This window comes from Mustela lutreola, chromosome 4 (assembly GCF_030435805.1).
Source record: "Mustela lutreola isolate mMusLut2 chromosome 4, mMusLut2.pri, whole genome shotgun sequence".
In the NCBI taxonomy this organism is placed as follows: domain Eukaryota; kingdom Metazoa; phylum Chordata; class Mammalia; order Carnivora; family Mustelidae; genus Mustela; species Mustela lutreola.
The window spans coordinates 110745230-110971866 of NC_081293.1; the positions used below are offsets into that span (position 1 = coordinate 110745230).

Genomic DNA, 226637 nt, shown 5'->3' on the forward strand with positions numbered 1-226637 from the left:
CTCCACTTTGCTGCATGTAAAGCACACAGAGAACCTCGACTCTGAGGGAGACACTTCATGGACACCAGGTATAAACAGAGACCCTCAGCTTCCTCATCATCAGACAGGAACCCATAACCTCGTCAAACGATGGGATGCTTTGGGGAAGCCATCAGGTCGGTAAAAACTTCGCTATCAGATAACACAGCATGTGCTGCGTTCATGGAGAATGTGTTTGTGTATTTCCCGGGACCAGCCACCCTGGGGTCAGATTCCTGGGGAAATGCTTACTCCCAGCGTGCAGAGCCCCGGAGCTGTCAGAGAGAGCTTTTCTGGTGACAGACGTCTGGGCAGCAACACGAGTGTCTGTCCCTGTCAGTGGATGAATGACTGCAGTGACTGCAGCCAGTGGCACCAGGAGCAGCACTGAGGACCAGTGAACTGGGGGACAGACAGATGGACAGACATGGATTGACAGGAATGCTGTGCCTTTATATAAACGTAAATATGCACACTCACAAGCAGATCCCTAGTTTTCAAAGGTACGTACGACACCAAGCATATCGGTCAATCCTCTCATTTGAGGCTGGGGAAATTGGATCCTTGCAAGGATGAGCCACTGACCTAAAACTAACAAGCACACTGAGTATACAACCGGAAAAAGTGGTTTCCTGTATAGTATTTCTGGGCTTCTCCACTCACTAAGCTGATCCTTGCTATAACAGACTTTGCTGGTCTGGACTCCAATACAGAGAACTATAAGGTATATGTCATACTTTCAATAGCCAGCAGGGGGAGGGAGAAGTCAGTGTAAAAAGCAAAATAACCAAAGTTTTTATGCAGGAAGCTTATTATTGAAAAGAACTGGAAAGTGGAACAAGTTCACAACGTGCATTCAAAGCAACAGCTCAGTGAGGACAGAAATTAATCCCTGAATCAGAAACATCTCCACAGGTTATATAGGCCACAGCCTGCTAGATAGAGTCTGGCCAACCTGAAGTTTTTCGTGTGATTTGTCTTAGCTGGGCAATCTCAAGTAAGTTACTCAACCTCCCTAAGCCTCAGTCTCATCTGCAGAATGGGATGAATAACACTTGCTTTATGCTTTCAGGGAAGGAATCCATACATATAATGTTTGACATTCGATAAAGTGTATTTGTGATTATTTAATGGATAATTTCTGTTATAACCTATACAAATTTAGTCTGTCACAAAAGGCAAGCAACTATAAATTCACTGGTGCTAGAAGAATCGCTACTACATTCTGAGGTCCAGCACTGTTCCCTAAATGACTGCTCTTCAAGAACAGCTTAACTCCTTGCTCCTTGGCATGTGAGAGAGATTCTTGAGTTCTGCAACCTTGCTGAAATTTTCCTTATGACCCCTTACTCTTAAAGCTTGAAAGAAATTCTTCCCTGCTCCTGTTTCTACACACACACACACACACACACACACACTCCCATTGAATTCTATATATATGGAATGGATAATGTCGCAGGTTTTGGACTTTGTTAGACTTGGGTTTGAACCCAGTCTCCATTACTTACCTGAGTCTGAGCAGGTGAAACATTTTAAGATTCCAATTAGTTGATCTGTGAAATGTGGTTGTTATAACTACCTTGATATGTTATTATAAGGAAAAAATTGTTATAAGAATCACATTGTACTTCACACTGACTGATGGTATTTATTTACAAAGCAACCAACTTGGCCCAATCACAGGCCCATGTTGGATGGTGTCTGCAGAGTGAGTATTATTATTCCCATTTACAGGGACTTTCCCAAGGGCATCCATCCTCCAAGTGACAGGGTTTGGGCTGGAGTTGTCATTATGTCCTTCTCAGTGCAGTAAATTCTTCCAGAGTTAGGAGGTATCATTCAGACTCCCCCAAGAGTCCCATTTCACAGCTCCAAACTGGGAAGGACGTCCCCACTCAGTGCACTATTGATCAGATGACATCGTTAACTGTGGAGAGAGCTTGACTCCCAGGCTAGGTCCCATGACTGGACCATTCCCAATCCAGCAGTTCTGGAAGGCTGGCAGGTACATGGAGTCAGCCTGAACCCAGTGCTCCTTGCAGACCGTGAGCACATGGCAGCCTCAGAGCCTGTGGGAAAAGCAGGCATTTGGGAAGCCAAAGGCTGAAGGTTCTGGGCTCCCCTGGACTCCTCTGGAAATTGTGCTGGCACAGCCCTGCCATAGCACTAGCAGAAGATGGGGCTGCTTTCTGGGAAGCTGGGGGGTGGCACCAAGGAACACAGGGCCCGGGAGCAGGAACTGGGCCCTGGTCTGGCTTCCTTTCTACTCCACTGTCAACCCCTATTTCAGTCCAGTGTGTTGAGTCATGATTTGCATAAAGTCACGTTTCCGTATCAGCCTAGACTGACTGCATGAAAATTCTGTTCACTGACAGTTCCTCATCTTCTATGCAAGAAACACACACTATTATTCAGTTTTATTGACATCCTTTAAAGAAGCTTCTAAAACATACACATGATGTAATATTTCGTGAATATATATTAAACATCTAGCATCTTCCAGGCTGTTCTTCTAGTGCTCACCATACAGAGGTATGTGCCCTCACAAAGGTCATTTAAAATATTATTGACCTGTCTCACAGTGTTCAGGAAAAAAACACAAAAAAAGACACATTTAGAGGTCATGAAATCATAGGACATTCTATTAATTTATGATAAATAGACTGTTTATCATTCCATTACTTAGTAGCACCTCATGGCCAGCTGAAATAAAAATATAAGGACTGGTGTTAATATGATGACTTTGTCCCCTAGGGCAGCAATGCTGGTGACAATTCTATCATTGCCATCGTCATTATGATGTCTTGGTGTGGCAGTTGCGATTGTCAGGAGAAGGTGAGGAAGGAATGTATATTTGTAGGCTTAGACCCATCCTGCCACCATAATGAGCACATACCCACAGGCCTAGTCCCACAGGCCCCAGGAGACCTCACAAGAGGACCTGAGAGAAGAAAAGGACTATGGATGGTAAAAGCTTATACGAAGAGAGCACTGAGAGCAGCAGTGGTCATCAGAAGACAGAGAAATTACACAGATGAAATGACATAGAATTTAAAGTAGCTACTGTGACCACAGACAGAGAGGTAGAGAGATAGAGACAGCCAATAGATGAAGGAACTAGGGAGTAGAGATGGCAGACAGATGCTGGGAGACAGATGAGAGACATATAGAGAGGCACAGAGAGAGAAAGAGAGAGATCAGGAGGGGACAGAGGAGAGAGAAAGAGAAAGAAAGCAGGAGAAGGAGACCCAGCTAGAATGGCAGACAGAGAGAGAATGGCACAGATGCACAGGTAGCAACAGGACAGGAGACAAAGAGCATGGACACAGCCATGGGGACAGAGGGAGGTGGCGTTGGGGGGAGGGACACAGAAGGGCAGTGGGAGCAACACCAGTGCCAGTGAGGGAGCTGGGGACCCCTGGGACACATGTCTGAATCCAGTGTCTCATTAGGGGATGCATGGGGGCGATTTCCTAATTCTAACTTCTCTCTGATTCCTCCTGCACTTCGCGGTGGTAATAATTCCATAGAGAAGAGCTGTCATGCATAAGCTCTGTGCAGCCTGAAACCTAGTCTGTATGGAAGCAGGCAGATAAGTGGTTGATTCTTTTGCTATTGTGTTATTTTTGTTTTCAGTCGTTTCTCAACTGGGCCCTGGTACTTGGAGTAAGAAATGGTATTTGATGCCACAACATAGACACTAGGAGTGCTCACTTCTGGATTGTTATTGCTTTCTCTTTTTTTCAGTAGATACCTGATAAAGGAGTAATTTCTAGAGAAAATGGATTCAAGTTCTAGATTATTGTATTTTACTAAACCTTAAAATTTGTATATTTGCATTCTGCCTTGCCCTGAAATCTCAGTGCCTGACACTATCAACATAAATTTATAAAAATACAAATATATACAACATTAAAGTCATCACAAACAACACTAGGCCCAGAGGAAATTTAAGATTTTTTCACTTTTTCTCTCTCTCCCCACATGGTCTCTTGGGTCCCCTGTGCTGCATGAATAATATCTGGTGCCAACAGTTGTCCTCCTTTTGGTGCTGGAGCTTTATGGTTTCTCTACCATTCTGGTGGAGATTTCTTTTGTTATTTGTTTGTTTTAAGAATTATCCTTCTGATCTAGTTTGATGACAGTTTCATACTTTTTAAACTTTGAAACCATGAGTCTTCTGTCCCAGCAAGGATTTCCAGGACTGTGGGACATTGAGCTTGCCTGGGAGAGTCTGCTCTCAGAGCTGTTCCTTGGGCAGCTTCCTGTCCCCAGCGCATGGGGTCCCTGAGCAAAGGACTATCACCCTGAATTCCTGCCCTTCCTCAGCTCCCAGCTTCTGTGATGACACTTGTTATTTGTACTTTTCCTACAGTCATTCTAACAGGTCTGATATGATTTCTCATCATGAATTTGATTTACATTTTCTCTGTATTTCAGATAAATAAGAAATAATTTCATAGTTTATGTCCAAATATTGCATTTTACTTTGCACTTTCTTTTTCCCATTAAATCTGTCAACGCTGTGTGAGGCTGCCTTTTTCCTTGAAGAGGAACAAACTGCCAAACTAATTTGCTATACTAATTTAAGAACTAGTGTTACCTCTCTCGAACTGATTTGCTATATGTGTATGCCCCCCCACACACAATCATGCATCCATTTACTTTAGAGGAGAAATGCAGACCAACATATGTAATCCTAATTTCTTCTAATAAAGCCCATTCAATCATTAACAGATTGCTAGGCTATTTGAAGGAGTCAATTGTGAGGAATGTCCAATGAGCCTGTCATCATCTGTTGATTGAGAGAGTACTAATGTGCCTCACAGAATTGCATTATTTTCAGGGGTTAAATAAATAAGGTTAGGTGGTGGGTGTTCTGCACATAGTGACTGAGTTTCAAAGGCAGGCCCACTCAAGGAGAGGTGCACACAGCAAAGAGGAGGGGGTAGGAGTTCTAATCCCGCTTCAGCTGCTCACTGTCCTGTCGTATTGAATGAGTCACCTGCAGTTTGGAGGATTAATGAGACTTCTGGAATGGGGACTTTCCTTTTCCTCTTAAGTGCCTAAGCTTCTTTGATACAGTGAAGTGTGAAAGTGTAGGATACTACCTATGACTTGGTTTTATTTTTTATTTATTTGTTTATTTCTTCCTAGTATGTACATCTATTAGTTTTTGCACTAACTTGGACTTCCTGTCCAATATATATAGAATATATATAGATATAAGATAGCACTATGTTCACTGCTTTCTTATAAAGCTAGTCAACTTCTTGAGAAGAAATTAAAAAAGAAAAGAAAATCTGTGCTACTGATTCTCTAGGCCCAGACAGAAAAATCCCTGGTGTTGTATGTAGGGAAGAAGAAAAAGCTCTCTGAGGAGGTCTAAGCTGAATTAAACCCATTTTCATTGAAATTTCAAGTTCTATACACAGCTTAGTCATATTAGTAAACATGACTAATGAAAGGTAAGTCTAAATGATCTGAAGGGAAGTGGTCCCTCAGGCTCTCTACCTCCTCCTCTATCTCCTTGAGTTTCTGTATTTGCAGTGAGAGATTTATAATTTAGACATGCCTTCTTTTGACAGAATTCAACTAACACTTCCAACTCTGTTGAATGCTGGGTCAAGGCTAAGACCTCCAGCATGTGCAGGAAGGGGTGGGGGATGAGGGGCAGAAACTTATCTTCCCTGTTTGGGGGATATTCCTTCATTTCTCTCCCCCACTGTCCTGATACGACTGAACACTCTTGTTGCACCCTCTCAGTCCCTGACTCCACAGAGGAGTGACTCCGAAGCCTGACTATTACAGTTTGGCTAGAGAGAAGTTACCTAATGTGAAGAAATTAGCTAGTATGAAGACACTGTAACAAGAAGTCAGCTCAAGTCAATGCAAATCTCTGTTTTCAACATGGTTATATTGTGCCTTGTGTTACAGACTGAGAGGACAGTGGCCTTGTGCATAGAGCAAACAACCCCTGTGTGGAGGGAACAACAAGTCCATATTTGGAGTCCCTTCCTCTACCTGCCCTTCTCGTTGTGGATTAGGTGAGGTTCACCAAGACACTTGGCCAAACATACCAAATGAAAACCACCCAGAGGCCAACAAGCTCTCCTGTCCTAAGTAAATGTTTGCTAAGTAAAAGGTTGTTTAAATGGCTAATTCATAGAAAAACTGAAAGCATCTTATTCGAATACAGTGATGACTCCATTAATGTCTGTTCATGTGAGACTGACATTTTGACTATCAGAGAGGGGCTCGTATTACCTCATGGGTGGGAGATTTTGCATAGATGGATGCTTGAAATATCCTGATGATTTGGGGTCAACTCATTTATTTCATTCCTAAGGTGGGTAAAACAAAATGACCTTGAATGATATCATCAACATTATATTATCAAATTAAGGCTGATTAAGTCTAAGAACTGCTTAAATATCACAACTTTCATAGATGTATTATCCATTACCAACTGCCCACACATACTAGTGTTTTGGAAAAATTGATGGCTGTTACCTCAGATTCCCCTTATAAAAATCACAGTTCTAAAAATGTGGGAAGATAACACTATACCAGTAGCAAATTTCCAAGGCATCATCCTCATTGCATATTTTGATCTTTTAGTTAAGTCCAGCTAAGGGGTCTTTATGTTGTTGATCTATGATACTTCCTGCTAAAGCAAGATCACAAAAGAGAAAAGATATTTGATTTCTTTTGTAGCCTTTTTCACTCCACCAGCAGGAAGGGTCCTGGGTAGACGTTACAGAAAGTGAACTCTTCCAGGTGTGTGTGCACTGTGATCATTTATCCACGGCTTCTTGAGTGACCAATCATTCTGTCCTGACCAGGCTCTCCTGGGCTAGGTGGCAGGTCTGGGACAACCCATATTAGCCCACAGATACCAGACTTGTAAAGTTATTTAAAGTGTAAATAATGTAAAGTTATTTAAATATCTATTTCCTTCTGTGACAGGAACAGTCAAACACACCTAACACTGATCTGATCTGTTGCCATCAAAGTTTGCAGGTCTCCACTTTGACCTTGGAGGCATATCCTGGAGAGACAAAGTGGCCAGTTATAAGCAACCATTTGTCATTTTCTCTAGGCTAATAAGTTCATTCTCCCTCTGTTTATATTATGTGAGAACATTAAGAAATTATTTAATGGTTTCTCTGATATTTCTGAGGAAAGCTCTGTTTCGTTCTCTCTCTCTTCCTTTCTCTCTCTTTCCATCTCTGTCTGTCTCTGTTTCTCTTTCTGGCTAGTAGCCAAAATGACACAACCAGAATTATCTACACCATAGTAGGAGAAAAGGATAAATTCACTTATGTATAGTACTCAACATTCCATCTGCTAACTTAGCCATATATCAGTACCAACAACAATGAAACAGGCTCTGGAGCATCTAGTAAATACTTGGTCTCTTATAAAATCTGCTCAGAGATAGTTAAAGGAAACCAATAAGTTGGCAGCACTGAGAGGTCTTGTATCCTCCATTATGATTCTTTTCATTAAGTCCATAGAACACAATAGTTGAAGCCACATACAAATGCGTACAAAGTATTAGAGGAACCAGACAGTCAGCCTCAAGAACCTCTCTTCAGTCCTGGACTCTCACCTTTTCCACAGGACAACCTCAGCCCTAGTCCCAGTCTCAACCTCAGCCCCCACCCTGTGCTCCCAGACAGGTATCTCAGTCCTAGAATCAAGAGGAAAAGAAGCAGAGAGTCACCAGCTGTGCCTTCAGGATGCCAGGCTTCCTGCTGCAACTTCCCATTGACCTGATTGCCTCCTGTGGAGAGCTTCTGTCTCGGGTTGTTGAGAATAGCCTGCCTAAGTCAGGTCCTTTGTCCTAAGATTTCTGGGGAATATTAATGGTTCCAGCTGCATAACAAGGGGCTAGAGATAATGGAGGGAGGGGATGTGATTACACATAAATGTGACTCCAGGTCCAGGTGCCATGTCAAATGAGGAAGATGAATGCTAGTACCACTGGAATAAAAGTGCCCCAAACTAGGTGTCTCTGCTGTCTGTGGCCTTGCCAGGGTCTGCACACACCTTGTCTCTAGGGCAGCCTCCATACATGATTGCTGAAGTGATGGGTGAATCAATGAATCTGAGGAAGCATTATTGAGGAAACAAATTTAGAGTATTCCCTTAATGAATCCTAAAACATGCATGCTAGAGCCTTGGGAGAAATATACACAGAGACATATATATATATATATATATATATATATATATATATATACAAACATACATATGTATATATACATATTATTACTATTATTATAATAGTAGTATATTATATATTATGTTATAATAAATACATATGGAAGAAATGAAGTGTCTGGTTTAAGAATATGGGATCCAGACCTGGAATAAATTACTGTTCTGCCACTTACTCACCTCAGACCTTTGATAAAATGCTTAGGATGTCAAAGCCTCCATTTTCTCATCAGAAGGATTGGGACAGGGCAGGAGCCAAGATGGCGGAGAAGTAGCAGGCTGAAACAACTTCAGCTAACAGGAGATCAGCTAGATAGCTTATCTAAAGATTGCAAACACCTGCAAATCCATCAGCAGATCGAAGAGAAGAAGAACAGCAATTCTGGAAACAGAAAAACAACCACTTTCTGAAAGGTAGGACTGGCAGAGACGTGAATCCAAAGAGACGGGAAGATAGACCCCGGGAGGGAGGGGCCAGCTCCCGGCAAGCAGCGGAGCAACGGAGCACAAAATCAGGTCTTTTAAAAGTCTGTTCCGCTGGGCGCCTGGGTGGCTCAGTTGGTTAGGCGACTGCCTTCAGCTCGGGTCATGATCCTGGAGTCCTGGGATCGAGTCCCACATCAGACTCCCTGCTCAGCAGGGAGTCTGCTTCTCCCGCTGATCTCTCTCCTCTCATGCTCGCTCTCTCTCTCCCTCAAATAAATAAAAAAAAAAAAAAAAAAAAAAAAGTCTGTTCCGCTGAGGGTCATCGCTCCAGAGGCTAAATCGGGATGAAGCCCATGCAGGGTCAGTGTGGCCTCAGGTCCCGCAGGGTCACAGAAGGATCGGGGGTGTCTGAGTGTCGCAGAGCTTGCAGGTATTGGAACGGGAAAGCCGGCTACAGAGACAGAGCCGACAGTAAGATCACAGCTTGGGGTTACCTTGAACTGGCCACAGGCTCGGTGAGCTTGGAGCGCGGCCAGAGGTCAGGCAGACGGGAGTAACTGGGAACTATTCTCTGAGGGCACACTGAGGAGTGGAGCCCCAGGCTCTCGGCTCCTCCGGGCCAGAGACCAGGAGGCCGCCATTTGTATTCCCGTCCTCTGGAACTCTACAGAAAGTGCTCAGGGAACAAAAGCTCCCGAAACCAAACCCCAGCGGATTACTCAGCCCGGACCCTGGTAAGGGCGGTGCAATTCCGCCTGGGGCAAAGACACTTGAGAATCACTACACCAGGCCCCTCCCTCAGAAGATCAACAAGAAATCCAGCCAAGACCAAGTTCACCGACCAGGGAGTGCGGTTTCAATACCAAGGAGAGCAGCAGAATTCCAGAGGAGGAGAAAGCAAAGCACAGAACTCATGGCTTTCTCCCTGTGATTTTTTTTAGTCTTGCAGTTAATTTAATTTTTTTCTTTTTCACTTTTGTTTTTTCCTCACCTTCTGGTAAAATTTTTTTATAACTTTTACCCTTTTCTTTTTTAACGTTTTTAAACTAGTTTATCTAATATATATATTTTTTCTTTTTTATATTTTTCTTTATTTGTTTTCTTTTTTTTAAATTCTTTTCCTTTCTTTTTTTTTTTCTTCTTCCTTTTTGAACCTCTTTTAATCCCCTTTCTACCCCCTCACAATTTGGGATCTCTTCTGATTTGGTTAAAGCATATTTTCCTGGGGTTGTTGCAACCCTTTAGTATTTTACTTGCTCCTTCATATACTCTTATCTGGACAAAATGACAAGACCGAAAAATTCAACACAAAAAAAAGAACAAGAGGCAGTACCAAAGGCTAGGGACCTAATCAGTACAGACATTAGTAATATGTCAGATCTACAGTTCAGAATGACAATTCTCAAGGTTCTAGCCGGGCTTGAAAAGGGCATGGAAGATATTAGAGAAACCCTCTCGAGAGATATAAAAGCCCTTTCTGGAGAAATAAAAGAACTAAAATCTAACCAAGTTGAAATAAAAAAAGCTATTAATGAGGTGCAATCAAAAATGGAGCCTCTCATTGCTAGGATAAATGAGGCAGAAGAAAGAATTAGTGATATAGAAGACCAAATGACAGAGAATAAAGAAGCTGAGCAAAAGAGGGACAAACAGCTACTGGACCACGAGGGGAGAATTCGAGAGATAAGTGATACCATAAGACGAAACAACATTAGAATAATTGGGATTCCAGAAGAAGAAGAAAGAGAGAGGGGAGCAGAAGGTATACTGGAGAGAATTATTGGGGAGAATTTCCCCAATATGGGAAAGGGAACAAGCAAAATCAATAAGAATAGGCCCACACCCCGTCACCTAATAGTAAAATTTACAAGTCTCAGTGACAAAGAGAAAATCCTGAAAGCAGCCTGGGAAAAGAAGTCTGTAACATACAATGGTAAAAATATTAGATTGACAGCTGACTTATCCACAGAGACCTGGCAGGCCAGAAAGAGCTGGCATGATATTTTCAGAGCACTAAACGAGAAAAACATGCAGCTAAGAATACTATATCCAGCTAGGCTATCATTGAAAATAGAAGGAGAGATTAAAAGCTTCCAAGACAAACAAAAACTGAAAGAATTTTCAAACACCAAACCAGCTCTACAGGAAATATTGAAAGGGGTCCTCTAAGCAAAGAGAGAGCCTACAAGTGGTAGATCAGAAAGGAACAGAGACCATATACAGTAACAGGCAATACAATGGCACTAAAATCATATCATGCAATAGTTACCCTGAATGTGAATGGGCTAAATGCCCCTGTCAAAAGACACAGGGTATCAGAATGGATAAAAAAACAAAACCCATCTATATGTTGCCTCCAAGAAACTCATTTTGAGCCCAAAGACACCTCCAGATTTAAAGTGAGGGGGTGGAAAAGAATTTACCATGACATCAGAAGAAAGCAGGAGTGGCAATCCTTATATCAGATCAATTAGATTTTAAGCCAAAGACTATAATAAGAGATGAGGAAGGACACTATATCATACTCAAAGGATCTGTCCAACAAGAAGATCTAACAATTTTAAATATCTATGCCCCCAACGTGGGAGCAGCCAACTATATAAACCAATTAATAACAAAATCAAAGAAACACATTAACAATAATACAATAATAGTAGGGGACTTTAACACTCCCCTCACTGAAATGGACAGGCCATCCAAGCAAAAGATCAGCAAGGAAATAAAGGCCTTAAACGACACACTGGACCAGATGGACATCACAGATATATTCAGAACATTTCATCCCAAAGCAACAGAATACACATTCTTCTCTAGTGCACATGGAACATTCTCCAGAATAGATCACATCCTCGGTCCTAAATCAAAACTCAACCGGTATCAAAAGATTCGCATCATTCCCTGCATATTTTCAGACCACAATGCTCTAAAGCTAGAACTCAACCACAAAAGGAAGTTTGAAAAGAACCCAAATACATGGAGACTAAACAGCATCCTTCTAAAGAATGAATGGGTCAACCGGGAAATTAAAGAAGAATTAAAAAAAAATCATGGAAACAAATGATAATGAAAATACAATGGTTCAAAATCTGTGGGACACAACAAAGGCAGTCCTGAGAGGAAAATATATAGCGGTACAAGCCTTTCTCAAGAAACAAGAAAGGTCTCAGGTACACAACCTAACCCTACACCTAAAGGAGCTGGAGAAAGAACAAGAAAGAAACCTTAAGCCCAGCAAGAGAAGAGAAAACATAAAGATCAGAGCAGAAATCAATTAAATAGAAACCAAAAAAACAATAGAACAAATCAACGAAAGTAGGAGCTGGTTCTTTGAAAGAATTAATAAAATTGATAAACCCCTGGCCCGACTTATCAAAAAGAAAAGAGAAAGGACCCAAATAAATAAAATCATGAATGAAAGAGGAGAGATCGCAACTAACACCAAAGAAATACAAACTATTATAAGAACATACTATGAGCAACTCTACGCCAACAAATTTGACAATCTGGAAGAAATGGACGCATTTCTAGAAACATATAAACTACCACAACTGAACCAGGAAGAAATAGAAAGCCAGAACAGACCCATAACCAGTAAGGAGATTGAAACAGTCATTAAAAATCTCCAAACAAACAAAAGCTTAGGACCAGATGGCTTCCTGGGGGAATTCTACCAAACATTTAAAGAAGAATTAATTCCTATTCTCCTGAAACTGTTCCAAAAAATAGAAATGGAAGGAAAACTTCCAAACTCATTTTATGAGGCCAGCATCTCCTTCATCCCAAAACCAGACAAGGATCCCATCAAAAAAGAGAATTACAGACCAGTATCCTTGATGAACACAGATGCGAAAATTCTCACCAAAATGCTAGCCAATAGGATTCAACAGTACATTAAAAGGATTATTCACCACGACAAAGTGGGATTTATTCCAGGGCTGCAAGGTTGGTTCAACATCCGCAAATCAGTCAATGTGATACAACACATCAATAAAGAAAGAACAAGAACCATATGATACTCTCAATAGATGCTGAAAAAGCATTTGACAAAGTACAGCATCCCTTCCTGATCAAAACTCGTCAAAGTGTAGGGATAGAGGGCACATACCTCAATATCATCAAAGCCATCTATGTAAAACCCACCGCAAATATCATACTCAATGGAGAAAAACTGAAAGCTTTTCCGCTAAGGTCAGGAACACGGCAGGGATGTCCATTATCACCACTGCTATTCAACATAGTACTAGAGGTCCTAGCCTCAGCAATCAGACAACAAAAGGAAATTAAAGGCATCCAAATCAGCAAAGAAGAAGTCAAATTATCACTCTTCACAGATGATATGATACTATATGTGGAAAACCCAAAAGACTCCACTCCAAAACTTCTAGAACTTGTACAGGAATTCAGTAAAGTGTCAGGATATAAAATCAATGCACAGAAATCAGTTTCATTTCTCTACACCAACAACAAGACAGAGGAAAGAGAAATTAAGGAGTCAATCCCATTTACAATTGCACCCAATACCCTAAGATACCTAGGAATAAACCTAACCAAAGAGGCACAGAATCTATACTCAGGAAAGTATAAAGTATTCATGAAAGAAATTGAGGAAGACACAAAGAAATGGAAAAGTGTTCCATGCTCCTGGATTGGAAGAATAAATATTGTGATATTGTGAAAATGTCTATGCTACCTAAAGCAATCTACACATTTAATGCAATTCCTATCAAAGTACCATCCATCTTTTTCAAAGAAATGGAATAAATAATTCTAAAATTTATATGGAACCAGAAAAGACCTCGAATAGCCAAAGGGATATTGAAAAAGAAAGCCAAAGTTGGTTGCATCACAATTCCGGACTTTAAGCTCTATTACAAAGCTGTCATCATCAAGACAGCATGGTACTGGCACAAAAACAGACACATAGATCAATGGAACAGAATAGAGAGCCCAGAAATAGACCCTCAACTCCATGGTCAACTCATCTTCGACAAAGCAGGAAAGAATGTCCAATGGAAAAAGACAGCCTCTTCAATAAATGGTGTTGGGAAAATTGGACAGCCACATGCAGAAAAATGAAATTGGACCATTTCCTTACACCACACATGAAAATAGACTCAAAATGGATGAAGAACCTCAATGTGCAAAAGGAATCCATCAAAATCCTTGAGGAGAACACAGGCAGCAACCTCTTCAACCTCAGCCACAGCAACATCTTCCTAGGAACATCGCCAAAGGCAAGGGAAGCAAGGGCAAAAATGAACTATTGGGATTTCATCAAGATCAAAAGCTTTTGCACAGCAAAGGAAACAGTTAACAAAATCAAAAGACAACTGACAGAATGGGAGAAGATATTTGCAAACGACATATCAGATAAAGGACTAGTGTCCAAAATCTATAAAGAACTTAGCAAACTCAATACCCAAAGAACAAATAATCCAATCAAGAAATGGGCAGAGGACATGAATATACATTTCTGCAAAGAAGACATCCAGATGGCCAACAGACACATGAAAAAGTGCTCCATATCACTCGGCATCAGGGAAATACAAATCAAATCCACAATGAGATATCACCTCACACCAGTCAGAATGGCTAAAATCAACAAGTCAGGAAATGACAGATGCTGGCGAGGATGCGGAGAAAGGGGAACCCTCCTCCACTGTTGGTGGGAATGCAAGCTGGTGCAGCCACTCTGGAAAACAGCCTGGAGGTTCCTCAAAATGTTGAAAATAGAACTGCCCTATGACCCAGCAATTGCACTATTGGGTATTTACCCTAAAGATACAAACGTATTGATCCAAAGGGGCACATGCACCCAAATGTTTATAGCAGCAATGTCCACCATAGCCAAACTATGGAAAGAACCTAGATGTCCATCAACAGATGAATGGATCAAGAAGATGTGGTATATATACACAATGGAATACTATGCAGCCATCAAAAGAAATGAAATCTTGCCATTTGCGACAACGTGGATGGAACTAGAGCGTATCATGCTTAGCAAAAGAAGTCAAGCAGAGAAAGACAACTATCATATGATCTCCCTGATATGAGGAAGTGGTGATGCAACATGTGGGCTTAAGTGGGTAGGAGAAGAATCAATGAAACAAGATGGAATTGGGAGGGAGACAAACCATAAGGGACTCTTAATATCACAAAACAAACTGAGGGTTGCTGGGGGGAGGGGGCTTGTGAGAAGGGGCTGGGATTATGGACATTGGAGAGGGTGTGTGCTTTGGTGAGTGCTGTGAAGTGTGTAAACCTGGTGATTCACAGACCTTTACCCCTGTGGATAAAAATATATGTTTATAAAAAATAAAAAAATAAAAAAAAATAAAAATGTAAGTACTATGTATCCAACTTAATAAATAATTTAGTATGCAAAAAAAAAAAAAAAAGAAGGATTGGGACAATAATAAAAGCACCCACTTAGTAGGCTTTGTGAAGACTAAATGAGATAATGGAACCAAACTGTTTATAGCACAGTGCCTGACCCATAAGAATGCCTTCAGTAGGGCCCCTGGGTAGCTCAGTCAGCTGAGCATCTGCCTTTGGCTCAGGTAATGATCCCAGGATCCTAGAATCGAGCCCTATGTCAGGCTCCGTGTTCAGTGCGTATCTGCTTCTCCATCTGCGACTCACCCTGCTGGTGCGCCCTCTCTCTTTTCCAAAAAAGAAAAAAAGAATTTTAAGACTTACTATGAAGCGTCAATGATTAAGACATTTGAGTACTCGTGAATACGTAATGCATAGATAAGAGGAGCAGAATCCAGAAACAGGACAACACATAAGTGGTTAACTAAATTCTAGCCTGATGACAAGGAAATCCAATGAACAAAGAATAGATAATTCAACAAATGATATTGGAACAATTGTTCATCTATGTGAAAAAAAAATCTCAATCAATGCCAACCACTGTGTATACAAACTAAATAAAAATGGATTCTAGGGGTAAAAGTAGAACCTAAAACACACACACACACACACACACACACTTCTAGATGAAGTATAAAATATAAAACTTCTAGATGAAATATAAGAAAAATCTTTGTAATTTTGAGTTAGGCAAAGATTGCTCATATATAACACCAAAAGCAAGGTCATAGAAGAAATATTCAATAAACCAAACTTGCTCTAAATTAGCATTTCTGCTCTTTGCAAAACTAAAAAAAAAGAAGGAAAATGGGAAATTTCAGGACAATGAAAGGAAAGGCCACAGATTAGGAGGAAATATTTTCAAAATATATATCAAAGAGGAGATTGGTTTCCATAACACAGAAATATTATAACACAATAATAGTATTTTAAAAATCCTATTAAAAATGAGAAAGAGAAATAGTAGAATTTGGGTAGAAGTCACCTAAAATTTACTTCTCTTCTGTTTTTGATAGAATTTTAATGTAAAGAAATTTTTAAATTTTTTTAAAAATGGAAAAGAGGGCCTACATGTTTTCAAACATATAGATAACATAAAATAGTAGTGCTGCTATCTTATAATAATATCCAAAAATTCAAGACAAATTGAAATTTAATGACCGGACTCATTAGAGAGCTGAGGTTACAGGGTCTTGACTTAATCAAACACTAAATACAGAGAAGTATTTGCAGGGAGAAATAGAATGTGAGCATTTGTTCACATTGGACAAATGTCAAATACATTCAGCTGGTCACAAAATTAAAGTTGATTCTATTAATTAAATAATAAATACTGAGTATAGGACCATAAATAGAGTATTTGCCAGCACCTTTCAAGCTTTTTCTCTAAGAACTCCACAAAATTATCCCAGAGAAGATCAAGGACAATCCAGAGAAAGCTTCCCTTGGTGCTGCAGGAGGGGAAATACAGCTAATACTAAATCCACCCAGACCTAATCTACCCCATCACCACTGTAGGAAACAAGTGACTTCATCTGCAGGGGAAGGCACTGGTGAAATCCCACTACAGTTAAGGAAAGGCAAAGGAGAGGACCACAAAAATATTCCCTAGAAACATCTTCTCTATGTCCAAAAGTAACATTTTTAAAAAGATTTTATTTATTTATTTGAAAGACAGAGAGATCACAAGTAGGCAGAAAGGCATGCAGAGAGAGAGGGGAAAGCAGCTCCATCCCAGTACCCTTGAGACCATGACCTCAGCTGAAGGCAGAGGCTTAACCCACTGAGCCACACAGGTGCCCCAGTAACAAGTTTTCATCTGCAGAAGGATGGGTATCAAATCACAGCCTGAAGTAGGTGGGTAACTCTTGCTGCTTGGGGAGGGAGACAAGGATTTAAAATGTTCTACTTCTGGAAAAGAGCAGAAAGACTTGTGAAGTCCATGTCCTTAACACCCCCTTTCACTGCATCTTCTTAAAATTGAGACTTAATAAAAATATCAGAGAATGTCTCCATTGCTGACCTTTCACCCCCATGCTAGCAAACCTTGAGTAAAAGAGTGGAATAGAGCTCAGAGAGCTGCAAGAGACAGACTCTCTCTGGGGAGCAGAACAAGGAGAGGACTCAAAGACAAGTGAAAAGAAAAGACAAAGTAGAACCAGAGGATTTTTAAGTGTCTAAACTTTGACAATATTTCAACCGTTAACTTAGCAACAACAAACTTCAAATCCAGTCTAACTCCTAAATAGTTAACCCAAAACTCTACACTAAAGTTCTACCAGTAAAGATGTGCTCATTTTCAAACACAAAATATATTTACATCATATCTACTATACCATAAACATGTCCAGCTTCTAGCCCAAAATTTAGATGCATGCAATAGGTCAACAAGGAACACAGTCTGAGGACACAAAACAATCCCCAGAACCAGACAAAGACATAACACAGGTACTGGAAATATCAGGAATTTAAAATAAATATGATTAATATGTTAAAGGCTCTAGTCATAGAAAAGATGGACAACATGCAAGATCAGACAGGAGAATTCAGCAAAAATTATAGAAAGTCCCAAATAATAGTTATGGGAGAGAACCAAAGAAAATTCAAGAACAACAACAACAACAACAAAAAAACACAGTAACAGAATAGAGAACCCTGAAAAGCTCACCAGTGGATTTAAGAGATATAAGGAAAGAATTACTTAACATAAAGATAAGCCACTAGAAGTTACCTAAACTTCAGTGGAAGGACATGAGAAAGAGAGAGAGAGTCAGAGAGAGGATGATACAGATAGGAAACGGATAATCTTAACTCATAGAAGAGAACTGTAAAATTCCTCTCCCATCTCTCACCCTCTCCTACTCTTTGATTTGAACCAGTGACTGTGATTAGTCCTTTAAGAAGAAAATAGATTCTTTACATTGTTATCACTGGATGGTAACAATCACAGAGTAATGAGAGGAATCTGCTGATATAGTTTGCAGCCCTATTTTGCAGGATGTTGTGGTATAAATACTGTGGCTCCCTTTCTCCACAGTCTATGTGTCTTAGCTGTGTGTTCAGAGGACCACTTCCTCTTAATAAATCAACCCACAGATTTGCTCTGTGATCAGCCCAGTATTCAACCACCTCTCCTGACAAGAGTTGGCAGGATGCTGCTTCAGCCACAGGTCATCCTGGTGGCCTCCCTGTGGAGCTGTAAGTGGCTCTACCCATGGGAGATTTCACTTGGTGAAGAAAGGTCATAGATTGCACAGACAATCAAGTCAATCTGGGTGGGAGACCATGACATGGTCAATCAAATAAGGCTGATAAATTCTACCATGGCCTTTCTACCTTCCACATGGACCTGGCTACTGTCTCACAGGACTTTCTCTGGCATCTGGCATGTGTCCTCAGCAAGTTCTGAGCTAGGAACCCAAGGACAAAATCCATGATGTTTCTTTTTTAGGTCACTTATCATCTATACTTGCCTCTTTGAGGCCTAAGCTGGCTTTCAGAAGTATAAATTTTTTCTGCTTCTCCATCAAAGAGAAGCTTTCTGGGAAGGAAATTATAACTAGTGTGTATAATTGTGATCTGACTTTCAATGAATGAATGAATGAATGATGGAAACTACAATGCCTTTGGAGTGCTGTAAACCTAGTTTTGGATTGAGTTAAGCCACTTAACAGGATGATCCAGGAATGTTAACACATCTTTCTCCTAGGGTTGCTGGGGACTGAAGAAGGTTGCAATACAGGACAGGTCTTGCACAAGGTCAGAACATCACAGTGTCCTTTCCCATTATAACTGAACTACTTCACTGAGCCATCTAGCTAACACAGGAATTCAGGGACTCTTTAAAAGCCACATTCCTTACTTGTCCTCCAAACAATAGTAAAATATTGTTTTAATTCTGAAAAACTAAGAATTCTGAATATGAAAAGAGTTGAGGGTAATAAACCAAAATGTCTATTTCTTCCAAGATTTTTCTTCATCCATAGCAGAGTATAGTAATGTCATAGCATGTAAAGAAATAACTATAGTCATTGTTAATATTTCCCAAGCTTTGTCAACTTTCTACAAATGACTTCAGTATAAAGTTGTGGGATTACTGTCTCATTTTATTATACAGAATATTACTATTCTTTCTATTCTCATGATAACAATATACCTTCCCACATTCTTGCAAAATATGTTGAAAAATCTATAGCTTAGAGTAAAAAAGAGCTCAAGGACAGATGTTACTGAAGGAAAACCTAAAGCAAAACTGTGAAGGTGTTGCCCTCAAAAGGAAGATAATAATGAATTACAATAACATGGGTGTTTTGGTGTGGTCTTTGGGCTATGATGGTTCTTTATACCAGAAACATAATAACATAATGGAGGCAGATCCTACTGAGAAGATCTTCCCTTGGTTCTAAAGCAAGCCTTCCTCCCCCATCCTTTCCTCTGAGGAAAAAGGGCTACCACTGCCTTCCCAATCCAGATTCATGAGCCTTCCTGGAGGGAAATAGTCACTGGCTATGCCAATCCCATGGATTTATATATGTTTTGGCTTGGGTTTGTAGGTCCACTTGACTTGTTCAAGTACCTCTGATTTCTCTCCTTTTCTTTTCAAATGAAGATAACAATATGAGAATCTCTCAGGATCAAGTTTCTTTTACCTGAACACCACAGAGAATAATCCACATATATTGCAAACAGACTTAGATTTCCCTCAAGAAGACCATTCTTCACTGGTACCAGCAAAAATAAGGGCACCCCGGAAAAGAATCCTGCTTGGCTCAGCCAATATTACCTGTGAGATTAGCCCAATTCCAGCTTGGACACAGATAAGAAAGACAATGGAACCTTACCTGATAATCAGTAATGTCATCAAGTCTATTTGAAACCATCTACTATTGTGCCTGCTGGGATCTCACAATGTCACAAAATCAAAAAACAAACAAAAACCCTGTAAGGAAACCTTCTCCATTACTAACCTACAACTCTTCTCTCAAGTGAGAAAAGAGAGCCTCTTTTCAGCAGACCTTTTCCTGCTCTTCAACACAGGTTCATAAACTGTTGGTACAGGAAGGACTCTTTGGACACACATAGCCCAAGACCCACACATCAAATGGGATGTGGGGAGCAGGGATGGCAAAATCTGTGTCCAAAACTAGTTATCCACAGAGGTAGGGCTATATTTGTATTTCCAAAGATCACAGAATAGCTTCTTTTTTTTTTTTTTATAAAGATTTTATTTATTTATTTGACAGAGAGAGATCACAAGAAGGCAGAGAGGCAGGCAGAGAGGGGAAGGGAAGCAGGCTTCCTGCTTAGCAGAGAGCCCAATGCGGGACTCGATCCCAGGACCCTGAGATCATGACCTGAGCCGAAGGCAGTGGCTTAATCCACTGAGCCACCCAGGCGCCCCACAGAATAGCTTCTAAGAGACTTCTTTTTTCAACATATCAGATAACTGGTTTTGTTTTCAAATTTTCATTTTAATAAGAAATCTATTTTGGGGGGAGGAGTCAAGATGGTGGGGAAGTAGCAGGTTGAGACAGCATCAGGTAGCAGGAGGTCAGCTAGATAGTTTATCAAACCATTGCAAACACCTACAAATCCAACAGGAGATAGAAGAGAAGAAGAGCAACAATTCTAGAAACAGAAAATCGACCACTTTGAAAGGGAGGACTGGCTGAGAAGTGAATCCAAAGCGATGGGAAGATAGACCGCAGGGGGAGGGGCTGGCTCCCGGCAAGCAGCAGAACAATGGAGCACAAAATCAGCACTTTAAAAGTTTGCTCCACTGAGGGATATTGCTCCAGAGGCTAAACTGGGGTGAAGCCCACGTGGGGACAATGTGGTCTCAGGTCCCATGGGGTCACAGAAGGATCAGGGCTGTCTGAGTGTTGCAGAGCTCACATGTATAACAGCAAGGAAGTGGGCTACAGAGACCGAGCTGAGAAGTAAGCTCTCAACTTGGGGTTACCTTAAATTGTGGTCCACGGCAAAGGCCACTGCTCTGTGAGCAGGGACCCTAAAAGATCCTGGAAGACTCCACTGAAAGAGCTCAGGGATCTGCGGGGTTTGGAGGCTCCAGGCAGGCCTTTGTGCTAGAGACAGAGATGCCTGATCACAGGCTGGGTGAACCAGCCGGAGGCCGGGGAGACAGGAATGATTGAGCGTTTTTCTCTGAGGGCACTGAGGAGCAGGGCCCAGAGCTCTCGGCTCCTTTGGGCCAGAGATTGGGAGGCCACCATTTTCATTCCCATCCTCTGGAACTCTATGGAAAGCGTTCAGGGAACAAAAGCTCCTGAAAGCGAACCTGGCTGGATTACTTAGCCTGGCCCCTGGTAAGGGTGATACATTTCTGCTTGGGCAAAGACACTTGAGAATCACTACAACAGGCCCCTCCCCAAGAAGATCAGCAAGAAATCCAGCCATGGCCAAGGTCACTTATCAAGGAGAACAGCAGAATTCCAGAGGAGAAGAAAGCAAATCATGAAATTCATGGCTTTCTCCCCATGATTCTTTAGTCTTGCAAAGTTAATTAATTTTTTTAAATTTTATTTTTCTCTACTGCTAAATTTTTCCCCTTTCAACATTTTTTAACTAGTTTATCTTAACAATACCATTCAAAAAAAATCTTTCTTGAACCTTCATTATTGTAGTGATATTTTATCCTTCATTGTATCTAACTTTATTTTTTGTATACACATAGGGTTTTTTCTTCTAAAAAAAATTTGGGATACAACTTCTTCTAACAGATCAAAATATACCCTAACTCTAGCACAGGGCTTTGTTCTAGTCTCCAGCCTGAGCAAATTCTCTCTTTCTCTTTCTTTAGTCTCCCAACCAACTTATCTTATCAACTCCTTTTTAGAATTTTTTTTTTCATCTTTATAGGCATATTTCAACCCTTCATCGTGTTTACTCTTATATATGTTTTTTATTCTTTAAAATTTTGGGAGGTAGTTTTAATGAGGGAGCAGGTGGCTGGCTGAAGACAAAGCAAAAGCTGGCACCTTGCAACTCCTCTCCATCCACTCCCCTCCCCTTGGTAATGTGTGTGACATTCCTCAGGCACCCTGACTGCCATAAATGATAAACAAATAATTAACTTGCAGAGACCACAATCCTGCAAGTTAGGAGTCTTCCTTGGTTTACAAATCAATAGCCAGAGGCAAATAGCTCAGTTCCTCAAGCCCTAATTGTCTCCCTCTCCACCATAAACAAAACTGAAGGAGGCTGAGGTAGAAGGGAATATAGCAAATATAGTTAAACCTCTTCTAAACCTAAATCTCACTAAAAAAGATGCTTGATAGCAGCAATGTGAATGGCTTGCCAAACGACAACATTGATCAAGCCTCAAGGCCTCCATATCCTGGCACCTTGTAGGCCCTCTTTAGCATATGAAAACTCCTTTGAAACTTCCCTTCCCCTCACCTTCCCCAACCAAGGGTACATAACCTGCCATCTCTCACAACCTGGGGCAGCAGCTCTTTCTGCCCATGGGTCTTGTCCCCGTGCTTTAATAAACCACCATTTTGCACCAAAGATGTCTCAAGAATTCTTTCTTGGTCATTGGCTCAGGACCTCAGCCCACCGAACCTCACCTAGGTTCTAGAACTTCATCAGTTTCTTCTAAGAGACCAAAATACTCCCAAAATTAGTGGGTGACCCTGTTTCTTTTTCTTTTTTTTTCTATATTTTTTAATTTTTTTTTCTTTTGAATTTCATTTTATTTCCCCCCCACCACCATTGGGGGTCTCTTCTGATTTGGTTAAAGCACATGTTGCTGGAATCTTTGCCACCCTTTTAGTATTTTATTTGGTCCTTCATATATTCTTATCTGGATAAAATGACAAGGCAAAAAAACCACCACAAAAAAAAGAACAAGAGGCAGTACCAAAGGCCAGGGACCTAATCAATATGGACATTAGTAATATGTCAGATCTAGAGTTCAGAATGATGATTCTCAAGGTGCTAGCAAGGCTCAAAAAAGGCATGGAGGATATTAGAGGAAACCCTCTCCAGAGAGATAAAAGCCCTTTCTGGAGAAGTAAAAAAATTAAATCTAACCGTCTTGAAATCAAAAAAGCTACTAATGAGGTGCAGTCAAAAATGGAGGCTCTTACTGCTAGGATAAATGAGGCAGAAGAGAGAGTTAGTGATATAGAAGACAAAATGACAGAGAATAAAGAAGCTGAGCAAAAGAGACAAACAACTACTGGACCATGAGGGGAGAATTTGAGAGATAAGTGATACCATAAGACGAAACAACATGAGAATAATTGGGATTCCAGAAGAACAAGAGAGAGGGGAGCAGACGGTATATTGGAGAGAATTATTGTAGAGAATTTCCCTAATATGGCAAAGCATCAAAATCCAGGAGGCACAGAGAACCTCCTCAAAAATCAATAAGAATAAGTTCATAATGCATCATATAATAGTAAAATTGCAAGTCTTAGCAACAAAGAGAAAATCCTGAAAGCAGCCTGGGACAAGAAGTCTGTAACATACAATGGTAAAAATATTAGATTGGCAGTGGACTTATCCATAGAGACCTGACAGGCCAGAAAGAGCTGGCATGATATATTCAGAGAACTAAAGGAGAAAAACATGCAGCCAAAAATATAATATTCAGTTAGCTATCATTGAAAATAGAAGGAGAGATAAAAGACTTCCAGGAAAAACAAAAGCAAAGAATTTACAAACACCAAACCAGCTCTACAGGAAATGTTGAAAGCCGTTCTCTAAGCAAAGATAGAGCCTAAAAGTAGTAATCAGACAGGAATAGAGACAATATATATACAATAACAGTCACCTTACAGGCAATAAAATGGCACTAAATTCATATCTCTCAATAGTTACCTTAATGTAAATGGGCTAAATGCCCCAATCAAAAGACACAGGATATCAGAATGGATTAAAAACAACAACAATAACAAAATCCGTCAATTTGCTGTCTATAAGAATCTCATTTTAGACACAAAGACACCTCCAGATTTAAAGTGAGGGGGTGGAAAACAATTCACCATGCTAATGGACATCAAAAGAAAGCTGGGGTGGCAATCCTTTTATCAGATCAATTACATTTTAAGCCAAAGACTATAATAAGAGATGAGGAAGAACACTATATCATACTCAAAGGGTCTGTCCAACAAGAAGACCTAACAATTTTGAATATTTATGCCCCTAACATGGGAGCAGCCAATTATACAAACCAATTAGTAACAGGATCAAAGAAACACATTGACAATAATACAATAATAGTAGGGGACTTTAACACTCCCCTCACTGAAATGGACAGATCATCCAAGCAAAAGATCAACAAGGAAATAAAGGTCTTAAATGACACACTGGACCAGATGGACATCACAGATATATTCAGAACATTCCATCCCAAAATAACAGAATACACATTCTTCGATAGTGCCCATGGAATATTCTCCAGAATAGATCACTTCCTGGGTCATAAATCAGGTCTCAAACTGTATCAAAAGATTGGGATCATTCCTTGCATATTTTCAGACCACAATGCTCTGAAGCTAGAACTCAATCACAAGAGGAAATTTGGAAAGAATCCAAGTACATGGAGACTAAAGAGCTTCCTTCTAAAGAATGAATGGGTCAACCAGGAAATCAAAAGAATTGAAAATATTAATGGAAACAAATGATAATGAAAACACAGCGGTTCAAAATCTGTGGGACACAGCAAAGTCAGTCCTGAGAGGAAAATATATAGCGGTACAAGCCTTTCTCAAGAAACAAGAAAGGTCTCAAATATACAACCTAACCCTACACTTAAAGGAGCTGGAGAAAAAACAACACAGAAAGCCTAAATGCAGCAGGAGAAGAGAAATAATAAAGACCAGAACAGAAGTCAATGAAATAGAAACAAACAAACAAACAAACAAAAAAACACAATAGAACAAATCTGCGAAAGTAGGAGCTGGTTCTTTGAAAGAATTAATAAGATTGATAAATCCCTGGCCAGACTTATTAAATAAAAAAGAGAAAGGACCCAAATTAATAAAATCATGAGTGCAAGAGGAGAGATCACAACCAACACCAAAGAAATACAAACTTGACAATCTGGAAGAAATGGATACATTCCTAAAGACATATAAACTACCACAACTGAACCAGAAAGAAATAGAAAACCTGAACAGACCCATAACCAGTAAGGAGATTGAAACAGTCATTAAAAATCTCGCAAAAAACAAGAGCCTGGGGCCAGAAAGCTTCCCAGGGGAATTTTACCAAACATTTAAAGAACAATTAATTCCTATTCTCCTGAAACTGTTCCAAACAATAGAAATGGAAGGAAAACTTCCAAACTCATTTTATGAGGCCAGCATCACCTTGATCCCAAAACCAGACAAGGATCCCACCAAAAAAGAGAATTACAGACCAGTAGCCTTGATGAACACAGATGCGAAAATTCTCACCAAAATGCTAGCCAATAGGATCCAACAGCTCATAAAATGATTATTCACCACCACCAAGTGGGATTTATTCCAGGGCTGCAACATTGGTTCAACAACTGCAAATCAATCAATGTGATACAACACATTAACAAAAGAAAGAACAAGAACCATATGATATTCCCAATAGATGCTGAAAAAGCATTTGACAAAGTACCACATCTTTTCCTGATCAAAACTCTGCAAAGTGTAGGGATAGAGGGCACATACCTCAATATCATCAAAGCCATCTATGTAAAATCCACCGCAAATATCATTCTCAATGGAGAAAAACTGAAAGCTTTTCCACTAAGGTCAAGAACATGGCAGGGTTGTCCATTATCACCACTGCTATTCAACATAGTACTAGAAGTCCTAGCCTCAGCAATCAGACAACAAAAAGAAATTAAAGGCACCCAAATCGGCAAAGAAGTCAAACTATCACTCTTTGCAGATGATATGATACTATATGTTGAATACCCAAAAGACTCCACTCCAAAACTGCTAGATCTTGTACAGGAATTCAGTAAAGTGTCAGGATATAAAGTCAATGCAGAGAAATCAGTTGCATTTCTTTACACCAACAACAAGACAGAAGAAAGACAAATTAAGGAGTCAATGCCATTTACAATTGCACCCAAAACCATAAGATACCTAGGAATAAACCTAACCAAAGAGGCAAAGAATCTAGACTCAGAAAACTGTAAAGTACTCATGAAAAAAATTGAGGAAGACGCAAAGAAATGGAAAAATTTTTCATGCTCCTGGATTGGAAGAATAAATATTGTGAAAATGTCTATGGTACCTAAAGCAATCTACACATTTAATGCAATCCCTATAAAAATCCCATCCATTTTCTTCAAAGAAATGGAACAAATAATCCTAAAATTTGTATGGAACCAGAAAAGACCTCGAATAGCCAAAGGAATATTGAAAAAGCAAGCCAAAGTTGGTGGCATCACAATCCCAGACTTCAAGCTCTATTACAAAGCTGTCATCATCAAGACAGCATGGTACTGGCACAAAAACAGACACATAGATCAATGGAACAGAATAGAGAGCCCAGAAATAGACCCTCAACTCTGTGGTCACCTAATCTTCGACACAGCAGGAAAGAATGTCCAATGGAAAAAAGACAGCCTCTTCAATAAATGGTGTTGGGAAAATTGGACAACCACATGCAGAAAAAGGAAACTGTACCATTTCCTTACACCACACATGAAAATAGACTCAAAATGGATGAAGGACCTCAATGTGAGAAAGGAATCCATCAAAATCCTTGAGGAGAACACAGGCAACAATCTCTTCGACCTCAGCCACAGCAACATCTACTAGGAACATCGCCAAAGGCAAGGGAAGCAAGGGCAAAAATGAACTGTCAGGATTTCATCAAGAGCAAAAGCTTTTGCACAGCAAAGGAAACAGTTAACAAAACCAAAAGTCAACCAACAGAATGGGAGAAGATATTTGCAAACAACATATCAGATAAAGGGCTAGTATCCAACATCTATAAAGAGCTTAGCAAACTCAACACCCAAAGAACAAATAATCCAATGAAGAAATGGGCAGAGGATATGAACAGACATTTCTGCAAAGAAGACATCCAGATGGCCAACAGACACATGAAAAAGTGCTCCACATCACTCGGCATCTGGGAAATACAAATCAAAGCTAAAATGAGATACTATCTCACACCAGTCAGAATGGCTAAAATCAACAAGTCAGGAAATGACAGATGCTGGCAGGATGTGGAGAAAGGGGAACCCTCCTACACTATTTGTGGGAATGTAAGCTGGTTCAGACACTCTGGAAAACAGCATGGAGGTTCCTCAAAAAGTTGAAAGGAAAGCTACCCTATAACAGCAACAGCACTACTGGTTATTTACCCCAAAGATACAAATGTAGTGATCTGAAGGGGCACTTGCACCCGAATGTTTATAGCAGCAATGTCCACAATAGCCAAACTATGGAAAGAACCTAGATGTCCATCAACAGATGAATGGATAAAGCAGAGGTGGTATATATATATATATATAGGAATACTATGCAGCCATCAAAAGAAATGAAATCTTGTCATTTGCAAGGATGTGTTTGGAATTAGAGGGTATTATGCTTAGCGAAATAATTCAATCAGAGAGAGACAACTGTTATATGATCTCCCTGATATGAGGAAGTGGAGATGCAATATGGGGAGTTTGGGGGGTAGGCAAAGAATAAGTGAAATAAGATGGGATGGGGAGGGAGACAAACCATAAGAGACTCTTAATCTCATAAAACAAACTGAGGATTGCCGCAGGGAGGAGGGAGGGAGGGAGAATGTTGTGGGATTATGGACATTGGGGAGGATATGTGCTATGGTGAGTGCTGTGAAGTGTGTAAACCTGGTGATTCAGAGACCTGTACCCCTGGGGCTAATAATACATTATATGTTAATTTTTTAAAAAAATCTATTTTTCAATGGGAGATAGAATTCTACAAATTTCTCCTTTTATTCCAGAAAAATATTGTCATCATGGAAATTATTTTCTCATTTTGCATTGCTTGGTATAGCTTTCATGTTGCAAAATGGTAAAAGTGGCTTACTAAAAAATAGAGAATATTCTTTGCATTTCTCAAGTATAATCTGTTGACATGTTTATGTTTTAAGTTACTGAAGCATATCCTTTTTCTGAAATACAACCCCAAATTGCTAATGGACTAGGCCTGGTGTTTGTGAGAACAGAGGGCTTTTCCTTTGATGCATCTGTGAGCAGTTTGACACACTTGAACACCTGGAAATCAAAAACTCTGAATTCTCTGAACACTGTTCCTTTTATTTCTTTTCATTTTTTCCCTTTCTTCATTCCTTCTTTCCTTCCTTCCTTCTTTTTCTTCCTTCTTTCCTTTTGTTTCCATATATTTTTTCTATCAGCACCTTTTTTTGATTACTGTCTTCATGGAAAACAGACATTTAAGTCAATTAATGGAGAGAAATTTATAAAATATCTCATACTGTGAAGCCCATTTTTGAGGATTTCCAAGGGAACACAGAGGATCAAATTGCTCGTACAAAGTTCCTACCTGTTAGTCATGCCATGAAGCTCAGGAGAAGGCTGACATTTTTGTGGAAATTCTCACCAGTGTGAAAACTCAGGCTGGACGAAGGTTATTTACAGGAGAAATAAATCTTATAGTAACTCCCCCTAGTAAGTAACTTTGTTCTTTTGATCTTGTGAATGAAAAATTAATAGATGCTTTTTAGAAAAAAAAATATAGGATAATCTCCGCATATGGGCAGCAATTTTACAGCTATTGTTCACTATATATAGAAACAAAACTACTTTGTAAATGGTTTATTTACTTCCTTTCTTACAAGCAGATTGAAAATCTCCTTTTAGAGAAAACACACACACACACACACACACACACACACACACAGATAGATTCAGGCTTCATATTAAAATACTTGTGGACCGTGTCCGTAAACCATAGGTGTAAATTATTGGCTTGTGATTTATTTCTTATTGACGGCCTTTTAAGTGCTAAACACTTCAAGTACCTATAGTATTAATAGTGATATTTTCTTAATGGATAGTATTTCTTCCTCTAACAACCTACAAAACTTATATGATTGCTTTTGATCTCATCTTTTTTTTTCTTTGTCTTTGATCTCATCTTTAACAGCAGTGCAAAAAATGTATCTCTTATAGTAAATGACTATAGAACATCAGTAAATCCCACTCATTTTTTTAGTTTCTTGACTAGCTGAACTAGTCAAAATTTGTGCTATTCTGAGTCTTGTGATATCACATAGAGGTGGTCCAGTTTAATGGGATTTGTAAGCTCAGCAAAGCTTCAGCTCCAGAGTCCACAAAAGGAGTCTGCATGTCTCAGAAAACAGCTACTGAAGTCAATTTCTATGCTGGGCATTAGAGGTAAAAGGATGCACAAGACACAGTCTCAACACTCAAAGCTTGTAGTCTAGTGGATAAGTATTCTGGTTTATGGCTTGACTGGGCCCCAAGTGTTTTGGTCTATGGCTGCCAGAGACAGAATGTCTTGGATTTGTGAGCTCCTTCTCTTTCTTATTCTATATAATGTTTATTGCTTATAAAATTCATATATTTTGTTTAGTGGACTATTTGATAAAAGGGCCCAAGCCCATCCCAAAGGATAATAATAATATTAACTAATTATAATAAATAATATTAACTAATAATTATTGAGGGCCAGGAAACATCTTGAATAGTTTCAATGCCTTATCTTAATCTTCAACAGCCCTAGACAGGAGATCTTCTTATTCTGGTTTCACAGGTCAAGAACCTGAGGCTTAGAGAAGTTCAGTTATTTGCCTAAAATCACATGGATAGTTACTATGGCAAAATTTGGACCCAGTAGAGATTTGTCCATTCCAAAGGGCATAGCTTAAACAATTTGCCCTATTAGAAACATTAAGCCATTTTTTAAGTTCTGAATGCTTATTCTTCTGTAGCCTGACCTTTCAGATTTGAATGGCTAAACTAGTAAGAATTTATAATGTATTACAATTCATGCTAAAAACAATGCTTCTGCTTCAAATCATGCATTGAAATTGTCTCTCTTTTCCACACAAGATCAAGTAAGTCATGTTGAATATGCATTTATTAAATGCTCACTATGTGATTCTTAGGGTATTTCTGTAAAATGACAAGTCTTTCTGACACCATTCCATTCGATCTTCCTGTTTTGGCATCAAATTTCCTGGGAATGTGGAAGCAGGCAGAACAGGAACAGTTGTCCTACATGCAGGACTCAGCTGTGGAACACAGAGCTACCTCTGCACTCCTGCTAAGACAGCTGAGAGAGACCAGGATCCTTTGATGAGAAACTCAGAATTATTTATAAATTGATACCCTAGAAAATATTAGGCATTTTCAAGTCCAAAGGATCCATCTTAATACGTTAAGAGATCATCATCAAAGGTTTAGAGTCTGTAGCAACTCTTTTGGTATGTTATCAGTGGGAATTTGATTCTGGAAAGATTCTAATCAAAGCAGGTATCTACCCCTCAATACATAGAAGAATAATACCTGTAAACATATTGAACATTTATGTATTAAATAAATACTCAAATATATTATTTATATTTTCCTCTTTGAAAATTATTGAAATAGTAATTCTAAATTACACTCTAGAAAAATAACTGTTATGATACATGAAAATCTTTTTTAAGAAAAGAGAATTAGAAGGTTCAAGAATATGCTGAGAAAAGGTATACTCTCCAACCTTGTGAGTGAGCTGGGAAACACAGAACCAAGCAGCCCGGGCAGAGAGGGGTCAAGTCATCAATACCTGACTAAAATCATAGCTAATGTGATTTTGCTGAAGCTTCATCTTTGCTTAATGTTAGCAGAGTCCATTTTTATATGCTTATATAAATATTGAAAAAATATGGGCACAATTTTAAAAAAGGCACAAAGGAGATTTTTATAGAAGTTTTTCAGACAGTTGACATGATACAGTCAGGGAGGCTGGACATACATCAAAGTATTTGGTCCTGGCACACGGTTCAGGGTTATAGGTAAATATATATATATATATATATATATATATATATATATATATATATATATTTTTTAATTCTCCTATATTAGATAGGGAGGGGAGGCAGGTAATGCAGAGGCTGCAGCTCAGGTGCTGGTGCTGGCTCAGAATTCTAGGATATTTCCCAATTTTGTCACAAGTAGCAACGGGATGCTTAGACCGGCAGTTGACTCTGTCCTAGTTCTTGGGGGTAGTTGTTGCCTGATCCAGCATGGAGATCAACCAGGAGCTAACTAGCTGGAGCAAATGGGGGGCCCTAAGGGGTGGAGATGTTAGGTCCACTTGGGATTTTTGTGTGGAAAGATTCATAAAGAAATTTGTGTATTTTATTTATTTGAATCCATATATAACCAATGATGGTTTTTATAATGATGTCACTGTATATTTTATTGGAAAAGACAATTATGCATTTACAAAGTAAAAGAAAACCTTTATTTTGTGTATTCAATCACTCTATATTTGTGCAATATAAGCATAAAGTATAGAGACTTTAATCCCAAGTAATATTTACCAAATCCATATTAAATATTTTTATTACTTCTTACCATTATGACCTCTAAACTGGCATTAACTGAATTTATTTTAGGTTGATATTTTGTCCAAGTAGTATTGTTTGATCAAATTAGAGCATTAAAAGAGCATTTTATACAATGAGAGTTTGCCAAAGGACTGAACATAAGGCAACCCATGTTTCATGAGAGATATTGTTGAGGACAAAAGCTTCACCTTAATGGTCTGGAATTTCATTGTGTTTGAATTCTACGTATTTTGCATCTAAGTCACAAATCAGGATTTGGAAGCATTCTCCCATTTTTCATGTCATATTCGAGGTAGACCTTACTAAACTCTCAAGTTCTGGTTCCGAAAAAGAAACAAGCCTTACTGCATAAGCTATTTCTCATCTATTTATGCTGCCTATTTCCAAAATCTATTTGGGAACCCCTAAAATAAAATATGCAAGTGCAATTAGGCCATGAACTAAAAATAGAAGATCAAAAGCACTAAGGAAAACAGAAGAACAATGGCCTGTGATTATCTAACAAGGAACACGAAGTAAAATTCTATGTTCAAAGGTAGGAGGAAAATGTGGTGGAGTACATACTTATTATTAATTCATAAATGAAGCACACCAAGTTTTCAAATATGTTGTTTTTCTTGCCATAAAATGAGAAAAGGACTTCAATGCATTAGGAGGAAAGTAAAATGAAAGAGTGAGCATTGCTTTCCACATCCATTTTAGAAAATGGAAGAAATGGTCTTTACCAAATGCATTCCATGCTCCCACTGCATCATTACTATGGCACCATGACATTTAATATCATTCCTAGATGATGATTTTCAGCAGACCTGGTCAGGCAGGTGATGGTCAAGTGATCTAATGGGGCAATAGGAGGCATGGAGGACTAGGAACCAGCCATTGCTCTAGTCATTCCACCATGAAGGCCCACTGTAGGAGTTTCAAGCCAAATATTTGGCATCAGCTGGAAGGAAGTGAGTGTGAGGTAGAAATTTCTGTTGAAAGCTTGGAATGCTCATAGATTGTGCTGTTGGTAGGAAAAGTGCCATTTGCTTGGACAACACAGATGAAGCATTTCCATGAATTGAGCACGTATTACTAGTCTTTATTAGTTCCCTTTGATTTTGTAAACACTGGAAATGCAGTGGATAAGATAAGTGATTGCCTTAATTGGTATGTGAAAGGCATATTTTCAGTGATTGTGGTTCAGAGAGTTCCAGACAGTAAAATGAGTAACATGGGGTGCAAATGAAGGAATGAGTCTCCATGCTTGATTGACATAGATCTAATTGTTACCCCCAAATATCCATTACTAAGGGAAGTTTTGGTCCCATGAGATTAAAATGGGCACGAAATCATTCCAAACAAATTGATAATAATAATGGTAATGATAATTATAACCTCTCATTTTCATAGCATGTTTAGATGTGGAAATCTCAGGAAATATTTTTATACCATATCTTCCAGTAAAGGTCAGCATAGACAACATGAGCAAACACTGTAATAGGATCTGCCCTGATGTCCGTTTGGACTTTCATGAAGTGTGCATGTACAACATGTGTAATTGTTCTAAAGGTGTCAGACCAAAGAACATAGCTGATCATGACAGGTTAATTTTGTGAGTTGACACATTTCCTTTTCTGATGGTGAAAGGATGTCTTCACAGAGTCTGGCCTTTGGACTCAGAAAGTATTTAGGAATATAGTTAGACATATAATTCATACTTTAAAAATACTCAGAAAAATCAAAAATTTGAAATTAATGTTGATATATGAAATAGCTATAATTATTTAATAAAAGAAACTGAGAAGAATAAAATAAATTTTGAATCAATATTAATATGCAGATTAGAAATATCACACTTAATTGAAAATATGGTTGCATTTGGTTAATTTATATAGAATTCATACTGTTTCAGGGGTGCCTGGGTGGCTTAGTCGGTAAAGCATCAGCTCTCAGCTCAAGTCATCATACCAAGGCCCTGGGATGGAACCCCATGCTGGGCTCCCTGCTCAGTGGAGTCTGCTTCTCCCTTTCCCTCTGCCCACCCCCTTCCACTCCTCCTCTCTCTTGTTTCCTCTGTCTCTTTAAAAAAACAAACAAACAAATAAAATCTTAAAAAAGATAATTCATACTGCTTCATCTTGATAAAATATATACAACTCAGGCAATTTACCTCATTTAATTATTATTATTATTATTATTATTATCATTATTATTATATAAATGTATTGGACAAACTTATTTTTAAACTGCTTTCTATTTTATGCATCAAGAGAATGATTTTGGACAAAAAAAAAACTCTGTTAGTAGGTTAGAAAAGAATGTTGAAAGAATAAAAAAAGTAATATAACTACCCAAAATATAGGCACTAACCATACATAATCAAGTACACGATTTAATGCTCAGTTAACTATCACATTGAGAAAGTTATGGAAGTTCAAGTTTCATTCTATTCTGAAAAGAATGAAACTTCAGGAATCTAGCTAAGGAAAAGACACAGGAGATAAGCATAGCATTTTACCATTCAGAAATTTTCCAAGTTCATGATTTGATTTTCAAATTATTTATAATGATGAGCCAGTAGTATTCCTATAAGAAAGCCAAACTTCTTGAAATGAAAATTAGACTTTTCACTGTATTGACTAGAGGAAAAAATTGTGTAAATATCATATACTTTGAAAAATAAGTCCTGCTTTATATAATGCATTTTTAAAATTAAAAACAAAGTATATGGTTTGAGAAATATACAGTGTCTTATTATAAAATCAATAAAACGCTACTTGCAGTACAATACAAAAAAGATGTACAGAGTTACAATACCACATTGTGATCTAATTCTATTTACAGCATGAATTAAAAAACTCATCATTGTTTGCTTACTAATTTAGAATAAAAATCAGGAGCTTTGAGGGGCACCTGGGTGGCTCAGTTGGTTAAGCAGCTGCCTTCCATTCAGGTCAAGATCATGGAGTCCCAGGATAGAGTCCCTCATGGGGCTCCCTCCTCAGCAGGAAGTCTGCTTCTCCCTCTGACCCTCTCCCCTTTCATGCTCTCTCTTTCCCTTCCTTATTCTCTCTCTCAAATAAATAAATAAAATCTTTAAAAAAAAAATCAGGATCTTTGCAGCACTTGAAGAAATTCTCAAATATGTTTTCCTTTTTCCTTTCAAAGGAGAAATCCGGTTCTTCTCTTAGGAAATTGCCCAAGAAATTATCATACTTACTCCAGACTAGCCCAACAGGAAATGAAAAAAACATTTATGTTTCAGTTGTAAACCAAATGGTAAAGAGCTCTAGTAGTTATAATTTCAATCATTAAATTAACATTAAATATAGGGTTAAGTACCATTGCAGCATTCAAGTGACATGCCCTTGAAAACCATGATATTTGTTATATATTTTTATCTTATGTCTGCAAGAAGCTCTGGAACCATTGCTTTAACATTATAACAGTGATATAGCAGTGATATGCCTGCGATTACAGGAGGTATAATCATAGAAAATTGTGGAGTGCTACAAAAATTCAGTTGTCTTGGTGGGCAGATTTGGATGGAGATGTTAAGAGTCAAAAACTGGTGTCCTCTTAGTCATGCTTCAAATTCAAATGAAATTCCAGTACAAAATGTGCCTCTAGTGAACATTTACTGAAGCAAAACAAAATTCTGACCAATGTGTCAGAGATTCTTTTTCCTTTAATAAACAAAGGTATGTTCATATAAACATGAATATAACCTCTGGGAGGCTCAGTTAAGCATCTGCCTTTGGCTCAGGTCATGATCCCAGACCTAATACTTAACCCAAGTGCAATTTCAACCCCCATGGAAGAGGAGTAACCTTGAGAATTTCCTGGTCAGCACCAGAAAGTTTCTTGATTGACCCCTCTGTCCCCCTTGGGAGGGTGATCTTGCTTAAAACAATGGACTTTTTTGTTAAGAACTTCCTTTTTTTCCACTCAGTTTCTATTTTAATGGTCTTTTCCATTCCTATAGTCCTTTGGACTTTCCCTCTACATGCTAGGTGAGATGCTGCCTAAGTCATAAATTGATCCATTAATAGAGCTATTAGATCATTAACATTTAACTGGTTGAATTTTTGTTCTTTAACAGTTTTAATGGCAGCACTGGAATTGAAAGTGGATGTTCAGGGGCATTCAAAGAAGGCAAAACATAAATAAGGTGGTAACTGTTAGCTCTTTGAGTTCACTATCTTTCTCACCTATTTCAAGGGATGTGGGTGAATTCTTCTTGACGCTAAGCTCCATACTTTTTATGTTTGAACTCCTAATCTAATTGGCTTTGCTTTACAGGGCAGGTCAGCTGGGCTGGCAGAGTCTTATGCCAGTGTTAAGTTCAACAAACATGTTTGTCTGGAACCCTGTTGAGTTGGTGTATTTGCCCAGAGTCCAGCTGAACTGGCAGAAGGGTCAGCCCAGAGCCAACCCCCTAAACTTCCAGACCAAGTTCCTCAGATGGAAATCTCAGCAAGTTTCCAGGAGAACTGTTGGTGGTACATAGAATCTTCCTGTGGCCAGAATCATCTCTTACTGTCTCTAACATCTCTTACTGTCCAAACACTAATGTGCACATAACTGTTAGTCTTCAGTGTACATAAAGCTACTGCTAACAGAGAGAGGTGGAAAAAGCCACAAAGATTGGTGGGCATGAGTCAAGTATTTAGAGGCTGTTAAAGCATTCACTACTTTAAGAATACTCCCTTGATGGTGTGAGTTGGTCAGAAAATGGGTTGCATCAGAACTAGGTTCTGTCTCAACCTCAATAAAACATCTGTGCAAGGAGCTATACTTTAAAACACACAATCCCCAATTCCAAACATCCCTTTTAGGTGAAAGTTTGGCTCTGAGAAGCCCAAGGCCTTAGCAAACAGGATCTTTAAATTCTAAACAGTCAAGTACACCCCTTTCTGATATACCTGTTTACTTTTCATCTAAGAGCTATTTGCCCAGATTACAGATATCTAGCAAAATTATAAATTCTTAAAACTTGTTATATGTCCTGAGGAACCAGCTTGGTATGACTATCAGGTTAGAAACCCTAAAATAATGCCAGAGAGAAATGTGGGGTCTAACTCACTTGCAGGCGGATATGGGTGGACTGGGGTGTGGGTTAACTCAATTTGAGGCTAATGTCCTATCAAACTGCTGCGAAACCTCAGGGCAATGACCACCTAGAAATACAATAGCCACAACAGGGAAATTCCCAGTTCAATAAGATCAGGAAGAAGTGCACGTAAATACAAGGGTTCTCCGGTTGAACAGAATCCTCCAAAAGATTAAACATTCCGGGCTGCCTGGGTGGCTCAGTGGGTTTAAACCTCTGCCTTTGGCTCAGGTCATGATCCCAGAGTCCTGGGATTGAGCCCCTCATCGGGCTTTCTGCTCAGAGGGAACCTGCTTCTTCCTCTCTCTCTGCCTGCCTCTCTGCCTACTTGTGATCTCTGTCAAATAAATAAATAAATAAAATTAAGCATTCCAAGATTGTTTCATTGAAAGCCTCCTTGTAAAAAACAAATAAAAAAGTTAAAGATGGAAGAGGTACTAAACAAAAGACTATAAAACTCTTTGCTCCTTTGAGCACTCATTGCATCCTGAATTGATTTTCCACTCTGCAAAGACGACAGCCATAAACAGAAGACTGCCAAATTCATGGCATTACTAACACCTTCATATCTACCTCCACAGGCTGGCTCCCAAATGACCCCTTCCCAGAGTTGATGAAACTGGCTGGTTTCTGGCAAACTGGCACATTATTCCCTTAAACAGCCAAGTGGAAATTCTGGTAAATTCCAGGACCCACAGAAGCAGTCCTGAAATAAACTGGCAGAATCCAGGAATGGGTGGAAACCCTTAGCAGAATCAGCACCTTCTGAATCTCTGTCCACAGTGCTTGGTCCAGAGAGGATGATAAAATTTAACATTGTCTCATCCTTTTCAAATCCAGACCCATTGCTATTGATCCTTTTTCTAACAGAGATAGCTTTTGCCTTCTTGCTGGTGGCATCCTGCATAACTGCTCTCAGCTTTTGCCTGCCTGGGTTGTGAGTCTGGTTGGTTCCTTCCTTTGGCTCTCCCTGTGAGTGACTCTGGATCTTGGGAGGCAGTATCAGTTGAATCTTCTTTAAGGACTCTGGGAGCACAGAAGAAGTATTATTCTATATGCCAGAAATCCTTAAAATTTAAACTATGCACGCAAAGAGAGGAAAGCAAATTGAGGCTCATGTGGTTGGATTAACCTATGATGTCCTTTCTTGTAAACACAAGTCTGAGAAACTGAGAGCAACTGTCCTGACAAATCTTAACAGAACTAGAAACGCAGGTCTTGAGGCAATTCAAAGTTCTCCTACTCCTTTACCCTTCTTCAAGCTTTTCCTATTTATGGAAAAGGGCTTATAAATCATTGGCTTTAGGAAAGCAAAGTCCTTCTTGGAAGAACTTGCTTTCTTTCTCTGTCCTCAAAGTTACACATCTTACCATGTCTTTGAAATATAAACACAGGCCACAAGTGCCTGAGACTGAGGGAAACAAGGGCAAAAAGGCCTTCTTAAAACACAAACTGCTAAAGGGCTCTTGTCCCTGAACTCTAGCACAGTGCCCTTAATAATTCCAGAGACAAATACAAATCTTAACATTTTCTCCATAACGGGGGTCTGGGGTGGCTCTGGGGTCTTTGCACCAGTCTGTGTGTCCATGAATATACATTGTCAATGTGTGATATTTTTCTCTCTGGATGGTTTTGCCAAAATTAATTTGTAAAGAGCTCTATTTCCTTGGTTTGAACATAAACACTTAGGAGGACTGGGCATTCTAAATCTCTCAGAAAGTTTGAAACTGACCCATATGTATTTCATCTTCACATGATCTGATCAAATATTTGGTTATGAGTTTAAGTAAAATAGGCATATCCTATTGCTTTATCATTTATTATTTACCTAAAATTAGAAATTTCAGGTGCCTGGGTTTACTAAAAAGTCAAGCAAATAGATGTTTCTCTGTTATAAAATGTTACAGGAAAGAGCTTGGGAGGATGATGGTCTTTGATGTGTCATAAGGTTCTTAAAAATTATTTTAATTCCAGTTAATTAACACACTGTATTATATTAGTTTCATGCACACAGTATAGTAATTCAATACTTCCATACATTACCTGTGCACATCAGGACAAGTACTGTCCTTAATCCCCATCACCTATTTCACTCAAGCTTCCCCATGTCTCATTAAGTTTTTTGGGCAATCTCAGCTAAATCATTAGGAACAAGTACATTGAAGCAACATAAAAAAATACAAAATTTTAGCTAAGTTTTAAATAGTTTCCCCAAATGTTCTCAGGAACTTAAAACCTTAAGGTTTTGCTGAGATAGATCACCTGCTGAAGTAAGCTGTATTCAATAAATATCTAGATCATTTTCAAGCAACATAAAATACTAAAGTATTAATGACTAAACATAGGTTTATCTACTTTTGGTTTCCTTATTGCAGAGAAACTGAAGATAAATATGGTCCTGGTCATAAATGTATTTTGTGCTTTACTGAAAGATTGTTTTAGGAAGAAGCACACATTTCCAGAAATTATGAAATGTATTCATAAGTTTTCCAATCTAATCAATGTTGACTAATAGTTCCAACTGCTTGCTTGCTAGCTTTCTTTAAAAATGAAGGTTTCTAAAAAAAAAAAAAAAAAAGAAGTGACGGTTTCTCAGCGTTAAGAATTATAGTATACATTAAGCAGACTTCTGGAAATAATATGAGAAACAACCCAGAATGTAAGGAAAGTAAGATGTGTGTTTTTTTTTTAAAGATTTTATTTATTTTATTTGACAGAGAGAGAGCACAAGTAAGCAGAGAGACAGACAGAGGGTGGGGGAAGCAAGCTTCCTGCTGAGCAGAGAGCCCGATGTGGGACTTGATCCCAGGACCCTGGGACCATGACCTGAGCTGAAGGCAGAGGCTTATCCCACTGAAACACCCAGGTGCCCAAGATGTGTGTTTTTAGTAAGAAAATATATGAAGAACGAAAGTATATTTTTGATGGGAAAAGTGGCATTTTGTCCTAAGGGAGACTGGTCATCCAAAGAGGGTAAACTCAGGTGTCAGGGTTGTTCAGTCATTAAGTGTCTGCCTTCAGCTCGGGTCCTGATCTCTGGATTTTGGGATCAAGCCCTGCATCATGCTCCCTGCTTGGTGGAAAGTCTGTTCTCTCTCTCTCTGTACGATCTGTCTCTGTACTATCTGTCTCAAATAAATAAATAAAATATTAAAAAACAAACAAAGAGGGCTAACTCAGGACAAAATCTGAGTGTAAAAAATAAAGTTGTAGGGGTGCCTGGGTGGCTCAGTGGGTTAAAGCCTCTGCCTTTGGCTCAGGGGCAAAGGCCATGTGGTCCGGCCTGGCCACGATCAGGTGGCCAATGAGATTGTAACACACACAGGAAACTCCAGAGCGATGCTAGGTGACCAATTGAGTTACAAAGGGTCCTGGGATGGAACCCCGCATTGGGCTCTCTGCTCAGAGGGAGCCTGCTTCCTCCTCTCTCTCTGCCTGCCTTTCCACCTACTTGTGGATCTCTGGCTGTCAAATAAATAAATAAAATCTTAAAAAATAATAAATAAAAATAAAGTTGTAGAGGTTTGTACAAAGGAGATCTTAAGAAAGTAATGTTATGTGTGATCAGTGTAAGGACCTATTTAGAAACTGTCCCTGCTCCCCTTCCCCCAGGGAAATTACTCCAAGTCAAGTCCCAGAAACAAGCTTCAGGTATCAAAGCCCAGATACAAAGGTGGGTCCGGCCAGGTGGAGACATCAGATCAGTAGGGGGATGCATAATGTCTTCCTGGTTACCAAGGAGTATGGGCCCCACCCTTTGGGAGCCTTTTAGGCACCAATCCCAATCAAGGTGTAATAGGCTGGTTCAAATGTCTACTAGGGTAAATTGTAACTCAATTGGTCACCTAGCATCGCTCTGGAGTTTCCTGTGTGTGTTACAATCTCATTGGCCACCTGATCGTGGCCAGGCCAGACCACATGGCCTTTGCCCTTAAAAGCTAGTCTGTGAAACAGAGAAGGGCCGCCCTCTCTTGTAAGAGGTGCATCCTTGAACGTTGGGTTAGATTCTTGATGCTTGGCACAAAATAAAGCTTTGCTTGACCTTCGCTTTATATCAGTTTCGCTCTTTTAATCACAGACCCATTATTAGGGCATAACAGTCAGGTCTGACTGAGATTGGAATAAAGAATTTTCATATCAAAAGTAACCTGGTACGGCATTAGATTTTGGTCTTCTCTCTGCTAAAAGGACAAATATTTTGTGGTTTTTGTTTGTTTGTTTGTTTGTATTCTGTAGGGTTTTGTCTGCTTAAGTCTCTAGAATTTTCTAAAGGTTTTGTTAAATTAGCTCGGCTTTTTTTGTACATCAAATTTCATGGGAAGCATTGTCAAAGAAAACTTCATACTAAGTTTTCTTGATATTGTGTTTATAAAATTGTGGCATATGTAGATAAAGTCTCTTCTGGTTCTACAAAGAATGGTCTCTCCTTGCCAGATTTAGGCTATCCTGATGTCCTTGTAACATGGCTCCAATCTGCTCTGAATCAGAGAAATTAAGGAAAGTAAACATGGCAGTGTATTAAACAAAGGGTCTTAACTATGGGAAAAACCAGGACAGGCACTTGATTCTTCCAGGCTCCCTGAGAAATCCCATTTCTCATGGTTTTTGTATTTTTCATTCCTTCACCCACCATAGGGCATTTGAGATGACTCAAATTATAAATTGACATCAGTGGGGTGACTTCTATAATAGTACAAAATGGTTTTCCATCAATGTCCATAATTCTGGAAAATTGTTATTTCTCCAAAGGCTTCCTGCTTCTTCCCTCTGGATCCTTTGAACACCTGCAGATGGATTTCATTCCACTGTCACTTAGTATGGACTGTGACTATGCCCTTGTCACTGTTCATATATTTTCTGGCTGGGTTAAAACCTTTCTCTGCTATGAGGCTCATGCCCTCACTGTGGCAAAGACACTATTAAAAATGGGTTTTCCCCTTGGGACATACCTTCTGTGATTTCCAGTGACCCAAGGCACCTACTTCACTGGACAAATCATAACAACATTTAAGAAATCATGCAAACTTCCTGGAATTGTCTCAATGTACTAATTTCTGATGATCTTTCGTGTGTGAGTCTCCAACGTCTGATGCTCAAGTGTTTCAACACCAGGCTACAGAAACCTTCTTAGATCACAATTAAAGGGTCCTCTCAGTCACAGGTTATAGGCTGCTGATTAGGTATTTTAGACACAACATCATAGGAAGATAGCCCTGGAACCTTGCAGTAGAAGACAGACATTACCTAGTGATCCTGCTGTAAAATTAAAGGTTGAAACTTGTACACATCACAAAGCTACAGAAGTCTCCACCTGATGCCTGGTCCTGAACAGACACTGAAGTTTCTGAATCAGATTGAGAGAAAGAGAAGTGATGAGAGGACAGAAGGCTGGCTGAGGACAAAGCAAAAGTCTGACACCTTGCAACCTCACCCCCACCCCCACTCCTGGGTGAGACATATGTGACATTCTTTAGGAATCTCCCACCCATCTTAATGTTAATACCTTGCTAGAGGGCAAAACAACCTTGGCAATGGCAAGGCCTCTGGTGTCCAGTATCTTGTAGGTCCTCTTTAGCATATGAAAGTTCTATTGAAACCTCCCTTTTCCTTATTTCCCCCACCCCCATGGTACATAACCTGCCATCCCTCACAACCCTGAGGCAGCAGCAGCTCCTTCTGCCCACAGGTCCTGTCCCTGTGCTTTAATAAACCACCATTTTGCACCGAAGGTATCTCAAGAATTCTTTCTTGGTCATCGGCTCCGGACCTCACCTTACCGAATCTCCCCTATATTCTAGAACTTCATCAGAAGTAGCTGATATCCAAATAGAGTGATTTCCCTTAAACAGGGGTTCAAAACTTAATTCTATGACAAAATATGAAATGATTTCTCCCTCTTTTCTTTTGATTTTCTCTGGTAATGCCCTGTATCTGTCAGGTCATTGACATGGGGGTAACCTCTGGAATTTAGAACAAACTTTTATTTCAAGGTAGCGGGAAATATAACACTAGTCCTAAATTTTCTTAGGGCAAATAATACATCTCATTGGTTGACTCCCCTAAATTTACATACAGAGTTAATAGAAATTACCAAGAAGCCACTAGGATTCACTCCTGTGGCTGGCCCTACTTCCCTGGTTAGGGATAAATCTAAATGAGGAATGATCAAGACCTTCTCTTTCATTCTTGAAATTGTTGCAGAATTCCTTCTAAAGCAATGGCTCCCCAACAAAAATCCTTAGACTCTGGCCAAAGCAGTTCTTGAAAGTAATTTAGCCCTTGATTATGACTTAGCTGAGCAAGACTGGATCTGTGCTGTAGGCAACACTATTACCCAGATAAACACTACTGGGGAAGTCAAAACCCAAAAACATCAGATCATTGTGTAAGCCATGTGGCTTACCAGAGTGACTCCTTCAGCAGGGTCTTTCTTATTTATCTGATTTTAATTGCTTTGAGTCTTGGGAACTATGGCATCAAATAGCTCTTCAAACATGGGGAATTATCATGTTTACAGGCACATTAACAATCTGGCTCTTGTATCATGTTCCCTGAAAAGCTTGACATGAAAATTTAAAGCCAGTAACCTCCAACCTAGTGATCTTTCTAAGTCTGGAACATCACAAAAGAATGAAGAGAATGACCAACTCAAAAATTGTAAATCTGAAGTGGTAACCTGTGACTATCACAGGGGTTAAGCAAAAAGGTCCGGAAGTGTAAATGCTGTACTGAGGAACATGAGAAACTGAGAACTTCAGAGCAGTTGCTGAAAGTGGGGTTAATGCCTTCAATTTTGATCCCAGCTCTCGGTTCAGCTGAGAGTCTGATGAAAAAAGGCAGGATTGTTGAAAAGGAAAACCAAGGCTCAAAATGTACTCACTTAGCTTAAGGCCACAAGTCATTAAGGTCTTCACACCTACCCAACTGCTGTTTCAACACCAGTACTGTAACCTTTAACCAACGGACATGGGAGTTTCCTGGTCAGCTCTAAGAAGTTTACTGACTGACTGACTAAAACAATGGCTTCCTTGTTCTACAGCTAACAGAGAGGAAAGCCAATGAGCAAAGCATAAATTTAATGTAACCCCTGGGCTGAAGTATACTGTTAGATTTTGATTTTTCTAGTGATCAGAGAAAAGTAAAAAGTACAGTAAGTTCCATGGTGATTATTATGGTATGAGAAAAATTCTTGTTTATAATGTGTTTTACTTGGGGTTTATTTCTGAAAGGAATGTCTCCCAAGGTCTTCTCATAGCAACAAATCTAGTGAGGGCATTTCTTTTTTTTTTTTTTTATAAACATATATTTTTATCCCCAGGGGTACAGGTCTGTGAATCACCAGGTTTACACACTTCACAGCACTCACCAAATCACATACCCTCCCCAATGTCCATAATCCCACCCCCTTCTCCCAAACCCCCTCCCCCCGGCAACCCTCAGTTTGTTTTGTGAGATTAAGAGTCACTTATGGTTTGTCTCCCTCCCAATCCCATCTTGTTTCATTGATTCTTCTCCTACCCACTTAAGCCCCCATGTTGCATCACCACTTCCTCATATCAGGGAGATCATATGATAGTTGTCTTTCTCTGCTTGACTTATTTCGCTAAGCATGATACGCTCTAGTTCCATCCATGTTGTCGCAAATGGCAAGATTTCATTTCTTTTGATGGCTGCATAGTATTCCATTGTGTATATATACCACATCTTCTTGATCCATTCATCTGTTGATGGACATCTAGGTTCTTTCCATAGTTTGGCTATTGTGGACATTGCTGCTATAAACATTCGGGTGCATGTGTCCCTTTGGATCACTACATTTGTATCTTTAGGGTAAATACCCAATAGTGCAATTGCTGGGTCATAGGGCAGATCTATTTTCAACATTTTGAGGAACCTCCATGCTGTTTTCCAGAGTGGCTGCACCAGCTTGCATTCCCACCAACAGTGTAGGAGGGTTCCCCTTTCTCCGCATCCTCGCCAGCATCTGTCATTTCCTGACTTGTTGATTTTAGCCATTCTGACTGGTGTGAGGTGATATCTCATTGTGGTTTTGATTTGTATTTCCCTGATGCCGAGTGATATGGAGCACTTTTTCATGTGTCTGTTGGCCATCTGGATGTCGTCTTTGCAGAAATGTCTGTTCATGTCCTCTGCCCATTTCTTGATTGGATTATTTGTTCTTTGGGTGTTGAGTTTGCTAAGTTCTTTATAGATTCTGGACACTAGTCCTTTATCTGATATGTCATTTGCAAATATCTTCTCCCATTCTGTCAATTGTCTTTTGATTTTGTTAACTGTTTCCTTTGCTGTGCAAAAGCTTTTGATCTTGATGAAATCCCAGTAGTTCTTTTTTTCCCTTGCTTCCCTTGCCTTTTGCGTTGTTCCTAGGAAGATGTTGCTGCGGCAGAGGTCGAAGAGGTTGCTGCCCGTGTTCTCCTCAAGGATTTTGATGGATTCCTTTCGCACATTGAGGTCCTTCATCCATTTTGAGTCTATTTTTGTGTGTGGTGTAAGGAAATGGTCCAATTTCATTTTTCTGCATGTGGCTGTCCAATTTTCCCAGCACCATTTATTGAAGAGGCTGTCTTTTTTCCATTGGACATTCTTTCCTGCTTTGTCGAAGATTAGTTGACCATAGATTTGAGGGTCTATTTCTGGGCTCTCTATTCTGTTCCATTGATCTATGTGTCTGTTTTTGTGCCAGTACCATGCTGTCTTGATGATGACAGCTTTGTAATAGAGCTTGAAGTCCGGAATTGTGATGCCACCAACGTTGGCTTTCTTTTTCAATATCCCTTTGGCTATTCGAGGTCTTTTCTGGTTCCATATAAATTTTAGCATTATTTGTTCCATTTCTTTGAAAAAGATGGATGGTACTTTGATAGGAATTGCATTAAATGTGTAGATTGCTTTAGGTAGCATAGACATTTTTACAATATTTATTCTTCCAATCCAGGAGCATGGAACATGATAGAACAAATCAACGAAACTAGGAGCTGGTTCTTTGAAAGAATTAATAAAATTGATAAACCCCTGGCCCGACTTATCAAAAAGAAAAGAGAAAGGACCCAAATAAATAAAATCATGAATGAAAGAGGAGAGATCACAACTAACACCAAAGAAATACAAACTATTATAAGAACATACTATGAGCAACTCTATGGCAATAAATTTGACAATCTGGAAGAAATGGATGCATTCCTAGAAACATATAAACTACCACAACTGAGCCAGGAAGAAATAGAAAGCCTGAACAGACCCATAACCAGTAAGGAGATTGAAACAGTCATTAAAAATCTCCAAACAAACAAAAGCCCAGGGCCAGACGGCTTCCCGGGGGAATTCTACCAAACATTTAAAGAAGAACTAATTCCTATTCTCCTGAAACTGTTCCAAAAAATAGAAATGGAAGGAAAACTTCCAAACTCATTTTATGAGGCCAGCATCACCTTGATCCCAAAACCAGACAAGGATCCCACCAAAAAAGAGAGCTATAGACCAATATCCTTGATGAACACAGATGCGAAAATACTCAACAAAATACTAGCCAATAGGATTCAACAGTACATTAAAAGGATTATTCACCACGACCAAGTGGGATTTATTCCAGGGCTGCAAGGTTGGTTCAACATCCGCAAATCAGTCAATGTGATACAACACATCAATAAAAGAAAGAACAAGAACCATATGATACTCTCAATAGATGCTGAAAAAGCATTTGACAAAGTACAACATCCCTTCCTGATCAAAACTCTTCAAAGTGTAGGGATAGAGGGCACATACCTCAATATCATCAAAGCCATCTATGAAAAACCCACTGCAAATATCATTCTCAATGGAGAAAAACTGAAAGCTTTTCCGCTAAGGTCAGGAACACGGCAGGGATGTCCATTATCACCACTGCTTTTCAACATCGTACTAGAGGTCCTAGCCTCAGCAATCAGACAACAAAAGGAAATTAAAGGCATCCAAATCGGCAAAGAAGAAGTCAAATTATCACTCTTCGCAGATGATATGATACTATATGTGGAAAACCCAAAAGACTCCACTCCAAAACTGCTAGAACTTATACAGGAATTCAGTAAAGTGTCAGGATATAAAATCAATGCACAGAAATCAGTTGCATTTCTCTACACCAACAGCAAGACAGAAGAAAGAGATATTAAGGAGTCAATCCCATTTACAATTGCATCCAAAACCATAAGATACCTAGGAATAAACCTAACCAAAGAGACACAGAATCTATACTCAGAAAACTATAAAGTACTCATGAAAGAAATTGAGGAAGACACAAAGAAATGGAAAAATGTTCCATGCTCCTGGATTGTGAGGGCATTTCTATTAGTGTAATTCTACAGCAGATCCCCAGTGCTGGTTCTTGAAAATTTGTGCTGTTTTTGTTTCTGATAAAAGCTTATGTGTGCATGTATACATGCACAGAACAATGAAGTAATTCTGAAAAGAGATAAAATTCATCTTGTCCCCATTCTTGATCAACCTTGATTGAAATATGGCAACTAGAACATTGTTACTGTACTGTCTTTAAGTGAATCAATGAATGATAATAAGGTATTTTTAAATCATTTTTGGGGATTTATATTTTAATTTTAGTTACTTAACCTATGGTGTTATATTAGTTCAGGTGTACAATATGATGAGTAAAATCACTGTATGAAAGAGAAACAGTCTTTTAAAGCACTTTAAAGTCAGCTCTTTAGGATAATTTAACATTTAACATAATTATATTAACATTTTCCTTCTTGGGATTTACTCCAAAGCTCATACCTCAAACCCATTTCTTCAAGAGAACACCAAAATAAGATTGTGTGGAACACATAAAATTGCACACCAGAACCATGTCTGCATCAGCAAGAACACATGGACCAGAAAAAGGATAAGCCAAATCAACCTTACCACTCTCTCTTCCTGTATCCAATGGCCAATGATCATTTTAAGGATTTTTGTCTTTGTTGGGTGGCTTTATTCTTTCCTGTTTCTACACTGTAGATAAAGACAACTCTCACCTCAGATTTTATGTATTCAGATGGCTATCAATGTCATTCTATCCCTGATTTCAAATGCTGAGCTTCTGTAATAAAAGGGTCATTTGCTAAGACTAATTAAGATATCTGGAAGAGATGGTGTCTGAGAGCCCACATGGGAAGTTATGTTGGATTTCTATGGTCTTGCTCTTCTAAACCCCCACAACCACCCTCTGAGTGCTGGCTCTAATAACCACCTGTACAATACTCAGTAAGGTACTTAGACTCTTAAATTTTACCTCCTTCCATGTACATGAAATCCTCTAAATTTAGCTCCTATCAGTGTAACAGGAAAATCAGTTGAGATTATGCCTGTGAACTTTCACATAGAGCATGGCACAGTAATAATCAATCAATAGGTACTGGTTTTCATTAGTATTGTTGTCATGACTGCAAATACCACTTGCTACTCCAGAAAATCATGTGCAGGAGTTGAGAATACTGAGGCATGCATGATTTGAAATGAAGTGCTGCTTCCTTTTGCTTAGATGAGAAATTTACCTAAACCAAACTTCTTCGAACATGTAAGATTCTGCTGTGGATTTTAGGGATGGACAAATTTATTTTGGTAGCAATCCATCGTGTCAGCAGTGGATGCTGGGGACTGCACAACACCACATTTTGTTATTTTCCATTCAGCCAGTATTTATAGAACACCTACTGTGCAGCAGGCTCTGTACTGGGAGCTATGACCACAGAAGGAAACAAGATAGTCTTAGACATTTATCCTCCAGTTGTGGAAAAAAAAAGTGCATCATTCATGAAATTCAATATCTTCATGTGCAGAAATAAATAAATGAGTTGATCTACTGAATTATACAGACTCAGAACAATCATTTCTGGAATTTAGGGGCATATAAGTAATGGCTCTGTTCTCTCTGTTTATAAATTCTACCTACAACAGAGACACACATTAAATAATGGGTTTGAACAATTGAATAATACTTGCTGTCATTTCTTTTAGAGCTCACTGCTATTAACTCTACAAAAGCTTCTCTTAATGATGAAAATGGTAAGTTTTTCTCTATGTTTGCCTTTATGTTCTGCTGTAGCATTTTTTCCTCCTGATCAACTTAACTTTTGAACTCCCCTGGTTTCAGGGAGAAACCTCAAAATGGATCTTGTAAAAGAGACTAAATGATATTTTAAATCAATCTCTCATTTATCAGGAGTCATCTTCACACAGTAAATGCTGGTTTGGGTGTGAGAGGACTATAAATTAGGGTGCAGTTATGTGCTCTGAATTCTTTCAACAGTGGACTCCACTTCTGTGGCCTTAGTTTCTACTGACTGAGGAAAGCAGGATATCAAGTTGCTTCTGAATATTTTTAAGTCTTTGTTCTTGCTGGTGGTTAATAACATGAAATGACACTGAGAGGTTCTTGTACAGAAGGCGGGCTGCACTGTGAGTGTATTTTGCTTAATTCTCTTAAAACTCACTTTTTACACAGGAGGACAATGACCTAAAATTAATTCAGTCCCATACACCATGCCACACAGTGATCTGGGGCTTCAACCCAGGCCTTCTGAACCAAAAGTTCATATACTTACTCAGTTTATATTCTTCCTCTAACTCCCAAAGCCAAGGCCCTGAGACAGGTGCACAGATGAGGAGGGCATGTGTGTGCAGGGTTTCAGGTGCCACAGAGTGGACTTAAACTCCACTCTTTTGTCAGTTGCATGAATATTTACATTTTCTGAACCCACCAAAAATGACACAAATCGCACCTAACAATAACATCTAACATATACTGTGACATATGTGGAAACTAGCCTGGGTATCTCATGAAACAGCTACATGGTAAGTACTAGCTCGTGGCTCTTTCTCCCCACATATGCAGAAAGGAAATGACTAGGAGCATTGGTTCTAGCCTTGCTGATCCATCCACTATGGCCAAATTCAAGGGACTTCTGGACTCTAACCATTATCATCATCATCTTCAATATCATAATCCAACTTTATATTGTTGTTTAATCGTTTTGATGTCTTGGGTATTTATTATTGTGGAGATCCAGAATTACAGAGCAGCTGAGAAAGTATTCTTTAATTGCGTGTTGCTAGGATTGAAATCTAGATTTTAGTACCTACTAGTTGCATTAAATCAGGCAAATAGCTTTTCTCTCTCTCTCCTCAGTTTATTTGTAAAATGGGAATGCAAATTATAATCTCATAGGTTACTGAAGAATTAAATAAGATTTTAGCTTTGCAAGCAAAGTTGTCAAAATAAGTAACATTTAATTTGTAGTTAATGGATATTCCCTTTTATTCTTACATAGAGAGATATGGTGGGGATGAAGAAATACTAAAAACTATTTAGCACCAATGCTTTTTTCCCCATTGGATTCATTCATTTTAAACACAATGTTACTTTTAGTACTTTGGAAGATTCTAGGTGAATTTCACAGGTGTTTGAGTGACTTGACCTGCAAACTGGGTTCTGAGTTTGAGTGACTTGACCTGCAAACTGGGTTTTGAGTTGTCTTGGAGATGGTGGTGGTAGTGATGGTGATATATGTGTTTACTCTCCAGTTATGCTGGTGTGAGTGTGTCATCCTAAGTCATCAGAAATGTATACAGTCACCCTTCGCCCATTAATGTCAATGGGAAGAGCTTCCAATACATGGTGGCACCATTGGCTATTGTCCCTGAAAATGTCTGCTGAAGATCTAATGGAGCTTTCTTTTGGAAATTGGGTTATTTCAGTTCACATGTGTCTTTTTGTACTGTGTCATTGTTGCAGAATGGCTTTATAAACCACTGGGCAAACAGAAGCTTTCACTCTGCAACTAGAACAAATTCTGCTATGAGTCAGGGGCAGGGCCATGGGGCATCCACAGGGGCTTTAGCACAGCTCTCTCCTTAATGCCCACCAGCTCCTCAGATACCCAGTCCCTGTGCCTCTGAGCACAGCCAGCATGCAGCTTCTAGTCGTGTCCCCCCAGGCTCTTTCCCCAGGTAGCTGTCAGGAAACCTTTTATTCTACACATCTGGAAGCTGTGATCTTTGCTATCTGAATTTTGTGCTGTTTTTCATAATAGACACAATAAAAACAAAAGTGACCTTTTGCCTCTATATTCTTTCATTTGGTGCAATCTGAGAGTCCAAGGTGAGACAACTGAGCTTTCCAATTCAGTGGTGATTGTTAATAATGGTCAACTCCACATTTCTAATTCTTGCCCTGAGATAGTCCTTACAATTGCCTTCTTTGGGGCACTGGGCTCGGGAGAGTCACAGCCAGTCAAGGTGCTCAGGTTGTTTCTCCTTCAAAGTTCAGCAGTTGAAGACTCAGCTGGTTGATGGTGCTCCGGTGATGACAGTATAACGTCGCATAACTGGTGGGTGTGCTCAGACCTGTCCCAGTGTGTCACAGGCACCATGTTCCTGATCTCACAAGAACCCAGGAGAGTTGCACTGCACCAGAAAAGTAATGTGGTGGAGGGGTTAAGGGTTTGAACTTGAGTTCTAAGTACTTAGTTTAAATCTTGGGTCTACAGCTATTTAGATTCTCTATATCATAATTTTCTCATTTGTAAATTGGAGTTACAGTGACTCGTCTCCTGGAATTGAGGGGCAAAATGAATTAATTATGCTGGGTACATGCAAGTCCTCAACAGCATTAGTATTTATGATTGTAACTTCACCTTAGAAATGATACATACCACAAACACAATAAGAAGTACAACACTCATTTATATGTTTGTGTGTTTCCCCAAACATGGATGTAAAATAAAATGTTCAGTGTGTGGTAGTGGGTGAAAATACAAGTGATTGTATATTTTCCTACTTTTGGTAATGAATGCAGTTAAATTAATAGCTTTTAGATATTAGAAATAACAACTTTTCATTTAATTTGGGGAAAGACTTTTTTCTTTATTTACAATCAGCTTCAGTTACCGTGAAACAGGTTTTGTTGGAAAACAAGTAGAGGTTCCCATGTGGTAACAATGTGAAAAAAACACCAGATATAAGAAGGAAGAGATTCAATTTTGAGCTATTCCTTGATTCTCAGGAGTTTGATCAGATGTCTTTAGGATAAATATGTGGGTCTCTACTTAGAGATCTAGAACTGTTTCTACATATGGAAAACACAGAGGCTCAGAGGGGAAACCAGCAAATGACGGAAAGCTGTGTGAAGCTGATGTTACTGCTGGGCCAGTATCTCCTGTGGCTTCCAACTCCTTAGCACCTTCCTTTCTCAGCTGGCCCTGGGCTGCCCTGGACTGGGAGGTGCAGAGAGGGGGAGGGGGAGGGTGCAGGAGATCCTATGGGTGGCAGGAGGGCACTGGTGTGGTGTTGATGCTTATTTCTAATCTTTTTTTTTTTTTCTTTATGTCCTGTCAAGTGTTGATGAATCTTGAAAAATGCTTGAAATCAAACTGGCTCCTGCTGGGTGGGGCCATGCAAGAAAGGTGTCTGGGTTGTTGAAAGATAAAATAAGGACAGTCAAACCACAGCCAACTTTACCCCCCTCCTAAAGGCCACAGCCAATGGAAAGAACATATCCAGCTGCACATGCATGCTCCTGCTCTCAAACATACTCTTAGGCTGTGGGTGAGGATCCCTCTATTTTATACCAAGTTCATTCCAGTAGCTGCTACATGAGTTGGGATCCAATGACCAGGACTGTTGAGACGATGTTCCCTCAGTCCACTCCGATGTCACTGTTCTGATGATTGCTTGTAGCACTAGGTGATCCCTGACATTCCACCAGGATCTGTGCTTTTCCATGGCAGGTGATTGACTGAGACTCAGAATTTTGGTCTCATTTTGTCAGTGTAGGCAGGGTGACACGAGATCCTTGCCCATGAACCTACTAGCACAGGTAGACTGTAGACATCACAACAACAGGTTCTTCTTCCCTCACAAGAACAGACATATAGAGGCCCTGAGTTCAACTGTTGCACTGAATGTCATAGACTGAGTCATCTCAGTCCCTTAAAGGGACAAGTGCCTGCAAAGTCAAGTTCAATTAGAACAATGTCTAATAAAAGACATGCACATCAGTTAAGTGTGATGGGGTCCAGGAGGAGGGTTGTTCAGCAATGTGATTATAGAACAAGTGTTCCCCACCCCACCCAAATAAAGTACAAAGAAGTACCCAGTCCCAAGACCCAATCATTCCAGTCCTTGAGAAAACAAAACTCTATTGCTGAGATCATCGTTAAGCCTTTCCCAGTTTGACTGCACAACACATTCACACCATAAACTTAATTGCTCTTGATCTGTTTGAGAGCCATCTTCTGGGTGAGCCTAGGCTTCCATGAGCATGGACGGCATGTTTTTGGTTCAATCCATCATTTGTGGGAAGGAGGTAAATTATACAGCGCCATCCTACTTAGGCATCATCCTTGGGTTTGGTGTATTTGCAACTTTATTCCTGAGACAAGATACTCTAATGTGACCTAACCACTGAGTTCTTGAGATTTGGGTCCAAAGGCCTGAATCTGCAGACCATCTCACCCCTTTCTCCACCCTAAGAAATTATTTCTTAAGGAAAGAATTTAAGCTTCAGCCTCCCACAAACTTCCAAATGACAGATGGAGCTGATCTGACCGACAGAATTGTACATTTGACCCTGTCATTACATTCTGTAGTTATCTCTTCAGGAAATATCTCTGACAAAATAATACTTGTTTTCCACTATATTCATTTTCCCTCTATAAATCAGAAAAAAACCTAAATGTTTGAGAGTAGATGAAAAGTTCAATAATTATTATAGTTCCATAAAATATTTTGCATTGATTTACAATTATATTTATATAGTTTACAACAGCACAGAAAATGCATATTTATAAAACAAAAGCAAACAAGTAACAGAAAAAAACTGTATATCCCATAATATCATATGTATAAAAATAAAAATATAAATACAAACGTGCCAATCAGAAAGACAAGAAGATACTAAACAGGTGATTTCAGTCATTTCTGGGTATTTCAAAATTTCTACAACAAATTGACTTTATAATTTTTAAAACACAGTATAAGTAATATTGACAATTATGGCTATAATAATGTGAAATTACAAACACAAAATGAGGAAGAAACACATTAAACTGTCAACAGTGATGTGGTCACAGATTTTGAAGGACAGGTTCACTGATTATTGTTCTATGCACATTTTTACAAAAAACATGTATTACTCTCAGAATCAGGAAAGAGAAATAAAAGAGCAGCTATGAGAAGACCAAGGAGCAGGTAAGGGACAGAGCCAACTCATACACAAAGGAAGCAGCCTGCCTCACAACTGCAGGCTGAATTGCCAATTCACATTCTGAAATGCCAATTGAATATTACCCCCACCTTAAAAGACCACCAGAGACGTGAGTCAAAGCCAATCAGCAAGGGTCGTTTATTGCAGGTTCGAACCTGGACCTCTGCAGCGCTCTGCTCCTTCAATTCTAGCCAAGAACAAATATGATACAGGAGAATGAATAATTGAGAGTTATAAGAAAAGACTGTGTCCCACATCTTAACCTCATAAGTGTCACATAGTTCAGGAGAAGTTTGTGGTAAAATAGATAGACAAAAGCATCACTGTTAGGAGCCTTCACTTTCCAGCCTGTTAAACTGCTGTAGAGACACTGGGGCAGATTACATGCCTTCTCACTTGGAAACGAGTCTGAGGAGATGGTCATACCACGTCTTTCTGTTTCTGGGCTCACTGTCCACCTGTCAAGCTAATGGCATTTGAGCAACAAGGAGCTGACATGCCTTGAAATTACTTGAAATCCTAAATAAAGCCAAAGATTTAGTTAAAACATAATGTGCCTTGCACAATTTACAAGTGAATGTCAGCAAGGTCTTCTGGCAATGGTCAATAAATCTTCTGGAAAACCACTTATAAAGCTGGACTACCAAAACAAGCAAACAAACAAACAAGACTAACCATTTCAGTGGTTGGGAAATGTCCAAATTCAGACAGTCATTTAGGAAGTGTTTCTGCTTGAAAAGCTGCAGTTCAGGGAACAGCAGTGGTGCTCTTGCCTACAGTAATCCTCATTCCCTCCACACCTCCCCACAGCCAGCTTCTTCCAAGATAAGTCAGGCCACAAGGTCTGACAGGAAAATTACACAATGTAAAGGAGCTCAGTTAATTTAGAGTACAGAGTGAAGTGAGGTTGATCTGACAAACTCAGTGCATGCTTTCAGGAAGGCCAGGCTTCTGCTAATTGAGGTTGTGGTCATGGCTGAAGCAAGCATATGCTTGGTTAAAGCTGTGCATATGCTTACACAGACTCAAAAGAATTCAGGCCAGCTGAAGAGTCCTGGTTGACCTGGAGGTGATCATCATATGCAGAGGGGTCATGAAAAGACTCAGAAAAATTATAAGCTGGGAAGACTTAATCTTTAACACATACAGTCTATGTGCTAATTGCTTAAAATATTAATGTGCTTCCCAACACATACAACAAAACCTTTTGGCAAAGGATTAAATTCTTAATCAAGGTGCTTGAACCCAATCTCTACCAATCTTAGGTACCATTAAACTGTGTAGACATAGGGTGATCCCAAGAAAGCTAGGCTGAAAAATAAAATAATTCATAAAGACAACAGGAGAGTCAGTAACATATTGCAGGGGATAGCATATCACACATTTAGGTCAAGCAATTTCCTCAGCATACAAACAACAGTGAATTGAAACTTGTGGTGAAAATTCACAATCCAGTGTTGCTACATATGTTTTCAACAAAATATTTTAAGAAAATGATATGACAGGTAAAGAATCAGAAAAGTGTGCCTATTTTTAGGGGGGAAAAGCTCCCACAACTCAATATATTATAACAGAATGTGTATTTAAAAAAATAAAATCCAGAATAGAAAAGTTTTAACCTGAAGTGAAATAGTCACAAGCAGGCTTCAAGAGAATATTCTAGTTGGCAGAAGAAACAATTTCAATACAAAGGATCTTCTTCAACCTGATAAAGGGCATCTGAAAATCCATAGCTGACATCATCCTTAAATTGAAAGACTGAATGCTTTTCCCCAAAGACCAGGAACAAGACAGGGATGTCTGCTCTTTATACTTCTTTTTTTTAAAATATAATTTATTTATTTTTTATTTATTTCTTTTCAGTGTAACAGAATTCATTGTTTATGCACCACACCCAGTGCTCCATGCAATCCGTGCCATCTGTAATACCCACCACCTGGCTCCCCCAACCTCCCACCCCTCGCCCCTTCAAAACCCTCAGATTGTTTTTCAGAGTAAATAGTCTCTCATGGTTCACTTCCCCTTCCAATTTCCCTCAACTCCCTTCTCCTCTCCATCTCCCCATGTCCTCCATGTTATTTGTTATGCTCCACAAATAGGTGAAACCATATGATAATTGACTCTCTCTGCTTGACTTATTTCACTCAGCATAATTTCTTCCAGTCCCATCCATGTTGATACAAAAGTTGGGTATTCATCCTTTCTGATGGAGGCATAATACTCCAAGTGTATATGGACCACATCTTCCTTATCTATTCGTCCATTGAAGGGCATCTTGGTTCTTTCCACAGTTTGGCGACCGTGGCCATTGCTGCTATAAACATTGGGGGGGAGATGGCCCTTCTTTTCACTACATCTGCATATTTGGGGTAAATACCCAGTAGTGCAATTGCAGGGTCATAGGGAAGCTCTATTTTTAATTTCTTAAGGACTCTCCACACTGTTTTCCAAAGTGGCTCCACCAACTTGTATTCCCACCAACAGTGTAAGAGGGTCCCCCTTTCTCCACATCCTCTCCAACACATCCTGTTTCCTGTCTTGTTAATTTTGGCCATTCTAACTGGTGTAAGGTGATATCTCAATATGGTTTTAATTGGAATCTCCCTGATGGCTAGTGATGATGAACATTTTTTCATGTGTCTGATAGCCATTGGTTTGTCTTCATTGAAGAAGTGTCTGTTCATGTATTCTGCCCATTTGTTGACATGATTATCTGTTTTGTGTGTGTTGAGTTTGAGAAGTTCTTTATAGATCCTGGATATCAACCTTTTGTCTGTACTGTCATTTGTGAATATCTTCTCCCATTCCGTGGGTTGCTTCTTTGTTTTGTTGACTGTTTACTTTGCTGTGCAGAAGTTTTTGATCTTGATGAAGTCCCAAAAGTTCATTTTCATTTTGTTTCCTTTGACTTTGGAGATATATCTTGAAAGAACTTGCTGTGGTTGATATCGAAGAGGTTACTGTCTATGTTCTCTAGAATTCTGATGGATTCCTGTCTCATGATTAGGTCTTTTATCCATTTCGATATTATCTTTGTGTACAGTGTAAGAGAATAGTCAAGCTTTATTCTTCCAAATGTAGCTGTCCAATTTTCCCAGCACCATTTATTGAAGAGACTGACTTTTTTCCACTGTATATTTTTTCCTGCTTTGTCAAAGATGATTTTACCATAGAGTTCAGGGTCTATATCAGGGGTCTCTACTCTTTTCCACTGGTCTATGTGTCTATTTTTATGCCCGTACCATGCTGTCTTGGTGACCACAGCTTTGCAGTAAAGCTTGAAATCAGGTAACGTGATGCCCTCAGTTTTGTTTTTCTTTCTCAACATTTCCTTAGCAATTCAGGGTCTCTTCTGATACCATACAAATTGTAGGATTATTTGCTCCAGCTCTTTGAAAATTACTGGAGGAATTTTGATCGGAATGGCATTAAAAGTATAGATTGCTCTAGGCAGTATAGACCTTTTAACAATGTTTATTCTTCCAATCCAAGAGCATGGAATGGTCTTCCATCTTTTTGTGTCTTCTTCAATTTCTTTCATGAGTGTTCTGTAGCTCCTTGAGTACAAATCCTTTACCTCTTTGGTTAGGTTTATTCCCAGGTATCTTATGGTTCTTGATGCTATAGAAAATGGAATTGATTCTCTAATTTCCCTTTCTGTATTTTCATTGTTAGTGTCTAAGAAAGCCACTGATTTCTGTACATTGACTTTGTATCCTGCCACGTTACTGAATTGCTGTATGAGTTCTAGTAGTTTGGGGATGGAGTCTTTTGGGTTTTCCATTTAAAGTATCATGTCATCTGCAAAGAGAGAGAATTTGACTTTTTCATTGCTAATTTGGATACCTTTTATTTCTCTTTGTTGTCTAATTGCTATTGATAGGACTTCTAACACTATGTTGAACAAGAGTGGTGAAAGTGGGCACCCTTGTCTTGTTCCTGATCTCAACAGGAAGGCTGCAAGCTTTTTCCCATTGAGGATGATATTTGCTGTGGGTCTTTTATAGATTTGATGACGTTCAGGAATGTTCCCTCTATCCCTATACTTTGAAGCGTTTTAATCAGGAACGGCTGCTGGTTTTTGTCAAATGCTTTTTCTGCATCAATTGAGAGGTCCATGTGGTTGTTCTCTCTTCTCTTATGGATTTGTTCTATCACATTGATTGATTTGCAAATGTTGAACCATCCTTGTAGCCCAGGGATGAATCCCACCTGGTCATGGTGGATATTCTTTTTAATGTGCTGTTGGATCCTGTTTGCTAGGATCTTGTTGAGAATCTTAGCATCCATATTCATCAGTGATATTGGTCTGAAATTCTCCTTTTTGCTGTGGTCTTTGCCTGGTTTGGGGATCAGGGTAATGCTACCTTCATAAAAAGAGTCGGGAAGTTTTCCTTCTGTTTCAATTTTTTGAAACAGCTTCAGGCAAATAGGTGTTATTTCTTCTTTGAAAGTTTGGTAGAATTCCCCAGGGAATCCGTCAGGTCCTGGGCTCTTGTTTTTTGGGAGGTCTTTGATCACTGCTTCAATCTCGTTACTAGATATAGGTCTATTCAGGTTTTCGATTTCTTCCTGGTTCAATTTTGGGAGTTTATAGTTTTCCAGGAATGCATCCATTTCATCAAGGTTGCTAAGCTTATTGGCATATAACTGTTGATAATAACTAATCCAAAAGAAAAGAGAGAAAGCCCAAATTCATAAAATTATGAATGAAAAGGGAGAGATCACAATGAACACCTTCACTTTCAGTCTGTGTGTATCCTTAGGTTCAAAATGGGTATCTTGTAGACAGTATATGGGTGGGTCCTGTGATTTTATCCATTCTGCAACCCTCTATCATTTTATGGGTGCATTTAGGCCATTCACATTGAGAGTGATTATTGATAGGTACGTTTTTATTGACATCGTGTTACCTTTGAAGTCTTTCTTTCTGTAGACTGTCTCCATATATTTCTGTTCAATGCTATTCTTGGGATTTTTCCTCTTTTATAGAACCCCCCTTAATGTTTCCTGCAGTGTTGGCTTGGTGGTCATATACTCTTTTAAGCCTTGCCGGTCTTGGAAACTCTTTATCTCTCCATCTATTTTGAATGTCAGTCTTGCTGGATAAAGTATTCTTGGCTGCATGTTCTTCTCATTTAGTGCCCTGAATATATCTTGCCAGCCCTTTCTGTCTTGCCAGGTCTCTGTGGACAGGTCTGACGTTATTCTGATGGACTTTCCTCTGTACATAAGGACCCTCTTTGTCCTAGCAGCTTTCAATAGATTGTATCTACGATTATGATTTCTCAATCTTACTATCAGGTGCCTTGATGTTTTTTTAGAATCTATAATCTTGGGGGGAAACCATTCTGCCTCTAGTACATGAACGCTTGTTCCATTTTCGTGAGATTGGGAAAATTTTCATGGACAACTTGTTCCATTATATCATCTAGACTTCTTTCTTTCTCCTCCCCTTCAGGGATTCCAATAATTCTGAAGTTGGAATGTTTCATGGCATCATTTATTTCCCTAATTCTGTTTTCATGGTTTCTAAGCTGTTTGTTCCAGGCTTCCTCCTGATCCTTTCTCTCTCTCTGCTTGTCCTCCAGATCACTAATTCTATCTTCTGTCTCAGTTACCCTAGCCTTTAGAGAATTTAGATTAGATTGACACTCATTGAGAGCATTGTGAACATCACCCCTGTTGGCTTTCAGCTCTGCCCTAACATTGTGAACATCATCCCTGGTGGCTTTCAGTTCTGTCCTAATTAATTCCATTTTGTCATCCATGGCTTTCTCCAACCTAGCTATTGCCTGAATAATTGTTAGCCTGAATTCTCTTTCTGACATATTGTCTATGTCAATAACCATTAGCTCTGTTGCAGAAGGCCCATCCTCTGAATTTTTCTTCTGTCAGGCATTCCTCCTCCTAGTCATTTTGGTGAGAGATGGCTGAATGGATGTAGCTGGATGTATGGACTGTGGTGCAGTTGAGGTGCACCCTGGAAAGTTTCTGAGCAATCAGGAGTCCCCACTCAAATGAGAGAAAAAAGAAAAAAAAAAAAAAGAGAGAGAGAGAGAGGGAGAGAGAGACAGGAAATTTAAGGTAAAATCAAGAGAAGGCCCAGCCCAAATGTACCCCAAGGTAAGATTTATGAGGTATACAAACAAAAACAGACAAACAAAAAGACTGACAAAAGTAGATGAGAAGAGAAAACAAAACATATATATATATATATATATATATATATATATATATATATATATATAAAAGCAAGAGAAAAAAAAAAAAACTTGTCAGAAAGAACCCCAAGTATAAGATTTATATACTACCAGGACAAACACAAATACACAAAAACTCTGGCCGAATAAAAAGATGGGAGAGTGATTATAAATTCTCAGTGTGCACGAGGAAGGTTATTTTGATTTTTCCTGGTTGTATCTTGATATCTTTGTTAAGGGAATCAACTTTCCTAAGATAAAGGGGGATTGAAAATTGGTTTACCTATAGGGGTAGCACTGATTGGGGAAAGGGGACTACCTTCAAGTTTAACTCTAAATGAATATTAAAAAATAAAAATTAAAAAAAGAATAAACTAAACTAAACTAAAATAAAATTTTAAAAAATTAAAAAATAGAAGAGCAAAAGAAAAGCATGGGTATATGTATCCAAAAGTTCAGGTTAAAAGGTTATTATGGAATTTGATGTACTGGACATCTCACTGTGGTGGTAAATAGGTCAAAAAATTATCTATAAAAAAATGAACCTGGATAGTGAGAACGAATTAAAAATAAAAGTTATATCTATGAAGTCATAGCAGTTGTTCTCCCCCCACACCTTGGCTTTTTGGGGGAGGGGCCTGCCATGTGGGTTTTCAGGCAGTGTTTCCGGAGTTAGGTCCTCCCACCCCCCCTCAAGGGGGTGGGCTCTGAGGCAACCCGTTTTTCAGGCTTTTGTTCTCTGGAGGGTTTTTTGTTTGTTTGTTTGTTCATTTGTTTTCTCTCACCTTGACAGCTTTTGATGGTTTTTGGAGGTTTAGAGGAAAGCAAACTGCACTCAGACCTCCCTCTCAGAGAGAAGCCTCAGTCGGTTCCCCTCTGGGGCGGGGGGGGGGGGGACTTATATCCCACAGAGCACATAAGTTCCCCCTTGGCCACTGGCAGAGTACTGTCCAAGTCATGGTCCCTGGGGACCCTGGGGAACTCCTGCTTGTACCCAAAACCACAACAGTGGCAACTGTCTGGGCACCTCCAGACTGCCAGAGAGGTCCCAAGCAGTGATCACATAATGAGATTTTCCCACTGGCCCAAGCTGGGAGCACCTGGTCTTTCTGGGTCTGAGAGCGCCAGGCTAGCACCTGCACACACCTCTCTCAGGGGAGGGTGTGGGGCCCCGCTCAGACTCTGGTAGCACAGCAGGGCGCACATGTGGGGACTGCAAAAAGGCTGTGCTTCTGCCAGCTAGCCAGGTTCCCAGCCCCTCACGGGAGGAGGACCCCACGTGCTCTCAGATTTGTTCACGGCTCAGGGACCAAGACCTGGTTTCTCCACTGCACTCCCTCTGGCTCAGTGCCAGGAGTGGCTGTCCTGGGTCCAGGGACTTAAGCCCCTGTCCCTAACCGCCCCATTTCCCACAATTTCCCCCCACAATCCTTTGCTTTTTTTGAATCCTTTCAACCAGACTCCAAGTTAATGCTGGTCCCCAGTGCAGGGCACTCTCGTATTGGGGTGTTACTTTAAAGTGGGTCACTTCTGGTGGCTCCCTCCCCCTTTTGCTTATCTTCCTGTATCAGTCCAACATTCCCACTCTGCTTTACCTGCCCACTGGCGTCTTCTGCCCCTGTAGAAATCCAGATGTGTGCAATTCTGATCTCAGGCTGATTTCACAGGTGATCAGAGTTCTTTGGTAGGTAATCAGCTCACTTTAGGGTACAGGTTGAAACGGCGCCTTCTACTAGTTCTCCGCCATCTTGTCTCCTTCCTCCTGCTCTTCATACTTCTATTCAACATGGTATTAAAGGTATAAAGTGCAACTAGAAGAAATCCAAAAATCTCTAGCAGACTGAAAAGGAAAAGAAAAAATGTTTTCATCCTCAAATGACATGATCCTGTATGTAGATAATACCATGAAGTCTATTTGCACAAAAAAACAAAACCAGAACTCATAGACAAGGTTAGCATCATCATAATGATGAGGGAGCAGGAGGCTGGCTGAGGACAAAGCAAGAGCTGGCACCTTGCACCCCCCCTTCATCCGCTCCCCTCCATAGGTGTAGCATTCCTCAGGCACCCCTGACTGCCATAAAATGATAAATAGTTAACTTGCTGAGATCACAATCCTGCAAGACAGGAGTCTCCCTTGGTTTACAAATGTCCTTGAGATTACAACAAAGAAGTTACCTTATCAATAGCCCAATTCCAAAGACACAGAACTCAGTTCCTCAAGCCCAATGTCACCCTCCCCTCCATAAAAACCGAAGGAGGTGGAAGTAGAAGGAAAAGTAAATAAAGTTAAATTTCTTCTAAACCTAAATCTCATTAACAAGGATGCTTGATAGCAGGAATGTAACATTCCACCAGACTCCCAATTGTCTTTACTTGATAGCAACTAAGCCTTCAATATCCTGATAGTATTCTTTGCCCCAATAGCCCTTCTGAACACCCCTTTGTCCTCACCTACCCAACTCCTGCGTATATAACCAACCACCCCTCACAACCCGGGGCAGCCGCATCTCCGCCTGCCCACGGGCCCTGTCCCCGTGCTCTAATAAATCACCTTTTGCACCAACGACGTCTTAAGAATTCTTTCTTTAGTCGTCGGCTCCGAACCTCCTCACCCCACCGAACCTGACTTAGGTTCTGGGACTTCATCACTAAGGCACACATTCCAAGTACAAAATAGGAGTTGTGTTCCTATGTACTAGAGATAAATATGAATAAATATCATGAAAAATATTCATGAACAACTTGAAATTAAGGAAACAATTCCATTTACAATTAAACAAAAGAGAATAAAACATTTTTGAATTAATTTAACAAAATAAGATCAAAACTTCTATGGTGAAAATTACTAAAAAATGTACAGAAAAATTAAAAGATACCTAAATAAATGCAGAGAGGGTCCATCTTCATGGATTAGAAGCTTCAATATTGTTATGATGGCAATTATTCCCAAATTCATCTGAAAATCCAATGCGGCAGAGGCACCTTGGTGGCTTAGTCATTAAGCGTCTGCCTTCTACTCAGGTCATGATCCCAGGGTCCTGGGATCAAGCCCTGCATCAGGCTCCCTACTCAGCGGGGAGCCTGCTTTTCCCTCTCCCACACCCCCTGCTTGTGTTCCCTCTCTTGCTGTCTCTCTCTCTGTGAAATAAATAAATAAAATATTTTTAAAAAGTCCAATGCAGCAGGCTTTATTCACAAAAATTAACAAGCTCATCTGGAAATTGACATGAAAACACGGAAGACCTAGAAAATAATTGGGGAAAAGAACAAACTTGGAGGAATGATATGGTTACCTCACAAAAGCAGTCTGGAGAGAAGGTACACCCAAAATTTGATTTGGAAGATAAGTCTAATAACACTACACACACAGGGAGGGAAGTTTTATTACTGAGACAAGGGAGGGCCTGGGGAGAGCAGGGAGGGCCTTTCAAGCAAGCCTTACAGTACCTGATTTCAAAGCTTACAGAACAAGTAACTTACATAATTAAACCAATGTGTAGTTTTGCAAATAGAGCATAGCAGTCAATGAGAAACAATGGAGAATTCAGAAATACACCCTTGTATTGATGGTCAACTGGATGTTGATAACTGTGCAGAGTTAATTCAGTACAAGATGGAACAGTCTTTTCAACAAATGCTTCAGCTATAACTGGATATATGAAGGCAGGAAAATTAACTTAATCCTTACCTCTTCCATACATGAAAATTAATTCTTAATGGACCATAAACTTAGTGCAAGTGCCAACACTCTAAGATCACCGAGATGAAAACAGAGAATCTTAGTGATACATCATTAAGGCAAGGAATTTTTGGATACGACCCCAAACACATTATCCATCAAAGAATAAATTCGATAAACCTGACTTTGTCAAAATTCAAAACAGGTGCTTCAAAGGCTCCATGAAGACAATGAAAGACTACAGCCTCGAAAAGACATATTTGTGAAACATATAAGGGACTTTTGTCTGTTAAAGGACTTTTATCTAGAATATATAATGAACACCCACAACTCAATAGAAGACAAACAACAGAATTTTAAAAAATAATAAAATGTTTAAAATACACATTTCTCCAAAGGAGATATATGAACAACTATTAAGCACATGAAAATGTTTTCAACATTCATTCTGTCGGCAGGAGACACCATTTCACACCAGCTGGAATGTCTGTCATCAAAAAGACAATCTCTACCGTGGTTCAGTAAAAACAGGGAGAAACAAGCTATTTTTTAAAAAAACTGAAGTATAACTAGCATACATTGTTATATTAGTTTAAAATTCACACCATAACAATTCAACAATTCTGTAAATTACTCAGTGCTCATCACAATGACTTCTCTTAATCCCCTTCACAATCCCTCCCACCCACCTCTCCTCTGGCAACCATCTGATTGTTCTCCGTCTGTACGAGTCTGTTTTTTGTCTCTTTGTTTCTTCTGTTTTCTTTTTTAAATTGTTTATTTTGTTCAGCGCCTTGATCCAATGAAGCGGTAATGCTCGAAATGACCATTAGATGGCGCAAAAAAGTCGGAGACAGGAAGCTGGTGGATTCAGAACTGGAAATGTCTAAGGAGGCAGTCCTATTATTACTATCCTGCTTGCTGAACTTCTAAATATATAAATACCTTTCTAATGAGAACTTTTATTAGTCTCAGAAAAGTAAAATCTGTGCAAAAGCTTGAGAAGATTCAAACCTCCTTTTTTCAAAACAGGTTCCATGACATATAAAACAAAAACAAAAAACCTCCATGAAGGAACCCTCATAATGAGGTATGCATAAGTTTAATACTCATTTAGTTTCAGCTGTCTGAGAAAGATTTTTCTGTCAGTTCACAGCTGTATTTCGTATATGCTTTTGTGTTTAACCCTGCTTTTAGAGCCAATACCAAGGTCCAGAATATCAAGTTAAATGGTATTTCCGCGATTTGCTGTCCCATAGCTGTGCCTCTGATCAGTCACATGAGTCTTTCTGCCTGGAACATGCTGTGCTATCGTGTGTGTGTGTATGTGTGTGTGTGTGTTTGTGTGTGTGTTTCATTACTTACTAGGCTCACTGCTGGGAATAACATAACGCAGTCTCTAACTCAGGTTTCTATCCCAGTGGTGGGAACAGGCCAGGTCAGTGCAGAGGGTAGTGCAGGCAGCACACCTCGGTAGAGTTCCTAAGGAAATGCAGAGAATGAAGGAGCAGGAGGCTGGCTGAGGACAAAGCAAAGGCTGGCGCCTGGCACCACCCCCCTGTGGGGTAATACTCTATTGGCATTTCAAGAACACCTCCCAGAAGCCAGGGGGTGGGGGTGGGGTGGAAGAAGCCTCTCCTGGAAGTGGAGAGTAGGATTGCAGAGCAACAGTGTGGAGGATGGAGAAGGCAAGCTGAGCGATGTTTGAGGGTTTAGGCATACAAGGTCTTCAGCAAAGCCAAGAGGGAACACACGGAGAAAATACTGAGAAGTTGAACAATAAGTAAGTGAAGTCAAAATGGGCTTGCTGCCAGGCTGAGGACCCACGACTTCTTTAATTCTTTCCACCACTGAAGGCTTTTGGGCAGGAGAAGATGTGATCAATACAGTCTTTCCATTAATACTGAAAGTCTACATGTGGATTAGCTGTGAGCCTGGACTCTAGCTCTGAGCCAGGGTTCAAATCCTAGCTCCACCTCTCACTCTTGTATGACCTTGCACAAATTTTCCCTTCCCTGTGCCTCAATCCGCTCATCTCTGAAATAGGCTGATGAGACTTTCACCTCCTAGAGTGGATTGAGGAACTCGTGGAACAATGCAGTGTTCTGTGTCCCATGGCACTCTGGTGGGGCGGGGAGAGGCTGACTGAGGCAGGGAGACAGGAGCTGGTGCAGGAACCACAGCAGGAAGAGCTGGATGGAAGGTGGGGGAGACAGGACGTGGTACAAAGCAGGAGACACAGGAGGCAGGAACACAGAGGATGGAAATGGCAGGTGACCAGTGGGATGGGGGCCTGAGAAAGGGCAGCTCCCCAGGGAGGCTCTGGTCTCTGTCATGGGCAACCTGGAGGACAGCGCTCCCGCCTCACACAGGGGGTCCTGGAGGACGGTCAGGTGAGGGGATGACAGGGAATAAGAGAGCATCAAGACCCTTTCCCTGCTCTGCTCTGTCTTCTGAGATGCAGATCACATGTCACAGGGTCTGTGGCCTTCAGTTATATTATTTTACATTCTGGGTCTCATCACGGCTCCCACACAGCAAGACCCGGTCTCTGTTACTCTTGTATCCTCAATGCCTGCTGTGTTCAATGTCTGGTCAGTGTTCTGAGAATAGAGGGAGGGAAGGAGAGGAAAGGAGGCTGAGTTTTGTATGATACAGGAAAACACGGATGGTATTCTCATTTTTTACCAGCTCAGATTCAGAACCAGGGTAGAACACAGCAAAAAGAGGTACTTTGAAAACCTTTCAACTAAAAACTGCTTTGCTAATAAACCATGAGCCAGTGCTATAAGGACAGATTCCAAGTAGTTTTTAAAATTGCCTATTACTGATGGAAATCTTTGACTCGGTACTTATGGCATCTTTCCCTGGGGAATACCTTCCTCCTGCAGAAATCAACAACATCATTAAAAACAAAACACTTGGGGCACCTGGGTATCTCAGTCAGCTAAGCATCCGTCTTTGACTCAGGTCTTGATCCGGGTCCTGGGATTGAACCCAAGTCAGGGTACCTGCTCAGTGGGGAGTCTGCTTCTCCCTCTCCCGTCCTCCTGCTGCTCATTGTTTCTCGGCTCTCTCTCTGTCTCTCTCTTTCTCTAACAAATAAATAAACAAAATCTTAAAAGGAAAAGGAAAGAAAACAAAACACAAAACAAATAAAAAATCCGAGTCCGGTCGGGCTCTTGGCCTATGGTATGTGTTTTGTTAGAGAAATGGCCATGTAAAGCATAATAAAAGAATAGCCTTTTATAAATGGACAAAGTGTTATTAAGATGGTAAAGAAATATTCATTCACTAAAATGCTATGTGCTCCGAAGAAGGAAATTACAAAAGGACAGAAACAGGGAGAAAGCTCTATGTGGGAGCTCAGCACACTTACACACTATGAGAGGGACCATCACACTGAGGCTCAGGGACCCAGGGGAGGTGACACTGGGAGAAGTTGGAGGAAGCTATAGACTGTGGTCTATGTGCTATAGACCATGAAAATACAGGCTGTTGTAAATTGTTTCATTCATCCTATGTTCTTGAATTTGGTTGCATCACGTAGCATTCAAGCCTCAGTCACATTAAAGAATGAAATGGTTTCATTCAAGCTCAATTAGATGCTGACACACAATTACAGAAGCAACTTCCATTAGCTCTCTGTGCCGCTGCTCCAGGACAGGCTTTCGAAGAACTGAGGGTGCAGGATAGAAGACCTATCTTCATCTGATTCTGGTGTTTGACAATTACTCTTGAACAATTCTGTTCTTGCAGATTTCTGCCCTGTAAATGACATAACCCAAAATAAAACCATTTGCAAGGTTATTTTTCCTCCACTCTTCCTTAACGTGCTTTAGGACACAAGAACTTCTTTTCCTATTAAGCAGGGCAAACTGAGCCAGATGCTGATAGTGTAACCACAGCATGTGTGGAAATGGCCTAGGTCTCTGCATTGAGTCTTGATCATGTCACCAACAAGAGGGCAGGGGTGGCCCTTGGGCTTCCACTCAGGCCATCATGTAGAGAAGAATTCCAGCCCAGTAATGAACCATGGAGCTTAGTCCTTCATGGGGCTTCCAAGTCCATGTCAGGGGGTCTCAAAGCCCACATGTGATGAGAACCCCCTGGCACGCTCAAGATCCCACAGCACTTGGAATCCCTCTGTCCCTCATAGGAGGAGGACGGGGGAATCCTGAGTGATTGGGCATTTGTCTGTCTGGCTGTCTGTCTCCTCCAACCCTCCATGTTCCTCCCTCACCCACCATTCATCCCCTCTAGGCACCACCTATGCTGATGGTGGCCCCCCAAAGCCACTGCCTGCTCTATGGAAGCCACGGGAGACTCTGGAGAGTCACTGACTCTTACAGTTGCTGCCTCAGCTCAGCCTGACTGGTTTCCATCTCTCTGTTCCTGAGGAACAGGGCTATTCAGATACACAGAGCACTTGGTGTCCTAGGACTGGGATCACAGGGACAGAGAGGCACTGGCTGTTTCAGGTGTTGGAATGTCCTTTCCCCCGGGGCTCACACTGTCTTCTAGGGAAGCCTGGCCTGACAGCTGGAGAGAGGAGCCATATTATCTCCCCATTCTAATAATGGGCATAATCAGGGCAGTCCTCCACCTGCCCTGGATTTCTGCTAGGCCCACTGAAGGATGGAGGCCAGAGACCCACCTTACCCCCTGAGTACAGCTCCATTCCAATCAGGACTTCCAGGGTCCTGAAGTTCTTGAAGTTCCTGAGGCTAGGGACTGAGTTCTAGCTCAGTCTCTAGTCTCTCTCAGGAACCTAACTTGGGGAGACACATTCTGGTTCCTCTTCTGCCTCTTGAGGTGACACTTTGAGATCCAGAAACCATGTCTCAGTCCAGGTGAGAAGGAACGGAATGATGGGAGCACACAGCCGAAAGCCCCTTGAGAGAAAAGCTGTAAGGACAGACATGACCAGGAGAGGGAAATGCAGTTTCCAGGAGCTCACACTGGAAAACGAAGCCTCACTATTATAGACGGTGATGGTACAGAACATGTGAGAGGGAGGCTGGACCTGTGAGAGGACAACCTTTGGGAGTCAAAAGCACTGGGCACTGCTGTTGTCAGCTGACAGACACATAATCCAGCACCATTCAAATTAGAAGGGAACGCAGCTGCTCCCAAAAGACACCTGCCTGAGCCAGAAGCTCCTAATGCATGGAAAAGCTCTGCCAGGACTGGCTCCGTGGTTCCCCATCCCTCCCTGGCTGCTGGTGCTGTCCCTCCTCCCAGGGTCTAGCTGGCTAGTGTGTTGGCAAACTAAGTTTTGTCCCCCACAAGGTGCAACAGGCAAAGGCAGTCTCCCCACAGAAGGGAGCCCTGAAATGTAGAGGCAGGGCTCCCCCTAGTGGTTAGGGGCCCAGAGATCATCCCACAGGTCCTGGGCCTTGTCCCTCCATCCCCCAACTTGGATTCCTAGTAACAGGATGGCAGCCCAGAATGATGCTGACAGTAGCCTGACTAACAGCATGGGGGTGAGAAGCCCTACAAATAGTAACATAGCTGCAGGGTGAATGTTTGTTAGCAAATTACCACACACACACACACACACAAACACACACACACATACACACAAGCACACCCTGCAGCCAAAGTGAGCTTCCTGGAAGAGGAGGCATTTTACATTCTGATGCTCATTATGTTTACAGGCTGACACCAAGTGCAATATAGTACCAGCCTCCCTTTTGCTAATTTTCCTCTGTGCAGATGAGGAGCTGAGAAACCGCGGCAGGAGCACTGACTTCAGGGCTCACAAGCAGGAAAAGGGGGCCCCAGCCACAGTGCAGGCAGCCTGGTTCTGCTGTGTGCTATAGCCTCTGCAAGCCAGCCTCCACTTTGCTGCCCCTAAAGCACATGGAGAACCTTGTCTCTGAGGGAGATGCTTCATGGATACCAGGTATATATAGAGACCGTCAGCTTCCTCATCATCAGATAGGAGCCCGATACCTCCTCAAACAATGGGATGCTGTGTGGGAGCCATCAGGCCAGTAAAAATTTGAGATAACATAGCACGGGCAGTGTTTACAGAGAACATGTCTGTGTATTTCCTGGGACCAACCTCCCTGGGATCAGATTCCCAGGGAAATATTTATTCCCAGCATGCAGAGCCCCTGAGCTGTCAGGGACAACTTTGCTGCTGACAACCAGTCTGGACAACAGTAAGGGTGTCTGTCACCATTGGTGTATGAATTGAGGCAGTGGTGGCAGCCAGTGGCACCAGGAGCAGCACCGAGGACCAGTGAAATGGGGGACAGACAGATGGACAGACATGGGTTGACAAGGAATGCTGTGCCTTTATATAAACATAAGTATGCATATTCACAAGCAAATCTCTGTAGCTTTCACAGGTACATATGACACCGAGCATATTAGTTAATCCTCTCATTTGAGGATGGGAAATGGGGGCCTTGCAAGGAAGATCAGCTTAGAAAAATCTACAAGCACACTGGGTATATACAATCGGAAAAACAGGTTTCCTACCAAGTATTTCTGGGCAGCTCCACTCTCTAAGCTGAGTCTTTGCTTTAATAGCCTGCATTTGGGGCGCCTGGGTGGCTCAGTGGGTTAAAGCCTCTGCCTTTGGCTCAGGTCGTGACACCAGGGTCCTGGGATCGAGCCCCGCATCGGGCTCTCTGCTCAGCAGGGAGCCTGCTTCCTTCTCTATCTCTGCCTGCCTCTCTGCCTACTTGGGATCTCTGTCTGTCAAATAAATAAATAAAATCTTAAAAAAAAATGTTTTAATAGTCTGCGTTTACCTGGGCTCCAATACAAACTGTAAGGTATATGTAATGCCTGCAATGGCCAGCAGGGGGAGCGAGAAGTCCATGTAAGGAACAAGATTCCAAAGTATTTGCGCAGGAAGCTTGACTGAAAACATGGGAAATGGAGCAAGATCACAACGTGCATTCAAAGCAACAGCCCAGTGAGGACAGAAATTAATCCCTGAATCAGAAACATCCACGCAGGTAATGTAGGCCACAGCCTGCGAGAGTCTGGCTGACCTGAAGTTCTTGGTGTGCTGTGTCTTAGCTGGGCAATCTAGAGTAAGTTACTCAACCTCCCTAAGCCTCAGCCTCATTAGCAAAATGGGATGAATAACACCTGCTTTATGCTTTCAGGGAAGGAATCCATACATATAATGTTGGATATTCGATAAAGTGTATTTGTGATTATTCAGTGGATCAGTGATTTCTTTTATGACCTTTAAAAAATTAGTCTGGTTTCTGGGCTCCCCTGGGATCTTTTGGAAACTCTGCTGGCCCAGCCCTGCCCCAGCACTAGCAGGAGACGGGGCTGCTTTCTGGGAAGCTGGGGGTGACACCGAGGCGCACTGGTCCCAGGAGCAGGAACTGGGCCCTGGTCTGGCTTCCTCTCCCCTCCACTGCCAACCCCTCTTTCACTCCAGTGTGTTGAGTCATGATTTGCATAAAGTCATGTTCCCATCCACGTCTCAGCCCAGACTGACTGCATGAAATTTCTGTTCACTGACAGTTTCTTCCCATCCTCAATGCAAGGAGCACACGATGCAATTCAGTTTTGTTAACACTCTTGTACAAAACTTCTAAACATACACAGGTTACATTATCGCATGCATATATATCAAACATACAGCATCTTCCAGGCTTTTCTCCAAGTGCTCTTGATACAAAGGTATGTGCCCTCACAAAGCTCATTAAGAACACAATAGACCAGCCACCCTGTGGTCAGAAAACAATATGTATAGAGTGACCCATGTAGGGGTCATGAAATTGTAGGACATTCATGATAAACAGATTCTCTCTCATACTATTCCCAGATGGCACATCACAGCCAGCTGAAATAGAATAATAAGCACTAGATTGTGTGTGATGATATTGTCCCTGAGACAATATTGCTGGTGACAGTTCTTCTGTCACTGCTATCATCATTCGGATGTTTTGATATATAACAGGTGCAATCATCAGGGGAAGCCGAAGGAATAAATGTACATTTCTGAGCTTGGACCCATCCTGTCACCACACTGAGCACAGACACAGACCCACAGGCCTGCATCCCACAGGCCCCAGGAGACTTGACATGAGGACCCAAGAGAAGAAAGGGACAATGGATGGAAGAGGCTCATATGAAGAGAGCACTGAGAGCAGCGGACAGTGGTCACCAGAAGAGAGAGAAATGACACAGATGGAATGACATAGAATTTAAAGTATCTGCTGTGACCACAGACAGAGAGGTAGAGAGAGAGAGAGGAAGTAAATTAGATAAGAGAGATGTCAGTAGATGAAGGAACTAGGGAGTAGAGATGGACGGACAGATGGCAGGAGATAGAATTATAGAGACAAATGAGAGACAGAGAGAGAGAGAGAGAGAGAGAGAGATCAGGAGGAGACAGAGGAGAGGGAGAGAGAAAGAAAGCAGGAGAAGGAGACCCAGCTAGAACGGGAGATGGAGAGAAAATGGTGCAGAGGGACAGACAGCAATAGGACAGAAGACAAAGAAAGAGCTTGGATACAGCCATGGGGACAGGGGGAGGTGAGGAGGGGGTGCAGTGGGGGCAGGGACACAGAAAGGCAGTGGGAGCAGGGACAGTGCCAGTGAGGAAGCTGGGGACCCCCTGGGACATGTGTCCGGATCAGTGTCTCATTAAGGGGTGCATGGGGGCCATTTCCTAATTCTAAATTCTCTCTGATTTTCCTGCACTTCACGGTGGTAATAATTCCATAGAGAAGAGCTGTCATGCATAAGCTCTGTGCAGCCTGAAACCTAGTCTGGATGGAAGCAGGCAGGGAGGGAAGTGGTTGATTCTTTCACTATTGTGTTATTTCTGTTTTTAGTCGTTTCTCAACTGGGCCCTGGTACTTGGAATAGGAAATGGTATTTGATGCCACTCCATAGATGCTAGGAGTGCTCACTTCTGGATTATTATTGTTTCTTTTTTTCCGGTGGGTAGTTAAAAATGAGTATTTTTTTTTAGAGGAAATAGAATCAAATTATAGACCATAAAGTTTTTACAAAACATGAAAAATTATATCCTTGCATTTTTCCCTTACACTGAAATGTTGTTTTCTAATACTATCAACATGAATTTATAAAAATACAAGTAAACAACTGTATAATCACCACTACAGATACAAGGGCCAGAGGGTGAAATTTAAGATTTTTTCACTCCTTCTTTCTCTCCTTGTAACGGTTCTAGGATCCTCTGTGCTCCATGAATAAGTTTTAGTTTCAACAGTGCACAATTTTCACTGCTGTACTCTATGATTTCCTTTAACACTCTGATGGAGAAGATTGCCGTTACGTCTGTTTTATTCTAATGATTTTCCTTGAAGCACCTAGGTGGTTCAGTCCCTTAAGCATCCAACTCCTGGTTTATGCACAGGTCATGATCTCAGGGTCCTGGAACAGAGCCTCGTGTCTGGCTCCGCCCACAGTGCAGTCAGCTAGAGATTTCTTTCTTCCTACCTCTCCCTCTGCTCCTCCCCCGGTTTGTGGTCTCTCTCTTTCTCTCTGAAATAAATTTAGTTTTTTTAAAGAATTTTCTTGCAGGGTCATAGGGAAGCTCTATTTTTAATTTCTTGAGGAATCTCCACACTCTTCTCCAAAGTGGCTGCACCAACTTGCATTCCCACCAACAGTGTAAGAGGGTTCCCCTCTCTCCACATCCCCTCCAACACATGTTGTTTCCTGTCTTGTTAATTTTGGCCATTCTAACTGGTGTAAGGTTGTATCTCAATGTGGTTTTAATTTGAATCTCCCTGATGGCTAGTGATGATGAACACTTTTTCATGTGTCTGATAGCCATTTGTATGTCTTGATTGGAGAAGTGTCTGTTCATATCTTCTGCCCATTTTTTGATAATAGTTATCTGTTTTGTGTGTGTTGAGTTTGAGGAGTTCATTATAGATCCTGGATATCAACCTTTTGTCTGTACTGTCCCTTGCAAATATCTTCTCCCATTCCGTGGGTTGCCTCTTTGTTTTCTTGACTGTTTCCTTTGCTGTGCAGAAGCTTTTGATTTTGATGAAGTCCCAAAAGCTTATTTTTGCTTTTGTTTCCTTTGCCTTTGGAGACATATCTTGAAAGAAGTTGCTGTAGCTGATATTGAAGAGGTTACTGCCTGTATTCTCCTCTAGGATTCCAATGGATTCCTGTCGCACGTTGAGGTCTTTTATCCATTTTGAGTTTATCTTTGTGTATGGTATAAGAGAATGGTCCCGCTTCATTCTTATACATATAGCTGTACAGTTTTCCCAGCACCATTTATTGAAGAGTCTGTCTTTTTTCCACGGTATATTTTTTCCTGTTTTGTTGAAGATTATTTGACCATAGAGTTGAGGGTCCAGATCTGGGCTCTCTAATCTGTTCCACTGGTCTCTGTGTCTGTTTTTATGCCAGTACCATGCTGTCTTGGTGATCACAGCTTTGTAGTAAAGCTTGAAATCAGGTAACGTGATGTCCCCAGTTTTATTTTGTTTTTCAACATTTCCTTAGTGATTCAGGGTCTCTTCTGGTTCCATACAAATTTCTAGATTATTTGCTCCAGCTCTTTGAAAAATACCAGTGGAATTTTGATCAGAATGGCATTAAAAGTATAGATTGCTCTACGCAGTATAGACATTTTAACAATGCTTATTCTTCCAATCCAAGAGCATGGAATGGTCTTCCACCTTTTTGTTTCTTCTTCAATTTCTTTCATGAGTGTTCTGTAGTTCCTCGAGTACAGATCCTTTACCTCTTTGGTTAGGTTTATTCCCAGGTATCTTATGGTTCTTGGTGCTATAGTAAATGGAATCGATTCTCTAATTTCCCTTTCTGTATTCTCATTATTAGTGTATAAGAAAGCCACTGATTTCTGTACATTGACTTTGTATTCTGCCACATTGCTGAATGGGTGTATGAGTTCTAGTAGTTTGGGGGGGGAGTCTTTTGGGTTTTCCATATAAAGAATCACGTCATCTGCTAAGAGAGAGAGTTTGACTTCTTCATTACCAATTTGGATACCTTTTACTTCTCTTTGTTGTCTGATTGCTGTTGCTAGGACTTCTAATACTATGTTGAACAAGAGTGGTGAGAGTGAGCATCCTTGTCATGTTCCTGATCTCAATGGGAAAGCTGCAAGCTTTTTCCCATTGAGGATGATATTTGCTGTGGGTCTTTCATAGATTTGATGAAGTTCAGGAATGTTCCCTCCATCCCTATACTTTGAAGCGTTTCAATCAGGAACGGATGCTGGATTTTGTCAAATGCTTTTATTGCATCAATTGAGAGGACCATTGCACTACTGGGTATTTACCCCAAAGATACAGATGTAGTGAAAAGAAGGGCCATCTGTACCCCAAAGTTTATAGCAGCAATGGCCACGGTCGCCAAACTGTGGAAAGAACCAAGATGCCCTTCAAGGGATGAATCGATAAGGAAGATGTGGTCCATATACACTATGGAGTATTGTGCCTCCATCAGAAAGGATGAATACCCAACTTTTGTAGCAGCATGGACGGGACTGGAAGAGATTATGCTGAGTGAAATAAGTCAAGCAGAGAGAGTCAATTATCATATGGTTTCACTTATTTGTGGAGCATAACAAATAGCATGGAGGACAAGTGGAGATAGAGAGGAGAAGAGAGTTGAGGGAAATTGGAAGGGGAGGTGAATCATGAGAGATTATGGACTCTGAAAAACAATCTGAGGGTTTTGAAGGGGTGGGGCGTGGGAGGTTGGAGGAACCAGGTGGTGGGTATTAGAGAGGGCATGGATTGCATGGAGCACTGGGTGTGGTGCAAAAATAAGGAATATTATCACGCTGAAAATAAATAAATAAATAAATAAAAGAATTTTCTTCCTACTCTAGTGTGACAGCAGTTTTACTTTCTTAATTTTGAGGCCAGGAGACTTCTGGCCCAGCAAGGACTTCCAGGACTGCACAACATTGTGTTTGCCTTGGAGAGTCTGCTCTCAGAGCTGCTCCTGGGGCAACCTCCTGCCCCTGGCACATACAGTCCCTGAGCAAAAGACAATCACCCTGAATGCTTGCCCTTCCTCAGCTCCCAACTTCTGTGGTGATGCTTATTATCTGTATTTTTCTATTGTAGCCGTTCTAACAGGAGTGAGGTGCCATATTATTGTCAGTCCGTTTGCCTTTCCAAGAATTGCAGATAAGCAACATAATTTTGTAATTTATGTCCCAAATATTGTATAACACTGTGTTTCTTTCTCATTAACTCTGGCAACCCTATGTGAGGCAGACTTTTGACTTTATAGGAACAGAAATCCTGTCAAACTGACTTGCTATGTATGTACACACATACACAACCACACATACACTTCGAGGAGAGCCAAAGTGGACCAACATAACTGACCTCAATTTCTTTTAATACAGCAAGTTCAATGATTCCAATTTCACTCACCTTTTAAAATGAGCCCTTGTCCAAAAGCCTGTCATTCTCTGTTGTCTGACAATACTCATGTGTACCTCATGGGTTTTATTATTCTCATGGTTACAAAATAGAGTTTAGTGTTTGAAAGGGTCCTGGCCCCATGCCTGACAGGGGGTGGGTATGGGTGTTCTGCATGTAGTGACTGAGTTTGAAATTCCAGGTCCACATGATGAGAGATGCACACAGCAGAGAGGAAGGTTTGGGGGTTCTAATCCCGCCTCAGCTGCTCACGGTCCTGTCATATAGAATGAGTCACTTGCATTTTGACAGCAGTTTTCTCATCTTTAAAGATGAAGAACAATGAGGGTTCTGGAAGGAAGGCTTTTTGGTCCTTCTACCTAGACTTAAAATCAAAGTGATATGAGACAGATTAACAGGAGAAAATCAAATTTAATAGGCAGGCATGTGAGAAGTCCAAAAGACACAAGAATTCTGAAGACAATGAGGCAACAGGAAGCTTTTAAGCGCTAAGGAGAGGGGCAGGGTCTGAGGATACAAAGGAGCCAGGAGTGGGGGAGTGAGAGGAAGTGTTTGGAAGAACAAGATTGCCCAGTTATGCAGATGATTCCTTAGATGAAGGGGAGTCTCTGTTAGTAGCTGTCTTGCTGCCACAGGCTCTCCTTTCCAGGGTAAATATCTGCTGTTTTGGGAGAGACAGAAGTTTTCCTGCATCTGCTGGGTTTTGATTATTTTAATTCAGAAAAGTCTTCATGCTGAAGTGGTCCATCATGGGCAGCCTGTCCTAGGTCCCCTACATTGTCCATCTTTAAAAGTCTAAACTTCTGTGATTCCATAGCAAAGTATGATTCCCCAGCATGCTACTTATGACTTAGTTTTAAACATGGGGCTACTTGTCTAACAAAGAGAAATTATTTTTAACCGTTTTTCCAACACAGTGTTATAAAGGTTTAACTTGAAGATAAAAGGAAGAATATTTTGTGCACAGTCTTCTCATCAAAATGTATCAGTGACTTTCCTGGTTTGGATTTTCGAGCTTTGTCCTTTCCACTAAGAGTTAACCTCGCATGTACAACCAATTTATTCCCATGACTAAGGGAGGAAGTCAAACTAGATTAGATCTCACATTCTCCCGTGGTCAGAAGGGAGCTGTCCCAGGTCAGAGGAAGCACAGGAGCCTCTCAGAGTTTCAAAGTTCAAGCTTCAGCACCTGGCTCTTTGCACAGGGTCTGCCTGAGTCCGCACCTGCTCTGAGCCCCTGTCTCTCCCCTGGGGCTGAGGTCAGGGGGGCATCAGAGCAGTTTCTTTCATGGCAGCATCAGGATGACCTGGGGGGACAGGAAGTGCTGCTCCCTCAATGGCCACCTGATTTCTCTCTTCCTGGAGACCAGTGGGGTCTTGTTCAGGACCCTCCACTCTCTACATGAGTGTGGGGTGAAGTCTTGGCTACCCTTTGTTTCTGGCCCAGAAGGTTTCCCTTATTTTTTAAAATATGTGCATCTTTTAACAAATATGACCTTTCAGCACCACTTACACAAGAGCACAGATGTACCACAGCAAGAAGAGAAGTAGACGAACACAATTGTCACCTTTTGAAATGCGTTTCCAGGCCCAGGATGGATCCATTCCTCCCTGGGGTGCTGAGTCGGCAAATGGAAACTTAGGTAACTTCTCTGTCCCTGTAAATGCTGCCCTTGACCAAAAACACAGTATATCCCAACTAGGCAGGCATCAAACACCAGGAATCTATAATAATTCCCCTGTTCTAAATAAGATCAGATATGCAACCTCAGCCAATCAGTCTAAGCCAAATAGTTTCTCCTTTTTCTCTAACTGACTTGCTATTCTTCCCTGTTTCCCCTTTACTGCTCTAAGTCTCTCTAAAACTCCCTCTTGCCCAAGTTCACTGGGGAAAAGTGTCCCCTGCTTGTGAGAAACTGAACTCCCCAATCCATGGACTGTTCTCCTTTGAGTAAAGGGCACCACACCCTACATACTGAATCGTTTCACTTTTATCACCTGACACACAGAAGAGAGTATTTGGCTGGAGGTTTGACACAGACTTCATTACACACTAAGTCTGGTCATGACCAACAGGTGTATGAATAAAAACAGTAATTGAGAGAAATAGAGTTTTGAATGATGACAATGTGGCATAAAATTTATTTTCATGAAAGAACAGATGGTTGAGGATTATCCCCCCAAAAATAAGACTTACATATTGGTAGAAATCTAGAAAAATAGAAAGAAAAGAGGTCACCCAATTTCTCACCACACTTATTGCTCACCTTCTATTTTCAGACTCTGTCCACCTTTCATTTTCCTGTGCAGTCGTCACCCCCATTGTCACTCTCTTTTCCACTTAAGACTTCAGCACAGCTGCCCTAGACACCTGCTGAGGGTCTGAATGATGGCCCTGGATTATTCTATAAGCAAAGTATCCTAGTCAACACCTCACCAGCTCAGCATAACCTCAAGGCCTGCATTTTGGGACCCTTGAGCCTTGAATCTCGGTAGGAGCTCTGCGTGTGTGCCTCTCAGTGTTTACAAACAGAAGGAGCTCAGGAGCTGGGTCTGGTAGTGGGTGTGAAGGGCCCAAACCTCCTGCCACAGCCAAGTCCCCTTCCTGGCCATTTCCACTGCCCTCTCCCTCCAGGTTGATAGGCTATCATTAGCATAACTGATGATCATTGCAATACCCATGAAGCCCTTGTATACTGTCACAGCTAAAAGGGAATGTTCATTCATTTGAAGGTCAATTGACCTTCACCTTGACTGAATTGAATCTTCATTTTAGATGCATTTCTCAGCTGACCCTTCCTGAGGCCCTGCCCTTAATATTTCTGGGAATCTGACCCTGGAACTACAGGACCTGCTCTACACTGCCCCCTGGCTCAATGCAGCCCTCTTCCTTTGAACCCCCCCCCACCCCTGATTTTATAAAACTAATATTTCCTGAAATTCTACACTATGAGGACCCCAGAAATCATCTGCTGCAACAGCCCAGTTTTGAGGTAAAACAATCCCCAATATTTCTTGAGCATTTTCTCTATATCTGGGGCAGGCTACCTGTTTGTTCACATTCCCTGCTTATTCTACACACAACCTAATGTGGTCCCTTTGACATATTAGGAAAAGGAAGAGAATAGATTGCCCAAGACTAGCCAGATATTATGGTTACCTTAGGGCATTTACATCTTCTGAGGAGATTTCTGGGAGAAATACTCCAGTGCTAGCTCAGGGGGCCTGTTGCCTCTTCAGCAGGCATCTTTGTTCTGGGCTTGTCCCTGCCTCCCAAGCAGCCTGCACACCCATTGCTCTATCAGCACTGAGTGGCCATCTGAGGCTTGAGATTTACTGAGGTTTATTGAGGTTTATTCCCAGTGAGACCTGCCTCACATCCCCACGTAATTCCCTGTAGGCATGCAGCCTTGGAAGAGTTATTTAAAATACGAGCCAGGCTATTCCCATTCTAATATAGCAATATTTATTCCCCAGGGTCGTTTTCAGGATTTGATCAAACAATTAGTGCAGTGCCCAGGTGTACTGCTCTTCAATCAAGGATTTCTATTATCACTGGTGCTCTCATTGCACCAAGATTCCTCAGTGTTTCTCAGCAGCATGACCACTGATGGTCTGTCAGCACTGCCCTCCTTGTGGTTAGACCTGTCCCAGCCCTCTGGACCCACCCTCACTGCAGCCTCTCTCTCACTAGTTACCTCCAGGCCCCTCAGGGAATCCGACGCTCGGCCCTAACAGAGGCTGCCCTCTGCCACCTCCCAGGCACTCTCCTCCCAGCAGGAGCAGCTGCGGGGTCCCCCTGGGCTTTTCTCTCCCTGGTGGAAGGAGAATCATGCTGGGTGCACTTGCCATCTTTTGTGCCCTCCTGTTTTCCGGTAGGTGCTGTCTCCCTCCCTGGTGCAGGATGGGTGAGACACCATCAGGCTCCTGCTGCCACCTCACCACTGTTCCCCTTCCAGGTGGCCACACAGTGATGAGGCTGGAGCAGCCAGCTGTAGTCGTGGCATGTGAGAGCACCTCAGCTACCCTGTCTTGCACAGCCAACACCAAGGTCAACTACATCCACTGGTACCGCCACCAGGAGGGAAAGTCCCTCCAGCGGATCCTCCATCTGACCATGGACCAATCTGTCGTCCACTGGGATTTGGTTGAGAAAGCAGAAAAAGTCACCGCCATAGGGGCCAAGGATGGTTATAGCTGTACCCTGTTAGTGTTGAAGCTGGAGAAGAGTGACGAGGACATGTACTACTGCGCTTTCTGGGAATACCACAGCCCTGTGATCTGACCAGGTGCCTGAGCAAAAAGGTCTCTGTCTCCCAAGGCGCTCCATGCCTGGCACCTTCCACTGGCTCTGGGTCACTGGGGTTGCCCTGGGGTCAGCCCTCAGCACCCTGCACTCCCCTAGCACTCCCTCCATTGGTCCACTGCACAGAACCCTGGAGGGCAAGGAGCCCCTGGTGTGCAGGCTGGTGCAGACCCAGGGAGCTGTCCATCTGGAAGGACTTCTCTGAAGATTGTCCAGTGCAGCATTTCTGAGGCATTTAGTGGGGAATCTGTGCTGCTCAATGCAGGAGCCACTAGCCACTAGCCAAATGTGGCTCCTGAGCTTCTGAAATGTAGCTAGTTCACTAGTCCAAGCTGAGAGGGGCTGCTTGTGTGACATACAAACCATTTTGTCAAAGACTACAAAAAGAAGATTAAATATCTCATTAATGATCTCTATAATGAGTGCATGCTTGAAATTACTTCAGATATCTTGGAATGCTAAATAAAAATGGTTCTAAGGTGAATTTTACTTCTTTTTTCCTTTTTTATATGTAACAGCCATACAATATTTAGTTTTGGCTCCTCATTTATTTACATTAAATAGCACCCCAGTACACCGGCAACTGAAAAATCTGACTATGCCCTGAAGAATGTGCAAATAAAATGTGGTGCAAGTAATGTCAAGGGTGACGGAATCTTTGGAGATTTACCACAAAATGGTTGAAACTGAGGTTGGACGTCACCTCCTGATTCCAGTTTCTAAGTTGCTGTTCTGCCCACTGCTTGTTACTTTGCAGTGGAAACTCAGTGAGCAGAAGCACAGTGAATGGTAGGACTAACTTCTCAGCACCCCCATGCACTGGCATGCCTGGTGCTCAACTCCTGTGGGGGGACATGATCCTCAGGCAGCATGATGCACCAACCCTGGGTGAGACCCGGAGCCCTCAGGCTTCCAATTCTCCTTGCATGTGACTCCATATGGAATTTGGGGGCCAGATTCCCCTGACTTCTGTTCTCTCATCTGTAAAACGAGGACATTTCATTGTTAAGATTACATGACTGGTTTCTGTATAAAGCAAAATTACACAAATAAGATATTATTATATTCACTACCTTCTCATAAAGGTAGTCAACTGATTCAAAAGAAAGAAAGAAAGAAAGAAAGAAAGAAAGAAAGAAAGAAAGAAAGAAAGAAAGAAAGAAAGAAAACAAAACTGGTATTATTGATCCTCTAGCCCCAAACAGGAAAACACCTGTTGTTGTATCTAGGGAAGAAGAAAAATCTCTCTGAGGAGGCCCAAGCTGAATTAAACCCATTTTCAATTGAAATTTCAAAGTCTACGTACAGCTTAGTTGCATTGCTAAACATGATGCCTGAAAGTCTACATGATCTCAAGGAAATTGGTCTCTAGGGTTCACGAACTCCTCATCTATCCCCCTGAGCATCTGTTTTTTGTAGTGGGAGATTTTTTTTTAAATTTTTTATTTTTTATAAACATATATTTTTATCCCCAGGGGTACAGGTGTGTGAATCGCCAGGTTTACACACTTCACAGCACTCACCAAAGCACATACCCTCCCCAATGTCCATAAACCCACCCCCTTTCTCCCCACCCCCCTCCCCCCCAGGAACCCTCAGTGGGAGATTTTTAGTTTAGACATGCTCTGTTTTGAAAGACCCCGACTAACACCCTGACTTTGTACTGAAGGCCTGGGTTGAGACTAACATCGCCAGCGTGTGCAGGAAGGGGAGGGTGTGGAGGGGCAGAAAGTTATGTTCACTCTGTTTGGGGGGGTCTTCCTTCATCTGTCTCCCCCATTTCCTATTACAACCAAACCTCTTCCTCTTGTTGCACCTTCTCAGTGCCTGACTCCACAGACAAATATCTCTGAGACCCAATATTACCATTTAGTTACAGAGAAATTTGCTAAGTATGAAGACTCATGAGACATCATTCCAAATCAGCTAAAATCCAAGTTGCCAACATGATTCTGTAGTGTCTTTGAGTTACACATAACTAAAAGGACAGTGGCCTTGTGCCTGGAGCAAACAACCCTGTGGTGCAGTGGAAGCAAGTCCAACTTTAGAGACATTTACTGCCCCTGCCCTTCTCCTCGTGGCTAAGGTGAGCTTCACCAAGGACACTCTGGTCACACACAGCAAAGGCAAGCCAGGCAAAGGCCAGTAAGCCCTCCTGTCCTAAGTAAACTTTTGCTAATTAAAGGGTCGTTTAAATGTCTGACACTGAAAGCTTCTTATTAGAGTGTAAGGCACTGAGTACAGTGGTGACTCCATTAATATCTGTTGAAGTGAAATTGATATTTTGACTATTAGAGAGGGTCTCACATTACCTCATGGGGTGGGGGATTTTGCGTAGATGAATGCTTGAAATATCCTGATGATTTGGGCTCAACTCATTTATTTCATTCCTGAGGTGGGTGAGACATAAGGTGTTTGAATAATTTGACCAACATTATGTTATCATATTAAAGCTGATTAAGAACACCTAACATATCAAGATTTCATAGTTACATTCCCCATTATCAAGTGACCATGCATGGTAGTACTCTATAAAAATTGATGTCTGTTACCTCAGAGTCACTTTGTGAAAATCACAGTTCTGAAAATGGCCTGGCACATCCAGAATTTCATGTTGACACTTTGGTGCTGGGTGCTCTTTATGTTCAGGTTCAGGAATGCGGCCCGGGGCAAGGAAAGGGCACAATTTCAGAGAGGTCACCTCTAAACTTGGGGTCGGCATAGTTTTTTCTATGTCTCTTCCACATTTCCTGAATTTTCACATAAAAACCTTGTATTGCTTTTGAATTTTGCTTTAAAATTTATTTGAAAAGGAATTCACATGATCCTTGGCCTCAGTCCCTCGGTGGTGGTGGATTTTATATGTATGTGTGTGTGTGTGTGTGTATATATATATATATATATATATATATATATATATATATATTTATTTTTAAAGATTTTATTTATTTGTCAGAGAGAGAGAGGGAGAGAGAGCGAGCACAGGCAGACAGAATGGCAGGCAGAGGCAGAGGGAGAAGCAGGCTCCCTGCCGAGCAAGGAGCCTGGTGTGGGACTCGATCCCAGGATGCTGGGATCATAACCTGAGCCAAAGGCAGCTGCTTAACCCAGGCATCCCGAGATATATATATATATATATATATATATACATATATATATATTATAATTTATTTTATTTTTTCAGTGTTCCAAGATTCATTTAGGTACCACACCCAGTGGTGTATTATATAGTCATGGTCAAGATTAAGTCTCCAGACCTTCCTGGCAAGAAGAAGAAGGAGCTACTTAAAGGTCAGGAGAACTGGAAGGAGAAGATGTCCAGCTATGCTTCAATAAAGTGCCAGGAGGTGCTGCTGCCAAGCTCAAGAACAGAGTTGTTCACAAATCCATCACCTGTGTTCTCACCATCATCAACCAGACTCAGAAAGAAAGCATCAGGAAATTCTACAAGAGTAAGAAGTACAAGCCCAAGATAGGGATCTACAGCCCAAGAAGACATACACCCGGCTGCTGGCTGAACAAGCAGATAGAGAACCTGAGGACCAAGAAGCAGCTGTGGAAGGGATAGCTGTCCTGGCAGCCGAGGGACACAGTCAGGCCCTGAGGACCAGCGTCCATGAAACACAGGCAAACTGGGGAAAAAAAAAAAATCATTCAAGTAAATTCTTTTTTTTTTTTTTTTGTAGGGACTAGCACACCCTTTTAATATGTTTTTAAATATTTTTAAGGTTTAAAAAGTGTTTAAAGTTTGTAGTTCCTAGTAGGAAAACATTATCTGAATGAATACTCTAATGGCAAACCATTGTAGAATGTTTCAGTTGCATGGGAAGCAGAGGGGTAGGGATTCTCTTCACAGCACCCCAGCTTTCTTCATGAGAAGGTCAGAGATACACTGGTTTGTATTATTGCGACATCCATTAGGTGATCGAAGCTGCTTTTGCTTCAGCAAGGGCTTTATTTGTCAGAGGGCATTATGCTTGTCCTCCAAATTTGGCTGACAATTTACTGATGAGATTCATAACCTTTGGGTTGCTCTGATATTTTGACATATTCGCTGGGTTCTGGGCCACATCCTGGAAGGCCACCATAACTTCTGGATCCTGCATGGTTGCAAGAACTCCCGGATCATGAAGAATTTCATTGAGCCCAGGCATTCCTGCCATCCCAGGCATCCCCCCTGCCATTCCAGGCATTCCCCCAGGAAAGCCACCTGGGAAAGAGCCATACTGAGCTCCTGATTGTTGTCTGGCTTCTTCCTCCCTCTGGGCTCTCTCATGTTCTTCCCGAGCCTTCTTAACCCTTTCTTTCTTTCTTTGATCTCTCACTCTTCACGTTTTTGCTCATATTTTCTCCGATGTTCAGCAATTTTCTGGGCCCTCGGTTGAACTTCTTTCAGCATTGCACTAGCATCTCCATCATAATCCAGTTTACAAGCAAGGGCAAGATCGTGTGCTGCTTCTTCCCAATGGCCCAGAAGTCTATGTGATTTCCCACGCCACTTAAAAGGCTGAGCTGAATCAGAATTTATTTCAATAGCTCTGCCACAGTCTCGAATGGCAGCATTTGACTTCTGTAATTTGATGAAGACACTAGCTCTCTTGGCATACAGAATGGCCAAGCGAGGATTTAGTTTGATGGCATCTGTGAACAAGTCAATGGCTTTCTGTAGTTCACCATCATTTAGGGCATCAATGGCAGCCACTTTTTTTTATCATTTGCCTGATCCATCATTTCCTCGGTTATCTCTACATTTTCATCTCCCATTTCTTGAGGAGCATCGGTGTCTGGTTCAATCACAACTTCATTGTCAATTTCTAGATCACTCTCCTCACTTGATGGTTCATCTGTCTTTATGTTTTCCTCTGCCTTCTTACTATCTGGTTTTTCTTCCTTGATACTGTCTTCTGATTTCGTTTTATGAGTGGCAGGTGGTATTTTACCCCCCCCCACGCTCTCCACCCACTCCTGCAGGAAACGCATTTCCTTGGTGTGCAGAATGCTCGGATCCTGCTTACACATTTTCGAAAGCCTGAAGTTCGCTCACTTTGCGCGGGTCCATGGTCCAGAGGCAGTGGCAGGCGTCAGGCGCGGCTGAGGTTATGACCCGATTCCAGGCGTGGGTACTAGCTCAGTATGATCCTGTGGAAGGGGTCATTCTTCCACAGAATCACTACATTCTTCTTCTTTTTTTTTTAAATTTTATTTGTTTATTTGACAGAGAGAGATCACAAGTAGGCCGAGAGGCAGGCAGAGAGAGAGGAAGGGAAGCAGGCTCCCTGCTGAGCAGAGAGCCCAATGCGGTGCTTGATCCCAGAACCCCAGGATCATGACCTGAGCCAAAGGCAGAGGCTTAACACACTGAGCCACCCAGGCGCCCCTCACTACATTCTTAATACTAAGAATCACTGCATATTTTTGAGCACTTAGGCACAACATGTCAGATTTGATGGTCAGGAAGGCCTGTAATTGGCTCTGTCCTGATCACTTTTCTCCCCTTTTCTCAAACAACCTTGGTTTCTTTTACAAATTTTCTATCCTGATTCCCATTGACTCTCTGCCAAGTTAGAGACAAGGTTCACCCTTGAGAGAGCTCAGAGTAGCTTCTGGGAAGTGTTTTTTCCTCTGTGTAGGACAGATATCAGGTACGATAGAGAGGATCACAAATATCCAGGCTTCTTATTAACACTGTAGTATAATGTCCTTGCTTTCTTTAAGTCTCTTTTCTCCACATGAAGGTGCAGGAATGAGATCCTCTCAAGCAGAATGGCAGGCAGTTTTTAGGCAACCATAATTTCTTTAGCAAAGTTGTTTGGCACTTTCATTGCCTGAACACATGACCTCCTAATTTCAAGGAATGTTGCTAGAAAATCATTTTCACTTGAAGATTGAGAAAAGATAAAATTTCAATTAGTATTCCATTATATATATATATATGTCTACTACATCTTCTTTATCCATTCATCTGTTGGTGGACATTGGGGAGGTGAATGCCGTGAAGTGTGTAAGCCTGACGATCCACAGACCTATACCCCTAGGGCTAATAATACATTATATGTTAATTTTAAAAATTAAAAAAAAAAGAATCACTACTAGATTAACCAATACATAAAGCTTGCCACAGACTCTTCTTAAAACTCATAAAAAATATATAAGGTAACTAGAAATACAATTTAATAAAATACATGCAAAAATGTAATGGAGAAATTAATAATTTATCCAAAGATATAAATGAAGACTTAAAAACCTGGAGAGCTATATTTAGGAATAGAAAGAATCAGGAACAATAGCAATTATCATCTCTTAAAGTATAAATTAATGGAATTCTAACAAAATCACATTTTTTGTAGAAATTCAAAGGTTATCATAAATTTTACCAACTTCAGTTATATCTGGTCACCTGTAGAGACAGATGTAAAGAGAAAGGGGTAGAAAGTGTGTCTTTGTTTATATCTATAATATTTCATTTATTTAAAAAGAGACCTACTTTTGAACATTTAGCATTAAGTGAGAAATAAATCTGTATTGTGTTAAAAAAAAATCTCAATTAGGACTCTGTGTGTCCCCTTCTTTGCGGACACAGATTTCTCTCCCAAGTACATTTTCTTTCATTCCTGAGGTGGGTGAAACACAATGAACTTGACCAACATGGATTCCAAGGGGCAAAATTCTCTGAAATTTTCTGTTTTTTTTTTTTTTTTTTTAAACCAAGAGTCAGCACTCCATGTTTTTCTACTGTGCTCTCTGCACCCTGGGGCTAACCTCTATGGATTCCACTAATGAGCATCTTTGCTCTGATTTCTATTGACTATTAGCCAATTGAAACTGAAGTTCAAAGAACCATCCCCATGTCACCTGACATAAACATTGCCTCTTGGGCATTAGATTTAGCCTGTGGATCCAGGGACCGGGGAAAAAAGAAACAAATTTCTCCAGTGGGTATCTGGTATGAAAGGAAATGGCCACTCCCACCTACACCTCTTGGTTCCTGAGCATAAACCTATGGCTCTGGGGTAGATGGCACCATGTGTTGGACCTAGAAAGGTTTCAGCCAACCCAAAGTCACTTGTCATAGAAGGAGCACTGAGCTTACTCTGTTCTCATTTCCCAGTCTCCCACTGATGCTCTCACTGACCGCTTCCAACAACAACCAGAAGATAAGGAAGACCATAGGTGCAGTCCATGAGGGTCTGTCTAGTAATGCCCAAGGCAAAGTAAAGAGAGGTGGACAGTCCATCTGCAGCAGAAAAATGAAGAAATCAAGCAGATGGTCAGATAAGTGGTTTTGCTTGTCCCCAGATTAATAACACATTTGGGGAAGGAGGGGAAAGATAGATTATATCTAAATTGATTCATTTCACTTTCCACAAAGCCACCAAGGTCCCATTTCTAACAGAACAGGATGTGCCCTGTTCCTTCTGTAACAAAACAGGAAGCAGGACAAGTGTTGAGAGATTATTGTTAATTCTATGCTTTTCTATTTGATGAACTAAGAAAAGAGCAAGTAGATTATTTGTAATGCTTTTGTTCTTTGGTTAAATAATGGATTCTCTGGTATTTGTTGACTTGTTAAGTAAATCATCAACGCATAAGTCAAATAAAATAAATGACATAAAAGAGATATATAAATGATCATAGTGTTTTATGAACCAATATTATGATAAATCCAATTTTGTGTTCTTGATGTTCTTTAATACAATAAACAAGTATATAACAGTGAAATAACCCCAACTCTTATTAAATAATTGAGACTGCAGAAATACCTGCCACTTTTATAATGTCAACAAAATTCAGCCTCTCACATTAGTTATAATTGATTTATCCTTTCTGACCTTCCTCAATCTACTTTCCTGCTATCTGTGAGTCAAATTTTAATTGTTTCAGTCACAAGTCAATAATTCCTAGCTACTATAGTTCTGTTGCCTTTATTTTTCAACTTCTAAATTGAGGTTACAAAATAATTACCAAAAACCTGCAGTTATATTCTGAAAATGGTAGAATTAGAATTTGCAGTTCATGGGTCAACAAATTTCTCTGAGTTTACTCCTTATCTTTGCTCAGCCAAATCAAAACAAAGAATTAAGTGGTTTCTGTGTATAGCGGTAAATGTGCAGACAGGATTTTAGGGAGCTGAGTTCCATATGAAAATGAGAAATATAATGTAATGTTCTGATAAGAACATAATGAAAGCTATTGCTAATTGAGTATTCCTTATCTACTAGACACTATATTAAATACTCTATATACTCTCTGTTACATAATCCTAATAACAATACTTTGAGATAGCCATAGAAGGTGTAGATAAGACACAGTTAGGGGTCCACTCTGATGAGGATTCCTCACGGAAGCCCATTGGTTGATGTTTGAAAGACAAAACAGCAGCCCTGGCTAAAATGGTCAAGTTATGCTCCCTTCCTCTACAGCACACCAGGAGGACCTAGCAGGGGGAGAGGGGCAATAGATGTCAGTCCCTGAAATCTTATTGCATTTACATAGTTGAGGACACTGAGTGTTAGATAGCCAATAAATCGTGCTAATAACATGAGAAATTGGAGTTAAAAGCAGTGGGGGCCCTTAACCATATTAAATAAACTGACAGCTGTTGGGGGGGATGAGGGGATGGACTAACTAGGAAGGCACTTGTGATGAGCACTGGGTGGTATATGCAACTGATGAATCACTAAATTCTACCCCTGAAACTAATAATACACTTTATGTTAACTAAATTGATTTAAATTAATATTTTTTTTAAAAAGCAGTAAAGAAATAAGTTTGACTTGCAGCTCCACCATTTACTACCTGCATTCATCATAAAAATCTGTAAATAAACTTATTTGGAAGAAAGAATTGATGCTTAGAGAAGAAGAGATATGTTTCTAAATACATAGTCCATGCTTTTTTTTTATTTCAGTTTTTCTCCCCAGATATTTTTATTTTATTTTTATTTTATTTTTTATTATTATTTTTTTAATTTAATTTTTTTTTAGATTTTTTATTTTTTATAAACATGTATTTTTATCCCCAGGGGTACAGGTCTGTGAATCAGCACTCACCAAAGCACATACCCTCCCCAATGTCCATAACCCCATCCCCCCTTCTCCCATCCCCCCTTCCCCCAGCAACCCTCAATTTGTTTTGTAAGGTTAAGTGTCACTTACGGTTTGTATCGCTCCCAATCCCATTTGTTTCATTGATTCTTCTCCTACCCACTTAAGCCCCCATGTTGCATCACCACTTCCTCATATCAGGGAGATCATATGATAGTTGTCTTTCTCTGCTTGACTTATTTCGCTGAGCATGATACGCTCTAGTTCCATCCATGTTGTTGCAAATGGCAAGATTTCATTTCTTTTGATGGCTGCATAGTATTCCATTGTGTATATATACCACATCTTCTTGATCCATTCATCTGTTGATGGACATCTAGGTTCTTTCCATAGTTTGGCTATTGTGGACATTGCTGCTATAAACATTCGGGTGCATGTGTCCCTTTGGATCACTACATTTGTATCTTTAGGGTAAATACCCAGTAGTGCCATTGCTGGGTCATAGGGCAGTTCTATTTTCAACATTTTGAGGAACCTCCATGCTGTTTTCCAGAGTGGCTGCACCAGCTTGCATTCCCACCAACAGTGTAGGAGGGTTCCCCTTTCTCCGCATCCTCGCCAGCATCTGTCATTTCCTGACTTGTTGATTTTAGCCATTCTGACTGGTGTGAGGTGATATCTCATTGTGGTTTTGATTTGTATTTCCCTGATGCCGAGTGATATGGAGCACTTTTTCATGTGTCTGTTGGCCATCTGGATGTTTTCTTTGCAGAAATGTCTGTTCATGTCCTCTGCCCATTTCTTGATTGGATTATTTTTCTTGTACTATTTTATTTAATCCTCTCTGTAGCCCCATGTGACAACTATTATGATTAATTTCCACTTGACAAAAGAAGACAGTGGAAAAAAGAAGTGACTCATGCAAAGAAACAGAGCCTGTAAATATGAGAACACATATAAGTAAGAGTTGTTCCTTGAAGAAAATATGAGAAAAATGAGATATGAAAATAACAATACCAGACACCCATCATTTAGCGTTGCTTTGATTTTTTTTTTTACATATTTACAAATAGAAAAAAAGTGCTTGGAATTTTATATATAAATGCATATTTATATATAAATTTACATATAAATGTGCATTTGCGTACTTGGCCTCATATTTTCTTTATTTGGTTAACTTATTATTGTAAGAAATATTGGAATTCTTTAAATTATCTATGAGCAGATTATTTTTAAGTGCCAGAGTTAATTAAACACCCTCCTTCACCACTTAACCCATTTAGTTTTGAAACCCATTTATGTTTTGAAAATTTATCAGATCCTTAAAATGTTACTGTGTATGTTTTTAATGACCTATGAAAATAAGTACCCTCCTATACTACTTACTCCTTTGGATGGTGGCTGAGTTATTTAATTATTTCATATCTGAGTTTCTGTATCTGTAATTGCTGCAATAAATATTTTTCAGGAATTTAATTATGTTATTACTCTAAAAATGATAATGAACATAATGTACATTCTCTGCCTGGCAGTAATAGTGTTTTTTTATATTTTCAAGTTATATTTTTATTATTACTGAAAAATGGAAAAATGACTTTGTTGAATAGTATTTTAATTGTGGGGTGCCTGGGTGGCTCATTAGGTTAGTGTCTGACTCTTGATTTCGGCTCAGGTCATGATCTCAAGAATTGTGAGATCCATTCCTCATGTCGGACTCCACACTGCATTCTCTCTCTCCCTCTCTTTCTGCCCCTTCCTTTTCTGCCCTTAGTCCATGTACAAGATTTTGACCACTCTCCTTGTTGTTGATCTATGATATATTCTGCTAAAGCAAGATCACAATACAGAGAAGATACATGATTTTCCTTACCCCTTTCTCCTCCACTAGCAGGTAGGAAGTCTTTCAGATGTCTGCCTGCTGTGACCCTTTTGCCCTTGCTTCTTGAGTGACTGGTCATTCTTTCCTGACCAGGCTCTGCTGGGCTGGGCAGCAGGAGTGGGACCACCTGTGTTTATCGGCAAATGCCAGAATATATTCTGTAAAGTTAACAAACATTGAGGGAATTCAAAGTGACTTAATAGCGCAATCAAAAAAGCATGGACTAGGCGATTCTCACAGACCTGTACCCCTGGGGATAAAAATATATGTTTATAAAAAATAAAAAAATTAAAATATATATATATATGTTTATAAAAAATAAAAAATTAAATAAAAAGGAAAAAAAGAAAATGTTTTAAAACAATATTTGATAAATTGCAAGTCCACAACGAATATTAGATGTATAGTAGTTATAAAGCTTATTACTAGGTATGAAATACAACACTTCTTTGAAAATGATCATGCCTGTGACATGCTTATAAGACAGTTGCAAAGCTCAGGGCAAGTAGAAGTTGATTTCCAGAGACTGCTCTGACCCCTGTATTCCCAGCAACTGCAGCCTAGTCCCTTCTTGGAAGTACCTAAATTGCAAATAAAATTTAATTTCTTTGAGTCCTAATCTGCCTGGTGACATCTCAGTTAACTTTAGAAAACACAAAATACTCTGCTGCTTGTGTACATATTCAGTAATGTCAATGAGATATTTCAGTGTCCGGTTGTTGTTGTTGTTGTTGTTTGGTTTGGTTTGTTTTGTTTTTAAAGATTTTATTTATGTATTTGACAGAGAGAGATGACAAGCAGGCAGAGAGGCCGGCAGAGAGAGAGGGGAAGCAGGCTCCCCACTGAGCAGAGAGCCTGATGTGGGGCTCGATCCCAGGACCCTGAGATCATGACCTGACCTGAAGGCAGTGGCTTTAACCCACTGAGCCACCCAGGCACCCCCCGGTTGTTGTTTTGTTGTGCTGTGTTATAAAAAGTAAAGGTCAGATATTCTATTTGAGTTTTGAATCAACTACAAATCAGACAGACAGACATAGGGGTTGAACCCAGCAGGCATGTCCTCACTTTTCTGCAGTACAGGATTCCAAGGGAGATGGCTAAGTGGGTGTGAGAATTATCCTATCCTGGACTAGATGGGCACATTCACACCAGGAATTCTTTCCAGACTGAGAGCCTTCTTACCCCATCTGCCCAGCACTCACAGGGCACAGGAAGCCCCAGACCTGCTCAGATCTGCGGCTGATCATGAACAACCCCAGGGAACTATCTAGGTTACCACTTCTTCTGAGAAACCTGAACCAGCTCCACCCTCCAGACCTGACAAGTCCTGCTAACAGGGACCTCACTTCTTACCTTGTCACTGGGGAGCCAGCCAGGCCAACGGGATGCCACTGCTAGAAGCTGTCATCTTCTCATCCCTCTGGGCCTGTGAGTTGTCCCCCAGTCACTTCAGTCAGTAGAGGAGACTGAAGAAATTGCTTCCATGTAATTTTTTCATGGGAATTTCTCTTTTTGGTTGCAGTTGGCCTTGGGCAGGCGACATTGAAGCAACATGAAATAACAGTTTCCAGAGCAAGAGATAAGAGTGCCCACATATCATGCAACGTGTCTGCTAAGAACTTCAACAGTGAAACCATATACTGGTACCGGCAGAAACCAGATCAGGAGATAGAATATCTAACAGATGTCATAACAGACCGTGTTCAAGTTCCCTTAGACGGGAAGAACAACAAATTTGAGGCAAGTAAAAACACTCATACTTCCACTTCAACACTGAAAATAAATTTCCTAGAGAAAGAAGATGAGGCCATTTACTACTGTGGCAGCTGGAATTGGATCCACAGCATCACAGTTGCCAAGAGAAGCTGTGCAAGAACCCTCTTCAGGTCTGACCCACCCACATCCTTCTCAATATGGGCAACTGCAGAGGTTGCACAGCTGGGTGCCCAGCCTGAGTCTTGCCCTCTGCAGTATTTCCTGAACTTTATATGAAGACATCATAGATTCTGCTCAGACAGTGAGCCCCATGTAATATCAGCAATTATGGTCCAAATTATAGCAATCTGACACTATTTCCCATTAAATTCAACTGTCTGGAAACTATGAAAATACAGCATGGATGGGTCAGAAAAAAATCCATTTGTCTGTTATTTCAGGGAAGACAGGGAAGTCTAGTATCTGAATGGTTCAGAATGAAGACAGAAAGGGGTACGTACACATTTAACATAAATATTTCTGGTTATTATTACTTACTGATGTTATTCATGGACATTACAGTTCTTTAGTGGTGTTATAATCTGTCAGATGTAAAAATTGTATGTCTTTTATTAGTGTCTGAGGCCATCCTGAAGGAATCCAATGACCATTAAATCTCAAAGAAAACAATCAGCTATTTTGAGTATAGGAGAGACCAACATATAAATCCTGTATCCTAGAGGTAGAAGTGGCACATAACTCCAGGTTCAGGGATCAGTGCTGGGATAAAACCAGCACTGCCCCACTGGAAGAGGCCCCTGAGCACCTCAGGCATCTCCAGCATGGCGGATATGCCTCTAACTTTGTTAGAGGTTCTACAAAGGGTTCTACAAAGAAACCAAAGATCCTGAATAAGAATCAGATGGTTAAAAAGAAAGATAATACACACTCCCTACATCCCTAAAGAAAAAAAAAGTAATGTCCTCACAAATTAATAAAATAAAAGATAATTTTTGAGAATTGAGTTTTGTGATTAGTAACTGGTTGGCTGTGAGATTTCAAAAATAGGGAAACAGTGTAATGTGTGAAAATGTAAAAGTCCCCTTGAGTCTACTTTCAAAGGATGAGGAAAACCTTTACTTCACAAAAAATTTGTTGGATACCTCTAGTTTCTGAGATCGTGACATTCTCTGTTTCTCTTTCTAAGAATCAGCTGGTGTGATCAAATGCAGAGACATTATGGAAGCAGAATGAATTACTCTCACAACAGAGTCAGCCCCTTTCCACAGGTGAACTCGGGATCTTGTGTCCCACACCCTGTCATCATGATTCCTGACTGGGGTAGGTCTCAGCGGGAGGAACCTGAGGGTCTGGGTCTCAACAGGGCCTCACCTGTCCTCTAAGATGTCTACAGAAACAAAGTAAGAAGACCCCTGAGAGGAATATAGAGCAAGTAAACATGAACCCTTTCCAGGGAGGAGTAAATGAAAGAGGGATTAAGGTTTTCACAGTATGTGCTAAATACTTTACACAGATTATTTGATTAAACCAATAGAGCAGTACAGAACTGCATTGAAGTGGGCACATGGGGACTCATCTCAGGAGATGCAGCTACCCTGACTTTTCAACACACAATAACGGGGAAACACTACAGTGATGAACAGGAGGGAAGAGGGCTCCTTACCTATGAGGTTTTGAAGTGTCAAAGTACTATGGAGCCCTTAAAAACAAGTTTTTTTGCCAATTATAAGTAAACAAGCATAATCACCACATATTAGCAAGGAAAACGTCAAATACAGAAATGGTTTACATATAGTAAACTCTCCAGTGCATAAAAAGAACAATGCAAAGGAATTCTTTAAAGAGTGGATGTTCCTGGAAGGATAGGCATTTTTAATTCTTCTTGATGCATGTACAGATTTTGTACATTTTATCAAAAAGCTTCTGTTATGTATACATAACATCCAATATTTTATTGATTTATACATTTAATAATGAGATTGTTCATGTAACAATATAGACTAAATCTATACTTAGAAGATATTTAATATTATTATATACTTACCATTTTCTGTGGAATAATATTATATTATTACACTGTATCCCCCAGGGTGGGGGAGGGGAGGGACTGAAACACTACAATTAATCATAATGTTTACCATGGAACAGGAAGTCAGCAAACTGTGTCTATACCTAGCAGCCCCCAGTTTTGTAAATAAAGTTTTACTGAAACACAACTTTGTCCATATGTTTACAAATTATCTATAGCTGCTTTTGTACTACAATGGCAGAATTGAGTAGTTGCAACAGAGACCCACAAAGCCCAAAATGTTACCATTTAGCCCTCTACAGAAAACATTTGCCAGTCACGGCTCTATGATACACTGAGAGTGACACTGATTGTTATTTTAGGTTTCCCTATTTCTCAGTGTTCCTTCAATGACCCTTTACTACATATCCACCTTTCCCATATTGGCTGTCTTACTCTGGATAAATTGCATAATGTATCTCTGATTCACTTTTCTTATTTTAAAATGGAATATGTATTAACTTTAAGGAGGTGTCAGGAAGAGTAATGTCAATAATATATATAAAGCTCTTACAAGTGCTTGGAGCATGTCTAACGCTCACCATATTGAGACATTGCATTGCTTATATGGGTTATTATGGCATATTTGAAAATGAAATTATTTAGATCCGTATTCCAAATCCTTGATACTCAAAGTTTCATTCATGGACCAACAACATCCACTTCACCTAGGATCTTGTTACAAAGGCAGAAATTCAAACCTCAACGAGCGCTACTGAGTGATAATCTCATTTCGCAAGGTTCCCACAAAGAAAAGCAGGCACGGAAAAGGGGTCCCGCCTTGAAAGGAAACCAACCTGTGAGAGGATTTTTCACACCCTGGAAGGAGCCCTCCACCCTTTCCCACGTGAACAACCACCAAATAGGTAGATGAGTTTGTGAACAAAAAACCTGATTGGGTGACGGGAGCATGGAGTGTTCGTCAGATAAAAACAGTTCACCAATGAGGCCATAAAAACCCCTACACTTAGAAACTTTGGGGTGGGGGTGGGCAACTCTCACAGGGCCCCTCCCATTGGGGAGTTTATGTACTATGGCTCAATAAACTTTGCTTTGCTGCCCACCACTCTTCTTTCATCTGATCTACTTCTTCATTCTTTGAAGCAGCATGACCAAGAACTGTGGCCACTCAAGGAAAAGAAGTTCTGCAACACCCAGACAACCTACACAGATCCTCCTCTCAGGTTTGTACCCACCTGCATCCTTCCCTACATGAGCACCAGGAGCAGCTCCTCAACTTGTTCTCAGGGCTGGGCTCCATTTCCCAGGACTTCTTCCTCAACCTCTGAAAACCTGGATTATCTTCACACATTAGGACCTACAGAAACCTAGTCATGTACTCTTTTTTTCTTAACTGTCCAGAGATTACCTGAATGTTTAACATTGCTCAGATCCAAAGAGGAAATCACTGAGTGTCAGGAAACACCTTGCTAATATTACACACGTGTATATAATCATCACAACATTCTATAATGTAATATTCATTTTGCCCATTGTAATATGAGTAATTTGAGACTTAGAAAGATGAAATAACCTTCAAATCCTTCATCCCCACTTTCTTCCTCTCCATCAGGTCTTCTGAAGCAGTTTAGCTTTTATTTGCTCTGTATGTACTGGGGGAGAACATGGACAGGAGCTCACAGCCTCTTCTACAGTAAGGATTATAGATCATTCCACACTGTAGATCAGGGGACAGCCCCAGCAACCCACTTTCTTCGCACAAGCCTTGGATCCTCCAAGGCAGGGAGGGGACACAAGTGTTCACACAGACCTTTTCCCCCAGGGTTCTGCTGTGAGCCTAGGGAGGATTGTAGGGGCCATTTAGTCAGAGCTACTGTTCTTTCTCAGGTACTATGCTAAATGCCTTGAAATAGTCTCTCTCAGGGCACCTGGGTGGCTCAGTGGGTTAAAGCCTCTGCCTTTGGCTCTGGTCATGATCCCAGGGTCCTGGGATCAAGCCTCACATCAGGCTCTCTGCTCAGCAGGGAGCCTGCTTTCTCCTCTCTCTCTCTGCCTGCCTCTCTGCCTAACTTGTGATCTCTGTCTGTCAAATGAATAAATAAAATCTTTAAAAAAAAAAAAGAAAAGAAATAGTCTCTCTCATCCTGTGACAATACTGTGACACTGGTACTATCATGATTCACATTTTACAGATGAGCAGACAAAAGCAAAAGACGTTGTTTACTTTGTGGTCACAGAGTTACCGAATGGGATGGAGGGCTGGTTTCTGGATTCAGTGTCTGTCCTCGTACTGGGTACTGTCCTGCCTCTGAAGCACGAACAGTAGAAATGGCTTCTCCTCTGTGGTTCCTACAGCCAAAGAGAAGACAAACTGTTATTCATAAAATAATTATTGACACAAATAGATGACTATTCTTTGCTGAGTCTGAATAAATATAAGTACATTGGCTGATTGGACTTTTAAATTATAAAACAACAATAAAATATAATGGCAAACAATAAAACAGTATAAAAAATAACAAAATATTTTTTTAAAAACATAGCATAGTATTTTCAATCCTTTTTTTTAATAATAGAAAAGAAATAAATAAATACGCCCTTTTTCTTTTGACCATTTATAATAGGACACATGCCTCTGGCATTCCTGGAACACAACCATGCCTATTCATTCTATAACTGTCTATGACTGCTTTTGAGCTAAATGGCAGAGGTAACTAATCACAACAGTGGCCTTTAAGCAAAAAAGCCTAAATAAAATATAAAATATTGTTCATCTGACTCTGTACAAAATAAATATATATTTGCCAGCCTCTGCAATGCAACACAAAGTTAAGGAATGAATTGGTAACTATAACTAAAATTCAAGATGCAATAAGAAAAAAAAATTGATAAATTATACTACATGAAAATGAAAAAATAAAAGCCAACATAACAAAAAATAGCATGTTAAACCAAAGGACAAATGACAAGTCACTAGGAAATAGATGCAATTTGTAGAGCACATAAAAACCAACTATCCTCGATACAAAAAATACATTTAAAAAATGGAGGTAAAACGTTTAAAATATCCTGTAGGAAAGTGACAAAAGACATGAAAAGCCAACTTATGAAGAGAAATATAAAAATAGCCCTTAAACATATTAAAAATGCTCCACTTCACTTATAAGATAAAGATCAATTAAAACTACATTGAGATATAATTTCTCACCCATGAGATTGGCAACAATTTAAAAGTTTGACAATACATTCCATTGGTGAAGCTGCGGGGGGAAGCAGACACTCATATATTGAAAGTAAGGATGCAAAATACAATCATTTTGTGGGGATATTTGGAAATAGCTACCAAAAGTTCATTTGCATTTACCTTTCAACCTAATAAAAACACCTTTAGAAATTTACTCTAAAGACACAACTTTCAAAAATGTGAAAATATACATGGAATTTCATTATGTAACTGCGAAATGTTGGAAGTGACATAAATATCCAAACACAGCAAGATTGGTTGAATAAATGATGGCACGTGCACATAATGGAGGACAATATACAATAAAGTAGAATGTGACATGTAAAATCAATTGCAATTATATTGGCAATTCACAACTGGAAAGTGAAACTTTAAAAAAGCATCATTTACAATAGTAACAGCAACAATATTAAAAAAAAAACACCTCTATAATAGTTAGAGGTGAAATTTAACCAAAAAATGGGAAGGATTTGTATGCTAAAAACAATAAAACTTTACTGACAGGAGTCAAAGAAGAACTAAATATATCTAGAGATATGCCATATGTAGTTAGGAGGTCAAACATTCTCCAAACTGATAAATACATTCAATGTAATCCCAATTAAAATTCCACAAAAACTTTTCATAGAAATCAGTTAGCTTTTTGCAAAATTTATATGGCAAGACAAAGAACATAGTATTGCCAAAATGTTTTGAAAAGAGTCTTTTTGGAAACACTTACCGTTAAGCTATTATAGTGGGGTATTGGTGAAAATGTAGATACATAGATAGGAACAAAATCCAGAAATAGGGCAACACGTAAGTGATTAACTAATTCTTAACAAAGATGCCACAGAAATCCAATGGACAAAGAATAGGCCTTTCTACAACTGACTATGAAACAATTGTTTATGTATGTAAAAAAATACTAAACTACAACCCATATCAAACATCACATACACAAATTAACTAAAAATGTATTCTAGGTCTAAAAGTAAAAACAAAACAATAAACTTCTAGATGAACATTTGGAGAAAATCTTTGTGACCTTGGGTTAGGTAAAAATTTCTCATATAGGACACAAAAAGCAAGAATCATAAAAGAAATCTTTGATAAACTGCACTTCCTCAAAATTAACATTTCTGTTTTTCTCAAGACTGAAAATGGAAGGAAAATAGAAAATTCCAAGAAAATGGATAGAAAAGAATCAGATTCAAGGAAAATATTCTCCAAAAACATATCAAAGACTGATGTCCAGAATAGGGAGAAGTCCCAAGACTCAGTAATAAGAAAAGAAATCCAGTTTAAAAAATGGAAAGCAATATAATGGGCCTTTGGGCAGAACCCAACTGAAATTTACTCCTTCTTTTGATAGAAAACAAAGAAACACAAAGAAAAACAAAATAGGAAAAAGGACCTACATGTGCTCAGAGATGTAAACAGCTGGAAATAGCAGGGTTCCCATCTTACAATAACATCCAAAAAAAGCAGGATGCACTGAAATTTGATACTTTGCTTGAACCCATCAGAGAACTAGGATTGCAGGGCTAATGACTTAAACAAAAACTGGAGACAGACGGGCACTTGCAGGGAGAAACAGGATGCTCACCTTGGACAGATGTTGTCAAACACATTCCACTGGTCACAGGATTAAAGTGGAGATTTTTAATGAAACAATAAGAGCAGAATATAGACCAGGGAAGAGTGTGAACACTGGAGGACCAAAATATGTGATACTTCCCATCAGCCTTTAAGCTTCTTCTCCAGGAACTCCATAAAATTCTTTCAGGGAAGATCAGGGACAATCCAGAGTAAGCTTCCCTGGGTGCTGCAGGAGGGGAACAACAGCTACAACTGCTAAATCCACCAATACCTAATCTACCCCATCACCACTGTAGAAAAAAGTGACTTCACCTGCAGCGGAAGGTACTGGTGGAATCCTGCTGCAGTTGAGGGAAGACAAAGAGGCGACCACCAGAACATCTCCTCTATATCCAAAGTAACAGTTTTCATCTGCTCAAGGATGGGCATCAGAACCATGGCCTGAAATAGGTGGGAACCTCCTGCAGCTGGGGGAGGGAGACAAGGACTTAAAGTGTTCTATCTCTGGGGGGCACCTGGGCAGGTCAGTTGGCTGAGTGCTGGGCTCTTACTTTGGTTCAGGTCGTGATCTCTGGATCCAGCTAGGTGTCAGGCTCCAGGCTCAGCAGGCAGCCTGCTTCAGATTCTCTTCTTCCCTCTCCCTCTGCCCCTCCCCCCACTCATGCTCTTTCTCTCTCTAAATAAATAAACAAAATCTTTTTGAAAATAAAATAAAATGTTCTACCTCTGGAAAGGAATACTTGCCAAAGCCATATCCTTAAGACCCAGTTTCACTGTCTCCAGTTAAAATTGAGACTTAATAAAAATATCAGAGTATGTCCCCTTCTTGACCTTTCACCCCCGTGCTGGGAAACCTGGAGTAAGTCACAGTGCAATACTATTGAGAGAACTTCTAGAGACCTTTCTTTGGGGAGTGGAACAAAGACTCAAAGACAAGTGAAGAGACAAAGATAAAGTACAACTGGAGAATTTTTAAGTGTCTGAACTCTGACAAAAAAATTTCAACCCTGATAACTTAGCAACAAAGACTTCAAATCCAGGCTAACTCCTGACTAGTAGCACAAACACCCACATAATGGCTAGCAGAAGGAAAGGAGTGCTCATTTTCAAGTACAAAATACACTCATCTCAGTATCTACTATACCTTACAACATGTCCAGCTTCCAACCAAAAATTTCAGAGGCATAAAACAGGTCAAAAATAAAGATAGTCTGAGACTATGAAGCAGTCATCATAACAGACTGAGATATGATACAGATGTAGGAACTATCGAAGAATTTAATATAAATATGATTAATATGTTAAAGGCTTTAATCTAATAGAAGAGGTAAATAGTATACAAGATCATCAGACAGATGATTTCAGCAGAGATATTTGAAGAATCAAAGGAAATGCAAAAAATAAAAAAAACACAGTAGCAGAGATGAAGAATGAGAGGCTCACCAGTGGATTTAAGAGATATAAGGAGAGAATTAGTTAACATAAAGATAGACCCACTAGAAATTACATAAACTTCAATGGAAGGACTAGAGATAGAGACAGAGAGAGAAGCAGATAACCTTAACCCCTAGACGAAGAAAACTCTTAGAACTCTCCCCCCTTTCTCCCGCTATCTGATTTGAACCAATAAAGGACCATAGTCCTTTAGTAAGAAATGGCTTCTTTACACTAATTATCAATCAATGATAACAATCACACAGTAACGAGAGCGATATACTGATAAACTGAGTTAGCAACCCTGTTTTGCAGGATGTTTTAGGGTAAATACTGTGGCTCCCTTTCTCTGCAGTCTATGGGTCTTAGCTGTGTGTTCAGAGCACCACTTCCTCCTAGTAAATCAGCCCTCAGATTTGCTCTGTGATCAGTTCAGTATTCAACTACCTCTCCTGACAAGTGCTGGCAAGATGCTGCTCCCATCACAGGTCATCCTGCTGGCCTCTCTGTGGATCTGTAAGTGGCTTTACCCATGGGAGATTTCACTGAGTGAAGAAAAGAAATAGAAAGCATGGACAATCAAGTCAGCCATTATGGGCAGAAGAAAGCCCCAGAGGTCATTCAACCCAGGCAGATAAATTCCACCATGACCTTGAATTATTTAGGGAAAAAAATGTAAATCCTAAACCCCTAGGTTTTCATTAATAGAAAAAAAATGTGTACTATTTTAAGGAATGTCAAAATTTTGCTAATTGTTATTTTTGTTTTCCTTTCAGATGCAGATGCAGACTTTTTAATAACGCAACTTGTACCATCCATTACCAAGAAACAAGGAAACACAGCATTTTTAGAATGCCACATAAAAGCAGGTGGCTTAAGGAATAATGTATATATTCACTGGTATCAACAGAAGCCAGACCAGCCTCTAAAACGAATTCTGTATATCTCCTCAAATGAAAATGTGGTCCACGAACAAGGGGTTAATGAGGAAAGATATGAAGCCAGGAAATGGCAGAGGGATTTGCCAGCGAGTCTTAGGATACACCGAGTTAATGAAGAAGACGCTGGGCTATATTACTGTGCCTGCTGGGATACACTGTATAGAAATGCTCCACTTCCACTGAACAAAAACCCTCCTACAACGCCACACCCCTGCAAACATATACATGCTCCTTTCTACCTCCCAGAGGGACCTGACTATTGTCTGGACTGAACATTTCTCCTACATCTGTGTCCTCAGCAAGGTCTGAGCTAGGACCCAAGCCCCCAATCTGTGTTGTTTCTTTTAGTCAGGTCACCTTATCATCTATTTACCTCTCTGGGGCCTAGTTTGGCTTTTGTTAGTGACATCACTGGTGTCCTAGTTAGTTTCCTTCTTTTACATCTATGAGAAGTTTCTGGGGAAGGAAGCTAAATCCAATAAGCAAAATGGTGTGCTGACTTTGAATGAATGAATGAATGAATGAATGAATGATGGAAGATATAAGGACTTTGAAGTAACATGGACTTGGGTTTGAACTCCTGCTCAGCCTCTTAACTGACAGCATGATCTAGGAAAGTTACTACATCTTTCTCATACTGTTGCTGGGGACTGAAGAAGGTTGCATGCAGGATAGGTCTAGCACAGGGTCAACACATCACCGTGTCCTTTCCCACTACAACTACACTGTTTCTCTGACCCATCTCAGCTAACATAGGAAGTCAGGAATTTTTAAAAGGCACATTTTACACTGTCTTCCCAATAGTAATAGAGTTTGCTTTATTTTGAAAAGCTAATAACTGTAACTAGGAAAAGAGTTGAGGGTAATAAACCAACGGATGTCTTTTCACCAAGAATTTTCTTCATTCACAGAAGAGTACAGAAACATCCTTGTGTCTAAAGCAAAAGCGGCAGCAATTGTGAATATTCACTACGCCTTGGAATTTTTTTTACAAACTACTGATCTACAGAATGTACATACTTCTGAATAAAGTTGTGGGATTATTATCTCATTTGTTATTACATAAAGTAATAAGACTTTTCTTCTTTTTTAAATTTATTTTTTATTTATTTTTGGCATAACAGTATTCATTATTTTTTCACCACACCCAGTGCTCCATGCAATCCGTGCCCTCTATAATACCCACCACCTGTTACCCCAACCTCCCAACCCCCTGCCACTTCAAACCCCTCAGATGTTTTTTTAGAGTCCATAGTCTCTCATGATTCACCTCCCCTTCCAATTTCCCCCAACTCCCTTTTCCTTTCTAACTCCCCTTGTCCTCCATGCTATTTGTTATGCTCCACAAATAAGTGAAACCATATGATAATTGACTCTCTCTACTTGACTTATTTCACTCAGCATAATCTCTTCCAGTCCCATCCATGTTGCTACAAAAGTTGGGTATTCATCCTTTCTGATGGAGGCATAATACTCCATAGTGAATATGGACCACACCTTCCTTATACATTCGTCCCCTGAAGGGCATCTTGGTTCTTTCCACAGTTTGGCGACCGTGGCCATTACTGCTATAAACATTGGGGTACAGATGGCCCTTCTTTTCACTACATCTGTATCTTTGGGGTAAATACCCAGTAGTGCAATTGCAGGGTCATAGGGAAGTTCTATTTTTAATTTCTTGAGGAATCTCCACACTATTCTCCAAAAAGGCTGCACCAACTTGCATTCCCACCAACAGTGGAAGAGGGTTCCCCTTCCTCCACATCCCTCCAACACATGTTGTTTCCTGTCTTGTTAATTTTGGCCATTCTAACTGGTGTAAGGTGATATCTCAATGTAGTTTTAATTTGAATCCCCCTGAGGGCTAGTGATGATGAACACTTTTTCATGTGTCTGATAGCCATTTGTATGTCTTCATTGGAGAAGTGTCTGTCCATATCTTCTGCCCATTTTTTGATATGATTGTCTGTTTTGTGTGTGTTGAGTTTGAGGAGTTTATTATAGATCCTGGATATCATCCTTTTGTCTGTATTGTCATTTGCAAATATCTTCTCCCATTCTGTGGGTTGCCTCTTTGTTTTTTTGACTGTTTCCTTTGCTGTGCAGAAGCTTCTGATTTTGATGAAGTCCCAAAAGTTTATTTTTGCTTGTGGCAGGATACAAAGTCAGTGTTCAGAAATCAGTGGCTTTCTTATACACTAACAATGAAAATACAGAAAGGGAAATTATTATTATTATTTTTTTAATTTTTTTATTTTTTATAAACATATATTTTTATCCCCAGGAGTAGAAAGGGAAATTAGAAAATTGATTCCATTTACTATAGCACCAAGAACCATAAGATACTTGGGAATAAACCGAACCAAAGAGGGAAAGGATCTGTACTTGAGGAACTACAGAACACTCATGAAAGAAACTGAAGAAGACACAAAAAGATGGAAGACCATTCCATGCTCTTGGATCGGAAGAATAAACATTGTTAAAATGCATATACTGCCTAGAGCAATCTATACTTTTAATGCCATTCCAATCAAAATTCCACCAGTATTCTTCAAAGAGCTGGAGCAAATAATCCAAAAATTTGTATGGAACCAGAAGAGACCCCGAATCGCTAAGGAAATGTTGAAAAACAAAAATAAAACTGGGGGCATCATGTTACCTTATTTCAAGCTTTATTACAAAGCTGTGATCACCTAGACAGCATGGTACTGGCATAAAAACAGACACATAGACCAGTGGAACAGAGTAGAGAGCCCAGATATGGACCCTCAACTCTATGGGCAAATAACCTTCGACAAAGCAGGAAAAAATATACAGTGGAAAAAAGACAGTCTCTTCAATAAATGGTGCTGGGAAAACTGGGCAGCTATAAGTAGAAGAATGAAACTAGACCTTCCTCTTACACTGTACACAAAGATAAACTCAAAATTGATAAAAGACCTCAATGTGAGACAGGAATCCATCAGAATCCTAGAGGAGAACATAGGCAGTAATCTCTTCGATATCAGCCACAGCAACTTCTTTCTTTCAAGACTTTTCTTCTAATTCTCATAATAGCCATATAGTTCCACACACTCTTCCAAAGTATGGTGGAAAATCTCTAAGTCTGAGTGAAGTAGAGCTCAAGGATAGGTGTGTTTGAAACAAAACCTAATGGACAAATGTGAGGATGTTGCTCCGAAGGGAAAGATAACAATGAATTATTATAACATAGGGTTTAGGTGAAGTCTTTGGTGATCTGGTAGTTCTTTACACCAGGAACATAATGAACAACACTCAGACAGATCTTACTGAGAAGGTCTTTCCTTGGTTCTAAAGCAAACCTTCCTCCCCCAGCCCTGCCTTTGATGAACAAGCGCTGCTACTGCCTCCCCAGTCCTGATTAATGCCCCCTTTTGGAGAGAATTCTAACTAGTCACTTTCAAATGCCAACCCTATGGATATATGGATCTTTGGCTTGGGTTTGTAGGTTGAATATACTCGTTTCTTCTCTTTTCACTGTTTTTATGTCTACTGCCAACCTGTTCAGGTATCTCTGACCTCACTCCATTGCATTTCAAATGGAGACACCGGAGTGAGAATCTTTCAGAATCAACTCGCCTTTACCTGAACACCAGACAGCACACTTCACATATATTGCAAGCAGTCTGGAGTTTCTCTCAAAAAGGTTATTGTCCACTGGTACCAGTGAAAATAGAAGAAATTATGCTGAGTGAAATAAGTCAAGCAGAGAGAGTCAATTATCACATGGTTTCACTTATTTGTGGAGCATAACAAATAGCATGGAGGACATGGGAAGTTAGAGAGGAGAAGGGAGTTGGGGGAAATTGGAAGGGGAGGTGAACCATGAGAGACTATGGACTCTGAAAAACAATCTGAGGAGTTTGAAGTGGCGGGGGGGGGGTGGGAGGTTGGGGTACCAGGTGGTGGGTAATATAGAGGGCACGGATTGCATGGAGCACTGGGTGTGGTGAAAAAATAATGTATACTGTTATGCTTAAAATAAATAAATTAATTAAATAAAAAGAAAATAGAAGAGCCCCTGAAATGAATCCTATATGGCTCCACCAATATTACCTGTAAGACTAGCCCCCATCCGGCTTAGACACAGATAAGAAAAACAACAGTCTTTTACCTGATAGTCAGTAAGGTCTTCATGTGCCATGAAGCCCCCTGATACTGTGTCTACTGGGATCTCACAGTATTGTAGAGTCAGAAGGGAACTGTATGAAATCATTTTCTATTACTAACCCTCAACTCCTTTCTCACTTGAGCAGCCCAGCAGACTGGGCTCTTCATAACAGGTTCATAAGCTGTGGGAACACAAAGTGCCCTTTGGACATACATAACCCAATGCCTAAGCAGCAAATAGGGACATGGGATCCCAGAGATAACAAATGTCCTGTCCAAAGCTAGTTAACCACAGAGACAGGGCTACACATGTATTTTTGAAGATCATAGAAGAGCTTCCAAGAGGCTTCCCCTTTCAACATTTCAGAAAAATGGATTTTGTTTTCAAATTTTGGTTTGAATCAAAATCTGTTATCTCATGGGAGATAAACTTCTACAAATTTCTTTTTTATTCCAGGAAAAACATTGTCATTACACAAATTATTTTCTCATTTTGCATGGTGTGATAAAGAATCATGTTGTCAAGTTGTAAAAGTAGCTGATGAAAAAATGGAGGCCATTGTTCATATTTCCAAAGTATATCTCTGTTGGTATATTTATATTTTGAGTTACTGAAGTTTCCTCCTTTAGAAATACAATCCCAAATTACTAACAGAGCAGGTCTAGTGTTTGTGAGAACAGAAGGATTTTTCCTTTGATGCATCTCTGAGCAGTTTTACACAACTGAATACGTGGAAATCAAAACCTCTTAACTGACTGAATACTTTTCCTGGTATTGTAGATAAATAATTGGTTGACCCATACTACCAATCTCTCTCTTTTCTTTTGCTTTTATTTTTCTGTTTTCTATCAGCTCTTCTCAGTGAATACTACCTCCTTGAAAAAACAGACACTTGGGTCAACTCAGCTCAGGAAAACTTACAAAATATCAGATACGAAGCCTATATTCAAGGCTTTCCAAGGAAACCCAGAAGATCAAACGGCCAGTACCATGTTTCTACCTGCTGATCCTGCTGTGAAACTCAGGAGAAGGCTGATGTTTTTGTAGAACCTCTAACTAGTGTGATAACTCAGGCTGGATCAAGATGTTTGCACAGGGAACTAAGCTCATAGTAATTCCCCCAGGTAAGTAACCTTGTTTTATTTCAATCCTGTGAGTGAAAAATTGATAGATATTTTTAAGAAAAAATAATACAGAATCCCCTCCGCATGTGGACAGCAATTTTGCAGCTACTTGTCACTCTAGCGGAAAGAAAACTACTTTGCAAATGGTTTATTTACTTCCTGCTTGCAAACAGATTATATTGGAAGAATTTGATTAAAAAAAAAAAAAAAAGACCTGAAACCATTCCTGCAAAGGGAACAATAATATTAGCTAAGATTATTAAGGGCCAGATATCATGCTGACTGGTCTAGTGCACTATCTCATTCCTCCACAGCCCTATTCAGAAAATCCTCTTTTTCTAGTTTTGCAGGTGGGGAAACTGAGGCTTAGAGATGTTCGGTTATTTACCTAACGTCACATGACTAGTTATTAAGGCAAAGAGTGGGATACAAGAGAGATTTGTCCATTCCAAAAAAGTGTGGTCTAGGCCATTATGTGATATTAGAAACACTAAGCCATATTTTTAAAGATTTTTATTTATTTATTTATTAACGAACTATGAGAGACTGGACTCCAAGAAACAGATTGAGGGTTTTAGAGGGGAGGGGAAGAAGGGGTGGGCTATTCTGGTAGTGGGTATTAAGGAGGGCACATATTGCATGGAGTACTGGGTGTTATATGTAAACAATGAATCATGGAACACTACAGCAAAAACTAAGGATGTACTGTATAGTGACTGATATAATATTAAAATAAAAAATAATTAAAAACTGAAAAAAATATTTATTTCTTAGAGAGAGAGAGAGAGGGAAAGTACACATGGAGAGAGGAGCAGAAGGGGAGGGAGAGTTGTCCTACATGCAGAACTCAGTTGCTTAACTCAGAGCTGTCTTTGCACTCCTACTGGGACAGCTGCAGAGAGACCAAACAAACAGGATCTTCCTCTTGATAGGGCAACTCAGATTTTTAAATAAATTCCCTGGAAACGGTTAGGGTAATTTCAAGCTCAAAGGAGCAGTCCTTCAGGAATAACTAGGTTAAGAGATCATAATTATGATTTCAAACTCTGTAACAACTTATCAGGTCTACTGTCAGTGGGAATTAGATTCTGGAAAGAATTGATTTTACAATTAAACCAGATATCCACCCCTTAATATATAGAAATAAAATAATCCTGTAAAAATACTGAACACTCACTTATTAAATACTCAAATAAATTATTTCTATTTTTTCTTTTTTGAGAATTAAAGAAATATTAACTGTAAATTACACTCTAGTAAAAGAAGCGAAATCAGAGAAGAAAACCCTTTAAGGGAAGACATTAGAACTTTCAGGAAAATGGTGAGAAAAGATAAAATCATACTCTCCAACCCCTGTGAATGAGGTGGGAAAGACGGAACCAAGCTGACTCTGGGGAACACCAAGTTCATGGTGTCAAGGTCACAGAACCAAGCCCCATGTCAAGCAGCAGGTCAAGCCCCATGATGGGCTCCATGCTCAGCAGGGAGTCTACTTATCTCCTTCTCTCTCTCTCCCTCTGAGCCTGCCTCTGTTAGTATACTCTCTCTCTGTCTCTAACATAAGTAAATCAATCTTTAAATTTTTTTTTAAATGATGAGAATGTAATAAGCATTGTCTCAAGTATTGTTACCTTGAATACAAGGTACTCTCTCATTTTTCAGTGGAAATATCCAGACATAAAGGAAGAAGGGAGGATGTTTTGCAATTTGAATATATAAACTTAAAGTGATATGGATAAAAGTCAAATATTCATTTGTATATTTAATATCTTAATTATCTAGGTATATTTAGAAAGTTAAAAATTGTATCAATTCAAACATCAATTGAGAAACACTGCTTTTTTTTCCCTCAATTTTTTTTTTCATTTTAGACACTTCACACGCATCTGAAACATATACATTAGAGCAAATTTCTGAGTCGTCCCAGGATCTGAATGTCTATTTTGGGATTCCCTTAGGATGACGTCAATGGATAGTTTTTCTGAAGAGAAAATTACCCACTTACAAAATTAAAAAAAAAAATTTTTGTATTCCCTCTGGTATTCTATATTTTTCAATGTAAGCATAACATGTAGAGATTTTTGTTCCAGGTAATATTTACCAAATCCATATTAAACTTCTTCGCTGTCTTTACCAGCTCTACCTCTAAAACCAACGTTGAGTTTATTTCAGGTTGATACCTTGTCCAAGTAGTATTGTTTGATCAAAGTAGAGCATTAGAAGAGCCTCTTTAATATGAGAGGCTGAAACCTAAGGCAACCCCTGTGTTGTGAGGGATAATATTGGAAATGAAAGCTTCACCTTATGCTCTGGCATTTCAATGTGTTAGATTCTACATGCTTTGGTCTGTATCTCAGCAGGATTTGCAAACATCTCCTGGTTTTCATGTCATCTTTGAGGTAAACCTTACCAAATGGTCAAGATCTGGGTCAGAAAAAGAAACAGCTCTAGTGCACAAACTATTCCTCATTTATTTATACTGCCTATTTCCAAAATCTATTTGAGAAGACTTAAGTCTTCTTAATACACAAATAGCATTCTGCCATGAACTAAAAATAGAAGATTCAAAGCACTGAAGAAAGTAGAAGAAAAAAAGGCCTGTGGTTATCTACCTAGAAACACAGGGTCAAATTTTAGGTTCAAAGGCAGGGAAAACTGTGGTGAAGTACATACTTTATATCACCTATGAAAATGAAGCACACGGACTTTTCACATTTGTTATGTTTTTCCCACCATAAAATGAGAAAAGGACTTTAATGTACAAGTTGTTTAGGAGAAATGTGAACTGAAAGAGTGGGCATTGCCTTCCACATCCACTTTATAAAATGGAAGAAACGGTCTTAAGAAAAGCACATTTCATGCTCCCACTGCATCTTTACTTTGGGCACCACGATATTTAATGTCATTCACAGATGGTGAACTTCAGGAGACCTGGTTAGGTCAGACACCAACAAGTTTGACCTTCATGCTCATATTTATTAGAAAAAAGTTTAAACCTTTTAAATACAGTTAGAATATTAAATAAAGTTAGAAATGTCATAAATTTGAAATTCATAGTCAAATATGAATTAACTTTAATTATTGAATAAAAGAAAAATAACAGAAAAATAAAGAACAATTAGATCAACAACAATATGTAGGTTTGAAATATCACACTTGCACTTGGAAATGTAGTTGACATTTGGTAAATTTATATAGGATTCACAATATCATATCTTAATAAAATATACATAACCAGCAATTTAATTCCAATGTATTTTGTAATTATGCCAATGAATGTATATAAATATATTGGACAGGTTTATTTATTTGGAATCTGTTTTCTAATTTATGATTCATAAAATTATTTTGGCCATAAAAATCACTGTTAATAAGCTTAAAAAGAATGTTGAAGGAAAAATTAGGTACTATAATACCCAAAATATAGGCACTAACCATATTTAATCAAGTACACTATTTTAATGCTCAGCTAATATTCAATTGAGAAAATTATGGGAGTTCAAGATTCATTTCATGTTGAAAAGAATAAAACATCAAGAGTCTAGCTAAAGAAAAGAGACAGGAGGTAAAACCAATGTGTGACCAGCCAGAAACTTTTCAAATTCATCAATTTATTTTCAGTTTCTTTACTATAACAAATCAGAAGTATTCCTACAAAAAACCACACAAAGTTTCTAAGATGAAAATTAGATTCCTTAAAATATTGACTAGAGATTAAAATTATGTAAATATCATTTACAATTGAAAAATTAATCTTCTTTATCTAACATGCTTTTAAAATTAAAAACAAAGTATATCATTAGAAAAATATACAGTGTCGGGCGCCTGGGTGGCTCAGTGGATTAAGCCGCTGCCTTCGGCTCAGGTCATGATCTCAGGGTCCTGGGATCGAGTCCCGCATCGGGCTCTCTGCTCAGCAGGGAGCCTGCTTCCCTCTCTCTCTCTCTGCCTGCCTCTCTGCCTACTTGTGATTTCTCTCTGTCAAATAAATAGATAAAATCTTTAAAAAAAAAAAAAAAAAAACCTCCCTGCAACTTTAAAAAAAAAAAAAAAAAAAAAAAAGAAAAATATACAGTGTCTTAATATTATAATCAAAATAGTATTTGCACTACAGTAAGATATATAAACGTAAGTACATTCTGGCATCAATCTATTTATATCATGAATAAATGCTCATTGTTTGTTATTCATTTAGTATAAAAATAGGAGCTATGATACACAGAGAGAAATTCTCAATAATTTTTTTCCAAAAAAAAAAGAGTACTACATACTGCCCAGAAGAGATTTTTTTTCCTTTTCTTCTCAAATGAAAAATCCAATTGTTCTTTTCTAAAGAAATTGCCCATTGTATTGCTAAACTAACTCCAAACTAGCTCAAAGAGAATATCAGTAAAGCACTTGCATGATGGAAATAAGTTTTATATTTTTTAAGATTTTATTTATTTATTTGACAGAGATCACAAGTAGGCAGAGAGGCAGGCAGAGAGAGAGAGAAGGAAGCAGGCTCCCTGATGAGCAGAGAGCCCAATGCGGGGCTCGATCCCAGAACCCTGGGATCATGACCTGAGCTGAAGGCAGAGGCTTTAACCCACTGAGTCACCCAGATGCCCTGGAAATATATTTTAAAAGGATTTTAACATTTATAATTTTAATCACTAACAGTAAATGTATAATCAAGTAACATACCAGTGTTTGAGTGACATAACCTTTAAAACCAATGATGTTTTGCCATATATTTTGACATTATGTCTGTAAGAAACTCTGAAACCATACTTCTAACATTACACCAGATATATAGATATCTATACATAGATATAGATTATAGATCTATCTAGATCTAGATATAGATCTAGATAGATCTATAAATAGATATAGATCTAGATAGATCTAGGTAGATCTATATCTAGTGTGTGTGTGTGTATATATAGATATATAGATATAGATATATATAATACATTAATATGTTAATAAAAATAATTTTTTATTTTTTATTTTTTATAAACATATATTTTTAGTCCCCAGGGGTACAGGTCTGTGAATCACCAGGTTTACACACTTCACAGCACTCACCAAAGCACATACCCTCCCCAATGTCCATAATCCCACCCCCTTCTCCCAAACCCCCTCCCCCCAGCAACCCTCAGTTTGTTTTGTGAGATTAAGAGTCACTTATGGTTTATCTCCCTCCCAATCCCATCTTGTTTCATTTATTCTTCTCCTACCCACTTAAGTCCATCAACAGATGAATGGATCAAGAAGATGTGGTATATATACACAATAGAATACTATGCAGCCATCAAAAGAAATGAAATCTTGCCATTTGCGACAACATGGATGGAACTAGAGCGTATCATGCTTAGCGAAATAAGTCAAGCAGAGAAAGACAACTATCATATGATCTCCCTGATATGAGGAAGTCGTGATGCAACATGGGGGCTTAAGTGGGTAGGAGAAGACTCAATGAAACAAGATGGGAATGGGAGGGAGACAAACCATAATAAAAATAATTTTTAAAAAGTAGGTTTGGGATCCATATTTGAAGATTTAAAGATCAACTGGATAGATATTCAAGGACACGTGGATGTGGAGTCTCATTCAGAATGTGTGTATTGTTCCCAAAAAACCCTCACATTTTAATCCAGATTCCACCACTTTATAGTTGTGACTTTGAGCAAGTTACACGGTTTCTTGTAACTCTGAAAATAAAAACAATTAGTACCTCATAAACCACTATGGATGGAAGGCCTGACATAAGTACTAATTCTGTGGCAAATTTCCTCATTTCCCTGTGCTAGGTGCTTCTAAACCAAACAATGTTTGTGTTACTCTACTAATGTTTTAATTGTTATTCCACTTCCCCACAGATAGAAGCCTTAATGTAGACATTTCCCCCAAGCCCACAATTTTTCTACCTTCAGTTATGGAGCAAGAACTCCATCAGGCTGGAACATATCTTTGTCTCCTTGAGGATTTTTTCCCGGATGTTATCAAGATAGATTGGAGAGAAAAGGATGACAAAACAAATCTGACATCGCAGCAGGGAGACACCGTGAAGACCAACAACACATACATGAAATTCAGCTGGCTGACCGTGAGTGGAGCGTCAATGGATAAAGAACACAAATGTATCGTCAAACATGAGTGGAATAAAGGAGGAGTTGACCAAGAGATTCTATTTCCTCCACAGAAAAAAGGTATGTGCATGTATATATGAATGCAACATTCCAGTACCCTTTTTTGCCCCCAAAGGAAATAGTCCACATTTTCTGTCAAATATTAATGAAAAGAAACAAATAGAAACTTTTTATTGATGTTGCAACCTTTAATATAGGACATAAATGTCCTGCTCTTTCTTTTAGAAATTCTTTTCTAAAAGAAATTCAGTCCTTTAGAATTGAAGTAGAATGGGCTTTGGAACATACAGAAAAAAAGAAGACAAATTCACTTAGTCTTTCTTGCCTCAGTTTCATCATCTGAAAATAAGGTCACAGTGATGTCTTTGGAGGGTCATTGTATGAATTAATTGAAATAATGCATATGAAAGCCTTTAGCAATCTTGCAAACCATAAATGCTCAAGAGAGAACCACACTTGATTATGAAATAAGAACAATTATTCATCTTTCAAGAATGTTCTACTCAACAGTCAGAGTTTTTTTCACTTCAATCTTGCTCTACTCAAAGGATTACCCACAAATAATGAGTTATAAGCTGTAAAATGTTTGAGCCAGATCACAGCTCAACAAAAGTAATTTGGCTGCTGAGGATGGTCTTGGGTTTTTCATATTTGAATTTATATTCCACTCTAAGGGGAGATTTGATAAGTAAAGATGAGCTGAGGCTACCGTGTACATTCTCCCTTTCTACACAATGAATGTATTTCTTACCATTGGTAAAGCTGCTCTGCAAACATTCTTGCAGTCCTGGTGTGTGCCAGGCCTGGGAAGGATGTAGGATGAACTACCGCTCCAAGGAGGATCACTACAGTAAAGAGAATATACTTGTCTAATCACTTAGGGTCACTCATGATTCAGGCAAGTTGTCCCAAATTAACCTCATTGGTGATGACACTGGTCATATTCAGATACTGTGGGTGGATGACTGAATGTGCTCTGGACCTGCTGTGATCCAGGAACTCGCTAGACTCATAAGTCAAGTTCTGGCTGGCATTAACATCACAGACCAAGGCCCTACAAAGCCCATAAGAAGGAACTAGTTTATATTTTCCCTGTGGTTCACAAGTCCTTGGGAGCAGCGGACAGCAAACACATAACGAGACATGCAAAGACCTTTTGCAGTATACCACTCTGAATTGCTAAATTAAATCTTTATCTTCTTGAATCCTTAGTTTCTCCAGTGATCAATTTAGAGTCAAACACTTACTTACTTTTCCTTTCTCCTGGAATGTGATGAAGACAATGTGCAGTAATGCCAGTGAAAATGCTTGGTTTTGAAAACATGAGAAGAATATGTCTATTCATTTGTTTTATATTTTCCTAATAGCTGGTGTAAAATTATAAACAACCCTAATTTCTTATTCCTACAGCTAAGAAGCAGAGAGGAAGCAAGTGGGCCAAACACAAGTTTAATGTAATCACTGGGCTGAAGTATTTTAACTATTGATTTTTATAGAATAAAAATATGCTATGGTACATTCTATGATGATCATTTTAGAAAAGGGAGAACTTCTTATTCATGATGTGTTTTACCTGAGAATTAAGTTCTGAAAAGACTGTCTCCCAAGACCTTCTCATAGCAACAAAGCTATTGAGGGCATTTCTGTTAATGTTTTTCTATAGCAAATTTCTAATGCTGTTTCTTGTAAGGATTTTGTTTGTTTGTTTGTTCTTTTTGTTTTTGATGAAAGTTAATAATACATAGAACATGGAAGTCAAAATCCACGAAGTGATTTTGAAGAGATAAAACTAATCTGGTCCAAGTTTTCAGCGAATCTGATTGAAAAAGAAAATCTAGGACATACCCACAGATTATAATTTGAGAGATTATTACCTTAATGTTTTTCAATAAATCAATTCATGGTGATTAGAGATTTTTACTTCTCTTTTAATGAGTAAAGTCACTGTATGGAAAAGAAAGGGAATTTTAAGACACTTTAAAGTCAGTTCTTGAGAATATTTTAACACCTAAACATGATTATATGCACTTTTTTATTCTTGAGATTTACTCCAAAGCCAACTGCTCAGCTTTATTTTTTAAGAGCGTACTCTGTGGAGTGAATAATTTCCATAACAGAACCATACCTGTATGGACAAGAACAAATCAAGCAGAGAAAGAATAAACCAAAACATGTTAGGACTTTCTTCCTCCACCCAACAGTCAATTATCTTTTTAAGGATTTTTGTCTTTGTATGTATGTTGGGTTTTGTTTTTGTTGGGGTTTTGTTTTGCTTTGTTTTTGTTTTGATTTTTTCTACACTATAAATACAACCCTCACTTCAGTTTTATATATTCAGAAAACTATGATTCTTGACCAATCTTTTAATCCCTGGAAAGAAGCACACTGAAATACTAAGGTTCTATAATCAAAAGGTCATTTGTTAAGAGTAATTAAGATAGTGGAAGGGATGATGTCTTAGAGTCCACAATGGTAGATATATTATCGATTTCTATGGATTGTTTTACAAGGTAGTTTCCACATGTTCTAGCTCATCTAAATCCTCATAATGGTTCTTTGAGTGCTGGCTTTGCCCATCACTGGTATGACTCCCAGTGATTTATTTAGACTTTCTAAACCTCACATCTTCATGGCTAACATGAATACAGTTCATGTCAGTGTCACTAGGGAATTATATGACCTAATACATGTGAACAATTCACATGGTGCCTGGCAGAGTAATAATCACTCAGTAGGTATTGGCTTTCATTTGTAGTGTTGTCATGTTGACAAATACCACCCACCACTCCAGAAAAGAATGTGTGGGAGTTGGGAATATTGGGAACATGCATAATTTGGAAAGGTAGGGTCTCTTTCTTTTGCTTAGAAGGAGAATTTACCTAAGCCAGACTCCTCCCAAAATGTAAGATTCTGCTGTGGAATTTATTTGGGTATCAACCTGGCTAGTCTAGCATAAGGCATTTCATGTTAGCAATGGGTGCTAAGGACTGTAGAGAAGCCACTGTTTCTGGTTATTTTTCCATTCAACCAATATTTATAGAACACCTACTGTGCAGCAGGCTCTGTGTCAGGAGCTAGGAGCACTTAGATATTAGATATTAGCACTTAGACATTACCCTCCAGTTGTGAGGAAAGAAAAAAAAATGTATCATTCACGAACTTCAACATCTTCATGTGCAGAAATGCAATATATGAATTGACTTACTGATTTACACAAACTCAGAACAATCATTTCTGGAATTGTGGTATACATATTAGTAATAGCTCTCTCCTCTTGGTTGACAAATTCTATCTATCTATCTATCTATCTATCCATCCATCCATATATCCACAACACAAACACCGGTCAAATAATATACATGAACAATTGAATAATGCTTGCTCTCATTTCTTTTAGATCTCACTGCTATTAATTCTACAAAAGCTTCTCTGAGATATAAAGACGGTAAGTTTTTGTCTATGTTTGCCTTTATGTTATGCTATAGCATTTTTTCCTCCTGATCAACTTAGCATCTGGCGTTAGGTGGAAACCTCAGAATGGCTGGTGATATTTTAACTCAATCCATCATTTCTCAGGAGTGTTTTTCACAGAATAAGTGTTTGTTTGGGTGTGAAAGGACTATAAATTAGGGGTACAGTGATTGCTCTGAATTCTTTCAACAATGGACTTGACTCATTTCTGTGACTTTTATTTCTACTGACTGAGGAAAACATGATATCAAGTTGCTTCTAGATAATTTTTACGTCTTTGTTCTTGCTGGTGGTTAACAACATGAACTGACACCAAGAGGTTTTTGCACAGAAGCATAATGCTGCGCTGCGAGTACATTTTGTTTAATTCTCTTAATACTCACTGTGAAGGATAATATTCCTATTTTACACATGAAGGCAATGACTTAAAATTAATTAAGTCCCTTACACCATGACACACAGCAAGATTAGAGGCTTCAACCCAGACCTTCTGAAATAACAATTCATACATCTTACTTAGTTTTCTATTCTTCTACATTGTTGTAGACACCCGAGACAGGTGTCCACATGGGGAGTGTGAGTACAGGGATTCAAACGCCACAGACCGGACATTAACCCTAGTCTTTTTATTATTAGCTCCATGAATATGGGCACAGTAGTTACACTTTCTGGAAAGCAGGAATAACAAAAATAACACCTCATCAGTTACTGAAGACATAATGTCATATATGTAGAATGTCTAAATAGTTTATTTTATTTAGCTGACACATAAGTACTAGTTTCTCTCCCTTTCTTCCAACATGTATAACAAGAGAGTACAAGAAACATTGCTCTAGCTTTGCTGATCTGCCTTCCATGTCCAATATCAAGAGGCCTCTAGACCTTAGCTAACATATTACTTTACCAAGGACACTTTGTCAAGGAATAATGAGTACAGCATCACTAGATGTCCTTTTCCACACCGAGGGCTAATGATTTTGGAATTCTGACTCAATGGAGATAAATACATACACAAAATTTCCATGTGAACAGACTCAGCCTAATGGTTCATTGAATAGCCAATCTGACACACCAACATTGGCATTAATTATTTTTTGATATCGTGTATTTCCTGCAAAACCTCAAAGGATAACAAATGCAATTATCCTATAATATCTTAACTACAATAAATATATTCAGGGAGTGAGTTTGATCTCCTAAAGTTGCAGAGAGTTTGGATTTGCTCCTTTCTTCCACTTTATTTTATTATTTTTTAAGTTTTTATTTAAATTCCAGTTAGTTAACATACTGATTATAATATTAGTTTCAGGAATACAATATGGTAATTTAACACACACATCACCCAGGACTTATCACAACTAATGCCCTCTTTAATAAAACCTCCCCCCAACCCTACCTTGAACACAACCAAATTTCCATTGATTGTACCCTTGATAGGAATCTTAGCAATGCACAAGATATATTGGCTAAGATGCTTCTAAATCAACAATTTATCTTTATATTTATGCTTAACTCTTCGTAACTGAAAGTATTTATTACTTTGGAAGTACGGAAATACAAAGTAGGTAAGAATGTGCTATCAACATTATGTCACTAGGATTAAAATCTTGCTGGTGGTATTTATGAATCATATGACATCAGGCAAATTATTCTCTGTCCTCAGTTTATTTGTAAAATGGCAATGAAAATAATAATCTCATAGGTTATTGAAAAATTAAGAAAGATTAAAACAATCTCAGGGGTTTGAAGTGGCGGGGGGGTGGAAGGTCGGGGTACCAGGTGGTGGGTATTATAGAGGGCACGGATTGCATGCAGCACTGGGTGTGGTGAAAAAATAATGATACTGTTATGCTTAAAATAAATAAATTTTAAAAATATTTATATAAAAATAGAAAGATTAGATCTTTGCACACAAACTTTTCAAATTAAATGTCTGCCATGTAGTTAATGATTAAAGAATATTAGTTATATTATTACCTACAGACATGGTAGGGGTGAAGAAATGGTAAAAGCTATTTTAACCAATGCTTCTTCAGCCTGACTCATTCATCTAAGACATAGTCTTACTTTTTAATACTTTAGAATGTTCTAAGTGAATTTCCCAGAGGTTATTGATTGTTTTGACCAGCAAGCTGGATTTTGAGTTATTTTGTGATGGTGGTGGGGGTAGTGTTAGTGGTGTAGATGTTTATTGTCAGGTTGTGAGGGTCTAGGGGCTTCCTTTCCACTTAGATCATCAGAAATGTATAATGTGACCTGTCTCCGATTAATAAGCCTTAGCCTTTCAAAAGAAAAGAAGGTGAAAATAATAAATGACTTGTTTTAGATACTTTGCAGCTGCAGTTCAAGACCACTTCTGCCTTATACACCTACCTTCTACTGCTCTTCAAGAGCCTGATCTACTCTGTCATCGTGGCCATCTGTCTGCTTGGGAGACCAGCATTCTGTGGCAATGGGAAGAGTACCTAATACATGGTGGCACAAGAGTCCGCTTTTCTCCAATGGCAATTGTCGCCAAAGTATCTGTTGTGGATCTAATGGGGCTTTCTCTCTGACACTGTTATATTTCAGTTCAGATGTGTCTTTTTCTATTGTGTCATTACTGCAGAACAGGTTTACACACCACTGGGTAAACAGAAACTTTCACTTTGCAGCTAGAACAAATTCTGCCATGACTCTGGGGCGGGGCCAGGGGGCATCAACACAAGGGCATCAACACCGCTCTCTCCTTAATGTCCACCAGCTCCTCAGCCACCCAGTCCCAGAGCCTCTGAGCACAGCCAACACACAGCTTCAGCTGCATCTCCTGGGGCTCTTTAACCAGATAACTGCTTCAAAGCCATTTATTCTACACATCTGGACTGCCATCACTGCTGCCTGAGTTTTGTACTGCTTTACATAATAGGCACAATAAAAAACAATCAAAGTTCTACTTTGGCCTCTGTGTTCTTTCATTTGGTGCAATGTAACTGAGAGTTCAAGGTAAAAGACAGCATGAAAACTGAGCCTTCAAATTCAACAGTGGTTGTTATATTGGTCATTTCCTCATTTCTAATTCTTTGTCTGAGATAGTCCTTATGAAGTCTTCTTTGGGGCACCAGCCCCAGGAGAGCCACAGCCAGTGAAGGTGCCCAGGTTGTTTCTCCTTCAAAGGTCAGCAAATTCAGATTCATTTGGTTGAAGACACTCTGGTGGTGACATTATAACCTGCCCCATGAATGGTGGGTGTGCTCAGACCTATCCCTCTGTGTCGGGAACATCATGTTTCCTGACCTCACAAGAACCCCATAAGAGTTCCACTAACACCAGAAATGTAGGGTGGTGGCATAGTAAGTGCTTGAATTCTGAATCCCAAGTGCTTGAGTCTATGGCTATATGAACTCTCTGTGCCATAAGTTTATCATTTAAAATAAAGATACAATTTGCCAATCTCCTGGAGTAGTGTAGCTAAGATAATTTAATTTTGTTGAGTACATGTGAGTCCTCAACAGTATTAGCATCTACTGTTGACAGCTCTACTTTAGAAATAATAGATAACACACCTGCTCTCTCTCTCTCTCTCTCACACACACACACACTCCCTCAAGCTATGCAGTAAGATTTACATGCAATACCATAGCACCATTTACAACAGTCCCAAATTAAATCCAACACCTAAGAAGAAACTAAGAAAATAAAATGATGTTGTATGATGAACTAGTATGCATCTACACAAAAATGTAGACTGTTGAAGAAATGTAAAATTAATTAGAAAGTAATGTTGAGGTGGCAGTGGCTGGCTCAGTGGAAAAAGCAAGGGACTCGATCTCATATTGTAAGCTGGTGCCCCATGGTGGGTATAGAGATTACATGAATAAATAAAAATATTTTTTAAAGAAGGTGTTCTTGAAAAAATATGCATGGAAGGACCCTACTAAAATTTTTAGGTTATATGTTTACATGGTTCCAAAATCAAAACAGTCTAAAAAATTGAAACACAAAATCTTGTTCCAACCACTGTCTCTACCTGCTTACCACTTACAGGTCACATTTTTGTTTCTTGCCTAACCTTCCAGTTTTTATTTAGGCAAATATGAATTTAGTTATAAAAATAAATAAATACATATAGATCTAATTTTCTTCCTTCTAACACACAAGTAGTAATGACACATTATTCCGCACTTCTCGCTTATACATCCTTGTGTCCTTTTTATGTCAACATAAAAGAGCACTTAGAAAGTTGCACAGTATTTCATTGCTGACTCTACCTTATAAGAGACATTATAAGACCAGTTCCTCATGGTAGACTAGTAGATTATTTCCAGTCTTTCATAATTATAAAATATGCTGAAATATAATATTATTTTATATCACTTCAGATGTGGTTACTGGTCATTTTAGCAGGTATTGCCAACTTACCCCACTAGAGTTAGCACCATTGTACACTTCTTTCATGATGTAGGTGAGTATCAGGACAGTACTGTCAAACACTACAATTTTGCTAATCTAACAAGTGAAAAATAGTGTCTCATCATGGTCTTCATTTGCTTTTATCTGATGAGGATAACCATCTTTTCGTGTATTGAGTCCATTTCCATTTATTTGTGTGTGTGTGTGTGTGTGTGTGTGCAAATATTTGTCCAGCAGTTTGCCCATGATTTCTATGAGTAAAAACACTAACAAGTATGGCACTCACTTATATATGTGTGTGTATTTCTACAAATATGGGTATAAAAATGTTCAATGCATGGTTGGTGGGTGAAGAAATAAATGATATTTTTCTCCTTATCTAATGAATCCTTTTAAAGTAGAAGTTTTTATATTTTAGCATAAAACAATATCTTATTTAAAATTCAAAAGGATCTTTTATTTATAATCAGTCTAAGTTTCTATGAAACAGGTGCTTTTGGAAACCAAGTAGAGGTTTCCATGTGAAAACAACATAAGACCCACCAGATACAAGAAAGTGGAAATTTAATTTTTTTCTACTCCTTGATTCTCAAGAATGTGATCAGACTTCTTTTTTTTTTTTTTTTTTTTTACTTTTTTTATTTTTTATAAACATATATTTTTATCCCCAGGGGTACAGGTCTGTGAATCACCAGGTTTACACAGTTCACAGCACTCACCAAATCACATGCCCTCCCCAATGTCCATAATCCCAATGATCAGACTTCTTTAGGACAAATGCCTCTACTTAGAGATCTGAACATGTTTCTGCACATGGAAAGCACAGAGACACAGAGGGGAAACTAACAAATGACCTACAGCTCTGTGGACTGATGTCATTGCTGGGGCTCCTAGGCAGTGTCTCCTGTGGCTTCTAACACCTTAGCACCTTCCTTCCCCGAATGGACCTGAGCTGCCCTGGACTGAGAGGTGCAGAGAGGGGGAGGGTGGTGGTGCTGGAGATCGTGTGGGTGGCGACAGGGTTCCGTTTTCTCAGGCTTGTTTCATCTATGTGCTCTGTCAAATGTGGTTGATTCATGGAAAATGCTCAAAGTCAAACCGGCCCCTGCTGGTTGGGGCTCTGCAAGCATGGGCTTCAGTGCTGAAAGATAAAATAAGGGCAGTTAAACCACAGCCAACTAGTTCACTTCCTAAAGGCCACAGCTAATTAAAAGAACACATCCATCTGGACACGCATGCTCCTGCTGTCAAACATACTCTCAGGCTGTGGGTGAGGGTCCCCTATTTTATACTGAGTTCATTCCAAGTAGCTGTTATGTGACTTGGGATTGTATGACCAGGACTGTCGAGATGCTGCTCCCTCAGTCCACTCCGATGACACTGTTCTGAAGGAGAGAGCAGGCACACTCCTTGTAGCACTAAGTGATTCCCGACATTCCACCAGGATCTGCTCTTTTCTGTGGCAGGTGATATCCTGAGGCTTCTATTTTCAGTCTCATTTAGTCAGTGTAAGCAGGGTGACACGAGATCCTTGTGTCTACAGACTACTGGTAGACTGTAGTCGACAAAATGGCAGGTCCTTCTTTCCTCACAAGAACACAGACATATGGAGGCTCTGAGTTCACTTGTGTCATTGAATGTCATAGACTGAGTCATCTCTGTCCCTCTACAGGGACTAGTGACTGTAGAGTCAAACTTAATTAGAGCAAGGCTCCATAGAAGTCATGCACATCAGAGAAACGTGCTGGGGGTGGAGCAGAGGAGGGCTGTTCAGCAACGTGAGCACAAAGAGCAAGTGTCCTCACCCTCACCCCACCCAAGCATGGAACAGAGAGGGTACCTAGTCCCTGGATCCAATCTGTCCAGTTTATGGCAAAGTATAATTCTATTTCTGAGATCATCACTCTAGGCTTTCATAGTTTGACCTGACAGCACATTCTCACCATAGACTTCACTCTAGGTCTGTGCTTGACAGCCAACCTCTGGGTGAACCTGGGTTTCCAGGAGCATGGGCCCCATGCCATAGGTTCTGTCTAGCATGTGTAGGTGAGGGCACTTTCTCGGGGTAAAGTATGCATTTCCATCTAGCTTAGTCATCATCTATGGGCCTGGTATGAATGTGGCTCCCTTCCTGAGACAGGACATTCTAACTGTGGCCACACCTCTGACTCCTGAGATTTGGGTCCCAAAGCCAAACCCCCACCTTTCTCCACCATAAGAAGCTCTTTCTGGTTAGGCCTCAGCCTCCCACACCTCTCCCAGTGGCACTTTTGTTATTTGGTCCATTCTCAGAACAAGCACAGATGGATGATCTGACCTACACAAATCTATGGTCATTTTCCACCCAGATCGGCAACAGTGCTGCTATGCACAAGTGAGTTTCTCTTGAAGGACACAATGAATTAAAGAAGGAAAATTAATTGACGCACTACTTTCCTATGAAGCATTAAGATAAACATTCATGTTTGAAAGAAAGATTTCACAACATAATTTAGTTCATTTTACTTCGAATTAGTGAAGCACACTATTTTTTTTAATTTTTTATTTTTTATAAACATATATTTTTATCCCCAGGCACACTATTTTTAAAAAAAGAGCCAAACACAAAGGGAAAATGATAGCAATGATTTCAAACTGTGGGTTCAAAATAAATCTCACACTATTTCAGAAGCACACTTCTAAGGGAAAGATGCTATTTCATGATAAAAATAATACAAAATATTATAGAGGGCACAGATTTCATGGAGCACTGGGTGTGGTACAAAAACAATGAATACTGCTATGCTAAAATAAATAAATGAATAAATAAATGGAAGAAAAATGAATAATAAATAAATAAATAAAATTTAAAAAATAAAGCAGAATAAAAATAAAATAAAAATGAATAAAATCATTCAGTAAAAATAATAATAATAATAATACAAAATACCTAGTTACACTGTACATCTACTGACATTCCCTCCTCGCCCCTTTGTTAATTCCAAGGCTTCAGGTCAAATCTGTGATGCAAAACAAGAGAAGTAAAATGAATCATTTTGATATGTTAGAATTTATTACTTCTTAAAATTGTAAGAAGAGCACATTCTTGTGAAATAAAAAAAAACCAAGGGAAATGAAGGATGTTAAAAAAAGAAACACAAAAGAAATCTGAAACATGAAACAAAATTCCAATCTGGATATCAAAATAAAAAGATATTTTCTTGAGGTGCCTCGGTGGCACATTCAGTTAAGCATCTGATTCTTGGTTTCAGCTCAGATCCTTGTCTCAGGATCTAGGGATGGAGCCCTCGCCTCAGGATCGTTGCTCAGTGCAGAGTCTGCTTAAAGACTTTCACTCCCTTTGCCCTTCCCCTCCCTGCACTAGCATGCTTTCTCCCCCTAAAGATAAATAAATCAATCTTTTAAAAGAAAGCCATTTGGCATCATAAAAAAGTGTTATTCCAAAATATTGAAGTCTTCTGATTGGGAATATAGCACGAGATTTTGCTCCCACTATTCATGAACAGATCTGGCTCAGTCTCACTGAACACAGCATATTATTAGCAGGTAGGTCCTAAATGTACATGATCTGGTACAATGTCTATAAGGTACTACAATAAATAAATTCTTTATTAACTGTTCATTAAAGTCAGCAGCAGATGTCACCTTGAACTTTCAATAGAAACACCCCAGCTCTGGTCCTTTTCTCCCCCACTCCAGTGACTTTCAATGATCTACTTTTACACTTAGGAGAAGACACAAAATTATTTGAAATGTACCGTTAAAGGGAAAATGGTACACTTTGCCTTATATTTTATGAGAATGTCTGTGTGCTGAATTTGGACTCTTACAGACACAAAAAGACCCGAGTGTGGCCACACAAGAATTTATTTTAATGTATTTGAGAATCTTACTATTCTCCTCTCCCATCTCTGCTATGTCTCAACGACTGATGTAGAAAGCTCGGCCAGCTTGTGGGGCCCTGGAGGTGCAGGCATGTGTCCCACTTGCAGCCACCCTGGCTGCCACTGGGGCTATTCTCCACCTGGACAGGCCCCTCCACAACTCTGAGCCAGTCACCACTTTCCTTCTGTCTTCACGTAATTAGGCAGAGCTGCTGCTACCATAATTAACTTTGTGTGTGTTTCTTGGCATTTCTGAGGCTGTTTACTTTGATGATCTGAAGTGATGGACAACAGGCCCTACCTTGAGGCCCATCACCTCCTGCTCTGACTGGACCACACGTTTCATCTCAGAAGCTCCACAGCATGTGGGGGACATCTGGGTGGAGGGCCCAGGTGGACCCTGGTAGCAGACAGGACAGGCCTGAGTCTCACCTCTGCCCCTTTCCTGCTGTGCCATCTAGCACAGCCACTCACTATTCTACTCCCACGTGCTCAGGTATAGACAGACACTCAATTCCCACATCCCATGGCACTGTTACCCTCATAGCACACATAGTTGAATAACATCTCACACAGACATGTTCTGGCTAAGGAGACAAAATGAAAATCTCACTGTGTAGAAATTTGGGTAGTAATGACAGTTATGATTTGGTCACTGTGTAGTGTATACAAATTTTGAATTGTAATGTTGCACCCTAGAAACTTATATAATACTATGTGCTAATATTAGTAAAAATCAATAAAACAAAGAAAAATTTGGGACTCCGAGTTATTCTTCATACTTTACAGATTCACACCTATGCAAAAGAATGGTAAGAAATTTTACATAAATAACATCTAACTATAAATTTGGGTGAATAGGACAAATCTGGCTGTATTTATATTCATATTCCTTGATTCTACTCAGAGAAATGGCACGTTTAGCTACTTTATTGTTACACTTCCATTTTTGAACACTTACTTCAACTAATGTAACTTCTAAGGGTTTTAAGTATGGTTTTTCACTGTCCTGCTTTTTGTCTTCAGAGCCTACATAGTAGAGAAGAAGAGAAAACGCATCCCTGTCTATTCAGGGGTAACAGAAGGTATTTAATATTACAATATATGTGCATCAAATTTTAAGACCTCCCAAGTTACATGTGTTTAATCTTCTAGAGATTTAGTTTAACAATGCTGTAACTGTAAAATAAAGTATTATTACATTTCTTATAGGAGGAAAACCTTTAAAATCTATAACACATGCTAACCTGTCAAAGTAGATGTCATTTCTACACTACTAAAAATATTTATATGGGCTAAGAACTATTATCTACTGCTGCTCTCCTCCTCCTCTTTTCTGATGAGCTTGCATATACTTTTCAGTTGCAAATAAATGAGCTTTGGTAAAAAATAATCTAATCTAATTGTTTTTAAATATCTCTGTCCCCAGTGAGTGAGACTGGTGAGGACTTCCCAATGCCAAGGGGGATCCCAGATGGTCACTGTTTAAATGCTCCCGCTATCGACCACTGCTACAAACATGGTGGGTCATGCCTCATGAGCCTTATGTTAATCATACACTTAACCCTGCTATTTTCACTGGTATTATTTCTCTAGGAAATATCTCTAAAGAAATAACATTTAATTTCAATTATGTACACTTTAATGCTAAAAATCATAACAATGTCTAAATGTGTGAGAAGAGAGGAAAAGTTAAATAAATATTACATTTCCACAAGACACTTAGTATCTGCTTAAAATTATATTTACATAGTTTAAAACAACATAGAAAATGCAAATATTAGAAAGTAAATGCAAATATGTAATAAAAATGTGTATGTATATCACAGGATCATATTTAAATAATAAAAAATAAAGACATATATGCAAATAAAAAAGATGAGATGAAAGTAACCAGGTGACTCAAATCATTTCTGGATATTCCATAATATGTATAACAAACTGACTTTACAATTTCTTTAAATTAAGATAGGATATAAATAATATCAGCAGTGTGGCCATGATTATGTGAAATTACAAACAGAAAATGAGCAGAAGACAAACTGAACTGTCAATACTGATGATGTGGCACAGAGTTTGAAGGAAATGTTCTGTGATTGCTGTTCTGTGCACATTTTTATAAAAGGCATGTGTTACTCTCACAATCAGGGAAGGAACATAAAAAGGGATCTGTGGGAAGACAAGGTAGCTAGCAGGTGAGGGATAAAGTAGACTCACTCTCAAAGGAAGCAGCCTGCTCCATAGTTGCTTTCCTCGTCAAAAAATATGCCTCAGTTTATCTTTGTGTACAGTGTAAGAGAATGGTCGAGTTTCATTCTTCTACATATAACTGTCCAGTTTTCCCAACACCATTTATTGAAGAGACTGTCTTTTTTCCATTGTATATTTTTTCCTGTTTTGTCAAAGATTATTTGACCATAGAGTTGACTGCCCATATCTGGGCTCTCTACTCTGTCCCACTGGGATATGTGTCTGTTTTTATGCCAGTACCATGCTGTCTTGGTGATCACAGCTTTGTAGTAAAGCTTGAAATCAGGTAATGTGATGCCCCCCATTTTATTTTTGTTTTTCAACATTTCCTTAGTGATTCGGGGTCTCTTCTGGTTCCATACAAATTTCTGGATTATTTACTCCAGCTCTTTGAAAAATACTGGTGGAATTCTGATTGGAATGGCATTAAAAGTATAGATTGCTCTAGGCAGTATAGACCTCTTAACAATGTTTATTCTTCCACCCAATGTTTATAGCAGCAATGGCCACGGTCACCAAACTGTGGAAAGAACCAAGATGCCCATCAACAGACGAATGGATAAAGAAAATGTGGTCCATATACACTATGGAGTATTATGCCTCCATCAGAAAGGATGAATACCCAACTTTTGTAGCAGCATATACAGAACTGGAAGAGATTATGCTGAATGAAATAAGGCAAGCAGAGAGAGTCAATTATCATATGGTTTCACTTATTTGTGGAGCATAAGAAATAACATGGAGGACAAGGGGAGTTAGAGAGGAGAAGGGGGAAACTGGAAGGGGAGGTGAACCATGAGAGACTATGGACTCTGAAAAACAATCTGAGGGGTTTGAAGCGGCTGGGGGTGGGAGGTTGGGGAAACAGGTGGTGGGTATTGGAAAGGGCACGGATTGCATGGAGCACTGGGTGTAGTGCAAAAACCATGAATACTTTGTGTACGGTGTAAGAGAATGGTCCAGTTTCATTCTTCTACATATAGCTGCCCAGTTTTCCCAGCACCATTTATTGAAGAGACTGTCTTTTTTCCACTGTATATTTTTTCCTGTTTTGTTGAAGATTATTTGACCATAGAGTTGAGGGTCCATATCTGAGCTCTCTACTCTGTTTCACTGTTCTATGTGTCTGTTTTTGTGCCAGTACCATGCTGTCTTGGTGATCACAGCTTTGTAGTAAAGCTTGAAATCAGGTAATGTGATGCTCCCCCTTTTATTTTTGTTTTTCAACATTTCGTTAGCGATTCGGGGTCTCTTCTGATTCCATACAAATTTTAGGATTATTTGCTCCGGCTCTTTGAAGAATACCAGTGGAATTTTGATCGAGATAGCATTAAAAGTATGGATTGCTCTAGGCAGTATACGGTATTTTAACAATGATTATTCTTCCAATCCAAGAGTGTGGAATGGTCTTCCATCTTTTTGTGTCTTCTTCAGTTTCTTTCATGAGTGTTCTGTAGTTCCTCGAGTACAGATACTTTACCTCTTTGGTTAGGTTTATTCCCAGGTATCTTATGGTTCTTGGTGCTATAGTAAATGGAATAGATTCTCTAATTTACCTTTCTGTAATCCAATTATTAGTGTATAAGAAAACAACTGATTTCTGTACATTGACTTTGTATCCTGCCACGTTGCTGAATTGTTGTATGAGTTCTAGTAGTTTGGGGGTGGAGTCTTTTGGGTTTTCCATATAAAGAATCATATCATCTGCAAAGAGAGAGAGTTTGACTTACTCATTGCCAATTTGGATACCTTTTATTTCTCTTTGTTGTCTAATTGCTGTTGCTAGGACCTCTAATACTATGTTGAACAAGAGTGGTGAGAGTGGGCATCCTTGTGTTCCTGATCTCAACGGGAAGGCTGCAAGCTTTTTCCCATTGAGGATGATATTTGCTGTGGGTCTTTCATAGATAGATTTGATGAAGTTCAGGTATGTTCCCTCTCTCCATATACATTGAAGCATTTTAATCAGGAACGGATGCTGGATTTTGTCAAATTACACTGTACACAAAGATAAACTCAAAATGGATAAAAAACCTCAATGTGAGACAGGAATCCATCAGAATCTTAGAGGAGAACATACACAGTAATCTCTTTGATATCAGCCACAGCAACTTATTTCAAGATATGTCTCCAGAGGCAAAGGAAACAAAAGCGAAAATAAACTTTTGGGACTTCATCAAAATCAAAAGCTTCTGCACAGCAAAGGAAATAGTCAAGAAAACAAAGAGGCAACCCACGGAATGGGAGAAGATATTTGCAAATGACAGTACAGACAAAAGGTTGATATCCAGGATCTATAAAGAACTCCTCAAACTCAACACACACAAAACAGACAATCATATCAAAAAATGGGCAGAGATCCAGAGGAGGAGTCAAGATGGCGGAGAAGTAGCAGGCTGAGACTACTTCAGCTAGCCGGAGATCAGCTAGATAGCTTATCTAAAAATTGCAAACACCTGAAAATCCATCAGCAGATCGAAGAGAAGAAGAACAGCAATTCTGGAAACAGAAAACAACCACTTTCTGAAAGGTAGGACCGGCAGAGAAGTGAATCCAAAGCGACGGGAAGATAGACCCTGGGGAGAGGGGCCGGCTCCCGGCAAGCGGCGGAGCAACAGCGCACAAAATCAGTACTTTTGAAAGTCTGTTCTGCTGAGGGACATCGCTCCAGAGGCTAAACCGGGGCGAAGCCCATGCGGGGTCAGCGTGGCCTCAGGTCCTGCAGGGTCACAGAAGGATTGGGGGAAAGCCGGCTACAGAGACAGAGCCGACAGTAAGCTCATAGCTCAGTGTTGCCTTGAACCGGTCGCAGGCTCGGTGAGCTTGGAGCGCAGCCGGAGGCCAGGCAGACGGTAGTAACTGGGCGCTGTTCTCTGAGGGCAAGCTGAGGAGTGGGGCCCTGGGCTCTCGGCACCTCCGGGCCGGAGACCAGGAGGCCGCCATTTGTATTCCCATCCTCTGGAACTCTACCGAAAGCACTCAGAGAACAAAAGCTCCTGAAAGCAAACCCTAGCTGATTACTCACCCCGGCCCTTGGGTAAGGGCGGTGCAATTCCGCCTGGGGCAAAGACACTTGAGAATCATACACCAGGCCCCTCCCCCAGAAGATCAACAAGAAATCCAGCCAGGACCAAGTTCACCTCCCAAGGAGTGCGGTTTCAATACCAAGGAGAGCAGCAGAATTCCAGAGGAGGATAAAGCAAAGCACGGAACTCATTGCATTTTCCCTGTGTTTTTTTTTTTTAGTCTTGCAGTTAATTTAATTTTTTTCTTTTTCATTTTTTGGTTTTTTTCTTGCCTTCTGGCAATTTTTTTTTTAACTTTTACCTTTTTCTTTTTTAACGTTTTTTAACTAGTTTATCTAATACATATATTTTTTTCTTTTTTATATTTTTATTTGTTTTCTTTTTTAAATTCTTTTCGTTTCTTTATTTAATTTTTTCTTTTTTTTTGTTCTTTCTTCCTTTTTGAACCTCTTTTTATCCCTTTATACACCCTCACAATTTGGTATCTCTTTTAATTTGGTTAAAGCATATTTTCCTGGGGTTGTTGCCACCCTTTTAGTATTTTACTTGCTCCTTCACATACTCTTATCTAGACAAAATGACAAGACATAAAAATTCAACACAAAAAAAAGAACAAGAGGCAGTACCGAAGGCTAGGGACCTAATCAATACAGACATTAGTAATATGTCAGATCTAGAGTTCAGAATGACAATTCTCAAGGTTCTAGCCAGGCTTGAAAAGGGCATGGAAGATATTAGAGAAACCCTCTCGAGAGATATAAAAGCCCTTTCTGGAGAAATAAAAGAACTAAAATCTAACCAAGGTGAAATCAAAAAAGCTATTAATGAGGTGCAGTAAAAAATGGAGGCTCTCACTGCTAGGATAAATGAGGCAGAAGAAAGAATTAGTGATATAGAAGACCAAATGACAGAGAATAAAGAAGCTGAGCAAAAGAGGGACAAACAGCTACTGGACCACGAGGGGAGAATTCGAGAGATAAGTGACACCATAAGACGAAACAACATTAGAATAATTGGGATTCCAGAAGAAGAAGAAAGAGAGAGGGGAGCAGAAGGTATACTAGAGAGAATTATTGGGGAGAATTTCCCCAATATGGGAAAGGGAACGAGCATCAAAATTCAGGAGGTTCAGAGAACACCCCTCAAAATCAATAAGAATAGGCCCACACCCCGTCACCTAATAGTAAAATTTACATGTCTCAGTGACAAAGAGAAAATCCTGAAAGCAGCCTTGGAAAAGAAATCTATAACATACAATGGTAAAAATATTAGATTGGCAGCTGCCTTATCCACAGAGACATGGCAGGCCAGAAAGAGCTGGCATGATATTTTCAGAGCACTAAATGAGAAAAACATGCAGCCAAGAATACTATATCCAGCTAGGCTATCATTGAAAATAGAAGGAGAGATTAAAAGCTTCCAGGACAAACAAAAACTGAAAGAATTTGCAAACACAGCTCTACAGGAAATATAGAAAGGGGTCCTCTAAGCAAAGAGAGAGCCTACAAGTGGTAGATCAGAAAGGAACAGGGACCATATACAGTAACAGTCACCTTACAGGCAATACAATGGCACTAAATTCATATCATGCAATAGTTACCCTGAATGTTAATGGGCTAAATGCCCCTGTCAAAAGACACAGGGTATCAGAAGGATTAAAAAAACAAAACCCATCTATATGTTGCCTCCAAGAAACTCATTTTAAGCCCGAAGACACCTCCAGATTTAAAGTGAAGGGGTGGAAAAGAATTTACTATGCTAATGGACATCAGAAGAAAGCAGGAGTGGCAATCCTTATATCAGATCAATTAGATTTTTAGCCAAAGACTATAATAGAGATGAGGAAGGACACTATATCATACTCAAAGGGTCTGTCCAACAAGAAGATCTAGCAATTTTAAATATCTATGCCCCCAACGTGGGAGCAGCCAACTATATAAACCAATTAATAACAAAATCAAAGAAACACATAAACAATAATACAATAATAGTAGGGAACTTTAACAATCCCCTCACTGAAATGGACAGATCATCCAAGCAAAAGATCAGCAAGGAAATAAAGGCCTTAAACGACACACTGGACCAGATGGACATCACAGATATATTCAGAACATTTCATCCCAAAGCAACAGAATACACATTCTTCTCTAGTGCACATGGAACATTCTCCAGAATAGATCACATCCTCGGTCCTAAATCAGGACTCAACCGGTATCAAAAGATTGGGATCATTCCCTGCATATTTTCAGACCACAATGCTCTAAAGCTAGAACTCAACCACAAAAGGAAGTTTGAAAAGAACCCAAATACATGGAGACTAAACAGCATCCTTCTAAAGAATGAATGGGTCAACCGGGAAATTAAAGAAGAATTGAAAAAAATCATGGAAACAAATGATAATGAAAATACAAAATCTGTGGAACAAAACAAAGGCAGTCCTGAGAGGAAAATATATAGCAGTACAAGCCTTTCTCAAGAAACAAGAAAGGTCTCAGGTACACAACCTAACCCTACACCTAAAGGAGCTGGAGAAAGAACAAGAAAGAAACCCTAAGCCCAGCAGGAGAAGAGAAATCATAAAGTTCAGAGCAGAAATCAATGAAATAGAAACCAAAAAAACAATAGAACAAATCAATGAAACTAGGAGCTGGATCTTTGAAAGAATTAATAAAATTGATAAACCCCTGGCCCGACTTATCAAAAAGAAAAGAGAAAGGACCCAAATAAATAAAATCATGAATGAAAGAGGAGCGATCACAACTAACACCAAAGAAATACAAACAATTATAAGAACATACTATGAGCAACTCTACGCCAATAAATTTGACAATCTGGAAGAAATGGATGCATTCCTAGAAACATATAAACTACCACAACTGAACCAGGAAGAAATAGAAAGCCTGAACAGACCCATAACCAGTAAGGAGATTGAAACAGTCATTAAAAATCTCCAAACAAACAAAAGCCCAGGGCCAGACGGCTTCCCGGGGGGAATTCTACCAAACATTTAAAGAAGAACTAATTCCTATTCTCCAGAAACTGTTCCTAAAAATAGAAATGGAAGGAAAACTTCCAAACTCATTTTATGAGGCCAGCATCACCTTGATCCCAAAACCAGACAAGGATCCCACCAAAAAAGAGAGCTATAGACCAATATCCTTGATGAACACAGATGCGAAAATACTCAACAAAATACTAGCCAATAGGATTCAACAGTACATTAAAAGGATTATTCACCACGACCAAGTGGGATTTATTCCAGGGCTGCAAGGTTGGTTCAACATCCGCAAATCAGTCAATGTGATACAACACATCAATAAAAGAAAGAACAAGAACCATATGATACTCTCAATAGATGCTGAAAAAGCATTTGACAAAGTACAGCATCCCTTCCTGATCAAAACACTTCAGAGTGTAGGGATAGAGGGCACATACCTCAATATCATCAAAGCCATCTATGAAAAACCCACCGCAAATATCATTCTCAATGGAGAAAAACTGAAAGCTTTTCCGCTAAGGTCAGGAACACGGCAGGGATGTCCATTATCACCACTGCTATTCAACATAGTACTAGAGGTCCTAGCCTCAGCAATCAGACAACAAAAGGAAATTAAAGGCATCCAAATCGGCAAAGAAGAAGTCAAATTATCACTCTTCGCAGATGATATGATACTATATGTGGAAAACTCAAAAGACTCCACTCCAAAACTGCTAGAACTTATACAGGAATTCAGTAAAGTGTCAGGATATAAAATCAATGCACAGAAATCAGTTGCATTTCTCTACACCAACAGCAAGACAGAAAGAAGGAGGAGAAATTAAGGAGTCAAAACCATTTACAATTGCACCCAAAACCATAAGATACCTAGGAATAAACCTAACCAAAGAGGCACAGAATCTATACTCAGAAAACTATAAAGTACTCATGAAAGAAATTGAGGAAGACACAAAGAAATGGAAAAATGTTCCATGCTCCTGGATTGGAAGAATAAATATTGTGAAAATGTCTATGCTACCTAAAGCAATCTACTCATTTAATGCAATTCCTATCAAAGTACCATCCATTTTTTTCAAAGAAATGGAACAAATAATTCTAAAATTTATATGGAACCAGAAAAGACCTCGAATAGCCAAAGGGATATTGAAAAAGAAAGCCAACGTTGGTGGCATCACAATTCCGGACTTCAAGCTCTATTACAAAGCTGTCATCATCAAGACAGCATGGTACTGGCACAAAAACAGACACATAGATCAATGGAACAGACTAGAGAGCCCAGAAATAAACCCTCAACTCTACGGCCAACTAATCTTCGACAAAGCAGGAAAGAATGTCCAATGGAAAAAAGACAGCCTCTTCAATAAATGGTGCTGTTAAAATTGGACAGCCACATGCAGAAAAATGAAATTGGACCATTTTCTTACACCACACACAAAAATAGACTCAAAATGGATGAAGGACCTCAATGTGTGAAAGGAATCCATCAATATCCTTGAGGAGAACACAGGCAGCAACCTCTTCGACCTCAGCCGCAGCAACATCTTCCTAGGGACAACACCAAAGGCAAGGGAAGCAAGGGCAAAAATGAACTATTGGGATTTCATCAAGATCTGCACATCAAAGGAAACAGTTAACAAAATTGAAAGACAACTGACAGAATGGGAGAAGATATTTGCAAACGACATATCAGATAAAGGACTAGTGTCCAGAATTTAAAAATCGAACTTCCCTATGACCCTGCTATTGCACTACTGGTTATTTACCCCAAAGATACATATGTATTGAAAGGAAGGGCCATCTGTACCCCAATGTTTATAGCAGCAATGGCCATGGTCGCCAAACTGTGGAAAGAACTAAGATGCCCTTCAAGGGACGAATGCATAAGGAAGATGTGGTCCATATACACTATGGAGTATTATGCCTCCATCAGAAAGGATGAATACCCAACTTTTGTAGCAGCATGGATGGGACTGGAAGAGATTATGCTGAGTGAAATAAGTCAAGCAGAGAAAGTCAATTATCATATGGTTTCACTTATTTGTGGAGCATAACAAATAGCATGGAGGACATGGGGAGTTAGAGAGGAGAAGGGACTTGGGGGAAATTGGAAGGGGAGGTCAACCATGAGAAACTATGGACTCTGAAAAACAGTCTGAGGGTTTTGAAGGGGCAGGGGGTGAGAGGTTGGGGGAACCAGGTGGTGGGTATTGGATAGGGCACGGATTGCATGGAGCACTGGATGTGGTGCAAAAACAATGAATACTGTTATGCTGAAAATAAATTAAAAAAAAATAAAATAAAAATCTTCAGTAGAAAAACATTACAGCTGAAGTGAACTATTCACTAGAGTGCTTTAAGAAAATTTTCCAGTTGGCAGAAGAATCAATTTCAATACGATTTAACTTCCTCAACTTCATAAATGGCATCTGTGAAAATCCATAGCTGACATCATACCTAGTGTTGAAAGTCTGAATGCTTTTACACCAAGAACAGGGACAAGACAAGGATGTCTGCTCTTGACATTTCTGTTTAACATGGTACTAAAGGTTCTAGAAAGTACAACATGAAAAAAATTTAAAATATCTAAGAGATTCCAAAGGAATAGTTAAGATGTCTTCATCTAAAGATGACATGATCCTGTATGTAGATAATTCCATGGAATCTACATGCAAAGAAAACCCATATTAAAACTCATAAACATGTTTAGCATTGACACAAGGTGCACTTTTGATATACAAAGTATTAGTTACATTTCTATATACTAGCATGAACAACTTAAAAATGAAATTAAGGAAATATTTCTACTTACAAAAAAAAACAGAAAGAATGAAACATTTAGGAATTACATTAACAAAAGAATATCAAAACTTGTATATTGAAAATTACAAAACAATGCAGAGAAAAATTACAAAATATCTAAAGAAAAGCTTCAATATTGTCATGATGGCAACTCTCAACAAATCCATTGACGATTCCATACAGCAGCCTTCATGGGCAAAAATTTTTAAAAATCCTCTAATATTGACATAAAAATCCGAAAGATCAAGAAGTGGAAAATTGATTTTGAAAAAGAACAAGCTGGAGAACTGATATGATCAACCCACAGAAGTGGTGGAGGGAGGGGCACACCTAAAATTGGATTGGGATGATGAGACTGATGATGCCGCACACACAGAGGGTGTGGAAAGCTTCTTCACTGACACAGAAGGTCCTAGGGGGCAGAAGGGCGGGCCTTTCAAGCAAGGCCTCACAGCACCTGACTTCAAAGGTTACAGAAGAATCAAGTTAACAGTAGTAAGGTCAGTGTTGTATTGGTGCTAAGAGAGCAAACAAGTCGGTAGAATAGAATTGAGTCAAGAAATAAACCCATAAAATGATATAGCAACTTTAGAGAACACTCTGGCAATAACATAAAAAATTAAACAGAAAAGAATAAAAAATTAAAAAAAAATTAAACAGAAACTTGCCAAAACCCCAACAAGTCCTCTCCTATGAATCTAAGAAAAATAAAACAGATGTCCCCACAAAGGCATGTATGTAAATATTCGTATCAGAATTACTCATAATAGCCAACATTTGGCAACAATGCAAATGACGAATAAATAAAACACTGCATACCTATAAAATGAAATATAAAGGAAGAAACTACTTATACCTGGTACACCATGAATGACCATCAAGAATATTATATTAAGTAAAAGAAGTCACAAGCAAAAAACTATATATTCTGTGATTAGATAAATATTAATTGTCCATAAGGGGCAAATTTTCAAGACAGAAAGCAGATCAGTGGACAATTAATTGCATGATTTCTGGTAAATACTTACTCTTTAGATCAACAGGGCAGTAAAATTTTGGAGCACTTTCATCATCCATAAATATTTCTGTGTTTACAGCTAGTCCTCATTCCTACTTCTCAGTGGAGAGCCTGCTTCTCCCTCTCCTTTTGCCCCTCTCCCAGTTTGTACTCTCTCTCTCTCTCAATCTCTATCTCAAATAAGTAAATAAAAATCTTAATTAAAAAAAAATTCAGAGGCAGTAAGGCAATGGACTCAACTGGAAAGCATGATGAATAATGCCTAGGGAGGTTAATACTTATTTGAGTTTCTGCTGGATAATTCATATCTGTTTTTCATCTAACTATGCTTTTATGTTTTATATTGCTTTTAGATCCAATTCAAAAGTCCAGAATATCAAGTTACTTATAGTTTCCCTGATTTGCTATGTCACATTGTGGTGCATCTGATTATTGACATGAGATTTTCTGCCTGGAATCTGCTTTACTATTATATGTGTGACTAAGTGTGTGTGTGTGTGTGTGTGTGTCATTACTTACTAGGCTCAGTGCTGGGAATAACATAAAATAGTCTCTAACTCAGTTCGCTATCCCAGCAGTGGAAACAGGCCAGGTCAGTGCTAAGGGCAGGGCAGTCAGCACACATGAGAGGGCTGGGGGAGAGTTCCTAAGGAAAATGCAGAGAAAATCCTCCCAGCAGCCAGAGGATGGGGTTGGGTAGGAGAAGGCTTCTCTCCTAGGAGTGGAGAGTAGGATTGCAGAGCTACAGTGTGAAGGATAGAGAAAGCAAGCTGCCTCATGGCCTGAAGGTTTAGGCACACAACGTCAGAAGAGAACACAAGGAGATGCTACGGAGAGGTTGGACAACTGCCAAAGTCAAGTCAAATGGTGCTTGCTGCCAGGCTAAGTACCCATCACTTCCCTTATCCTTTCTACGACTGAAGTCTTCTAGAGAGGATGGAATCAATGCAGCCTTTCCATTAATACTGAAAGGGCCTACTTGGATTAGCTTGAGCGTGGACTCCAGCACTGAGCCAGTGTTCAAATCCTAGCTCCACCTCTCACTCTTTGTATGGCCTTGCACAAATTATTCCCTTCCCTGTGCTTCAATATGCTCATCTCTGAAATAGGCTGATGAGACTTTCACCTCCTAGAGTGGATTGAGGAACTCATGGAACAATGCAGTGTTCTATGTCCCATGGCACTCTGGTGGGGCGGGGAGAGGCTGACTGAGGCAGGGAGACAGGAGCTGGTGCAGGAACCACAGCAGGAAGAGCTGAATGGAAGGTGGGGGGAGACAGGATGTGGTACAAAGCAGGAGACACAGGAGGCAGGAACACAGAGGATGGAAATGGCAGGTGACCAGTGGGATGGGGGCCTGAGAAAGGGCAGCTCCCCAGGGAGGATCTGGTCTCTGTCATGGGCAACCTGGAGGACAGCGCTCCTGCCTCACACAGGGAATCCTAGAGGACAGTCAGGTGAGGGGATGACAGGGAATAAGAGAGCATCAAGACCCCTTCCCCTGCTCTGTGTTCTGAGATGCAGATTGCACGTCACAGGGTCTGTGGTGCTCAGTTACATTTATTTTACACTCTGGGGTCTCACCAAGGATCCCACAGCAAGGCCATGTCTCAGTTCCTGCTGTGTTCAAGTCTCCTCAGGTTCTAAGAGTGGAGGGGGGGAAGGAAAAGGAGGGAGGGCTGAGCTATTGAGTGATGGATGAAAACACAAATGATAATCACATATTTTATCTACTTCAGATTCAGGAGAATAAAACTCAGCAAAAGGAGGTATTTTGAAATCTCTTGACCAAAAACTGTTTTGTTAATAAATTATGAACCAGTGCTATAAGCACAGATTTCAACTAGTTTTAAAACTTACCTTTCAATCACATGATTGACTCAGTATTTAGTAGTCTTTCCCTGGGGAATACTTTCCTCCCTTCAGAAAACTATGACGACATCAAAACCAAAGCACAGAGCAAATCAAAATTCCCAGTCAAATTTCCCAGTCAAAATTCCCAGACAAATGGTCTAAAGTATGGATTTTGGTAGAGAAATGTCAATTTAAAAGCATAATAAAGAATAGCCTTTTATCAATTATTAAGATAGAAAAAAACATGGTTATTCAGTAAAAAGTTACCCACAGAGAAGAAAGGAATTTAAAAAACACAGAAAAGAGGAGGAATCCTGATGTGGGAGCTCAGCACACTTGCACATGATGAGAGGGACCATCAGTGAGGCTCAGGGACCCGGGGAGGTAACACTGGGAGAAGCTGAAGGAGCACCTGGCCTAGTATGCTACAGACCAAGAAAATAAAGGTTGCTATAAACTGTTCCATTCATCCTGTGTTCTAGAATTTGGCTGCATCACATAAACATTCAAACCTCAAGTCACATTAATAGTTGATATGCTTACAATTAAGTTCAATTTGATGTCCACACACAAATACAGAGGCAACTTCCATTAATTAGTTCTCTCTGCTGCTGCTCCAGGACAGGTTTTAGTAGAACTGAGGGAACATTAGAGAAGAATTATCTTGATCTGATTTGGGTGTTTTAAAATTTACCCTTGAATAATAATTCTGTTCTTAGAGACTTCTGCTCTTAAATTAGATCACTCAAAATAAAACCATTTACACATTTATTTTCTTCCACTGTTCCTTGAGGATATAATAATGGTTAACTTTTTCTAGGAGATAAGACTAGTTATCTTCTCAAGCGGGGCTGCCTGTATGGTTCAGTGGGTTAAGCATCTGCCTTTGACTGGGGGCATGATCTTGGAGTCTAGGGACTGAGCTTCATGTCTGGCTCCCTGCTCAGAATGGGGTCTGTTTTCGCCTCCTCCTGCTGCCCCTCCCCACCCCATTCATGTACTCTCTCTCTCTCTCTAATAAACAAATAAACAAATAAATAAATTTTAAGCCTTTTTTTCCCTTAGGCAATGTAAAGCAAGCCAGTTGTGTGACAGAGCATAATCACGTCTTGAAATGGCCTGGGTCTCTGCATTGAGTCTCGATTATGTCACCAACAAAAGGGCAAGGCTTGCCCCTGGGTATCCACTCAGGCCATCATGCAGAGAAGAATTCCAGCCCAGTAATGAACCATGTAGCTCAGTCCATCATGGAGTTTCCTAGTCCATGTCCAGGGGTCTCCAAGCTCAGAGGTGATGAAAACCACCTGGTATGGGTCAGTATCCCACAGCACTAGGAATCCTTCCACTCCCCACAGGAGGATGTGGGGAGCCTAAGTGACAGCATTTGTCTGGCTGGTTGTCTTCCTCCTCCTGCCCTCCATGTTCCTCCTTCACCTCCCACTTATCCCCTCCAGGTACCACCTGTGCTGATGGTGGCCTCACAAAGCCACCACCTGTGCTATGAAAGCCACAAGAGACTCTAGAGGGTCATTGACTCTTAGAGTTGCTGTCTCAGCTCAGCCTGACTGGTTTCCATCTCTCTGTCCCTGAGGACCAGGATTATTCAGATGCACACAGTGCTTAGTGTCCTAGGACTGGGATCACCAGGAACAAAGAGGTGCTGGCTATTTCAGGGTTTGGAATGTCCTTTCCCCAGGGCTTATACTATCCTAGAGGGAAGACTGGCCTGACAGCTGGAGAGAGGAGCCAAGTTCTTTCCCCATCCTGTCCATCACCTGCTCTGGATTTCTGCTGGGCCCACTAAAGGAGGGAGACCTGAGATCCACCTTAGCGCCCACCACGAGTGCGACTCCATTGAAATCAGGAATTCCATGGTCTTCCTTCTAGCTCAGTCCCGAGCTTCTCATAGGAACCTAACCTGGGGAGACAGTGGCTCCTCTTCTGCCTCTGAGGTGACACTTTGAGATCCAGAAACCGCTCCCCATCCAGTTGGGAAGGAACATACACACACACACACACACACACACACACACACACACACACACACTTTGAGGAGAGCCGAAGTGGACCAAGATAACTGATCCTAATTTCTTCTAATAAATCAGGTTCCATGATTATCAAATTCACTCACTGTTTTAAACCAGTCCTTGGTGAAGAATGTCCAAAGCTTGTTTGTCTGACAATATTCATGTATATCTCATAGATTTTATATTTTTATGGTTACAAAAGTGAGGTTAATATTTGAAAGAGGCCTGGCCCCAGGCCTGACAGGTTGTGGGTGTTCTGCACATAGTGACTTAGTTTGAAATGCCAGGTCCATGCAATGAGAGGTTCACATAATAGAGAGGAGGAGGTGGGGGTTCTAATCCTGCCTCAGCTGCTCATGGTCCTGTCATATTGAGTCACCTGCATTTTGACTGCTGTTTTCTTATCTTTAAAGATGAGAAAGAATGAGGCTTCTGGAAGAAATGCTTTCCTTCTGTTGGGGAATGACTTCCTGTACCCTTTTGTCCTTCTAGCTAAACTTACAATCAAATTGATATAAGACAGATTAACAGAAGCAAATAAAATTCAATAGAAATATGTATGGGGAGTTCACACAGACTTGGAAATCCTAAACACAGTGAGGCAATAGGAAGCTTATATGAGCTAAGGAGAGAGGCAAGATCTGAGAACAAAAACGGGCCAGGAGCAGGAGAGTGAGAAGAAATGTTTGGGAGAACAAGATTGCCCAGTTATGCAGGTGATTCCATAGGTAAAGTGGAGTGAGTCCCTGTTAATAGCTGTCTCACTGCCACAGGCACACCTTTCCAGGGTAAATTTCTGCCATTCAGGGAGAGGCAGTTTTCTTGCCTCTGCTGGGTTTTGATGATTTTAACTCAAAATAGTTTTCATGCCACTGTGGCTCATCAGGGGAAGCCAGCACTGGTGCCCACTCTTTTCACCTGTAATTGATTAAGCTTCTTTGATCCCATAGCAGAGGGTGATTCCCGAGCATGCTACTTATGACTTGGTTTTAATAATGGGTTAGTCATCTCACAAGACAAATGATTTTTTTAAACTTTTTCCAACACAAAGTGTTATAAAGGCATAGATTGAAGTTAAAAAAGAAACATTTCTATGTGTCTGTTTTTATGCCAGTACCATGCTGTCTTGGTGATCACAGCTTTGTAATAAAGCTTGAAATCAGATAATGTGATGCCCCCAGCTTTATTTTTGTTTTTCAACATTTCCTTAGTGATTCGGGGTCTCTTCTGATTAAAAACAGACACATAGACCAGTGGAACAGAGTAGAGAGCCCAGATATGGAACCACAAATAAGATTATTTTGTCAAATAATCTTTGACAAAACAGGAAAAAATTTACAGTGGAAAAAAGACAGTCTCTTCAATAAATGGTGCTGGGAAAACTGGACAGCTTTAAGTAGAAGAATGAAACGCGACCGTTCTCTTACACCATACACAAAGATAAACTCAAAATGGATGAAAGACCTCAACATGAGACAGGAATCCATCAGAATCCTAGAGGAGAACATAGGCAGTAATCTCTTTGATATCAGCCACAGCAACTTCTTTCAAGATATGTCTCCAAAGGCAAAGGAAACAAAAGCGAAAATAAGCTTCTGGGACTTCATCAAAATCAAAAGCTTCTCTAGAAGTCTGAAGGCATATGGCGAGCTTCCAGAGCATGCTAAAATCAATGAAACTGATACATTTGGTCCTGGAGATGATGATGAAATTCAGTTCGATGACATTGGAGATGATGATGAAGACATCGATGATATCTAAATTGAATTCAACATTTTACATTCCAATTTCTCTGAGGATTGTTCCCACAATTTGGATTTGGCTGTGACCTGTTAAAGAAGATTAAAATTTCATTAGCATGAATACAGTTTGTTAAAGCAGACTGATTTGTTTCTAAGGTATTTCTTTAAACACTGGTAATGCTGAATTCTCTTAAGTGAAAAGTTAAGCCCCTTTTGTTCTTTTGATGTTTTGGAGCTTATGGGTAAAAGACCACATCTACTATTTTTAAAAAGTGGGGGGAAATGCATTACTCCTTTTCCTACTTTGGCCGCTTCCCATAAGAAAATGAATCTTTTGAATAAAACATTTGTCCTACAAAAAAACAAAAAAAAAAAATCAAAAGCTTCTGCAAAACAAAGGAAACAGTCAAAAAAACAAAGAGGCAACTCACAGAATGGGAGAAGATATTTGCAAAGGACAGTCCAGACAAAAGGTTGATATCCGGGATCTATAATGAACTCCTAAAACTCAATACACATGAAACAGGCAAACATATCAAAAAATGGGCAGAAGATATGGACAGACACTTCTCTAATGAAGACACAAATGGCTATCAGACACATGAAAAAATGTTCATCATCACTAGCCCTCAGGGAGATTCAAATTAAAACCACATTGAGATATCACCTTACACCAGTTAGAATGGCCAAAATTAACAAGACAGGAAACAACATGTGTTGGAGGGGATGTGGAGAAAGGGGAACCCTCTTACTCTGTTGGTGGGAATGCAAGTTGGTGCAGCCTCTTTGGAGAATAGTGTGGAGATTCTTCAAGAAATTAAAAATAAACTTCAATTGCACTCCTGGGTATTTACCCCAAAGACAAAATGTCGTGAAAAGAAGGGCCATCTGTACCCCAATGTTTATAGCAGCAATGGCCTCAGTCGCCAAACTATGGAAAGAACCAAGATGCCCTTCAAGGGACGAATGGATAAGGAAGATGTGATCCATATACACTATGGAGTATTATGTCTCCGTCAAAAAGCATGAATACCCAACTTTTGTAGCAAAATGGATGGGACTGGAAGAGATTATGCTGAGTGAAATAAGTCAAGCAGAGAGAGTCAATTATCATATGGTTTCACTTATTTGTGGAGCATAACAAATATCATGGAGGACAAGAGGTGTTAGAGAGGAGAAGGGAGTTAGGGGAAATTGGAAGGGGAGGTGAATCATGAGAGACTATGGACTCTGAAAAACAATCTGAGGGGTTTGAAGTGGCAGGGGGGTGGGAGGTCAGGGTATTATAGAGGGGGTGGATTGCATGGAGCACTGGGTGTGGTGAAAAAATAATGAATACTGTTTTTCTGAAAATAAATTTAAAAAAAATAAAAAATTAATGGAGGTTCCTCAAAATGTTGAAAATAGAACTGCCCTATGACCCAGCAATTGCACTACTGGGTATTTACCCTAAAGATACAAACATAGTGATCCAAAGGGGCACGTGCACCCGAATGTTTATAGCAGCAATGTCCACAATAGCCAAAGTATGGAAAGAACCTAGATGTCTATCAACAGATGAATGGATCAAGAAGATGTGGTATATATACACAATGGAATACTATGCAGCCATCAAAAGAAATGAAATCTTGCCATTTGCGACAACATGGATGGAACTAGAGCGTATCATGCTTAGTGAAATAAGTCAAACAGAGAAAGACAACTATCATATGATCTCCCTGATATGAGGAAGTGGTGATGCAACATGGGGGCTTAAGTGGGTAGCAGAAGAATAAAAGAAACAAGATGGGTTTGGGAGGGAGACAAACCATAAGTGACTCTTAATCTCACAAAACAAACTGAGGGTTGCTGGGGGGAGGGAGTTTGGGAGAAGGGGGTGGGATTATGGACATTGGGGAGGGTATGTGATTTGGTGAGTGCTGTGAAGTGTGTAAACCTGGTGATTCACAGACCTGTACCCCTGGGGATAAAAATATATGTTTATAAAAAATAAAAAAATTAAAAAAATAAAAAAATAAAAAATAAATAAAAATAAAAAAATAAAAAATTTTAAAAAAATAAAAAATTAAAAAAAGAAAAGAAACATTTCATGCACAGTCTTCTCATCAAAATATATCAACGACTTTCCTCCTTTTGGATTTCCAAGCTTGTCTAGTTCATTAAGAGTTGACTCTCAGCCCGCTGAGGCATACAGAAATACTCTTCATAGGTGGATGGACAAGACAGTAAAGGACCTCCAGGTCAATCATGGTGATTGAATTGAGAAGTTGTTTTGACTACTATGTTTGCTGAATCAGAATTGGTTATTTTCTTCTTAATTCTTTTTCTAATTACATACATTTTCAGATAAAGGACTATAAGAATTTTTAGAATTAAAATATTATTTAACAAAGTCTTTCTTATTGTTCAATAATAATAAAAATACAACTTGAAAATATCAAAAGGATATATTATTGCCAGGCAAAGAATGTCCTTTATGTTCATTATCATTTTCAGTGTCATGATATAATTTAACTTTATAAAAGATATTTTTATGACAATCAAACATATAGAAACTCAGACATGAAAAAATTAAATTAACCCAGCCACCATCCAAAGGGGTAAGTAATATAGGATAGTACCTATTTTCATAGTTCATTACTAGTATTCACAATAACTTTTTAAGGACCTGATAAATTTTCAAAACACAATGTTAACTAAAAGGGTTAAGAGAGAGAGGGGGGTGTTTAATTGTTTTTGCAATTAAAAATATTCTCATAGATTAAAAAAATAAAAATAAGAATATTCTCATACATTAAAGACTTGCAGTATTATTCACAATAATAAGTTGACCAAATAAAGAGAATAAAAATCAAATGTGCAAATCTTAATTAAAAATGTATATTGCATATAAAATTGCAAGCTTGCTTATTTATATTTAAAAATATGTGGGGTAAACCTAGGTGGCTTAGTAAGTTAAGCTTTGGACTCTTAGTTTGGCTCAGATCTTAATCTCAGTGTTCTGGGCTTGAGGCCAGCGTCTAGTTCTGAGATCAGGGTGGAATCTCCTTGAGATTCTCTATCCCTGCCCTTCTCCCCCTTCCCCATCCATTCTCTTCCCCTCTCTCTCTCTCTCTTTCAAACAAATATATGAACAAAGCTTTAAAAAATTATACATATGTAGGGAAAAATCAAAGTAAAAGTAAATGATAGGTGCCTGTGTTGTCATTTTTACAGTTCATTTTTCTCAAATTGTCTTTAAGGAAGTATGTTTCTTGTGTGTGCTCTGTTATGTACCAGCTCTGTGTTTTTGCCTCAGTCACTTCTCTTTGTCACTATACTCATTTGGGAAATGATAATCACAATAGCTCTCTCATGAGGTTGCAGAGAATAATAAGTAAAATGATGTAAGAAAACGTTTAGAGCACTGCCTGACACATTGAAAGTCCACAACAGACATCGGAAAAATATTAATTGTAAAGCTCATCCTTACTTATGTGACATAACATTCCTTTGCAAATGATCCTGCCTATGACATCATGCTCACAAGACTGTTGCAAGCCCCAGGGCAAGTAGAAACTGGTTTCCAGAGACTGCTCTGACCCATATATCCCCAGCAATTGTAGCCTAATCCCTTCTTGGAGGCACCCAGATGATAAATGAAATTGCATTTCTCTGAGTCCTAATCTGCCTGGTGACATCTCAGTTAACTTTAAAAATGCTTATGCACAACTCACATTCAACAACATCGATGAGATAGTTCACTGCCTGTTGTTCTGTTGTGCTGTGTTAAAGAAGAGTTAAGGTCAGATTTCCCATCCCAGTCCCAGATCAACAGCAAGTCAGAGACAGACAGACATAGGGGCTGAGCACAGCAGACACATCCTCATGTTTCTTTTTTTTTTTTTAAGGTTTTATTTGTTTATTTGACAGAGATCACAAGTAGGAAGAGAGGCAGGCAGAAAGAGAGAAAGAGAGAGAGGAGGAAGCAAGCTTCCTGCTGAGCAGAGAGCCGGATTCAAGGCTTGATCCCAGGACCCTAGGATCATGACCTGAGCTGAAGGCAGAGGCTTTAACCCACTGAGCCACCTAGGCGCCCCATCCTCATGTTTCTGAGCAATGTTTCTGCAGTATGGGATCCCGGAGGGATGGCTGATGGGTATGAGAATCATCCTGTCCTACCCCAGACAAACACATTCATACTAGAAATTTCCTAGCAGATAGGGAATACTCTCACCCCATCTGCCCGGCAATGATGGGACACAGGAAGCCCCAGACTGCTCAGATCTGTGGCCAATCATGAACAACCTCAGAGAACTATCTAAGCCACCACTTCTGAGATACCAAAATGAGCCCCGCCCTCCTGCCACTGACATGTCAAGTCCTGCCAACAGGGACCTCACTTCTTACCTTGTCACTGAGGAGCCAGCCAGGCCAACGGGATGCCACTTCTGGAAGCAGTCATCTTCTCCTATCTCTGGGCTTGTGAGTTATCCCCCAGGCACTTCAGTCTACAGGAGAGAGTCAAGAAATTATTTATCGTTGCCTTTTTCTGTATCATTTGTTCATGGGAATTTCTCTTCTTTGCTTTGCAGTTGGCCTTGGGCAGGTGAAGTTGGAGCAACCTGAAATATCAATTTCCAGAACAAGAGATGAGAGTGCCCACATATTGTGCAAGGTGTTCACTAAGGACTTTACCAATGCAGTCATACACTGGTACTTGCAGAAACCACATCAGGAGATAGAACATCTAGGATTGGTCCAAGCAATCTCTATTCAAGTTTCTTTACGTGGGGAAAAAAAAACAAACTTGAAGCAACTAAAAATGCTATTACTTCTACTTCAACCTTGAAGGTAAATTTCTTAGAGCAAGAAGATGAGGCCATGTACTACTGTGCCTGCTGGAGGGGAACCACAGCATCAGAGTTGTTAGGAAAAGCTACACGAGAACCATCTTCAGATATGACCCACCCACATCCTTCTCAATACGGGCAACCACAAAGGCTGCATAGCTGGGTGTTTAGCCGGAGTCTCTCCCTCTGCTGTATTTCCTGATTTCTGCAGGAAGACATTATAGATTCTGCTCATATAGTGAGCTCCACATGATATCAACAATGGTGGTACAAACATAAACATTTTGATGCTATTTCCCATGAAATTCAGTTGCCTGGGAACTCTGAAAATACAAGATGAATGGTTCAGAGAAAAATTTATTTATCTGTTAATTCACTGTAGAGAAAGAGACCCCCAGTAGTTGAATGGCTCAAAATGAAGCCAGGAAGTGGTATATACTTTACATAAGTATTTTCTGTTAAGACCACTTTCTGATTTTATTCATAGGCATTACAGTTCTTCCTAGGTGCAGTGATCTGTCAAATATAAGTACTGTATGTCTTTCATTAGTGTCTGACACCATCCTGAAGGAATCTGACCATTAATTCCTGAACTAAATAATCAGCAATTTGCAGGCATAAGAGAGACCATTATCCTAGGTTTAATCCTGTATCTTAGAGATAGAAGCAATACCTACTCCATATTCAGGGATCAATACTGAAACAAAATTAGGACTGCTCTATTGAAACAGTCCCCTGAACACATCAGGTGTCTCCAGTACAGTAGATACGCCTCTGACTTTGTTCCTCAGGGTTCTACAAAGAAAACTAAATATCCTAAATTAGGGTCAAATGGTTAAAAAGAAAGATAATATGCACTCCTTATGTCTCTAAATTTAAAAAAAAAAGAAAGGAAGGCAATGTTCCTAATAAATCAATAAAACAAAAAATAACTATTAAGAACCGAATTTGGTGATTATTAACTGAATGGTTGTGAGTTTTCAAGAACTCACAGTATAGTTTCACAGTGTGGTGTAGAAACTACAAAAGCTTCTCTTTCACCTCTTCAGACTCCACTCTCAAATCTAAAGGAAAAACATTTACTTCACAAAAATTCGATATGTTTGGTAACATGGATATCTGATCACATAATTGCCACACCTGTCATTTACCTCTAGCTCCTGAGATCATGACGGCACCTTCATTGTCTGTTTCTCATGCTAAGAATCAGATGTGCTATCAAGTGCAGAGATGTTATGGAAGCAGAATAAATTCCTCCCACAGAGGTGTCAGCCCTTCCCCAGGGCAAACTCAGGATCTTGTGTCACACACCCTATCCATCGTGATTTCTGACTCTGGTGGGTCCCCAGCAGGAGGAACCTGAGGGTCTAGTTACAGAAGGGCCTCACCTGTCCCAGTAGTGCCATTGCTGGGTATTGGGTAGCTCTGTTTTCAACTTTTTGAGGAAGCTCCATGCTGTTTTCCAGAATGGCTGCACCAGCTTGCATGCCCACCAACAGTGTAGGAGGGTCCCATTTCTCTGCATCCTTGCCAGCATCTGTCATTTCTTGACTTGTTAACTTTAGCCATCTGAATGGAGTGAGGTGGTATCTCATTTTGATTTGTATTTCCCTAATGCCGAGTGATGTGGAGCACTTTTTCATGTGTCTGTTGGCCATCTGGATGTCTTCTTTGCAGAAACGTCTGTTCATGTCCCTGCCCATTTCTTGATTGGATTATTTGTTCTTTGGGTGTTGAGTTTAATAAGTTCTTTATAGATTTTATAAAGAATTTTATCTGATATGTCATTTGTAAATGTTTTCTCCCATTTTGTCAGTTGTCTTTCGGTTTTGCTGTTTCCTTTCCTGTGCAGAAGTTTTTGATCTTGATGAAGTCCCAATAATTCATTTTTGCCCTTGCTACCCTTGCCTTTGGTGATATTTCTAGGAAGAAGATGCTGTGCCTGAGGTCAAAGAGGTGGCTGCCTGCATTCTCCTCAAGGATTTTGATGGATTTCTTTCTCTCATTGAGGTCTTTCATCCATTTGGAGTCTATTTTTGGGTGTGGTGTAAGGAAATGTTACAGTTTCCTTTTTTTGCATGTGGCTGTCTAATTTTCACAACACGATTTGTTGAAAAGACTTTTTTCCATTGGACATTCTTTCCTGCTTTGTTGAAGATTAGTTGACCATAGAGTTGAGGGTCTATTTCTGCTCTCTATTCTGTACCACTGATCTATGTGTCTGTTTTTGTGCCAGTACCATATTGTCTTGATGATGCCAGCTTTGTAATAGAGCTTGAAGTCTGGAATTGTGATACCACCAACTTTTGCTTTCTTTTTCAACATGCCTCTGGCTATTCGGGTGTTTTTTTGTTTTTGTTTTTGTTTTTTTTTTTTTTTTTGGTTCCATACAAATTTTAGGATTATTTGTTCCATTGCTTTGAAGAAAATGGATGGGATTTTGATAGGGATTGCATTAAATGTGTAGATCGCTTTAGTGTAGATCGCTTTAGGTAGCATAGACATTTTCACAATATTTATTCTTCCAATCCAGGAGCATGGAACATTTTTCCATTTCTTTGTGTCTTCCTCAATTTCTTTCATGAGTACTTTATAGCTTTCTGAGTATAGATTCTTTGCCTCTTTAGTGAGGTTTATTCCTAGTTATCTTATGGTTTGGGGTGCAGTTGTAAATGGCATTGACTCCTTAATTTCTCTTCTCTCTTGTTGTTGGTGTAACAACCGATTTGCATTGATTTTATATCCTGACATTTCTGAATTTCTGTACAAGTTCTAGCAGTTTTAGAGTGGGGCCTTTTGGGTTTTCCACATATAGTATCATATCATCTGCGAAGAGTGATAGTTTGACTTCTTCTTTGCCGATTTTGATACCTTTAATTTCTTTTTGTTGTCTGATTGCTGAGGCTAGGACTTCTAGTACTATGTTGAATAGCAGTGGTGATAATGGACATCCCTGCCGTGTTCCTGACCTTAGCGGAAAAGCTTTCAGTTTTTCTCCATTGAGAATGATATTTGCAGTGGGTTTTTCATAAATGGCTTTGATAATATTGAGGTATGTGCCCTCTATCCCTACACTTGAAGAGTTTTAATTAGGAAGGGATGCCGAACTTTGTCAATGCTTTTTCAGCATCTATTGAGAGTATCATATGGTTCTTGTTCTTTCTTTTATTAATGTGTTGTATCACATTATTTGATTTGTAGATGTTGAACCAACGTTGCAGCCCTGGAATAAATCCCACTTGGTCATGGTGAATAATCCTTTCTATGTACTGTTGGATCCTATTGGCTAGTATTTTGGTGAGAATTTTCTATCTGTGTTCATCAAGGATATTGGTCTGTAATTCTCTTTTTTGATGGGATCCTTGTCTAGTTTGGGGATCAAGGTGATGCTGGCCTCATAAAATGAGTTTGGAAGTTTTCCTTCCATTTCTATTTTTATGAACAGTTTCAGGAGAATAGGAATTAGTTCTTCTTTAAATGTTTGGTAGAATTCCCCTGGGAAGCTGTCTGGCCCTGGGCTTTTGTTTGTTTGGAGATTTTTGATGACTGCTTCAATCTCCTTACTGGTTATGGGTCTGTTCAGGTTTTCTATTTCTTCCTGGTTCAGTTGTTGTAGTTTATATGTCTCTAGGAATGTATCCATTTCTTCCAGATTGTTGAATTTGTTGGCATAGAGTTGCTCATAGTGTGTTCTTATAATTGTTTGTATTTCTTTGGTGTTGATTGTGATCTCTCCTTTTTCATTCATGATTTTATTTATTTGAGTCCTTTCTCTTTTCGTTTTGATAAGTCTGGCCAGGGGTTTATCAATCATTAATTCTTTCAAAGAATGAGCTCCTAGTTTCATTGATTTGTTCTGTTGTTTTTTTGGTTTCTATTTCATTGATTTCTGTTCTGATCTTTATGATTTCTCTTCTCCTGCTGGGTTTAGGCTTTCTTTGTTGTTCTTTTGGAGAGGCATCTTGAAATAAGTTGCTGTAGCTAAGGTTGAAGAGGTTACTACCTATTCTCTCCTCTAGGATTTTGATGGATTCCTGTCTCACATTGAGGTCTTTCGTTCATTTAGAGTTTTACTTTGTTTATGGTGTTTATGTTTAAGGTCCAGTTTCATTCTTCCATATATAGCTGTCCAATTTTCCCAGCACCATTTATTGAAGAGACTGTCTTTTTAAAAGAAGAGACAAGAACCATATTGTCCTCTCAATTGATGCAGAAAAGGCATTTGACAAAATACAGCATCTTTTCTCATTGTAACTCTTCAGAGTGTAGGGATAGAGGGTACAGTCCTCAATTTCATGAAAGCCATCTATAAAAAGCCTACAGTGAATATCATTCTCAATGGGGAAAAGCTGAGAGCCTTTTCCTTAGGATTAGGAACACAAGGGAGAAGGGGCAAGATGCCAGAGAAGTAGGAGACCCTATTTCAACCTGTCCCCTGAATTGAGCTGGATATCTACCAGAACACTCTGAACACTCATGAAATCAACCTGAGATGTAAGATTATACACATCTGTTCTCTACGGAGGCAGAGGATCATCAGTTGAGAGGTACAAAGGAGAAGTTGGGTTTGCATGAACAGATATTGGAAGATAAACAGAAGGGGGAGGGAGCCACCAGAGCTAGCCATTGGAAAGAATTACCCCAATGAAAAAGTGCCCTGCGCTTGGGTTCCAGGAGTAGCTTGGAGACTAGTGGCTGCAAGATGTGAAGGGACTGGTAACAGCACTCACACAGAACAAAGGGACTTAAGGGAAAATTGTTGGGACCAGGTGGCTGCAAGTGTGGACCTATGCCCACAGTCCTGGGACTGGCCGCAGCTTCCACCTGCCTTGCCTGAGAGGACCTGACACAAACTCAAGGCAGCAGTCCCTGGGGCTGACAGCTGCCACTGCCACTCCTTCTACCTCCATTGCCTCGACCCCCAATGGGGCTGAGAGGACCTGGGGCAGAATTGAGTCAGGGGTCCCAGGAATTGCAGCTGCTGTGACCAGGCTCACCTGGACCAGTATCGCTAGTGGTTTTCGTGGCACTGGTGTACAGAGACAAGCGGGGGCCTCCACTGACCACTGAGATGGTCATTGGGGGCACGGACCACCTGTGGGAGTCTACAGTATTCAACAAGGCTTATAAAGGTGAATCTGTGTTCTGGACCATTCAGAAAGGATCAGACTGTGGCTTCTCTTTGAGGTGGAGGTCTGGGTGCAGACAGTTTGCTTTGCTCTTACCCTTTGAAAAGGCACAAAATGCCATCAGAGAACAAAAGCCTCCAGAGAACAACAGTCCAAAAAACACAGACCCTTGATGCGGAGCAGGGAAAATCACCCCAAGCAGGATTGATTGAAAAACAATGTGGCAGGCCCCTATCCCAGAAGACAAACTGAAAGAGGACAAAAAACCACAGGATCCCCATGAAACCATAAAACCCCAGCACCAGGGGAAAAACAATATATTAAGTTCCTGGTATTGCCTTACAGCCTATATATTTCTTAGCTTTTTTTTTTTTCTCACTTCTTTCTCATGATTCTTGTTCTTTTATTTCTTTTACCTGCTTGCCATTTTAATTAGATGTTTAATACAACATATTCTGTACTAACATTTTAACTTGAACTTTTTCATACCTTTTTCTTTTTCTTTATATATAGTTAGATATAAATATAGATATAAGCTTCACTATAGTCCTTTTTTTTTTCCTTTTCAATGCTATCATTATATATATGCCAGTTTTAATATCCCTGTATCTCTGGAAATTTGAGTTCTATAACAAAAATAACAAGATACATGCAGGAAGAACTGAAATATCCTTCCTCACCCACATTGAGGGATTATAATCACCTTCCATCACTCCCCCTTTTATTTTATATTTTTTGTTTTGTTTTTATTTTTTCTTTTGATGGTCTTTTTGTGTGTTGGTTTGGTTTTGGTTTTGTACTTTATAGCCTTACTCTTGGGGATCATTTTGGCTGGATTGTTTTCTTTCTTTCTTTCTTTCTTTCTTTCCTTCTTTCCTTCTTTCATCAGTGACTTCTGATTGTTCCAAAACTCCCCAGGGTGCACCTTGCTTGGATAGTGGTTGATATTTTCAACTATATATCCCCTTAACTGCAATTCAACAGAATGATAAGGAGGAGGAATTTCCAGCAAAGAAAAGACACAGAGACAATGGCCTCTCCAGCAGGTCTAATGGTTCTGGATCTAAGCAAGATGTCAGAAATAGACTTCAGGATAATAGTTGTAAAGATAATAGTAGGCTGGAGAAAACTAGATTTGGCAACATAGATTCATTAAGGGCAGAAGTGGCAGTAGATCTGGCAGAACTTAAAAATGCTATCAATGAGAGTATCTAATCTAGATACTCTAACGGTTAGGGTAAATGAGACAGAAGGACAAATTAGCCATCATAAATACAAACTAATAGAAAAGGAGTAGGAGGAGACCTGAAACAAACAGCTTAAAACACATGAAAACAGAATTAGAGAAATAAATGATGTTATGAAATGTTCCAATGTCACTATAATAGGGATCCCTGAGGGGTGGAGAGAGAAAGAGGAGTAGAAGATATATTTGACCAAATTGTAGCAAGAATTTCCCTAATTTGGGGAATGAAACAAGTAATAGTGTCCTAGAGGCAGAGGATAGCCCCCAAGTATTCAACAAGGCTTTGGGGGCAGATTAAACCTCAGGCATGTAATAGTAAAACTCACAAATTTTAGAACCAAGGAAACCATTTTAAAGGCATTAGGGGGAAGAGATTCCTTACATACAGAGGAAGCAACATCAGAATAACATCAGACTTGTTCGCAGAGACCTGGCAAGCCAGAAAGGGCTCACAAGACATATTCAGGGCACTAAATGAGAAGAATATGCAGCCAAGAATTCTTCATCTGGAAAGGCTGTCATTCAGAATAGTTGGAGATGGGGCGCCTGGGTGGCTTAGTGGGTTAGGCCACTGCCTTCGGCTCAGGTCATGATCTCAGGGTCCTGGGATCGAGTCCCGCATCGGGTTCTCTGCTTGGTGGGAAATCTGATTCCTCCTCTCTCTCTCTCTCTCTCTGTCTGCCTCTCTGCTTACTTGTGATCTCTCTCTGTCAAATAAATAAATAAAATCTTCTAAAAAAAAAAAAAAAAAGAATAGTTGGAGAGGTAAGAAGCTTCCAGGACCACAGAGACTGAAAGAATATGTGACCACTAAACCGGCTTTGCAAGAAATATTAATGGGTGTTCTATAAAAGGAGAAATACCCCAAAAGTGATACAGAACAGATATATAGACAATCCATAGAAACAAGGGCTTCACAAGCAACATGATGACAATAAAATCTTTTCTGTCAATAATCACTATTAATGTGAACAGCCTAAATGCTCCCATAAAACAGCACAGGCTTGCAGATTGGATAAAGACAGGACTCATCCATATGCTGTCTACAAGAGATGCATTTTGAACCTAATGATACATCAAGACTGAAAGTGGGTGGATGGAGAATGATCCTTCATGCCAACAGACCTGAAAGGAAATCCAGGGTAGCAATTCTCATATCAGACAAATTAGATTTTAAGCTAAAGACTCTAGTCAGAGATACAGGACACTATATAATTCTTAAAGGGTCTATCAAACAAGAAGATCTAACAATTGTAAATATCTATGCCCCCAACCTGGGAGGAGCCAATTACATAAGCTAACTGTTAACCAAAATAGAGTCTAGTTGATAATAATATGTTAATTGTAGGAGACTTTAACACTCCACTCTCAGCAATAGACAGATCAGCTAAGCAGAAAATCAACAAAGAAACAAGAGTTTTGAATGACACACTGTACCAGGTGGACCTCATAGATATATACAGACATCCATCCTAAAACAACAGAATACTCATTCCTCTCAAACTTGCATGAAACTCTCTCCAGAATAGAACACATACTGGATAACAAATTAGGTCTCAACTGATACCAAAAGATTGAGATTATTCCCTGCATATTCTCAGACCACAATGCTGTGAAACAGGAAGTCAATCTCAAAAAAAAGAAAAGAAAAGAAAAAGTATGGAAGAAATTCAAACACTTGGAAGCTAAAGACCATTCTGCTCAAGAATGTTTGGGTCAATCAAGAAATCAAAGAAGAACTTAATTCATGAAAACCAATGAGAATGAAGACACATCAATCCAAAACCTATGGGATATGGCAAAGGTGGTTCTAAGGCGGAAATACATTGCCATCCAAGCCTTACTCAAAAAATAGAAAAATCCCAAATACACAAAATAAGAAACCTTAAAGAACTGGAGAATCAACAACAAATTAAACCTAACCCACATATAAGAAGGGAAATAATTAAGATTAGAACAGAGATCAATGAATTAGAAACCAGAAATACGTAGAACACATTTATGAAACTAGAAGAATTAATTCTTCTTTGAAAGAATTAATAAGATCAATAAACCACTGACCAGACTTACCCAAAAGAAAAGAGAAAGGGCCCAAATTAATAAAATCATGAGTGAAAGGGGAGAAATCATGACTAACACTAAGGAAATAGAAATAATTATCAGAAATTATTATCAACAGCTATATGCCAATAAGTTAAGCAACCTAGAAGAAATGGATGCATTCCTGGAAACCTATAAACTTCCAAGACTGAAACAGGAAGACATTGACAACCTGAATAGACCAATAACTAGTAATTAGATTGAAGCAGTGATTAACCCCCCCCCCCCCCCGAGAAAACTAGAGTCCAGATCCTAATGGATTCCCTGGATAATTCTGCCAAACATTCAAAGAAGAAATAGTACCTATTCTCCTGAAACTGTTCCAAAAAAATAGAAGGAAGGAAAACTTCCAGACTCTTTTTATGAAGCCAGCATTACCTTGACCCCCAAGCCAGGCAAAGACCCCACCAAAAAGGAGAATTTCAGACCAATATCCCTGATGAATATGGATGCCAAGATTCTCAACAAGATCCTAGCTAATAAGATCCAACAGTACCTTAAAAAGATTATCCACTAGGTGAGATTTATCCCTGTGATGGAAGGGTAGTTCAACATTCACAAATCAATCAATGTGATAGAACACATAAATAGAAGAGACAAGAACCGCATGGTCCTCTCAATTGACGCAGAAAAAGCATTTCACAAAATACAGTATCCTTTCCTGATTAAATCACTTCAGAGAGATAGAGGGAACAATCCTCAACTTCACAAAAATCCATCTATGAAAAGCCCACCATGAATATCATTCTCATTAGGGAAAAGCTGAGAGACTTCCCACTAAGATCAGGAACACAACAAGGATGCCCTCTCTCGCTGCTGTTATTTAACATAGTACTAGAAGTCTTAGCAACAGCAACCAGACAAAAAAGAATCAAAATGCAATCCAATTGGCAAAGAAGAAGTCAAATTCTCTTCACAGGTGACATGATACTCTGTGAAAAACCCAAAGTCTCCACTCCCGATTTACTAAAACTCATACAGCAATTCAATAATGTGACAGGATACAAAATCAATGCACAGAAGTCAGTTGCTTTCTTTTACGCTAACAATGAAACTGCAGAAGGAGAAATTAGGGAATTGATTCCATTTACAACAGCACCAAAAACCATTAGACACTTTGGAATAAACCTAACCAAAGAGGTAAAGGATCTATACTCAGGAACTATAAAACCCTCATTAAAGAAATTGAAGAGGACACAAAAAGTGGGAAGAACATTCCATTCTCATGGATCAGAAGAATAAACATTGTTAAAATGACGATGCTGGCCAGAGTAATCTATACTTTCAAGCCATGCTGATCAAAATCCCATCAGCATTTTTCAATATCCTGGAACAAACGATACTAAAATATGTATGGAGCCAGAAAAGACCCAAAATCGCCAAGGAAATATTGAAATAGAAAAATAAAGCAGGGGACATCATGTTGCCTGATTTCAAGCTACATTACAAAGCTGTGATCACCAAGACAGCATGGTATGGGCACAAAAAAAAGACACAAAAGCCAATGGATAAAAGCCAATGAATAGAGATTCCCAGATAAGGACCCTCAACTCTATGTCTAATCTTTGATAAAGCAGGAAAAAATATTCAATAGAAAAAAAAAAAGTCCTTTAATTCTTTTACTGATTATATACATTTGTAGAAAAGAGATTACAAGAATTTTTAGAATTAAAATGTTATTTCACAAAGCCTTTCTTGTTTTCAATAATAATTAAAGTACAACTTGAAAACATCAAAAGGGTATATTATTGTCAGGCACAGAATGTCTTTTATGTTTGTTATCATTTTTAGGGTGATAATGTAATTTTAACTTTCTGAAAGATATTTTTATGGTGATTACATATATAGAAACTCAAACATGAAAAAAAATGAGTAATATTGCCACCATCCAAAGGGGTAAGTAGTATAGGAGAGTGCCTATTTTCATAGGTCATAACTAATATTCACAATATCTTTTTAAAGACCTAATAAATTTTCAAAACACAATGTTAACTAAATGGGTTAAGTGATAAAGGACAGGTGTTTAATAGTTTTGGCAATTAAATATATTCTTATAGATTACTTAAAGACTTGTAGTATTGCTTACAATAAGTTAACCAAATAAGGAGAATTTAAAAACAGATATGCAAATATCAGTTAAAATGTATATTTATATATTAAATTGCAAGTATTGCTATTTCTGTTTATAAATATGTACATGGGTCCTTGGGTGGTATAGTCATTAAAGGGTTGGATCTTGCTTTTGGTTCAGATCATGAACTGGGGGTCCTGGGATCAAGCCCCACTTACAGTTCTGAGTTCAATAGGAAGTCGGCTTGGAATTCTCTTTCTTCTACCTTTGTCAGCCGCATGCATTGTCTCTCTCTCTCAAATAAATGAATAAATCTTTAAAAATTATGAAAATGTAGAGAAAAATCAAAGTAAAAGTAAATGATGGGTGCCTTGTGCTGTCATTTTACAGTTCATTTTTCTCAAATTGCCTTTAAGGAAGTACATTTCTTGTATGTGCTATTATGTACCAGCTCTGTGTTTTTGCCTCAGTCACTTCTCTTTGTCACTATACTCATTTGGGAAATGGAGACTAATAATGGCAGCTCTCTCATGAGACTGCAGAGAGTAATAAATAAAATAATGCAAGAAAATATTTAGAACACTGCTTGACACACTACAAGTCCACAACAGACATTGGAAGAATATGAATTGTAAAGCTCATCCTTACTTTTGTGACATAACATTCCTTTGCAAATGATCCTGCCTATGACATCATGCTCACAAGACTGTTGCAAGCCCCAGGGCAAGTAGAAACTGGTTTCCAGAGACTGCTCTGACCCATATATCCCCAGCAATTGTAGCCTAATCCCTTCTTGGAGGCACCCAGATGATAAATGAAATTGCATTTCTCTGAGTCCTAATCTGCCTGGTGACATCTCAGTTAACTTTAAAAATGCTTATGCACAACTCACATTCAACAACATCGATGAGATAGTTCACTGCCTGTTGTTCTGTTGTGCTGTGTTAAAGAAGAGTTAAGGTCAGATTTCCCATCCCAGTCCCAGATCAACAGCAAGTCAGAGACAGACAGACATAGGGGCTGAGCACAGCAGGCAGTTCCTCATGATTCTGAGCAATGCTTCTGCAGTATGGGATCCCGGAGGGATGGCTGATGGGTATGAGAACCATCCTGTCCTACCCCAGACAGACACATTCATACTAGATATTTCCTAGCAGATAGGGAATACTCTCACCCCATCTGCCCGGCAATGATGGGACACAGGAAGCCCCAGACTGCTCAGATCTGTGGCCAATCATGAACAACCTCAGAGAACTATCTAAGCCACCACTTCTGAGAAACCCAAACAAGCCCCGCCCTCCTGCCACTGACATGTCAAGTCCTGCCAACAAAGACCTCACTTCTTACCTTGTCACTGGGGAGCCAGCCAGGTCAACGGGATGCCACTTCTGGAAGCAGTCATCTTCTCCTGTCTCTGGGCTTGTGAGTTATCCCCCAGGCACTTCAGTCTACAGGAGAGAATCAAGAAATTCTTTATCGTTGCCTTTTTCTGTATCATTTGTTCATGGGAATTTCTCTTCTTTGCTTTGCAGTTGGCCTTGGGCAGGTGAAGTTGGAGCAACCTGAAATATCAATTTCCAGAGCAAGATATAAGAGTGCCCAAATACTATGCAAGGTGTCCTCTAAGGACTTTACCAATGAAGTCATACACTGGTACCGGCAGAAACCACATCAGGAGATAGAACATCTAACATATGTCTTGACAAGCTATACTCAAGTTTCTTTAGGTGGGAAGAAAAACAAACTTGAAGCAACCAAAAATGCTATTACTTCTACTTCAACCTTGAAGGTAAATTTCTTAGAGCAAGAAGATGAGGCCATGTACTACTGTGCCTGCTGGGATTGGATCCACAGCATCAGAGTTGCTAAGAAAAGCTACGCAAGAACCATCTTCAGGTCTGACCTACCCACATCCTTCTCAATATGGCAACCACAGAGGTTGCACAGCTGGGTGCCCAGCCTGAGCCTCTCTTTCTGCTATATTTCCTGAACTCTGCAGGAAGACATTTTAGATTCTACTCATACAATGAGCTCCACATGATATCAGCAGCACTGGTACAAATATAAACATTTTGATGCTATTTCCCATGAAATTCTGTTGTCTGGGAACTCTGAAAATACAGGATTGGTGGTTCAGAGAAAAATCCATTTATCTGTTAATTCACCATAGAGAAAGAGATTTTGAGTATTTGAATGGTTCAGAATGAATCCAGAAAAAAGTATACATTTTACATAAATATTTCCTATTATTACTACTTTCTGATTTTATTCATTTATTACAGTTATTCAGAGGTTCAATGATCTTTTGAATGTAAATATTGCCTTCTATTTGTATCTGAGGCCATCCTGAAGGTATCTGACCATTAATTCCTGAACTAAACAATCAGGTAATCTGAGGCCATCCTGAAGGTATCTGACCATTAATTCCTGAACTAAACAATCAGGTATTTGTTGGTATAGGAGAGACCATGGTTTAAACCCTGTATTCTAGAGGTAGAAGCAGAACCTCACTCCACATTCAGGGATCAATTCTAGGAGAAAACCAGCACATTGGGTGTCCCCAGCATGGTGGATATGCCTCTGACTTCATTCTCCAGGGCTCTATAAAGAAAACTAAGGATCTAAGGACCAAATGGTTAAAAAGAAAGATAATACACCCTGCATACATCTCTAAAGAAAGGCACTGTCCCTCACAAATCAATAAAACAAAAAATCATTATTGAGAATTGAATTCTGTGATTAGTAACTGTATGGTTGTGAGTTTGTAAGAAATAGGGAAACATGCAGTGTAAAAATTCCACTCCCTTTCTTGCTTCAGCAGCACATACACTAAAATTGGAATGCTACCGAGAAGATTAGCATGGCCCCTGTGCAAGGATGGCATGCGAATTCATGAAGTGTTCCATATTTTTCTAAAAAATTTATAATAATTCCACTCCCGCATCTTTAGGATCCACTTTCAAGGATGAGGAAAAACCTTTACTTCTCAAACCTTGTACCTTTGGTAACACGGTAACACGGATATCTGATCACATAATTACCATGCCTGCATTTAATACTTGGTCCCCGAGATCATGACAACATAGTCATTCTTTTTCTCTTTCTAAGAATGAGGCAGTGCTACCAAGTACAGATGTGCTATAGAAGCAGAATGAAGAGATATCACCTCACACCAGTCAGAATGGCTAAAATCAACAGGTCAGGAAATGACAGATGCTGGCAAGGATGCGGAGAAAGGGGGACCCTCCTACACTGTTGGTGGGAATGCAAGCTGGTGCAACCACTCTGGAAAACAGCATGGAGGTTCCTCAAAATGTTGAAAATAGAACTGCCCTATGACCCAGCAATTGCACTACTGGGTATTTACCCTAAAGATACAAACATAGTGATCCAAAGGGGCACGTGCACCCGAATGTTTATAGCAGCAATGTCCACAATAGCCAAACTATGGAAAGAACCTAGATGTCCATCAACAGATGAATGGATCAAGAAGATGTGGTATATATACACAATGGAATACTATGAAGCCATCAAAAGAAATGAAATCTTGCCATTTGCAACAACATGGATGGAACTAGAGCGTATCATGCTTAGCGAAATAAGTCAAACAGAGAAAGACAACTATCATATGATCTCCCTGATATGAGGAAGTGGTGATGCAACATGGGGGCTTAAGTGGGTATGAGAAGAATAAATGAAAGAAGATGGGATTGGGAGGGAGACAGACCATAAGTGACTCTTAATCTTACAAAACAAACTGAGGGTTCCTGGGGGGAGGGTGATTGGGAGAAGGGTGGTGGGATTATGGACATTGGGGAGGGTATGTGCTTTGGTGAGTGCTGTGAAGTGTGTAAACCTGGTGATTCACAGACCTGTACCCCTGGGGATAAAAATATATGTTTATTAAAAAAAAAATAAGGGAATCTTTCTGCCCTTCAACGGACGAATGGATAAGGAAGATGTGGTCCATATACACTATGGAGTATTATGCCTCCATCAGAAAGGATGAATATTCAACTTTTGTAGCAACATGGATGGGACTGGAAAAGATTATGCTGAGTGAAATAAGTCAAGCAGAGAGAGTCAATTATCATATGGTTTCACTTACTTGTGGAGCATAACAAATATCATGGAGGACATGGGGAGTTGGAGAGGAGAAGGGATTTGGGGGAAATTGGAAGGGGAGGTGAACCATGAGAGACTATGGACTCTGAAAAACAATCTGAGGGGAATGAAGTGGTGGGGGGGTGGGGGGTTGGGGTACCAGGTGGTGGGTATTATAGAGGGCACAGATTGCATGGAGCACTGGGTGTGGTGCAAAAATAATGAATACTGTTATGCTGAAAATAAATAAATTTAATTAATAATAAAAAAAAGAAGCAGAATGAAGTCCTACCACAGCAGTGTCATTGCCTTCTCAGAGGCAAACACATGATCTGATGTCCTACATCCTGTCCATTATGACTCCTATTTGTGGTGGATCCCAGGAGGAGAACTGAATGAATGGTTTCAACATCACCTTGCCTTTCACCTAATAAGTCTACAGAAGCAAAGGTAAGAAGACCACTTCTTCTTGTAATGTGTATGAAATATGTGAATGAAAAGAGGGAATAAGGAGCACCTGGGTGGCTCAATCATTAAGCATCTGCCTTTGGCTCAGGTCATAATTCCAGGGTCCTGGGATCGAGCCTCACATGAGGCTCCCTGCTCAGGAGGAAGCCTGCTGCTCCCACTTTCACTCCTGTTTGTATTCCCTCTCTCACTGTGTCTCTTTCTGTGAAATAAGTAAAATCTTAAAAAAAAAAAAAAAAAAAAGAAGAAGAAGAAGAAGCACTGATACACTTCTCACAGTATCAGTGCTAAATACAGATTATTTCATTTAAGCCTAAAAAGAACAGTGCAGACCTTGATTAACACGGCCACATGACAGTGAATCTCAGGAGATGAAACCACTCTTACTTTTCAACACAAAACAACCATGATACACTACAGTGTGAGCAGTAGGGCACAGGGTACCTCATCTATGAGGCTTTGAAGTGAGAGGATACCATGTAGCTCTTAAAAACATGCTTTTTTGAAGAATTATAAGTAAAATTTACAACTTTACTGAAGGTCAAACCAATTCTCCCCTCATGTGGACCATGGCAGGCATTACTAAGGCGTGCATATTAACTTCCAAAGGCACCCAGAGCATGGAGCCTCAAGAGAGGATCTGATCAAGATGGAAGGCCAAAGGTAGAGTCAGTATTTTCAGCACCCCTGCCATCAATATTTTGGGGTTTTTACATTTAATAAAGATTGTTTGTATAATAATTTAAAATGTAACTATATAAAAATAATAAAATAAAACTGTCTAAATGACATTTCAAATGGTTATATATTTATATTTTCCATTCTATGGTATTACTGCTTACACCCCCAGAAAAAAGAATAACTAGAAAACTGTGATTAAATACAATGACAAACGTGGTTACCATGGAATAAGAGGGCCACGAACTATGCCCAAGTCCAGAAAACCCCGTTTAGTAAATAAGGTTTTACTGAAACACAGCCTGGACCATATGCTTACAAATTGTAGAAAGCTTCCCTTGCATTACAATGGCAGAGCCCAATATTTGCAACAGAGACCCACAAACCTTAAACTATTGATCATTTATCCCTCTACAGAAGATATTTGTCAATCACCTCCCTAGAATGATATACTATGGAGTGACATTTATTTTTATTTTATCTTTCCTTCTGTTTCAGGGTTTCCTTAATGACCCTTTGTTACATATCCACTCTCCCCATATTAACTATCTCACCCTGGATAAATTTCTTGCCATATCTTTGATTCATTTTCCTCATTTGGAAATGGAAAACATAAACATATTTACCTGGAGGAACCACTGAGAGAAGTAACTTAAAGAATACATATAAAGTTCTTCCACATGCTTGGAGCAGGCCTAATGTTCATTATATTGAGGAACTGAATTTCTTATAAGGTTATTATGGCATATTTGATCATAATATTACAAAATATAAAACCAAGACCAAAACTTATTATTTTCTCTACTTCTTAATTTTAAATAATAGAATAAGTGAAAATAGAAAACTTTTCCTCTCAGATTTTCTAACATAACACCTGCTGCTGACATTCCTGGAATACAACCATGTCTATTCATTTCCTAACTGTCTGTGATGGCTTTTGTGCTACAGTGGCTGAGGTGATGAATTAGAAGAGAGACCTTAGGGCCAAACAGCTTAAGTAAAGTATTTGTTATCTGACTCTGAACTGAAAAATGTTGGCAGCTCCTTCCATGCAAAAAAAAAAAAAGTAAAGAAATGAGTTTTAACTACAATTAAAATTCAAGATACAATAAGAAAATATTTTGATAAATTTTACTCTGAAAATGAAAACAAAGCTTGCATGGCAAAAAGCAGCATAAGTTAAATCAAAAGACAAATAACAATCCATGAGGAAATACTTTCAAGTTGTACAACACATGATGATCATCTATCCTCAAAATAAAAATACATTTTAAAAATGGAAGGAAAATGGCAAAAGACATGAAAATCCAATTCACAAAGAGAAATATAAAAATATTCTTGAATATATTCATGTTCAACTTCACCTTTAATAAGGTAAATATCAATTAAAATTACATTTAGATACATTTCTCATTCATGAGACTGAATAAAAGCAGTACACTATGTTGGGGAAGCTGTGGGAGACACTCTGACACATTGCTGGAAGGATGCAAAATACAACCCTTTCATGGAGGAATTTGGAAATATCTAACAGAATTTCACATGCATTTAACTTTAACCTAGCAAAAACACTTTTAGAAATTTACTCTGAAGGTACAGTTTCAACACTATATATGTATATATATACATATATATATGTATATATATACATGTGCACAAAAGTATTCATTGGGTAACTGCAAAATGTTAGAAATGATATAAATATCCAAATATAGTGAGTTTAGTTGGATAAATGATGGCACATACACCTAGTAGAAGAGTATACACTGCTAAATAGAATGTGAGATGTAAAATCCATTGTAATACATTTTTCTGGCAAATCACAATTGGAAGGTAAAATTTAAAAAAATTATCATTTACAATAGTCACACTAACAATATCAAGAGAACCTCTATACTATGTAGAGGTTAAATTTAACCAAAAATGGGAAGGATTTGTATGCTAAAATCAATAAAACTTTACTGACAGAAGTTGAAGAAGAAGTAAATAAATCTAGAGATATACCATGTTCACAGATTGGAAGACTCAATACTGATAAATACATTCAATGTAATCCCTACTAAAATCCCAGGAGAACTTCTCATACAAATTAATAAACTGATTGCAATATTTATATGGGCAGATGAATAATAGTGCATTGCAAAATAGTTTTGAAAATAATTTAAGCACTTACTATGAACCTACAGTGGTCAAGACAGTGGGATATTGGTGAAAACATAGATACATAGATAAGAGGGAGAGAATCCAGAAATAAGGCAACACATATGTGGTTAACTAATTTCTAATAAAGATGCCAGGGAAATTCATTGGACAAAAATGGACTTCTCTACAACTGGTTATGAAACAACTTTTCATCTATGTAAAAAAATAATAATTATAAACCACAATCCATATCAAATATCACATACACAAACTAAAAACAGATTCTAAGACAAAATGTAAACACTAAAGCAATAACACTTCTAAATATTGTTGTGAACACATTGTGAAAATATGTCACAAAAATATTTGTGACCAGGGGGACAAGATGGCGGGGAAGTAGGAGGAGGCGCCTTTTCAACCTGTACCCTAAAGTGAGCTGATTACCTACCAAAGAACTCCAATCACCCATGAAACCAGCCTGAGATCAGAATTATGCGCATCTGGATCTCTACAGGGGCAGAAGACGCCAGTGGGCAGGTAAAGCGGAGTGGGTAAGGCTGATATTGGAAGATAAACAAAAGGGGGAGGGAGCCACCAGAGGTGACTGGTTGGAAAGTAATATCCCTAATACAAGAGAGAGAGCCCTGCATCTGGGGACCAGCATTGACCTGGAAACTGGTTGAAAGCACTCCAAAAGAGCAAAGGATTGCGGGGGAGAAATTGTGGAAATCAGGGTGACTAGGGATAGGGGCTCAAGTCCCCGGTCCCAGGACAGCCTCCCCTGGCGCTGAGCCAGAGAAAGTGTGGTGGAGAAACCAGGTCTTGGTCCCTGAGCCACCAACGTGCCCGAGAATGTGTAGGTTCTGGCTCCTGTGAGGGGATGGGAGCCACACCCAGGTGGCAGAATGTGCTAGCCCTGATACAGAGCCTGAGATATGCGTGCCCCAGATCATCCCCTGAGAGAGGTACAAAGGCCCAGCCAGCGCTCTTTGATACGCGCCATTGTTTCAGAGCCTAAGACCCACGCCCCAAACTCTCCCCTGAGAGAGGTGCACAAAGGCCCAGCCTGGTGCTTTTAGCCCATTCTCAGAGCCTGAGACGCACCCGTGACCCACAGCCTCCCCTGAAAGAGGTGCGAGCAAGCCGGGCACTCTTAGACCCAGAAAGACCAGGCACTCCCAGCCCGGGCCAGCAGGAAAATCTCAGTATATGATCGCTACTTGGAACCTCTCTGGTGGTCTGGAGCTCCCAGACAGCCGCCACTGCCATGGTTTTGGGTACAAGCAGAAGATCCTGCATCCCCAGGGACCGCGACTTGGAACCTGCTCTGCCAGAGGCCAAGGGGAAATTTATATGGGCTCTGCAACACCCACAGAAGAACAGATTGAGGCTTCTCTCTGAGAGGGAGGTCAGGGTATAGTTTGCTTTCCTCTAAACCTACAAAAACCATCAAAAGCGGTCAAGGCAAGAGAGGGGTGGGGGGAAAGGTGAACAAACATAAAAACCTCCAGAGAACAAAAGCCTGAATTTATCTCAGAGCCCACCACCTTGAGGGGGACTGGAGGACTTAACTCAGGGAACATCATTGACTGAAAACCCACGTGTCAGGCCCCTCCCCATGAAAACCAACCAGGAAAGAAAAAAAAAAAAAAAAAAAGACTACAAGAGAACCACCACTACTTCATAGGACAACTTTTATTATTAATTTGTTCCCACTATTCTGGCTCATTTTTTTATATAGATAATTTTTAACCTATTTACCATCACAGTGAGCTGTCCAGTACATCAAATTCCATAATAACCTTCTAACCTGAACTTTTTGATACATACACCTGTGTTTTTCTTTTGCATTTCTATTTTTTGAATTTTTTTCTTAATTTCAGTTTAGTTTAGTCTAGTTTATTCCTTTTTATTTTTATCATCTAATATTCATATAGAGTTAAACTTCAAAGTAATCCCCTTTCCCCAATCAATACTACCCCTATAGGTAAACCAATTTTTAATCCCCCTTTATCCTAGGAAAGTTGAGTCCTTTAACAAAGATATCAAGATACATCCAGGAAGGATCAAAACAAGCTTCCTCGCCCACACTGAGAATTTTTAACCACTCTCCCAACTTTTTCTTCCACCAGTGTTTCTGTGTTTTTGTGTTTGTCCTGATAGTATATAAATCTTACACTTGGGGTTCTTTTTGATGAGGTTCTTCCTTTATTTACATATACTTTTTTTTCCTATTGTTATATACTTTTATCAGTCTTTTTGTTTGTCTGTTTATTTTTTTATACCTCATAAATCTTACCTTGGGGCCCATTTGGGCTGAACCCTTGCTTTCATCTTCCCTTTCTTTCCTGTCTCTCTCACTCTCTCTCGCTCTCTCTCTTTTCCTTTTTCTTTTATTTTTTCTCTCATTTGGATGGGGAATCCTGATTGCTCAGAAGTGTTCCAGGGTGCACCCTGACTGCACCACGGTTGATACATCCAGCTACATCTGTTCAGTCATCTCTCACCAAAATGACTAGGAGGAAGAAAGCCCAACAGAAGAAAAATGCAGAGGATGGACCTTCTGCAACAGAGCTAATGGCTACCAACATAGACAATATGTCGGAAAGAGAATTCAGGCTAACAATTATCCAGGCAATAGGTTGAGGAAGCCATGGATGACCAAATGGAATTGATTAGGGCTGAGCTGAAAGCGACCAGACAGGATGTTCACAATGTTAGGGCGGAGCTAAAAGCTACCAGGGCTGAGGTTCACAATGCTCTCAATGAGTTCCAATCTAATCTAAATTCTCTCAAAGCTAGGGTAACTGAGACAGAAGATAGAATTAGTGATCTGGAGGACAAACAGAGAGAAAGGATCAAGAGGAAGTCTGGAACAAACAGCTTAGAAACCACGAAAACACAATCAGGGAAATAAATGATGTCATGAAATGGTCCAACGTCAGAATTATTGGAATCCCTGAAGGGGAGGAGAAAGAAAGAAGTCTAGAAGTTATAGTGGAACAAGTTGTCTATGAAAATTTTCCAATCTCACGAATGGAACTAGCGTTCATGTACCAGAGGCAGAACGGTCTCCCCCCCCAAGATTATAGATTCCTAAAAAAACATCAAGGCATCTGATAGTAAAATTGAGAAATCATAATCATAGATACAATCTATTGAAAACTGCTAGGACAAAGAGGGTCCTCACGTACAGAGGAAAGTCCATCAGAATAACGTCAGACCTGTCCACAGAGACCTGGCAAGACAGAAAGGGCTGGTAAGATATATTCAGGGCACTAAATGAGAAGAACATGCAGCCAAGAATACATTATCCAGCAAGACTGACATTCAAAATGGAGGGAGAGATAAAGAGTTTCCAGGACCGGCAAGGCTTAAAAGACTATGCAACCACCAAGCCGACACTGCAGGAAATATTAAGGGGGGTTCTGTAAAATCCTAAGAATAGCATTGAACAGAAATATAGAGACAATATACAGAAAGAAAGTCTTCAAAGGTAACACGATGTCAATAAAAACGTATCTATCAATAATCACTCTCAATGTGAATGGCCTAAATGCACCCATAAAATGGCACAGGGTTGCAGATTGGATAAAATGACAGGAACCATCCATATGTTGTCTACAAGAGACCCATTTTGAGCCTAAAGATACACTCAGACTGAAAGTGAAGGGATGGAGAAGCATCTTTCATGACAATGGGCCTCAAAAGAAGGCTGGGGGTAGTGATTCTCATATCAGATAAATTAGATTTTAAACTAAAGACTGTAGTCAGAGATACAGAAGGACACTACATAATCCTTAAAGGGACTATCCACCAAGATGATCTAACAATTGTAAATATGTATGCCCCCAATATGGGAGCAGCCAATTACATAAGAAAACTGTTAATCAAGATAGAGAGTCATATTGATATGAATACACTAATAGTAGGAGATCTTAACAAGCCTCTCTCAGAAATAGACAGATCATCGAAGCAGGAAATCAATAAAGAAACAAGAGCATTGAATGACACATTGGACCAGATGGACCTCATAGATATATACAGAACATTCCAACCTAAAACAACAGAATACTTATTCTTCTCAAGTGCACATGGAACCTTCTCAAGAATTGAACACATATTTGGTCACAAATCAGGACTCAACCCATACCAAAAAACTGAGATTATTCCCTGAATATTCTCAGATCACAATGCTTTGAAACTGGAGCTCAATCACAAGGAAAAGTTCAGAAGGAACTTGTTTCAAACACCTGGAAGCTAAAGACTGCCTTGGTTAAGAATGGTTGGATCAACCAGGAGATCAAAGAAGAACTGAAACAATTCATGGAAACCAATGAGAATGAAGACACTTTAGTCCAAAACCTATGGGATACAGCAAAGGTGTTCCTAAGGGGGAAATACATAGCCATTCAAGCTTCCCTCAAAAAAATTGAAAAATCCAGAACACACCAGCTATCTCTACACCTGAAAGAACTGGAAAATCAACAACAAATCAAACCAACTCCACACATAAGAAGGGAAATCCTCAAGATTAGAGCTGAGATCAATGAAGTAGAAACCAGAGATACAGAATGTATCAATGAAACTAGAAGCTGCTTTTTTTGAAAGAATCAATAAGATCAATAAGCCATTGAGCACACTAATCCAAAAGAAAAGAGAGAAAGCCCAAATTCATAAAATTATAAATGAAAAGAGAGAGACGGGGGGTGGGGCAAGATGGCGGGGGAGTAGGAGGAGGCGCCTTTGCAGCCGGTACGCCAAAGTGAGCTGATTACCTACCAAAGAACTCCAATCACCCATGAAATCAGCCTGAGATCAGAATTATGCGCATCTAGATCTCTACAGGGGCAGAAGACGCCAGTGGGCAGGTAAAGCGGAGTGGGAACGGTGGACTGATAACGGAAGATAAACAAAAGGGGGAGGGAGCCACCAGAGGCGACCAGTTGGAAAGTAATACCCCAATACGAGCGAGAGTGCCCTGCATCTGGGGATCAGCATTAACTTGGAGACAGGTTGAAAAGAGGTGCGCAAAAGCCCAGCCTGGTGCTACGGACCTGCGCCCCGTTCTCAGTGCCCAAGAGGAGCGCGCGACCCACAGCCGCTTCTCAAAGAGGTGCGCGCAAGCCGGGCACTCCCACCCCGGGCCACGGCAAAATCGCAGTGTGAGATCACTGCTTGGAACCTCTCTGGCGGTCGGGAGCTCCCAGACAGCTGCCACTGCCTTGGCTTTGGGTAGAAGCAAAAGATCCTGCCCCCCAGGGTCTGCAACTTGGAACCTGCTCTGCCAGCAGCCAAGGGGGAACTTATTTAGACTCTGCACCCAGAATGAGGCTTCTCTCTGAGAGGGAGATCAGGGAGCAGTTTGCTTTCCTCTAAAACTACAAAAGCCATCAAAGGTGGTCAAGGTGAGAGAAAAAAAAAAGTGAACAAACAAAAACCGCCAGAGAACAAAAGCCTGAAAAAAAACATTTTCCTCAGAGCCCACCCCCTTGAGGGGGGCGGGAGGACTTAACTCAGGAAACATCATTGACTGACAACCAACGTGACAGGCCCCTCCCCCAGAAAACAAACAAAGAAAGAAAAAAAAAGAGAGAGAGAGAGAGAGAGAGAGAAAAGGACTACAAGAGAACAACCACTACTTCATAGGAAAACTTGTATTGTTCACTCGTTCCCACTATTCCAGTTCTTTTCTTTTCTTTTTTTTTTTTTTTTTTTTACACATAGGTAATTTTTTTAACCTATTTACCATCACAGCGAGCTGTACAGTACATCAAATTAAATAATACCTTTCTAACCTGAACTTTTTGATGCATACACCTATGTTTTTCTTTTGCATTTTTATTTTTTGAATTCCTTTTTTTTAAATTTTAGTTTAGTTTAGTCTAGTTTATTCCTTTTTATTTTTATCCTCTAATATTTATATAGAGTTAAACTTCAAAGTAATCCCCTTTCCCCAACCAATACTACCCCTATAGGTAAACCAATTTTTAATCCCCTTTATCTTAGGAAAGTTGAGTTCTTTAGCAAAGATAACAAGATACATCCAGGAAGAATCAAAACAACCTTTCTCACCCACACTGAGAATTTATAAGAACTCTCCCATCTTCTTCCACCAGTGTTTCTGTGTTTTTGTGTTTGTCCTGATAACATATAAATTATACACTTGGGGTTCTTTTTGATGAGGTTCTTTCTTAATTTGAATATATATATATATTTTTTTTCTCTTGTCATATACTTGTATCAGTCTTTTTATCTCTTTTTGTTTGTCTACTTCATAAATCTTACCTTGGGAACCATCTGGGCTGAACCTTTTTTTCATCTTCCCTTTCTTTCCTGTCTCTCTCTCTCTCTTTTTTTTTTTCTTCCTTTCTCTTTTTTTTCTTTTTCTTTTCTTTTGTCTCTCATTTGGGTGGGGAATCCTGATTGCTCAGAAGTGTTCCAGGGTGCACCTTGACTGCACCACAGTTGATACATCCAGCTACATCTGTTCAGTCATCTCTCACCAAAATGACTAGGAGGAGGAAGGCCCAACAGAAGAAAAATACAGAGGATGGACCTTCTGCAACAGAGCTAATGGCTATCAACATAGACAATATGTCGGAAAGAGAATTCAGGCTAACAATTATCCAGGCAATAGCTAGGTTGGAGAAAGCCATGGATGACCAAATGGAATTGATTAGGGCCGAACTGAGAGCGACCAGACAGGATGTTCACAATGTTAGGGCAGAGCTTAAAGCTACCAGGGCTGAGGTTCACAATGCTCTCAATGAGTTCCAATCTAATCTAAACTCTCTCAAAGCTGGGGTAACTGAGACAGAAGATAGAATTAGTGATCTGGAAGACAAACAGATAGAGAGAAAGGATCAGGAGGAAGCCTGGAACAAACAGCTTAGAAACCACGAAAACAGAATCAGGGAAATAAATGATGCCATGAAGCATTCCAACGTCAGAATTATTGGAATCCCTGAAGGGGAGGAGAAAGAAAGAAGTCTAGAAGATATGGTGGAACAAGTCCTTCATGAAAATTTTCCCAATCTCGCGAATGGAACCAGCGTTCATGTACTAGAGGCTGAACGGTCTCCACCCAAGATTATATATTCCAAAAAAACATCACGACACCTGATAGTCAAATTGAGGAATTATAATTGTAGGTATAATCTCTTGAAAACCGCCAGGGCAAAGAGGCTCCTTACTTACAGAGGGAAACCCATCAGAATAACGTCAGACCTGTCCACAGAGACCTGGCAAGCCAGAAGAGGCTGGCAAGATATATTCAGGACACTAAATGAGAAGAACATGCAGCCAAGAATACTTTATCCAGCAAGACTGACATTCAAAATGGATGGAGAGATAAGGAGTTTTCAAGACCGGCAAGGCTTAAAAGACTATGCAACCACCAAGCTGACACTGCAGGAAATATTAAGGGGGGTTCTATAAAAGAGGGAAAATCCCAAGAATAGCATTGAACAGAAATATAGAGACAGTCTACAGAAAGAAAGACTTCAAAGGTAACTCGGTGTCAATAAAAACGTATCTATCAATAATCACTCTCCATTTGAATGGCCTAAATGGACCCATAAAACGGCACAGCGTTGCAGATTGGATAAAACGACAGGACCCATCCACATGTTGTCTACAAGAGACCCATTTTGAGCCTAAAGATACACCCAGACTGAAAGTGAAGGGATGGAGAAGCATCTTTAATGCCAGTGGGCCTCAAAAGAAGGCCAAGGTAGCGATTCTCATATCAGATAAATTAGACTTCAAACTAAAGACTGTAGTCAGAGATACAGAAGGTCACTACATAATCCTTAAAGGGACTATCCACCAAGATGATCTAACAATTGTAAATATGTATGCCCCCAATATGGGAGCAGCCAATTACATAAGAAAACTGTTAATCAAGATAGAGAGTCATATTGATATGAATACACTAATAGTAGGAGATCTTAACAAGCCTCTCTCAGAAATAGACAGATCATCGAAGCAGGAAATCAATAAAGAAACAAGAGCATTGAATGACACATTGGACCAGATGGACCTCATAGATATATACAGAACATTCCAACCTAAAACAACAGAATACTCATTCTTCTCAAGTGCACACAGAACCTTCTCCAGAATAGACCACATACTAGGTCACAAATCAGGACTCAACCCATACCAAAAAACTGAGATTATTCCCTGAATATTCTCAGATCACAATGCTTTGAAACTGGAGCTCAATCACAAGGAAAAGTTCAGAAGGAACTCAAACACCTGGAAACTAAAGACCACCTTGCTTAAGAATGCTTGGATCAACCAGGAGATCAAAGAAGAACTGAAACAATTCATGGAAACCAATGAGAATGAAGACACTTTGGTCCAAAACCTATGGAATACAGCAAAGGCGGTCCTAAGGGGGAAAAACATAGCCATTCAAGCCTCCCTCAAAAAAATTGAAAAATCCAGAATACACCAGCTGTCCCTACACCTTAAAGAACTGGAGAATCAACAACATATAAAACCAACTCCACACATAAGAAGGGAAATCCTCAAGATTAGAGCGGAGATCAATGAGGTAGAAACCAGAGATACAGTAGAACGTATCAATGAAACTAGAAGCTGATTTTTTGAAAGAATCAATAAGATTGATAAACCATTGGCCAAACTAATCCAAAAGAAAAGAGAGAAAGCCCAAATTCATAAAATAATGAATGAAAAGGGAGAGATCATAACTAACACCAAGGAAGTAGAAACAATCATCAGAAGTTATTATCAACAGTTATATGCCAATAAGCTTAGCAACCTAGATGAAATGGATGCATTCCTGGAAAACTATAAACTCCCAAAATTGAACCAGGAAGAAATTGACAACCTGAATAGACCAATATCTAGTAACGAGATTGAAGCAGTGATCAAAAACCTCCCAAAAAACAAGAGCCCAGGACCTGACGGATTCCCTGGGGAATTCTACCAAATTTTCAAAGAAGAAATAACACCTATTCTCCTGAAGCTGTTTCAAAAAATTGAAGCAGAAGGAAAACTTCCAGACTCTTTCTGTGAAGCCAGCATTACCCTGATCCCCAAACCAGGCAAAACCCTACCAAAAAGGAGAATTTCAGACCAATATCACTGATGAATATGGATGCTAAGATTCTCAACAGGATCCAACAGCACATTAAAAAGATTATCCACCATGACCAGGTGGGATTCATCCCTGGGCTACAAGGATGGTTCAACATTTGCAAATCAATCAGTGTGATAGAACAAATTAATAAGAAAAGAGAGAAGAACCACATGGTCCTCTCAATTGATGCAGAAAAAGCATTTGACAAAATCCAGCATCCATTCCTGATTAAAACGCTTCAAAGTATAGGGATAGAGGGAACATTCCTGATCCTCGTCAAATCTATCTATGAAAGACTCACAGCAAATATCATCCTCAATGGGAAAAAGCTTACAGCCTTCCCATTGAGATCAGGAACACGACAAGGATGCTCACTCTCACCACTCTTGTTCAACATAGTATTAGAAGACCTAGCAACAGCAATCAGACAACAAAGAGAAATTAAAGGTATCCAAATTGGTAATGAAGAAGGCAAACTCTCTCTCTCTTCGCAGATGACGTGATTCTTTATATGGAAAACCCAAAAGACTCCACCCCCAAACTACTGAAACTCATACAGCAATTCAGTAACGTGGCAGGATACAAAGTCAATGTACAGAAATCAGTGGCTTTCTTATACACTAACAATGAAAATACAGAAAGGGAAATTAGATAATCTATTCCATTTACTATAGCACCAAGAACCATAAGATACCTGGGAATAAACCTAACCAAAGAGGTAAAGGATCTGTACTTGAGGAACTACAGAACACTCATGAAAGAAATTGAAGAAGAGAAGACACAAAAAGATGGAAGACCATTCCATGCTCTTGGATCGGAAGAATAAACATTGTTAAAATGTCTATATTGCCTAGAGCAATATATACTTTTAATGCCATTCCCATCAAAATTCCACCGGTATTCTTCAAAGAGCTGGAGCAAATAATTCTAAAATTTGTATGGAATCAGAAGAGGCCCCAAATCGCTAAGGAAATGTTGAGAAACAAAAATAAAACTGGGGCATCACGCTACCTGATTTCAAGCTTTATTATAAAGCTGTGATCACCAAGACAACATGGTCCTGGCATAAAAACAGACACATAGACCAGTGGAACAGAGTAGACAGCCCAGATATGGACCCTCAACTCTATGGTCAAATAATCTTTGACAAAACAGGAAAAATATACAGTGGAAAAAAGACAGTCTCTTCAATAAATGGTGCTGGGAAAACTGGACAGCTATAAGTACAAGAATGAAACTCGACCATTCTCTTACACCATACACAAAGATAAACTCAAAATGGATAAAAGACCTCAACATGAGACAGGAATCCATCAGAATCCTAGAGGAGAACATAGGCAGTAATCTCTTCGATATCAGCCACAGCAACTTCTTTCAAGATATGTCTCCAAAAACAAAGGAAACAAAAGTTAAAATGAACTTTTGGGACTTCTTCAAAATCAAAAGCTTCTGCACAGCAAAGGAAAGAGTCAAAAAACAAAGAGGAAACCCACGGAATGGGAGAAGATATTTGCAAATGACAGTACAGACAAAAGGTTGTTATCCATGATCTATAAAGAACTCATACTCAACACTCAAAACAGACAATCATATCAAAAAATGGGCAGAAGATATGAACAGACACTTCTCCAATGAAGACATACAAATGGCTTTCAGACCCATGAAAAAATGTTCATCAACACTAGCCATCAGGGAGATTCAAATTAAAGTCACATTGAGATATCACCTTACACCAGTTAGAATGGCCAAAATTAACAAGACAGGAAACAACATGTGTTGGAGGGGATGTGGAGAAAGGGGAACCCTCTTACACTGTTGGTGGGAATGCAAGTGGTGCAGCCACTTTGGAGAAGAGTGTGGAGATTCCTCAAGAAATTAAAAATAGAACTTCCCTATTTTCCTGCAATTGCACTCCTGGGTATTTACCCCAAAGATATAAATGTCGTGAAAAGAAGGGCCATCTGTACCCCAATGTTTACAGCAGTAATGGCCATGGTCGCCAAACTGAAAAGAACCAAGATGCCCTTCAATGGACGAATGGATAAGGAAGATGTGGTCCATATACACTATGGAGTATTATGCCTCCATCAGAAAGGACGAATACCCAACTTTTGTAGCATCATGGATGGGATTGGAGGAGATTATGCTGAGTGAAATAAGTCAAGCAGAGAAAATCAATTATCCTATGGTTTCACTTATTTGTAGAGCATAACAAATAGCATGGTGTTTATGGGGAATTAGGAGAAGGGAGTTGGGGTAAATTGGAAGGGGAGGTGAATCATGACAGACTATAGACTCTGAAAAACATTCTGATGGGTTTGAAGTGGCAAGGGGGTGGGGTGGGAGGTTGGGGTACCAGGTGGTGGGTATTAGAAAGGTACACCAGTTAGAATGGCCAAAATTAGCAAGAGAGGAAACAACATGTGTTGGAGAGGATATGGAGAAAGGCGAACCCTCTTCCACTGTTGGTGGGAATGCAAGTTGGTGCAGCCACTTTGGAGAACAGTGTGGAGATTCCTCAAGAAATTAGAAATAGAACTTCCCTATGACCCTGCCATTGCACTCCTGGGTATTTACCCCAAAGATACAGATGTAGTGAAAAGAAGGGCCATCTGTACCCCAATGTTTATAGTAGCAATGGCCACGGTCGCCGAACTGTGGAAAGAACCAAGATGCCCTTCAACGGACGAATGGATAAGGAAGATGTGGTCCATATACACTATGTATTATTATGCCTCCATCAGAAAGGATGAATACCCAACTTTTGTATCAACATGGATGGGACTGGAGGAGATTATGCTGAGTGAAATAAGTCAAGCAGAGAGAGTCAATTATCATATGGTTTCACTTATTTGTGGAGCATAATAAATAGCATGGTGGACATGGGGAGTTAGAGAGGAGAAGGGAGTTGGGGGAAATTGGAAGGGGACATGAACTATGAGAGACTATGGACTCTGAAAAACAATCTGAGGGTTTTGAAGGGGTGGGGGTGGGAGGTTGGGGGTACCAGGTTGTGGGTATTATAGAGGGCACAGATTGCATGGAGCACTGGGTGTGGTGCAAAAACAATTAATACTGTTATGCTGAAAATTAAAAATAAATTAAAAAAAAAAGAACCTAAAAAAAAAGAGAGAGAGAGAGAGGGCACAGATTGCATGGAGTACTGTGTGGTACGAAAACAATGAATACTGTTATGTTGAAAATAAATTTTAAAAAATTGAAACAAAATTTGTGACCTTGGGTTAGCCAAACGTTTCTCATATAGAACACAAAAAGTAAGAATCATAAAAGAAATGTTTGACAACTTGCACTTCCTCAAAATTAACATTTCTGTTCTTCTCATGACTGAAAATTGATGGAAAATAAACAGTGAATCATATAAATCAAATAAAGACAAATAAACTAAAAAACCTACAGATTTAAAAAAAAGAATAACCCAAATGCTTATCAGAGAAAATACTGAGATCCACCATACAGAGATAAGTTTCAAAGCTGCGTATTAACAAATTACAGTTAAAAAACTATAAAGAGATATAATGGGAATTTGGGCAGAACTCAACTGAAATTTAACAACAATTTACACTGAAGAAAAACAAACAGGGGCACCTGGGTGGCTCACTTGGTTAGGTGTCTGCTTTTAGCTCAGGTCATGATCTCAGGGCCTGGGATTGAGTAGGCTTGAGTCCCTGACTCTCAAGTCCCAGGCTTGAGCACCCTGCTCTGTGGGGAGTTTCCTTGTCTCTCTGCCTCTTCCTTCCAGCACTACCCCAACACCACCACCACCTGTTCTCTCTCTCCCTCTCTCTCATTCCCTCACTCTTCCTCTCAAATAAATCAGTAAAATCTTTTAAAAAATAAAGGAAAACAAACAAAATTTAGGAAAAAGGACCCACATGTGTTCCAAGGTGTTGAGAGATGGAAATAGCTCAGCTCTCATCTTAAAATAGCATCCAAAAAAGTAGGAGGAGCTGAAATGTCATTCTGTGTATCCATTGGAGAACTGAGATTGTACTTAAATAAAAATTGGAGACAGGCTTTTGCAGCTAGAAACAGGAAGTGAGCATTTGTTCTTCTTGGATAGATGTTGTCAAACACATTCACCTGGTCACAAGATTAAAGTGGAAATTTCTAAAGAAATATAAAGAGCTGAGTATTGACTAGTGGAAGAGTGTGAACCCTGAGGGACCATGTATAAAGTATTTCCTATCACCTTTTAAGTGTCTTCTCCAGGAACTCCATAAAATTCTTGGAGGGAAGATCAGGGACATTCCAGAAAAATACTTCCCCCTTGATGCTGTAGGAGGGGAACAACAACTAGAGCTAAATCCACCCAGACCTAAGCTATGCTATCACCACTGTAAGAAACAAGTGACTTCATCTGCAGGGGAAGGTGCTGGTGGAATCCCCCTGCTGTTGAGGGAAGGCAAAGGAGGAGATCACAAAAATGTTCACCAGAAACATCTCCTCCACATCCAAAAGTAGCAACTTTTCATTTACAGAAGGATGGGCATCAAAGTACAACCTGAAGTAGGTGAGTACTTATTGTTGCTGAGGGAGTGAAATACGGATTTAAAATTTTCTACTTCTGGAAATCTGGAAGGAATAGTTGTGAAGATCACATCCTTAAAACCCATTTTCACTGCATCTGCTTAAAATTGAGACTTAATGAAAATATCAAGAATGTCTCCCTCCCTGACTTTTCGCCCACAGGCCAGCAAACCTTTAGTAAAAGTCACAGTGGAATAGAGCTCAAAGAGCTTCAAAAGATGGACTCTTTCTGGTGAGCAAAACAAACAGTAGATACCCAGCTTTTGTAGCAACATGGACGGGACTGGAAGAGATTATGCTGAGTGAAATAAGTCAAGCAGAGAAAGTCAATTATCACATGGTTTCACTTATTTGTGGAGCTTAACAAATAGCATGGAGGACATGGGGAGATAGAGAGGAGAAGGGAGTTGGGGGAAATTGGAAGGGGAGGTCAACCATGAGAGACTATGGACTCTGAAAAACAATCTGAGGGTTTTGCAGGGGCGGGGGGTGAGAGGTTGGGGGTACCAGGTGGTGGGTATTATAGAGGGCACAGATTGCATGAAGCACTGGACGTGGTGCAAAATAATGAATACTGTTATACTGAAAATAAAAAATAAATTAAAAAAAAAGACAAATGAGGAGAAAAGACAAAGAAGAACTAGGGAATTTTTAAGTGTCTGAACACTAACAAAACAAAATTCAACCCTGATAACTTAACAACAACAAACTTCAACTCCAGTCTAACTCCTGATTCATTAACATAAACCCCCAAAGTAAAGGCCTAACAGGAAAGGTGTGTTCACTTTCAAACACAAAATATATTTATTTCAGTATCTACTATACCACACAGCATGTCCAGCTTCCAAACAAAAATTTCGTAGACATACAGTAAGTCAGGAAAAATATACTCTGAGGACTCAAAGCCATTACCACAACCAGATTGAGACATGACACAGATGTTGAACTATCAGGGAATTCAAAATAACTATGATTAATATATTAAAGGCTCTAATCTAATGGAAAGTGTAAACAATACTCAAGATTAGACAGATAATTTCAGTAGAGAGATGGAAAGAACCAAATTAAAGGCAAGAAATAAAAACACAATAAAGGAAATGAAGAATGCCAAAAAGGATCACCAGTAGCTTTAAGAGATGCAAGGAAAGAATTATTAGTCTCCATGAGTACAGACCAATAGAAATTATCTCAACTGCATTGGAAGGACTAGAGAGAGAGAAAAAAGGAAAAGAGGGAGTTGATAAGCATAACTCATAAAAGCAAAGAACTGTAAGAACTTCCTCCATCTCTCTCTCTCTCTCCCACTGATTTCAACCAATGAGGGACTACAGTCCATTAACAATAAAATGGCTTCTTTACATTAATATCATTGAATGGTAACAGTCACACAGTGATGAGAGAAATCTGCTGATAAAGGGAGTTAGTAGACCTATTCTGCAGGATGATTTGGTGTAAATACTGTGGCTCCCTTTCTCTACTGTCTATGGGTCTTAGCTGTGTGTTCAGAGCGCCACTTCCTCTTGGTAAACCAGCTCTCAGATTTGCTTTGTGATCAGCTGAGTAATCAACCACCTCTCCTGACAAGAGCTGGCAGGATGCTATTCCCACTGCAAGTCATCCTGGTGACCTCCCTGTGGATCTGTAAGTGGCTCTACCTATGGGAGATTTCACTCAGTGAAGAAAGGAGATAGAAAGCATGGACAATCAAGCCAGCCATTACGGGAAGAAGAAAGCTCATATGGTCATTTAAACTAAGCTGACAAATTTCACCATGAGCTTGAATTCTTCAGGAAGGAAAATTTAAATATCAGACCCTAAGCTTTTCACTAATAGAGAACAAATGTGCATTATTTTGCAAATGTCAAAATTTCATGAATTGTTGCTTTTTTCTCTCTCAGATGCAAATGCAGACATTCTAATAACACAGTTCATGCCATCCATTACTGACAACAAAGAAACAGAATTTTTAGAACACCAAAGGAAGGATGTAAATATATACTAGTACTGACAGAAGCCAGACCAGCCTCTAAATGAATTCTGTGCATTTCCTTAAATGAAAATGTGGTCTAGGAACAAGGTATTAATGAGGACAGCTACGAAGCCAGGAAAAGAAAGAGGGTTTACCAGCAAGCCTCAGGATACACCAAGTTAGTGAGGCAAACGCTGGGCTGGAATACTACACCTGCTCAAATACACTCCAGTGAAGTGTGGAAATGCTCTGCTGCCACTGGACAAAAGCCCTCCACAACTCCACACCCTTGCCATCATATACATGCTCCTTTCTACCTCCCAGAGAGACCTGACTAATGTCTATACAGGAATTTTCTCCTGAATCTGTGTTCTCAGCAAGGTCTGAGCTAGGAGCCCAAGGACCGAACCTGTGATGTTTCTTTCAGTCAGGTCACTTTATCAACTATCCTTACCTCTGTGGGAGCTACACTAGCTTCTGCTAGTGTCTTGATTTTTATACTTCTGCATCTATGAGAAGTTTCTGTGGAAGGAAGACAAATCAATGTGCAAAATGGTGTGCTGAGTTTGAATGAACTAACAAATGAACAAAGGAATGAAAGATGGAAGATACAAGACTTCTGAGTGTTACAGATCTTGATTTCAAATTCCTGCTCAGCCACTTAACCAGCAGCATTGATTGAGGAAAGGTACTAAATCTTTGTTATACTGTGTTCCCAGTTTTTGGTATTAACCTGCTGGATTGCTGGGAACTAAAGAAGGTTGCATACAGACAGTTCTAGTACAGGATCAACACATCACAGTGTCCTTTCCCATTATAACTGAGCTACTTCATGAGCCAACTCAGCGAACACAGGATCTCAGGGAGTCTTTAAAAATCACATCTCACTTTGCCCTCTAAACAACAGTAAAGTGTTGCTCTAATTCTAAAAAGCTAAGAATTGTGAAGAGGGAAAGAGTCAAGGGTAATAAATGAAAGAATATTTTTCCTCCAATATTTTTCTTTATTCACAGTATAGAAATGTCATAGCATCTAAAGCAATAACTACAGTAATTTTAAATATTCATCAAACTTTGTGAACTTTCTATAACTATTGATCTATAAAATATACTTACTTCTGAATAAGGTTGTGAGATTAGTATCTCATTTGTTATTATATAATAAGACTTTTATTCCAATTTGCACGCTAAGTTAGAGCTCTCCACATGTTCAATCTGAATAAAAAAGAGCTCAAGGATAGGTGTGTCTGAAGTAAAAGCTAAAGGAAAAATGCAAGGTTGTTGTTCCCAAGGGGAATATACATTGAATTATTATAACATGGGTGTTTTGGTGAGGGCTTCCAGGATTTGATAGTTATTTATACCAAGAACATAATAAAATGATACTGAGACAGATCTTACTGAGAGGGTCTTTCATTGGGTCTAAAGCAAACCTTCCTTCCCCATTCTTGCCTCTGAGGAAAAAGGGCTGCCTCCACCACTACCTCCCCAGTCCTGATTCATGCCCCCTCTTGGAGCCCATTCTAATTAGTCACTGGCAACACCAAACGTATGGATGTATGTATATCTTTGGCTTGGGTTTGTAGATGACTATACACCTTCTTGTCTTTTCACTGTTTTTTTATGTCCACTATCAACTTGTGCAGTACCTCTGGACTTATTCCCTTGTATTTCAAATGGAGACACCAAAATGAGAATCTCTCAGAATCAACTCTCCTTTACCCGAACACCAGTCAGAACTTTTCATATACATTGCAAGCAGTCTAGGGTTTCCCTTGAGAAGGTCATTGTCCCCTGGTACCAATTAAAGAAGAGCCCCTGAAAATAATCCTATAAGCTCAACCAATATTACCTGTAAGACTAACCAAATTCTGCTTAATCACAGATAAGAAAAACAACAGTCTTCTACCTGATAGTCAATAAGGTCCTCATGTCCCATAAAGCCCCCTGATATTGTGCCTACTGGAATCTCACAATATCAGAGGGTGAGAAGGACTTGTAAGTAAACCTTCTCTATTATTAACTCTGAACACCTTTCTCACTTGAGCAACCACAGCAGACACTTTCCTGCTCTTAATCACAGGTTCATAAACTGTGGGAACAGGAAGCACCCTTTGAACATTCATAGCCCAATGCCCACACAGCAAATGGGATGTGGGAAAGCAGGGGTGGCAAATGTCTTGTCCAAAGCTAGTTAACCACAAAAGTAGGGCTATGCATGAATTTCTGAAGATCACAGAATAGCTTCCAAGAGGCTGCTTCTTTTAACATTTCAGAGAAATGGATTGTGTTTTCAAATTTGGGTTTAAAATGGTATCTATTTTTTCATAGAAGATAAATTTCTACAAATTGATTCTTTCATTCCAGGGATAATATGTCATTACACAAATTATCTTCTCATTTTGATCATGTGGTAAAAAATCATTTTGCTGTTATTAAAGTAGCTGATTACAGAATGGAGAACATTGTTCACATTTCTCAAATATATTTCTATTGGTATATTTGCAGTGTAAGTTACTGAAGAATTTCCCTCTTTAGAAATACAATCCCAAATTACTAACAGAGTAGGTCTGGTGAGAACACAAAGGCTTTTCCTTTGATGCACACTCTGAGCAATTTCACACAATTATACACCTAGATATCAACCTCTTAATTCACTGAACACTTTCCTGGTAATGTAGATATGTAGTTGGTTGACCAGTTAATCCCAATCTCTCTCTCTCTCTCTCTCTCTCTCTTTTTTATTTTTGTTCTTAGTGTTTTTGTTTTCTATCAGCCCTTTTCAGTAATTATTGGCTTCTTGGAAAACAAACCCTTGGGTCAACTAAGCTCAGGTAAACTTATAAAATATCAGATGCTATGAAGCCTATATTCAAGGATTCCCCAGGAAACTCTGAAGATCAAATTTCCAGTACAAGGTTTCTTCCTGCTGGTCCTGCCATGAAGCTCAGGAGAAGGCTGATGTTTTTGTAGAACCTCTAACTAATGTGGTAACAGTCTGGGTCAAGAGATTTGCACAAGGAACTAAGCTCATAGTAACATCCCCAGGTAAGTAAATATATTTTTTAATTTTTTAAATTTATTTTCAGTGTAACAGTATTCATTGTTTTTGCACCACACCCAGTGCTCCATGCAATCCGTGCCCTCTCCAATACCCACCACCTAGCTGATAGATACTTTTTAGAAAAACAATGTAGGATCACCTTAGCATAGGGACAGCAATTTTGCTGTCCATATATAGGGATATATGGAAGAAAACTCTTTGCAAATTATTTATTTACATCCCTTCTTGAAAGCAGATTTATTATTTTTTTTAATTTTTTATAAACATATAATGTATTATTAGTCCCAGGGGACAAGCAGATTTTAATTCTACTTTTAGAAAATACACACACACACACACACACACACAAAATACACACACACAAAAACATATTCAGGTTTGAAATTAAAATTATTTTGAGAACTATGTTTATAAAACATTGGTGTGAGTTTATGGTTCAACACGCTTTTCTTGTAGTCACTCATGTAAGAAATACTTGTAAGTACCTCTAATATTAATAGGGCTCCTTTCTTAATGAATAGTGATTCTTTCTCAAATAACTTGAAATTTATATGATTGCTTTTGTGTCATCTTTTAGACCAGTGCAAAAAAAAAAAAAATCTTAGAGTAAATGACTTAATCCCACTTATTCTTATTACTGTAGCATCTTAGTGGAGAGGCTGGCACTAGTCAAAATTTTTGCTACTGTTAGTCTTATAATATTGCCTAGAGATGGTCTAGTTTAATGAATTTGTGAGCTAATTAAACCAATTCAGCTCCAGAACTCATAAAAAGAGTCTTCATGGTTTTAGGAGAGTTTCGTGTAGAAAAAAATTACAGACTGTGTATAATCATCTGTTAGCAAATAAATTTTCATTCACTTGTTATTGCTTTCTTAAAATTATAAAAATTATATATGTTCATTATGGAAAAAATTGGAAATGACAAAATTAAAATTTTATAGTGACAGTTATTACTGTTAACATTTTGGATTCCCATCTGTTCATATTATCAATGTAATAACAATCTCAAGTGAATGGTGCTAATAGTATATGAAATTAAATGCAAAAAGAGTGATTATAAAAATTGAGACATGATCAGTGATAAAGAATATCAATTTTTCAGAATTCAAATGACCACCCCTTGGATATCTTTATAAAATCAGGAGTACAGAAAAATATGTTAATTATTACCATCTAGACTACAGATCAGTTCAGAACCACTGGTCTAATTTGTGGAATACTTCAATTTCTAAGACTCACTGTCACTTGCTTCTAAAAATGTTGAGAATGTAAAAAGCATTGTCTCAAATATTGTTAACCTGAATATAAGATGCTATCTCATGCTTTAGTGAAAATATCCAGACATAAAGGAAAAAGAAAGGCTGTTTTGCAATTTGAATATATAAATTTATAGTAATATGGATAAAAGTCAAATAATTACTTGTCAATTTAATATCTTAATTAAATTATACCTACACAGTTTAAAACTATGTCAATATAAATACCAGTTGAGAAATACTGCCTTTTTTTACCCCTAATTTCATTAAAAATAGTTTTGTTCAGCACTTCATATCCATGTAAAACATCCAATTTGGAGCAAATTTCTGGATCGTCTCAGGGTCTGAGTGTCTTTTAGGAATCCCCTTATAATGATGTCACTGGATAGTTTATTTGAATAGGAAACTACCCACTTATAAAATTTTTTAAAATGCATTTCTATTCCCTCTGGTATTCCATATTTTTTCAATGTAAGTATAACATGTAGAGATTTTTGTTCCAGGTAATATTTACCAAATCCATATTAAACTTCTTTACTGTCTTTACCAGCTCTACTTCTTATGTCAACGTTGAGTTTATTTCAGGTTGTTTGAGTATTTGAATATTGAGTATTGAATTGAATTGAGAATTGAATTTTGAGTATTGAATATTTCAGTATTGTTTGACCAAAGAAAAGCATTAGAAGAGCCTCTTTTAATATGAGAGGCTGAAACAAAAGGCAACTCCCATGTTGTGAGGGATAATATTGGGAATGAAAGCTTCACCTTATGCTCTGGCATTTCAGTGTGTTTGATTCCACATGCTTTGTGTCTGTATCTCAGCAGGATTTGTAAACATCTTCTGGTTTTCATGTCATCTTTGAGGTAGACCTTGCCAGTCAAGCTCTGCGGCAGAAAAGAAACAAGCTCTGGCGCACAAACTATTTATCATTTATTTATAATACCTATTTCCTAAATCGATTTGAGAAGACTTAAAATAAAACACACAGTAGAGTTCTGCCATGAACTAAAAATAGAAGATCTTAAGCACTGAGGAAAGCAGAAGAAAAAGAAAAAAGGCCTGTAGTTATCTATCAGGAAACAGTCAAATTTTGGGTTCAATGGTAGAGAAAACTGTGATGAAGTACATACTTTATATCACCTGTGAAAATGAAGCACACTGACTTTTCATATTTGTTATGTTTTTCCCACCATAAAATGAGAAAAGGACTTTAAAGTACAAGTCCCTTAGGAGGAATGTGAAGTGAAAGAGTGGGCATTGCCTTCCACATCCACTTTAAAAATTGAAGAAATGGTCTAAGAAAAGCACATTCTATGCTCCCACTATGTCGTTACTTTGGGCACCACGATATTTAATGTCATTCACAAATGGTGACCTTCAGGAGACCTGGTCAGACACCAACAAGTTTATTAATTTTTTATTTTTTATAAACATATATTTTTATCCCCAGGGGTACAGGTCTGTGAATCACCAGGTTTTTCAATAAAGTTAGAAATGTCATAAATTTGAAATTCTTATTCAAGTATGAATTAGCTTTATTTATTGCAGAAAAGAAAAATAACAAAAAAAGAGAACGATTAAATCAACACTAATATATAGGTTTGAAATATCACACTTGCACTTGAAAATGTAGCTGACATTTAGTAAATTTATATAGAATTCATACTGCTGCATCTTAATAAAATATAAATAACTCAGACTATTTAACTCCAATGTATTTTGTGATTATTCCAATTAATGTATATAAGTGTTTTGAAGAGGCTTATGTATTTTGGAATATGCTTTCTACTTCATGAATCATAAAAATGATTTGGGCCTTAATATAATCATGTTTAAAAAAGAATGTTGAAGGAAAAACCATGTAATCTAATTACCTAAAATATAGACAATAACCATGCGTAATCAACGTCACTATTTTAATGTTCAGTTAATATTCCACTGAGAAAATTGTGGAAGTTCAAGATTCATTTTATCCTGGGGTGCTTTGGTGGCTCAATTATCTGAGTGACTGCTTTCAGCTCAGGTCATGATCCTGGAGTCCCATTATAAACTCCCTCACTGGGCTTCCTGTTCAGGGAGGAGTCTGCTTCTTCCCCTTACCCTTCCCCCTCTTATGCACTCTCTCTCTCCCTCTCTCACTCTCTCTCTCTCAAATAAATAAATAAAATCTTAAAAAAACAACAACAACAGGGGCACCTGGGTGGCTCAGTGGGTTGAGCCGCTGCCTTCGGCTCAGGTCATGATCTCAGGGTCCTGGGATCGAGTCCCGCATCGGGCTCTCTGCTCGGCAGGGAGCCTGCTTCCCTCTCTCTCTCTCTGCCTACCTCTCCATCTACTTGTGATTTCTCTCTGTCAAATAAATAAATAAAATCTTTAAAAAAAAAAAAAAAAAAAAAGATTCATTTTTTCCTGGAAAGAATAAAGTAAGAATCTAACAAAGGGAAAGGACAGGAGGAAAAACAGTGTTTAACTTTCTAGAAAGTTCTCATTCATCATTTGATTTTCAATTTCTTGACTATAATGAATCAGAAGTGTTCCCATAAAAAACACAAATTTTCTGAGATGTAAATTGGATTCCTTAATATATTGACCAGAGACTAAAACTATTAAATAACATAAAATGGAAAAATTAATCTCATTTAACTAACATGCTTTCTAAATTAAAAACAAAGTATTTGGTTGGAAAAATATGCAGTGTCCTACTATTATAATATATATTATATTTAATATATATAAAATCATATATTTTATTATATATAAATATATATTATGTTATATTTATATATTGTATATTTATATACTGTATGTATTTGTATGTACATATATAATTATATAAAATATATACACATATATATACATGATATTTACACATATATATCATTATAATATAATATAATGTATATATAATGATATATAATGTATATTGTGTAGTGTATATATTATGTAAATAATATAATTTATATGTACATATATACATTTATTGTATATAAATTTGTATATGTATATGTATAATTTGTATATGTATATAAATGTATATATGTACATACATTTATATGTATATACATATAAATTATATTATATTTTATACATAATATATATTATATATGTAATTATAGATGTATAATTACATATATAATATATATTATATATTATATATATATCTATTATGTATAGATGTATAATTACATATATAATATATGTATATATATTATATATATTATAATTTATAATTATATAAAATAATTATATAAAATATATAAATATATTATATAAATATATTATATATAAATATATAATATAAATAATTATATAAAAATATAATATATAATATAATATATATAATATTATATAATATAAATATATATTATATATGTAATTATACATCTATAATTACATATATAATAATGTTATATTATATTTATATATATTATGTATATAATATAATATAATTAATATATTATATTTATGTTTATATATTATATTTATATTTATATATTGTATATTTAAATACTGTCACTTTGCTACTAAATTCAAGGTATTGCAAATATTTGGGAGGAACAGTTTTGAACATTGTCCTACTCAAAATCCTGGAATGGTTCAGATGTGTGATTGAGATGTTTTATAAAATCAGGAATAAAGTAGAAAACATCCATTACTTTACAAGTGGGTTTGGCTCAGATAATGATCCCAGGGTCCTGGAATCAAGCCCCATGTCTTTGATCAGTGGGGAGTCTGTTTATCCCTCTCCAGCTTCCCCATGCTTGTTTTTCCTCTCTCATTAACTCTCTCTGTCATAAATAAATGGAATCTTAAAAAAAAAAATTTAAAAAGGAAGTGGGTTTGGAATCCATATTTGAAGATTTGAAGGTCAACTTGATAGATTGTCAAATATACATTATAGTAGTTCCATTCAAAATGTGAGTGTGTATTGTTTCAAAAATTCTCATATTTTAATCCAGATTCTGCCATTTAATAGTTGTTATTTGAGCAAGCTACCTGACTTCTTGTAACTATCTCTCATTAAAAATGAAAACAGTCAGTACCTCATAACCCACTGTGGATGAAAGGCCTGAGATAAGCACTAATTCTATGGCAAATTTCTTTCATTTCACTGTGAGGTGGTTCCAAACCACATGATGTTTGTGTTAATTTAATAAGGTTTTAATTGCTATTCCATTTCCCCACAGATAGAAACCTTGATGCAGCCATTTTCCCCAAGCCTACAATATTTTTTCCTTCAATTGCTGAAAGAAGACTCCATAAGTCTGGAACATATCTTTGTCTTCTTGAGGATTTTTTCCCTGATGTTATTAAGATAGATTGGAAAGAAAAGGATAAAACAATTCTGACATCCCAGCAGGGAGACACCATGAAGACTAAGGACACATACATGAAATTCAGCTGGCTGACTGTGACTGAAGCGTCAATGGATAAAGAACACAAATGTATCATTGAACATGAGATGAATAAAGGAAAAGCTGTTCAAGAGATTCTATTTTCTTCCCATATAAAAGGTATGTACATGTATGTATGTATGTATGTGTATGTGTGTGTGTGTATATATATATATATATATATACTGGTACTCTTTTCTTTAAAGGAAATACCCCACTTCCCTGCCAAGTATTAATGAAAACAAACAAATAAAAGTCTTTCTAAATGTTGGTATCTTAAATGGTAGTATGAATGTCTTGCTATTTCCCCATAGAACTGAAAGAGGATGGGCTTTGGAACATACAAAGAAAAAGACAAATTCACTTAGCTTTTCTTGCCTCAGTTTCATCATCCAATATAAAGGTCACAATAATGTTTTTTAGGGCCATCGTATAGAATAAATGAAAAAATACAAATGAAAGCACCTACCAACCTCGCACCAAGAAATGCTCTGAAGAGAGTCCACTTTTGATTATCTTACTTGATCAGGAAATGAAAACAATTATATGCCTGTCAGGAATGTTCTACTCAGCAATCAGAGTCCTTCTCCCTTCAGTATTGCTCTACTCAAAGTATAACCCTGATCGGGCTGTGATCAGTAATTTGTTAGATTTAGAAGTCAAGTCCTGGCATTAACATCACAGACCAAAGCCCCAGAGGGCCCATGAGAAAGAACCAGTTTGCACTTTCCCCTGTGGTTCACAAGTCCTTGGGAAGCAGTAGGAAACAAGCCCACAAAACATACAAAGACCGTTGCATTGTGCAACTCTGAGTTGTTGAATTAAATCTTTATCCTCTTGGATCTTCAGTGATTCCATTGATCAAATTTAGATTAAATACTGATATACCTTTCCTTTTTCCTGGCATGTGATGAAGAGGAAGCACAATAATGTCACTTAAAATGCTTGGTTTTGAAAACATAACATGGATACATTTATTCATATTTTTATTGTATTTATGTATATTCTTCCCTAAAATAACTAAAGTAAGATTCCAAACAGTCTGAATTATTTTTGTTTCTACAGCTAAGATAAAGAAAGGAGGCAAATAAGCTAAGCATAACTTTAATGTAACCACTGGGCTGAAGTCCTTTAGGTGTCGATTTTTATACTGATCAATGTAAAAATATACTATAGTAACATTCCATGGTGATGATCATAGAAAAGGGAGAAGTTCTTCTTTATGGTGTGTTTTACTTGGGAATTAACTTCTGAAAGGATAGTCAACCAAGGTCTTCTCATAGCAAAGCTAGTGAGGGCATTTCTTTTAATGCCTTTCTTCAACAAATTTCTTTTTTTTTTTTTAATTAACATACAACACATTATATGCTTCAGGGGTACAGGTCTACGATTCCTCAGTCTTACACATTCACAGCATTCAATGTAGCACTTACCCTCCCCAAAGACCACCACCTAGCTACTCCATCCCTATTACCCCCTTCCTTCCAGCAACCCTCAGTTTCTTTCCTGAGATTAAGAGTCTCATCTTATGGTCTGTCACCCTCTCTAATTTCATCTTGTTTCATTTTTCCCTCCCTTCCCCTATGATTCCTCATATCAGTGAGATCATATGATAATTCTCTTTCTCTGGATTATTTAGTTCGCTTAGCATTATAGCCTCTAGTTCCATACATGTCCTCGTAAATGTCAAGATTTCAGGGGTTTTTGATGGTTGGATAGTATTCCATTGTACATATATACCACATCTTTAACTATTCATTTGTTGTTGGACATCTAGGCTCTTTGTATATAATTTGGCTATTGTGGACATTGCTGCTATAAGCATCTTTGGATCACAACATTTGTATCTTTGGAGTAACTTCCCAGTAGTTGAATTGCAGGGTCATAGGGTGGCTCTATTTTCAACTTTTTGAGGAACTTCCATACTGTTTTCCAGAGTGGCTGCACGAGCTTGCATTCCCACCAGCAGTGTAGGAGGGTCCCCTTTCTCTGAATCCTTGCCAGCATCTGTCATTTCCTGACTTGTTGATTTTGGCCATTCTGACTGGTGTGAGGTGATATCGCATTGTGGTTTTGATTTGTATTTCCCTGATGCCGAGTGATATGGAGCACTTTTTCATGTGTCTGTTGGCCATCTGGATGTTTTCTTTGCAGAAATGTCTGTTCATGTCCTCTGCCCATTTCTTGATTGGACTATTTGCTCTTTGAGTGTTGAGTTTGATAAGTTCTTTATAGATTTGGGATACTAGCCCTTTATCTGATATGTCAGTTGCAAATATCTTCTACCATTCTGTCAGTTGTCTTTTGGTTTTGTTGACAGTTTCCTTTGCTGTGCAAAGGATTTTGATCTTGATGAAGTCCCAATAGTTCATTTTTGCCCTTGCTTCCCTTGCCTTTGGCGATGTTTCTAGGAAGAAGTTGCTGCGGCTGAGGTCAAAAAGGTTCCTGCCTGTGTTCTCCTCAAGGATTTTGATGGATTTCTTTCTCACATTAAGGTCTTTTATCCATTTGGAGTCTATTTTTGGGTGTGGTGCAAGAAAATGGTACAGTTTCCCTTTTTTGCATGTGGCTGTTTAATTTTCCCAACACCATTTGTTGAAGAAACTGTCTTTTTTTCCATTGGACATTCTTTCCTGCTTTGTTGAACATTAGTTGACCAGAGAGTTGAGGGTCTATTTCTGGGCATTCTATTCTGTTCCACTGATCTGTGTCTGTTTTTGTGCCAGTACCATGCTGTCTTGATTATGACAGCTTTGTAATAGAGTTTGAAGTCTGGAATTGTGATGCCACCAACTTTGGCTTTCTTTTTCAACATTCCTCTGGCTATTCGGGGTCTTTTCTGCTTCCATATAAGTTTTAGGATTATTTGTTCCATTTCTTTGAAAAAAGTTGATGGTATTTTAATAAGGTTTGCATTAAATGTGTAGATTGTTTTAGGTAGCATAGACATTTTCATAATATTTGTTCTTCTAATCCATGAGCATGGAATGTTTTTCCATTTCTTTATGTCTTCCTCAATTTCTTTCATGAGTACTCTATAAGAGTTTTCTGAGTCTAGATTCTTTGGTTAAGTTTATTCCTAGGTATCTTGTGTTTTTGGGTGGAATTGCAAGTGGGATCAACTCCTTAATTTCTCTTTCTTCTGTCTTGTTCATGTACAGAAATGCAATTGATTTCTGTGCATTGATTTTATATTCTGACACTTTACTGAATTCCTATATGAGTTCTAGCAGTTTTGGGGTGGAGTCTTCTGGGTTTTCTACATAAAGTATCATATCATCTGCAAAGAATGAGATTTCTTTGTCAATTCGGATGCCTTTTACTTTTTGATGTCTGATTGCTGAGGCCACGACTTTTAGTTATATGTTGAATAGCAGTGGTGATAGTGGACAGCCCTGCTGTGTTCCTGGGCTTAGGCTTTCAGTTTTTGTCCATTGAGAATGATATTCATTGTTAGTTCTCATATATGGCTATTACAATATTGAGGTCTATACCCTCTACCCCTACACTGCAAAGGATATTGATCAAGACAGTATGCTGTGCTTTGTCAAATGCTTTTTCAGCATCTATTGAGAGCATCCTATGGTTCTTGTTCTTAATAAAGAATGTATTATTAATGTATTATTAATTATTATTAATGTATTGTATCACATTGAGTGATTTGTGGATGTTGAACCAAACTTGCAGTCCAAGAATAAATCTCACTTGGTCGTGATGAATAATGCTTTTTAATGTACCATTAGGTCCTATTGGCTAGCATTTTGCTGAGGATATTTGCATTCGTCATGAATATTGGTCTGTAATTCTCCTTTTTGATGGGGTCTTTGGTTTTGGGATCAAGGTAATTCTGACCTCCTAAAATGAGTTTGGAAGTTTTCCTTCCATTTCTATTTTTTGGGACAAGAATGGCTATTAGTTCTTCTTTAAATGTATGGTAGAATTCCCCCTGGAAAGCCATCTAGCCCAGGGATCTTTTTGGTTAGGAGACTTTTTATTACTGCTTGAATATCCTTACTGGTTATGGGTATGTTCAGGATTTCTCTTTCTTCCTGGTTCAGTTTTGGTAGTTTAGAAGTCTCTAGGAATGCATCCATTTCTTCCAGATTGTCTAATTTGCTGGTGTATAATTAATTGCTCATAATGTGCTCTTATAATTGTTTGTATTTCTTTGGTGTTGATTGTGATCTCTCCTCTTTCATTCATGATTTTATTAATTTGGGTCCTTTCTCTTTTCTTTTTGATAAGTCTAGCCAGGTGTTTATCTATCTTAATAATTCTTTCAAGAAGCCAGCTCCTAGTTTCATTGATCTGTTCTATTGTTCTTTTGGTTTCTATTTCATTGTTTACTGCTCTGATCTTTATTTATCTTCTCCTCCTGGGCTTAGACTTTATTTGCTGTTCTTTCTCCAGCTGCTTTAGGTGTAGGGTTAGGTTGTATATTTGAGACCTTTCTTGTTTCTTGAGAAAGACTTGCATTGCATATACCCTCCTCTCAGGACCACCTTTGCTATGTCCCAAAGATTTTGAACAGGATGCTCTTTAGCTTTCATGTATTTGAGTTCTTTCCAACCTTCTTTTTGTAGTTTAGTTCTAGTTTCAAAGCATTGTGGTCTGAAAATATGCAGGGAATAATCCCAATTTTTTGGTACTGGTTGAGACCAGATTTGTGATCTAGGATGTGATCTATTCTGGAGAATGTTCCATGTGCACTAGAGAAGAATATGTGTTCTGTTGCTTTGGGATGGAATGTTCTGAATATATCTGTGATGTCCATCTGGTCCAATGTGTCATTTAAAGCCTTTATCTCCTTGTCGATCTTTGCTTAGAGGATCTGTCCATTTCAGTCAGGGGGTATTATAATCCCCTACTATTATTGTATTGCTGTCGATGTGTTTCTTTAATTTCATTATTAAGTGGTTTATATATTTGGCTGCTCCCATATTAGGGGTACAGATATTTTAAATTTTTAAATCTTCTTGTTGGACAGACCCTTTAAGTATGATATAGTGTCCGTCCTCATCTCTTTTTATAGTCTTTGGCTTAAAATATAATTTATCTCATACAAGGATTGCCACCCCAGTTCCTTTTGATGTCCATTAATATGGTAAATTATTTTTCACCCCCTCACTTTAAATCTGGAGGTGTCTTTGGGTCTAAAATGAGTTTCTTGCAGACAGCATATTGATAGCTCTTGTTTTATTATCTATTCTGATGTACTGTGTCTTTTAATGGGGGCATTTAGTAATGAGTAACTCAATGTAATTGAGTTGCCCTCAATGTAATTGAGGTAACTATTGAGAGATATGAATTTAGTGCCATTGTATTGCCTGTTGGGTAACTGTTACTGTATAATGTCTCTGTTCTTTTCTGGTCTGTTACTTTTAGGCTCTCTATTTGCTTAGAGAACTCTTTTCAATATTTCCTGTAGGCTTGGTTTGGTATTTGCAAATTATTTTAGTTTTGTTTGCCCTGAAAGCTTTTTATTTCTCCTTCTATTTTCAATGAGAGCCTCACTGGGTATAGTATTCTTGGTTGCATATTTTTCTCATTTGGTGCTCTAAATATATCATGCTAGTCCTTTCTGGTGTGCCAGGTCTCTGTCAATAGTTCTGTTGCTAATCTAATATTTCTACCACTGTAGGCTACAGACCTCTTGTCCTGATCTGCTTTCAGAATTTTCTCTTTGTCTCTGAGACTTTAAGTTTTACTATTAGATGACAGAGTGTGGACCTATTTTTATTGATTTTGAGGGGGGTTCTCTGTGCCTCCTGGACTTGATGCCTGTTTCCTTCCCCAAATTAGGGAGGTTATCTGCTATAATTTGCTCCAATATACCTTTTGCCCCCCCCTTTCTTCTTCTTCTGGGATCCTAATTATTCTAGTATTGTTTTGTCTTATGGTATCATTTATCCCTTGAGTTCTCCCTTTGAGATTCCATAGTTGTTTCACTCTCTTTTCCTCAGTTTCTTTATTCTCCACCATTTGGTCTTATATTTCACTAATTCTCTCTTCTGCCTCATTTGTCCCAGCAGTAATAGCCTCCATTTTTTTTTATAATTTTTTATTTTTTATAAACATATATTTTTATCCCCAGGGGTACAGGTCTGTGAATCACCAGGTTTACACACTTCACAGCACCAAAGCACATACCCTCCCCAATGTCCATAATCCCACCCCCTTCTCCCAAACCCCCTCCCCCCAGCAACCCTCAGTTTGTTTTGTGAGATTAAGAGTCACTTATGGTTTGTCTCCCTCCCAATCCCATCTTCTTTCATTTATTCTTCTCATACCCACTTAAGCCCCCATGTTGCATCACCACTTCCTCATATCAGGGAGACCATATGATAGTTGTCTTTCTCTGCTTGACTTATTTCGCTAAGCATGATACGCTCTAGTTCCATCCATGTTGTCGCAAATGGCAAGATTTCATTTCTTTTGATGGCTGCATAGTATTCCATTGTGTATATATACCACATCTTCTTGATCCATTCATCTGTTGATGGACATCTAGGTTCTTTCCATAGTTTGGCTATTGTAGACATTGCTGCTATAAACATTCGGGTGCACGTGCCCCTTTGGATCACTACGTTTGTATCTTTAGGGTAAATACCCAATAGTGCAATTGCTGGGTCATAGGGCAGTTCTATTTTCAACATTTTGAGGAACCTCCATGCTGTTTTCCAGAGTGGCTGCACCAGCTTGCATTCCCACCAACAGTGTAGGAGGGTTCCCCTTTCTCCGCATCCTCGCCAGCATCTGTCATTTCCTGACTTGTTGATTTTGGCCATTCTGACTGGTGTGAGGTGATATCGCATTGTGGTTTTGATTTGTATTTCCCTGATGCCGAGTGATATGGAGCACTTTTTCATGTGTCTGTTGGCCATCTGGATGTCTTCTTTGCAGAAATGTCTGTTCATGTCCTCTGCCCATTTCTTGATTGGATTATTTGTTCTTTGGGTGTTGAGTTTGCTAAGTTCTTTATAGATTCTGGACACTAGTCCTTTATCTGATATGTCATTTGCAAATATCTTCTCCCATTCTGTCAGTTGTCTTTTGATTTTGTTAACTGTTTCCTTTGCTGTGCAAAAGCTTTTGATCTTGATGAAATCCCAATAGTTCATTTTTTCCCTTGCTTCCCTTGCCTTTGGCGTTGTTCCTAGGAAGATCTTGCTGCGGCTGAGGTCGAAGAGGTTGCTGCCTGTGTTCTCCTCAAGGATTTTGAATAGCTTCCATTTTTTATTGCACCTCATTAATAGCTTTTTAAAATTTTAACGTGGTTGTATTCGTTCTTTTATTTTCTAATAAAGGAACTCTCTAATATTTTCTATGCTTTTTTCAAGCCCAGCTAGCATCTTTAGAATCATCATGCTGAACTCTAGTTCTGAAATCTTACTAATGTCCATATTGATTAGGTCTAGCAGTCAGTTCTGCCTCTTATTCTTTTTTTTTTTTTTTTTTTGAGGTGAGTTTTTCTGTCTTGTCATTTTGTCCAGAGAAAAATAGATGAATGAGAGAACAAAATGCCAAAAAGGTAACAATGAACCCAGAAGAATATACACTAACCAAATCAGAAGATACCATCTATAAAATGGTCACTTTTCTGTTCATAGAATTGTTACTATTCTCTTTGATCTCCTTTTTAGTTTGTAGGTGTTCAGAATGGTTTGATAACTATTTAGCTGAATTCCTTGGACCAGAAGAAATTTAGATCTCCTACTCCTCTGCCATCTTGCTCCTCCCTCCCTTCCTCAGTATATTTCTAATGCTAATGCTCATAAGTTTTTTGTTTGTTGTTTTTGGGGTTTTTTGATGAAATATATAAAACATGGAAACACAAAACAGGGAAGGAATTTTGAAGAGAGATAAAACTAGTCTGGTCCAAGTTTTCAACCAACATTGATTAAGAATGTGAAACTAGAATACACATAGATTTAATTTGAAAAATTATTACCTGACTGTTTAAACGTCAATAAATGGTGGTAAGTGATTTATATTTATTTTTTAATGAGCAAAGTCACTGTATGGAAAAGAAAGATGATTTCAAGACACTCAAAAACCAGTTCTTGAGGATATTTTAACATCTAAACACGATTATGTAAATATTTCTGTTCTTGAGATTTACACAAAAGCCTATAGCTCAGATTCATTTTTTTAAAGCATACCAAAATAAGATTATGTGAAGTGAATAATTTCCACAACAGAACGATATCTGGAGAGAACACATCAAGGAGAAAAATAATGAACATGCTAAGACTCTCTTCCTCCATCCAACAGTCAATCATACTTTTTTTTTTTATGTTCAGTTGGCCAACATATAGTACATCATTAGATTTTGATGTAGTATTCAATGATTCATTAGTTGCATAGAACACCCAGTGCTCATCGTCAACATGTGCCCTCCTTGATACCCATCATCCAGCTATCCCATCCTTCTACCCTTCTTCTCTGAAACCCTAAATTTGTTTCCCAGAGTCCAGAGTCTCTCATGGTTTGTCTCCCTCTCTTATCTCTACAAGCAAATAATCCAGTCAATGACCTTTTTAAGGAAGTTTGGTTTTGTATGCATATCAGGTTTTTGTTTTTGTTTATGTTCTTGGTTTTGTTTTTATTTTTTATTTATTTTCAGCATAACAGTATTCATTATTTTTGCACCACACCCAGTGCTCCATGCAATCCATGCCCTCTATAATACCCACCACCTGGTAACCCGACCTCCCACCCCCGCCCCTTCAAAACCCTCAGATTGTTTTTCAGAGTCCATAGTCTCTCATGGCTCACCTCCCTTTCCAATTTCCCTGAACTCCCTTCTCCTCTTTAACTCCCCATGTCCTCCATGCTATTTGTTATGCTCCACAAATAAGTGAAACCATATGATAATTGACTCTCTCTGCTTGACTTATTTCACTCAGCATAATCTCTTTCAGTCCCATCCATGTTGATACAAAAGTTGGGTACTCATTCTTTCTGATGGAGGCATAATACTCCATAGTGTGTATGAACCACATCATCCTTATCCATTCGTCCATTGAAGGGCATCTTGGTTCTTTCCACAGTTTGGTGACCATGGCCATTGCTGCTATAAACATTGGGGTACAGATGGCCCTTCTTTTCACGACATCTGTATCTTTGGGGTAAATACCCAGAAATGCAATTGCAGGGTCATAGTGAAGTTCTATTTTTAATTTCTTGAGAAATCTCCACACTGTTCCCCAAAGTGGCTGCACCAACTTGCATTCCCACCAACAGTGGAAGAGGGTTCCCCTTTCTCCACATCCCCTCCAACACATGTTGTTTCCTGTCTTGCTAATTTTGGCCATTCTAACTGGTGTAAGGTGGTATCTCAATGTGGTTTTAATTTGAATCTCCCTGATGGCTAGTGATGATGAACATTTTTTCATGTGTCTGAGAGCCATTTGTTTGTCTTCATTGGAGAAGTCTCTGTTCATATCTTCTGCCCATTTTTTGATATGATTGTCTGTTTTGTGTGTGTTGAGTTTGAGGAGTTCTTTATAGATCCTGGATATCAACCTTTTGTCTGTACTGTAATTTGCAAATATCTTCTCCCATTCCATGGGTTGCCTCTTTGTTTTTATTTTTGTGAGTTTTTTTTTTTTACACTATAAAGTAATACAACCCTCACCTCAGTTATATATTCAGAAAATCTATGATTATTCCTTGTCCAGTCTTTCTGTCCCTGGAAAGAAGCACACTGAAATGCTGAACTTCTGTAATAAAAAGATCATTTTCTATGAGTAATTATGATAGGAGAAGAGATAAAGCCTGAGATAATGCCTCCACTATGGTGGAGTCATATGAATTTCTATGGATTGTTTTACAAGGTACTTTCCACATGTTCTAGCTTATCTAAACCCTCATAATGAAATGTTGAGTGCTGGCTCTGCCAATCACTGGTATGACTCCCAGCAAGTTATTTAGACTTTCTAAACCTCATTTCTTCATGGCTAACATGAATACAGCTCACATCAGTGTCATGACCTAATACATGTGAATCTTTCACATACTTCCTGGCACAGTAATAATCATTCAATAGGTATTGGCTTTCATTATTATTATTGTCATGTCCACAAATACCACCACTCCAAAAAATCATGTGCATGAGTTGGGGATATTGGAACATGTGTGCTTTGGAAAGGTGGGGCCTCTTTCCTTTGCTTAGATGGGGAATTTACCTATTCCAGACTCCTCCCAAAATGTAATATTCTGCTGTGCGTTCTAGGATTGGATGAATTCTTTTTGGTAACAACCCTTCATGTTAGCAGTGGGTGCTGAGCAATGTATAGCAGCCACTGTTTCAGTTATTTTTTTCCATTTAACAAGAATTTATAGAACACCTACTGTGTAGCAAGCACTGTGCTGAGAGCTATGAGCACAGAGGGAAAACAAGATAGTCCTAGACATTAAGTTGTGAGAAAATAAGGAAAAATGCATCATTCATGCACTTCAGCATCTTCATATGCAGAAATACAATAAATTAATTGGTCTACTAGCTTACACAGACTCAGAACAATCAGTTCTGGAATTGTGGGGCTCATATTAGTAATGGCTCTCTCCTCTCTGTTTACATATTCTATCATCTACCTATCTATTTATATACCATCCATCTATCCATCCACAAAACAGACAACATATCAAATAATGAATATAAACAATTTAATAATACTTGTCTTTATTTCTTTTAGAGCTTTCTGCTATTACATCTAGAAAATCTTCTTTGAAAGATGAAACTGGTAAGTTTTTGTCTATGTTTGCTCTTAGTTATGCTATAGCACTTTTTCTTCCTGATCAACTTAACTTATGAAATTCCCTGGCTTCAGGGAGACGCCTCAGAATGGCCGGATCTTGCAAAGTATACTGAGTTATATTTTAAGTCAATCCATTTCTCAGGAGTCATTTTAACACAGTAAACGCTGGTTTTGGTGTGAGAAGACAATAAATTAGGGGTACAGTGATGTACTCTGAATTCTTTCTGCAATGGACTCTGTTCACTTCTGTGGCCTTTGTTTCTACTGATTGAGGAAAACATGATATCAAGTTGCTTCTGGATATTTTTAAGTTTTTGTTCTTGTTGGTGGTTAATAACATGAATTGACACTGAGAGTGTCTTATACAGGGGGCACTGTACTGCACATTACACTGTACTGTGTGTCCATGTTGTTCGATTCTCTTAATATTCACTGTGGAGGATTTTATCCCCATTTTACACAGTGTGTGGGGGGGGCAAGGACCTAAAATTAATTCTGTCCCTTGTGCCATGCCACACAATGATCTGGGGCTTCAACCCAGACCTTCTTAATTGAGAGTTCAAATACTTACTAAGTTCTTATTCTTTCTCTAATTCCCAAAGCCAAGGCCCTGAGACAGGTCCACACATGGGAGAGGGGGTGTAAGTGCAGGGCTTCATGTACCACAGACTGGACATTAACCCCAGTCTTTTACTATTTAGTTTCATGAATGTGGGTTCAGTAGTTACATTTTCTGGAAAGCAGGAATAACACAAATGATGTCTCACTCAGTTACTGAAGACATAAGGTCACATTTGTAGAATGTCTAGCATAAGGTATCTCATTTAGCTGTCACATTGTAAGTACTGGTTTCTGGTCCTTTCTACTACAAGAAGCTACAAGAAACTACAAGAAGCACTGGCTCTAGCCTTACTGATTTTCCCCCTCCATGTCCAATCTTGACCTCAGCTAACATATTACCTACCAAAGGCAAGGAGCAATGAGCACGGCACCACTTGATGTCCTTTTCCACAGTAAGGGTTAATGATTCTTGAGTTCTGACTCTTTTGGAGATAAACACATAAAAAAAAAAAATCCAGGTGCTCCTGCATGGCTCAATCGGTTAAGGGTCTGCCTTCAGCTCAGGATATGATCCCAGGGTCTTGGAATTGAACCCCATTTTGGGCTCCCTGCTCAGTGGGGAGCCTGCTTCCCTCTGCAGTTCCCCCTGCCTGTGTTCTCTGGCTCTTTCTCTCTCTTTGGTAAAGTAAAATAAAATAAAATAAAAGTCTTTAAAAAAAAAGAGAGAGAGAAAGAAATGTCCAGATGAACAGACTCAAGACCCAACCTAGTGGTTCATTGAATGGCCAGTCTGGTCCACCATCATTGTCATTAATTTCTTGACATATATTGTCATTATTTCTTGACATCATATATTTCTTACAAAACCCCAAAGGATAAAAAATGCAATTATCATATAACATCATAGATACAATGAGGGTATTCAGGAAAGACAAGGGAGTGAGTTTGAGCTCTTAAAGTTGCAGAGAATTGGATTTGCCCCTTTCTTCCATTTTTTGTTTATTTTATTTTATTATTTCTTCAAGATTTTATTTAAATTTCAGTTATTTAATATAAGGGTAATATTAGGTTCAGGTGTACAATATGATTTAACACTTCCATACATCACCCTGTGCTCATCACAACTAATGCCCTCTTTACTAAAACCTCCCACCCATCCTACCTTGAACACAACCAAATTTGTACCCCTGATAGTAATCTCAGTAATGGCTAAGATGCTTCTAAATCAACAATTCATCTTTATATTTATGCTTAACTCTTTGTTGTTGAGGGTATTTATTACACGTAGAGGTATAGAAACACAGAGTAGGTAAGAATGTGTTCTTTTTTTAAGGTTTTATTTATTTATTTGGCAAAGAGAGAGAGATCAAGAGAGGGAACACAAGCAAGGGGAGTGGGAGAGGGAGAAGAGATCCCAGAAAGCTGGGGTCAATCCTAGGGCCCTGGGGTCATTACTGAGCCAAAGGCAGATGCTTAATTACTGAATTACCCAAGCTCCCCAAGAATGTGTCCTTGAACATTATGTTGCTGGGATTAAAATCTGGCTTGTGGTACTTACTAACTGTAGACATCAGGCAAATTAGTTCTCTGTTCTCAATTAATTTGTAAAATGGCAATGAAAATAATCCCCTAGGTTACTAAAAAATTAAGATTAAAGTTTTGTACACAAACCTCTCAAATTAATCTGTAGTTTAGATAGTGGTTAAAGCATATTAGTGACTATTATTACTTAGAGACATGGTGGGAATGAAGAAATGATAAAAGCTATTTTCACCAATTTTTTTCAGGTTGACTCATTCATCTAAGATATAACCTTACTTCCTAATACTTTGGAATATTCTTAGTGAACCTCTGATGTTGATTGAGTTTATCTGCAAGCTAGATTATGAGTTATTTGGTGGTGGTGGTAATGGTGGTGGTGCTGGTGATGTTGATGGTGTAGACATTTACTTCCAGGTTTTGCTGTTGTGGGGACATCAGAAATGTATAATATGACCCGTCTCCCATTAATAAGTTATAGCCCTTCAAAAGAACAGAAGGTAAAACTAATAAATGACCTATTTTAGACACCCTGCAGGTGCAGCTCATGAACACCTCTGCCTACTACACCTACCTTCTCCTCCTTTTCAAGAACCTGATCTACTTTGCCATCATTCTCTTCTATCTGCTTGGGATATCAGCTCTCTGTGGCAATGGGAAGAGCTCCTAGCACATGGTGCCATCACGTGTCCACTTGTCTTCATTGGCTATTATTGCCTAAAGCATCATCTGAGTATATAATGGGGCATTCTAGATTTGGGTTATTTTGGTTCACATGTGTCTTTCTATTGTATCATTATTGAAGAATGATTTTACAAACAATTGGGCAAGCAGAAAAGTTCACTCTGCAGCAAGAACAACTTCTGCCATGACTTAAGTGTAGGGTCAGGGGGTTATCCACAGGGGCTTCAACACTGCTCTCTCCTTAATGTCTGCCAGCTCCTCAGAGCCACCTGTGCCTCTACGTTTAGCCAACACAGAGCTTCTAGGTGCATCTCCTGGGGCCCTTTAACCAGATAATTGCTTCAAAACCTTTTATTTTGCACATCTGGAAACTGACATCTTTGCTTTCATAATAGGCACAATAAAAACAATCAAAAGTCTACTTCTGCATCTGTGTACTTTCATTTGGGGCAATCTGAGAGGCCAAGGTAACAGAGAGTATGACAAACGAGCTTTCGAATTCAGGACTGGTTGTAATATTGGTCAATTTCACATTTCAAATCTTTCCCTGAGATAGTCCTTATGAAGCCTTCTTTGGGACACCCACCCCAGGGGGGCCATAGCCAGTGAAGGTGCCCAAGTTATTTCTCCTTCAAAGGTGAGCAGATTCAGACCCACTTGGTTTGAAACATTCTGGTAGTGACAGTATAACATTGTTACATGACAGGCAGGTATGCTCAGACCCATGTTTCCTAATCTCACAAGAACCCCATTAGAGTCCCACTAACACTGAAAAAGTAGAGTAGTAGAGGAGTTAAGTGCATGAACTCTGAACCTGCCAAGTACCTGGGTTTAAATCTTGAGTCTATAGCTGTTTGAACTGTCTATGCTGCAAGTTTCTCATTTATAAAATGAAGATATGTTATACCCCATCTCCTGGAGTTGTGTAGAAGAGATAGTTAATTTTGTTGAATATATATGAATCTTCAACAACCTTAGCATCTCCTGTTGGCAGTTCTACTTTAGAAATAAGAGAAAACACACCTGCTTGCACACCCTTATTGTAGGAACTAAGATTTACGTGCAATACCATACCACTATTTACAACAGTCCCAAATTAAATCAAATGCCAATAAGGGGAGGTGAATCATGAGAGACTATGGACTCTGAAAAACAATCTGAGGGGTTTGAAGTGGCGGGGGGGTGGGAGGTTGGGGTACCAGGTGATGGGTATTATAGAGGGCACGGATTGCACGGAGCACTGGGTGTGGTGAAAAAATAATGAAGACTGTTTTTCTGAAAATAAATAAATCAATTTACTAAAAAAAATGCCCAATAAGAAACTAAAAAAATAAAATTAATGTATGATGGGCTAGTATGCATCTACACAAAAATATAGATTGTTGAAGAAATGAAAAATTGATCAGAAAGTATTATTGAGGTAGTAGCAGGCTGATTCAGTTTAAAGAATGAAAGACTTTTGATCTCAAGTTTTAAATTCTTAAGAATTTACATTCATTGTAAATTCATTGTAGAAATTACATAAATAAATAAAAACTAAAAAAAAAATTTAGAGATTACATAAATAAATAAATTTTAAAAAGAGATTGTAGAGATTACATAAATAAATAAAAACTTTTAAAAAGGAAAGTATTATTGAAGAAATAGGCATGGCAGGGTCCTACTAAAATTTTTAGATTATACGTTCACATGGTTCCAAAATTTAAACACTCTAAAAATTGAACTACAAAATCACTCCAGCCACTGTCACTACCTGCCCACCACTTACAGGTCACATCTTTTGTTTCTTGCCTGTCCTTCCAGGTTTTATTTAGGCAAATATGAACTTAGATATTTTTTTAAAAATACATATAGATCTAATTTTCTTCCTTCTAACACATAGGTAGAAATGACATACATTATCCTGCACTTCTCACTTATATACCCTTCTACTCTTTTTTTTTTTAATTTTTTATAAACATATATTTTTATCCCCAGGGGTACAGGTCTGTGAATCACCAGGTTTACACACTTCACAGCACTCACCAAAGCACATACCCTCCCCAATGTCCATAATCCCACCCCCTTCTCCCAAACCCCCTCCCCCCAGCAACCCTCAGTTTGTTTTGTGAGATTAAGAGTTACTTATGGTTTGTCTCCCTCCCAATCCCATCTTGTTTCATTTATTCTTCTCCTACCCACTTAAGTCCATCAACAGATGAATGGATCAAGAAGATGTGGTATATATACACAATGGAATACTATGCAGCCATCAAAAGAAATGAAATCTTGCCATTTGTGACAACATGGATGGAACTAGAGCGTATCATGCTTAGCAAAATAAGTCAAGCAGAGAAAGACAACTATCATACAAATGAATCTTTTTAAAGTAAAAGTTTTTATATACTGGAATAAAACAATGCCTCATTTAAAATTGGGAAGGATTTTCTGTTTATTTACAATCAGCCTCATTTCTGTGAAACAGGTTCTATTGGAAACCAAGTAGAGGTTCCCAAGTAGAGGACCCACCAGATACAATAAAGTGGGAATTTAATTTTTTTCTACTCCTTGATTCTCAAGAATGTGATCAGACTCCTTTAGGACAAATGCCTGGCTTCTACTTAGAGATCTGAAACTGTTTCTGCATATGGAAATCATTGAGATACAAAAGGAAAACTAACAAAAGATAGAAAGCTGTGTGGAGCTGATGTCACTGCTGGGGCTCCTAGGCAGTGCCTCCTGTGGCTTCCAACTCCTTAGTACCCTCATTCCCCAACTGTACTTGGACTGCCCAGGACTGGGAAATGCAGAAAGGGGGAGGTGCTGGAGACCAGTGTTGGTGGCAGGAAGGTGCTGGTGTGATGATGGTGTTCTATTTTCTCAGGCTTGTTTTATCTATGTGCTCTGTCAAATGTGGTTGATTCATGGAAAATGCTTGAAGTCAAACAGGCCTTTAATAGTTGGGACTGTCAGTGGTGGTTGCCATGTTGAAAGATAAAATAAGGACAGTTAAACCCCAGCCAACTTTGCTCATCCAAAGGGCCACAACTAATCGGAAGAACATATCCATCTGCACACGCATGCTCCTTCTGTCAAGGCTGTGGTTGAGGGCCCCCATATTTTATACCAAGGCTCATTCCAATAGCTGCTACATGAGTTGGGAATGTAAGATCAGAGGTATTGAGACACTGCACCCTCAGTCCACTGTGATGACACTGTTCTGAAAGAAATAACATGCAGACTTGTAGAACTAGGTGATCCCTGACATTCTACCAAGACCTACTCTTTTCCACGGCAGATGATTTACTGAGGGTACTATTTTCAGTCTCATTTTGTCACTATAGGCAGGGAGATATGAGATCCTTCACCATGAAACTACTAGCACAGACAGACTGTAGACATTATAACAGCAGGTGCTTCTTTCCTCACAGGAACACAGACATACAGAGACCCTGAGTTCCACTGTGTCATTGGATGTCATAAGCTGAATCTTCTCAATGCCTCTAAAGAGACAAATGACTGCAGAGTCAAGAATAATTAGAGCATAATACCACCCCCTTCTCCCAAACCCCCTCCCCCCAGCAACCCTGTTTGTTTTGTGAGATTAAGAGTCACTTATGGTTTGTCTCCCTCCCAATCCCATCTTGTTTCATTGATTCTTCTCGTACCCACTTAAGCCCCCATGTTGCATCACCACTTCCTCATATCAGGGAGATTATATGATAGTTGTATTTCTCTGCTTGACTTATTTCGCTAAGCATGATACGCTCTAGTTCCATCCATGTTGTCGCAAATGGCAAGATTTCATTTCTTTTGATGGCTGCATAGTATTCCATTGTGTATATATACCACATCTTCTTGATCCATTCATCTGTTGATGGACATCTAGGTTCATCTAGTTCTTGGCTATTGTGTACATTGCTGCTATAAACATTCGGGTGCACGTGCCCCTTTGGATCACTACGTTTGTATCTTTAGGGTAAATACCCAGTAGTGCAATTGCTGGGTCATAGGGCAGTTCTATTTTCAACATTTTGAGGAACCTCCAGGCTGTTTCCCAGAGTGGTTGCACCAGCTTGCATTCCCACCAACAGTGTAGGGGGGTTCCCCTTTCTCCGCATCCTCGCCAGCATCTGTCATTTCCTGACTTGTTGATTTTAGCCATTCTGACTGGTGTGAGGTGATATCTCATTGTGGTTTTGATTTGTATTTCCCTGATGCCAAGTGATATGGAGCACTTTTTCATGTGTCTGATGGCCATCTGGATGTCTTCTTTGCAGAAATGTCTGTTCATGTCCTCTGCCCATTTCTTGATTGGATTATTTGTTCTTTGGGTGTTGAGTTTGCTAAGTTCTTTATAGATTCTGGACACTAGTCCTTTATCTGATATGTCGTTTGCAAATATCTTCTCCCATTCTGTCAGTTGTCTTTTGATTTTGTTAACTGTTTCCTTTGCTGTGCAGATCTTGATGAAATCCCAATAGTTCATTTTTTCCCTTGCTTCCCTTGCCTTTGGCGTTGTTCCTAGGAAGATCTTGCTGCGGCTGAGGTCAAAGAGGTTGCTGCCTGTGTTCTCCTCAAGGATTTTGATGGACTCCTTTCGCACATTGAGGTCCTTCATCCATTTTGAGTCTATTTTTGTGTGTGGTGTAAGGAAATGGTCCAATTTCATTTTTATGCATGTGGCTGTCCAATTTTCCCAGCACCATTTATTGAAGAGGCTGTCTTTTTTCCATTGGACATTCTTTCCTGCTTTGTTGAAGATTAGTTGGCCGTAGAGTTAAGGGTCTATTTCTGGGCTCTCTATTCTGTTCCATTGATCTATGTGTCTGTTTTTGTGCCAGTACCATGCTGTCTTGATGATGACAGCTTTGTAATAGAGCTTGAAGTCCGGAATTGTGATGCCACCAACGTTGGCTTTCTTTTTCAATATCCCTTGGGCTATTCGAGGTCTTTTCTGGTTCCATATAAATTTTAGGATTATTTGTTCCATTTCTTTGAAAAAGATAGATGGTGCTTTGATAGGAATTGCATTAAATGTGTAGATTGCTTTAGGTAGCATAGACATTTTCACCATATTTATTCTTCCAATCCAGGAGCATGGAACATTTTTCCATTTCTTTGTGTCTTCCTCAATTTCTTTCATGAGTACTTTACAGTTTTCTGAGTATAGATTCTGTGCCTCTTTGGTTAGGTTTATTCCTAGGTATCTTATGGTTTGGGGTGCAATTGTAAATGGGATGGACTCCTTAATTTCTCTTTCTTCTGTACTGCTGTTGGTGTAGAGAAATGCAACTGATTTCTGTGCATTGATTTTATATCCTGACACTTTACTGAATTCCTGTACAAGTTCTAGAAGTTTTGGAGTGGAGTCTTTTGGGTTTTCCACATATAGTATCATATCATCTGCGAAGAGTGATAATTTGACTTCTTCTTTGCCGATTTGGATGCCTTTAATTTCCTTTTGTTGTCTGATTGCTGAGGCTAGGACCTCTAGTACTATGTTGAATAGCAGTGGTGATAATGGACATCCCTGCCGTGTTCCTGACCTTAGCAAAAAAGCTTTCAGTTTTTCTCCATTGAGAATGATATTTGCAGTGGGTTTTTCATAGATGGCTTTGATAATATTGAGGTATGTGCCCTCTATCCCTACACATTGAAGAGTTTTGATCAGGAAGGGATGCTGTACTTTGTCAAATGCTTTTTCAGCATCTATTGAGAGTATCATATGGTTCTTGTTCTTTCTTTTATTGATGTGTTGTATCACATTGACTGATTTGCGGATGTTGAACCAACCTTGCAGCCCTGGAATAAATCCCACGTGGTCGTTGTGAATAATCCTTTTAATGTACTGTTGAATCCTATTGGCTAGTATTTTGTTGAGTATTTTCGCATCTGTGTTCATCAAGGATATTGGTCTATAGCTCTCTTTTTTGATGGGATCCTTGTCTCGTTTTGGGATCAAGGTGATGCTGACCTCATAAAATGAGTTTGGAAGTTTTCCTTCCATTTCTATTTTTTGGAACAGTTTCAGGAGAATAGGAATTAGTTCTCCTTTAAATGTTTGGTAGAATTCCCCCAGGAAGCCGTCTGGCCCTGGGCTTTTGTTTGTTTGGAGATTTTTAATGACTGTTTCAATCTCCTTACTGTTCATGCTTTCTACTTCTTCCTGATTCAGTTGTGGTAGTTTATATATTTCTAGGAATGCATCCATTTTTTCCAGATTGTCAAATTTGTTGGCATAGATTTGCTTATAGTATGTTCTTATAATAGTTTGTATTTCTTTGGTGTTAGATGTGATCTCTCCTCTTTCATTCATGATTTTATTTATTTGGGTCCTTTCTCTTTTCTTTTTGATAAGTCTGGCCAGGGGTTTATCAATTTTATTAATTGTTTCAAAGAACCAGCTCCTAGTTTCTTTGATTTGCTCTATTGTCTTTTTGGTTTCTATTTCATTGATTTCTGCTCTGATCTTTATGATTCCTCTTCTCCTGCTTGGCTTAGGGTTGCTTTCTTGTTCTTTCTCCAGCTCCTTTAGGTGTAGGTTTAGGTTGTGTACCTGAGACCTTTCTTGTTTCTTGAGAAAGGCTTGAACCGCTATATATTTTCCTCTCAGGACTGCCTTTGTTGTGTCCCACAGTTTGAACCGTTGTATTTTCATTATCATTTGTTTCCATGATTTTTTTCAATTCTTTAATTTCCCGGTTGACCCATTCATTCTTTAGAAGGATGCTGTTTAGTCTCCATGTATTTGGGTTCTTTCCAAACTTCCTTTTGTGGTTGAGTTCTAGCTTTAGAGCATTGTGTTCTGAAAATATGCAGGGAATGATCCCAATCTTTTGATACCGGTTGAGTCCTGATTTAGGACCGAGGATGTGATCTATTCTGGAGAATGTTCCATGTGCACTAGAGAAGAATGTGTATTCTGTTGCTTTGGGATGAAATGTTCTGAATATATCTGATGTCCATCTGGTCCAGTGTGTCGTTTAAGGCCTTTATTTCCTTGTTGATCTTTTGCTTGGATGATCTGTCCATTTCAGTGAGGGGAGTGTTGAAGTCCCCTACTACTATTGTATTATTGTTTATGTGTTTCTTTGATTTTGTTATTAATTGGTTTATATAGTTGGCTGCTCCCACGTTGGGGGCATAGATATTTAAAATTGTTAGATCTTCTTGTTGGACAGACCCTTTGAGTATGATATAGTGTCCTTCCTCATCTCTTATTATAGTCTTTGGCTAAAAATCTAATTGATCTGATATAAGGATTGCCACTCCTGCTTTCTTCTGATGTCCATTAGCATGGTAAATTCTTTTCCACCCCCTCACTTTAAATCTGGAGGTGTCTTCGGGATAAAAATGAGTTTCTTGGATGCAACATATAGATGGGTTTTGTTTTTTTATCCCTTCTGATACCCTGTGTCTTTTGACAGGGGCATTTAGCCCATTAACATTCAGGGTAACTATTGAGAGATATGAATTTAGTGCCATTGTATTGCCTGTAAGGTGACTGTTACTGTATATGGTCTCTGTTCCTTTCTTATCTACCACTTGTTGGCTCTCTCTTTGCTTAGAGGACCCCTTTCAATTTGGTGTTTGCAAATTCTTTCAGGTTTTGTTTGTCCTGGAAGCTTTTAATCTCTCCTTCTATTTTCAATGATAGCCTAGCTGGATATAGTATTCTTGGCTGCATGTTTTTCTCATTTAGTGCTCTGAAAATATCATGCCAGCTCTTTCTGGCCTGCCATGTCTCTGTGGATAAGGCAGCTGCCAATCTAATATTTTTACCATTGTATGTTACAGACTTCTTTTCCCAGGCTGCTTTCAGGATTTTCTCTTTGTCACTGAGACATGTAAATTTTACTATTAGGTGACGGGGTGTGGGCCTATTCTTATTGATTTTGAGGGGTGTTCTCTGAACCTCCTGAATTTTGATGCTCATTCCCTTTGCCATATTGGGGAAATTCTCCCCAATAATTCTCTCCAGTATACCTTGTGCTCCCCTCTCTCTTTCTTCTACTTCTGGAATCCCAATTATTCTAATGTTGTTTCATCTTATGGTGTCACTTATCTCTCGAATTCTCCCCTCGTGGTCCAGTAGCTGTTTGTCCCTCTTTTGCTCAGCTTCTTTATTCTCTGTCATTTGGTCTTCTATATCACTAATTCTTTCTTCTGCCTCATTTATCCTAGCAGTGAGAGCCTTCATTTTTTATTGCACCTCATTAATAGCTTTTTTGATTTCAACTTGGTTAGATTTTAGTTCTTTTATTTCTCCAGAAAGGGCTTTTATATCTCTCGAGAGGGTTTCTCTCATATCTTCCATGCCTTTTTCGAGCCCGACTAGAACCTTGAGAATTGTCATTCTGAACTCTAGATCTAACATATTACCAATGTCTGTATTGATTAGGTCCCTAGCCTTCGGTACTGCCTCTTGTTCTTTTTTTTGCGTTCAATTTTTCCGTCTTGTCATTTTGTCCAGATAAGAGTATATGAAGGAGCAAGTAAAATACTAAAAGAGTGGCAACAACCCCAGGACAATATGCTTTAACCAAATTAGAAGAGATACCAAATCGTGAGGGGCGAGAAAAGGGATAAAAAGAGGTTCAAAAAGGAAGAAAGAAAAAAAAAGAAAAGAATTTAAAAAAAAACAAATAAGAAAAATATAAAAAAGAAAAATATATATATATATATATATTAGATAAACTGGTTAAAAAACGTTAAAAAAGAAAAAGGTAAAAGTTAAAAAAAAATTTTACCAGAAGGCGAGAAAAAAAGAAAAAATGAAAAAGAAAAAAATTAAATTAACTACAAAACTAAAAAAAATCACAGGCTAAAAGCCATGAGTTCTGTGCTTTGCTTTCTCCTCCTCTGGAATTCTGCTGCTCTCCTTGGTATTGAAACCACACTCCTTGGTAGGTGAACTTGGTCTAGGCTGGATTTCTTGTTGATCTCCTGGGGGAGGGGCCTGTTGTAGTGATTCTCAAGTGTCTTTGCCCCAGGCAGAATTGCACCGCCCTTAGCAGGGCTGGGGTGAGTAATCCGCTCGGGTTTGCTTTCAGGAGCTTTTGTTTCCGTAGAGTTCTGGAGGACGGGAATACAAATGGCAGCCTCCTGGTCTCTGGCCCGGAGGAGCCGAGAGCCCAGGGCCCCACTTCTCAGTGCGCCCTCAGAGAACAGTGCCCAGTTACTCCTGTCTGCCTGATCTCCGGCCGCACTCCAAGCTCACCGAGCCTGTAACTGGTTCAAGGTAACACCGAGCTGCGAGCTTACTGTCGGCTCTGTCTCTGTAGCCGGCTTTCCCGTTCCAATACCCGCAAGCTCTGCAACACTCAGACACCCCTGATCCTTCTGTGACCCTGCGGGACCTGAGGCCACGCTGACCCCGCGTGGGCTTCGCCCCGGTTTAGCCTCTGGAGTGATGACCCTCAGCGGAACAGACTTTTAAAAGTCCTGATTTTGTGCTCTGTTGCTCCTCCGCTTGCCGGGAGCCGGCCCCTCCCCCCGGGGTCTAGCTTCCCGTCGCTTTGGATTCACTTCTCTGCCGGTCCTACCTTTCAGAAAGTGGTTGTTTTTCTGTTTCCAGAATTGCTGTTCTTCTTCTCTTCGATCTGCCGATGGATTTTCAGGTGTTTGCAATCTTTAGATAAGCTATCTAGCTGATCTCTGGCTAGCTGAAGTAGTCTCAGCCTGCTACTTCTCCGCCATCTTGGCTCCTCCCCCCCAGTACCATACTGTCTTAATGATGACAGCTTTGTAATAGAGCTTGAAGTCTGGAATTGTGATGCCACCAGCTTTGGTTTTCTTTTTCAAGATTCCTTTGGCTATTTGGGGTCTTTTCTCATTCCATACATATTTTAGGATTGTTTGTTCCAGCTCTGTGAAAAATGCTGGTGGTATTTTGATAGGGAATGCACTGTATATATAGATTGTTCTGAAGATATTTGTTCTTCCAATTATTAAGCATGAAATGTTTTTCCATTTCTTTCTGTCTCCCTCTATTTCTTTCATGAGTGTTCTATAGTTTCCAGAATTCAGATCCTTTACCTCTTTGGTTACATTCATTCCTATGCATGTTATGGTTTTGATGCAATTGTAAATGGGACTGATTCCCTAATTTCTTTCTCTTCTGTCTCATTGTTAATGTATAGAAATGTAACAGATTTCTGTGTGTTGATTTTATATTATTCCATATTTCTGAATTACTGCTTGAGTTCTCACAATTTTCAGGTGGAGTCATTTGGGTTTTCCACATGGTGTGTCATGTCATCTGTGAAGAGTGAGAGTGTTATTTCTTTGCCACCTCAGATGATTTTTATTTCTTTTTGTTGTCTGATTGCTGAGGCTCAGACTTATAGCACTATGTTGAACAACAACGGTGATAGTGGACATCCCTGCCACGTTCTTAACTTTAGGGAAAATGCTCTTAGTTTTTCCCCCATTGAGATTTTCATATCTGACTTTTATGATATTGAGTTATGTTCACTTTATCCTTACACTGTGAAGAGTTTTAATCAAGAAGAGATGCTATATTTGTCAAATGCTTTTTTTACATCTATTTAGAGGATTATGTAGTTCTTGTCCCTTCTTTTATTAATGTAGTGTATCACATTGATTAATTTGCAGATGTTGAACCAACCTTGCAGCCCAGGAATAAATCCCACTTGGTTGGGGTTAATAATCATTTTAATGTACTGTTGTATCTTATTGGCTAGTATCTTGGTGAGAATTTTGGCTTCCATTCATCAGGGATATTGGTCTACAATTCTCTTTTTTTATGGGTTCTTTTTCTGGTTTTGGGATCAGGGTAATGCTGGCCTCACAGAGAGGGTTTGAAAATTTTCCTTCCATTTCTGTTTTTTAAAATAGCTTCAGAAGAATTGGTTTTTATTTCATCTTTAAATGTTTGGTAGAATTACCCTGGGAAGCCATCTGGCCCTGGATTCTTGTTTGTTGGAAGATTTTTTTATTCCTGCCTCAATTCTCCTTGCTACTTATGGGATGGGTCTGTTCAGGTTTTCTATATCTTCCTGTTTCAGTTTTGGTAGTTTGTATATTTCTAGGAATAGATTCATTTTTCCAGATTGACTAATTTGTTGACATGTAGTTGCTCATAATATGTTCTTACAATTGTTTGTATTTCTTTGGTGTTGGTTGTGATCTCTTCCTCTTTCATTCATGATTTTATTCACTTGAGTCCTTTCTGTTTTCTTTTTTATAAGTTTGGCTAGGGGATCATTGATCTTAATTCTTTCAAAGAACCAGCTCCTAGTTTCACTGATCTGTTATACTGTTCCTTTGTTTCTATTTCATTGATTTCTGCTCTAATATTTATTAATTTTCTTCTCCTGCTGAGTTTAGGTTTTATTTGCTGTTCTTTCTCCAGCTCCTTTAGGTATAAAGTTAGGTTGTATATTTGAATCTATTCTTGTTTCTTGGGAAAAGTTTGTATTGCTATATACACTCCTCTTAGGACCACCTTTGCTGCATCCCAAAGGTTTTGAACAGTTGTGTTTTCATTTTTATTTGTTTCCATGGATTTTTAAAAAATTCTTTAATTTCCTGGTTGACCCATTCATTCTTAAGTAAGATGTTCTTTAGCTTCCATGTATTAGTGTTCTGTCCACATTTCCTTCTGTGATTGAGTTCAAGTTTTAAGGCATTATGGCCTGAAAACATGCAAGGAATAATCCCAATTTTTGGTACCAATTGAAACTTGATTTGTGACCCAATATGTGATCTATTCTAGAGAAGTTGTCATGTGACTTGAGAAGAATGTGTATTCTGTTGCTTTAGGATGGAATGCTCTGAATATATCTGGGAAGTCCATCTTGTCCAGGGTGTCATTCAAAGCCCTTATTCCCTTGTTGATCTTCTGCTTGGTCTGTCCATTGCAGTGAGTGGGGTGTTAAAGTCCCCTGATATTATTGTATTATTATCAATGTGTTTCTTTAATTTTGTTATTAATTGCTCTATATAATTGGCTGCTCCCAAATTTGGAGCATAAATATTTATAAATTTTAAATATTCTTGTTGGATAGACTCATTAGGTATGATACAGTGGTCTCTTTGTCTCTTATTACAATCTTTGGTTTGTTCTAAACAAATCTAATTTGTTTGTTATAAGGATTACTACCCCAGCTTTCTTTTGATATCCATTATCATGATAAATTGTTCTCCATCCCCTCAGTTTCAATCTCGAGGTGTCTTTGGGTTTCATTTAAGATAGAATTGAGAATAACTATTATAAAGATACTAGCTGGGCTTGAAAAGCTGGGCTTGCAGACAACATATTGATGGTCTTGCTTTTTAATCTAATTTGATACTCTGTGTCTTTTGATTGAACATTTAGCCTATTTACATTCAGAATAGCTATTGATAGATATGAACTTAGTACCATTGTATTACCTGTAAAATCGATGTTTTTGTATATTGCTCTGTTTCTTTCTGGTCTATGTTACTTTTGTGCTCTCTCTTCACTTGAAGGATCACCTTCAATATTTTTTGCAGAGCTGATTTAATGATCACAATTTCTTTTGTTTCTGTTTGTCCTGGAAGCTCCTTATCTCTCCTATTCTGAATGAGAGCCTTGGTGGATAAAGTATTCTTGGTTGCATATTTTTCTCATTTACCATCCTGAATATATCATGCCAGTCATTTCTGGTCTGCCAGGTCCCTATGGATGGGTCTGATACCAACCTTATATTTTTACCTTTGTAGGTTAGGAACCTCTTGTCCCAAACCACTATTAGGATTTTCTCTTTGTCTCTGAAATTTGTAAGCTTCACTATTATAGGTCGATGTGTTAACCTATTTTTAGTAATTTTGATGAGGGTTATCTCTCCTTCCTTGACTTGAGTGCCCATTCCCTTCCCCAAATTAGGGAAGTTCTCAGCTATAACTTGCTTAAATATACTTTCTGCCCTTCTATCTCTCTTTCTCTCTCTTTCTCTTTCTCTCCTCTTCCTCTGGGACCTCATTATCCTAATATCGTTTTGCTTTATGGTGTCACTTATCTCTCAAATTCTCACCTCATGATCTCTCTTTTTCACAGATTCTTTACTCTCCATCATTTTGTCTTCTATATCACTGATGCTCTCTTTTGCTTCATTTATCCTAGCATTAGAGCCTCCATATTTTATTGCATTTTATTAAAAGCTTTTTTTATTTTGATCTGATTAGATTTTTGTTCTTTTATTTCTCTAGTAAGGGATTCTCTAGTGTCTTCTATGTATTTTTTAAGCCCAGCTAGTATCTTTATAATTGTTATTCTGAATTCTTTTTGTTGCTGTTGTTGTTATTCTGAATTCTATCTCCAGTATCCACTTATCCATATTGATTAAGTCCCTGGCAGTTAGTACTTCCTCTTGTTCTCTTTTTCAAGTGAATTCTTCCATCTTGTCATTCTATCCAGAGAAGAATAGATGAGTGTGAGAACAAAATAAAAAAATAACAACAATGAACCCAGAAAAATATACCTTAAACAAATCAAAAGAGACCAGAAACCAAAAAAAAAAAAAAAAAAAAGAAAAGAAAAGAAAAAGTAAAAAAGAGAGAATATAATCAAACAGGTGAATGGAACAGAGCAATATACTAGATACCTGGTGTATCTTGGTCTGTTAGAAGAAACTAGATCACAAAATTGTAAAGAAAGAAAAACTTTTTTTTTTTTTTTTTAAGAAAAAGCCACAAATTCCATATACTATTTTCCCCTAGCACTGGAGTTTTACAGTTCTCTATCGTCAGTAAACTTGGAATTGGCTGTATGTTCTTGCTGATCTTCTTGGGGAGGGGCCTGTTGCAATGACTCTCAGGTGTCTTTGCCACAGACAGAATTATACCCCCTTTTCAGGGGGCCAGGCTCTGTGTAAGCAGCAGCTCCAGATTGTTCTTTGCAGTTTTTGTTTCCTGATGGCATTCAACACCAGTTTGGGATATGGGAATTAAAAATGATAATGGTGGTGTTCCAATCTCCAGCCCCAGAACAGAAAGCTCATGTAACCCTCTCAACTCCTCAGTGCACCCTCAGGGGAAAACAATCAATAACTCCTGCCTCCGTGGTTTCTGGCTGCACACCATGCTCACCCAGCCTGTGACTGAGTATTTCTATCTCAGGCACACAACCCTGACACCATTTGGAGTCTTCAAACCCTGAAGAGTCTTGGGGCTGATATTTGTACCACTTTTCCCAGTGAAGGGGGTGCATCCCATCATAGTTCTTCTGCTTGCTGAGTCCTGCTTAGAGAGAAGTCACTGATTGTGCTAGGCTTCCCAACTTATGGCAATACTGAGCTGACAGGTCACTCCTGGGATTGCTGACTGCAGCTGGCTTCCCCACTCTGATGCCTGGGAACTCTGCCACACTCAGACACCCCTGTTCTTTCTGTGACCCTACAAGATCCTGAGACTAACTACCCCATCAAGGTCTGTGCTTGCTTCACCACCTGAGTACCTTTCAGGCAGGGATGTCCTTCTCCTTCTCCCAAACAGACTTCTAAAATTTCCAATTTTTCTCGCCACTGTTGTATCACTTTCTGGCGCTGGCTTTCGGAGGCTCCCTCTTGGATTCACTTCTCCACACCTCCTACCTTGCAAAAAGTGGTTGATTTTCTATTTATAGAATTTCAGAAATTATTTTCTTGGATGTAAGTTTGAGTTCACAGGTGTTCAGAATGATATGATAGCTATGTAGCTCAAGTCAAAGGACCAGATGAAATTAGAGTCCCCTATTCCTCTGACATCTTCCTCACTTCCCTAGAACAAGTCTGAATAGAAGACATGCATATCAGAGAAGTGTGCTGGGAGTGGAGCAGAGGAGGGTTGTTCCACAATATAAGCACAAAGAGCAAGTGTCCTCACCCTCACCCCACCTAAACATGGAATAGAGATGGTGCCCAGTCCAAGGTCCTAATCTTTCCAGTCCCTGGCAAAGTATAGCTCTATTCCTGAGATCACCACCCCAGGCTTTCACCATCTGACTTTGCAGCACATTCTCACCATAGACTTTACACCTCTTGGTCTGTGCTTGAGATCCAACTTCTGGGTGAGCCTTGACTTCCATGAGCATGGACCAAATGCTACAGGTTCAGCTTAGCATGTGTAGGTGAAGGCAGTTTCTCAGAGTAAGTTAAGTCTGGCTTAGGCATCATCTGTGGGTCTGGAGTGAATGTGGCTTCCCTCCTGAGACAGAATATTCCAACTGACCACACATCTGACTCTTAAAATTTGGGTCCCAATGCCAACCCCCCACCTTCCTCACCCATTCTCCACCATAAGAAGCTCTTTCTGGTTAGGCCTCAACCTCCCACCCCCTTCCCAGTGGCACTTCTATTATTTGGTCAATTCTCAGAACAAGCACAGTTGGATGATCTGACCTGCACAAATCAATGTTCAGTTTCCATGCAGACCAGCACCATTGCCACTACAAACAAGTGAGTTTTTCTTGAAGGACACAATGAATAAAGAAGGAAAACTAATCAACACACTACTTTCCTATGAAGCATTAAGGTAAACATTCACATTTGAATGAAAGGGCTCAACACATAATTTAGTTCACTTTAATTCAAATTAGTGAAACACACTATTTTAAAAAAATGTGCCAAACACAAAGGGAAAACAATGGCTATAATTTCAGACTGTGGATTCAAAATAAGAGTCTCACATTATTTGAGAACCATACTTCTCAGTTTCTCTATTTTTGTGTTGAAAATACAGAATGTCTGGTTACACTTTACATTCCCCCTTTGGTAATTCCAACTCTTCAGGCCAAATACGTAATGCAAATCAAGAGAGGCAAAATGAATCATTTTGATAGGTTGGATTTTATTACTTTTTAAAATTGTACAAAGAGCACATGAGCATGAGTTAAAAAAAATAAAAGAAATAACAAATAGCATGAAGGACACGGGGAGTTAGAGAGGAGAAGGGAGTTGGGGGAGATTGAAAGGGGAGATGAACCATGAGAGACTATGGACTCTGAAAAACAATCTGAGGGTTTTGAAGGGGCGGGGGATGGGAGGTCAGGGTACCAGATGGTGGGTATTATAGAGGGCACGGATTGCATGGAGCACTGGGTGTGGTGCAAAAATAATGAATACTGTTATGCTGAAAATAAATAAAAACTAAATTTAAAAAAAAAGAATATCATAAGATTAATGTGTTGATCGTAAAAAAAAAAAAAAAAAGAAGGATGTTACAAAAGAAATCTGAGCCATAAAAAAAATTCCATTTTGCTTATCAAATTAAAAAGATACTTTCTTAGGGTGCCTGGGTGGCACAATTGGCTAAGTGTCCCACTCTAGACCTAGGTCTTGGTCTCAGTGTTGTGAGATAGAGCCCTGTGCTGGGCTCCAGCTTAGTTCAAAGTCTGCTTAAAGACTCTCTCAACCTCTGACCCTCCCCCCACCCTGCTTCCTTGTTCTCATGCACATGCTCTTTTGCTCACTTAAAATAAATAAATAAATCTTTAAAAAGAAAGATATTTTGCAGAATAAAAATAAAAACTGTTATTCTAATATATTAAGAAGTTTTAAATTGGGAATATAGCAGAAGACTTTGCTCCAACAATTCATGAATAGATCAGATTCAGTCTCATGGAACATAGATGTATCATCACATTATCTTACCAACCACAGGCAGGTCCTAAATGTACACGATCTGGCACAATGTCTTGCAATAAATAAATTCTTCACTAACGATCATTCAAGTCAGCAGCAGATGTCGCCTTCAACTTTCAATAGGACGACCCCAGCTCTGGTCCTTTTTTTTTTCCTCCAGTGACTTTCAATGATGAATTTTCACACTTAGAAAAAGGGAGAACACAAAATTATTTAAGATTTACAGTTAAAGGGAAAATGGTACTTTGCCTTATGTTTTTATGAGAAAGTCTGTGTGCTAAAGATGGGCTGTTAGGACACAAAAAGACCTGAGTGTGGGCACACAAGAATTCGTTTTAAAGTATTTAAGGATTTTATTGTTATTTTGTTGTTATTTGTTATTTTATTGTTATTTTATTTTATTGTTATTTTGCTCCCATCTCTGCTGTATCACCGATAAGGAAAGCTCGGCCAGAGCTTGTGGAGCCCTGCAGGCATAGGCATGAATCCCACTTGCAGTCCCCCCTCTACAGGCCCCTCCACTCCTCTGAGCCAGTTACCACTTTCTTTCTGTCTTCACATAATTAGGTAGAGCTATTGCTACTACAATTCACTTTGTTTTTATTTGTGGGCATTTCAAAGGTTGAAGAGATTTGCTTGATGATTTGAAGGAATTGAACAAAAGGCCTCATCTTGTGGCCCATCTAGTTATTGCCCTCATTGGACCACATGTTTCATCTTGGAAGCTCTATAGCACTTGGTGGACATCTGGGTGCAGGGCCAGGATGAACCCTGGTACCAAATTGGGTGGGTCTGAGTCCCAGCTCTGCCACTTGCCAGCTGTGCTGCCTGGGACAGTGGCTCACCATGCTAGTCCCATGTGCCCAGGGGTAGACCAAAACACAAATGGTACCTGAACCCCATAGGACTGCTACCATCATAGCACACATATGTGAAAAACAACTCACAGGGACACATGCTGGCTAAGAAGACAAAGATGAACTCAATCTTAGGGTGTAGTAATTTGGGTGGTAACAAGAGTTAATGGTTGTGATCACTTTGTAGTGTATACAAATACTGAATTGTAATGTACTCCAGAAACTTATATAATGTTGTATGCTAATTTTATCTCAATAAAATAAAGAAAGAAAGAAAGTTATTTTTTCGTACTTTACAAATTCACAGCAATGCAAAATAATGGTCAGAAATTGGGGAACCCGGGTGGCTCAGTCATGAAGCATCTTCCTCCAGCTCAGGTCATGATCCCAAGGTCCTGGGATAGAGCCCTGCACTGAGCTCCCTGCTCAGCGACAAGTCTGCTTCTCCCTCTTGCACTCTCCTTGCCTGTGTTCCCTCTCTTGCTGTGTCTCTCACGGTCAGATAAATAAATAAATAAATAAAATCTTTTAACAAAGAAAAAAGTGGCAAGAAATTGTACATGAATATCATGAAACCTTAAATTCATGTGAACAGAACAAATTTGCTACATACCTGAACTCATATTCTTCGAATTCTACCTTAAATCTACTTAAGGAATTTTACCCTAAATCTACTTAAAGAAATGAGCATTTTTAACTGCTTTGTTTCATACAATTACTTCAACTAAAATAAGTTCTTAAACTGTTCTAAGCATAGTGTGTCACTGTCCTGCTTTTTGTCAGCTTTTTCTTCAGATCCTACTTAGTTGGGAAGAGGACAAAAAGTATCACATTCCATTCAGGAATGACACAAGTTATTGAAGATTACAATATATGTGCATCAAATTTTAAGACCTCCAAAGACACACAGGTTTAATCCTCAAGAGATTTAGGTTAAAAAGCTATAACTGTAAAATAAAGTCTTATTTCATTTTTGTAGGAGGAAAACCTTTAAAACAAAATCTCTAACTCATGCTAACTTGTCAAAATGGATGTCACTTCTGTACCACTACAAATATTTATATGGACTAAGAACTATTATCTATTTCTGCTACTCTCTTCCACCTCTTAGCTGACAAGCTTGCATATGCTTTTCAAGTGCAAGTAACTGTAAGCTTTGGTACAAATACTCTAACCTACTTATTTTTAAAAAATCACTGTACCCAGTGAGTGAGTGTGGTGAGAACTTCCCAATGCCATGGGAAAGCTCAGATGGTCACTGCTGTGAGCTCTAGCCAGTGACTACTGCCACAACCATGGCGGGTCTCCCCTCAGGAGTCTCAAAAAAAAAAAAAAAAACTTCAAATACAGTCTAACTTTCTGACCAGTTAACACAAACTCCTACACTAAAGGCCTAGAGGAAAAGATGTGCTCATTTCCAAGCACAAAATATATTTACCTCAGTATCTACTATACCACAGAAGCTCACCTTCCAACCTAAAATGTAGAAGTATACCATAAGTCAAGAAGAAACACAGTCTGAGGACACAAAGCAGTCACCAGAACAGAGTGAGACATGACACAGATACTGAACTATCAGGGAATTCAAAATAACTATAATTAATATCTTAAAGGTTCTAATCTAATAAAAAAGGTAAACAGTATTCAAGATTAGACAGATAATTTTAGTAGAGAGATGGAAACAACCAAATTAAAAGTAAGAAATAAAAACACAGTTACAGAAAAGAAGAATGCCCTGAAAGGCTTAACAGTAGATTTAAGAGATATGAGGAAAGAATCAGTTAATATTAAGACAGACCACTAGAAATTACCCAAACTGCAATGGAAGGACATATGGAGAGAGAGATACAGAGTCAGAAAGAGAGAGAGAGAGAGCAGATAATCATAACTCATAGAAGAAGAGAACTCTTCCCATCTGTCTCTCTCCCTCTCCCACTCTCTGATTTGAATCAATAAAGGACTGTATTACTATAACAAGAAAATAGCCTCTTTACACTAATATTGTATGGTAACAGTCATACAGTGAAGAGAGAAATCTGCCGATAAAGGGAGTAGGAACCGTATTCTGCAGGATGTTTTATGGTAAATATTGTGGGCCCCTTTCTCTGCAGTCTCTGTGTCTTAGCTTGTGTGTTCAGAGCATCACTTCCTCTTACTACATCAGTCAGACTTGCTCTGTGATCAGCCCAGTATTCAACCACCTCTCATGAGAAGAGCTGACAGGATGCTGCTCCCACTACAGGTCATCCTGGTGGCCTCCCTGTGGAGTCGTGGGTGGCTTTACCCATGGGAGATTTTACTCAGTGAAGAAAGCTAATAGAAAGCATGCACAATTAGGTCAGCCCATGTGGGCAGAAGAAAGTCCATACGATCATTCAAACTAAGCTGGCAAATTTCACCATGACATTGAATTCTTCAGGAAAAAAAAAAAAATGTGAACCTCAGATGCCAAGCTTTTCCTTAAGAGAAAAATGTGTACTATTTTAATAAGTGTCAAAATTTTGCTAATTGTTGTTTTTATTTTCTTTCACATACAAATGTGTGTATTTTAATAACACAACTCATGTCATCCATTATCAAGAAACAAGGAAACACAGAATTTTTAGAAATGCCATATTAAAAATGGGTGTCTTAAAGAAGAATGTTTATAACCTTAGCTCCAACAGAAACCACACCAACCTCTAAAATCCATTCTGCATTCTGTATATTTCTGCAAATGAAAATGTGATCCATGAGCAAGGTGTTAGTGAGGAAAGATGTGAAGCCAGGAAACAACAGAGGGATTTACCAGTGAGTCTCAGGATACATGGAGTTAATGAGGCAGATACTGAGTTGGATTACTATGTTTGTTGGGATACACTATATGGAAGTGCTCCATGGTCATGGAACAAAAGTCCTCCCACACTTTCACACCCCTGCAAACATTTGCATGCCCCTTTCTACCTCCCAGAGGGACCTGACTAATGTGTATACAGGAATTTTCTCCTGCATCTGTGTCCTCAGCAAGGTCTGACCTCAGACCCTCAGACCCAATCTATGATGTTTCTTTCAGTTAGGACAAGTTATCCTCTATTTACCTCTCTGGGGCCTAGGCTGGCTTTTGTTAGTTCTGATTTTTTTAATTTCTGCATCTATTAGAAGCTTCCTGGGAAAGAAGCCAACCCTAATGTGCAAAATGGTGTGCTGACTAAGGAAGGAAGGAAGGAAAGAGAAAAGGAAGAAAGGAAGAAAGAAAAAGAAGAAAGAAAGAAGAAGAAAGAAAGAAAGAAAGAAAGGAAGGAAGGAAAAAGAAAGGAAAGAAAGAGAGAAATCTGAATTCCAAATTCCTACTCAGCCACTTACCTGACACAATCCAGGAAAGTTACACAATCTTTCTCCTAGGGTTGCTGGGGACAGAAGAAAGTTGTATACAGGACAGTTCTAGCACAGGATCAACACATCACAGTGTCCTTTCCCATTACAATTGACCTGCTTCACTGAGCCTTCTCACTTAACACAGAAACTCAGGGGGCTCTTTGAAAGTCCCACGTTCTGTCCTCCAAACAGTAAAGTTTGCTTTATTTTGAAAAGCTAAGATTTGTGGAGAAGAGTCAAAGATGGTAAATCAAAGGATATGTTTACTCCAAGATTTTTCTTCATTCACACTAGAGTGTAGAAATGTAATAACCTCTAAAGCAATAACTACAGTAACTTTTTAAGATTTTATTTATTTGGGGCGCCTGGGTGGCTCAGTGGGTTAAGCCGCTGCCTTCGGCTCAGGTCATGATCTCAGAGTCCTGGGATCGAGTCCCGCATTGGGCTCTCTGCTCAGCAGAGAGCCTGCTTCCCTCTCTCTCTCTCTGGCTGCCTCTCTGTCTACTTGTGTGATTTCTCTCTGTCAAATTAATAAATAAAATCTTTTAAAAAAAAAAGATTTTATTTATTTGACAGACAGAGATCACAAGTAGGCGGGGGGTGGGGAGGTGGGGGGGTGGGGGGGTGGGGGTGGCGGGAAGCAGGCTCCCTGCTAAGCAAAGCCTGATGTAGGGCTCGATCCCAGGACCCTGGGATCATGACTTGAGCTGAAGGCAGAGACTTTAATCGACCCGGGCACCCCAATTACAGTAATTTTTAATATTCACCAAACTTTGTGAACTTTCTACAAACTACTGATCTATAAAACGTGCATACTTCTGCATAAAGTTGTGGGATTATTGTCTCATTTATTGTATAGAATTAAGATTTTTTCCCCCAATTCTCATGATAAGCATAGAGTGCCCCACACTTTCACTCAGTGAAAAAGAGCTCAAAGATAGTGTGTTTGAAACAAAACCTAAAGGACAATGCAAGAGTATTGTCCCCAAGGGGAATATAACAAAGAGTTATTATAACATGGGTGTTTGGTGAGGTCTTCTGAGTTCTGATAGTTCTTTATACCAGGAACATAATAACACTAAGACAGATCATACTGAGGTCTTTCATTGGTGCTAAAGCAAACATTCCTTCCCTCTCCTTGCCTTTGAAGAACAGGACTGCCACTGCCTCCCCAGTTCTGATGCATGACCATCTTAGAGAAAATTCTGACAAGTCATAGGCAGTGCCAACCCCATGGATATACATGTGTCTTGCGCTTGGGTTTGTAGGTTTACTATATTCTATTTTTGTCTTTTCATGTTTTTATGTCCACTGTCAACTTGTTCAAGTATCTCTGATTTTCTCTTTTGCTTTACAACGTAGATAGCAAAATGAGACTCTCAGGATCAAGTTTCCTTTAACTGAAGACATGCGAGAAGAGTGCACATAGGGCTGCAAGTTTTCTGGGGTTTCCCTGGAGAAGGCTATTATGCATGGTACCAATAAAAAGAAAAGGAGCCCTTGAAATGACTCTTATATAGATCAACCAGTATTACTTGTAAGACCAGCCCAATTCTGGCTTGGGCACAGGTAAGAGAGACAACAGAGTCTTTTACCTAATAATCCTTAATGTCCTCAAGTCTGAGGAAGCCCCCTGCTATTGTGTCCGCTGGGATCTCACAATGTCACAAATTCAGAAGGGACCTGCAGGAAAACCTTCTCCATTACTAACCTTCAACTCCTTTTTCACTTGAGCAGCCACAGCAAACAAACCTGCTCTTAATCACAGGTTCGTAAGCTGTGGGAAAAGGAAGAGCCCTTTGGACATACATAGCCCAATGTCCACACAGCAAATGGGAAGTGGTGTCCCGAGTATGACAAACACCTTATCCAAAGCTAGTTAACCACACAAGCAGAGCTACATGTGCATTTCTGAAGATCATAGA

General features: G+C 39.2%; 1 protein-coding gene, 1 non-coding gene, 1 pseudogene and 2 gene segments (V, D, J or C); 4 read left to right on the forward strand and 1 right to left on the reverse strand.

Annotated features, from left to right (window-relative positions):
- Window positions 1-80132: 80132 nt before the first annotated feature.
- LOC131830166 (Ig kappa chain V-VI region XRPC 24-like) lies at window positions 80133-80513 on the forward strand. The segment is given in 1 exon segment: window positions 80133-80513. A coding segment is annotated over 1 exon segment (381 nt).
- Window positions 80514-84048: 3535 nt separating this feature from the next.
- LOC131829220 (hsc70-interacting protein-like) lies at window positions 84049-86686 on the reverse strand (annotated as a pseudogene).
- Window positions 86687-92596: 5910 nt separating this feature from the next.
- Window positions 92597-120195, forward strand: LOC131829221 (uncharacterized). Its single transcript, XM_059170754.1, is given in 7 exon segments — window positions 92597-92885; window positions 92980-93308; window positions 107595-107658; window positions 113523-113852; window positions 117190-117237; window positions 119590-119729; window positions 119731-120195. Coding segments are annotated over 7 exon segments (1368 nt in total). The 5' UTR covers window positions 92597-92842; the 3' UTR covers window positions 120145-120195.
- Window positions 120196-159983: 39788 nt separating this feature from the next.
- On the forward strand, window positions 159984-204333 carry LOC131829222 (T-cell receptor gamma chain C region C10.5-like). The segment is given in 7 exon segments: window positions 159984-160050; window positions 160161-160469; window positions 169196-169210; window positions 184646-184696; window positions 190159-190485; window positions 201066-201113; window positions 203756-204333. Coding segments are annotated over 7 exon segments (936 nt in total).
- LOC131830918 (U6 spliceosomal RNA) lies at window positions 161438-161540 on the forward strand. Its single transcript, XR_009353451.1, has one exon. It is a non-coding gene; the product is annotated as a U6 spliceosomal RNA (small nuclear RNA).
- Window positions 204334-226637: the final 22304 nt, after the last annotated feature.